This window comes from Mustela putorius, unplaced genomic scaffold (genome assembly GCF_011764305.1).
Source record: "Mustela putorius furo isolate JIRA1106 unplaced genomic scaffold, ASM1176430v1.1 tig00003988_pilon_pilon_pilon, whole genome shotgun sequence".
In the NCBI taxonomy this organism is placed as follows: domain Eukaryota; kingdom Metazoa; phylum Chordata; class Mammalia; order Carnivora; family Mustelidae; genus Mustela; species Mustela putorius.
In genome coordinates, this window is record NW_025422127.1 from 1,331,389 (window position 1) to 1,596,960 (window position 265,572).

The 265,572-nt window shown below is 44.9% G+C and overlaps 14 protein-coding genes, 1 long non-coding RNA gene and 1 pseudogene across 38 annotated transcripts; 9 read left to right on the forward strand and 7 right to left on the reverse strand.

Annotated features, from left to right (window-relative positions):
• The first annotated feature begins 9,775 nt into the window (after positions 1-9,775).
• GDF11 (growth differentiation factor 11) lies at positions 9,776-19,508 on the forward strand. The gene is made up of 3 exons (XM_004773045.3): positions 9,776-10,316; positions 15,213-15,610; positions 16,134-19,508. Exons 1-3 carry the CDS (start codon positions 9,887-9,889, stop codon positions 16,512-16,514), a joined length of 1,209 nt encoding a protein of 402 aa, XP_004773102.2. The 5' UTR covers positions 9,776-9,886; the 3' UTR covers positions 16,515-19,508.
• A 4,452-nt stretch (positions 19,509-23,960) lies between these two features.
• Positions 23,961-70,151, reverse strand: LOC101671619 (SAP domain containing ribonucleoprotein). Of its 2 annotated transcripts, none has more exons than XM_004773048.3 (11): positions 70,017-70,151; positions 62,173-62,272; positions 60,480-60,526; positions 60,188-60,255; positions 56,402-56,453; positions 55,515-55,588; positions 54,740-54,768; positions 50,519-50,544; positions 49,566-49,634; positions 26,852-26,941; positions 23,961-24,253 (listed from the first exon to the last, which is right to left on the reverse strand). In XM_004773048.3, exons 1-11 carry the CDS (start codon positions 70,050-70,052, stop codon positions 24,212-24,214), a joined length of 633 nt encoding a protein of 210 aa, XP_004773105.1. In that variant the 5' UTR covers positions 70,053-70,151; the 3' UTR covers positions 23,961-24,211. The 2 variants fall into 2 exon arrangements, 1 of the variants encoding a protein (XP_004773105.1); XR_006604274.1 differs by lacking the exon at positions 23,961-24,253 and adding an exon at positions 33,370-33,470.
• Positions 70,152-70,333: 182 nt separating this feature from the next.
• On the forward strand, positions 70,334-72,862 carry ORMDL2 (ORMDL sphingolipid biosynthesis regulator 2). The gene is made up of 4 exons (XM_004773047.3): positions 70,334-70,467; positions 71,294-71,468; positions 71,662-71,813; positions 72,379-72,862. Exons 1-4 carry the CDS (start codon positions 70,334-70,336, stop codon positions 72,512-72,514), a joined length of 597 nt encoding a protein of 198 aa, XP_004773104.1. The 3' UTR covers positions 72,515-72,862.
• Positions 72,863-73,073: 211 nt separating this feature from the next.
• DNAJC14 (DnaJ heat shock protein family (Hsp40) member C14) lies at positions 73,074-80,784 on the reverse strand. The gene is made up of 7 exons (XM_004773046.2): positions 79,724-80,784; positions 77,811-79,276; positions 75,361-75,467; positions 75,033-75,152; positions 74,471-74,631; positions 74,286-74,388; positions 73,074-74,053 (listed from the first exon to the last, which is right to left on the reverse strand). The coding sequence occupies exons 2-7, from the start codon at positions 79,218-79,220 to the stop codon at positions 73,843-73,845; spliced, it is 2,112 nt and encodes a 703-aa protein (XP_004773103.1). The 5' UTR covers positions 79,221-79,276; positions 79,724-80,784; the 3' UTR covers positions 73,074-73,842.
• A 272-nt stretch (positions 80,785-81,056) lies between these two features.
• Positions 81,057-85,530, forward strand: LOC101671913 (transmembrane protein 198). Of its 4 annotated transcripts, none has more exons than XM_013046167.2 (5): positions 81,058-81,283; positions 82,300-82,559; positions 83,165-83,746; positions 84,204-84,364; positions 84,494-85,530. In XM_013046167.2, the coding sequence occupies exons 2-5, from the start codon at positions 82,385-82,387 to the stop codon at positions 84,629-84,631; spliced, it is 1,056 nt and encodes a 351-aa protein (XP_012901621.1). In that variant the 5' UTR covers positions 81,058-81,283; positions 82,300-82,384; the 3' UTR covers positions 84,632-85,530. The 4 variants fall into 4 exon arrangements, with proteins under 4 accessions (XP_044927672.1, XP_012901621.1, XP_012901622.1 ...); XM_013046168.2 differs by having other exon boundaries at positions 81,059-81,283; positions 84,207-84,364; XM_045071737.1 differs by lacking the exon at positions 82,300-82,559 and having other exon boundaries at positions 81,057-81,283.
• Positions 85,531-85,692: 162 nt separating this feature from the next.
• On the reverse strand, positions 85,693-91,312 carry MMP19 (matrix metallopeptidase 19). 3 transcript variants are annotated; one of them, XM_013046165.2, is made up of 9 exons: positions 91,068-91,312; positions 90,677-90,762; positions 89,627-89,757; positions 89,178-89,324; positions 88,468-88,713; positions 87,875-88,000; positions 87,113-87,277; positions 86,822-86,949; positions 85,693-86,655 (listed from the first exon to the last, which is right to left on the reverse strand). In XM_013046165.2, the coding sequence occupies exons 1-9, from the start codon at positions 91,167-91,169 to the stop codon at positions 86,200-86,202; spliced, it is 1,587 nt and encodes a 528-aa protein (XP_012901619.1). In that variant the 5' UTR covers positions 91,170-91,312; the 3' UTR covers positions 85,693-86,199. The 3 variants fall into 3 exon arrangements, with proteins under 3 accessions (XP_012901619.1, XP_004773110.1, XP_012901620.1); XM_004773053.3 differs by having other exon boundaries at positions 89,178-89,393; positions 91,068-91,311; XM_013046166.2 differs by lacking the exons at positions 90,677-90,762; positions 91,068-91,312 and adding an exon at positions 90,104-90,647 and having other exon boundaries at positions 89,178-89,393.
• Positions 91,313-107,956: 16,644 nt separating this feature from the next.
• Positions 107,957-108,879, reverse strand: LOC123389656 (annotated as a pseudogene).
• An 11,069-nt stretch (positions 108,880-119,948) lies between these two features.
• Positions 119,949-140,094, reverse strand: PYM1 (PYM homolog 1, exon junction complex associated factor). Its single transcript, XM_013046218.2, has 3 exons — positions 139,649-140,094; positions 121,266-121,359; positions 119,949-120,870 (listed from the first exon to the last, which is right to left on the reverse strand). The coding sequence occupies exons 1-3, from the start codon at positions 139,680-139,682 to the stop codon at positions 120,387-120,389; spliced, it is 612 nt and encodes a 203-aa protein (XP_012901672.1). The 5' UTR covers positions 139,683-140,094; the 3' UTR covers positions 119,949-120,386.
• A 2,734-nt stretch (positions 140,095-142,828) lies between these two features.
• On the forward strand, positions 142,829-164,544 carry DGKA (diacylglycerol kinase alpha). 8 transcript variants are annotated; one of them, XM_013046162.2, is made up of 25 exons: positions 143,773-143,876; positions 145,332-145,658; positions 148,451-148,595; positions 149,035-149,108; positions 149,653-149,782; positions 150,030-150,104; positions 150,558-150,607; positions 150,968-151,042; positions 151,218-151,337; positions 151,451-151,565; positions 152,412-152,500; positions 152,630-152,749; positions 152,946-153,044; positions 153,260-153,343; positions 153,557-153,630; positions 153,788-153,862; positions 154,182-154,267; positions 154,359-154,448; positions 162,204-162,364; positions 162,613-162,677; positions 162,918-163,008; positions 163,290-163,488; positions 163,594-163,714; positions 163,907-163,967; positions 164,239-164,544. In XM_013046162.2, the coding sequence occupies exons 2-25, from the start codon at positions 145,611-145,613 to the stop codon at positions 164,320-164,322; spliced, it is 2,331 nt and encodes a 776-aa protein (XP_012901616.1). In that variant the 5' UTR covers positions 143,773-143,876; positions 145,332-145,610; the 3' UTR covers positions 164,323-164,544. The 8 variants fall into 8 exon arrangements, 7 of the variants coding, with proteins under 7 accessions (XP_004773118.1, XP_004773119.1, XP_004773117.1 ...); XM_004773061.3 differs by lacking the exons at positions 143,773-143,876; positions 145,332-145,658 and adding an exon at positions 142,829-143,030; XM_004773062.3 differs by lacking the exons at positions 143,773-143,876; positions 145,332-145,658 and adding an exon at positions 142,829-143,022.
• An 86-nt stretch (positions 164,545-164,630) lies between these two features.
• On the reverse strand, positions 164,631-173,936 carry PMEL (premelanosome protein). Its single transcript, XM_004773055.3, has 11 exons — positions 173,386-173,936; positions 170,855-170,965; positions 170,560-170,706; positions 169,717-169,851; positions 169,191-169,352; positions 168,221-168,919; positions 167,148-167,264; positions 166,828-166,912; positions 166,511-166,716; positions 166,325-166,412; positions 164,631-164,884 (listed from the first exon to the last, which is right to left on the reverse strand). The coding sequence occupies exons 1-11, from the start codon at positions 173,459-173,461 to the stop codon at positions 164,740-164,742; spliced, it is 1,971 nt and encodes a 656-aa protein (XP_004773112.1). The 5' UTR covers positions 173,462-173,936; the 3' UTR covers positions 164,631-164,739.
• A 281-nt stretch (positions 173,937-174,217) lies between these two features.
• On the forward strand, positions 174,218-179,839 carry CDK2 (cyclin dependent kinase 2). Of its 2 annotated transcripts, XM_004773067.3 has the most exons (8): positions 174,218-174,572; positions 175,296-175,373; positions 175,482-175,602; positions 176,271-176,441; positions 176,911-177,012; positions 177,689-177,832; positions 178,136-178,339; positions 178,609-179,839. In XM_004773067.3, exons 1-8 carry the CDS (start codon positions 174,457-174,459, stop codon positions 178,711-178,713), a joined length of 1,041 nt encoding a protein of 346 aa, XP_004773124.1. In that variant the 5' UTR covers positions 174,218-174,456; the 3' UTR covers positions 178,714-179,839. The 2 variants fall into 2 exon arrangements, with proteins under 2 accessions (XP_004773124.1, XP_004773126.1); XM_004773069.3 differs by lacking the exon at positions 177,689-177,832 and having other exon boundaries at positions 174,219-174,572.
• Positions 179,840-181,029: 1,190 nt separating this feature from the next.
• RAB5B (RAB5B, member RAS oncogene family) lies at positions 181,030-200,543 on the forward strand. Its single transcript, XM_004773063.3, has 6 exons — positions 181,030-181,160; positions 195,042-195,304; positions 196,402-196,553; positions 196,817-196,939; positions 197,478-197,571; positions 197,898-200,543. The coding sequence occupies exons 2-6, from the start codon at positions 195,142-195,144 to the stop codon at positions 198,011-198,013; spliced, it is 648 nt and encodes a 215-aa protein (XP_004773120.1). The 5' UTR covers positions 181,030-181,160; positions 195,042-195,141; the 3' UTR covers positions 198,014-200,543.
• Positions 200,544-200,606: 63 nt separating this feature from the next.
• On the reverse strand, positions 200,607-202,400 carry LOC106003804. Its single transcript, XR_001176508.2, has 3 exons — positions 202,196-202,400; positions 201,235-201,287; positions 200,607-201,009 (listed from the first exon to the last, which is right to left on the reverse strand). It is a non-coding gene; the product is annotated as an uncharacterized LOC106003804 (long non-coding RNA).
• Positions 202,401-202,412: 12 nt separating this feature from the next.
• SUOX (sulfite oxidase) lies at positions 202,413-206,688 on the forward strand. The gene is made up of 4 exons (XM_004773072.3): positions 202,413-202,583; positions 204,047-204,103; positions 204,372-204,549; positions 204,788-206,688. Exons 1-4 carry the CDS (start codon positions 202,495-202,497, stop codon positions 206,195-206,197), a joined length of 1,734 nt encoding a protein of 577 aa, XP_004773129.1. The 5' UTR covers positions 202,413-202,494; the 3' UTR covers positions 206,198-206,688.
• A 485-nt stretch (positions 206,689-207,173) lies between these two features.
• IKZF4 (IKAROS family zinc finger 4) lies at positions 207,174-232,920 on the forward strand. 10 transcript variants are annotated; one of them, XM_013046199.2, is made up of 13 exons: positions 207,174-207,540; positions 214,901-214,948; positions 216,100-216,193; positions 216,304-216,393; positions 216,693-216,839; positions 218,514-218,663; positions 220,413-220,506; positions 221,791-221,895; positions 222,918-223,178; positions 223,878-224,045; positions 227,721-227,870; positions 228,366-228,497; positions 229,105-232,920. In XM_013046199.2, the coding sequence occupies exons 6-13, from the start codon at positions 218,577-218,579 to the stop codon at positions 229,863-229,865; spliced, it is 1,758 nt and encodes a 585-aa protein (XP_012901653.1). In that variant the 5' UTR covers positions 207,174-207,540; positions 214,901-214,948; positions 216,100-216,193; positions 216,304-216,393; positions 216,693-216,839; positions 218,514-218,576; the 3' UTR covers positions 229,866-232,920. The 10 variants fall into 10 exon arrangements, with proteins under 10 accessions (XP_012901653.1, XP_044927753.1, XP_012901654.1 ...); XM_045071818.1 differs by having other exon boundaries at positions 214,898-214,948; positions 216,304-216,839; XM_013046200.2 differs by lacking the exon at positions 216,100-216,193.
• Positions 232,921-235,167: 2,247 nt separating this feature from the next.
• Positions 235,168-237,680, forward strand: RPS26 (ribosomal protein S26). The gene is made up of 4 exons (XM_004773085.2): positions 235,168-235,328; positions 235,589-235,766; positions 236,931-237,061; positions 237,572-237,680. The coding sequence occupies exons 1-4, from the start codon at positions 235,326-235,328 to the stop codon at positions 237,605-237,607; spliced, it is 348 nt and encodes a 115-aa protein (XP_004773142.1). The 5' UTR covers positions 235,168-235,325; the 3' UTR covers positions 237,608-237,680.
• The last annotated feature ends 27,892 nt before the right edge of the window (positions 237,681-265,572 follow it).

A 265,572-nucleotide genomic window follows, 5' to 3' on the forward strand; every position in this document is an offset into this window, starting at 1 on the left:
CACTGTCTCTCCCTCTCCGTCAAATTAAAAAAAAAAAAAAAATGGAAGGAAGGGAAGGGAGAGGGGGGGAGAAAAAAAAGAAGGGGGAATGAGGGGTGCCTGGGTGGCTCAGTTGGTTAAACATCTGCTTTTGGCCCAGGTCATGATCCCAGGGTCCTGGAATCAAGTTCCTCACTGGGCCCCTTGCTCAGCGAGGAGCCTGCTTCTCCCTCTTCCTACGACTCCCCCTGCTTCTGCACTCTCTCTCTCTCTCTGACAAATAAATAAATAAAAATTTTTAAAAAAAGGAAAGAAAGGGAAGTGAAAAGCAGGTGGCCCAGAAGATAGTTGAGACATTACAGGTGCCATCCAAGGGAGAGGTAATGAAGGCTGGAACCATGTGGAACCATGGAAGAGGGAAGTCTGAGTGGTAGTTCAGAGAGAAAATAAGTACAAGATGACTGCTTACCTGTGGAGGAGAGAGGAAGTAAGAAAGCCCAAGATGACTCAGAGCTTCTGAACCTGGATGCCCAGAGGAGTAGGTGGCGGTTGCCCAAGGCAGGAGGCCCACAAGGAGCATCCTCGTGGAGACGTCCACCAGGAACTGCGGATGTGAAAGGCAGGCGAGAAGTAGTCAGACTAGAGAGAAAAAGTGCTATCTAAATTCTTAGATGGGTGAGGGCCAGAGCAAGAGAAGGAAACCAAGAGCTGCAGAGAACACTTACATCTCAGCAACAGGCCGGAGGGGTCAGTAGCCAGCAAAGGAGCGGAAGAGAAAGGAAGGTGTGGAGCTGGCCCCCACACGCTGCTGGGCCGGGACCAGCATTATACCCATTAGCTCACTTAACCCTTAGGACAATCCTTCGAGATCTGTATGACATGTCCTGTTTTAGAGATGAGGAAACTGAGACTCTGTGACAGGGACTGACAGGCCCAGAGGCCAAGCCAGTAAAGGGCGGTGTTAGAATTGGAACCCAGGTCTCTGAGGGTTCCAAAGCCTAGATTCTTCCACTCTCTCCTGGGGGCCAAGAGAAAAGAGAACGTCACGACAGGAGGATGGGACAGTGGCCAGGAGCATCTAAGAGTATAGAAAGGTCAACTTGAGTGAGAAACAAGAGAAGGTCATCAGATGGTGTGGCCTTCTCCAGAGCGGTGTCAGGGCAGGATCCAGACCCCCTGCTAGGTCCAGGAAGGAAGGAGAGGAAGGTGGAGACAATCAGGTGGGCAAGGGCGGAACTGAGGCAAATGTCAGGAAAATGGAGGCCTGGGAGAGGAGCACCAGGGAAAGAAGCTCGGAGCAAACGGCGGCGAGCACAGAGTGGCAGCAGTAGCTCCATCAAGGAAGGGGAAGAAGTAATGGTGCAGGGAAGATGGGAAAGGGTAGGGCCAGGGAGACCCCTGGAGAACAGCCAGCGTGGAGCCAGAAGGGGGAAAAGCCCGTGCCTAGTCAAATTCATAGAGACAGAAACTAGAAAGGTGATTGCCAGGGGCTGGGTAGATTAGTGATCAATGGGGTTCAGTTTGGGAAGATGAGAAAGTTCTGGAGATGGATGGCAGCGATAGTTGCCCACCACTGCGATGTACTCTTGAAAATGGTTCCATTGGTAGATTTTATGTCAAATGTATTTTCACACAAACACACACACAAATGGCTCACTCCCCTAGTCTGGAAAATCAGCATAGAGCCCTGTGTCCCTCTGAGCAGGGAAGCAGCTGGCTGGGACCCAGCCGCTCACACCATGTCCTTCAGAGCCTCCAGCACCTGCTCCAAGTGCTTGGCCTCCAGATGTGCAATCCAGCTGGGCACCTGCCCTCATTAGCTCCTGCCCCTGTCCCTTGGGAGCCAGACACTGCCTGCTAGTTAGTGAGCTGGGGTGAGCACCTTGCCCCTCCCCAGCACCCAAGGCCTTCTGAAGCCCACATCCACACAGGGAGCCCAGCACCTGCTGCATGCATACCTTCTCCCCTCCACCCAGTAGGCCCCTTGCGCCTGCCTCCACCCCACTAGAAGGGGCCACCTCAAGGATAAGCCAAGGGCACCCTGGTAGGCTGGTAGGAGAGGGTCCATGACCTAGGAGCTGCCACCTGCAGAGGTTGGGTGGAGGTGGGGTTCAGGAGGAGAGAGAAGGGAAGGGAAGAGCTGAAGATGCAGGGGAGAATAGGGGAAGGCACAGAAGGAATAGAGAAGGAAAAACAGATGCCTGGGAAAAGGTGGGGAGGAGGAAGAGGGAGGGAGGGGCAGGAGATAGAAAAACCAAAGGGTGCCTTAGCACCAAGGCCATCTCTTCACTAGGGAGGGTAGGAAGGGTGATGGCTGGAACTGAAGGTCAGAAGATTGGGTCTGAATCAGGCAACTGAGATTTTGGGGCACCTGGCTGGCTCAATTGGTAGAGCATGTGACTCTTGACCTCCTGAGCCCCATGTTGGGTGTAGAGATTACTTAAATATAAGAAAAATCTTGGGGCGCCTGGGTGGCTCAGTCGGTTAAGCATCTGCCTTGGGCTCAGGCCCTGATCTCAGGGTCCTGGAATCAAGCCCCCGCTTTGGCTTCAGTGGTGGGCTCTCTGCTCAGCGAGGAGTCTGCTTCTCCAGTTCCCCCTGCTTGTTCTCTCTTCCTCTCTTTCTCTGTCAAATAAATAAAATCTTTAAAAATAAAATAAAATAAATAGATAAATCAATGAATAAATATCTGGACTCTGCCTCAGGTGACAAGATGGCCAAGAGACAAGTTAGGAGGGAGAGCAGTCCTTCCCACCTTGGCCTTGGCCCAGGGTCCCATTTCAAGCCCTAGGGCTTAACTCTGTTTCCAACCCCACCCCACCCTACCCCCCACTGCTCAGGTTCCCTCCTCAGCACTCTGTCTCTGTCCTTGCCTATTCCTTTCCCTGCTCCTTGGGCCCCAGCCCCTGACTCCTGGCTCCTCATTCTCACCAACTTTGTCTGGCTCCTGCCCCAGCCTCCTCACTGTCGCCTGTGGGGTCACTCCAGGTGCGCAGCTGGTGAGTGAGCAGGGCAGCAGCCCCATCCCATGGCGTCTTCAAGCACAGCCTTGCCCAGGAGGCCAGCTGCTGTGTGGTTCTGATCCGAGCTAGCTGAGGTGGCAGTGGTCTCCTCCTGAGAATCGCAGACCCGCACAACAAAGTTTTCCCCCGGGATGGAGCAGATAGGAACATGGCAGTGATGAGAAGAGGCAATATTGGGATGTGGTGGTTACCTCCAGCTCCTGCTCCTTGGGGCATCCATCCATCCATCCACCCATGCTCCACTGAAAGCCCTAAACATGCTAGGCACTGGGACTCTATGGAGATGAGTGAGACAGAGTCCAGCCTTCGAGGTGATTACAACCTTTGGGCACATACAAAAGTACAGTGTGGGGAAGGCTGTGCCAAAGAGCAGTCCTGGATGCCAGGGGCCACCTGACATAGCTGCGGGGATGCAGCAGAGCACAGGAGGCCTTGGGGAGCACTCACTCAAGCTGTGCACATTGTAGACTCCTCCCTCTGCAAATTGCCTTGCAGTTCAGGGAACTAGAAGTGAGGAGACAGGCAGGATCTGAGTGGCCGGGGAGGAGGCGGGGGTGAGGTCCTTAGCACCGCCAGGCAGAGTCCAGAGAAGTCTTTTCTGCTCTTAAATTACTAATTTCTAGTTCCCATTCCCAGACCTCAGCCAAATCTTCTGGCCACCCACACACCCTCACCATTGCTCTACACACACACACACACACACACACACACCTCACTTGGCAACAACCTTGATTTTCACTGCCCTGCACTCTCTCCTGGACATTAGCTTCCCTCTGGGCATTCCTGACTCCAGCTCCCCTCCCCTGGTAGCCCACATCAGACTTTGTCACCTCCCATGGTGGTAGAGGCCTCCCAGCGTTTTGAAGTCCCTGGAGAATGAGAAGCAAGCTTTGGGCTCAGACCTGTCCTTTCCCTTGACCAGCAGGTGCCTCCTCCTGGCCAAACTGGGCATGGGGACAGCCTTGACCACCACCCCCCGACCCCCCAGCAGGATCCCATGTTGGGCCTTGGCCTGGAGAGGGAGCAATTGGTAAGAAAGACAGAAAGAGGGGAGAGGCCTGGGGAGACTGAGTGTAGGTGGGAAACAAGGTACACCTGTGGAGTTGGAGGGCTGGGCCTGCCCTAAGAGGATAAGGGAAGCTGAGGGCGGCAGGGCAGAGCAGTCTTCTGGAAGGCCCAGGGCAAAGGAAGGTGTAACCCCAAATGATTCTGAGTTCCCCCAGTTGTACTCCACCTCCACCAGCTGCCCCCCAGATACAAGCTCCTTGGCGCCCTCTGTCTGGCCTGGGGGTTAAGGAGTTTACCAGGCCTGCTAGGAGATCCAGCAGGATAATTATAGGATTTCCAGCCTGGTGTGCAAGAGGACTGTAATTACACAGTGAGGTCCTCTCTGGGGGCTTCAGGCTTTGTGGGCAGAGACCTGGGAGGGGTCCATTCCACTAACATTCCAGCCGTAGCCCAGAATAGCCTCCTCTACCACATTCCCAAAGGCTCAGGCTGGGAGGGCAGAAGAAGGGTGAAGCAAGCCTGGTAGGGAAACCCCTCAGCAGCTTCTCAATGACCCCAGGCCCTCCCCTCCTTGGAAAGACCTGCAGTGCCAGGGAATGAGCCACTGATCCTAGAAATAGGGACTTCAGGAGGGAAAAGTGAGAAAAGATGCCATTAGGGATCCCAAGTTGCAGCCCACTGGCCCAGGTCTGATGGACAATGCTGTTTGGGTGTGCGGGGTGGTCTGCGGGGTGGGGATGCAGGGTAACAGGAGCCCCTCCTCCTTACAGAGATTCCCCAGTTCTGGGGTCTGCTGCTCTGAGAGCAGCCCAGGTGTCTCTGGCCTTGAACCCTGACGACCAGCTCCCAAGACCTATAGTTCCTCTGCCTGAGGATGGAACCGACCCTCTACCCGAGGCTACGCAAGCCTCTCTTCCTTCCAGTAGCTCCTGAAACCTCATTCCCTCTCCCTGGGACACCTCCTGCCTCTCTCCTGGCGACTCGAGGTCTTCCAACCCAAACGCCTTCTCTTAGGCCCAGACCCACATTTGCTATGAACCAGTCAGGACCTTGAAGGAGGCGGGCCTTGAAGGTTGCCTGGGTAACGCCGGAGGGGGGGCACCCCCGGCGGAAGACAGTTGCCAGGGAGACCAGGACAGTGGGCGGAGCCCTAAACCCCAGTTAGCCTGTATTGGGATGAGAAAAGATCTAAAGGTCCAGATCTCTCCCAGCTCCTTTCCATGAAGCCTGCAGGTCACCTCCTTGGGAACTGGGTCTAGGGCAGCTGCAAGTCTTTAAGCTCCAGAAAGAGACCTCCCAGGGATTAGTTCCCGCAACTCAGGGAAACCCAAAAGTAACCAAACCTGAGGGAACTAAGGAAAGAAGCAAGATGTAGGAGGGGATGGAGAGAGGAACAAGGCTTAATGCATTTTTGATATAGAACTTCTTGGAGTAGAAATCTAAGGAAGTATGCAAAACCAGTTTTAGTTCCACTTCCAAGAAGCTAAAATTCCAGACTCTACCACCAGATGGCAGTCTTGCCCACTCAATGGATTAAGCCCAATCCTGGAACTAGTGGGGACGAAGCTGGGAGGTGGGAATATTCACTCTTGTCTCACAAGTTGTTCCTGACTCCTGCTCTCCGGCATTTGGCAGACACCCATAACTCTTCATGACCATAAATACCCAGTTTTCTCTCCCCAACCCTCCTCTGACCAGATCCAGTTAACAGGATTCATTCATTCTTCATTCAAAGGAGATAAGGAACACTTTGGTGGGAAAATTTCCTGCTTTCTTGGGTCCGACTCACAGTGTAAGGGTGATAAGCTGGGATAATAGTAATGACTAACTCATTTAGGGTTGCATGTCAGGAAAAAAAGGAATTGCATATTGGGCAGTTAATCCTCATAACCTTATGAAAAAGGTACTAGGTACTATATTGTTATCCCATCTAAGGCATACAGAGCCAAGTTCGCACTGCCAGAAATGTGGGAGGGCTGGACCTTGAACCCAGACAGCCTACTTCTGGTCTGGAAGCTAGAGTAACTTCCATACCACACAGAATGGTGCAGATGTAGCTAGGAAGAAGATCTACTCTGGGCTTGGGAATCAGCAACAGATTCCTGGAAGACACATGTCCAAAATCTCGTCTATACTGAGACCTGAAGAAAGAACAAATTTGGCCAAGATACTGGGGAATGGGGGCAATAGAGGTAGGAAGGGGTGTTGTTCTAGGAAGAGAAAACTTATGTGAAGATTCAGAGATGATCAAGAGAAAGAAGATGAGGTCTACCTCTAGGTTTCTGGTCTGGATGATTGTCATTCAGTAAAATGAAAATGTGCCTCAGCAAGATGGGGCACATTTTCGGGGGAGAGAAGGAGTTCTCTGATTATCATATTTAACCCATGATGTTTGAGGTGCCTTGGGACATCCAGATGGATATCAAAGAGGCATCTATCTGGCATGGAGTTTGTTGGCTTTGTTTGTTTGTTTGTTTGGTTGGTTGGTTTGTTTGGTTTTTTAAGATTTTATTTATTTAGTTGACAAAGACACAGCAAGGGAACACAAGCAGGAGTGGGAGAGGGAAACGCAGGCTTCCTGCTTAGCAGAGAGCCCCATTCAGGGGCTGGGTTCATGACCAGAGCCTAAGGTGGACACTTAACAACCGAACCACCCAGGAGCCCCTGGCTTGGAGTTTTGGCTGGTACACTGTTTATCTAGTGTTCCATCCAGTCTAAATGTTTCCTGAGAAAATTTGTCTTTGCATCTATCATAGACCTACCATTAGACACAAACTTGGTGAGAAAGTGAAGGCTTCCACCGACTCCGTGGAAGGAGAAGAAGGTGACACCATCTCTGCTCTTAAGGAGTTTGCAGTTGTGCTAAGGAAATGACATCAGAGAAATGTTTTGGAGAACAGGCTATGCCAGAATATGTGGTAAAGGCAGTTGCTACTCTAAGAAATCAGAAAGGAAAGAAAAAAATCATAAGAAAGACCCCATGGGGGCACCTGGGTGGCTCAGTGAGTTAAAGCCTCTGCCTTTGGCTCAGGTCAGAATCCTGGGGTTCTGGGATGGAGCCCCGCATCAGGCTCTCTGCTCAGCGGGGAGCCTGTCTCCCCCAGCCTCCCCCCGCCCCCGCTGTCTGTCTGCCTCTCTGCCTACTTGTGATCTCTGTCAAATAAATAAATAAAAATCTTTAAAAAAAAGAAAGAAAGAAAGAAAGAAAGAGCCCATGAAGGCCGCTAGTAACTGATTATTATGTAATCCTCACAACTAGTTGAGGGGGACAATGTGATGCTCATTTTATAGACGAAGAAAGGTGATGAAATGTTGAAAGACCCATGTCTTGGTCCAAAGCAAGGGAGAGAACCCGCTGTCTAAATTTATTGCATTGTGCTGTGGTCTTAGTTCCTGTACTCCATGGAGATGTTCATCTCTTCAAAGCTCCCCAGCTTGGTCCTCCTGATCCCTATCCAACCTTCCTTCCTCACACCCGAACCTCTAGTTTCTTTCCTCATTTCACTCCAGCTCCCCAACCCAACCCTGTCTTTTTTTTTTTTTAATATTTTATTTATTTATTTATTTATTTATTTGACAGAGAGAGAGAGAGATCACAAGCAGGAAGAGAGGCAGGCAGAAACAGAGGGGGAAGCAGGCCCCCCACTGAGCAGAGAGCCCAATGGGGAGCTAGATCCCAGGACCCTGAGACCATGACCTGAGCTGAAGGCAGAGGCTTAACCCACTGAGCCTCCCAGGCACCCCCCAACTTTGTCCTTATGCCTGGTGTTCCATCGATCCCGTTTTAAGACATTCTTTTGAGCTCTAATGGAGACAAAACTGGCGTCTCTTTATTTTGCCTGAGAAGCCCAATAACATTCATCTCTTTACTCAATAAACATTGTGTATACCAGGAAACAAGCAAGACCTAATCCCCTCAAATATTCTTTCTTCTTTCTTTCTTTCTTTCTTTCTTTCTTTCTTTCCTTCCTTCCTTCCTACCTTCCTTCCTTCCTTCCTTCTTTTAAGATTTTATTTATTTATTTGACAGAAAGAGAGAGAAGGAGCACAAGCAGGGGGAGCAGCCAGCAGACTGAGAAGCAGGCTCCCTGCTGAGCAGAGAACCATGCCCTCCCCCCAATCCCAGGGTCCAAAGGCAGACACCCAATCGACTGAGCCACCCAGGCACACACCCCCAAACATGTTCAATCTATTGGTTGTCTATTGATCTCCAGGGCTTTGGACTCAAGAAATCAGCCTAGAGAAACTGAGGACTGGGAAAAGGACTCCAGAACCAGAAGTCAAGTACCTCGGGAGTATTTTAACACTCTTCCACTCTGCCCTCTGGCTGTACCCAAGGTCACACCTGGAAACTAGGGCTGGTCCCACAACTAGGTTTCTTCCTTTGTAACTTGCTGTCTGCATCTCAGTCATCTGAGGGCAGACCTCTCTCTCATTTTCAGCCCTGCAATTACAAGAGCCTTCTCAGCTTCTAAGACCCTGCAGATGCAAAAGTATAACTAGGAATTCAGAGGTCCGCAAGCATAGTGGTCTCCAGCCTGCTTCCTCCCACCCCAGCCCCCCCTCAGTGGCCCCCAGTGGTCCCTTGTTCCTGCTTTTTTGCCTTTTCCAGCCTACTGACTCCCTTATCCCTCAATTTCAGATCACGCTCTTCCCAGCTCTAAGACTTGCTCTTGTCTCAGGGCTTCCCACCACTTCCCCACCTGCTCCGATTATCTCTGGCCTCCTTCTCTCCTCATATTCCCTGCTAACCCCCATGTCCCATCCTTCCATCTGTTCTGAGCTCCCAATGAGCCCAGCCTGATGCTGCCCTCCAGGCCTTCTTTAAACATTTTCTTTGGGCTACCTCCAGTAGCTGGGGCTCCTCTGGGCTCAAATTCCCCACATCCTCCCCTTCAGGCTCTCCATACTCCCACCAAGGCTAACCCTGTCACTGTGCTGTCTCTCCTCTCCTCAAAAGTCTGTCTTTTCATCTCTGCCTTCCCCTGATCCTCTGTGTCTGCCTCCTCAGGGGCTCCCTTGGCATCTCCCAAGCCTTCTCTTCTTGATTTCTCTCCCTCTTTTCCCAGGACTCTGGTCTTTGTCCCATCAGTTTCTCTGTCCCTGTTCCCATCTCTCTGCACTCCTGACCTCTTGTGATCAGGCTCTGTGGACCTCCATCCCTTCCTCCTGTCTAGCCATACCTCTCTTCTCCCTCTAGTCTCTCTCCCCTGTCTTTGTCCTCGATTCTCTCCCTGTAACTCTCCCACTAGCTTATACCAGTCTCTTTCCTTCTCTGTCTCTGTTTCTCTCCAGCTAAGTCTCTCCTCTGTCTTCTCCCGTCTGACTCTCTCTTATCCCCCCCTTTGTCTCTCTCTCCTCTTCCTCCTGCTTTACCTATTTCTGTGTCTCATCTGTCTCTTGCCCCTTTATCTCTCTGTCTCTCCTTGGGCTCTCTGACTCTTACTTTCTCTCTTATCTCTCCTTTCCTCTCCCTCGCCCGGATATCTCTCTCTTCATCTCTCCTTGGGCCCTCGCTCCCTCTCTCTCTCCCTCTCTCTCTCTTTTCCTCAGCTCTCTCCGGCTCCCTCTCTCGCCTCGGATGACAGCGCTGCCTCTTTTGTTGGCTCCGCAGCCAATCGCGGCCGCTGACGACACGGGGGCCGGGGCTATAAAGGGCCTGGCCCGGGCTCGGGCCCCCCCAGCCGCCCGCCCCGGCCGCCCGCCCGCCCCGCCCGCGCGCCCGCCGCCCCCGGCCCCCCCGGCCCCCCTCGGCCGGGCAGCCCCCAATCCCGCGCCGCCCGGACCCCCTCCTCCTCCCTCCCTTCTCCCTCCGCCCCCTCCCCGCGGGACTCCGGCGTCCCCGCCCCCCAGTCCTCCCTCCCCTCCCCTCCAGCATGGTGCTCGCGGCCCCGCTGCTGCTGGGCTTCCTGCTCCTCGCCCTGGAGCTGCGGCCCCGGGGGGAGGCGGCCGAGAGCCCCGCGGCGGCGGCGGCGGCGGCGGCGGGGGCCGGGGGGGAGCGCTCGAGCCGGCCGGCCCCGTCCGTGGCGCCCGAGCCCGACGGCTGCCCCGTATGCGTGTGGCGGCAGCACAGCCGCGAGCTGCGCCTGGAGAGCATCAAGTCGCAGATCCTGAGCAAACTGCGGCTCAAGGAGGCGCCCAACATCAGCCGCGAGGTGGTGAAGCAGCTGCTGCCCAAGGCGCCGCCGCTGCAGCAAATCCTGGACCTACACGACTTCCAGGGAGACGCGCTGCAGCCCGAAGACTTCCTGGAGGAGGACGAGTACCACGCCACCACCGAGACTGTCATTAGCATGGCCCAGGAGAGTAAGTGGGCGGCGGGCGCGAGCAGTGGGGTGCTGGCTCTGGGAAAGTGACCGCCTCCCGCTGCGAAGCGGGGCGCTCCCGGCTGTTCCGGCCCAGAAGCTTTTTCTGCGAAAACTTGACGGATTGGGGAGGGGGGGGGCTGCTCCACAGAAGTTTTTCGAGCTTGGAGATGGGCCGCGGAGCTGTGTGCACACTCCGTTCCCCGAGGTGGGACGGCAAACAGTGAGAGGGTTCCGAGATACCGCCTCCCACCCGGGTGTTCAAAAAAGACCCGTGTTGCGGGAAGTCTGGGGAAGCTAGAGCTCAGTCGCAGCGGAGTGGAAGGGACAGCAACTCAGTCCTGAAAGGCCATGGAGGAGAGGCTGGAGCACAGAATCGGGACGCTTCGGGACCCCCACAGTCCCAGGCGGGCTGCAGAGCTGTCTGCTACCGGTGCCCTTGGCATCATCAACTCTCCGCCCCTTCCACCTCTGGCTCCGCAACGCGCCCACCGGGCTGCAGAGAACTGAGTGCCCTTCTCCCTCTAGCAGGAACGAGGTCCCTCCCAGAGCCCAGTGTCTCTCCTGGCAGGCCAGCTGGCACCCACTTCACCAGAGCCCTTCTGACATCCGGTCTCCCAGGGCTGGTAAAGCTGTACTTTCTTGGTACTGACCGGGCTCAGAGAACTCAACTCCATTGCACTGGGGTTGAGGGCACCCGTTTGGCTACTCTAAGCGTATCATTCCTTTCCCTATTCACCCGCCCCTACTCAAAACTGGACTTGAGGAGAGAGAGGGAGACCTAGGAAGAAAAAGAAATAGATAAGGAGGGAGGGGGAACCCAGGCATTCAAGCTCCTGGCCAAACGGAAGATGAACATGTTAATAGACTTGAGCTGCTTTGAAATTTTATGGCCTGGAAAATCCAGGCCAACACCCCCCCACCCCACCCCCAGCTCTCCCTAGGGTCAGATGACTCCCTTTTCCCCTCCCCCACTGAGGTCCCTTCACCCCTTCCCTGCTCCAACTCCAGGGAACCAGGCCCTCTCTTATTCCCTAGTGGTTTGGCAAAGTCGCCCCCCCCCCATAGTTCGGTTTTATGGCTCTGAACAGAAGAGGGGGGGACTGGTTTATTGGCACATGGGTCATAAAAAGCTGGGGGCTGAGGTGGACTCCTAGTGGCCCACTCCCATGGGAGAGGCACAGGAACCCAGGTGTGCATCTGTGAAGCTGAGTGCCTCATACTGCCACCCGTTTCTCTGCAGACCCTAACTCCACAATACTTGGCTAGGCTGATAAAGAAAAGAAAACCCCAAGGACGAGAAAACTTGCTGAGGGTTGTGGTGGTGGTGAAAGCCTGGGATCTGTCTAGTTTCCTCAGTCTCCCTTGTGTTCTTAAGGTTTCTGCTTTATAGAAGCTAGGGTCAGGCTAAGATTGACTGAGTGCGGGGGTGGGGGTGGGGATTCTATGAAACAGTTGTGGAGGAATTCTGAAGAAGAGTATGCTGGAAGAAGATGAAGGGTACAGAGGAAAAACACACTCTGGTCTGTGTGGTTTGGTGTGTATGTGGAGTTTCAGAATGGGTGATGGACTTAGGGACTTCCCCTTGTCTCTTCTATCCTTCGCATCCCTTAACCAAGTGGCTTGAGCCCAGAGTTAGCCCTCAGAATGGGGATGCAGGGAGTGAGCACACTCCGCGTGCATGGATTGGACATTGCAGGTTAGGTGGGGGGGGGGGACCAGGAAGGACACCAGTAGGTGGGGTTCTACCCCAACTTCCGCCCTCATTCTACTTCAGGACTTGGATAACTAGGGAACTGGGTCTCCAGCCAGGTATTGTACGTCCCCTTTAAGAGCCAAGCTGAGCTCTTTTGAGAGGGAGGGGGAGCGGAGGGGAAGGGAGGGAGAGAGGGGAAAAGGAAAAAGAGACTTTTATAGTCTAATCCCCAGGGACCCGCTTTAATAAGAGACTTGTGCTCTGCTAATCGGGGGAGGTGTTTGTCAGCAGAGATGGCCTCCGCTCCCCTCCCCCTTCCTCCCCTCCCCCAGCACTCAGCCCTGGACCCCAGCCCCCACCTCTCCTAGGCTGCAGTGCCTGCCCTAGTTCCCTCCACCCTCTCAGGCTCTCCCACCCCAGCCTTCATCCTGGGAACCCAGCCCCCTTGCCCTTCTGGGAGCCAAGCCCAGCCCCTCAGTTTCTCTCTCCTTTCCTACGCCAAGAGGCCCCTGCCCTCAGCCCAACCTCCTGCCCCTAGGCCTTCCAGCCTGGGTAAGGAGAGTATGGGGGGGGGGACGCCATAGAGGAGGAGGTGGTGAGCTGCGAGGGGGTTGGGCTTTTGCTGAAAATAGTGCAATGACCTCTCTCCAGACCAGCACCGCCTACTAAACCTGACCTGCTGCCTGCCACCAACCCGATCAATCCAACACAGATGTGGCTCCTTCCCCTCCCCTTGGGAGCTGGGCCTATATGTGTGTGTTGGGGACTCTCTCAAGCTTCTCGTTTCCCTCTGTGGCACTACCTGCTACTTCTTTGTTCCTCTCTCTGTATCTTTCTATCCTTTCTCTTTACCCCACAAGGTTTAGCTACCTTCCTCCTTTCACTTTTTATCCCTGGTCTACTTTTCACATTGCCCCTTCTCTCCCAATATTCAACTCCCAAGCTTATTTCTTTCGCCCCACCATGACCTTTCTCTCTCCCTTCCTTCTCTCTTCCAGTTCTCTTGACTATCTCTTCCAACCTGCCTTCTTCACTAACAGTCTCTTCTCTATTCTTACCTCTCTCACCACCTCCAGTCTCTCTCCTGTCTCTTCCCCTTTCCCTTTCATTCTCCATCCATCTTGGCCTCTTGTAGTACCAACTGTCCGCACCTTCCCTGGAGAGAAGTGCATGCTGAGTCCCTGGGGTAGGGGTGGGGGAAAGAAACCAAAGACTTCGAGGGATGGGGCCCTAGTGCCCAGTCCTCTAGGTCAGCTTAGGTAGGGGAGTATGCTCAGAGCTTACAAAACTAACAATAATCCAGCATTTATTGAGAAGCTACTACTATTTTCATTCTTTATTTAATGCTCAGCACTCCTATAAAACAAGAATTATCATCTGTATCACTGAGACTGTTGGGTGGAAAAGGTCAGATACATGTTAAAGAGAAGTCGAGCAGTGACTGAACCCACTTTGTAGTCTAAGAACAGTATTTAGATGCCAGGAAGAACTTTTAGGCATTTGCCTGTATAATTTAAGATTTGGAGGTAAGGGAGTTCATTCAGCATGCATTTTCTAAACACTGCTTGGTAACATGGGAGTCACTAAAGCTATATAATGGTGAGTAAAACAGAGAGTATTGACAAGTGTCTACCCTCGTGGAGATTAGTAGCTAATAACGAAGACAGGTGGGAAAATAAGACAACCCTATGAAATTAGGCACAATAGCCCCATCTCACCAGCAGTTTCCCTGCCTCAGCTACTCTCCTAATTCTCCTAATCTCTGAATCTCTACTCCCCGAATCCTCCCTCATTGTGCCAGCATTGCAGCTCCAGCAGGTGGATAACTGGGAGGACTACCAGTGCCCTGGAACCTCAGAGAAGAACCAAGGGAAAGGAAGCTACCAGAGGAAATGTGTGTCTCATTCCTGAATATATGAAGATCATTGAGCACTTGCCTCCTCATCTCACTTGGAGGATCCTCCTTCTCCTGGGGTGGGGGAGTGCTGATGGGAGACAACAGATGCTAAGTCCTCCATGATTACACAGAACTCAAGACCTGGAGTGATACATAAGGGCTGGACTTCCTAATCATACTTACATAGCTCTGGAAGCTCATTCCTGACTCTTGTTCTCTCAGTCTATTTAGAGTGAGAATGGATATTCCTGTCCAGTGGAAACATGATTTAGGGCATTTCCAACTGACTTAAGAGATTAGAAAGGGAAACCCAGAGGACCTGAAATGGAAGCAGTGGCAGATGCTGAGAATCAGCCTTTTGACCCAAGAAGGGTCAATTTCTGGTCTAGAGCAAGATGTAATGGGCCAAAATGTAAAGTTGGGATGTTAAACCTTTGTAAAGACTTACTGGCATTGGACTGAGAAACCAAAGGAAGCTCAGGGGAGAAAAGAAGACATTGCAGTTGATCTGATGTGTTGAATATTATTTCTGAAGCTTTGGGGATGGGTGTAAACAACATGGAGGTAGTTTTTCCCTTCCTTAAAAACTGAGGCAGTAATGGTGATAAGGAGGAGGAAACAGCTGAGGAAACTTGTTCTCAGGATTAAAGGGACTGGGGAGTCAGATATACAAGAGTCAGCACTTGAGTTGATCCATTCTTCTGAGTGTATTGTTTCTGGCAGGAATGGTTTAAGAAGCCGAGATCTGGATTCTGGCTTACCTCATGAAATACATTTAGCCCCTGCTCCCTATCTGGACCCCGTTTACCCACTCTTGAGACATCTGGTTGGGGTTGGGGGTTGTACCAAGGCTTCACCTGGCCACCACACAAAACAGGGCAGAAATGGGGCAAGGCGACCTGAGAAGAGCAGGTGTGATGAGGTTTGGCTTCTATGAAGAGCATCAAAGTTCTGAAAAATTTGAAGCCCTACATGCTGGGGGAATGGAAGGCTGCAGGTGGGAGGGGATATCCCTAATAACTGTCTGTGCAGGTTATCTATAGACCGGGGCCTATGTATTAGGACAAATGGACTAAGGAATGGATGCAGATCAGAAAGCCCTGATAGAAACATCATCCTATAGGGAAAGAGAGGAGGCGCTGTTCTGAGTACCAGTGACACAGTAGTCAACAAGACAACACGAGAAAAGGGTAAAGAACTGGAAAACTCAGGCTGAGTCGTTCAAGTTGCCAGTGCCACCCAGGGCTGCTGACGCCCTTCACAAACACCCTTTGCTGATGCTGTGCCCCCTTCTCTCTTATCAGCGGACCCTGCGGTGCAGACAGATGGCAGCCCCCTCTGCTGCCATTTCCACTTCAGCCCCAAGGTGATGTTCACAAAGGTACTGAAGGCCCAGCTGTGGGTGTATCTACGGCCGGTGCCCCGTCCAGCCACAGTCTACCTGCAGATCTTGCGACTGAAACCCCTAACTGGGGAAGGGACTGCAGGGGGAGGGGGCGGAGGACGGCGTCACATCCGAATCCGCTCACTCAAGATTGAGCTGCACTCACGCTCAGGCCACTGGCAGAGCATCGACTTCAAGCAAGTGCTACACAGCTGGTTCCGACAGCCACAGAGCAACTGGGGCATCGAGATCAACGCCTTTGATCCCAGTGGCACAGACCTGGCTGTTACCTCCCTGGGGCCAGGAGCTGAGGGGCTGGTGAGCAGGGAGCCTGAGATGGTGCCAGATATGTATAACCTGGCCCTGAGGAGGTGGGATGTTGGAAAAGGTAGACCAGGAATGAGAAGGGGCTGGGCACCAGCGCTATTTCTCAGGGGCCAGGAGCTGATTCTAGAGGAGCAGTTTTGGGGGTGTGGATAGGGTGGGGAGTGGCAGCTATCACTTTTCAGATACAAGCCAGGCAACAGGTGGAAACTGGATTTGGGGTCGTGTTAATGGGAGATCCAAGAAAACACAAAAATGATCTGTTGATGAAGCCTGGGGCCAAGGGGGCGATCAGGGTGAGGTTGCCAGGAGAAAATTAGGGGTGAGTTGAAGGAGACATAGCTAGCTTGTGAGAAAAGTGAGTAGAAGATAGGGCTGGATATAGGAGCAGGGGAAAAGCTGAGAAGGCGACTGTCTCTGTTCTGATGCCCCTGTTAGGGGGCAGATGAGAAAGGAAAGGGAGCAGGTGCTCTTCGAGTCTCTTATCACAGCTCTTTCTCCTCTCCCTCATCCCCAGCATCCTTTCATGGAGCTTCGGGTCCTAGAGAACACAAAACGGTCCCGGCGGAACCTGGGCCTGGACTGCGATGAGCACTCGAGTGAGTCCCGCTGCTGCCGATATCCCCTCACAGTGGACTTTGAGGCTTTTGGCTGGGACTGGATCATCGCGCCTAAACGATACAAGGCCAACTACTGCTCCGGCCAGTGCGAGTACATGTTCATGCAAAAGTACCCGCACACCCACTTGGTGCAACAGGCTAATCCAAGAGGCTCTGCTGGGCCCTGCTGTACTCCCACCAAGATGTCCCCAATCAACATGCTCTACTTCAATGACAAGCAGCAGATTATCTACGGCAAGATCCCTGGCATGGTGGTGGATCGCTGTGGCTGCTCCTAAGGTGGGGGACAGAGGATGCCTCCCCCATAGACCCTACCCCTAGACCCCCGGCCCTGACCCCCCAACCCCCAGACCCTAGAGCTCCCTCCACCTCTTTCCATGAACATCACACCTTGTTCCCTGCCCAAGCAGTGTGCAATACAACAGAGGGAGGCAGGTGGGGACTGACGGGTGAGGGGTTTGGGGAACAGGGGAAAGAGGGGGCATGGTCAGGTGGGGAGTGTTTGAGGTTTGCAGGTGAGAAGGTTTGGCAAGAAGACAGAGAGACGTAGAGACAGAGGTAGAGCAGAGGGATAGAGACAGAGGAACAAAAAGCAGCAATGAGAAGGCAAAGGGAGAGAGAGGCAGAAGAGACAGAGATCAGGCAGAGGTAAACGATGAGAAAGAGGCTGAAATGGAGTAATAAGAGAAAGCCCCACACCCAGCCTCCTTTCTTCCACTGGCAAAGTGAGGGGCTTGGTATAGTTTGGGGAGATCCCCTGACTACCATTCTTATTAGGAGGAAATAAAAAATCCATTCTTAGCTTCTTCCCTTTCTCCCTCCAACAGTGGCCAGGGAAGGGAGGTGAGGGCAGGGGCAAAAGTAAGGATTTGGGAATTTTATTTATTTATTTATTGTGACTTTTCATTTTTTGGTATTTGGCTTTACTGAAATAGAAGGGCCCCTGCCCACTGTGCCCCATTTCTCCCTTATTCCCCAAAGCCCCGTTCTCCCTCAATACCCACCTACTTAAGCACTTGTATAAAGCCTCCAGGGTTGGGAATGGGAGCAGAGGGCAAGAGGGCTAATACATGAAATTTTCCAACCCATAATTACCCAACTTGACCTTCCTGAGCCAAATGGGTTGAACTGAATTCCAGCAGTCACAGAAACAGTATGAGGTTAGGGTTTAGGAGCTGGGGGTGGGAGGAAGGGGAGGGGAGAGCCCTCAACATCCAGGATCTATGAGAGCCACCAAACTTACCCTCAGATCCACCCTCATAGTCCTGAGTTATTTAGCCAGAGGGTGTGGCCCACATATGCCCAAATTCCCCCCAGCCAAGAGAGACCAAAGAGCCTGTGGAATATCCCTACTCCCAGCCTCTATCTTCAGGTCAATAACGAGTATAGAGATCCCCGAGTCCCAGGTCTGAGAAGGGTTAGGAGGGGTCAAGAAAGGAGTAGTAAGGAGATTAAAGGTTACAGGGCATTTGAATCTAAATCACTGCTCTGGGCTAGGGAACAGAGCCAGCAGACCAAGATGGAAGGGATTCCAGAGGGGGGACATTTTAGTTCCCCCAACCCCAAAGCTCAGGGTGGAAGGGGGGAGAACAAGGGAGCAGAGTGTCTATAATTATTTTTATCTTTTATTTTTGGAATCTAGCAGTACCTGGCAGCAGGGAGGGAACAATACAGTGGGGAAGGGGAAAGCATCTCACAAGGCCAGTTAGAGCAGAGGACTGGAAGGATGGAGACTCTCTGGTTTGGAAGGCTAGGAAGCAGGCAGGGACTGGTCGCCACTCCCAGTCACTAGCTAGGCCTATTCATCCCTCCCACAATCCTGACCCACCATCCTCTGGACTCACTGTGCCTCAGTTTCTTCCCCTCGATGGAATGAGAAATAGCAGCACCCGCCACAGCCAAGAGATGAATTCTGAGCACTTACCACGGGCACTTTATGGACATAAAATACCTCTCGCTGTGGGACAGATAACCAGGGCACCAGAGCAGTGGTGAAGAGATGTGAGGCTTAGAAGAGTCACAGGCTTCAGAGTACAAGTTCCCCTCTGCCTCCCAGATGGACAGTGCCTGAAGCCAAGGAGTTGAGATATCTCCTGATCCACACCCTACCCATACCTCACCACCAGACCTCTTGGCTCTGGGCAAGAGCCTAGAGGATGTCAAGAGAGGAGGTCCGGAACCTTCAGCAAAACTGCCACTCTTAAGTAGAGCCCGCAGTTATGGGTCTGATGCAAACAGTACTAAAGCCTGACTTGGAGAGCTGACCTGGAAGGCTTGTTCTTCCCAAGAGTATGACTCTCCTGTCTGGCCCAGATGGTGGAAGGGGCAAAGGTATGTGACCACCCTTGGGAAGGTGATGTTGGTGAGCTTTAGTATCTTATTCCCATTCCCATTGTGAAAAACTAAGATGAGGTATTTTGGTACAGGAATGGGCAGGGGCTATTAAGCATTTCAACTTGCCTCCCATGTAACAGCTAATGCTAGCCCCCAGCCCCTCCTCTCTGGCCCTGTTCTTCCATCCCTCCTTCTACCCCAACCTTGGAGAACAAGATACACCTGACCATCAACACCATTCACATTCCCTTGGTTGAAGGAGAGGAACACAGGAGAACAGAAGATGCCTCCTCCAAGATCAAATGCTCATGTCTCTTGATCTTGGCACAGGGTGGGGGTTGGACAATAGACATCAGGTGACTTCTCTCTACAAATTCTAGAGAGCTGGAGCATTAGACTTGGGGGACACCTACAATATCCCCCTTTAACACCACCAAATAAAGACCTTTGTTGGGGTGGGAGAGGGTCTTTTTCTTCTGAACATAAATTATGAGTCAAAGTCTCATTCCATTGTCCTCCTCACCCCCAAGAGGCATGGGGTAATGAGGCTTGGGTGCACAGTCCAGCAACCTACTGGGAACTAGCAACCCCTCTCCCACTTTATGACGTGTGTGGACCTGGCCAGTGCCCCTCTGATCATTAGTAGTGTAATTTTTATTTACTTTGTGTATTTGTTACACCATGTGTGTGATTGCCTTTGTTTGTTAAGGGTGACTGAGGAGTATGGGGGTCACAGGGGCATTGGAATGCCGGGAAAGGACTTCTTCACTGAGATCAAGGCTTCCTGGAGGGAACCATTGCAAAAAGGCCATCAGGCAGTTTTCAAGTTATGTGACAGAGGGCAAAGATGGCCATAGGGTGCTCTGAGTTTTGGGATGGTCACATGACACAATCCAGCACTTGAACCTGAAAAAAATAAATAAATAAAAGCAGTCAAAGAGTTTAGAATTCAGTGATGAACTCTTCTCCCTAACCAAGCGCCACATTTATACCTTGGAGACCAGGAATAAATGAGGATCCAAGAGGGGATGAAACCCTGTTCAAAGAATAAGAACACGGGGGTCTGGAGCAAGAAAAAAGGGATGAGGGTGGGAACATACAGTCCAAGGGAGCAAGGGCAGACAATGGGAAAGGGAGGGGACCTAGAATAACTTCTCAGGAAAACTTGATCCAAAACAGTCTCAAAGATTACCAAAACCCTCTTCCAGCCTCCACATAACACAATCTAAAAGTTCTCTTAAGATGATCCAGCTAATATCAGTCCCATTCTCCCGGAGTTCCCTTAACTAAGTTTCACCAAAATCCACAAACCAAACCAACATAGCCATTCAAATTGTAAATGTACCAACATGGTTAAGCATCTCAAATGGTCTTTGATTTCTCCATAAAAATGTCTTCTGTGTAAAGCAAAAGAATCTTGCCTAACTCACATTTGGGGGGGGGGCGAGGAAAGCTTCTGTCACATTCACCTGATCCACAATGGGGGGCCAGGGCCACTGTGGGATCAGTGTGCCACCATATTTTCCCTGCCCTGTCAGTTCTGTCAGTAGACTGACCCCACCACAGGCCAACTACAAGAGTGAGGTTGAGAGATGATCAAAGTGCTACATACGGTATCTTCCCAAGGAATTGTTTTATCCACACCTACTCCTAGCTTTTGGCTTGAGCTAAAAATAGGTTTTCTCCCTCACTGCTCATTGTTTCCTATGTTGAAAGGACACCCAGAAGAGATTGCCAGATGACTTTTATCCCTAAACAACCTCCAACTCAATGCACAAGTAGCTAGCTATCCTACACTGTTCCTTGGCCTCTTTTCTGAGTTACAGAGCCCCAAGCTAAGAACCAGCAGGCAGTAACATTTACAACTTCTCATCTGTAGTAAGGCAGAAGCCAAGAAGTCAATGCCCCAGGCCACAAGGTCAGCTTTCCTGTGAGGTGGGGGTAAAGGAGCAACTGAGGATCTCACCTCTTTACACTCTCAGAAGCCCTAAATTCACCTATACATGCAGTACCCCCCTCCCCCATGTTCAAATGAGTCCACTCAGCTCCCTCTCTACCCTCTAGCTGGAACCTACTCAGGGAAAAGAATTATTTCCCCTGTAAATCACCTAAAAAAATTAAGAGCTTACTGAATGATTACTATGAAAACTATAGTAAGCAAACTGTGCTGAGTATATAACCTATTATCAGTCCTAATAGCAGCCTTCACAATAGGGGCACTTGCTATTGGTACAGTATGGAGAGAGTCATGGAATGAGGTGCCCAGTCTCAGAGCCAGCAGAGCTAGTACTGGAGAACAAATTACACCTAAATACTATATAATATTCCACTCTAATCTACTCTATTAATAGTAATCTGAGAAGTCAAAAACTAAAGGCAGGGAGAGCAAGGGACAAGAAAAATAAAGAGAAAGCTGGGATCTACTTTGGGCACAAAGGGTCTGCAAAGGTATAAAATCTGCCATTATTTTTCAATTCCTTTGAAAGGAAAAACAAGAATGTGGACATGGAACACGAAGGAGAGGTTAGAGTTTAGTGGATTTCAATAATCAGAGGGAACAACATTGTCAGAGGCCCACATGAAGAAAATAGAGAAAAAGCTATTCTCCCTTATTTACAGAAATTCCCTCCTTCCCCCTCATCTGTTTCTCATGTCAGACATGGCAATGGAACTCAACCCCAAGAAGTCCTGCTCTTATTCACATCTTCCTTCCTATAGCTCTCACCCCTGTAGAAGCTTCTAGAGTTGTAATTCATAAGTTCCCAGGAGTTGGGGTGGAGGGAAGGGGCAGTTTAGAGTGATGGTTCAGAAAAAGAGAAAGATCCCATGGTTCTTTTTTTTTTTTTAAAGATTTTATTTATTTTACAGAGAGAAATCACAAGTAGATGGAGAGGCAGGCAGAGAGAGAGAGAGGGAAGCAGGCTCCCTGCTGAGCAGAGAGCCTGATGTGGGGCTCGATCCCAGGACCCTGAGATCATGACCTGAGCCGAAGGCAGCGGCTTAACACACTGAGCCACCCAGGCGCCCCAGATCCAGATCTCCAGATCTTCTTAAGAGAACCATAAAAAGGTGCAGATTTACCACTGAGGAAACTAGTTCCCTCCACATCTTTTATAGACTCCTTCATTAAGAACTCCCAGGTATGCAGAGAATGTCACAGCTTCAGAGTAAGGAAAAGACTAGAGTCAGCTAACTGCATATGAATCTTCGATCACCCATACCAGGCTACTGGGGGATAGGAAGGGTACTTGGAACCTGGATAAAGAACTACAAGCCTGGACTTCCTATTTTAAGATTGAATTAGTAAAAAGACATAGGCATCCTGAACTTTCATACTCAGAAATGACTACCATGAGACAGGAAGAGGAGGATATGGTGATTAGGCTTGGAGGGGAGAGACTTCTGACTGACAGAAAAACAGCTGCTAGAATAGGATGAAAAAAGTTATTTAAAAATCCACAGAAACTGAGAAAAAACACAGTATCAAAGATCTGGGGAAGTGAGCTGAGTGGGGAAAAGAATGATTAAGCCTCAGAAAGAGAATCCTGGGGGAAGGCTGAATACCTTTCTGGAAGGTTTCAGAAGATAGAGACAAAGTACAGAAAATTTCTGAAGAACCCAGTGCTCTATTCCTTTACCTATTTCTTATTTTCCCATTCTTGGGTAGAAAACCCTCACTGAATCTATAATCTCTCTTAAGTTATAAAACAACTAATTTTCTATGGCTCTGTTTTCAGACAAACGGAATAGACAGAGAAGTCAGTCTAAAGATCAGGGCCTGGAGAAAAAAAAAAGGCAGGCAAATAGGAGAGGCCAGAGGGAAGGGAGGGAAGGAACTGTTTAATCAGTGCTCCCTTTTGTTCACCTCTCCAAAGTCAAATTGGGGCAAAATTCACAATAAATGGGCAAGCTTTGCATCTGCTCTCCAAGGCAGTTTTCCTAAAGCATCTAAACTTGGGTTCCTGCCCTACTCAGCAACCGAAGAGACTATTGAAAAGACATTCTTGTTAGGAAGGGATCAAACTATTACTTTTCTATTAATAAAAAACCAGCCAGGTTGTAGTAGAAATGGAAATAAGGAATTAAATCACAACACAGGATCTGATCCCTATAAAGTTCTCAGGTAAGGTGCCAGGCTCTTAAGTTTTATTCTCAAAGCAAACAAAAACTAACTTTATAGAGATGTGCAGAAACAAAGATTAGGAGTAGAAACTGTACACCAAAATACCCAAAAAGAAAAGCAACACGTCTCAGATCTTGGTGAAACATCAAATGCAAATGAGCAGCAGCCTACCTGGAGAAAATCAAACCTTTCTAAGTAGAAGGCTCAGCAAAGAAAATGGATTTTAGTAATATTTAAGAAACGCTGCCACTACAACAGTATACTTCTGTAATGGAGAAAGACAAACTAGCACAGGACTTGATTAGAAAGTAGAAACCTCCAGGGGTACCTGGTTGGTTCAGTCGGAAAAGCACGCAGCTTTTAATCTCTTGATCTTGGGGTTGTGAGCTTGAGCCCCACACTGGGTGTAGAGATTATAAACACACACACACACACACACACACACACACACACAAAACAGAGGCCTCCAGTCCACTGCTCATGTTCCCAATGGTATCTAGACAACAATGCTTAACACCTCTAACAGATTATAAACACACACACACACACACACACACACACACACAAAACAGAGGCCTCCAGTCCACTGCTCATGTTCCCAATGGTATCTAGACAACAATGCTTAACACCTCTAACAGATTATAAACACACACACACACACACACACACACACACACACACACAGGCCTCCAGTCCACTGCTCATGTTCCCAACGGGATCTAGACAACAATGCTTAACACCTCTAACATCCATCCTGTCATGCTCTGAATCCTTCCACTTTCTTCTAGCTCTGAGGAGTACCCAACCCGTTTCCTTTCCTGAACTGCATAACCAACAGGGTCCTACATATTGGCCTTGGATGAAACTAGACAGTATCTCATTAGGTCACTCTTGAAAACAGAGTCCTTCTAGACGCCAGTCCATAACAGACTACCAATCATCAGTCCTTATATTTATATTCTCTATACCTAAAACTCAGTGTTCCCCCTATTGTACCCCAATGGGTCATGCCAACCTGCTGAAGCAAAGGTACAGGGTGAAACTTGGCCTCTTCATGAAGGATAAAGAGTAAAAGGATGCCTGTGAGTATGAGAGAAAGGAATAAATAGGCTTAAAGGAATAGACTCAAATCCTTTTCCTTCTTCTCTTTTCTAAAGGATAAAGGCATTATGGCTAATTCCCTGTAGTATTTGTCCCTGAAGTTCCCCTTATCTGGTCTGATCTGGCTCTAAAAACTCAGAAGAAGCACCTAATAAAACACATTGTATTCTTTTTTATTTGTTTTTTATTAACAAGCAAAATAATAATTAAAAAACAACAACACAAGAATAACAACCTTAAAGTTGGAACAGCATTGAGTCAAACTGCTGCTGAAGTTCCTGGATGTACCTGGGGTACATGCTATCTCATTGCAAGGCAGGACCTAGGCACATGACTGTGCATTTAGGTATATATATGACCAAGAAAAGTCAGAGAGATGGAAACCACTGGAGAACAGAAAGCATTAAGAGCTTTTCATCAGGCAATCCCAAAGCGCTCTGCCCTTTTCCTCTTCTTTGCCTGTGAAAAAAAAGCAAGAAGAAAAAAATTAGATTGCAAGACAATAGTGGCATGGATTCCTGGCGGCTTTAATCCAAACTCACAAGAACTATCACAAGGTCCAAGAAGGAGGGAAGACCCAGGCTTAAGCTTGGCAGTCAGAGATTTCATTCCTGAATCTCTCTAGTTATCCAGTTAGACCTGAGGAGGTTTGGTGGGAATGAAGGGGAGAAGACTGGGGAGTAGGGGTGGGGGGAAGAGGAGGAAGAGAATAGTAGTAGATTCCTGAAGGAGAGAAGGCAACTCAGCCTAAGCAAGTTAGTCTGGAAACAATGGACTCTTAACAGACTGGGGAATCTTCCAGTCAGCAGGGAGATGGGAGATCTCAGAGGACAAAGGGTTGGCGATTGTTATCTTTTCATAGAGGTGAAGGGGATGCCCTTCTAGGCAGTAAGGCCCAAGCAGAAGCTATTCCTTGGGCCTCCAAATCCACAGAGAGGTATATAAATCTTCAGTGCCAAAAAAATAAATGGTAAGGAGGAGAGTCCCCAACATGGATCTCTTCAAGGGGGTCAGCACTGGAGAGAAGCACAAACTGAGAAGTGGGGGAGGAGAGAAAGAACTTTTTGTTCCGGGAGTGACTGAGAACAGCAGTGAGTCCCTCATGCTGATTCAAACCACTGCCCCTAGCAAAGAGGGAACTTTTTTTTCCCTCTAAGAAAGGGAGGTGGGGGAAGGGGCAGAGAGAAAAAGAATCTTAATCAGGTTCCACACACAGCACAGAGCCTGAAGCAGGGCTTGATCTCACAATCCTGAGATCATGACCTGAGCCAAAATCATAAGCTGGATGCTTAGCTGACTGAGCCACCCAGGTGCCCAGGGACTCCCCCCCGCCACCCCATTCCATTCACACAGGTTTAATTTAGAGTAAAAAGAAAAGAAAAGTGTATATAAGCCCAGCTCACTCTACCTGGATTACTGACACAATTCTTTGAAATCAAATAAATTAGTCATCTGTTTCATGTAAACTCCATCAACATCTAAAGTTAGTACTCCCCTACATGCACTGACTCTCCCCAAAAAAGCTACTATTTGTTGCCAACCAACAAAATCATCTGCATTATCCTGGAGAAGCCAAATGTACTACCTTAGTAAATATGGCTGGTTCAACAGTTTCTTTGGCAAAGGGGGAGTAATTTTACTAGAATTGAAACAAGCCTTTAAGTTTACTTCTAGCTCATCCTGGCAAGTCAATAAGTAAGCTGATACAACAGGTAATGCTTTATTCTGAATTAGTAGCTCAAAGAATACAGAGTCTTTCAAGTTCTTCCTAATGGAGATCTAAACTGATCAAGGTTTTATTTACAAGGGTTTATTTATAAGACTTACTCTGGTTATCTATTCATAAAAATGCTTCATAAGATTCTGAGTGTGTAAGGTAATACATTTTCAAAGTTCATCTCCAGGGCTGCCTGGCTGGCTTAGTTGGTACAGCATGCAACTCCTGAAATCAGGATCTTGAGTTTAAGCCCCATGCTGGGCATGGAGACTACTTTAAAACAAAACAAACAAAAGCCACTTCCAGAGGTAGATTTAAAGGAAGAAAGAATACAGCAAATTCTTCACCACCCAAGAAACTTTCAGAATTCTAAACATATTCACTATTTCAACTCTTCTTTATGTACACCTAAGGTGATATCATAAATGCTCACTGCCCCCCACTCCAAGTAATCTCTATGCCCAACATGGGGCTAGAACTCTCAACCCCAAGTCAAGAGTCACCTTCTCTACCAAATGAGCCAGCAGCCCCTATTATAGATATATTCTTAAATCACCAAATCAATATTGGAATCAATACTCTCTGTCAAACCTCTGAGTAGTCTTGCCAATGCTCAGGGTCTCAGTTAATGTGAGTTACTCCAGAGGAAGCTGGGATATAGACAAACACAAATCTTTAAAAACAACAACAAAACAAAAAAACACAAAACAAACAATAAAAACAAAATAAAAAAAGCCACTCTTCCATTTAAGAAACGAGTTATAGATAAAGTGATAAGAACAAGAACTCTCTTTTGAGTCCATTGAAGTATTCCAGAGGGGAGTTAGGCACAACTATACTTGTGTCTGAGTTGGCCAAGTCTTCATTAAATGATCAAAGAATTATGGCTAGCAGATAATCAGAGACATTGCTACTTACCAAATGTAATAGGCAGGCTTTGTGTCTAGCATTTTACATAGTATCATTCCTTTTTACATATAATAATTTCATGTTTAAAATACCACTTTGAGGTAGGTATTATCTCTACATCCCAGATGATGAAACAGGCTCAGAGAACTGCCATAACTTGTAAGTAATTCGAAGTGGCAGGGTCACTTTTCAAACCCAAGCTTTTGTGATTCCAAATTTTGTGCTCATTTCCAGGCTAAATGGCTCTAACACCAAATTAAGTATACTGATGGAATTCAGTGTGGTTACTTTACCCAGAGAACAGATATAAAGCAAAGAACAAAAAGATCTTATTATCTGGGCACTTAAGAAGCAGGTCAGGAAAATAATGTTTCTTCACCCTCACTTACTTTCAAGAAAGGGCTCTATGAAGCACTTTAGGTATATTTTACCTCTGTATCCTCTGTGGTTCCTGTTCCGGCTGAACTTGTAACAATCCCAAATCGCTCCTTCCTCTTTTTCAGCTTCTCATCATCTTCAGACTATTCAAGGACAAAGAAAAGTATTGAAACAAGCTAGCCTCCACTCATGAGATGAAATTATAACTTAATGGTTATAATATACCAGCCAACCTTGTGCCAAAAACTAAGGATCACCACACAAAAAAATAGACAGGAAACTGATTAAGGAAGCATACAGTATGCTGGCCCTAAGACTGACTAAAAACTTAATTTTAAGTAGGGCTTCAATATTCGTAAGAGACACAGAGTCAAGAAAACATAAGAACTACCCACAAAAAATACAACAAATTTCAGGAGAAATTCTTATAGTTCAGAGATATGAACACTGAGGCTTAAATGGGTAACACGTGAAGAAAAAGTGTTGGTAGAAGGCACCCAAACTACTTTTGAACACTGCTTACAAATTCCATTTACTTGCCCAGAGATGGAAGACAAAGAGGCCAGAGTGGTATTTCTGAAGAATGTACAAAGAAAGCCAAACATTATGAATGCCCAGCAAAGTCACAGAAGACTCTCAACAGTTTGAAACTGGGGGGAAAGAGAGAGAAAGAGAGAGAATTCTAAAGCAGATTCCCCACTGAGTACATAACCCAATGAAGGACTCGATTCCAGGACCCTGAAATCGTGACCTGAGTCAAAAATCAAGAGTGGGGGGCTCAGTCAGTTAAGTGTCTGCCTTCGCCTCAGGTCATGATCGGGGAGTACCAGGACAGAGCCCAAGTCAGGCTCCCTGCTCAGAGGAGAGTCTGCTTCTCCCCCCGTTCCTCTCTCTCTCTCTCTCGCTCACTCTCTCAAATAAATAAAAATCTTTAAGGAAAAAATCGGGGTGCCTGGCGGCTCAGTGGTTGGGCGTCTGCCTTTGGATCAGGTCATGACCCCAGGGTCCTGGAATTGAGCCCTGCATCGGGCTCCCTGCTCCACAGGAAGTCTACTTCTCCCTTTCCCAATTCCCCTGCTTGAGTTCTCTCTCTTGCTGTCTCATTCTGTCAAATAAATAAATAAAATCTTAAAAAAAAAAAAAAGAGTTGGACACTTCATCGACTGTACCATGAAGGCACCCCCACAAAGTATTCTTGTTTTTCATAATTAGAAATTAAAATAATGATGATAATATTATAGTCACTAACATCTGAGTGTCTGCTTTGTGCCATGTACTGTATGAAGTTCTTTACATGAAATATCTCATTTACTTATTTACGTTTATTCATTTGTTTATCTTATTATTAATCTCTATACCCAATGTGGGGCTTGAACTCAGGACCCCAAGATCAAGAGTCCCATGCTTTTCCAACTGAGCCAACCAGATACTCCTCATTTACTTCTTCTAATAATCTCAAACATAGTAGGTACTACGACATACATAGTTAGGTACTATGACTAAACTAATTTCACAGATAAGAAAACAGAAACTTGGAGAAATTAAGTAACCTGCTCAAAGTCTCACAAATAGTAAGTGGCAGAGAGCCAGGAATGGGACCCAGGACATTTTACTCAAGAATCCACTTTCTTAGCTCTATCATCTCCTCAGGTATCTCACACAACCCTTTCCTTGGAAGAATAAAAGCAGAATGGAAGAAGTGCTTAATTCCCAAAGGAAGAGAATTGCAAGGATCCTTAGCTAAAAGTAGCTGTAAAACTAGTTCAACAACTTCCGTATCACTCAAATAACCTGGGTCAATGCTAGGATCCCACCCCCTTTCTGTATACTTCCACTTTGTAACTATCTGGGATCTAGGGAAAAGACTCCAGTTTGTAATCTTACACTAAAGATTTCCTCTAATGAATTTGTTTCTAATTTTGCCTAACTGGCTACTCCATCTGTTGAACTGTAATAATTAGGAAGGTTTCCAATGAACACAGCCCTAATATAGTTACTAGGAAAAGTTTTCTTTAATTTGTCTACCACCATTAAGATAAACTGAGTAAGAGATAAAAATGGAACACTCAAAATGAGAATCTCTACAGCATATTCTAGGTGAAATAGCTCCATTTCACTAAAATCTCCAGGCCAAGCACAGTGTTAGAGTAATAAAAGGAGCATCCCGTATCCTTCTTGAGGAAAGGCTGAACTAGACCTTTATATTGCTGAACTACTACTACATACTTATTTTCATTCAATTCAGAGGTAGGGTTATTTCAGCCAGTTCAAATCAGAGAGATGGAGGTGGTACTTTCAAAACCCAGCTGGTTGTGTGTGTGTGTGTGTTTCAGCACAAACCCTGGGGCCACTCCCTACACAAATCTCATCACAAAGCCTATGTCTATTTAGAATGTGTGGGACAGCCTTTTCTCTGGTTCTTTATTTTGCTACAACCTGAAACAGGAATTTTGACCTCCAAATTAAATTTTCTGTGCTTCTTTTAAAGCTCAAAGGTGAGGAAAGATAGAGGGAGGGAAGGAGAGAGGGTACACGTCTCTAGCCACTAAGGCTAAGATCAGAGAGTTCTCCAGGAGCTTCCCTTTTTAATCAGACCTTCGGTGTCTCTCCTGGACATCCAGGCAGAGCATCTGCTGCAAATCTACCAGGGTCTCTAGGGAAAAGAAAAAAAAAAAACAACAAAACAATACAGATCCTCCCACCCCTCTACAAATAGCCTGCCTACCCCTCACCCGCAGAGACCAGTGAGGGTTTTATTTATTTTGTGCATGCCTGCCCTTCCCTCCCCACCCAGAGCCCCTCAGCTTCCCTCCTAAAGCCTCCTTCCCCCTTGCCCTGCAGGGAAAGTGCACAACAGGCCCAGTAAATCAACACAGTTCTAATGATCTCTCTCACTTGACCCTTCTAGCGTGACGGTGTCGCATGGAAACAAACGTACAATAAACTTCACTCCATCTTTAGCTCCTTGCTGACAGGTTTTGATTCATGAGATGGTGAGACCCATCTGAGGGAAATTACCTCGATCAAAACGCATCTCTCTCTGCATTCATCAGGCCAATGCTCCCTCAGGCCATGCTCAAGTGCACAAATGGGGTTGTGCATCTGCAGGCAGCACTGACCCCTCTAGCTCAGTGTCATGCATTTGTAAACCTTTCCCTTCTTCATTCTTCCTCTACTTCCCTCCCGCGATCCCTTAACCACCAGCAAATCTTTTTTTTCTTCCCATGTATGCTCCCGTGTGGGAAGAACAGTGCTGGAATCTGAAGTGCCCTTATTTCCTATCAAGTGGAAACTCTTCAAAACATACAATCTGCATTCAAAACCAGAGGAGGAACCTGTCCTCACGGACTAAACACAGGCCTTGGATGTTCAGATCGATCCATATACTTCACTTGCCCGTCCTCTCACTCAAGATTTAAATAGCAACCCAACTGACATCAATAATTTCAGCATACATAATCCTCCTATCTCCCAATAGCTGCCTTGTTTTTCTTTTTAGAAGATCATTGGTAAAAATGAGAAAGAGAATTGTGCAGAAGAGGAGAGTGCCCATATTCAAAGCACAGGATGGAAAGCAGAACATATATTTAATAAAGCCCAGTACCCCCATGAATCCTATCACTGTATTTCCCATCCTGGAATAAGATAATTCTAAACTGAGCTCTTCAGACGTCTTCAACTTTCAAATTCACTTTTCTCCTTGTTTCCCTTTCATATTTGGAAAATCCTCAAGCAACATAAAGAAAACAGTGCCCGATGCAGGAAAAGACTGAGATGTTCAAGGCTGCCCCAAGACACAAATCACATGTATGAAACTGCAGCTCAGAATAAAGGGGTTCTCACAAAGCTCCTCAATAAATGGCAGCGAGGATTTCTACTACAACCTTCCTCCTGGTCTTTGGAACAAAGTGTGAAACCACCAACAAAATTCTGAAGCTAAGCTTCTACATTAGAAGCAAAGACATCAAGGGGTGTCTAGGTGTGCAGTCAGTTAAGTGTCCGCCTTCCGCTCAGGTCATGATCTCTGGATCCTGGGATTGAGCTCTGCATGGGACTCCCTGCTCAGCGGGGAGTCAGCTCGGTCCCCTTCCCTCTCCATCTTTCCCCTTGTTTGTGCTGTCTCCCTCTGTCTCAACTGAATAAAATCTTTAAAAAAGAAAGAAAAGAATGGATAAAGATGTGGTGTGCTTATCTATGAAGGAATATTACTCAACTATCAAAAGGAATGAAACCTTGCCATTTGCAACAACACAGATGGAATTAGAGGATATAACACTACACGTAGTAAGTCAGAGAAAGACAAATACCATATAGTTTTACTCAGGTGGAATTTAAGAAACAAAAGAGATGAACATAGGGGAAGGGAAGGAAAAATAAAACAAGATGAAAATTGAGAGGGACAAGGGACACAAATCGGAAGAAATGCTGAATTCTAGCAAACAAACTGAGGGCTGCTGGAAGGAAGGTGGGTGCGGAAAGGGATAACTGGGTGATGGGCATGAACGAGTGCACTTGTAATAAAAGCACTGGTGTTATATGCAACTGATGAATCACTAAATTCTACCTCTGAAACTAAAAAAAAAAAAAAAAAAAAAAAAAAAGTCATCAAAAGTAAGTAAGAATCTTGGGGTGCCTGGCTGACTCAGTTGGAAAAGCATGCAACTCTTGATCTCAGGGTTGTGAAATCTGAGCCCCATGTTTCAAGTAGCAATTACTTGAATGAATAAATAAATAAAAAGTTAAAAAAAAGTAGGTAAGAATCAGACCCTTTACCAATACAAGGAAATTCCCATTAGCGGCAAGGCAAATAAGTATTTGGACTGATGAGCAGATTTAGGGTTAAAGTGTGGCAGAATAAGAAACCAGCCAAAACCATAATCATCTCCACCAGTGGTACTATTAAACCACCTCCTGCTTATGAAACCGTAAAAAACAAAATCTATGCTGCTAGGCGTTACTAATTTCATCAAACTAATAATGACAAAAAAAAAAAAAATCTAGGCACTATCCAAGGGAACCAGAGCAAGGATCCAAACTCTTAACTCTGTAGATCCAATTTAAGGTACTCTAAAGGCCCCTGAAGAATTGCTTTCAATGAGTTATAGACATCTGCTCCCATCAACATTTTAAATAACACCACTAATCCATTCAAAATTAATCCATTCATCCACTAGTCTTTCAAATATCCAATGAGTGTCTTCCTTAGGTTAGGCAACTATTCTGGCATGGGGAATAAGGGATGAGTAAGACAAAGATTCTTAACCTCATGGGACTTACAAATTTAAGACTGAGTAAAAGTAAAGATGCATGCCATTGTTCATTACTTTTTTTTAAGGTTGTTTTTTTTTTTTTTAAGAGATTTTATTTATTTGAGAGTGAAAGTGAGAGAGATCACAGAGGGAGCAGGAGAAACAGACACACGGCTGAGTGGAGAGCCTGATGGGGGGCTTGATCCCAGAACCCTGGAATCACAACCTGAGTGGAAGGCAGATGCCCAACCAACTGAGCCACCCAGGAGCCCCTGTTCATTACATTACTGAATTATGAGGACCCACAGGGAAATCTTCTTTCTGGTAATTATGGTTTTGCCGAGCAAATTTTAAGTTTTCATCTTCCGAGCTCTGTGAATCACTATAAACACTTTTAACTGCTCTCCTCTTTCTTCTGACAGCTATAAAATTATTTGGAGCCAAATGTGTGGCCTGTCTCTGGCAAGCAGTTTTGAAAATATTTTCTATTAGCCCGATGTATTAAGGTGAGAGAGAAGTACTGAGGTGAGATCCAAAGACAAGGATCCAACACCTAGATCCCAAGGCAGAAACTTAGAAGATGAAGTACAGTTAGTTATAGGGTTGCTGCTGGTCCCTTAAGAACTTACTCCTCTCGGGCGCCTGGGTGGTGGCTCAGTGGGTTAAGAACTTACTCCTCTCTAAATCTAATGGGATTAGTTAAAAAATACTTGAGTACCCCCAAGAAAGAAAAGGAGAGGAGAAGGAAGTACCAAGTTATCACTAGAAATTTTATTCTTTTTTTAAAAAGATTTGACAGAGAAAAAGACAGCAAGAGGGGGAACACAATCAGGAGGAGTAGAAGAGGGAGAAGCAGGCTTCCTGCCAAGCAGGGAGCCTGATGGAGGGCTTGATCCTAGGACCCGAGACCATGACCAGAGCCAAAGGCAGACATTTAATGATTAAGCCACCCAGGAGCCCCTAGAAATTTTAAATTAAGGACTCTTGTCAATGGTTTCCAAGGCATATACACTGTAGCCAGGAATTAAGTCCCAAATGGAAGATCAGCTACAACAACTGGCAGCCTGAACATCATAGTTACTTTCTTTTTTTTTTTTTTTTTTAAAGATTTTATTTATCTGAGCGAGAGAGCAAGCGAGCGAGCATGAAAGGGGCGAGGGGCAGAAGGCCTGATGTGGGATTTGATCCCGGGACTCCAGGATCATGACCTGAGCCGAAGGCAGTTGCTTAACCAACTGAGCCACCCAGGTGCCCCATCATAGTTACTTTCTAAACTGACTGTTTTGTTCTATGGCAAAGAGTTCCAAGGATTAGATCTCTACCCAAGATGGAGTAGACTGTGGCTTTGTTATCCTCCAAACCCAACTTGCTTCTTCAAGATAAAAATTCAAGAGAACATTTTTCAAAACTTACTGGTCTTATCCTGTAAAAGAACAATAAAGAATAAAATAAATAAACAATAAAGAACAGCACTCCAAACTTAGTGTGCCAGGGTTATTTGCTCTGCCAAGAGGAGCCTACTTTGATTTACTTAGCACTCCATGGGCTATGTACTGAAAACATACACCTTTTTCAATTTTATTACCAGTGCCACTCTGGATCATAAAAAGAAACTAGGAGGGGGTGCCTGGCTGGCTCAGTCAATTGAGTGTACAAGTCTTGTCAGGGTTGTTAGTTCAAGATCCACGAGGGTTGGAGACATTACTTAAAAAAATAAAATCTTATAGACACTTGGGTGGCTCAGTCAGTTAAGCGTTCAACTCTTGATTTTGGCTCAGGTCATGATCTCAGGGTCCTGGGATCCAGCCCTGCCTTAGGCTCTTGGCTTGAGTTTCTTTCTTTCTTTCTTTCTTGAGTTTTTTTCTCTGCCTACCCCCCAATAAATCAATCAAATCTTAAAAAAAAAAAAAATCAGGGTGCCTGGGTGGCAGAGTTGGTTAAGTATCTGACTGACTCTTGGTTCTGGCTCAGGTCATAATCTCAGGGTCGCAAGATCCAGCCCCATGTTTGCTCTGCGCTCACAGTGGAGTCTGCTTGAGATTCTCTCCCTCTCCCCTCCTGTTTGTGCTCTCTCTCTAAAATGCACAATTAAATCTTTAAAAAAATAAAATCTTAAAAAAAAAAAAAGGAGGGGGGCACCTGGATGGCTCAGTGGATTGGGCCCCTGCCTTCACCTCAGGTCATGATCCCAGAGTCCTGGGATCAGGAGAGCCTGCAAGGCGCTCTCTGCTCAGTGGGTAATCTGCTTCCCCTCCACCCTTCTGTGCCTGCCTCTCTGCCTACTTGTGATCTCTCTGTCAAGTAAGTAAATAAAATCTTTTAAAAAAAGGAAACTAGGATGGGGTGCCTGGGTGGCTCAGTGGGTTAAAGCCTCTGCCTTCAGCTCAGGTCATGATCCCAGGGCCCTGGAATCGAGCCCCACATCGGGCTCTCTGCTCTCAGCAGGGAGCCTGTCCCCCCCCTCTCTGCCTGCCTCTCTGCCTACTTATGATCTGTCAAAAAATAAAATAAAAAAAAAGGAAACTAGGAAAAATAAAGCAGTGGCCCAAATGTAACTTAGGCTTATTTAAGGAACTATAATTCCCAAAACCCAAAGCTAAAATAAAGTACTTACTGAATTTAAATATGAGATATCCTCACTATTCTCAGAGGAGACCAAAAGGATTAACCAAGCCAGACCTTCCTGGTCAGTGTAACAGCTCACTCACTCATCATCCCTCCTTACACATGTGTAAGAAAAAGAAATTACAATCTAAAAAATTCAGTCAGAGATATCCTTATAAGCAGAGAAGAGCACTTCAGGGAAGCTCAACTCAGGTACTACTATGAGTTGGAGCTGGGTGTTCTCCTATAACTGGTGTTTTGGTTTTTAAAATATTTTATTTATTTATTTGAGAGAAAGAAAGAGAGTGAGAAGGCACAAGCTGGGGGAAGACCAGAGGGAGAAGCAGCAGACGCCCTGCTGAGCAGGGAGCCTGATGCAGGATTTCAGTGTGGGACTTCCAGGATCATGACCTGACCCAAAGGCAGAAACTTAACCGAATGAGCCACCCAGGTGTCCTTATAACTGGTTTTTTTTTTTTTTTTGGTCTGTTTGCTCCAAGTAGCCAGGCCCAATGTGGATCCCAACAGAAGGCTTGAACCAACTAAGCCATCCAGGCGCCCCCTCATATGGCTGTTTTAATGACAGCTACTCTTCACATTCAACACTCTTCAGTGTAAGAATCTGCTGTATATTTCCATCAAGACCTAAACTCTGCCACTTTATTTACCCCACTTTAACAGTTATTTTCTCAGAAGTCTTTCTCCTGGAATGATGGGAGAGAGACTGATAGTGAGCTAAGATGGTCACATTTTGCAAAAATAACAAGTTAACTGTCCCCTTTATTTTTTTTTTAAGATTTATTTATTTCATAGAGAGAGAAATTGAGAGAGGGAACACATGCAGGAAGGTGGGAGAGGGAGAAGCAGGCTTCCTGCTGAGCAGGGAGCCTGATGTGGGGCTCAATCCCAGGACCCTGGGATCATGACCTGAGCCGAAGACAGACACTTAACGACAGAGTCACCCAGGCACCCCTTTATTTTTTTTTAAGATTTTATTTATTTATTTGACAGATAGAGAGGGAACACAAACAGGGTGACTGGGAGAGGGAGAAGCAGGCTTCCCGTTAAGCAAGAAGCCCAATATGGGGCTCAATTCCAGGACCCTGGGATTAGGACTTGAATCAAAGTGTAGATGTCTAATGAATGAGTCACCCAAGTGCCTCTAACTGTCTCTTTTTATAAATGAATTAACGATATGAAAATGTTAATAGTACTCAGGCCAGTCTGATTTTCCAAGGAAATGTAAAACAGTGAGGCAAAATAAGGAGGATGGCGCTTTACGGTCATTTTTCTGACTCACTGCTACATGACTGATGGCAGGATGAAAAGCAGAGGCTGGGGGCTTTCAGGCAATGGTAGATTAATAATGATATGGCCTTGACTCCCTGAGGTGAAGGTTATGAAACATTCTAGGGTAAGTGGGCTTCCAATTTTATACTCTCAGAGTGAATGACAGCAACTGATGGTTTTTCTCTCAGAAACACTACGATGCTTAAACACACAGCTGTCACCTCCCTGCCCCAGTTTCAGAAATTCATCTGAACAAGTTTATTCCTGAGCCTTTATGTCAGCCAGACCAAGGAACATGAAGTGGTCCTAAAAACTAATGCACAGAGCCTTAACTAAGCAAGACAAAAGCGAAAGGTTGGACTAGTAAAAGGTATGCCATTTTAGCACATAGATAGTAAAGAGACACTCTAACATGCCCACACACATAACAAAAAATATATCTCCCAATAAAACCATCTTACCTACTCTCAAAAATTTTAACTGTAGCATCAGAATCAACTTTCTAGGGCCATCAGGGTGCCAGGAACTTTAAAGCTACATGAGATTTAGAGACGGCCAGGAACTGTATCTCCTTTATCTTTACAGGATTTAAAGCCCCAAAACACAATCAGCTCAGAACCAAACACTGTTCTCAGTCGCTAGCTCCCATTACTTTTTCTCTTTCTCCAAAACAAGCTCCTTTCCCCACCCCCATTCCTATCCAACCCCAGAGGAGGTCGTCTCGGTCTTGCTCTAGCTGACTGTAGGACAAAGCAAAGCAGGTGGAGGAAATGAAGGCTTTACACTTGAGACCCCCGGAAACCAAGTTTCTATTAAAAGTCCCCACCTCCCTCCCTTAAAAGCCAGGAAGCTGCTGCTTTTAAGGATAAGCGATGCAGAGCTACCAAAAATGTCAAGAAGGCAGTAGAGGGAAGCTAAAAACTTTGAAGGGAGGTATATGCTATCTTAACCAAATTACAGAGAATGAAGGAGGACAGTTACCTAAGCATTCAGAAATTACAGTGAGCACTAGGAAAGCAGGTTCTTTTCACCTGTAAAATATATCTATATCTACCTGTTTTTTAATGTAAGCTCTATGCCCAATATGGGGCTCGAACTCAAGACCCAAGTCTCATGGTCTATCAACTGAGCCAGCCAGCAGACCCACCTGTAATTATTTTAAAATGAAGATTTCTGGTTTCACCCAAACTAATAAATCTGACTCTCAAAAGGAAAAGCTTAGGTAGATGTTTTTTTTTTTTTAAGGATTTTATTTATTTATTTGACAGGCAGAGATCACAAATAGGCAGAGAGGCAGAGAGAGAGAGAGAGAGAGGTGGAAGTAGGCTCCCTGCTGAGCAGAGAGCCCGGCGTGGGGCTCGATCCCAGGACCCTGGGACCATGACTCGAGCTGAAAGCAGAGGCCTCAACCCACTGAGACACCCAGGTGCCCCTTAGGGAGATGTATTTTAAAAAGGGTCCCCTGGTGACCCTTATGTGCTGCTATAGTTGGGAACAATTGCAAATGGCTTCAAAAAAGCACAGCCCCCAAAAAATCAATCAATCAATCAATCTCACCAAGTACAAGCAAAGTTGCTACTCCACTCCAGTTTTCCCCCCAAAGCACTAGGGACCTTCCAAAAAGTTTATGCTCCCTACAAATAGGGTATCTCAGCCACAGGGATGAGAAGGGGAAAAGAAAACTATGAAGAAATCACAACTGGCTCTATGAAGCACACCTGTATTGCTTGCCTTCATAGAATTCAAGTAGAGGAACAGAGACTCTTTGACAAGGGAGTTCAAAACAGGAAAAACATGCCAAAACAAGATCAGGGAAAACTTCAGGTATGCTGGGGGTGGGGTGGGGTGGGGAGGGGGAGACACCGGCAACTAGGTTCAAGCACACAAAGGTGGTTTGTTTGTTTGTTTGTTTTTCCCACTGAAGAACTGATACCAGTACAAGGGGGAATATCAACAAGGTAGAGAGCAGAAAAAAGAACAGATAGGATTTGTCTTAGAGCTTGTGTTTTGCTCATTCACTTTAACACAGCACTAAAGAGGTCCATCATGTACTAAAGAGGTCCATCACATAAGGCCTCTCTGATCTTACAGCTCTCTTCACTTCTAGTTGTACTTCCTCAACCACCTCATACCTAAGCATGAACATGGTAGTGAAAATTCTGTAACTGCCTCCTCTACTCTATACCTCAATGAAATCCTCACCCATGTTTTTAAAAATCCAGACAGCAAGCATTTCAAACACAGTATCTTTCTCAGTAACACATCTTCACTGCTAGGGATTTAAGGATTCAGTGTCTGATATGAATTTCAAGTGTAGAATATCTTGAAAATACATTTCCATTTCTGTCCTAAGAGTCTGCTCTCGGTATGAGAAGGTAAAATTTGGTTAAAATACTATTTAAAAAATGCGAGAAAAGAGTAACAAAGGAAAGGGGAGGGATGAAAGGAGTTAACATTTTCTAGATCTTAACAAGACACCTCAGATTTTATTAAAAACATGGGCTTTCGCAGTGCCTGGTTGGCTCAGTCAGCAGAGCATATGACGACCTCAGGGTTCTAAGTCCAAGCCCCAGGTTGGGGGCAGAGATTACTTAAAAAAATAAAAAAAACTTAACAAAACAAAACAGGGCCTTTGCTAGTTTGCAAACATTACAAGCAAATGTCCCCCTATAAAATATCTCCCAATCTGATGCCCTGCCTCATCCCCACTCCTATCTCTAAAATACTACTGGATTTTATCTGATCTCCTTCGGCTATCAGACATGAAAAGCAACTTTGCTATTAATAATGAATATGTAATGGGGCGCCTGGGTGGCTCAGTGGGTTAAATTCTCTGCCTTCAGCTCAGGTCATGATTCCAGAGTCCTGGGATCCAACCACCCCCCACCATTGGTCTGTCTGCTCAGCGGGGAGCCTGCTTCCCTTTCTCTCTCTCTGTCTGCCTCTCTGCCTACTTGTGATCTCTGTCAAATAAATAAAATCTTAAAGGAAAATAAGAATGTGTTTTAAAAAAAATGACTATATAAGAAAACGAACTGCCATGTAATTATTAAATTTTACTGGAAAAAACTTTACTTGAATTGAACCTGTATATTTTATATATATATATATATATATATATATATATATTTTTTTTTTTTTTTTAAGATTTTTATTTATTTATCTGAGGAAGAGAGAGAGAGAGAGAGAGAGCACGAGCCCAATGCGGAGCTCAATCCTGTCCTGGGATCACGACCTGAGCCAAAGGTAGAACACTCAACCGGCTGAGCCACCCACAAGCCACATGAACCTATATGTATTTTCAAAAATAAAATGTCACTTCTTCTTATCAATGTCAGCCCCAAGAACACTATTAGCTAAATGTTAGCCTCTCAAGTATTAAAATACATCCTAAACATCCTTATACTGCTACAGCTCTCACAGCAGGAACCTTTGAATACCAAAACTTCTTACCTGTCCCACCCAAAAACCAGCAATACACACACCAAACACACACACACACACACACACAAACAAAAACAAACAAACAAAAAACCCACTCCATTCTCTTTTTTCTCATACAGATTCTGAAGAATGGAAGACTTGGATTCAGAAAGTGGGCTCACATTTCACCATAGGCAGGGAGAGTATCTGAGAGCAATCAGAAAGAGATACTAGATATTGCTATAATTAGAAAAGCCCGGCCAGTTATTGGGTCATCCCCAAATTAGACACAGGTACTGGTAACCCCCAGATTAGACATACAACTAGATATACAGACATATTTACAAATAAATTTTAAAAAATAATTTATCTTATGTACCATGAGTGGAACTTTTTTTTTTTTTAATTTTAAAAACTGACATTCAGAATGATCCCATCTCAAGAACTTGGCTGGCAAAAGCAACTAAATGTATTTAAAAGTGAAACAGACTCATTCCCCTCCTTTTCCAGGCTGTATTTACTCTTGGGGAGAAGATTACAGGGGCACCACAAAAAGGCCTAAAACTTGTTTTTTATCAAAGACATCAGTTCTGACATGTTAGAAGAAGGAATGCAAAGACCTAAGTGGGGGTGGGATTTTGAACAGGAGAGAGAGAAAAGAGTGCATTTTTCTCTTACTACAAGCTTTCCTACCTCTTCTAGTTCTTTGGACTCAAACTCGGTGTATAAAATCATGTAAAAAAAATAAAATGAAAAGGTCCAAGATCTTTAGTGTTTTCAACCATACACCCTAGTGAAGTATAATCCTCTACCAGAAACCTCTCAAAGGCCCAACATGTAATAAACAGGGCAAAACAGCATAAATCCTGACAAAGCATCAAAATTTTCATCTTGCTTGCACAAATATTTAAAGCTTTTTCCTCTTAAGGTGTTCAATTTATATTTCTAACATTTTTTATCCTTTTTTTCCCTCATACAGAGCTAGTAAAAACTCTGTTTAAGGGTTAGAACATAGAGTGGGAGGGTAGAAGAAGAAATTAACCAAAGAAAAACCTGACTCCTATTTCTCAAGTTAAAATTAGAATACATTTTCAAGAGCCCTAGGCAGGACAGAGAAAAATTCCATTCTGCCTCTTTGCTCTTCCAAATTCCTATAGCCAAGTGGCTCAACAGCAGTTGAATGGCACACATAATGACATCACTGATTGGAACTATAATAGAAGGGAGTGAGAAGAGCGGGTGGTGGGGGGGAGTGGGAAGGGAGGGAGGTGAAGATGTATTTGTGTTACAGACAAAAGACAAGTTCTGTTCCTCAGCAGGGACAAATGAAGAACCAGATGAGGGGATAAACTGAGGTCAGAGAGTTTTCCCTATTGTTTCCTCTTTAAACAGCTCCTTCACCACTCCCTCAAGGTTTGTTCCAAAAGGTGGGTAGAGAAACAGCAGTTTTTATCTTAGAGGAGAGAAGGCAGAAAAAAAGACCTAATATTAATTTTCAAATCATTATTAACTAGAAGAAGATATAAAGGACTGGTTAAATTTTAGTTGAGCCCCAAAATGCTGCAAGAAATGCTGAAACCTACATGGGTTTGGATCTTAGCTCTTCCTGAAATTCATCTTGACAGTCTCAACTGCTATCTACTACACACACACACACACACACACACACACACCTCTCTCTCTCTCTCCCATCCTTACTTTTCTTATTGGTTAATATAAGAGAATGTATTTTTCAAATGGAAGAAGCATTTTTAGAAAAAACAACAATCTAGGATGAGGGGCGAGGATATTCCCCCAAAACTCTTGCTCAATGAAATGTCTAAGATCCACATGAAAGTTTTTCCCATCTACAATCCTACTACGTGCATTTCTCTTGGTCTCATGGGGCATAAGACAGGGGAATAGAGACTTAAGTGGTATGCTTGGCCTAGGTACTGCTACTTGAGTGTATTTTGGATGGAAAAGAACCCAAAACCACTTAGCAGACTACTTCTCCAACTTATCTTGTGATCTAAATCTTCTACCACTACCCCTGTAAAAAAAATTCTGCCAAACTCCTCACCATGGTTTTTGGTTCTTCAGTGTCTTACTGTACTATGTTGGCCATGTCCTATGCATGACTGCCCCACAGTTTTTCCTTTGGAAAAGGTTTATATACACATACCTAAACTCTTAATAATTATAAACCCTCTGAGAAAGCTGGTGACCAACTTCTAAATCCATAGAGTGAACATCCTTCTTTCCACATCCCTCTATACCAAAACCCACTGCTGAAAAGGAAGAACAAACATTTCATTTATTTCAGATGGTGGAAGGGAATTTAGATAAAATCAAATATGCATCCCAGAAGAATGACTGGAGACCAGCTCAAAATCAGTTAGCCACAGCGAAATCTGTATGCTAGGAGACACTGGTGCTCTCCTATGCTTGGAAGTGACTCTGTCACAGCTTCTTTGATATCTCAACAGACTGCAGTGACAAGATCCTCCAATATCTCTCTCATTCTTAAGTGGTTCATCCCCAAGCACTGGTGAGCAAAAATCTATAATTATACGAAAGGTTCCTGAAACTAATCATTGCAGCCACCCAACAATCTTCTAGCTACCAGCCTCAACAACAAAATAATGATCAATGAAGAGATATTTAACTTTTTAACCTTTTTATAGATTTATAGTTCTGTATAACACAGACCACAATCATTAGGGAAGAAAACTGGTAAAATCACAACACAGGAAAAGCAGCTTTTATTGTTTATAGGCCTTATGATAACTCACTAGGATAGTTACCTTAACATGAGCTACAAATAGGGAAACACAATAATACTGCAGCAGAGAAGTGGGGAAGATGTACTAACATCAATAGGGATAAAAGATGCCTATATTTTCTACTACTAATCAAGAACCAAGAAGCAGTAACACATGCCCCTCACATTCTCGGGGCGGGGGTAAAAGAGTATAAACCACCTTTCCGTTTTCTACTTAGTGCCTGGGCTTGGGTTTTGTTTTGTTTGTAATACTTACTTAGCTGGATGTCCTATAACTTCCTGAAGTATCAAGTTTCACTTTCCCAAATATGCTAATTTGGCGAGCAGGGGGTGGGGGTGGGGGTGGGGGTGGGGTGGATGATGAAAACAAAACAATCCAAATTAGCTATTATCAGTTTACACCCTAACTCTAAACCCAGATTTAGTTTTTATAAAACTCATGTCCTATGACCATCATCTACTAACTGAGCTGGCTTCCCATCTATTCCCTCCATCCATCCCTCACTCCTTTCAAAGATGAGTTTATGTTCCAAGCCAAGCCCTGTCCTTCACCAATAGGACTAACCCAAACACTGCTTCTCTTGGGAGGCATGGAAAAACTGACAGAAAGAAGGAAAAACAAAAACAAAACAAAACAATAAAAACAACCAGTCAAGCACAAGACTGAAAACCTAACTGGTGATCAATCAGAACCAACCAGGCAGAGATTATTTATCTGGGTTTTGTTTTGTTTGAGGGGGTGGGAGGTTTCTCAGCCCATAGTCACCATGAGGCTTATATGAGAAAAGGCATGCCATTCTATCCTCAAATAGTCCAAACAGTTGGAGGGGACAATTTACAGCCTCTTGTGTAAAAAATGTCTATAAATGCCAGTGCCATTCTTTGCCCTGTCACTTCCCATTATCCTAAACCAACAGGATTCTATTCACTGAGACTTGAGTTGGAAACATGAACGGACAGGCCTTTCTTGGGCAGGGGAAAGGGAGGAAGATGACTGAGATGGGGGGGTGCGCAGATAATTCTTTAAGTTTCTGTGTACTACCTAACATGTATAGTATACTGAACACTGAAGCTGAACATTGAAATATATGAGCAGTCACGCAAAAGTCAGCCTAGGAAGAAGAGCAGTGATTTGGTAACTTCAAATTTGCAAAATGCTCAAAACACAAATCCAAAATATAAAGAAAAAATGACCAGACTATGACACACACACACACACACACACACACACCACACACATACAAATCAATCAGTCATGAACACTACTGATCCATGGCTCACTTCCTCTCACACACTTTCTCTTTATCATGCACACCGGTCTGCAGAGGAAATCAAGCAAAATCATGCAACAGACATGACAGAAGGTGCGATTTCTTGTTCCCCTTTTCGGGATACTAGGATGAAGAGAAATCTCCACCCTACCTGCTAATCTCCACCATTTGCATCTTATCTAACTGAAAGAGATCTGTGCCTAGAGAACTGTAAAACTTAAAGACGGTGACCGAATTATATTGGAAGAGTCTATACTGGAACCCAGGATGAGGTGGGCACATTATACTAACCTAGTTGTTCCATAAATACAAACTTAATCATACCACTAACCTTGACCAACCAAATACTAGGTAGCAAATCATCTCTGGTGATAGAGAAGAGTTAAACACTAGATTTTGAACTAAAGAACTTTCACTGAGAATGTAGCCAGCTGCAATTTCAGGATTTGGACCTAGAATAAAAAAAGTTACTTTAAAAAAAGAACACTTGGGCACCTGGGTGGTTCAGTGGGTTAAAGCCTCTGCCTTTGGCTCAGGTCATGTCCCAGGGTCTTGGGATCAAGCCCTGCATTGGGCTCTCTGCTCATTAAGGAGCCTGCTTCCTCCTCTCTCTGCCTGCTTCTCTGCCTACTTGTGATCTCTGTCAAATAAATAAAAATCATTAAAAATAAATAAATAAATAAAATGAAAAATAAATAAATAAATAAAAGAACACTTCCTTTTCTTATCTTTTACTACTCCCTTTCCTCCAATTTCTCTCCTTCCATATTCACTCTGAAATTGTTCATGTTCTACAGGCACTAAAAAAATTCTGGTCTACAGAACACTTGTCCAAATATGTGGTCTGATCAAGGATTTCTATGCTACTTCAAGCGTGAAAACTGTATGAGAGATACAAGCTAGGCTTGAATTGCCCAATATACATGCAGCTATTTAAATTTAATTTAAAAATTCAGTTCAGGGCGCCTGGGTGGCTCAGTTGGTTGAGCAATTGCCTTCAGCTCAGGTCACGGTCCTGGAGTCCCGGGATCGAGTCCCGCATCGGGCTCCCAGCTCCATGGGGAGTCTGCTTCTCCCTCTGACCTTCTCGCCTCTCATGTTCTCTCTCAAATAAATAAATAAATAAATAAATAAAATCTTTAAAAATTCAGTTCACACTAGCTACATTTCAAGTAATCAATAACAACATGTGGCTAACGACTACTGTATTAGATAACACAGACTTATTCAATGGGACAATATTCTGTAGGATATTTCCAACATCACATAAAATTCTACTGGACAGTGGCAGACAGCAAAACATCAGCATTTCTGAGACATTTTAATGGTTTATGGGGCAAAGTAGAACAAACTGTTGAAATCAGGATGATTCTGAAAATCAGGATTTATGATGAGTACACATGGAGTCTATACTCAGAGAATCTCAAAGTTTCAAGTCTCTAAGCAAAGTGGTCCCTGGAAGAAATCATACTACACCAGTACAGTGTTACTCAAAATGTGATCTGCCTATTAAGGAGTCAATCCCATTTACAATTGCATCCAAAACCATAAGATACCTAGGAATAAACCTAACCAAAGAGACACAGAATCTATACTCAGAAAACTATAAAGTACTCATGAAAGAAATTGAGGAAGACACAAAGAAATGGAAAAATGTTCCATGCTCCTGGATTGGAAGAATAAATATTGTGAAAATGTCTATGCTACCTAAAGCAATCTACGCATTTAATGCAATTCCTATCAAAGTACCATCCATCTTTTTCAAAGAAATGGAACAAATAATTCTAAAATTTATATGGAACCAGAAAAGACCTCGAATAGCCAAAGGGATATTGAAAAAGAAAGCCAACGTTGGTGGCATCACAATTCCGGACTTCAAGCTCTATTACAAAGCTGTCATCATCAAGACAGCATGGTACTGGCACAAAAACAGACACATAGATCAATGGAACAGAATAGAGAGCCCAGAAATAGACCCTCAAATCTATGGTCAACTAATCTTCGACAAAGCAGGAAAGAATGTCCAATGGAAAAAAGACAGCCTTTTCAATAAATGGTGCTGGGAAAATTGGACAGCCACATGCAGAAAAATGAAATTGGACCATTTCCTTACACCACACACAAAAATAGACTCAAAATGGATGAAGGACCTCAATGTACGAAAGGAATCCATCAAAATCCTTGAGAACACGGGCAGCAACCTCTTCGACCTCTGCCGCAGCAACATCCTCCTAGGAACAACGCAAAAGGCAAGGGAAGCAAGGGAAAAAATGAACTACTGGGATTTCATCAAGATCAAAAGCTTTTGCACAGCAAAGGAAACAGTTAACAAAATCAAAAGACAACTGACAGAATGGGAGAAGATATTTGCAAACGACATATCAGATAAAGGACTAGTGTCCAGAATCTATAAAGAACTTAGCAAACTCAACACCCAAAGAACAAATAATCCAATCAAGAAATGGGCAGAAGACATGAACAGACATTTCTGCAAAGAAGACATCCAGATGGCCAACAGACACATGAAAAAGTGCTCCATATCACTCGGCATCAGGGAAATACAAATCAAAACCACAATGAGATATCACCTCACACCAGTCAGAATGGCTAAAATCAACAAGTCAGGAAATGACAGATGCTGGCGAGGATGCGGAGAAAGGGGAACCCTCCTCCACTGTTGGTGGGAATGCAAGCTGGTCCAGCCACTCTGGAAAACAGCATGGAGGTTCCTCAAAATGTTGAAAATAGAACTGCCCTATGACCCAGCAATTGCACTATTGGGTATTTACCCTAAAGATACAAATGTAGTGATCCAAAGGGACACATGCACCCGAATGTTTTATAGCAGCAATGTCCACAATAGCCAAACTATGGAAAGAACCTAGATGTCCATCAACAGATGAATGGATCAAGAAGATGTGGTATATATACACAATGGAATACTATGCAGCCATCAAAAGAAATGAAATCTTGCCATTTGCAACAACATGGATGGAACTAGAGCGTATCATGCTTAGCGAAATAAGTCAAGCAGAGAAAGACAACTATCATATGATCTCCCTGATATGAGGAAGTGGTGATGCAACATGGAGGCTTAAGTGGGTAGAAGAATAAATGAAACAAGATGGGATTGGGAGGGAGACAAACCATAAGTGACTCTTAATCTCACAAAACAAACTGAGGGTTGCCGGGGGGAGGGGGTTTGGGAGAAGGGGGTGGGATTATGGACATTGGGGAGGGTATGTGATTTGGTGAGTGCTGTGAAGTGTGTAAACCTGGTGATTCACAGACCTGTACCCCTGGGGATAAAAATATATGTTTATAAAAATAAAAAAATTAAAAAAAAAAAAAAAAAAAAAAAAAAATGTGATCTGCCTCCTCAGGCTGATCCCCAAAGTGTTTTACAGTTTGCAGTAACTCCATAAATTTCAAGTGCTTGGAAACTTCCAGAGTAATTTAACACCACTGTGGCACTTTTACTGTATTTTACAAAAGTACCACTCTGCATTGAATTAGGGGGGAGAAAAAAAAAAAAAAGCTCTCTGCCCAATGTGTGGCTTGCACTCACTCATGACCCTGAGATCAAGAGTCTCATGCTCTTCCAAATGAGCCAGCCAGGAACCCTAATAAGTTAAAAATTCAAAAAACTAATCTTGGGATGACTGGGTTGAATGTCAGTCGGTTAAGCATCTGCTTTAAGTTCAGGTCATGATCCCAATGTCTTGGAATTGGGTCCTGCCACTGGGCATTATGCTCAGCAGGAAGCCTACTTCTCCCTCTGCCTGCTGCTCCCCCTGCTTGTGCTTACTCTCTCTCTGACAAATAAATAAAATCTTAAAATTAAAAGAACAAACTTGTCTTCTGCTACAGAGTTTGAGAAGCACTACTCCAGAACATATGTATGGCAATGAATGCCATCTGAAAACACAACTCATATAGCCAGAATTTTACCAATTACATTATCTGATTAGAACCCTTCAGGGATTTATTTTCCTTAAGTTTATGAATTTTGTTTAGTAATCTTCACACCTAGCATGTGGCTGGAACTTACAACCCCAAGATCAGGAGTCACACACTCCACCACCTAAGCCAGCCAGGCACCCTAACGCTTCAAGACTTAAAATGGGAAATGAAATCTTATCAATGATCAGCTAAAACAATGAAGTTAATTGACTCAATTAAACACAGAAGCTAACTGACCTCATAAAGTTAGGTGGCCAACATAACTGAACTAAGAAGAAAGTGAACATTTATTAAAGGTAAAAGTGTTAAAATGTTAGATAATTTCATATACACAATTACTTACTCTTCACAAACAGTGTTAGGTATTACTCCCAGTTTTACAAATGAGTACCAAAGAAGTTCAGTAATGTGCTCAAAGTCACAAAGCTAATAAATATATCTCTTCATGCTTCACTTAGCTTCCTATGGACTAAAAATGAAAGGAAGTCAAATATGGAGAAAGATTCTAAGGAAGTGCAGTGAAAAGGCACTTGTAATGAAATACTATAAAAGTAAGTCAGATGGGCAGTATAATGCGAGGGGCAAATCTGTCTTGGTGAAGTGTCCATATGAGCTACATAGTTGGAGATATGATGCTCAATTGTGTTAATTTTGATGGAGCACATACAGTTCTCTACAGAAAGTTACTGCTGAGATTCTCAAATACATAGTCTTCATATACCAAAGGAGACAGACGAGATCTGGGGCCACAGATCCAAGCACCCTTTCCCTTGGCAATCCAATCAAACAAAACACAAATGACTTGGTTTATAGTATAGTCTTCCCAATGAAGCTGCATGTGGCTTAAGAAATACATACTCTGTCTACTCCGAACTACTGAATTTTTAAAAATTCCACATAAACTAGGAAATATTCCTACTGAACACCTATGGTCTCAGCATTGAGCCGGGCACAAAGACCTAATGTTATGCTTCTGGTAAACATAAAAAATGTAACCTAAATGGAAGGAAAATGTAGCAGCTCTGTATAAGGTTAGAAAGTCCCATTGGGGCATACGTGTTTGTACTTCTGAGTGCTCAGTTTTTCTCCTGAGCAAAAATTTTAACAGTCACTGTCAGAGGATAGTGTTTCCCAATGGACTTCCAGAGAGCTAAATGTTTCCATACTCAATGGGAAATAATGACCCTTCAAAAAATTTGTTTATTTACTTACATAACCTTTACAACCAACACGGGGCTCAAACTCACAACCCCAAGATCAGGAGTCATATTTGCTTCCAACTGAGCCAGCCAAGTGCCCCAATGACTTTTTTTTCTTTTGATAGTTCCTCTGGTTTCAAAGAGTCTTCCCTCAACCCTGCCCCCACTTCCACAACCAAGAAACGTGCTTTCATTCTCACAGAACACAGATTAAGAGACTACCTGCTCAAAGAAAAGGAGAATCCTCAGCATCTTCTCCAAAAGAACGTGCCTGGCAAAACTCCAAACACAATAATGCCCTATAAAATTGATCACTCCATGCAGCACTGTGTCAACAAAGTCACTGGCTTAATAAACTCAATAATGTCAGTTAGCAGAGGGGCAGAAAGAATGAAATAACTTTATTTTTGTTCTAGGGAACCTTGTTTCTAGGTACCTTTGACCCAATGACAGGATTTTCATCTCCTATTTCCATTAAGACTATATTAGAGGGGCGCCTGGGTGGCTCAGTCAGCTGAGCAACTGCCTTCAGGTTGGGTCATGATCTCAGGGTCCTGGGACAGAGCCCTGCATTGGGCTTCCTAATTGGCAGGGAGTCTGCTTCTCCCTCTTCCTCTGCTCCTCCCCCTGCTCATGCTCACTCCCTCACCCACTCTCTCTCAAGTAAATAAATAAAATCTTTGGGGGGGTAAAAAAAAGACTATATCAGAAGTTAAAGTAGATGTAGTAAGTTTTTACCATCAATGACTACAACATCTTAACCAAGAGAAATACAGACCATGTTCTAACAGCTTGGGAGGAAGCTATGGAAAAAAACCTGCAAACCTATTTGCTTTGTGAAATAATTCCTATAACATGATCAACAGTGAGTGAGTGGAGGGAACAGTCTAAAGATTTCATGAAATGAAGTGCTGAATATGAATAGCTAGCTATATTCTCAGGATAGTCATTTCCAGGCTATGTAGTCTCCCAGCTGCTCTAAGGTGGCAAAAACAGTACTTTACCTTTCTGGAGATGGAAGAGACATTCAAACCAAATCTTTGAGCTCTTTCCTTTAGTTTATCCAGGTTAACCTATAAAAACACAGGGGGAAAAACCCATATTCTAAAAAATCAAAACAGAAGATACAAAAGGCAGAAATTATAGTCCAAAGCTAAGAGTTCAAATAAGCCTACAATATCAAAGATACCCTATATGGCAAATCAGGACATTAAGCAGCACCCATCCATGCCACTAATTATTAAAAAACCTCTTCTGGAATGCAATAAAACATTCAACTCAGCCTCCTTTGTTCATCAAAGGTGGCAAGAGCCTAAAGAGGTTTAAGATAAAAGCAGGCCAAACACTGCTTAAAAAAGCAAATATCTGAATAATCACCTCCAAACAAGTCCATTATTCACAGTTCAAAATCATTAAATCCTATACATAGCCTCTTCAGTAGCTCTTAACTCTATACAGCTCTCCTTTCTTCAGAAGACCAATCTACCACTAGAACCCAACTCAATTTTCTGCTACTCCTACATTTCAGCTTCATTTCCCATACTGCACTATAAACTCAAGAGCAGGATTTCATAAAGTCAGAACTCATAAGCAGCTTCCAGAGATCTGTGTGTGGTAACTAAGAATTAGACATTTTTCAAAGCCATTAGACAAGGCCTAAAACTACAGTACCATAAAACAAAAAATTATATGAACTGTCCTCTAGCTAACAAAATCTACTCATTTTCTCAAGAGGAATGATAGGAAGGAAGATGTCTACAGTGACTTGAAAGATATAGCAATTTTCCTAACCTCTTAGTACTCAAACAATCCATTTTATTCAGGACATAAAACACTGTATTGAAAACAGTCACCAAACTCTTAGGATCTCAGAAATTCCTCTGATCTGGGGAGCTATCTCCAACTTTAAAACCAGAGTTAAGATTTGTCCCTCAAGGTATAAAAAAAGATTTCTTACCATAGGCTTGGCATCAGATGAGAGACCTAAAGAAGCAAATACAAGTTTTACTTAACATTTTTAAAAATCATAAAGGGAACTAACAGTCTTCAAATCAAATTAGTACAGAAAAAGCATAAAGGACAATTATCCTTTATCTTAAAAGGGGGGAAAAAAAGCAAACATTACATCTAGAGATCATGTCTGCATTCACTGCTGATGGGAACACAAAATGTACAGCCACTCTGGAAAGCAATTTGGCAGTTTCTCAAAAAGTTAAACAGAGTTTACCATATGACCCAGTAATCCCACTCATAGGTATACACACAAGAGAAATGAAAACATACATCCATACCAAAACTTGTATATGAATGTTCATAGCAGCATTATTTATAGCAGCCAAAAAGTGAAAACAACCTAAATGTCCATCAGCTAATGAATGGATAGGTAAAATGTGGTATTCCCAAACAATGAAATATTATCCAACATTAAAAAGAAATTAAGGGAGCGCCTGGGTGGCTCAGTGGGTTAAAGCCTCTGCCTTCGGCTCAGATCATGGCCCCAGGGTCCTGGGATAGAGCACCACATCGGGCTCTCTGCTCGACGGGGAGCCTGCTTCCTCCTCTCTCTCTCTCTCTCTCTCCTCTCCTCTGCCTACTTGTAATCTCTGTCAAATAAATAAAATCTTTAAAAAATAAAAAATAAAAAATAAAAAATAAAAATAAAAATAAAGTACTAATGTATCACACAACACAAACAAATCCTGAATATGTTAGTGCTAAGAAGCCAGTACAAAAAACTATGAATTGTATAATTCCATTTATATGAAAGCAAATTAATATACATAGAAAAAATGAGTGTTTGCTTGGGTGGGGGTGGAGAGAGAAACAACTGCTTATCAGTACAGGGTTTCTTTTTGGGGTGATGAATATGTTTTAAAATTAGACTGAGATGATAGTTGCAGAACCCTGTAAATGTATTTTTTAAAAACCACTGAATTATAAGTATATAATTTTTTTAAAAGATTTGTCAGAGAGAGAGAGTGTGTGCATACAAGCAGGGGGAGTGGCAGGCAGAGCAGGCAGAGGGAGAAGCAGGCTCCCCACTGAGCAAGGAGCCCGATGAGGAACTCAATCCCAGGACCCCAGGATCGTAACCTGAGCCAAAGGAAGACACCCAACAACTGAGCCATGCAGGCATCCCTCAAATAAATAAAATCTTTAAGGAAAAAAAAAACTTTTTTTTCAGAATTTTAAGTCATCACAGTCTTGTATAATTGGTTCCCTAACTCTCCATTATAAACATTCAGGTACAGATTCAACTTTTGCCACAACCCATGTACTAAGAACTGTTAGATGTTTTTACATTCTTATTCAAAAAGCATTTCCTTTCAAATGTTGCCAAACTCTATTCTTTTAAGATACTCTATAGGTTAAAGATGTTAGAATTACATGAATGATACTGTAAATGTTATCAATACGTTATTTTATTGATCAGGTTTCCTTTTTTTTTTTCAAGATTATATTTACTTATTTGACAGGTAGAGATCACAAGTAGACAGACAGGCAGGCAGAGAGCGGGGGAAACAGGCTCCCCGCTGAGAGAGCCCAATGCGGGGCTCGCTCCCAGGACCCTGGGATCATGACCTAAGCTGAAGGCATAGGCTTTAACCCACTGAGCCACCCAGGTGCCCCTAGGTTTCCTTTTTAGACTATTAATTTTAACTTTTGTCTTTCCTCAAACAGCACCATCTAAGGTCTTTAATAAATTTTGCTGTACTACCACCAATCCTACTGCATCTTTCTTGATATCTGATATAACTAAAAGCCGGAAAATATCTTGTTTCTAAAACATGTAGTGAGGGCACTTGGATGTCTCAGTCAGTTAAGCACCTGCCTTCAGTTCAGGTCATGATTTCAGGATCTTGGAATCGAGACCCACACTGGGCTCTGGACTTGGCGAGGAATCTGCTGCTTTCTCTACCTCTGCCCTTCTCTCCAGCTTGCGCTTCTCTCTCAAATAAATAAAATCTTTGGGAAAAAAAAATAAAGTAAAACATGTAGTGATAGTGGCCAGAATTTTGCTAGTCTTTTATTTATTTATTTTTTAAATATTTTATTTATTTAAAAGACTGAGATCACAAGTAGGCAGAAAGGCAGGCAGAGAGGAGGAAGCAGGCTCCCTGCTGAGCAGAGCCCCCCCCCCCCAATGTGGGGCTGGATCCCAGGACCCTGGGATCATGACCTGAGCTGAATGCAGAGGCTTTAGCCCACTGAGACACCCAGGCACCCCTTGCTAGTCTTTTATTATTTTTAAAAAATTTTTTTTAAAGATTTTATTTATTTATTTGACAGACAGAGATCACAAGTAGGCAGAGAGGCAGGCAAAGAGAGAGGAGGAAGCAGGCTCCCCGCTGAGCAAAGAGCCCGATGCGGGGCTCAATCCCAGGACCCTGGGATCATGACCTGAGCGAAGGCAGAGGCTTTAACCCACTGAGCCACCCAGGCGCCCCTTGCTAGTCTTTTAAAAAGCAGAGCAAAATGCTACATTTTTAGAGGACATCTTAATACACTTCAAATGAACAGATCACTAAGAAAACTAAATTCGAGGGCGCCTGGGTGGCTCAGTGGGTTAAGCCGCTGCCTTCAGCTCAGGTCATGATCTCAGGGTCCTGGGATCGAGTCCTGCATTGGGCTCTCTGCTCAGCAGAGAGCCTGCTTCCCTCTCTCTCTCTGCCTGCCTCTCCATCTACTTGTGATTTCTCTCTGTCAAATAAATAAATAAAATCTTAAAAAAAAAAAAGGAAACTAAATTCGATTAAAAAATTTACATTTAAAATTTAAGTCTCTAAAACTGGACTATGTTCTTTTTAATAGTAACTTTCAAATAAATAAATAAATAGATAAATGTAACTTTCTTCCTAATTTATTACAAGATACTCATTGCAGAAATTTAAAAAACAGACAAGTAGAAAGCAGCACTCAAAATTCCAACTAGAGACAATGAGTATTAAGGATTTAGCACATATTCCATCCAACCGTTTTTTTTTAAGATTTTATTTATTTGACAGAGTGAAAGTAGGTGCACATAAGCAGGGGATACGGCAGAGGGAGAGGGAGAAGCAGGCTCCCCACCGAGCAGGGAGCCCAATGCAGGACTTGATCCCAGGACCCTGGGATCATGACCTGAGCTGAAGGCAGTTACTTAACCAACTGAACCACCAGGTGCCCCCATTTTTAAAAAAATGTTTATTTTTAAGTAAACTTCACACCACACATGGGGCTCAAACTCACAACCCTGAGATCAAGAATTGCTATGCTCCACCAACTGAGCCAGTCAGGCACCCCCCAAACCTGTTTTTGTTGTTGGTTTTTGTTTTAAGAAAATTCCCTTTTTTTAAAAAAAAAGTTTTTGTTTATCTGCAAGAGAGAGAGAGGGAGACAGCATGAGTGGGGGACTAAGGGAGCTGGGTTGGGCAGAAGGAGGAGAAAGACTCCCCGCTGAGCAGGGACACCCCCCCCCCGCCCCGATATGGGGCTCAATCCCAGGACATTGAGATCATGACCAGAGCTGAAGGCAGACACTCAACCAAGTGAGCCACCCAAGAGTTTGGGTGGTTAGTCATCCAAACCTATTTATCTATAAATACATGCACTTCTATTACCAAAAGGGAAATATACTGCTAATTTTATAATTTATGTTTGTTTAGTATTTTTCTGACAAATACTCTTCAATATCATTTTAAAAACTGCATAGTCTATTATACCATGGTAGACATTTATTTAACAAATTCCCTACTGTGTATTACATTATTTCTACTTACTGATCACGAAAATAATGCTGTGATAATCCTTATGGCTAACTAGGTCTTTAAGCCATCCAATATGATTTCCTTGGAAATTCCTAGAAGTTAAGATTGTTGAGGTAAAAGATACTCTCTTTTCTCTTTCACCACTTACACAAGGCAGTATAACATGGGACAGGTACGTAGTAATTACACACTGACTTGAGACACCAGAATAAACCGGCAAAGTACCAGAAACTTCTCTAAAGATGTCCAAGAAAAGGAAAACAAATGTCGACACTTCCTCCCACTCTCTCATAACTTCAGCACCTTCTCTAAAGTGCCAAGGAAGCCTTAAGTATGGTTTTATGTAAAGCAAAAAGGTGACTGTTTTGGAGAAATGAAATCTGTTGTGACAGAAAAGTTATAAGTTTTTAGAAGAGTCTCTGTATTCTTACCTTTTGATGGAACTGAAGAAATCCCAAATCTGTAGAAAGAAAAACAAGCTAAATTTTAGGAAGCTGTTCACACTCCTGCTTGTCTGTCTCCGTGTCAAGTGTACATATGGCACTTCTTGCTTGTGATCTCAAGACTTGCAATCATTAGCTAATTCTAACAACCCCATGAAAGAGGTTCAGTTTACTCTTTTTCTCACCAAGAGACCAGAGAATAAGCTAAAAGGAAACCTTATCAAAACCGGGAGTAACAGTTCCTGACTTTCACCTATTACAAAAATGCTGCTTGGTGAGACCCAATCTATAGCTTCTACATGCAAATCAGTGGAGAATTCTGAACAGAGCCAAAAAAAGCGTTTCTTTTCAGCAAGGTCTCTACTCTACTTAAAACCAACAATTTTATTTATTTATTTATTTATTTATTTATTTAAAGATTTTATTTATTTATTTGACAGCGTTTCTTTTCAGCAAGGTCTCTACTCTACTTAAAACCAACAATTTTATTTATTTATTTATTTATTTATTTAAAGATTTTATTTATTTATTTGACAGACAGAGATCACAAGTAGGCAGAGAGGCAGGCAGAGAGAGGAGGAAGCAGGCTCCCTGCCAAGCAGAGAGCCCGATGCGGGGCTCGATCCCAGGACTCTGGGATCATGACCCGAGCTGAAGGCAGAGGCTTCAACCCACTGAACCACCCAGGCGCCCCAACAATTGTATTTAAAACCTAGGGCCTTCATATTATCACTGCTCAGATCCAAAAGTCTAGGATACTCACCTTGCTGCCCGGGCAGCTTTCTTACTCTCCAAGCTCACAGGTACATTGAATCGTTCAGCTCTCTTCTGCATTCTCTAGGTGATAAAGAGACAAAAAAAGGGGAAGAGAAAAATTAATGTGTGGTTTCCTTCTTTAAGGAGAAAAGTTGTTTAGAAGTGTGTAGCTTTCGAAAATGAGGAGTATATTTCATAAGGTCTAAACTGAGAATACTGACAATTCTAGAGGATTATCAGGTTGTATCTATCCAGGGCTTAACTCAACAGCCCTTTCCAGAATGCAAACACAAAAGACTATTATCACATTCATGTCCTCAAAAACAAAAGGAAAGGAATAAAATAAAACCCACATTCTGCACGAGGCCAAGAAGACAAAAGCTGTGTTTGGTTGACCTTTGAAAAGGGATCAAAGGAACAGCTTGATTCCAACATTAGTGGTACTCTTTCAGTTAGAAATGAGGCAGCATTGTCCTATGTCATCTCTACTTAAAAGGTACAAAAAACCCCCACATAGGTCTCAATTGGAGACCTTCAGAGATACTGACACAGAATCCAGTCTTACCAGCTATGAAGTAGTGACATCTTCCCTTATTACTTTTCATCTCTTCTAAGGAATAATCCTCCCAAACTCTATCTAGTAAACATCTTAAAGAGAGTTACCTCTAAGGCCTTAGGACTATATACAAAAAAACTAGGACTTCAAAGGTGACTATGCCAGCCCAGATATTTTCCCAAGTAAGGTGGTAGAAAAATATATCAATACCAAAATCTGTCAATACTGATTTTCTGCCTATGAGTCAATTTTTTAGTGATCATACAGGTAAAACAAAAGGTAAGAAACAGAAAGATAAAGAGAGAGACTGCTGGTCTTCTAGGGAGCAAAATACTTACTTCAGTCTGTGGTATCTCAGATGTAATTTTTACCACCTTCTTCTCTGCTGCCCTGGAAAAGAAGAAATTTTTTAAAACCAGAAAACTTGATATTCTAACCCACAACTTTAGAATATGTAAGAATTCACCTGAATCATGTCCTCTGTCCCTTATCTCTCCATTACCCCTTAGTCCAAAAAAAAAAAAAAAACGAAGCCCATTAGAACTTCAGTTTCTTGAGCTGCCATCTATTGGTAAGAGTTCAGACAGTAGACTAACCTACTTTGCTAAACTATAAAAAAGTAATCAGGAAAAAGTCTGGTTAAATATACTGGTTTGAAAAGGAAACACTCAAAGGACACCGGAAACCACTTCTTTTACTTTTAGGAACCTTAAATTTATTCTGGATTAATGACTATTTCTCTAACCCTCATTTAAATGGCAGCTCTCAATTTTCATCACAACAATTAACGAGTGCTCTACAAGCTCTGGTTTCCTTCTTTTACAAATCCCTTATTTCTCCCACGGGGAGTGTAGCTCCAGCTGGAACAGTCAAATTGAGACAAATAAAAATGCCAGAGGGAGTGGGAAGAAAAAAGGCTAAGGGGAGTTTGAATTAGGAAAACATGGTTAAGTTACTAGTCAAAAGGTTTAAGAGAAAACAAAAGAGGGGGGACCATCGGGGCGGGAGACAAAGTTCAGAAGTACCCAGGATAAATGGAAGGGCATTAACCATCCACCAAACAACTCCCATAAAACTGTGGGTCATAACCAGTCTCTCATTAAGGTCCCTCATTTAGAGACATGGGCAGCCTTTGTTCCAATATCCCGGACACTTTTCCCATTTGATGCCCTGAAAGGTAGTAATGGTTTAATGGCATTTTCAGAGGAAGCAATTCTGGAACAGGAACTTTCTCTCTCCATCCTTTTGTTGGAGATCCCTGGACTGACAGATAAGCAATGGGTGCCCCCTGCTGACCATAACTATATCCTACAATATTTGACTACCCTGGTTAGGGGTAGCGGAGTGAGAGGAATCAAACTAGAAACAGTAGCATATTTTTGGAGAACCTCAAGCCAAAGATGAAGAGCATCTCCTTTTGAATGTTCAAAGTACCTAAATTAGCCCTGAATATTATTAAAGAAATTCCTGAATTCTCATTTGCGGGTCATCCATACTTCCCCAAGCCTCTGTCTGTCTTGTTCAGATAGAAAGGGACACTGAAGTTTGATGTTTTCACTTTAAGTCCAGTGCCATTAAGACAACAGTCTTCTCCAATAACCCCCAAGCTAATGACTTTCTTCACATTCCCATCTTGAAGCACAATCACTGCAGTACACCTTGTGGAAGAAAGGGAACCCCAGAAAGGATGCTTCTTTCTGCTGTGTTCCAGCTCCCTCAGGTACAATTAAGCTCAAGCAATAAATACAAATCACATTCTGGAACTCATGGGAAATTTATTCTCTTCGCTGAGAAATTTCTCTCCTACCCATAGTCACATATGAGACATTCTCCAAACTATCGGGACCCAGAACTTTTCTTAACATACATAGTAGTCTAACCACTACTATCACTCTAAAGAGAAAATCACCCTCGCAGCATACACATTTTCAATTTCCTTGTTTAGAAATTCTTTAATAAAATTTAAGCACTCTAAATAAGAGAATCACACATTTTACATAGTCTAAGGATAATGAACTTCTACAAAATTTTCAAACTTCAGGGCATCTGGGTGGCTCAGCAGGTTAAGCCTCTGCCTTCAGCTCAGGTCATGATCTCAGGGTCCTGGGATCGAGCCCCGCATCGGGCTCTCTGCTCGGCAGGGAGCCTGCTTCCCCCCTTTCTCCACCTGTCTCTCTGCCTACTTGTGATCTCTCTCTGTCAAATAAATAAATAAAATTAAAAAAAAAATTTTTCCAACTTCACTGTTAATCCACACAAGCCAATTATTATTATATTCACCTCATCTTCCTTTTTGCTCCAGAGGTCCCCAAAACATTGCTACTTTAAAGGTATTCCTAAGCATTTCGTTAAGGCATTATATCTAACCATGAATCTCCTATGATGGAAGATAATTACCTGGCTTTAAAAAGCAGTATTATTAGATGTGCCTAGGTGGCTCAGTCAGTTAAGTGTCCAACTCTTAATTTGATTTCAGTTCAGGTCATGATGTGGGTTATGAGATCGAGCCCCACATCAGGCTCTGTGCTGGGCATGGAGCCCACTTAAGATTCTCTCTCTCGGGGCGCCTGGGTGGTTCAGTGGGTTAAGCAGCTGCCTTCGGCTCAGGTCATGATCTCAGGGTCCTGGGATCGAGTCCCGCATCGGGCTCTCTGCTCAGCAGGGAGCCTGCTTCCCTCTCTCTCTCTCTCTGCCTGTCTCTCCATCTACTTGTGATTTCTCTCTGTCAAATAAATAAATAAAATCTTAAAAAAAAAAAAAAAAAAAAGATTCTCTCTCTCCCTTAGCCCCTCACTCCCCTTCCTTAACAGGGGTGAGGGAGAGGCAGTATTATTAGATAAAATCTAATGAAACATTAAATGTACATCTCCTATGATGCAGCAAATCCACTGCAAGGAATTTATCATATGGACATACTTGCAGAAGTATAAAAATAGTTGCATGAGGACATGCAGCACTACATTTTCTATTATGCATTATCTAAATGTTCATCAACAAGAGACTGGTGAAATTACTATTCATCCATAGAATTGAGGGCTATTAGCTGCTAGAAAGCGTAAGGTTCTGAGCTGATAACTACTAAATCTGGGTGATAGGTGTATGTGGGTCTACTATACTTTTCTCGTAACTTGTGGAAATACTTGCCATTTCCCACAATAACAAGCTAAAAAAAGAGACCTACCACTTACAAAGATAATTACACCACTTCATGTGGCTGATATGAGGACTAAATGAGAATACATGTAAAACACTTAGAATCCTGCCGTGTAAATAACTAACATTTAAATAAAAACATTACTGTAAAACGATACAAAAAGATCTGAGAAAAATCAAGAAACCCACAATATACCTAGTGTGTCGATGTATCTGTATATATACATATACACAAACTTCCCATGTAACATTCTAAAAGAATATACTGAAAACCTCTTGGAAGTCAGACAGGGGGTGGAGACAAGGGGTACATAATTTTTAATTTATATACTCCTCTATGTAGTGTTTGACTTTTCATTAGCATATATACTGTCTTTTATAGTGCATAAATACAGCTAGGAGAACAAAAATTTTAATAAGGATTCAATTGTAACTAACGTGCTGGATTTGAGAGCCCCCCCCAAGAAATGTTTATGATCAACCTTTAGTTTGTGATCAACCTTGTGGGACAGTTTAAATAAATCAAGGTCCACTTTCCACTCTAGTACTCTGTCCTCCCTTCCTCCACTGTAAATCAAAAAGGAAGAAAGAATACAGAGTTACCTAAGAGACATCATCTCTGCTCAGAACCCTCCTCCCTTACAAGATTTCTCATACACAGAGAATCTAGACGATTCTCTACGAAGAAAAGGAATCATCTATTATGATACTACAACAAAAGACTAGAACTAAACTCAGTCTGGGACTGAAGTCTCCCCATCCTAATTATCTATTATATTACCCAGAGACAAACTACATTGCTTCCCTGGGACCATGTATTTGAAATGAAGTAGACTCTTCTGAAAATTTATGATCTAATGAGAAACGAAAAAAGCCAATGGAATGTGTAAGAGGTAAACATGAAAGACTGAACCCCTCCAAAACCCAGAACTATCTGCCCTGTAGTCAGATCATAAAAAAGGGATAGTTACACATCAACAGTTTTCTCGGGAGGTTCTTCCTCTTTGACAGGCAGTTCTATGGGCTTTGGTTCTTCTTCCTAAAACCAAATGAAACAATGGTTAATATAAATCAACAGTAAATACCCATCAATAAAAGAATATGAGAACTCAAAAATGAACCAGTTTTCCAAAACCTTCATTCCCCCTCTATGCTCCCCTAACAAGTTAGCATTTAAGGCCTCTACTGATTGATGTTAAGCAATATGGCCAAGGTAGCAGCAAGTTGCCAGGCCAGCGACTAACCTTACTCTCTCCAACTCACCTCTGTTTCATCTCCCAGTACATCTTCTTCATTTGCCTCCTCTTCAGCTAAAGAATATTAAAATATTCAGGTCAAGCCCTGCTAAAAAACCATCTTGATCACTGTACTTAAGCTAAAATTATAATCATTTTGCTTTCCCAAAATAAAATTCAATAATGGAAGCCAGAACTGATGCTTATAAAATCTGCTCCACATGGAGATGATAAGACTATATTCTCTACCTAACATTAATACAAAACTGAACTCCAGCTAGACTAAAAAACTGTAATGAGGTCAAACTATAACATTAATAAAAAGTAATGTAGAATATCTTTAAGATTTAGTGGTAGGGAAGGATTTCTTCAAGAAACAAACAAAACCCTGAAGCAAAAGTGACATATGAAAAACTGCAGATTTTCTAAAACTAAGGACACCATGGAAAAAGAAATGACGAAGAAGGTATTTATTTCTAAAACCAAAAGGGACCAGTTACTAGGAATACAAAATGTCTACATTCAGGGGAACCCCACTGAAACCAGGGTGAAGAAAAATCCCTAAGAACCATAAGCACAAGAAATGTTCAAACTTTATAATAATGAGAGAAATGTAAATTGAACCAAAAGATTAGCAAAAATTAACTCACTTGATAGGATAGTGTCAAGTTCAGGTATGTGGAGGAGATAAAAGAACCCCTATGCACTGATGATGAGAGTACTGTAGATTTACAGAGGAATTTTGGAACACAATTTGGCAGTGCTTCATCATACCAAGAGTACATGTATGAACAGATATTAATTAGCAATCCCACACGTGGGAATATACCCCAGAAAGACACTCACACAGAAATATAAAGGAAGATGAAAGAAGTAGTGTAGGAGGCAATATAGGTGTTTGTTGCCAGGTGAATTAAGTAAAATGTGGTGGATTCCACATATGACAGAACACTATGCAGGAATTTGAATCAATAAACTAGATGACTACACAGCCACAGGCCACACGAATATAAATATATCCTAAAAACACACAAAACTTAGAGAAAACAAGTGAGAAGCAAATATGGCCTCACTGCCAATTATAAAAAAAATAGTGTATACCAAACAATACCACAAGGTTTATACAAGGACAAAGACAAAAAATATATATCAAACACATTAGAATAGCTGCCTAAAGGAGGTGGGATAAAAGGAATGGGTACAAAAGGAAACAAAAATTAGAACGGGGCCCTGTACAATCTAGGATGATAATATGCCTTAAATAAAGCTGGTTCTGTTGATTTTTAAAAAGGTGGAATTGTAGAATGTCAGAGTTAGGACCAGAGATTCCTTACGTTTATGAATTTTAAGGGTGGCAACATTTGTCTCATTTCATAGATCAGAACAGACACCTACTGAAGTAAATAGTGACTATGCAAAGTTACCAAGTAAATCTCTGGCATAAGAGGAATCAGAATCCAAATTCTCCAATCCTCAGTCTATTGATACTTGTTTTAGCATACTTCCTTTCAAACAATTTGCTGAAATAAAATTTAATGTCTTAAAAAAAGGGAGGGATGTATTTCTTTGCTTTATAATCACTGTTTCAGATGATCAAGAGTTTTCTGATAGAGTTAAGAGCTTATATTACCAACAACCTAAAGGAGGAGAAATCTTCTATGGCAGAGCCAAAAAAAATTAAACCGTTCACTCATATCACTCTGCCTCTACAAAACACTCACCATGCTCTTCAAGATATGCCTGGAGCCTGTTGATGAGATCTTGTTTTATTCCCTTGGTCTCCAAACCACGAGCAAGACATTCCTGCTTAAGTTCAGCAAGCTGAGAAAAAAGAATAAAGCTTTTCCTTAGTTAACAGAATGAACCTGGTGTTTTTAAAAAAGTTCAATCCCAAACTACCACTCTTAAACCCACCAACCCTCCAGATCCACAAAGTTGGATCTCTCTAATTAATATTCAATATGCAAGAAGGCTTTTCTAAAAGATGATGAAGAATAAATGTCCTACTTTAATAGAATTCTTACCTATTCATGCAACTATTTATCATCACAAATCCCTAGGTATTTCTAGGGATGGGATGGTGTCTGCACCCCCCCATTTTTCCTATATAGAAAAAAATGAATCTTTAAGTAGAACTAATTATCTAAAAGCAGATTCTTCTTACTATCTATTATCCCAAATCCCTTACTGCAATTTACTATTTACATGCATATAAGCCTTACCACTAAAGAATTAGGTAGACATACATATTAGCTAGTTTAATGTCAACAATGGATCAACTAAAGGATCTATTTCAAAATGAGAAAAATATCTAGTGGCATGCTATCAAGTTCTGTGGAAGTTTTAAATCAGTAACTTGAATAAACATATAACAGCGCTTTGCAGACAACAGAAGGAGGAAGGAAGACTTGATAGATTACTGATAGAACTAAAGGGCAGGGAGGGCAAGAAGGGGAGCTCCTCAGAGAACAATGAGCCAAAAAGAAGATTCAATTTGGAAGGACCAGGTATCCCTATGAAGTATTACATTTATATTCAAAATTTAAACTGTTCAAAAATCAGATGAGCAAGATCTGACTCAACAGTAACTCAAAGGATAAAGACCTCAGTTTGCTACCAAAGTAATTCTAGGTACTGTAACCCGAAAAACAGAATCTACATTAAATGATTATTTATTTGATTCTTATTTTAAGAAGCATAATGACACGCTGACCCAAGGAAAACAAGCAGAAAAGGGAAGGCTCCAGAAATCCTATATGCAGATCAGTGCACAAACAGATGGGCACTGAAAGACGACTTCACTGGCTTTGAAGTACAGATCTAAGATCAACCAGAAGTCAGAAAGCAGATCCCTATAAAAGAAAGAACTTTACTATTAACAGAATATGCCAGGCATCTCTGGAAGGCTTTCAACCAAGGGAGCATCTGAAAATGGAGAGGGGCGCTTTTTCCCCTAATACAATGACTGGGCAGGTGGAGCATTCAATGAGTTGGTCAGGCACCAGGGATACTGTGTGGAGAACTAGCCTACTCAACAAACAGCACCCTCTACTGAGAAACATGGTAGTAAATCACCCATTAAAAGCATAGCATAGCCTCTTCTAAAGTCACCTGGGTTCAAATTTCAGCTTTACCACCTATAGCTATGTAACCCTGGATGACTAATTTAACCTCTCTGTGCCTCAGCTGCCTATGAAACAGGGATAAGGCAACAGTACCTAGTCCCTAGGGCTGTTAGGATGATTAAATCAGTAATATTTGTAAAGCTTTTACAATAGTGCTTGGCAGCTAGTAAGCACTTCATAAATGTTAGACACTGGCTTAAAGATTAGACAAGATTAAACAGAATCGCTGCTTCACAGGTTTCCAAATTTCACAGATCAATATATTTTTAATTAGGCAGACTGATGGGGCTGCCAACTTTTTTTTTTTTTTTTTAATTTATTTGTCAGAGAGAGCGAGCAAGAGCGAACACAGGCAGACAGAGTGGAAGGCAGAGTCAGAGGGAGAAGCAGGCTCCCTGCGGAGCAAGGAGCCCGATGTGGGACTCGATCCCAGGACGCTGGGATCATGACCTGAGCCCAAGGCAGCTGCTTAACCAACTGAGCCACCCAGGCATCCCGGGGCTGCCAACTTTTTAAAATATTCCAGCCAGGTGGACTGATACGTTTGTAAAAAACAATAAAAACCAGTTATTGGAAAAAAATCACACACTTGGATGTAGCAGTGATGCCAAACTGCTATAAAAGTTTCTAAAAGCTTACTCATTTTTTTTTTTTAACTTATTGCTAACCACTAACAGCTCATGACCCTGCACTGGCCTTCAGACCAATATCCTGAATATTATTAATCTAGAATGCAGACTCTAAATGATCTCTAAGGTCCATTTCTTTTTTTTTTTTTTTTTTAAAGATTTTATTTATTTATTTGACAGAGAGAAATCACAAGTAGTCGGAGAGGCAGGCAGAGAGAGAGAGGAAGGGAAGCAGGCTCCCTGCTGAGCAGAGAGCCCGACGCGGGACCCGATCCCAGGACCCTGAGATCATGACCTGAGCCGAAGGCAGCAGCTTAACCCACTGAGCCACCCAGGCGCCCTCTAAGGTCCATTTCTTAAGAGCCTGGATCTTTTCTACATTGGTACCATGTTTCTTCATTTTCTTTCTGCTTCCTGGAGAACCAGGCTTCTGATCTTAGTTACACTTTAAAAAGTTTCATTCGTTTGGGGTACCTGAGTGGCTCAGTCAGTTGAGCACTCCACTCTTGGTTTGGGCTCAGGTCATGGTCTCGGATCGTGGAATCAGGCCCCATGTAAGGGTCATCACTACGCATGGTGTCTGTGTTAAGATTTTCTCCCTCCCCCTCTCTTTGCGCTCCTCACTCCTCCCTCTGCATGCACGAGCATGCGCATGCTCACTCGGGAATGGTCCCTCTCACTAACTCAAATACAATCTCTCTTTTTTTTTTAAAGCTTTTTTGTTTATTTGTCAGATACAGTGAAAGAGGGAACACAAGCAGGGGTAGTGGGAGAGGGAGAAGCAGACACCCCGCTGAATTCTTTCAAATTCATTCCCATTCTAATATCCACTACCTTAATTTAGGTCTTACTAAGTCTATTCACTTGACAGTGATTAAGCACTCACTCCATCAAGCATTATCCTAGATACAAGAAAAATAATCATAAAGAGAGAGAGTCCTTGCTCGTGTGAGGTTTACAATCTAGTAAGAAAACAAGGCTACCAATGATCACATACTTAATGTTTAATATAAAAAGGTACAGGGTCCTACAGAAGTTTTTAAAAAGTAGTCTGATCATGTGTGTGGATATGGAGAACTTATCTAACCTAAGGGTTCCTTGGGTAAATGGTGTTTGCCTGATATCTGAAGGGAGTTAGTACTTAATTAGACAAAGGTATGGGGTATGGAGGTGGCAAGGAACACTAAAGCTGAAAGCATGTGTAACAGTTCTGGGTTCTGAGCTAAAGAAAGACGGTAGTGCAGTGATTAAGAACATGACCTTGGAGACAGACTACCTGGATTTGAGTCACCACTTCTTATTAGCTCTGCAACCTAAGGCAAGTTACTCAATCTCTCTGAGTTTCCATTTTTCTTATTTTATTTTATTTTTTTTTTTTTATTTTTTTTTTTTTTAAAGATTTTATTTATTTATTTGACAGAGAGAGATCACAAGTAGGCAGAGAGGCAGGCAGAGAGAGGAGGAAGCAGGCTCCCTGCCGAGCAGAGAGCCCGATGCGGGACTCGATCCCAGGATCCTGAGATCATGACCTGAGCCGAAGGCAGCGGCTTAACCCACTGAGCCACCCAGGCGCCCTCTAAGGTCCATTTCTTAAGAGCCTGGATCTTTTCTACATTGGTACCATGTTTCTTCATTTTCTTTCTGCTTCCTGGAGAACCAGGCTTCTGATCTTAGTTACACTTTAAAAAGTTTCATTCGTTTGGGGTACCTGAGTGGCTCAGTCAGTTGAGCACTCCACTCTTGGTTTGGGCTCAGGTCATGGTCTCGGATCGTGGAATCAGGCCCCATGTAAGGGTCATCACTACGCATGGTGTCTGTGTTAAGATTTTCTCCCTCCCCCTCTCTTTGCGCTCCTCACTCCTCCCTCTGCATGCACGAGCATGCGCATGCTCACTCGGGAATGGTCCCTCTCACTAACTCAAATACAATCTCTCTTTTTTTTTTAAAGCTTTTTTGTTTATTTGTCAGATACAGTGAAAGAGGGAACACAAGCAGGGGTAGTGGGAGAGGGAGAAGCAGAGACACCCCGCTGAATTCTTTCAAATTCATTCCCATTCTAATATCCACTACCTTAATTTAGGTCTTACTAAGTCTATTCACTTGACAGTGATTAAGCACTCACTCCATCAAGCATTATCCTAGATACAAGAAAAATAATCATAAAGAGAGAGAGTCCTTGCTCGTGTGAGGTTTACAATCTAGTAAGAAAACAAGGCTACCAATGATCACATACTTAATGTTTAATATAAAAAGGTACAGGGTCCTACAGAAGTTTTTAAAAAGTAGTCTGATCATGTGTGTGGATATGGAGAACTTATCTAACCTAAGGGTTCCTTGGGTAAATGGTGTTTGCCTGATATCTGAAGGGAGTTAGTACTTAATTAGACAAAGGTATGGGGTATGGAGGTGGCAAGGAACACTAAAGCTGAAAGCATGTGTAACAGTTCTGGGTTCTGAGCTAAAGAAAGACGGTAGTGCAGTGATTAAGAACATGACCTTGGAGACAGACTACCTGGATTTGAGTCACCACTTCTTATTAGCTCTGCAACCTAAGGCAAGTTACTCAATCTCTCTGAGTTTCCATTTTTCTTATTTTAAAGCGGGAATAACAAAATAACAAAGCATTTACCTTACAAGGTTATTATGAGAATTAAATCGGGCAATGTATGTAAATAGATTCGACCAGACCTTGCCACATAGTAAATTCTAAGTAATTGTTAGTAATTAATGAACACAGCTATTCTGAGGAATAAAATGTAGTAAAGCCACAGTGGTTGGCAGTGTGAGAAACTAAGCTGGAGAGATTGCCAGGGGTATAATTAAAAGGTTTTAAGCAGCACAGTGACTACTATAATAAAAATCTAACTGGTAAAAAAATCTCTTGCTCTCCAGACCCCATCCTCCATAATGCCAAAAGAACACAAACTGATCACATCAGCTCTTCCTTTCAAATATTCAAAGGCTCCTCACCTTCTGCCTATGTGACAAAAACCAAACACCTTACACAAGTTAAAAGGCCCTTTTCAATATCATTCCATTCCACCTTTATGGTCACACAGTTCACCTACCTTCCCTTCCAAATTATCATCAATCATCAATGTACTTTATGCTTCACTATTACAAATGTCTCACTGTTCTCAACATTCTGACACTAAATATCCTTGTGGTTCTCTCCTCTGCAGTAGTCCCGTGTCCCGCTTTTCACCACTGAATGGAAATCTGGTATCGCTACAGTTCAAGACATTTTCACCCACATTCAGTCTCTCTCTCCCACTGTTAGAGTGACTACATTTCTACAAAATCTTCAGAAATTTGCTGTTGATATGGAGTTACATATCAATTCAGATAATATTTTTCCCTCCTATTTCACAGCTTGTTCCTTCCATCTGAGAATCTATACTAAAGCCACAAATTCTCTTTATAAAACTGGGGTTTTAAAAAAAGAGATAAAAGTCTGGTCAATGCAAAAGTCAGGATCACTCCATCAAGATTAACAGTGGAACCAAGCATTAACTATCCTGGAAGTCAGAATTAAAGGCATAGGTTCTTAACCAGAGGTCCACGGACTCCTCAGGGCTACAACATAATTTTATGAAGCCCCTCAAATCGCATGCAAAGTATATGTACATGCCTTTTTCTGGGAAGAGGGTTCATACCTTTCATCAGAGTTTCAAAGATATCTGTGACCTCCAAAAGGTTAAGAAGTGCTCTAGAGAAAAAGCAAAGACAAGCAAACGTGATTAAAAGAGTGAATCCTTTTCAGGGGCACCTGGGTGGCTCAGCTGGATAAGTGTCCGATTCTTGATTTCAGCTCAGGTCATGATCTCAGGGTTAGGAGACTGAGCCAGGTATCCAGCTCCCCAAGAGACTGCTTACTCTCTCCATCTCCCTCTCCCTCTCCCTCTGCCCTTCCCCCTGCTCATGCTCTCCCTCCCCCTCTCTAAAAATAAATAAAACCTTAAAAAAAAAAAAGCCTTTTCAGGCTGACAGGAGGGTCTCATATTCTTTCAGACTATAATACCTGAAAACACATCAGAGGACATTATTCCTATCAAAATCAAATTAATACAGACCTGACAAACAGATTTTATGGAAAGAATCACTCCACAAACCAACACAAAATCCACAAAGGCAAGTCACAAGACTAGTGACTTACTCCAGGGACTTCAAAAGTGGAATTAATAAAAAGAAAATACTATTCTTCTATTCGTATTTCCCTTTCATCTCACTCAAAACTTTTCAGGGTGCCTGGGTGGCTCAGTCAGCTAAGTGTCTGACTCCTGATTTCCGCTCAGGTCATGATCCCAGAGTCTTGGGATGGAGCGCGGCATCAGGCTCCCTGCTCAGGGGGAAGCCTGCTTCTCGCTCTCCCACTCCCTCAGCTTGTGTTCCCTCTCACTGTCTCTGCAGAATAAAAAAATAAAATCTTACAAAAATTTTTTTTGTTGTTTTTTTGGTATGTTTTAGGACAGACATAACAGTATGGCAGAACATTATTTAAGTACCAAGACATATAACAGAGATAGTTACTCAATTTTTACTTGTTGCATTAAGAGACCACTGATATAATCTACAGATTTCAGTGCTACCAATTTAACAGTAACTCCAGGAGACACAAAAACCCACTAGAACAGTTTAGAATCCATGGGTGAGAAATCAGATTTCACAGAAAGACTAACTGGTATCAACCAGCATGTGTACTCCCTACCCGCATTCTCTTTACTCCTTTTTTTAAAACCTCATCAAACTTTAAACGATCAGTTTTTGGCTTTGGCTAAATCAGCGTGGTTTGTCCAGGTTCCCAGGATGATATGACCGAAACATCTGATGGGAAAAACTACTGTGAAACCACACATGGACAACTAATCAAGATATTCTCTTAATTCACCTAAAACAAACTACTCATTTCTTCTAGGAGATTAATAATCTCAATGTGAGGAAGCTACCAAGATTCCCAAAAGATACAACTTAAAACCGCCCTGTGACTGAGAGTGTCACCCAGTGGTGACACCAAAAGATGCAGGGTCCACCTGCTATATGAAATGGGAAAAGATAAACCTAACTTCGGAACTGCTCTTCCAAATATTACAGTTACAAGTGAGTTGTCTTTCTAATGATAAGGTATAAGGGTAGGGGATAAGGCTGGCGGGCTGAGAACCGCGTGAGAATTCGAAAAACTTTTAAATCTGAGGTATCTATGCCTTTACTAACCCTTAAGGTCTCCGAAATCCCTGGCTTCTCAGGAGAGGCCTAGCTTCTGAGGCCTCTCCTCACGTTTCAAAGTTAGCTCCGAGGGCGTAACCCCACCTAAAAAAAAAAGGAGTGGAAGCATTCTCTGGATACTGTTTGAAACGTGGGTAGAAATACAAAACGCTGCCATCGTATGCTAACGGGAACCCCAGCTTTGGACAACAGACTGAAAAGCATCGACCCAGGAAAGAAAAAGGGGGTCCTGGCTCCAGCATGGGGCAAAGAGGAGGGGACCACTGACGTAATGCAGCTCTGACGAGAAACGTGAAAGGAGTATAACAGGTTGAAAGCACTTGCACATCCGGTGGGGAAGTGACGGATGATACTACGATGAAGAAAGGGCCGAAATAACAAAGAATACTGTAAAACCGCACGGAGAAATGGGAAATTAGGGAAGGCGTAGTGGGGAAGAAAGGAGGCACAAAAGAAAAGAACTACGGCGGGATCCAGAAAACGAAGTGGAAAAGCCTGCAAGATGAACATACAGTAAAAATAGCAAGCCACCCGGCAGAATTCAGTCCCCAGAAAGGTCTAACTTAGCCTTTCCCCGCCTCACGGTACCTTCAGTTTATGGAGCTCCACCGTCTCCGCCGCCATCTTGCTACCCCTCTAGTCCACTAGGCCCCCACCCACTGCCTCCGCTTCCAGGAGCTCCCGCCTAGGCGCAGATAACCAAGGCCAACCAATCGCTGTCACTCTTACTCCCACCTCACACTATCAATTCTTCCCATTAGTCAATAGCGGACGCCGTTCTCACTTCTCCTAGCAGCTTTCCCCACCTCTCTCAAAAGGTGGGACAGGGAGAGGGGCGGGTTCTGAACGTCCTAAACGGCGGAAATGGCGACCAATTGCGCATTACCATTGCAAACTGCCAACCAATGGGTGGCGGCAGCGCCGATTCTGTTCCACGAATAGGGAGAGCGCAGATGGGCGAGGGCGTGTGCTTCCTGGACACCACAGGTGTGGAAGCGAACGCCGCTCTTCGAGTCGGACGGGCTTCTGAAGCCAGCAGGTATGGGCTGCCGGGAGACTAGAAATGGGGCAGAGGAAAAGTGGTGCGGGGTGAAAGATGGAGGGCGGGGGCGGAGGGAGGTTGGAGCGTCGGCGACCTAACGAGAGGAGCTCTGAAAAGACCCCTGAGGATAACCGGACGACAAACTGGAGAGGGAAGCTGGGAGGGGCGTGGGGCGGGTCCAACACTAGGGTTTAAGGAATTTCAGGTAAAGACGGGCGAGCAAGATTTGCTTCCCAAGTTCACATCAACGAGCACGATTTTAAAAGGCCAAGTTCAGACAATCAGAGCCGCCTCTTGAATCGGGAATAAGGCTCCGTGACTCGAGATGCTGAGCTCAGGTTCCTTCCTAGCTCAATCCAAAAGCCATTGGGTAAATACTTGGCAGCGCCCTTCGCTTGAGAAAGGGATTGGGATGCGGCCTGCTTACATGCCAAGGGAATGAGAGAGACTGGACGGGCAAGCCACATAGGAAGAGGTGGGGATTAGAAGTAGTTTTGTCCCCTTACCCCTTATTGGTGGTTGTTAACCCCTGCTGTCAGAAGTCCCTGCCCCAGGCCTAGACCCCTTAGGTTACAGTTGAAGTGTAAAGATCAGAGTAAAGATTGCCATTAATGTCTCTGAAAGTAGAGAGCACCCCTCTTGCCTTTTAAGTTTTCTTTCCTAAGTCTTCAGTTTTTCCTTTGTGCACAATGGGGAAGTTCTTTTATTCCCAATATAGTTAAGGGGATTTGGGCTATCCAGGAGACAACTTGGTGGAACTCATTCAAAGAGGGGTTAAGAGGAAATTGAATTGGACTTCTGCCTGATCCCCCCACGGTGGTAGGATGAATGTGGGGGTGGCACACAGCGAAGTAAACCCCAACACTCGAGTGATGAATAGCCGGGGCATCTGGCTGGCCTACATCATCTTGGTAGGACTGCTGCATGTGGTTCTTCTCAGCATCCCCTTCTTCAGCATTCCTGTTGTCTGGACCCTGACCAACGTCATACATAACTTGGTGAGCAGTTATACCCTTACACCCAACCCAGGCCTTACACCCAACCCAGGCCTTTCCAAACCAAAACCCAATATCACTGATTATTTGGGAATTTATGTCTTTGTTTCGGAATCTCAGCATAATTCTTGGGCTGAGGGACTACTTTCTGCCTCCTCACACTGCACCCCACCGCCCCGCCTTTCCCTCCTCCCAGGCTATGTATGTCTTCTTACATATGGTGAAAGGGACACCTTTTGAGACCCCTGACCAAGGAAAGGCTCGGCTACTGACCCACTGGGAACAGATGGACTACGGGCTCCAATTTACCTCTTCCCGCAAATTCCTCAGCATCTCTCCTATCATACTGTGAGTCTAGGGGGAGATACAGGGAATGCTCTAAGCATAGGGAAGCTTTAAAAAAGCAGACTACTAACTTACACCCTTTGAAGATATTATGGTATGGTCTGAATCTAGGGAGAGCAATAAAAAGTAGAAGATAGTAATCAAGCATTCCTTGCTGCCCGTTGGTGGTAGGGGAATGGAGAAAGGACTGAGAAAACACCCAAGCAAAACCAAATGGTTTTACACTTCAAAGGAAATGAATAAATAAAGCAGAACAGATATAAATCTGTGAAAACTGTGGGAAATTGAAGCAAAAGCACTCTAACAGCCACATAAGACTTCAGCTGTCATTTACCACATCATTAACAGTGAAAAAACTCTTCTAATTTATAAATCTCCAGCTAAAAGTGCTGATTATCTCCCCAATCCCAAAGTAAATACTATTAATTTAACTGGAATATTTTCAGATATTCTAGGACTACATGCAATAAAACTGGTCATTTAAAAATAGAAGAGAAAAGTCACTGCAAAGCCATAAATAACAGCTAGGGAAGGCCAACATCACTTAACCCATTTCTTCTCTCCCCAGCTACCTCCTGGCCAGCTTCTACACCAAGTATGATGCTGCTCACTTCCTCATCAACACAGCCTCGTTGCTCAGCGTACTGCTGCCTAAGTTACCCCAATTCCATGGGGTTCGACTCTTTGGCATCAACAAATACTGAGGGATGGGGCTGGGGATAACACTGGACCAAAGGGCTGCAACATCCTTTCCTCCTCTGTATTGTCTTCTGTATCTTGAAACCCTGAGAACTACATAACCTTTCCCAAACTCCCAGGAAGAAAACAGACTGGAAAATGGGGCTCCCTGGCCTCAGGGAGCTAAAAACAAATTTTCTTTTAATCAGGAAAGGTGGCAAAGATAAGGGCCAAATCAGTCTCCCTCACAGCAGGAAGCCATGTTTGAGCAGTTTGTTTGGTGATTAAGTTTTCCCAGATCTTCTACCTGCACCACCTACCAGCTCTGTTTTGCTGTGTTTTTTCCCTATAATAAAGTTTTTTTTTTTTTTTCAGATATGGCTATAGTTTGGTCAGCAGGAAGGGTAGGGAGATGTCCTCATAAGGCTGGGGAAGAAACAAGGAATAGCAACTTATTGTATAAAACTTCTCTAAGGTATTGTTTTAATCCCCTCTCCCTTGATCCAGTAGGAGGTGCCCTTCACTCAGCTAACACTTAGGGAAAGGATTCTCAAATGAGAAAAAGGGCAAAGAAAAGAGGAAAGATACAGGTTGCCAGTTTATATATTTATAGAAAGATAATCCCCTGGCTTTAAATAGATATGTACATACAAATATGAACAAACTTAAAAAAATACAAACCCTTGGATCATAAGGGGGCTTCTGGGAGCCCCTTTATCCTTCTCCCTCACCCAAGGGCAGAGGGCATGAGTCTGCTTTTTAAAAATTATTAGTTTGGCCATCCCTGCAGCAACAAGCATGAAGTTGGGTGCTTACCCACAAGGTGAATGTCAGAGGAAAAATTCAAAGTTCCCACTCTCTGAACTCTATGTATAATCTCCTATAATTAGGGCTACATGCTTTCTTGTTCTCTTTTAACTAGAATGTTGGGGTAAAGGAGGGAGCTCCCTCCTGAAACGGGTCAAGAAATTATAAGATAGACTCGTAGTTTAAAAAAGGGGGGGAAGTGTCATCTGCTCTAGAAGCAAGAGACAAAGGCATACAGACCCCAGGGAAATACCAGTTCCCACACTACCATGGGAGATATTGTCCAGCCCAGGTCCAGGCTCTAGGATCTTTGCTTTAGCCACCCCCTATTTCTTTGGTATTGTCAGAAGACAAGATTCAGTTCCTAGGTGCTGGTGGAGGAGGGAGAGTGGTTCTGGGGCTTCCTACAAGTACTAAGTGAAGAATTTGAGCTTAAAATTTTCCCTTTTTTAAATATTTAAAAATAAACAAGTCAAAACTCCATCCTGTGCTATACACAGCCCTTTTAACTCCCTGACATTGATCTGAGGAAAGAAGAGAAGGGGTGTCAACGTTGGAAGGGCCTCCTCACTTTCTTCCGCCGCTTCGGTTTGGCTTCTCCCTTGGGTACTGTGCTGTTGGGCTTAGAGGCTGCAGTGGCCCCAGGGCCAGGCTGAGGAGCTGCAAAGAAGTTCCCATTGGACATTTGGCCTGGGGGTACTTGAAATATCCGGCTCAAGAAATCCTGAAGGTCAGCAGGAGGGGCATCTGGGGTTGCTCTGAGAGGAAAACAGAAGACATTATGAGGCAAGAGCTATTAAGAGTTACATGGTTACCTCTGTTACCTGTTTACACCTAAGTTAAAGATACACTGCAGGGGAAAGAAAAAGATATACTGAATCAGCTGCCAAACTTAAGGGTAAGACCTCTAGGTGTCCTAAGCAGCATGTCATCTGAAATCATATTCAGAACTACAACAGTAGGTAGATTGTTGAAAGAAGTAACACCTACCTCTGCCGCCCACTGGTGCCTGGAATCCGAGAACCAAAGGAGATGTGATAGGGGACTCTGTGAGTATCTGGGGAGATTCCCACACGCTGGCATCCAGCCCACTCTACAAGCATGAGAAATAATTAGCCAAAACATCACAGTTTTGAGCGTACATGAGCCCATATTTCTAGAGAACAGATGTGTACCTGTGATGTCATACACTTTTCCATCCATCAGTGCAAAATAGGTGATCTTGAGGCCCAACATGCTTGACTCTGCCCAAAAGTCTCCTTCCTCAGCAGGATGCAGTCTATTACACTCAGCACAGTATCTGGCACTCTTAGGTTCCCGGTCCATTTCAAACCTCCTACAACCCAACAAAAGGAAAGTTCCTTTTCATCTGTCAAGCCTACAACACTGTTCTGCTATCATCATTATAATCACTTCTCGGCCTTTTGGCTAAGATCAAGTGTTTAGTGTCATCATTATTGACAAATAGCTGATATATCTAAAATTATCTCCCCTCAGTTGTTACATATGTCTACGAACACCCGTACCCTCAACCTTCTCTCTTAAAACTAAAAATACTAACTTTTTTTTCTTAGTGCAATTCAAATTCCCAATCTCTTGACACTATGGCAAAAGTAGAAACCTCAGGGTCTTTTTACTCATCAGCTGTATCCCCCAACTACCAGTAATACTCAAACGGAAGTCTTTGGCTACCCAATGGCTAATCTGTGACTGTCCCATCCCTGCCCTATTTCATACCTATGCTTTCCCTGGCATCGACTGCACATCATAGTATTCATTGCCTCTTTGAGGTCTTCCTGCAGCTTGGACAGAAACTCATTCACTGACCGGCTCAGCTCAGTCTCTGCCATTCGTTTCCTAAGAGAAAAAAGCCTTTGTAAATCAAAAGGTTTTGATCAAGGGACAAAGGGAGATGAAACTTTAAGCCTCTTGAGGCCCCTGGCCAGCCAGAAAGATAAGCAACCCCGTTCTCTCCACCTCAGAGAGCTTCACCCACAAGTTCAGGGACCTCTACTTTGAAGATTACTCATTTATCCCACCTGACAATTTCCCATTTCCAACTTACATTTCATATTCCTTCCGCCTTTCAGGGTTGCTGACAATGTCCCAAGCTGCCCGCAAAACCTTGAAGGCCTCCTCTGCCCGGGGATGATGATTTTTGTCAGGATGAACCTACCAAGACAAAGATTTCATCCCAAATCCATTCCAACCCTCTCCCCGTCTTAGGTCAAAATAACCTATTATCAGGATGCCTGGATAGTGCAGTGGGTTAAGCATCTGATTCTTGATCTCAGGGTTCTGAGTTCAAGCCTGGTTGGGCTCCACCTTAGGCTACATACTGGGCATGGAACATACTTAAAAAAAAAATAATAATAATAACCCTTGTATCAAATGGTTCTCTTTCATCACCCTTTTAGAGAATCAATACAACTTAATGACTAACTGCTCTGGCTCTGCAGACACATATATAGGATCAAGTTCTAGCTCTGTCACTGTTAGCTATCTATCATGGATTACTGGGAGAATATTCACAACATATATACACAGAATTTGGCACTAGGATGATCCATCCTATCAGTGTGCCTGGAACTATCCCAGTTTTAGCACTAAAAGTTCATGTCTCAGGAAACCCTCAATCCCGGGAAGCAGGGATGGTCGGTCACCCTACCTGGTAAATGCATACTAAGCCCTCACATTTTAACTCTATCGTCAAACATAAAGTAAGAGTTCCAAAGATACTACATCTTCAAACTCATTCTAACTAGAAAATTCTAGCATGTACTTCCCATAATGGTTTGCCTTTCTGTCCCAGAAATGAATTAGCATATTGTGATCCTCATAGGCTTTTTATCCACTTTTCAGCCTCTCCTCTAAGACAAATAGTATCCTCACCTCCTACAGCTTCCTGATGGTTCCCATCCTCCTTTTCCAAAAGAACAGAAAAAAGCTAATCTCCTGATGATGCCAAATAAAGAGAATGCCGTTAGTACTCCACATGCCCAAGCTTATAGAACAGCTTTCGGTCATGGTCACTCTGAGGCTTCAGAAGGACAGTGAGAGGTTTTGTAAAAGAAGCCCACAGACACTGGCCCAGAACAAGGGAGTACTTTGAGGTGCAGGGCAGATATATCGAGGATCACGGAACTTAACTATATCTCTACTCCAAGAAAGTAAGTTGAAAATGAAATTTTCTTCTAAGAATGTTATTCCCCAAGAGAGGATGTCTGCTAAAAGACAAGAAAGTGAGAAAAGAGCTCTACTGCTACTAACAATCTTGAGTGTAAACTGCCATTTCCCACTCTTAAGAATATCCCAGTCTATCCACTAAGGGGCATGCATTTCCCACCGAACTTAGTCCTCTGCTAAGTTACAGGCCTGGTACCTTACTGTGTCTTGATGGTTAATGGACACCTTGGTTAACCCATTCCTTTTTGTTGCCATGCAGTCACTGGCGTAATTTGCACACCATGATAATTTTACCAGTCCAGTTCCATATACTCAAATCAGCCTCCAATGGAATTTACACACATTACTTATAATACAGTTTTACTTACAGAAAAAGCAATAAAAATCTTACCTAAAAATATCAAATTAATATCTACTAATAGCAATTTGCATGCTTGTATTAAACATTTCCCTCAGGCATATGGGGCATCACAACTCCACCTGTACCACCCCCTCCCACCCCCCATCAATAAAAGCAACCATATCATGAGGTGCCTGGCTGGCTCAGTCAGTAGGACAATGGGACTCTTGATCTCAGGGTTGTGGGTCTGGCCCTATATCAGGTGTAGAGATTACTTAAAAATGAAATCTTTAAAAACAGCCATATGTTTTTATGCATACAGATGCACATGCCTCTCTATGGTTTATGTTCCATTCTCTTTCCCTTTTCCACTCTAGACTGCTGTTCTTGAAATACTTTGTTTTCTTTCACCTAGTCCGGGAACAATCACATGCACTCCCTGAACCTTCCCACACTAAGTCCACACTTGCCTATCTGGGACAGATAGTTGGATATCCCCGTGTTCAAAAGACCCTCATTAGTTCAGGGTACAGAATGACAGGCTTTCCAATGAGGCCTCTTTTCCACCCTAGAGGGTGGTTAGAGGGACTTCACCTGAATATTCCAGGGTGAGTGGTCTAACATCCTGGGGTTCTGGGACCAAGCCCCTGCACCTGGCTCCCTGTTCAGCAGGGAGTCTGCTTCTCCCTCTCCCCACGCCACCCGTGCCCCTCCCCCTGCCCTGCAGACTCTCTAGTGCTCTCTCTCTCTCAAATAAATCAATCTTTTTTTTTTTTTTAAAGAATCTCAAAACAAAAAGCTTAAAATGAAGGAAAAGTCAGATGCCACAGCAGAGGGGAAAAAGTCTTTATGACTGTTTCCTAAGAATTAATGTTGCTCCAGCTTCAAGTTGACTTTTTACTCTGCCTTCTCTTTATCCTACTCTTCCTAAAACTGGAATAGAAAATAAGACAGCAAAGAGGAACAGGAAACAGAGGAAAGATACTCACCATCACTGCCAGCTGCCTATATGCCTTCTTCAGTTCAACATCTGATGCTGTGGCTTCAACCCCCAACACATGGAAAGGGTTTAGCTCATCCTCAGGAACCCCAGCCATGGTCAAGAGTCGAGCCACTTCTTCTTCAGGCTGGCAGTAGCGACCACTAGCTACAGGTGCATTCCCCTGCCTATTAGTTCTTGGCTTGACCCAAGGCAATTCCAGCCAACCCCACTGAAACATTTTTACCAACTGCTGCCATGGCCTGCTATCTCTCAGCAGAATCAGGCAACGCTGCAAGGTGGGAAAATCCAGCCAAGAAAAGAGCCAATTGGCTTTACCCCTCCAGCCTAACCGGTCACCCAGTCCCGCCAGAAACCGCCAGCCCAACTGTAGACAGCCCAACAAGAGGGCCAGAGCCAGAAGCAGCAAAGCACCTAGTAGCCTAAGAAAACGGGTCAACAGCCCTGCCCCATAGCAACATCCTTGGCTCAGAAACTGGAACGTTACCTGGGCCCAGCCTCCCAGCCGCCCTGCCCAGATTCCCAGCCAGACTCGAAAAAGGTCCAGATCACTGCCTTTCAGCTGCCTGCATGCATAGATGAGATGGCCACAAGTCTCCACGTACTCTCCCACCAATACCAGCAGTTCAATCAGCCACCAGAAGCCTGCCTGCCCAAGCTGACACAGTTCCTCTGCTCCCCATAATCCCAGGCCTTTGCGCTTATCTGCCTGACTTCTTTTCCGGCCCAGCCTATGTCGGCCAGGGGACCTGGGATCTCTGCGTCCACCCTCCCGAGTATCCTCCTTGGCCGGGATGCGGTGCCGCTGTCTCCGGGATGGTTTCTTCCTACTGGGCGCACGTGAAAAATCACTGGGGAACTTAAGCGGTTCCTCATCATCATATTCCTCTTCCAACTCTTCATCTTCCCCCAAAACTGGAGAGGTACAATGGTGACAAAAGTTGCTAGAAGAGCTATCTCCTCCCTCAGAGTAAGGCCCTTCAGGGACTCCAGGGATTCCCTGGCAGTTGCAAGCAGATGGAACGGAAAGAAAAGAAGGGTTGCCATCCTCCTGGTACCCAGCCTCATTCTCTCTTGAGAGTTCCTGGTCCACTCCTGATTCTTCTTCTGAAGATGCCTCACTCTGATCAAGGTCCTCTCCATCCCTTGGGGGTCCTGGACCCCTTGGGGGGCCATGGCTTGGATCCGACCAGTGGGCTGGGTTTGGGGGCTGTGTGTACTTAGGACTAGAGTGCTCTGTGAGACAGCGGGTACCATTAGGAGCAGGCCCCGCTGAGTCCCTGAGTCCTGAGAATGAAAGTATTTCAGGGTCCACAGAGGATCCTAAAGTCCTGAAGGAGGTACCACCACTGTGGTGGGCTCCACACAACCCTCTTTCTCCGGGGTGCTTCTGGGCCATGACCCCAGGGCTTCCTGAGGATTTTAGGTCACAGCCATCATGATAAGTTCTGATGCCTGCAACAAAGGTATCAAGGTGGGGATGATCAGAATTGAACTGAGAGAGGGGTTAAATAACCTTAAATTGAGGATATAATTAATGCACCCACCTCCCTTGTTTTCGCAAATTCTTCTGGGGCGTTCGTTATCCCTACCAATAAGCCAATACTCCATTACCACAACCGTGTTCCCTTCCCCCCTCCAAAACCCCTTAGTTTTTCTTCTTTCCCCAGAAAGTCATAATCCAGAATAAGGAAAGAGGGCGGTTACTCAAAGGGTGTGGTCCGGGGGTCACTCTTGGGTAAAAAGGGAAAGAAGACTGGAAAGGGGGGTGCCGCAGGCTGCCAGAAAAGGGTGGGGATCGTGCGGCTATCAAAGAAAACCTGGGGGCGGAGCTTGGGGTTGCCCCTGAGAAAGACATCCAGGAAACCCTTGGGCTGGGTAGAGGGGGCGAAGGTAACGTACCCGAAGAGCGGAGGTAACTCCTCCCCCTCGAGCAGCTGGGCCTAGGGCCAGGGGGAGCTACGAGAGCAGCTCCCCCGGCTCCGCCTCCCGCTCACGCTCTGCTTCCGCCTTCCGTCCCCGCCGTGGCCGCCGACCTACGCCCACTTCCACTTCCGGGGTCACCAGGGAAGAGACGGGAAGGAAGCGAAAAAGCGGTTGGCGGATACGCGAACTAGTCGTGCAAGCGCTGAGTCAAATCAGAGGAGGAGGTCCTGAGGAAGAACTGGCCCCGCCCCTTAAAGGGCTCTCAGCTGCCACCCTCCGCGTGCTGAAGTGATAGCTCTGCAGGCTGCACCACTGGTGGGCGCTGTAGCAGTGCCTGCAGACGCGGGACAGATTTTTTTTTTTTTTCAGGGTTCCTCTGGCTGTATTCTCGGGCTTGGCCGAGACTGGGAGATTGAGGACAGCCACCGAGCCACGGTGTTTCCCTTGCAGACAAAACCAGGGAGCGTAGAAGAACCACCACCCCGATCCTTTCCCTGCTGCCTGTAGCGAGGACAGAGACCCTTTTGTATCATGCGGAGGTGGAGCAGAGGGGAGGACGCCCCGGGCCAGCCCCCACCCTGGCCTCCCTGCACTACCCCTTCTTTCCCAGCAATCCTCGGCCTCCCCAGCGCCTGACCCAGCTGGCGAACTGCCCGGTATAACTGTAGCTCCCACGGCCCGGATCCGCCCCTCGGGACGCTGCTCCAAGGCACTATCAAGGTAGCGGTTCTGGGCGACTAGGAGCGTACCTCCGCTAGGCTCAGGACCCGAGCGGAGTGCCAAAAAACACTGCATTCATCTACATGCTGTTTTGCGTTTCATTTGCATACCGAGCAGCTCTCGGCCTACGTCTACACGCGCCCCCGCCCCCACGCAGACCCAGCTTGGGTCCCCTCCTCTGCTCGCGCTTCTCTCGTTAGTCCCCCTTCCAGGCCCCGTCTTGCTCCGCAAGTTTTTCCGCCCATGAGCCCCTCGCCGGCTCCCCCAGTTCTGTAAAAGCCCCTTCCCTGGGTCCCCAATCTCGACCACCAGGTTCTCCAGAAGACAATACTCCAATTCTCTGGGAAGTGGAAGAAACCAAGCCCGGGCTAGGGGGGTGCTGGGACCCCAGTTGGGAGTTTGAGAGCGTTTAGTTGTCGAGTCATCGCCTGAGCATTCAGAGATCTTTCCCCAAACGTCTTGTGGTGTCCCCAAAACCTGTTCCTGCTATGGGGGGGGAGGATCTCTGGTCCCAGCCTAGAGCAGTGGGCAAACTGTTCCCCCCACACACACCCAAAGGGAAAAGAGTTGGAGGGGCCCGCCCCGTGATGTCACCCCCCACACACCCTGTCCCCTTCCTCCACCCCCAGGCTGGTTGCAGTTAGCTCACGGGGCTTGGGCTTCGCCTTGCAAGAGTTTAGGGGGCAACGAACAGAGTGACCCTGGGGGTGCCTACGCCCGACAGCCGCCCCGACGCCTAGGACCTCCGGGCAAGGATGCAGCAGGGGGTTTAGGGAAGCACTTCTATCCCCTCCTCTTCTGAGCCCTGGCAGGGTGGTGAGTAGTTAACACTCCTTTCCCAATCTGTCCTTGTTTAGAGTCCCTAGACTTCCAAGCGGATTGAAGAGAGGAGCCCCAGGGAATCCCCACGCAAACCCTCTAGTCTGTTAGGACCTTGGTGTCCAAAAGAAGATGAAAGTGCCTGCATCCCTCCTACCCTACTCCCACAGTGCCCCCAGTACCAGCCCCGCCTTGATGTTCTTTCAGGAGCCAAATTCAAATTCTACTGGCAGCCCCGACACCCCCTGGGGGGTGGGGTGGGGAAGGGAGGGGTAGGAAAAGTCCCATCAATGTCCTGAGAGGAGGAGCAAGAGGCGGTGTACCAGGATGTGAGATGTCTATGGGCAAGGTGCCTGCTTAGTCCAAGAGGGACCATGGGAACTGGACTGTGGCCAGATGCCCCTTCCCTCCAACAACTCCATCTCCACATGAGCTGGGGCTTCAGAACTTTGGCAAAGTGTGGGGACTCTCTCGATTCCTTGTCCCAAACTCTTTTAGTGTCTGTTTCTTTTCTCCCCTCTTCCTTCCCTGGGGTTGGAACAGCTGTTCAGAGACCCCACCATGACTCATTCTCTTCTCTTTCTCCTCCTACCCCCTCAATTAACCCCACCTTTCCCAGTCCAGTGAGGTAGTATTGAGTCCCAGATGGGGCAAGCTTTCTTTTTAGCTGGAACAAGCTGCTGGCCTTTAGCACCCAGTCTCACTAGTGTCCCTGGGCCCCCTCCTTCCACCGACCTAGGACTTTCTACTCTCTCCAACCCACCCTGGGAAGCTAGGGAGCAGATAAAGTTTCATAACCTTATAAGATTTTAGTTTAAGTTTTACTTCGTGTCCTTGTTTCAGAAGGTAGTAAAAAGACAGCTGGTTCCCCTTGACCCAATCCTGTGGATTTTTTCAGTTACTCCAGCAAGGCCATGCTCCCTCCTGAAATTGGCCTTTCTTCATAAGAAGCAGAGGTACAGAATTCTCAAGATTCATGGGCACCTCAGTTCCTCCCCCCTACCCCCTTGCAGGTTTCCCATCCCCCTCAAGATATTCATGGATGGATGAGAGGAGCTGACACTGATCTTCTCCTCTGGGATCACCTTTTCTTCGGCCATGGAGGAAGCCCTGTTGCCCCTGGCCATGACTTCTGACCCCAGGCCCTTTAATCAACAACTCCCAGAGCCTCCAGACCCAAGATGTGCCTTGGAACCCCAGGACAATCCTGAACTGGCACCCGCCCTGGTGTGTGCTCTTTGCTGCTGCTTTGGAATCATCTACTGCTGCTTCGGTGAGGGCAGGGCCAGGATTCTGGGGGGCAGCTGCCCAAAACTGTCACCCTCAAGGATGATGCCAACTTTCTCCTTTGTTTCTGGGCCATCTCTATTTTTCTGTCAGGGGATCCCTACCTTCAGTGAGGCCCATGCTGCTCTTGCCAGCTTTTCTTGTCCACGCCCTATATCCATGCCCTCTAGCTCTGACCCCTGACAATTCTCACTTGCCTCTCCCTTCCCCCTACCTCAAAACTCCATTCCCACATTATCCTCCATGTTTAAGTCTTCTTCAACCCTTCCCCAATAATCTGCATTGGGGAATAATAACCTGCATTTCTTCCTGTCTACCATCCCTGGAAGTACTAAACCTTCCTTCTGTATTTACTCCCTGCAATGTATCCATCTTACCTCCTGATTTTTTTCCTCCCACCCCCTCACAGTGTTTGGAAGATCCCTGCCTTTCTTGAGATGATCCCTTTCTGCCCCTTGCCTTGAGGTCCCTGGGCTGCTGCTCCTGTCTTCTGCCCCTCTGATTAGCCACTCCTCTCCCTTCTAATTCATCAGAGCTGTCCCTGTAGATGTCTACTTTCTGTCTCTCAGTGCCTCCTGCCTCCCTTCCCAGGCTACCGCTGCTTCAAGGCAGTAATGTTTCTCTCGGGCCTGCTGTCGGGAGCTCTGGTGATCTTCCTGCTGTGCCACAAGGAGCGAGTGCTAGAGACACAGCTGAGCCTGGAGGTGAGCGCGGGCATTGCGCTGGGCATCGGACTCCTCTGTGGCCTGGTCACCATGTTGGTTCGCAGCGTTGGGCTCTTCCTGACTGGTCTCCTGCTAGGCCTGACCCTGGGTGCCGGGGCCCTGCTGGGCACAGAGCCCATCTACCAACCACCTTCAGCCTGGGTGCCAGCTGGGGGGTTGGTGGGGCTGGCACTCCTGGGAGCCCTGCTCACGCTTCGGTGGCCACGTCCATTCACAGTTCTGGGCACAGCCCTGCTGGGTGCTGCGGTGCTGGTGGCCTGTGCTGACTACTTCCTAGAGGGGCTGGCACTGGGCAGTCGGCTGGGCCAACGCTTGCAGGCACTTCCAGCCTTGCCTCCTCTCTGCTGGTATAGCTGGGTCTTGCTGGGCACCTGGCCAGCCCTGGGGGCCCTTGGGGCCCTGGCCCAGTGGAAGCTCATGGATGAGGAACATGGAGGCCACGCCAATGGTGAGTTAGTGCCATGGTACAGAAGCAGCCAACCTGTGCCTTCTCATGTCCCCAGTTTCCAGACTTGACAGGGCGGTGGCAGGAAGGGGGGTGGGAATGGGGAAAATATACTTAAGGGTGGCAGTGTCCGAGATGAATGAGGTAGGGCATTGAAAGGACATTAGAGTTGGAGGAGCCAGCAGTTTGGGTAAGAATGAGGAAAAATTGTCAGAGGAAGCAGAGAGGAGTTAGTTCCTGGGGACTGTTATGGAAGGAAAGAAAGGTCTCAGGGAAGTCCAAGAGGAAAGTGCAGGAGGGTTTCAAAAAAGAGTTTCTTTCAGAATAGCCAGGGAGGAAATGAGGTTTGAGAGAGTTACAATAGGAAGATCAAAGGGGGTTCTGTAGAGGGTAAAGGTGTTAGGGGGTAGAATGCAGGGTCTCAAGGGGCCTCCCTGAGTCTGTATGGCCCCCTCCCAAGCAGTGGTCTTGAGCCACCAGCGAAGGCATCTTCAACTCCTTCGGATCCGCCAGCAAGAGGCCAAGTTGCACCGGACATCCGCTGGGGTGGGGCTCTGTGAAGGCAGCTACCGGCGCCAGCTTCCCCCCAATCCCCAGAGCCCCGCTGATAGTCTGGCTCCCGTGAGTGAGGGGAGGGGCACACCTGGGGATGGGGCAGAGGGCACATGGGGATGGTTGGGGTCAGGGTCAGGGGTGGAGGGTTCTGACCCAGGCCCTACCTTCTACCCTCTCTGCCCTGTGCCTCTCTAGAGTTATCTCCAGAGCCTTCGAGAGCGCCAACTGGGACCAGGCCCCCAGGCCACAGCCCCCCACACCATCCTGGACCTGGATTCCGACTGTGGTTCCACTGTACCCCTCACCACACCTTCTGGTTCCACCCGGACCTGAGCCTAAACCTCCACTGATGCTTCGACCCCTACCAAGGGCCTTGGAACACCAAGTGTGCAGGGCCTGAACCCACAGGACCCACACACAAACTTCCCCACCTCTGTCACTGGGGATAGAATCTGTACTCCAACCCAGACCAGTCCTGTAGGGATATGTTTCAGGGACAGATAAAGGGGAATCTTGTAGGGAAGGGAGAGGAATGGAAGGCTGAATACCTACCTCTGTCCAATAATAGAGGTGCCCTGCCCCTAGAGTAACTGGCTTCCTAATTCCCTCGAAACCAAGGAGGGCCCTTACCCAAAGAGCCTTTTACATACTTGCCTCAGTGTGCCTCACGATGGTAGATTAGGGGGTTTTGTTGTTGTAGGACCTACAGAAAACCAGGTAGCTCCCTAAAGCACTTGATAGCTATTTGATGGGGAGAAGGGTACAGAGGAGCTCCTGGCTTCCATAGGCTCAAGTCCCGTTCTCCTACCTCATTTGGGAATACAGTCCTCCATGGTGCTTCCCTTTCTCTCCTTAATGTGGGGAAGACCACGGGACAATGCATGGCACAGAACCTGCCTCCCCCCACAGCTGTCTACTTCTCCAAGGGGAGACCATTGGCACACATGCCAGAGTCTTGCCCTTTTGCCCAAAGCAGCCTGGTCTTCACCGCTGCATGGGAGACAAGTGCCTTCTCTGCTTCTCATTGTAGGTGATGCTCATCTCTTTCACTAGAACTTTATCCCAGCCACTAACCCATTCTAACTCCCTCCTCTGATTTTCCTGCTCAGAGTCTGTTCCCTGGTTCCCTGAACAGCATGAAGGAAGATGTGTTCCTCCCCTGGGCAACAGAGCTATGATGGGAGGGAGGAAGAATATGGAGCATGTGAATAAAAAAGGCATTGAACACTGAACCAGGGAGTCCAGCCTCTACTGTTGCTGCTCTTTTCTTTCTCTGCACCCCCCAAACATTAGCCAGACTGATAAGTCCTCTGTCCCCTAAAGATCTGATATGGCTATCCTCACCAGACTGGACTACCGGACTCACAGCTACACACACACATAGCCAGAGGAAGAGCTGTTCAGTCCTCTTTAATGAACATGGAGTTAGCCTTTAAGCACAAATGTGCCAGACATTGTGCTCTGCACTTCACAAAAAGTATTTCATTTAATGCAAACACCCTGCAGGACTAGTATTAACCTTATTGAGCAGATGGGGAATCTGAGATTCAATGAGGTTAATTAACTTGCCCAAAGTCATAAGCAAGTAAATGTGATTCTTAAAGGGTTCCAAAGCCCTTACTCATTTTACTGGCCATGCCATTTTCAGGCCGTGTCCTGAGGGATGCCTTCCTTCTACTGCTGTCTTCCAGAAAGTAGATAACACAGTTGGAAGGTGCTATGTAGGATGAGCGAAGGAATGTATAGAGTTGGGAGCTGACCCAGAGTTAAGGAGTCACTGCCTAGGAGGGCAAGAGCACAGAGGAGTGGTGGCCGGAGCTGGGACCTTTCAAGCCCTGAAGTCTATTGTTCATTCCCCCTGATGCAGCCCCGCAGGCTAGGGAGCAGACATTTGACTCCTCTCAGGCCTCCTGGCCGGTGACATTACCAGGAAATGAAAGGGTGGGGGAGCCTGTGGCTGAGGGGCTAATGTCCAAGATAGGGTCTCTGGGTGGGTGGTCAGTGTTCAAGGTGGTACCTATGGCTGAGGAAGTGGAACCCAAGGTGGTTCCTATGGCAGAGTGGTCAGTGCTTGAGGATAAAGAAGTGGCATCTCCACCTGACAGAGTGGGGTCTGAGGTCTGGGGATGACAGTGCATCCAGTGGTGGGCAGTATCTCTGGGATAGCCTTTCTCTCCTCGAAGCTGCCTGTTGAGGCGCCAGTATTGTTTACCCTTGAAGAAATAGACCTGGCCATCCCGCCAGCTCATAGCAGCAGAGGGCTGGTTTGGCGCTCCCGTAAACAAGCCTTTGATTGGTTTAGGGTAGTGGCTGAAGTCCGTTCGGGCCAGCTCGTCCCACTGCCAGTACCCGGAGCCCTAGGAGTAGGGTGGGTAGGGAGAAGAAGAGGATAAGGAAAGAGCTTAAGGATCCCCAGATCTACCCCCGCTGCAAATGATCTCCCTTCAAGAGCAAGTCTGCTTCTCAGTGTGAGGTAGCCCACCTCTCCTAAGAAGGGATTTGCCCTTGCTTTGAACTTTGTACCTTAAAGAGGAACACCTTTTGGTTGAAAGGCCAATAGAGAGCTGCATCCAGGTTGGGTTCTACCCTGTTCAGCTTCTTGGGGAAGCCAGGAGACATCTTGAAATTAATATAGCGCCACACTTTGTCTCCTGAGAGCAGGTAAGGAAAGAACATGTTATGTCTGTCTCCAGGTGATAGCTTTTGGTTCTCCCATTCCACCCTTCCAGAAACTTCTCATCTCTCCCTCCCTTTTATGGCTTCTTTAATTGTAGGCCCTCCTCAGGTAACACACCGTAAAACAGTCTCTTTTACCCTTAAAGAAGTGAATCCATTGTGTTCGAGGAGAGTAGACAGCAGCATCTAGGTTTCCTGGGAGCCCCTCCCAAAGGGCAGACACTTGGAACAAGGGACCCAGCCCTGAATCGGTCACTGTCCACACGTAGTTCCCCTTGAAGGCATAAGTCTTCCCGCGGGGCCCTGAGGGTAAAGTGTGGACAAGTCAAAAAGACTTGGGTCAAATAAAGACTTACGGGCTCTGCAGGCAGGCTGATAATTTGCTCTCCTCCCACAGTCTGGGCCTCAAAACTTCATTCAACTTTAATTTAAAGAGAGGATTAAGGTAGAGAAGGAAGACTCCGTGTTCAGCCTCTTTGTTATTCAGACCAATTCAGCTCTGATTCACTCAATAAAACAAAAACCCTGCAGATAGCTCACCTTTGGGGACCTCACCTCCCATTCCAAGTAGCTTCCAAGTTGTCCTTCCATGCAGGTATGATACCTTCTCTAATAGACATTCTAGGAAATAGAGTTTTCTTCACCTTGCTATATTACCAGATATGTTTTGCTGGCCCTTATAGCGAAGCTACTGAGGTAAATGCCCACCTAGCCCACCTTTAATTTGGCTCTGAAGCCTTCCTCTCCATGCCACGTGCCTTCTTCCATGGCCACTAACCTCTGTCTGGTATCTAACTTCTGCTCATTCCCATCTGTCCAGGTCATTCCCATCTGTCCAGGTCTCAAGATCAGTGGGCTGCTGCCACTGCCTGCCTATAGCCTGGAGGGGAAGGGCCTCACCCAACATCATGGCATCCAGTTCACCACTGCAGGGGTCTGGCATGGGACTGGGTTCTGTGGGTACATGTGGTACAGTGGGGAGCTCCATCTCTTCTTCCTCATCTTCTATCTCTGGGTTCTTCTTCCCTGCAAGGCCACATAATGCTGCTCAAGGAGAGAACTCACAGTACCTGGCCTCCCCACTCTTCTACAAGTTTGCCTCAGAATCCCCATAGAAAGTGGAAAAGGGAATCCTAGAGAATTTCTCTTGGTGGGAGGCAAGATCGTATTGATATCGACAGGAGACACATTTTAGTTTTGAGAGGCACCAGAAAGGAGGAAGGAAGTTTGCTGGAACACTGATTCTTCTTCATCCCCAAGAACGGGTAAGAGGAGAGAGAGGCCTGAAAGGAAGGTCAGACATGGAAGTGTCAGAAAAACAACTCCTGAAAATGAAGAAGCCTAAATAACTGGGCAAGAGGAAGAGAAAGAAGCCAAGTCATTTCCCACCATGGAGGTTAGACCAGTCTCTTCAGCCTGAAGAGATGCTGGTCACACTGACCTCAGGATCACTAGGGGTCATGATTAGCCATAACCTGAGGGAAAAAACTAACCGTAGAGAGCCTGAATCCCTGCCACATCATCTGGGTGCAGCTTGAAGTGGGGCCGGTAGCCAGCATAGACAGGGGCCATGAGGGCCTGGGTATATCGAGAGTGCCCAAGCCCCAGGGCATGGCCCAATTCGTGGGCTGCAATGATGCGCAGATTCACCCCTTGGTAAGTTCTCTCAGTCCAGAGTTCATCTTCATCAAAATGCACACTGCCCAGCTCTGGGATGTCAGCATGGGCCAGGACCCTCCCTGGACAAAGACAAAGGTGGATAGGAAGGAGGTCAGAGTCTCCTAGGCTAAAGTGTCCCCTGCATGTTATAAACCCCAATTTCTCCATTCTCTTAAATTTCCAACTGTATTCAGTCAATTTTCACCTCCCCTTGTCATCACCCAGTTCTCTCTGCGTTGCCCATCCCTCTGTCTCTATACTTCTCAACCACTCTTTTCTCTCTGGCCCAGTTCTCTCTGAGGGGTGTCTTGAGCAGGGGAACTTAAACCAAGGACTAAAGCACAAGCTTCAAACAGGAAGCTTGATAAGACCCCAGAGAGGTGACCAGCTGCTCTCTGAGAGAATATTAGAAGGTGGTTAGAGAGTGTGGGGTGCAGTTAGGCATAGGGAGCAGCCTGAACATTAATGTTGCAGAGTCACTGGCTCAAGGGGACAGAGATCATCTCAAATGTCTGTGAGGTGGGAACTGAGAGCTGGTGCCTACCAGGCCCATCAAAGGAATTGGAGCAGTATGGTGTCTGACGGCCATGGAAGGAGAGGCGGATGTCAGCAAAGCCAGCCTGCACCTCCCGGAAGGTCAGGGGGGCCACATTGCTCCAGTACTGGAAGGCTTGAAGGAGGGCAGCCCGGGCTGTGTGGGGTGGAAGGGTGGAAGGCAGGTTCAAGATGCGGAAGGTCAGGTGCTTCTTTCTCCAGCGGCCTGATTATTGGACGGAAAATAGGTTAGAAACAGATCCTCTGCCAACCCCAAAGAGCTCCCCTGAGTCTAGGCATTCGCTCAAAAGAGTTATGTGTCCAGGCAGGCAATGATCAGTTAATCACCAGGTGATCATCCATTCAACACTGAGCTGGACCAGCCTGTCCCAATGCCACCTGTACTCCAGAGCCCTTCCGCAGCCTCCTTTCCCTCCCTTTCCCAATCTCAGTCCTCACCCAGCAGGAGGTATTTAAGGGTCTTCTGGTTGAAGGGGTCCTCCAGGCCACAACGGGGCTGCCCCATGCGGGCCCTTGTGGCATCATCCAGCTGACCTGAGACTGGCAGCTCAGATGCTTCCTGAAAAGCTCTGAAAAGAGGGAGAGGGATGGGCCCAGCAGGGCAGGGGAGTCTGGAATGACTGAAAACTGGAGATAGCTCTTTGGCCCCTTCTGCCCACAGTGGTAGGTGAGAATGGCACAGGATCTCTGAAACTGATGGGGTCACTCCCGTAACCAGTCTTCATAATTAGGACTTTCTCTTCTGTTCTGCAGAAATAGCAATACTCCAGCTTCATCTCCCCATCTTCAGTCTCTAATCTGTGTAAGGTTTCCCTCAGGTGTAGCCTTCTTCCCCTACTGCAATTTCTAAACTTCTTGTGCTTTGGGGAAGTGCCCTGCCCCCTGCTCTGGAAACTCTCCCACCACCGGTCCAACCTGAGAGCCTGTCCTCCCTCAGCCTTCTCCTCCTGGCTGGACTCCGCTCCCAGCCTAGCCTGCTCTGGGGCAATTTCCAAGCTCAGGCTCTGCAGGCACTGTGGCTTTTCAAAGAACTATGAACGCAGCTGAGAGCAGAAAGAAAAACTACACATTAGATCCAAAATAGGAAAAGAAAACGTCAAAATAGAAATAAATGCTGAATTAAATGTCCACAAAAAGCAACATCATCCCAACAACTCAACTCCAAATCAACTCGACTCATAGTTTTATCTGTAAATTATGCTTCATGTGGGATGTCGCTAATAGTGTATTGGATACAATGTGGAATGGAGCCTCCAAAGGGATGCTCAGGGTCTAGGAAGATGCAATGACTGCTCCTCATCTTTGGATCCCCATCTCATTCCATGCCCCACCCCCCTGAGAGTGATAGCAACCCATTCCCTAGCTCCCCAACATGGATTGGGGTCAGGCAGAAGTGGGCCTGGTGAGAAGAAGGGATGGAAAAGGAAGGTGGAAAGATGACCTTGCAACCTTGACCCTTAATAAGGCATGTGCCTTATAACCTCTCACCTCAGAGCCTCCATAATATCTTCTGGCCTGAAGTCATCAGGTCCTTCTAGAGGCTTCTGCAGGTACCCATATTGCAAGAGGTAATCCTATGATGGGGGTCACAGTAAGCAGAATAAAAGGGGAATGAGTCTCAGGGTAACACTTCTCAGTGGCCTAACAGACCAATGAGGATAGGAAGGGGCAGACATAGAAGGACTAAAGGAAGGGCATCTCAAGGAAGGGGCTCAGGTGGAACAAAGGCAAGAAGTATGAGATGTGTAGGAGTAGATCATGGAGCAGAAGAAGAAGAAGAAAGGCAGGTTGAAGGTCAGGAGGGAGGCTTGGGTGGGACTGTGGCGTAGTACCCCAATCCCTTCCTGGGCCTGTGTCCCTCCTTCCCTGGAGGACTCACCACTGCTGTCTCTTTCCCTGCCGGCCCCAGGGCCCGGCCTGAGACTGTCATAGGGAGTAAGAAACCCAGCCACAGCCACAGCCACAGCCACTGCCAGTCCATGGTCGAACCAGGCAACAACTCCAGAGGCTGTCTGGGCCTTCTGCCCTGAGATCTCTGGGAACTTGGGGGAGCAAGATTGGGCTGGGGGGGCCTCCTGCCTCCAGTTCTTTCCACTCTCCAGTCTCTGGCCCTCTTTATAAAACTTCAGAGGAGGGAAATTGGGGGGAGTGGCAGTGGGAGGTGACTCAGTCCAGAGATATGTTGCAATTCACCATTAACCCCTGTCCTGCCACAGAGTTTCTGTCAAGAAGAGTCCCCAACAGAGTCCATTCCCACAGAGTCCTCCCCTGAAGATGGGAAGACTTTTCACATTGTCCTGGGGGTGAGCATCGTGGCAGGAGGAGAAGCAGAATCCCAGCAGAGACCAGGATAGGGACCATGACTATCCCCTGGAGTTGGACATTCTTGTGCCCCAGGAACCTTGGGGCAGTAAACGCCTCATCTTCAACCTTCATGGGTCCCTGTCTGTACAACGATAGGAAAAAAAAAAAAAAAAAACTAAACTAAACTAAAGAGGAAAGAGGAAGGGAGGAGCTTAGGTGCTCAGGTTTCAGGACCCTGGAATTATGACCTGAACCAAAGGGAGCAGATTTACCGACCAAACCACTCAGGCATCCATTTGTTTGGTTTTTGTTTTGCCTCTTGTTTTTTGTTTTTGTTTTTGTTTTTTGGCCATTTTTTATAAAAGGAAATGGAGACCCAGAGAGGGAACTTGACCGAGCACATGAAGCTCCCAATTGATCTGGCTAGACTCAAATCACTCTACTGACTCCATAACCTATCATAACCCATACTCTTTCCATCCACCACACTGATGATTCTCAGTTTTGGTTCTTCAAATGTTTAGGAGCCACTAAGGGTTCCACTCTCATTTATGCGTCACACATTTGCATATCCTTCAAATGCACAAAGAAGTAAGGATAGGACTGGGAGAAAGGGTTACTGAACTCACGTTCTCAGTAGGACCCCAATGCCAAGCCCTTTTGTATATGCTATGCTATAAGACTGGCAGGCTTTACAGGGGAACCCTTCACACTCGTGGGTCATAGTGGGGGATACTCCTGACTCATATTGTTGCCCTTGATGATGCTGAGCCCTTGACCCACCCAGCCCTCAACTGGGTAATAATAAGGTGACTAAGTCCCAAATGGCCAGTGACAGGCAAGGAAGGACAGAGACCTTCTGACCGATAAGTGACAAAGACCATGACTGAGGCCATCATCAAGGCAGATGTCCCCAGGAAATGACGGGGTTTAGGAACCAGCTCTCCTTTCACTCAGCCCACTGCAGGGTTCTTTCGCAACCTTGTTCTTCCCCCCCCTCTTTCCACCCTCACTCCCTCCTTTTTTGAGAACAGGACATGGCCCAGTTGAAAATTATAACTTTTTTCTGATTAAAGTTTTCTCTTGGGTGCCTGGCTGGCTCTGTCAGTTAAATGTCTGTCTTGGTCTCAGGTCATGATTCCAGGACCCTGGGATGGAGTTCCACATCAACAGGCTCCCACTTAGGGGAGCCTGTGCTCCCCCTGCTTGTGCTCTTTTGCTCTCTGTCAAATACATAAATAAACAATATCTTTAAAAATAAATAAATAAGTAAAATTTTCTCTTTTCTTCAATAAAAGTTGTTCTTTGCTCATTGTAGTAAATTTGGAAAATACCAAAATAAACAAGGAAGAACATGAAAACCACCAGTAAATGTTACCCAGAAGAGAATCACTAGTAACAATTTGACCCATTTTCTTGCAACTCTGTGGCTTTGAGTTCAGCTCTAGCTCTAGCCTGTCCAGACTCAGCCCCTAGGGACTGGGGCTGGAATGGAAGAGAAAACAATAAGAAATAGGGGCGCCTGAGTGGCTCAGTGGGTTAAGCCTCTGCCTTCGGCTCAGGTCATGATTTCAGGGTCCTGGGATCGAGTCCCGCATCGGGCTCTCTGCTCAGCAGGGAGCCTGCTTCCTCCTCTCTCTCTCTCTCTCTCTGCCTGCCTCTCTGCCTACTTGTGATCTCTCTCTCTCTGTCAAATAAATAAATAAATAAATAATCTTTAAAAAAAAAAAAGGCAGGATTTTAAAAAAACAATAAGAAATAAAACAACAACAACAATAATAATAGTGATGATGGAGGAGGGACAGGAGTTGAGACTAAGGGGGAAAGAGTAGGATACAGACAGGGAGGATGTGAGAGAAAGAAGTAAGATGAATGTGATAGCTGATCTCCTTCCCTTTAGGCACCTCATGTGAGGGGTTAAAAAAAAAGAGGAGCAGGGAAGACACTTCAAAACCTGTGACAATAGGGGCGCCTGGGTGGCTCAGTGGGTTAAGCCGCTGCCTTCGGCTCAGGTCATGATCTCAGAGTCCTGGGATCGAGTTCCACATTGGGCTCTCTGCTCAGCAGGGTGCCTGCTTCCTCCTCTCTCTCTGCCTGCCTCTCTGCCTACTTGTGATCTCTCTCTGTCAAATAAATAAATAAAAAATCTTTAAAAAAAAAAAAAAACCTGTGACAATATGTTAGTGAGAGATGATTACAAAAGGTGGGCACTCACTCTGGCATGGAACCACATCTAGATACTAAGGAGCCAGGAGAGAATAGAGTAAAATAGTAAAAGCTGCGAAATAGTTTACTTCATTTACCCTCAACAACAGGGCTGGTATTAATAACTTCTTAAGGAAAAAGAAACTGAGTTTCTGATAGGTTGCTTCAGGTCACACAGCTAGGAAGCAGTTGAGCCTCAGGCTCAACCTGTGATGATCTTTGCAGCCTCCCAAGAGTTTCCGTAGGCACCCAGACAAAACCCCCTAGAGCCAGGAGCTGCAGGGGGGCACATGGGGAAGGACAGATAACTAACTGGTCCCCTAGTGACATCGTGGCCACCCCTATCCACCAACCCCCCACCCCTTGAGCCAGGCTGACCCAGCTCTTTTGCCCTCTGAATTTGTCACCTCTCGCTGCAGGAGCTATGGGGATGTGTGCAAAGGGTTAGGACATGTGCTCTGCCTGCCCCCAAAAGAGAACTTGATTTTGAGGGAAAGAACTCCTGCATCCTTTGGCTTGCTTGCTCCCTTCCTGCAAACTAGTTTCCCTCTCTATCCACAGAATGTGGTCGTACAGTTGTGTATGGAAATATTTTTAGTTAAAATATTTTAAACCATAACAGGAGGAAGTAGGTTAGATTATTAGAGTATTTTCTAGTGATGGGGGTGGGAGGAGGGTAATAGGGCTATGGGTTGTATGGCAAAGGTTTGTCAGGAGTCTCTTAGTCCAAGAAAAGTGGGTCTCTAAAACCACCACCCACCCTCTCTGACAGCCACCCTTACCCGAATGGGGTGGCCCCTAGAGGCGGACATCCTGGTGTAAAGCGCAAGTCTGGGACCTGAAACTGGAAACTGGAGGTGAGAAAAACTTAAGTTATAACTCACCAGCCCAGACACTGCTCTTGATTTAGAGAAATGCGGTCTTAGCTTCTGGCCTGTTTCCCCTGAGCCCTGAGGGAATCAGGAGAGAGGGAACTTTCCCTGGCTGAATGTGATTGAGTTTTCCAAGCTGTTACCCTGGAAACCTCTGTTTTTAAGAGGACCTTCCCCCCAACACACACTCCTTTAGTTAATCATGAGTTCCTAGAAGCCAGATGGGAAACGATGGCCTGGGTTGGGCACAGCTGGAACCGGTTACTGACAAGAGAAGTGGGAGGGGTTTGGGGATGGCTCAGGGGCTGCACTAGTACATTCTGTTCCCAGGATGCTCCAGACTTCCGCAGGCCCCTACAAGCACTTCCCCATCACAAACATTTCCACCCACCTACAGCTTCTCAAACACACACGTACTCAGGCACTGGCCCGAACTGGCTCAGTTGAGAGGATATCAGACCAAATCCTTACGTTCTCCCGTTCTCCAGTTCCTGTCGAAGTGTGAGGAAGACCAAGATCTGCTCCTTGTTTCCAGTGTACAGGAGAAAGTATCATCCCCCAGGATTCTTCTAGAGATTGCCGGAGGCTTCTGCTGGTTATCCCATTGCCCAGTACAGTGCCAAAGGGATGCTTGAAGGGATCAATTCTAGCCTCTGGAGTAAGGAGGGAGTAGAGGAATAAGAAGCTCAAGTGGGGCACCTGGGTGGCTCAGTAGGTTGGGTACCGAAGTCTTAATTTAGACTCGGGTTATGATATTGGGGTCTTGGGATCAAGACCCTGCCTCAGGTTCCACGCTCAGTGTGGAGTCTCCTTGTCCCTCTACCTCTGCTCCTGCTCCCATGCTTGCACTCTCTCTCTTTCAAATAAATGAAATCTTTTTTAAAAAGTTATTAAAGGAGAAGGAGTGCCTGGTGGCTCAGTTGGCTGAGTGGCTGTCTTTGGCTCAGGTCATGATCCCGGGTCCTGAGATCAAGCCCCTAGTCAGGTTCCCTGTTCAAAGGGGGAGTCTCCTTCTCCCTCTGCCTCTCCCTCCTGCTTGTGATCCCTTTCCCTCTCTCAAATAAATAAAATCTTTTAAAAATAATTAATTAAAGGGGAAAAAACTTAAATGTTCGTTCAGCATCTAGGATGATAGGGAAATGATGGTTAACACAAACGATTTTTGCTCCTTCTGGAAATGACTGCTTTTTTCTTAATGAAAACCAAACTATCTTTATTGTTTTTCCTAGTGGCAGTGAGATGTGGGGAAGTACATTGGCTGCCTGCGCTCACTTTGTGACCCCAAGAAACAGATCTGTCCTCATGTTTGGGAACTTTCATGAGCCCGGAAAACTCATGTTTGGATCCCTTTTTTATTGGCAAAAGGCTTTGATAGGGTGTTGGCAAAGGAAATAGTTCAGCACTGACTTCCCCTTTTGAAAAGGGTAGTAACTGGATGGGGGATGGAGACCGAGGAATAACCCAATTCTGCTTCTGCCAGGCCAGCAACTGCGGAGAGGACTAGTGGGGTAAGAAAGCAGCCCTTAAGGGTGGAGGCACATAGGGAGAAGGTTCTCCTTTGTGCCCCTTGTTTTGTTCCTAACTTACTTAAGAAGGATAGTGGAGGGTTGACCAGTGTGGTTATATTTTTGTTTTTTAGTGAATTCATTAATTTGACAATGGGGGAAGGATCAACATAGTAAACAAGTGTATCCTGCATATAGTGAGCAAGAAAGAGATAAGGATTTTATTTTTTAAAGATTTTGTTTATTTATTTGACAGACAGATCACAAGTAGGCTGAAAGAGAGAGGGAAGCAGGCTCCCTGCCAAACAGAGAGCCCAATGCGGTGCTTGATCCCAGGATTCTGAGATCATGACCTGAGCTGAAGGCAGAGGCTTAACCCACTGAGCCACCCAGGTGCCAAGAAAGAGCTAAAGGATTTTAAAGCATCAAAGGGGCAAGGGGTACCTGGGTGGCTCAGTCAGTTAAGTGTCTGACTCTTGACTCTGGCTTGGGTCCTAATCTCAGGGTCATGAGATTGAGTACCACAACAAGCCCCATGTTGAGTTCCCTGCTCAGTACGGAATGGGCTTGAGAGTCTCTCTCTCTCTCTCTCTCTGCCTCTGCCCCTCCCTGATCCTGTGCTTGCTCTCTCTAAGGTAAATAAATAAATCTTAAAAAAAAAATAATAAAGCATCAAAGGGGCAAAGTTCCAGTTTGAGTTCAAGCTGCAAGCAGGTTTGGCATAATAAGCATTATCTGTAAGTTGTGAAAGAAGTTTTTGAAATGGGAAACAGAAAAAGATAATTGAGAAAGAAGACTGTTGATCCTAAAGAACATTATATTCTATATGATTTTGTGGGGTTTTTTTAGATTTATCTATGCACTTTTTTTTAGAGAGAGAGCACACAGACGAGCACGGTGGGGGGGCGGCACAGGAGAGCACAGAGGGAAAAGGAGAGAAGCAGACTCCCCACTGAGCATGGAGCCCAACATGGGTTAGATCCCATGACCCAAAGATCATGCTCTGAGCTGAATTCAAGAGTCAAAGGCCCAACAAACTGAACCACAGGCACCCCATATATTCTCAGGTTTTTTATCCAGAAGCTATTCTTAAGGATGTGTATTCTTGCTTGTTGCCCATTGCCCACTAGGAGTGTGTGTGTGTGTATGGGAGGGGAGTTGTTATAGGAGTGATGCTTCTCTGTTGTAAAAACTTGAAATGATATCAAACTGCCTGCCTTCAAGAAGGAAGCCAGATATTGATGAACAGAAGCACACCGGGAAGAAAGATTTGAGAGATGTTTGGAAACCAAGAGCTAGAACAGATGGAGAAATATCTAGTTGATCACTGGCCACAAATTAAGGCTGGTCCCTGACCAGAGTAGCCATGATGGTCAATAAGATAAGAGAAAGAAATGATAAGCAAGCATGTTAGCCCTCTACTATGAGGCCAATGGGAAAGGCCAGTGACAAAAGAGTGTGAAAAAGAAGTGAGTAAAAAATTGGAGAGTTGAAGGAGCATAAGAAGCTAAACCTAGCTTGGTTTAATCTGTCATTCATTGCTTCACTTTTTATCAGTGAATTTATCAGTGCTTCTAAAACTTTTCCACCAATATTCTCCAGGTAGATAATGAAAATATATGGTCAGAGGGTAAAGGTATATATACATAAATGCAGTGGTTACTTCTTTGGGAAATTTGCCCATCTCACAGTGATCACCCTTCTCTGTCCCCCTTCCACATGGTTAAATGGGTGACTGCCAGCAGCCATATTTATGCTCTGTAAAAACTCTGCCGTCCAGACCAGCTAACTGAACCAGAGATATATAACTGAGTCAAGCAGTTTTACTCCCTCCACCCCCTAGGAACTGAGTCTGACAAAGAAGTAAGTTAGTCTCTTCATGTGACTGGATCTGAAACATGTAAAGCTCAGGCAATGAGTTATGACTATACTTCCCCCCTTTGAGGACACAGAACCAGAAGAAGCCTATTGTTAGAAAAGCCCAAAACAGAAGGTCAGAGGCAAGATAAGAGGAGAGAGAGGAAGAACATGCCTGGATTCATGGTATTATCTCTTTGATGGTCCCACAAAACCAGATGCATCCTTGCTCTTGACTCTTTGTAACCTAATGTGTATGCTCAATAATGGCCCCAAAATATGTTCATATCCTAATCCCCAGAACCTCTAAATATGTTCCCTTACATGGCAAAAAAGGACTTTACAGGTGATAAAATTAAGGGTCTCGACATGGGGAAATTCACATGAAAAAGAAATGAATCTAGACACAGATCTTAATCAACTCAAAATGGATCATAGAACTAAATCTAAGCATAAAACTATAAAACTCCTGGAGAAAACACAGATGACCTTGAGCATGACAAAGACTTTTCAGGGACAATGCCAAAGGCATGATGGATGAAAGAAAAAATTAATAAGCTGAACTTCAGTAAAATTTAAAATTTCTCCTGGGAGAAAGACAATGTCAAGAGAAAAAGAAGACATACCACAGGGTGATAGAAAATATTTGCAAAAGACACATCTGACAAAGGACTAGTATCCAAAATACACACACAAAAAAGTAAACTTTTAAAATTCAGTAATAAAATGGGGCATCTGGATGGTTCAGTTAGTTAAGCTTCCAACTCTTGTTTGCAGCTCAGGTCCTGATCTCAGGGTCATGGGATCAAGCCCTTGAGTCAAGCTCTGCATTCAGCAGCAAGTCTGCTCAAGACCCTCTCTCTTCTCCCTCTGCCCCTACTTCCCCTCAAATAAATAAATAAAATCTTATCTTAAAGAAACCCTCTTGGGGCACCTGGGTGGCTCAGTGGGTTAAAGCCTCTGCCTTCAGCTCAGGTCATGATCCCAGGGTCCTGGGATCGAGCCCCACATCGGGCTCTCTGCTCAGCGGCGAGCCTGATTCTCTCCTCTCTCTGCCTGCCTCTCTGCCTACTTGTGATCTCTCTCTGTCAAATAAATAAATAAAATCTTTAAAAAAAAAAATCTCAGTAAGGGGCGCCTGGGTGGCTCAGTGGGTTAAAGCCTCTGCCTTTGGCTCAGGTCATGATTCCAGGGTCCTGGGATCAATCCCCACATCAGGCTCTCTGCTCGGCAGGGAGCCTGCTTTCTCCTCTCTTTCTCAGCCTGCCTCTCTGCCTAGTTGTAACCTCTGTCTGTCAAATAAATAAATAAATAAATAAATAAATCTTAAAAAACAAAACAAAACAAAACAACAACAAACCCGGAATGGTTATGGTTTCTTTAAAAAAAAAAAAAAAAAAACCTCAATAATAAGAAAATGAACTACCTGATTTTTTAAAAAATGGGTGAAAGACCTAGACATCTCATCAGATAAGATATACAGATAGCAAAAAGGATATGTAAAGATGTTCAACATCCTATATCATTAGGGAATTACAAATTAAATCTATAAGTTATCACTACATACCAATTAGAATGGCCAAAATCCAAAATACTGGCAACACCAAATGCTGACAAATATATGGAGCAACAGGAACTCACATTCATCCACTGGTGGGAATACAAAATGGTCCAGTCACTTTGGAAGACAGATTGGCAGTTTCTTACAAAACTAAACATACTAGACAACCCACGGAATGGGAGAAGATATTTGCAAGTGACAATACAGACAAAAGGTTGATATCCAGGATCGATAAAGAACTCCTCAAACTCAACACACACAAAACAGACAATCATATAAAAAAATGGGCAGAAGATATGAACAGACACTTCTCCAATGAAGACATAGAGATGGCTATCAGACACATGAAAAAATGTTCATCATCACTAGCCATCAGGGAGATTCAAATTAAAACCACATCGAGATACCACCTTACACCACTTAGAACGGCCAAAATTAGCAAGACAGGAAACAACATGTGTTGGAGGGGATGTGGAGAAAGGGGAACCCTCTTACACTGTTGGTGGGAATGCAAGTTGGTGCAGCCACTTTGGAAAACAGTGTGGGGATTCCTCAAGAAATTAAAAATAGAGCTTCCCTATGACCCTGTAATTGCACTACTGGGTACTTACCCCAAAGGTACAGATGTAGTGAAAAGAAGGGCCATCTGTACCCCAATGTTTATAGCAGCAATGGCCATGGTCGCCAAACTGTGGAAAGAACCAAGATGCCCTTCAACAGACTAATGGATAAGGAAGATGTGGTCCATATACACAATGGAGTATTATGCCTCCATCAGAAAGGATGAATACCCAATTTTTGTAGCAACATGGACAGGACTGGAAGAGATTATGCTGAGTGAAATAAGTCAAGCAGAGAAAGTCAATTATCATATGGTTTCACTTATTCGTGGAGCATAACAAATAGCATGGAGGACAAGGGGAGTTAGAGAGGAGAAGGGAGTTGAGGGAAATTGGAGGGGGAGGTGAACCATGAGAGACTATGGACTCTGAAAAGCAATCTGAGGGTTTTGAAGGGGTGGGGGGTGGGAGGTTGGGGGAACCAGGTGGTGGGTATTGGAGAGGGCATGGATTGCATGGAGCACTGGGTGTGGTGCAAAAACAATGAATACTGTTACGCTGAAAATAAATTTAAAAAAAAAAACTAAACATACTCTTACCATACAATCCTGTAATCACATGCCTTGGTGTTTATCCACATGAAGCCAAACTTATGTCCACACAAAAACCTGCACATGAATGTTTATGTGCAGTTTTACTCATAATTGCCAAAACTTAGAAGCTAATCAAAACATCCTTCAGTAAGTGAATGGATAAATAAATTTATCTGGATAAATCTGGATAAATACATCCAGACTATGGAATATTTTTCAGTAGTGAAAGAAATGAGCTATCAAACCAAGAAAACACATGGAGGAACCATGTTATTACATCTTAGCATATTACTAACTGAAAGAAACCAATCTGAAAAGGTTACATATTACATTCTGGAAAAGGCAAAACTACTGATACAGGTTGCCATGGGTTGGGGGAGGGAAGGGACAAACAGGCAAAATACAGATGACTTTTAGGGCTGTGAAACTATTTTGTATGGTACTACAATGGTAGATACATGTCATCATACATTTGTCAAAACCCATAGCACATTCAACAGCAAGAGTGAACCCTAGGGGCACCTGGATGGCTCAGTGGGTTGAGTCTCTGCCTTTGGCTCAGGTTGTGATCTCAGGGTCCTGGGATTGAGCCCCTCATCGGGCTCTCTGCTCAGCGGGAAGTCTGCTTCCCCCTCCCTCTCTGCCTGCCTCTCTGCCTACCTGTGATCTCTCTCTGTCAAATAAACAAATAAAATCTTAAAAAAAAAAAAAAGAGTGAACCCTAATGTAAACTATGGACTGCAAGTGATAATGATGTGTCAATATAGGTTCAACATTGTTATCACTGTGATTGGGATGTCAATAGTGAGGGAAGTTTTGCATGTGTGGAGATAAAGGTATATAGGAACTCTCTGTACCAAATCAGCCTTGCTGTGAACCTAAAATTGCTCTAAAAAAATAAAGTTTATTAATTTAAAAAATATTACTAGTGTATATATGGGAACAAATATAAGATGGCCCTTCCAAAGTTAGAAATAATATTACCCATTAATCAACGAAACAACCTTTTTTTTTTTTTTTTTTAATTAGCACATATGGGGCAAATGGGTGGCTCAGTGGGTTAAGGCCTCTGCCTTCAGCTCAGGTCATGATCCCAGGGTCCTGGGATCGAGCCCCGCATTGGGCTCTCTGTTCAACAGGGAGCCCGCTTCCCCCTCTCTCTGCCTGTCTCTCTGCCTATTTGTGATCTTTCTCTCTCTGTCAAATAAATGGATAAATAAAATCTTTTTAAAAAATTAGCACATATAATAGATAAGATATTTCAAGTCAGTGAGGAAAGAATAGATTTTCAGTGAGTAGAATTAGGGTCACTATTTGCCATTGAAAAAGAAAAGTTAGATCTTATGTCATTAAATGAACTCAAATAAATTGCACATCAAGCAGTGATTGAAAGGCAAGTTATTGAACCATAAAAGTATTCTTTAAAGGTGTTCTTAAGCATGAAGCAAAACCCAGAAGCCATTATTATCAAATAAACATTTAAAATTCAGAAATAGGGGCGCCTGGGTGGCTCAGTGGGTTAAGCCGCTGCCTTCGGCTCAGGTCATGATCTCAGGGTCCTGGGATCGAGTCCCGCATCGGGCTCTCTGCTTGGCAGGGAGCCTGCTTCCTCCTCTCTCTCTCTGCCTGCCTCTGTGCCTCTATGCCTACTTGTGATCTCTGTCAAATAAATAAATAAAATCTTAAAAATAAAATAAAATAAAATAAAAAATAAAAAAATAAAATTCAGAAATAGAGGGGGCCTGAGTGGTGCAGTTGGTTAAACGTCCATCTCTTAGTTTTGGCTCTATTCATGATCTTGGGATCCTAGGACTGGACTCAGGGTACTCAACATGGGGTCTACTTTTGAATCTCTTTCCTTCTCCTTCTGCCCCTCCTGCTCATGCTCTCTCTCTCTCTCTCTAAGGTAAATAAATGAATCTCAAAAAAAAAAAATTGTAAATTCGGAAATAGAAAAAAAAATCAGTTTGATTTTCCCATGATCCCAGGGTCCTGGGATGGAGTCCCGCCTGGGACTCTCTGCTCAGCGGGGAGCCTGCTTCTCAGTCTCTCTCTGCCTGCCTCTCTGCCTACTTGTGATCTCCGTCTGTCAAATAAATAAATAAAATCTTAAAAAAAAAAAGAATATTTTCTCCTCAAAAATGCTAGTAAAGGAATAAAAAAGAAACAAACCCACAAGGACAAGGAGAGTAGGAAAAAAGTCTGAATAGTCTATGGGAGATGACACATTTTGGAAGAAGGAAATCCAATAGAGGAGGGACAACTTCATAATTTGGAACAAGTTGAAGCCTAAATACCCACAGTGGATGAAACCAATAAAAAGCCAACCAATTTACAGCCCCAACCTACCCCCATTCCAGAAGCCTCAGAGCTTGGAGGCACCAGTCCCTCGTATGGCAGTGGAAAAGGACAGTTTATATAGTTTATATAAGATCCCCTTTCCCATGTTTCTGCAGCCAGATAACTTCCTCAGGGAACTTCCCAGGAGGAAATACGAAGTTCTTCCTCCAGAGAAATTGAGCCAGAGGACCCAGAGGAGAGCAGGACATGAAATCAGACTGAAAACAGGGGTTTAAGTGAAGGTCACGGTATTCATTTCCCAGGACTGCACTCTCAAATTACCATAAATTTAGTGGCATTAAAACAACAGAGATTTATTCTCTCGTAGCTTGGAGAACAAAAGTTCAAAACCAAGTATCAGCTGTCACACACCTTCCAAAGGCTCTAGGGAAGAATGTATTCCTTGCCTCTTCAGCTTCTAGATGCAGCTTATGGCTCCATCACTCCAATTTCGGTCTCGAGCTTCCTTCACATGGCCTCTCTCCTATAAGGATATGTGTAATTACGTTAGGTCCACCCAGATAATCCAGTATAAACTCTTCATTAGATCATTAATTTCCTTACATCTTTCCATACAAGGAAATAGTCACTCTTGCTATATAATATTGACAGGTTCTGGGGACTAGAAAGTAAATGTGTCTTGTGGGGGATGTATTTTTTTGTGCCTACTGCAGTTGCTACACTGAAGCGTTGAGACCCCTTTTCCTTCCCAGCTGCTGGCAACCTAGCAGCCACAATTTGACCTACCACACAGAAAACTGGACTGTTCTCTGGAGAGATTGAGTAGCTCCAGAGAAACTTACAGCTACTGATACTTGGGATTCCCTCAACAAAAAGTCAACCCATTGCCTGCTCACCCCACAATGAAACTTATCTATCAACAGACCTTTGAAACACACAGAGCTTCTAACTGTTTTTGGTTGTTTCTCTGTTTTTTTTTTTTTTCTTCAGTTACAAACTCTCATAAATGGACAGTCACAATTCATACTTCGCAAGGTCATCTGAGAAAAGCTTCCAATATGGAAAACTGAGACCAAAACAAACAACAGTAAAGGAAGGGCAGGACTTGGAAAAAAACAAAGGGACTAAACAACAGGAAATTTTTTTTTTTAAGATTATTTATTTATTTGACAGAGAGATAGCACAATTAGACAGAGCAGCAGGCAGAAGGAGAGGGGGAAGCAGGCTCTCTGCTGAGCAGGGAGCCCGCTGTGGGGCTCAATCCCAGGACCCTGAGATCATGACCTGAGCAGAAGGCAGCTGCTTACCGACTGAGCCACCCAGGTGCCCCAGGAAAATCTTTATATATATATATATATATATATATATATATATATATATATATATACACATATATAGATTGCTCATCAGAGAGTCCCAATATATATATATATATTTCATATCTTCAGAAAGATTAAAAAAACAATACCATGAAACAAGTACAGGATACAATTTTTTAAAAAAGATTTACTTATTTGAGAGCAAGCACGCATGTGCAGGCCAGGGGCAGAGGGAGACTGAGGGGGAGGGACACAGACTTCCTGCTGAGTAGGGAGCCCAAAGCAAGTTCAGTCTCACAACCTGAAGATCATGACCTGAGCCAAAACCAAGAGTCAAACACCCACTGACTGAGCCATCTAAGCACACCCAGGATTCTTAAAAAATCTTTAAAAATAAAATGAAAGTAGTCATGAAAATTAAAAATTGGTAGCCAAAAAAAAAAAAAAAATCCCTTAGAAAAGTTCAAAGTTAAAGTAAATGAAATCTCCAAGAAAATAGAACAAAATGACTGACAATAGGATGAAAAGGCTGGGGCGCCTTAGTGGCTCAGTCCGTTGGATATCTGCCTTCAGCTCAGGTTGTAATCCCAGGGTCCTGGGGTCCAGCCCTCCATCAGGCTTCCTGCTTGCTGGGGAGCCTGCTCTCCCTCTGCAACTCCCCCTGCTTGTTCTCTCTCTCTCTCTCTGTCAAAAATCTTTTAAAAAGATATGATGAAAAGGCACAGAGGTGTGTGGCTGGCTCAGTTGGTGGAGCGTGTGGCTCTTGATCTTGGGGTTGTGGGTTCGAACTCCATGTTTTGTGTAGAGATTACTTAAAAAAATAAAATCTTATAAAAAAAATAAAGAAGTGGGGCATCTGGGTGGCTCGGGTGGGTTAAGCCTCTGCTTTCGGCTCAGGTCATGATCTCAGGGTACTGGGATCGAGTCCTGCATCTGGCTCTTTGCTCAGCAGGGAGCCTGCTTCCCCCTCTCTCTCTGCCTACCTCTCTGCCTACTCGTGATTTCTGTATGTCAAATAAATAAAATCTTTAAAAAAAAATAAGGAAGTAAAAAGGCATTAAAGCCCAAGTATCAGTCCAAAAGAGATTCAATATTAGAAAGGGGAACAGAGAAATAAGGAGGAGGAAATTATTGACTAAATAATTTAAAAATATACCAATCACATCATCACCTTAAAGAGAGGATCCTGAAAGATTTTGATGAGAAAACACAGGTCATGTATAAAGGATTGGGAATCAAATGACATCTGTTTTCTCAATGCAGCATTGAAGGCAGAAAATTTTGTTAGAAACATCTTAAATCTTAAAAATGAACATCACCTGCTACCAAACAGGTCTGATAGTTTTAAGACAACTGAGATAAACCAGGCAGCTTCTGAGCATGGAACAGAAAGCATATGTTTAGGAAATTCAGTGGAACCCTTGAGAACAATTCCATAGTGAGAAAGTAGCCTTAATCTAGATAAGGGTCACCAACTCAGTCATAGTCTTTCATAAAAGTTAGTTTTACATGGCTTTCTGGTTTGTTGACATGAACATTACTTAATAAAAATCGGATTGCTAAAACTCTGATTCTTTCCCATCAAATTCACGTTACCCATATATATTCCATTAGTCATTTTCAATACTTCGACTTTCATTAAAAGTATCTATCTGAGTTTTAAGGGCACCTGGGTGGCTCAGTCAGTTGGGCATCCAACTCTTGGTTTCCACTCAGGTCATGATCTCAGAGTCATGAGATCGAGCCTCAGTTGGGGCTTGGCTCATCAGAGAGTCCGCTTGAGATTCTCTTTCCCTCTGCCCCTCCTCCACTTGCACACAAGCACATGTATAAAGGATTGGGAATCAAATGACATCTCTCTCTCTCTCTCTAAAAGACATAAATAAATCTTTTTTAAAAACCTGATTTTTAAAAGGAGGATTGTAGGATATATAAGTCAATACAATAACCTCATTTGTCTAAATAAGCTATTAACACGTTTGCTGTGGCATTATTTTTATTAATAAAATGTTGGAAATATTTTGAAGAGCCATCATGAGGGAACTGGTTAAATAGATATTGATACATAAAGGAATAAAGTACAAGCATTAGAAAGAATGAAGTAGGGGCACCTGGGTGGTTCAGCGGGTTAAGTGTCTGCCTTTAGCCCAGGTTGTGGGATCTAGACCTGTGTTGGACTCCCTGCTCAGTGAGGAATCTGCTTCTCCCTCTGCCTGTTCCTCCCCCCAGCCTGCTCCTGTGTGCACTCTTTCAAATAAATGAATAAGATGCTTTTTTAAAAAATGACGTAGCTCTAACTTATAGTATCATGAAAGATTTCCATTATGGTATTCAGTGAAAAAAGTAAGTTACAGAACAACATGTGTAATGTGAAACCATTTATGCAAAAAAGCAAAAATATAACCAGGTGGTTGAAAGTGTGAAAAGATATTTACCAGTATCTGAGGAGCGGCTGGAGAGAAGGCAATTTCTACTTTTTGCTTTATACCCGTCTATGAAATTTGAAATGTTTTTACTCTAAGTATGAGTCAGGTTGTAAAATAAAGAAAAATGCAAGCCTAGGAAAAGACAATAAACGTACAAAAGGTACACATAGGAAAAGAAAATGGATATTTATATTTTTCATTATGATCCTTTAAAAATTTACTATGTTTAGAATTTTATATCATGGGATGTATTATATACACTTTTCAAATAAAGTAAATTTTCTAAAATACACACACAAAACAAAACAATGACAACAACAACAACAAAATGAAGCCAGAAAACAAAGATGCAATGCCTTAAAAATTTACATGGAAATTATTTTAAATTTAGAATTTGATACCCAAACCATAAACTAAGTGTGGAGTAGAATAAAGGAAGGCATCTTCATGAATGTAAGCTTTCAAACAATTTATCTCCTATGTGCCTTTTCTTAGTAAAGGTGTTCTCTACCAGAAAGAGGAAGTACGCCCAGAAAGAGGAAAACCTGAGATCAAGGACATGGGAATTTACACATGAGACAGGTGAAAATCATTCCTAGGATGATGTCAAAGAGAAGTCCCAGGACATCAGCTATGTAAGTGGTCCAGAGAGCAACCAGTCCAGACTAACAGGCACAAGGTAGGTTCCAGAGGATGTCACTAAGCAAAAAACAAACAAACAAAAAATGGAATCAATAGATTATCTAAGACATTCGATCTTGTGAAAAATTTCACCAAGAGATCACTGGAAGTTGTAGGAAGAATTGAGTCTAGCAGAACTGGGCAGAGGTAGACTTACCATGAAGCTAATGAATTTTAAGCTTCAGGGCCCCTCACCTACACGAATCCTTTACAAGGTTCTATGACTAATTTGTTCCAAAAGTATGTATTCTACTTAAAGGGATCTGTCAAAATGCATAAACTTCATATAAAACCTGTATGTCCCCTACTGGTGATTTTTCAAATTCCCTAATTCCTTCTGCAGTTGTTAGCTATGATTTTTCTTAAAAAAAAAAAAAAAAAATTCCCAAGTTATCTGACTCTCCCCACCCCCCCACTTTCCTGAACTTTATTAAAGAAAAAGCAATGATGGTAAATCTCGAGAACATAGTCAAATTTCTAGGATTCTTCCCTTGAAAATGTGACATTTGACTTCCAAACACATGCCAAAGCATACATGGTTCCCAATTGTGCTAAGTAGGTGAGAAACTGAAATCCTAAAACGTTCATCTTCCAACTTTCCCCTTTGTCTTTGGATCAGCAATAATTGCCTGAACAGCTACTATGGCTTCATTAATTTTTGTCTGTAGCTCTCTGAGCTCTTCTATGTGCAGCAATCGCAGAATTTGAGCAGCTTCAGTAGGAACTGCATCTCCTGTGTCAAAACCAAGAATATGTTTGTCTAAAGCAACAGGCAAGCCCTCTTTCGTTTGATTTGCTTTAGCAACTGCATCCTGTGTCAGGCGCTCCTGGACCAAAATGCAAATTGTTTTAAGCATTACCAGGGAATCATCATGACGCTGAATCTGAAGAAGGTTAGCCAAAGCCATTACACCAGCCTTAAAATCAGGATTATTTACATCCAAATTGATCATGGCTCTGCATTTTTAGCTGCATTGTCAGCATTTTTTGTGTTATCAGGTACCAAGTCCTTGTATTTTTCAGCATTATCTCCATATTCAAGTCTAACAGCTAAACCAAGAAGCCAGTCAATTGCTTCTTGTTGATCTTGAATCTTGAAAGGACAGTTAACATCTTTTTTTTTTTTTTAAGATTTTATTTATTTATTTGACAGAGAGAGATCACAAGTAGGCAGAGAGGCAGGCAGAGAGAGAGAGGAGGAAGCAGGCTCCGTGCTGAGCAGAGAGCCCAATGTGGGGCTCGATCCCGGGATCCTGAGATCATGACCTGAGCCGAAGGCAGCGGCTTAACCCACTGAGCCACCCAGGCGCCCCGACAGTTAACATCTTTGAGATACTTTTCAAAGAACTTGGGCCAGTCACTGCTGTGGATGTTTCTTTAATTACCTCTGTCTTCAATCTTGTAATGTCTGATTTTTCTGGTCTTCAAGCCAAACAATAAAGTTTCTAAATTCTGTTTCATCTTTGCAGTTGAAGCCAGCCGGGTTGTGGTGGTCAAGGGCCGTCATCTTGCGTCGAAGATGGTCCCCGCGTCTTGGGAGAGGACAGGCGAGGAGGAGCAGGCGGTGCAGGCACCGGCCCCAAGTTATCTGACTCTTGATCTCAAGGTCATGAATTCCACTCCTAGGCTGAAGCCTACTTAAAAAAATTTTTTTTCTCGGGGTGCCTGGGTGGCTCAGTGGGGTTAAGGCTCTGCCTTCGGCTCAGGTCATGATCCCAGAGTCCTGGCATCGAGCCCTGCATTGGGCTGTCTGCTCAGCAAGGAGCCTGCTTCCTCCTCTCTCTCTGCCTGCCTCTCTGCCTACTTGTGATCTCTGTCTGTCAAATAAATAAATAAAATCTTTAAAAAAAATGGTTTAAAAATTTTTTTCTCTTATTACTTATTAGGTCCTTTACAGGTTAGAGTATATGTTTGATATTTTCCTCTATTTATAAAGTTTTAGGAATATTTAGTTGATAACCTAGAAACCTCTAAAAGTGACCAAGGTTTTGTTTGTTTGGGAGTTTTTACTATATAATTACAAAATAATTATATATATATATATATATATATATATATATCAGGGGCACCTCTGTGGCTCAGTGAGTTAAGTGTCTGCCTTCAGCTCAGGTCACGATCCCAGGAGCTGGAAAAAAAAGAAGTTCTCTGCTCAGCAGGGACTCTGAGTCTCCCTCTCTATCTACCCCTCCTCCCCCACTCCTGTGTGCTCTCTCTTCCTTTCAAATAAATAAATTAGGGGTGCCTGGGTGGCTCAGTTGGTTAAAGCCTCTGGGTCTCTACTCCACGGGGAGCCTGCTTCCTCCCCTCTCTCTCTGCCTGCCTTTCTGCCTGCTTGTGATTTCTTTCTCTCTCTGTCAAATAAATAAAATCTTTAAAAAAAAAAAAAGATTATTTATTTATTTATTTATTTATTTGACAGACAAGAGATTACAAGTAGGCAGAGAGGCAGGCAGAGGGCAGGAAGCAGGCTCCCTGCTGAATAGAGATCCAGATGTGGGGCTCGGTCCCAGGACCCTGGGATCATGACCTGAGCCGAAGGCAGAGGCTTTAACCCACTGAGCCACCCAGGCGCCCCCAATGCCTTTTATTCTTGCACACAAGGTACGAAAATTTTTTGCAGTTTTGAGTACATCTGCAAACAACTCTAAGACAGTTCGACCAACTTGCTCCCCTCTAATATCCACATCAAAGAAGACTTAGGGGTTACTGGAGTTGAAGGGCATAGTTTGGGGGTATGGGTGTGACATTTTGAATTATAGATGCATTTGGGAGCAGACTCCTATTTCTTTTTAATTAAAAAGCTCTTTTATATATATTTATTCTCCTATGTGCCTAGAAAAATATTTTGGGTGATTAGTATCTTAGATCAAATTGTTCCCACAAGAACACTTTGACAATTTATACCGTGAGAAGTATGAATGTATCCATTTCCCTGTTACCACACTGAGCTCTTTTTTTTTTTTCCTTAATAACATAAGAATAAAGTGTATCTGGTTTTTTACTTTTCATTTCTTTTTTTTTTCCTTTCAAATATTTTATTTATTTATTTGACAAACAGAGATCACAAGTAGGCAGAGAGGCAGGCAGGGGGTGGGGGAGCAGGCTCCCCAAAGAGCAGAGAGACCAATGTGAGGCTCGATCCCAGGACCCTGGGATCATGACCTGAGCTGAAGGCAGAGGCTTTAACCCATGAGCCACCCAGGTGCCCCTTACTTTTCATTTCTTTCTTTCTTTTTTTTTTTTAAGATTTAATTAATTAATTAATTAATTAATTAATTTATTTGAAAGACAGAGATCACAAGTAGGCAGAGAGGCAGGCAGAGAGAGAGAGGAAAGAAAGCAGGCTCCCTGCTGAGCAGAGAGCCTGATGTGGGGCTTGATCCCAGGACCCTGGAATCATGACCTGAGCTGAAGGCAGAGGCTTTAACCCACTGAGCCACCCAGACACCCCTTACTTTTCATTTCTGATATAGAAACATTTCACATAGGAAAACAAAGATAACAATACAAGTCAGAAGACAATGGAATGACATCTTTCAAGTACTAAAAGAAAACATGTCAACCTAGAATTCTACATCAAGTGAAAATTGAATCGTCTTCTTATTTTTGACTATGACAAAGTAACTGGCTCAGACTAGCCCTCCCACCACACACACACACACACACACTTAGAAAACTGCACAAAATATATGAAACTACTGTTGTAAGATATTGGGCAAAGGCAGCATAAGATTGTGATCCCTAAGAAAAAAGGAAAAACCAAATTATGTGTACCTTCCAATTATCCCAACTATCTGGCCATAATTTCTCATCAGATTATATCTATCACCTATCTATCTATCTATCTATCTATCTATATTATATGCATATCTCACAAGGATGGGAAATCCAAGCAAAGTACACTGATTTTGTTAAAGTGAGAAGACAGAGTTTTTATTTGAAGGAGGCTGAGGAGGCTGGATTGTGTGGTAGAGTACTGGAGAGAAGGGAACTATGCAAAGAAAGAGCTCCACAAATTTACATAGAGGTCCTGTGAGTCTTTGGCTGAACAGTAGGCTGCACATGCAGGGCATGAGAGGGGAGAGTTCTTGAAACTGGCCAAACTCAAGAGTAAAGCTACTCTAGACCTGCCCTAATAAAGTTTAGAAACTTGCCTCAAAAGTATCAAGTTGATATGCAAGTAAATTAACTGCCTGTCAGAACAAAGCCCAGTAGCTTCACAAAAGACAATAAAATCCAGAAATTCCACAATGTAACATTTAGAATGTCCAGTGTCTAATAAACAAGTTCCGTCCAACCATCAAATAAATAAATAGATAAATAAACAATTTTTTTAAAAAATGTGATCTATAGCCAGGAGAAAAATTAGACAGTAAAAATAGATCCAGAAATGATAGAAATTATGCAATTAATAGGTAAAGTTTTCAAAAAATCTGTAATAAGTTTACATATTTAAAGAAAACCATGAATCCAATGAGGAAAGATATAGAGACTATACAAAAGAAATGAAAAATACCATTGTATGGCCTTAACAGAAAATTAGATGATGAAGTTGAAAAGATCAGTCAACTTGAAGACATAGAAATTAGAACTATGTTAACTGAAGCACAGAGAGAAAAGAAAGCTGGAGGGGAAATAAGGAGAGCCTCAGTGATCTGTTGGATGATATCAAGCCATATATTCTACCATATATGTAATTTGGAGCACTGGGAACAAGGAGAGCAGAAAGGAATATTTGCAGAAATTACGGCAAAAAGTTCACAAGATTTAGTGAAGAAATATCAACATCCAGATCCAAATAATCTGATGAACCTCATGCACGATAAACACAAAATTATACATAGACACACAGCATAATCAGATTGATGAACACCAATGATAAAAAGGAAATCTGAAAAGAAGACAGTGAAAGAGATACAAATACTGAAGCAAAATGGGGTGCCTGGGTATCTCAGTGGGTTAAGCCTCTGCCTTCGGCTCAGGTCATCATCTCAGGGTCCTGGTATCAAGCCCCGCTTCAGGTTCTCTGCTCATTGGGGAGCCTTCTTTCTGCCCCCCTCTCTGCCTACTTGTGATCTCTGTCAAATAAATAAATAAAATCTTTTTTAAAAAAATAAAAAAATACTGAAGCAAAGACAAGTATAATGTTTCTCATCAGAAACATTCAAGACACGGGGCGCTTGAGTGGCTCAGTCATTAAGCGTCTGCCTTCGGCTCAGGTCATGATGCCAGGATCCTGGGATTGAGCCCTGCATCTGACACCCTGCTCAGCGGGAAACATGCTTTCCCCTCTCCTACTCCCCCTGCTTGTGTTCCCTCTCTTGCTGTGTCTCTCTCTGTCAAATAATAAATAAAATCTTTAAAAATAAAACAAAACAAAGACATTCAAGACAGAACACGATGGATTGACACCTTTAAAGTGCTAAATGAAAAAAGTATTGACTTATGATAGTATTTTCAGTGGATGTAAAAATAAAAACAAAAAACAAATTTTAAGACAAACAAAAGCTGAAAAAAATTATCACTTAAATTACCAGAAATGTCAAAGGAGTTTCTTCAGATGGAAGAAAGATAATACCAAATGGAAACTGAGATCAACACAAACAAATTAAGGGAATGTAAATAGTAAATATGTAGGTAAATATAAAAGACACTTTTAAAAAGTTGTTTAAAAGATAATTGAGGAGTGCATGGGTGGCTCAGTCATTAAGACTGCCTTCCACTCAGGTCATAATCCCAGGGTTCTGGGATCGAGCCCTGCGTCAGGCTCCCTGCTCCGTGGGAAGCCTGCTTCTCCCTCTCCCACTCCCCCTCCTTGTTCCCTCTTTCATTGTGTCTCTCTCTGTCAAACAAATAAAATCTTTAAAAAATAATAATAATAAAATAAATAACAATAATAATAATAAATAAATAAATAAATAAAAGATAATTGACTCTTTGGGGCACTGGGCTGGCTCAGTCAGTAAAGCATCCAACTCTTGGGACACCTGAGTGGCTCAGTGGGTTAAACCGCTGCCTTCAGCTCAGGTCATGATCCTAGGGTCCTGGGATTGAGTCCCACATCGGGCTCCTTGCTCAGTGGGGAGCCTGCTTCTCTCTCTGCCTCTGCCTGCCACTCAGCCTGCTGGTGCATGCTCTCTTTCTCTGACAAATAAAAAAATAAAATCTTTTGAAAAAAAAAAAAAAAGCATCCAACTCTTGATCTTGGGGTTGTGAGTTTGAGCCCTGCATTGGGTGTCGAGATTACTTAAAATAAGTAAATAAATAAAAACAATAGATTCCTTAAGTAAATAAAAAAAAACAATAGATTCCTTAAGACAAAAATAGTAACAATATACGGTAGGATATATGTAGAAATTAAATGTATGACAACAATAGCAAGAAGAATGTGCAAAGGGAAAATGGAAGTATTACTATACATTTCTTACATTACACATGAAATCATATAATATTATTTGAAGGCAGTCTGTGGTAAGGTAAGGATGTGTATAATAAGCCTTAGTGCAGCTACTAAATAAATATATATATAGTTAGTAAGGGAAGATAAAAATACTCAGTCCAAGATTAGCAAGAAACAAAATTAGATAGGACAGGGGCACCTGGGTGTCTCAGTGGGTTAAAGCCTCTGCCTTCGGCTCAGGTCATGATCTCAGGTCATGATCCCACAGTCCTGGGATCAAGCCCAGCATCGGGCTTTCTGCTCAGCAGGGAGCCTGCTTCCCCCTCTCTCTCTGCCTGCCTCTCTGCCTATTTGTGATCTCTCTCTGTGCATACCAAATAAATAAATAAAATCTTTTTTTAAAAAATAGGGCAAATAAAAAACAAACAGCATAGTGGTAGATTTAAATCCAACCATATCAACTGGAATTGCTGTTTATGTACTTTACCATTTTTTTCTGTTGGAGTGGCCGTCTTTTCTTGTTGATTTGTAAGAGCTCTTTATATATTAAAATATAAATTGTCATGTATGTTTTCTGCCTTTAATGTTATCTGAACATAGAAAGCATCATAATAGCGAACTTAGACACTGAGGTAGAAAAGCATAAGCTAGGGTGCCTGGGGTGGCTCAGTCATTAAGTGTTTGCCTTCAGCTCTGGTTGTGATCCCAGGGTCCTGGAACTGAGCCCAACATAGGGCTCTCTGCTCAGTGAGAAGCCTGCTTCTCCCTCTCCCACTCCACCTGCTTGTGTTCCTGCTCTCACTGTCTCTCTGACAAATAAATAAATAAATAAAATCTTTTTTTTTTTTTTTTAAAGCATAAGCTATATTCAGGAAATAAACATTGAGTGGATGAGTTTGGCTGTAAAAGGCATTTAAGGGAATCACAGAATATAGAGTCATTCAGGACCAGAACAGAGAGCACTGTCTTAAACCATTCAGGCTGCTATAACAAAATACTACAGACTGGGTAATTTATAAGCAAAAGAAATGTATTGTTCACGGTTCTGGAGACTGAAAGCCCAAGGTCCAGGTGCCAGCATGGTCAGGTGAGGGCCCTCTTGCAGGTCACAGACTTCTTATAACCTCACATGGTGGAGGGATCTACGGAGCTCTGTGGGGTCTCTTTTATAAAAGCACAAATCCCATTCAGGAGGGCTCCTCTCTCAAGTCCTATTCACCACTCAAAGTTCTGACTTATTAAATCTATCACTTTTGGGGGGTTAGAATTTCAACATGAATGAAGAGGTGTGGGGAACACAAATATTCAAACCACAACTAGCTTGACTGTTGTATGAAGGAGCTTGGTCTCCATTGGGTAGAGCAAACAGAACCTCTAAATGTTGTTCAATGAAATGATAACATAAACATTGGACTTAAGGAAGATAAATCTTGTTGAAGATCTAAGTATGTAGGACAGACTGGGGAAATTTGTGGTGGAGAGAGATCCAAGCTGGAGACCAGTTAATGTGCTTTTGAAGTAATTCATACAGGAAGTGATATCCACCCATATAATGAATAAGGATAAAAATTATATGATTACTATAAAAATCAAAGGCTTGGGTCTCTTCCAGTGCTTGGTTTTAAACAAGTTAAATTTGAAAAATGACATACAAATAGGAGACACTGGATGGGCAGGTTTTGGAGATGACTGGGCTTGGGAAACATTGAAAGTTATTAGCACAGAGGTAGTTGTTGAAATCACAAGAGTAAATGAAGTCACCAGGGGAGACCTGAGTACAGCAGAACCTGGTAGATTTGGAGGACTCCTATTCATCTTTGTAGGATGGAAGCCTAGTAGTCATCTTCTCTGGGAAACCTTCCTGACCACCATCTCCCTGCCCCCACTACCACAACTGACGTAGGGGGTCCCTTATCTGCTTCCACAGTGCTCTGTGTATTCTCCTATTTATCACACTGTATTATTGTTGAATGTTGTCTCTTTTTCTAGAGCTTCTAGAAAGTAGGTACCAAAATTTATCCAACTTTGTGTTCTCCTATCCTATAGAAAGCTCTTGAAAAATGTTTGCTGAATATAATCAAATTCTATAACTTGTTGCTATCCCAAGGAAGAGATCCTTTTTCAAAAAAAAATTTTTTTTAAGATTTTATTTATTTATTTGACACAGAGAGAGAACACAAACAGGGGGAGTGGCAGGCAGAAGGAGAGGGAGAAGCAGGCTCCCTGCTGAGCAGAGAGCCTGACGTGGATCATGACTTTAGCTGAAGGCAGACTTAACCCACTGAGCCACCCAGGCACCCTGAGATCCTTTTCTTAAAATATATTTATTTCAGGGAGACTCCTGGGTGGCTCAGTTGGTTGCTTAATCAGAGTCCAGGGATCAAGTCCCATATCCGGCTCCATGCTCAGTGGGGAGTCTGCTTCTCCCTCTGCTGCTGCTGCTCCTCCTGCTTGTGCTCACACACACAGTCTCTGACAAATAAATTTTTAAAATCTTTTTTAAATAAATAAATATTTTAAAAAAGATTTTATTTATTTGAGAGAGAAATGAGACAGAGATAGTGAGAGAGAGCACAATCAGGGAGGAGAGGGACAAGCAGGCTCTCTGTTGAGCAGAGAACCCCACATGGGACTCCATCCCAGGACTCCAGGATTATGACCTGAGCCAAAGGCAGAAATATGCTCTGTTTAACCAATTGAGCTACCCAGGTACCTCCAAAGAAGAGATCTTTTAACATCTTCTCCCTCCCCTCTTCTCAGCCGATTCCAATACCCCCACTAAGCCAGTTATTGTCTTGGGGGTATAACCTCCAGTCCTTCCACTGCAGTTGAGCATCTTCACTGATTTCCACAGGGGAATGTAAAGCATTTCTGATCTCTTTGGAGAGATGGCAATACTGAAAAAACAAAAAAACAAAAACCTTCTTGATCCCAGATTCTCTACCCTCCTCAATTTGTAGGACAAAGTTATAGTTGGGGAAGGGAGGGAGATCTAGACACCCTGTGCTGGAATGCCTGGGAACCTGAAGAGAAAAAATTTTCTGCCCAAGGAAACCTATCTGCTAGTTTCAAAACAAGCTGGAGTCTAGAGACAGCATAATTTGCGAACACTGGCCCCCTCACAGCACCACCTAGTGGACAATAAGAAACTAACATATGGGCTCTGAGCCCATGAGGGTAAATGGCAGGTTTTAAAATAACTCACTTCCAGATTCCTAGAATCTTTGCTATTTACACCTTAGGAGGAATCATCTGCAGGGGAGGGGGGGGCGGATTTTTGCAAATAAATAGTAAGATAGCCTCAATAGTAAAAAGAAATAGAGGAGCTATTTTATTTTGCCATGAGCTACAAGAGCCCGTTGAGGGAAATAATTAAACTAGTATCCTTCTACCCCAACCATTCCAAATAGATGGCTAGAGAGAGTGTGTGATGCCCTAGCCCCTTACTACTAATTTTCATTAGTGACTTTCACATTCATTTTCCTGCAAATCAAGATAAGAAATATATTTTATATTTTCACTCAACACTTATATAGTGATACACATACATACATAGAGATTACTTAAAAACAAGATCTTGGGGCATCTCAGTGATGCAGTCAGTTGTGTCCAACTCTTGGTTTTGGCTCAGGTTGTGATCACAGGGTCGTAAAATTGAGCCCTGCCTCTCTTTCTGCACTCAGCTCAGAGTCCACTTCAGACTCTCTCTCTAAAATAAATAAACTTATTTTTTTTTTTTTTTAATATTTTATTTATTTGACAGAGAGAGATCACAAGTAAGCAGAGAGGAAGGCAGAGAGAGAGAGGAGGAAGCAGGCTCCCTGCTGAGCAGAGAGCCCGATGCGGGACTCGATCCCAGGACCCCGGGATCATGACCTGAGCCGAAGGCAGCGGCTTATCCCACTGAGCCACCCAGGTGCCCCAAATAAACTTATTTTTTAAAAGACTTTATTTATTTTGAGAAAGAGAAAGAGCACGCGAGCAGGGGTAGGGTCAGAGGGAGAGAATCTCAAGCCGACTCCGTGCTGAACGTGGAGCCCAACACAGGATTCCATTCCTGAGATCATGACCTGAGCTGAAACTAAGAGTTGGACACAACTGACTGAGCCACCTAGGCACCCCTAAAATAAGTAAATAAATGTTAAAACAACAATAACAAAACTTGAGAAACAAAACACACTACTAGCCACCACTTTCCAGTTTCATGACCCACATTTTGAAAAACACTAGTTTATTTGCCAATTTTTATCCTATATTAACACTAATTTTTTGGTAAGAAAAGGTGTCCCTATAGAATTGAAAGCAAATTCACCATATCCCTTTCGTGCTGCCATACTTGCTCTCCCCATCTGCCTGTCTTGAGATGTGAGTCATAATCTTCAAAATTCAACACCACAATTAAGTCTTTCCATTCCCCCAACCAGAAGAAATGGTTTCTTAGTTCTCCCTCAAAACCAGTGCTGCCTAGCACTTAATTAAATCTGCCTAGTACTTAACTAGTGAATTATACAACTTAATAGTTTCCTTAAATGACGGCTCTACAATGTATTCATAATTGCATCCCTCTGGACTGGCATAATGACTAACAGGGCCCAACAAATATCAAAATGAACTTGAATCAAACTACTTAGGATTCAGGAAATTTAAAGCTTTACTGTGGCAAATCCTTTTGCAAAACAATCTCTCCTTAATAACAGTTTTTAAGGTACAGACTCCCCTAAAGCAGCTGAACTTATAAAACATCAAACATCTATATATAAGCCAATTAAGTTGTATTTATAAAATCTTTACAGTTGTGCAGGGGTCCAGCATAAGGGAACTCAGGCTTTTAGTCTCACACTGAGGTGCCCAGGCAAGTCCTCATTAACTGAGCTCAGCTGTTCGAGGCACAAATTATCTCTTGTCTTCTATTTCTACACATGGCCTGTGGCCTTATTCATTCAAGCAATTATTTGAGAATTTACTGTTTGGGGGACTGGGATGCAATGACAAACAGTCCCAGAGCTCAAGGAGTAAAATGAGCTGATGAAGAGGAAGAGGACTAACAAGTGAGCAGGATAACGTAATGTAATAAATACCATTACAAACCTAGTAAGGAAGCAAGTTTAGAGAGGCACCTAAATTAATATTTGAGTGTAATGGAAGTCTTCCTAGAGAGGATGACACTGAGATCCAAAGGCTTAGAAAGATTTGACTAGGCAGAAGGGGTCAGGAAGAGTATTATAGGCAGATGGACCCATAAGGGCAAATGACTGAGGGTCAGAGAGAATAGGGCTCATTCAATGAATAGGAAGTAGTCAGGATAGTTGGAGCACAGTTTGGCCAGAGTTGAGGAATGGCAAAAAATGAGGCCAGATTGTGTGGGACCGTATGAGTCAGGCTAAGAACTTGGAACAATGGGGACGGTTCATTACAGTGGACTTCCCCTCTGTTGGTCTCTATACACTAGCAGCTGGATAGAAAGAAAGACTGTGGTAAATTGGGGGGAGGGGTGAATCACATATGCAAAAACTAAGTGATAGCTCTTTTTGGCTGTAAATGCTTCTTGTGTTAGTTTGTCCCACAATACCATCTTGAGGTGGCATCTGAGAAGGCAAAATCTCAAAAGAGCTTCAGAAAGAAACAATAAGGGAGGTACAAATGTCCCATTGCTCTGCAGCAGGAGAATAATGACACATGGAAATTAACATGTGGTATTAAATTTGTTCTAAGTTTCATTTTATTATGACCTAATTACTATTCACTCAAGTCTGAGCAAACAATACAGAAATCAGTGTTGCTAATTTAGTCACACACTCATAATTTTTAAAAATTTAAAGAAATAGGGGTGCCTGGGTGGCTCAGTTGGTTGAGCGTCTGCCTTTGAATCAGATCATGATCCTGGAGTCCCAGGATCAAGCCCCAAGTCAGGCTCCCTAATCAGCGGGGAGTCTGTTTGTTTCTCCTTCTCCCTCTGCTCCTCTCCCTGCTCGTGCTTGTGCTCTCTATGTGTCTCTCTCGCAAATAAATAAGCTTTCAAAAAAAAATTAAAAATTAAAAGGAATATTACTCCCAACACTTGTTTTCCAGTACCAAACTGAGGGAGATAAAACACCTACTAGAAGCCTAGATGCTGAAAAGAGAGGGACAAAGTCAGATATGTTGTCTACTTGAGTTTATTCTGTTCTTAAAAAAAAAAAAAAAAAAAAAAAAAAAAAAAAAAAAACCGGAGGTGAGGAATGGAGGGAGAAATAACCCATAAACACTGTGAACAGGAACCAAGACTCCAAGACTTGGGTGTACTCCCCCTACCCTCGACCTCAGTTCTCCAAGAGTCCCACCCACCCAATTCTCTTTTCAACAAGACACCCAAATCAGCAGCAAAGGTACCTGGGGTAGTCACTGAGATTTTCAACACTGGGAATGGGAGGGAGAAAAGTCCAAAAAATAGGAGTTGGGAAGAAGAGGGAAGGAATGACGGCGAGGCTAGGCTCTGGAGGACGGAGTTGGACCATGAGAGGTGGAACTGAGTCAGTATGGGGGGTCCCCCTCCTGACTGCTGCTGCCCACATTCCTCAGGACCCCAGAGAGCCCCATGGTTTGTTCTGCAGTCCATTCCCTACTCCCCAAAGGCCTCACAGGCCCAGCTCCAAGTCCTCGAGCTCCTCCTCTAGCGCCCTCCTCCTCGCTAGCTTCTCCAGCTGCTCTTTGCTGGGCTGGCTGATCTCCCCAGCCTGGATCCGCTGCTGCAGCTCTTCCACCTGCCGAAGCTTCTTCTTTAGGTTCTTTATCTTCTTGGCCTTCTCAGTGGTGACAGCTGAGTCAGGCTGGTCAGAGGCAGCTGTAGGGGCTGCCCGGGAGCCCTGGGGAGCAGTGGGGACTTGGGCAGTCTCTCCCAAAGACACCTTATCGAGAGTCCGGCTCAAGGCCTCTGCCTCCCCCTTCTCCTGCTGCTGCCGCCGCTTCTCCTTCCGCTTCAGGTTGCGTTTGGCTGTCTTGGAGAGGCCTGGTTCCCCTCCTTCAGGCCTGGATGGGGTGACAGGAGCAGTGGCCTCGGGGCTCAGACCTGGAGGCAGTTCTGGTTTACTCTTGAAAAACTTCACATACTTGTTCTCATACCTGCAGGGAAGAGAGGTCAACAGTTTCAAAGAAACACTGACTTCTGGAGCCCTTTTCTTAAACCTTCTAATCACTTCATCCATTTCACTTTCTTGCTTCCTTCCTCTCCTGTGGTCCCTTTCCAATTTCCCCCTGTTCTGCAGGCTGTGGGAAGGTCTCCAGGTCTCAAAGTTCTCTCTGTCTGAATGTTGTTTGGAGGTTCCAAAGAACAGAAGCCATAGGAACAGGACTAGGCACTTTAAACCCCCTCACTCATTCCTGAATCCCAGCCCCCTCTCTTCTTCTTTCTCAGATAGTTGCTCCCTCCTTCCATTTCCCAGGGTCTTGGGATCAGGAGATTCTTCTTTTCTGTAGGGACCCCATTAAGTACCCCCTCCTCACGCCTAACCACGCACACTGGGACCTCCTCCTGGGGCACATAGCCTTCTTTCACCCTCCGTTGCTTGCGCCAGGTCCCGTCAGGTCGTTGTGTTGAAGCGATGTATTTGCCTGCAATGAGAGAATTAAATTAGACAGTTATTCTTCCTAATTTTCAAATATTTCCGAATCTGAAAGAATCCATGAATGCACACAGCCTTCCTCAGCCCCCATCCAGCCACTAAATGCAACCACGAAGGCGTCCTTTTCTCTCATCAACCTTCAATTCCCCATCTCATCATTATTCATTGAGTAACCAAACACTGTATCATACACCAGCCCTGTACCCAGGAGTTTTTGTTTTATTTTAAAGATTTTATTTATTTATTTGACAGAGAGAGATCACAAGTAGGCAGAGGCAGGCAGAGAGTGAGAGAGGGAAGCAGGCTCCCCGCTGAGCAGAGAGCCCGATGCAGGACTCGATCCCAGGACCCTGAGATCATGACAGGAGCCGAAGGCAGCGGCTTAACCCACTGAGCCACCCAGGTGCCCCAGAGTTTTTTTTTTTTTAAGGATTTTATTCATTCACTTCAGAGAGTGAAGAGAGCATGCTTGTCAGGGGAAGGACAGAGAGAATCTTTAAGCAGACTCTGTGCTGGGCGCAGAGCCCTATGTGGGGTTCGGTCTCACTACCCTGAGATCATGACCTGAGCCAAAACCAACAGTTGAACACTTAACCGAATGAGCCACTCAGGTGCCACAGGAGTTTCCATTTTTACCTGGGCCACCCAGGTGCCCCAGGAGTTCCTATATTCTATTTTTAATTTGGCTGGCAAAATAGGACAGGCAGAGAAGAAGAGTTTAAAAAAGAAAAAAAAAAACAAACACAAGACAATAGCATGGGGGCATCCAATAACTGAGTAAAAAGCCAAAAGGGGGCAAAAACAAGAACTACAGGAAGCAGAAATGACTGGAGATATAGAGAGGGTAAGTTTAATTAAAATGGGTCATGAAGGAGCACCTGAGTGGCTCAGTGGGTCAAAGCCTCAGCCTTCGGCTCAGGTCATGATCTCAGGGTCCTGGAATCGAGCCCCGCATCGGGCTCTCCGCTCAGCAAGGAGCCTGCTTCTCCCTCTCCCTCTCCCTGCCTCTCTGCCTACTTGTGATCTCTGTCTGTCAAATAAATAGATAAAATCTTAAAAAAAAAAAAAAAGGGTCATGAAAAACAAGTCAACTTTTAAGGATCCGTACTTCACATGTAAAAGCACCAGTACGTAGGACATATGTAAAGGATCTTTGTTGCTGCGTAACTTAAAATAGGAAAAACCAAAAGCATCTTGTCTGGCCATCAACAGATGACTGCCTGAATATATGCAGACCATCCACACGATGGAACACCATGCTGTTATGAGAAAGAGTGTCAGATATAAATGCGCTCACTCTGGCTTGAATGGTGCTTATGATATACTAAGTGAAAAAGCAAGTTGCAAGGCAATGTGTAGAGAGTAATTATTCTCAAAGTTTTTTCTTTCAGAATCCCTTTCACTCTTATTTTGTAATATTATCCATTTTACTATGCAATATTAAAAAACAAAAAACAGCAGTGCCTGGGTGGCTCAGTTGGTCAAGTGTCCAACTCTTGGGTTTGGTTCAAGTCATGCTCTCAGGGCCATGGGATGGAGCCATGTGTCAGGCTCCAAGCTCAGCAGGGAGTCTGCTTGAGATTCTCTCCCTCTGCTCCCCTCCAAATAAATAAATATATCTCAAAACAAAACAAATAGGGTGCCTGAGTAGCATAGTCAGTTAAGCATCCAACCCTTGGTTTTGGCTCGGGTGGCAGTCTGGGGGTCAAGAGATTGAGACCCTACATCAGGCTCAAAGCTCAGCTTGGAGTCGGCTTGAGGTTGTCTCTTCCTCTGCCCCTCCTGGTCATGGTCTCTCTCTCTCTCTCTCTCTTTAAAATAAATAAATAAATCTTAAAAAAAATATATTCATTAATCTGATCAGAAAAATCTTCACTGGGAAGCTCTCAAGTTCACAGCAGCAAATACAAGTTTTCCAGAATTCTTATTTTTACTTGAAGGCTTGAATTTTACCACTGGCAACAAACAGTGTCAGTTGTTTTCCTTGAAATGATAAGCTCACTTCCTTCCCTTCAGGAAAATGCCTAGCAGATACCCAGTTCTCAATTATGAGTTTTCAGTGTTTTTTTTTTATGTAAAAATAGTGTTCCACAGAAAGGACGCCTGTTTAGCTTGCAACTTATGGACAACTGTGCCAGTGCTTTTCCTTAAGACTCCACCTTACTTCAATATGCAGCCAAGTGTTTCATCCTTCCTTCCCATTTAGTCCACAGAGAATATTAAAAAGATGAGGAACTTTCAGTTATAAAACGAGTAAGTTCTGGGGAATCTAAGCATGGTAACCATCCTTAACAGAGAACCATACGGTATACTTCATAGTTGCTATGAGAGTAGACCTTAACAACAACAAAACGGTAATTTTGTGAAGGATGTGTTAACTGATCTTATTATGGTAAACATTTCACTATACATATATCATATCATCACACTGCATACCTTAAACCTACACAATGTTCTATGTCAAATATATTTCAATAAAGCTGGAAAAAAGTAAAAAGATGTGTAATCAAGGGTCAGGGTTTAACAAAATTTGTAAATCTTAGTGTATAATCAAGGCTATTCTTAAGTGAAACTGGCATTATTTACTGCAAGCATGCAGCAGTGAAGAGCACAGTGAGTGGGAGTTGGTGTACCCACCTTGATTAGTGCCAAGGGACCAGCAGTTTTATCCACCTTTGCTTTTGCACCCTCAGAGCAAATGTCAACCCAGCAAAAAAAAAAAAAAAAAAAAAAGGACAACTAACATCTTAGTATATGATAAAAAATAGTTATGCTTGCAGACCTCTTGAAACTGTCTTAGGGAACCCCCAAGGGTCCTGGACAACACTGTTGAGAACTGCTGATGTAAGGTACACTCCCAATCTTGTTGGGGCACGGAGCAGCACTTAACAGGCCATTCAGTTTACACACAGGGGCAAGGAGAAAGGTGTGGAAGGACACATACCAAAGATACCAAGCCTTTAATGCTGGTTATCTTAAGAGGGGCAACCTGGAAGAAGAGGTAATAGAAACCATTAACCATTAATATATATACTTTCTGTCCTCATAGATATCTTTATTTATACCATTAGTATGTTTTTAGAAATCTTATATATACATATATATTATGTGTTGTGTTGTGTTTTTTTGTTTTGTTTTTTAAGTAGGCTCCACATCCTACATGGGGCTTGAACTCACAACCCTGAGAAGAAATCACATGCTCCATCAATTAAACCAACCTGGTGCCCCATGCATTACTTTTTTTTTTTTCTTTTTAAGTATTACTTTTGTAAAAAGAAAGATTTGTAAAAGAAAAGTAAAAAGTCAAGCCTAGAGGTGCTTGGGCGGTTCAGTAGGTTAAGCATCTGCCTCTGGCTCAGGTTATAATCCTAGGGTCCTAGGATTGAGCCCAAACCCCATGTCAGGCTTTCTGCTCATGGGAAGCCTGTTTCTCTCCCTCCCTTTGCTTGCTGCTCCCCTGCTTGTGCTCCCCCTCTATCAAATAATAAAATCTTTTTTAAAAAAGTCAAGTCTAGGTCTTTACATGTGGATTATATATTGTTCCATGAATTGGCTTTTTGTTCAAAATGCAAGTATCAATTAATTAAAACTAAAAAAAAATTGTTAAAGAAAATGGGTAAGATCTGACAGGTAGAAGAGACAGGACAAAGAACAAGCAAGCAGGGCGCCTGGGTGGCACAGTGGGTTGAGCCGCTGCCTTCGGCTCAGGTCATGATCTCAGGGTCCTGGGATCGAGTCCCACATCCGGCTCTCTGCTCAGCAGGGAGCCTGCTTCCTCCTCTCTCTCTCTGCCTGCCTCTCTGCCTACTTGTGATCTCTCTCTGTCAAATAGATAAATAAAATCTTTAAAAAAAATTAAAAAAAAAGAACAAGCAAGCAAAGAAAGTCATGGATGTGGAAAGGGACGTGGAGTATTTAGAAAACACAAAGAGGAGTCCGGGTGAATCAGATAGTTCATGTTAGGGAATAAGAAAAAAATGGGGCCAGATCTTGGAAAGCCTTCAACACAACATCAAGGAATTTAAAGGTTATCTGGTGAGTAAAAGAAAGGCACTGAGGATATTTCCTGCTTAAAGCAACAGTTTAAAGATAAGAGTATAAACTGAAGAATGAAAAAGCTGAGGCTTCATGGAGGGAGGATGACTGGAGCTGGGCTTTAAAGAAAGAGACAAACTCACCTAAGTAAACGAGGCAGAATGGATTCAAAATAGAAGCTCATCCTAAAACAAATGCACACGTGGGAACGGAGATGACATGTTCAGGATATGGTGGCTGAGTCAGAGGGCTGGTGTAAAGCTAATGAGCAGGGGATGCTCAGACATTGAAACACCAGCTAAGGAGTTTAATATCTGGTACATGGCATGCATTCAATAAACATTTGTCCAATGAGTGACTCTTTTATCCAAAGCAGTGTTTTAGGGCAATTAATCCGGCAGGATGAAAAGGTGAATTGGCAAGGAAAACCCTGGAGACTCAGGAAACCAGTTAGGGGGGAAAAGGGTGCGATAACCCTGGCATGAGAGACAGAATTGGCTGAAACAGTGAGAAGGGAAAGGAAGAGACCGCCAGACAAATCTTATTAGCAAAGAATCCACAACACCTGGGTAATTGGCTAAAGTAAAAAATAATTCAACACATTTAATAATTCCAACCTTGAGAATACAGCATAAGGAAATACTTCCAACAGTAAAAAACAAAAACAGAAAAAGAAGAAAGGGAGAGGTAATCATGGGTAAATTATGGCATTATCTATAAAGAACTAAAAATTAAAAACAAACTTCAAGTCCAGGTATACAGGAACAGTGTAGAATATATCCAATAAAAATGATAATAGGGGCACCTGGTTGGCTCAGTCAGAAGTGTGTGACTCTTTTTTTTTTTTTTTTGAAGATTTTATTTATTTATTTGACAGAGATCACAAGTAAGCAGAGAGACAGGCAGAGAGAGAGGAGGAAGCAGGCTCCCCGCTGAGCAGAGCCAGATGCGGGGCTGGATCCCAGGACCTGGGATCATGACCTGAGCCGAAGGCAGCGGCTTTAACCCACTGAGCCATTCAGGCGTCCCAGAAGTGTGTGACTCTTGATCTCGGGGTGGCAAGTTCAAGTCCCATATTGGGTGTACAGATTACTTAAAAATAAATAAATAAACTTTAAAGAGACATGACATAATTTTAACAAACGATAATAAAATTTTAAATTTTAAGGTGACATAATATGAAACACAATGAAACTATATAAATATACCATGATTTCAATTATTAAATATGTTTTGTATATTTTTAAGTTTAGAAAAGAATGTGCAATATGAAAAGTTGTCGGGTGATTAGATTATAAATAATCTTTTATTTTTAAAGATGTTATTTATTTGTCAGAGAGAGAGAGACAGGCAGAGGAGGAAGCATGCTCCTGGGAGCAAGGAGCCCAATGTAGTACTTATCCCAGGATTCTAGGATCATGACCTTATCTGAAGGTGGACAGTTAACCCACTGAGTCACCCAGGCATCCCATAATCTTTCTTTCTAAGAATGCCCATTAATATTGATATATTGTAGGTTTTATTTTTTTTAAAGATTTATTTATTTACTTGAGAAAGAGAGAGAGAGGCATGAGTGGGGAAAGGGTCTGAGGGAGAAGCAGATTCATGGCTGAGCAGGGAGCCCAATGTGAGACTGGATCCCAGGACTCTGGGATCATGACCTGAGCTGAAGGCAGTCGCTTAACCAACTGAGCCACTCAGGTGCCCATACTGTAGGTTTTAAAAGTCTCTCATTTTGGGGTGCCTGAGTGGCTCAGTCGTTAAGCCTCTGCCTTTGGCTCAGGTCATGATCAGATCAAAAGCGTACAACTTTTGATCTTGGGATTGTGCGTTCAAGCCCCATGTTGGGTGTGGAAATAATTAAAAATTTTTTTTTCTAGACTTTATATTCTTTTTTTTTTTTTTAGATTTGAGAGAGACAAAGACCACGCAAGAGCAGGGGATGAGGGAGGGGAGAGGGAGAAATGGACTCCCTGCTGAGCAGGTGCCTGACCAGGGTTGGGGGGAGGGGGGCATCTTCATCCCAGGACCCTGAGAACATGGCCTGAGCCTAAGGCAGATGCTTAAACAACTGACTCACCCAGGAGACCCCCCAAATAAAATCTTTTTTAAAAAATCTAATTTTAGGGGCACCTGGGTGGCTCAGTGGGTTAAGTCGCTGCCTTTGGCTCAGGTCATGATCTCAGGGTCCTGGGATCGAGCCCCGCATCGGGCTTTCTGCTCAGCAGGGAGCCTGCTTCCCTTCCTCTCTCTCTCTCTGCCTGCCTCTCTGCCTACTTGTGATCTCTGTCTGTCAAATAAATAAATAAAATCTTAAAAAAAAAATCTAATTTTAGGTTTCAAACAAATGGTTTGGAGAACAGGTACACAACAGAGAGTGAAGTTACTTTTGACCCCTGGTGATTTAAAAAGATTCTGTGGAGGACACAGACCTGTTGTAATCTTTGGAAGATGAGAGGATTGAGACAGGGAATGGGGAATGTGGTTACGAGATAGAGAAGTATTTTAGGCATGCGGGACTAGGCAAAGGGACAAATCAAACTAGTCAGGACTCTGCTTAAAATTCTGGATTCCTATTGCCTTCAGGGTATTTACATGGAGGATGGGACTACAAAAAAGGCCTTGCTAGTCTCCTCTCTCAGCACTTAGTCACTTACACTCTATTCCAGCCACTGAATATTTATTCACAAATCTTACCAGACCTGTGTCTCTGATGTCTATGCATTTTTGCTTTGGCTTCCTTTGGCGTGGAATAGATTTTCCTTGATTCTTATCTTAGTTAATTCCTACTGGTCTTTAAAGGTCAAGTTCAAGTATAAACTCCTCAGTGAAGTCTTCCCTGACCTTCCCACCCCAAGCCAGGTTAAAAGTAGCCCTTTATGTAACACCTTGGTGCACAGCACCTGTTTTGGCCTTTATCATGCTCTAATGTTTAACATAATTGCATTCTTTCCTGAGAGCAGAGACTTTGTCTTTGATCTCTGAGGCAAAGGGACTAGTCTATAGAAGGCTGTAATTATTTCGGATTAATAAATAAAGATGGGCGCCTGCCTGGCTCAGTTGGTAGACCATGTGATTCTTGATCTTGGGGTTGCAAGTTCAAGCCCAACATTGGGTACAAAGATTACTTAAAAATAAAATCTTTTTTTTCTTTTAAATATTTTATTTATTTATTTGACAGAGAGAAATCACAAGTAGTCAGAGAGGCAGGCAGAGAGAGAGGGAAGCAGGCTCCCCGCTGAGCAGAGAGCCCAATGCGGGACTCGATCCCAGGACCCCGAGATCATGACCTGAGCCGAAGGCAGCGGCTTAACCCACTGAGCCACCCAGGTGCCCCTAAAAATAAAATCTTAAAAAAAAAAAAAAAACTCTTTTAAAAAAATAATTTAAGCATCATACTAGAGAACATGAACCTAGTATAATTTGGGCAAAAAGCATATGTAATGAGAAAAGAGACTAGAAGTAAATTAGTCAGAATATGGAAGGTATCCAATCTCTCTTGAGTTTGGAGTTAAGCTTCAGACTGTGGGAGAACACTGAAGGCCAAAAGCAGAGTACACAGGATCTGCTCAAAGCAGTGCTTAAGGATTAACATCAAAATGTATAATAGAAACTAAAAGTAGAACAAATGAAAATAATAGTCACCACAGAGAAAAACTGATTTAGATCATCTCTATGGGTATTGAAAGGAAAATGAAAGAGAAATTCATTATGAAGAAGTCAATAGGGCCAAAAGACTGCCAAGATTTGAATTAGAGAGACGAGGTAATTGAAACTGCTATAATGGGTTTAATCTGGTGCTTTTCACATGTATTCTCTTATTTTTTACAACATACCTGTGGGTAAATTGGGCAAATGGTAATAATATTTATTCACACATGGATTTTAAATGTTTATTGAGCACTGGGTGTTGTGCCAGGCACTGTAACAGCAGTTAGGGATACAACAATGAACAAAGCATGCAAGGGTCCTGTCTTTTTGTACCATGCATTCTAGTAAGGAAGAAAGGTAATAAAAAAGACCACAAATAAACTAATTACAGTATCACTTGTGAATGTGCAAAATTTAGAGGACAAAAATCACCGATCCAATACCTGAAACTAATACAATACTGTAAATTATACTGGAATTAAAACAAACAACATGCGACAACATGGATGGAACTAGAGCGTATCATGCTTAGCGAAATAAGTCAAGCGGAGAAAGACAACTATCATATGATCTCCCTGATATGAGGAAGTGGTGATGCAACATGGGGGCTTAAGTGGGTAGAAGAAGATTCAATGAAACAAGATGGAATCGGGAGGGAGACAAACCATAAGTGACTCTTAATCTCATAAAACAAACTGAGGGTTGCTGGGGGGAGGGGGTTTGGGAGAAGGGGGTGGGATTATGGACATTGGGGAGGGTATGTGCTTTGGTGAGTGCTGTGAAGTGTGTAAACCTGGTGATTCACAGACCTGTACCCCTGGGGATAAAAATATATGTTTATAAAAAATAAAAAAATAAAAAAATAAAACACAAAGAAAGTCTAGAGAAGATGACAACTTTGTGAAAATAACTAATTCTAGACAGGCAGTGTTTTACGTGAAATTAAGGAGGAAAGGACAATACTCGAAACATATATTTAAGATAACTGCACAAAGATTATAGTTCAAGGCTTAAGACAAGTAACAGTGGAATGTGAGAAAAGACATGGCAGAAGCTTCTTGAATGGCTATCCTAACTGGAAGCCCTGAGATGCAGATAGCCCATTATCCTCTTGGTTCCATTCTCTGTCCTTCATGTCCTTTCATTCAGAGGTAAAGTGAAAATGAAGGGAGTGGTTTGGAGATTCCTACCCTAGAACTCAAAACCAAGGGCAGGATATCAGGATTGTCAGGTAGCGCCCTTGAGAATGTCAGAAACACAGATTAGAGATTGCTACCACAAAACATGGTAAATTCAGCTATTCTCTCACATCTGCTGTTTTGTAATCCTTAATCTGTTGCCTTAAACTGTAAAAGAGCCTTATTTTGGGGGGGGTGGCAGGAACACAGTGAAGAGACAAGACAGAAAACAAGGCCTGAGAGAACTCTAAGGGGTTAGGCTGAAGCGACTGTTCAATCCTTGTGACCTGTTTCAATAAAGGAGATCTGTATGACAAATCTGAGCCTGGGGATGATCTTAGGGCCAAGAATTATAATTATACAGTTTCTAAAACCTGGGGAAAATACAGAAAGAGAAGATCCAATATGGAGAAATGACCTTGGAAAAACGGTCATGATTATCTTCCTCAAGAAAGAAAAGGTGTCAGCAGTCACAGAAAACAACTGTAGGAGAGCAGAACCAGGACAGTGTTATGCCATGGAGACCAAAAGAGTTTTAAGGGCAGCTGATTAAGGGTATTAAATAATGCACAGAGATTAAGGAAAAGGAAAATGGAGAAGAAAAAAAAAATTGGCAATTTGGAAATTTCTAGTTATCTTTAAGAATATAGCTTCAGAAAAGCAGAGTAGTCAGAAACCAGACTACAAATTAATTAAAAGGATAAACACTTATTGAAAGCTTCCCATGAGAAAAGTATCCTAGTAAATGCTACAGGGATTATCAAGAGGGAGTAAAATGATCCCTACTTTAAAGCAATTTGGGCAACTGCGTGGTTCAGTCGGTTAAGCGGTTGCCTTTGGGTCAGGTCATGATCCCAGGGTTTGGGATTGAGCCCCACGTCAGGCTCTTTGCTCAGCAGGGAGCCTGCTTCTCCTTCTCCCTCTGCCTGCTGCACAACCCCCACCCCGCTTGTGCTCTCCCTCTGTCAAATGAATAAATAAAATCTTTTTTAAAAAATCAAGCAATTTACAGTCTAAGGAAGAGGGTGGACAAGTTAGGCAAGGACTAAAACAAAAATATAAATGTCTTAGGTATCTTAAGAGACACTGATACATACTGGTACCAGATTTCAAGAGACTAAATAATCACACTCTGTTTGATGGGGGAAGGTGACAAAAAATCAGAATTTCAGGGACCCAACCTTAAATACTAGGTAGTAACAGTAGTACAATAACAAACCAGTGGCTGATATTTCTGTGGGCAGAGAAAGGAAGGGAAAGGGCCTAAGAGGAGTAACAACAAGCAAAATCATTAGCAGTGGAAAACTCACAGTATGCTAAGAACAGTTAGGAAAGAGCATTGATTAATAAGTGGCTCCATTGCATCAGAAACTTTACATATATTACTCTATTGAATCTAGACATTGGGTAGATATTATCATCTACAGCTAAGATTAAGAGTCCTTAAGAGGTTAAAGATGGGTCCAAGATCACAAAGGCACAATGCTATTCCACCTGTCTTACACCACATAGCCCAGTTTCACTGGGAATTATAGACAGAGACCTAGTATGTGGTGATACTATACTGAAAAGTGGGTGGCACTCATATTAAAGAGCATATCTAAGAGCAAATGGTATATATGTAAATTTCATGATCAACTCCAAAAAGAAAATAGCAGCTACCAAACAATGAGAAATTTAATAGCTTGCCCAAAGTTATGGTCAGTAAGCTACAGAATTCAAACCCAGGCTATGCTCCAAAAGCTGTACATTTTATACTACTTCTGCATATTGTGTTATAAATGAAAAAGATACAAAAATGTTCAACCTCACTAATAATAATTAAAAAATTATAAAACAATAAAATAAAATTTCCATTTGTCAGAGTAGTAGAATTTTTGAAGATAAGAACACCAGTGTGGTCAAAGATGTCATTAAATCAGCATAGTCATATACTGGGTGGTAAAACCCTTTAGAAAGCCATCTGGCTAACACAGCAAGACAATAAAGGTAATCCTATAGTTTCCCAAAGCTTTTGTTATTTAAAATACTATTTCCGTATGATAATAAAAGTTACCCCCCAAAATCATTAAATAAGTTTGGCCAATTATGGGTTAAACATAGGAAAGCAATTTTATCGGCAAGACTTAATGTGTTCTTATTCACGTGACTACTCACAATGGGAGTGTGATTTACAGTTTTCCCAGATTTATTTGACCACAGGAACCTTATTTATTTATTTGCTATTTATTTTGTTTTTACTTATTTTGTAGCATATCTTATAGGACTACTAAGCATTCCGAGGATCATATTTTGGGAAATATAGCTATTTGCTTTGATCCCAATTATATAAAATATAGATAAGCTACATATGTACACAGAAAAACTAAAAGGAATTGTAATTATAGTTATCTTTGGGTTCTAGAATTACCAAATATGCGTGTGACTTGTATTTTTATACTGCTTACAAAAACATTTTCCAAGGTTCCTACAATCAATATGAATTAAATCAATAAATGCTTATTCCCTATAACCCAGTAATTCTATTTCTGGGAACTCAATCCTAAGAAAATAACCCCAAATGCAGGCAAAAAATTATGCACAAAAATATTCACAGAATTCTTCTAACAAAAATACTGGAAACAATCTAAAAGTTCAGTAACAGGGATGACTGGGTGGCTCAGTCAGTTAAATGTCTGCCTTTGGCTCAGGTCAGAGTCCTGGGATCCAGTCCCACATCAGGCTCTTTGCTCAGCACAGAGCCTGCTTCTCCCTCTGCTCTTCCCCCACTCATGTTTTCTCTCTCTTTCTCTGACAAATAAATAAAATCTTTAAAAATAAATAAATAAATAAAATACAAGTTCAATAACAGAAGAAACATAAGAGAAAGCGCATGCCTAAGCAATAAAACACTCTGCCAATATTTTATTTTTTTTATTTTTTTTTTATGATTTTATTTATTTATTTGTTAGAGAGCGAGAGCGAGAGCGAGCACAGGCAGACAGAGAGGCAAGCAGAGTCAGAGGGAGAAGCAGGCTCCCTGCAGAGCAAGGAGCCCAATGTGGGACTCGATCCCAGGACGCTGGGATCATGACCTGAGCCGAAGGCAGCCGCTCAACCAACTGAGCCACCCAGGCATCCCACTGCCAATATTTTAAAACTCTAGTTTTCAAAGAATTTCTAATAGCAAGGAAAAATATTTATAGCATAAGGTTAAATGAAAAGGCAAAATATAATTATATATACCATCTAATTAAAAAATGTTTTAAAGGAGCGCCAGGTTGGCTCAGTGGGTTAAGCCTCTGCCTTCGGCTCAGGTCATGGTCTCAGGGTCCTGGGATTGAGCCCCGCATTGGGCTCTCTGCTCAGCAGGGAGCCTGCTTCCTCCTCTCTCTGCCTGCCTCTCTGCCTACTTGTGATGTCTCTGTGTCAAATAAAATAAATAAAATCTTTTAAAAAATAGAAAAAAAAATTTAAAAATGTTTTAAAAATGCACAGAAAAGGGGCGCCTGAGTGGCTCAGTGGGTTGTCTCTGCCTTTGTCTCAGGTCATAATCTCAGGGTCCTGGGATCAAGACCGCATTACCACATTGGGCTCTCTGCTCAGCAGGGAGCCTGCTTCCTCCTTTCTCTCTCTGCCTCTGCCTACTTGTGATCCTGTCAAGTGAATAAATAAAATCTTTTTTTAAAAGTGCACAGATGGGCACCTGGGTGGCTCAGTGGGTTAAGCCTCTGCCTTCGGCTCAGGTCATGATCCCAGCATACTGGGATTGAGCCCCCTATCAGGCAGGAAGCCTGCTTCTCCTTCTCCCACTCCCCCCGGCTTGTCAAAATCCCTCTCTTGCTGTGTCTCTCTCTGTCAAATAAATAAATAAAATCTTTTTTTTTTTTTCCTAAATGCACAGAAAAAATAAAGATCAGAAGGATATGTCCCAAATTAAATAGAAGACTCTGGGTGAATGATTTATATTGAACAAAAATTACATAAATAAATCTGTACTTAAGGAACAGTAATCTGGCAACAGTGTGTCATATGAACTGGAACAGAGAGAGAGAGACTGGAGATAGGACAACTATTTAGGAGGTCACAGCAATATTTTCAGGATAAAGGAAAATAGAATTTTATCAAGGATGAAGAAGGACTCAAGTACTATGCTTGATACTTTGCATATATAATCTCTTCTGATCCATACAATAATCCTTACGAACAGTAATACTTACAGAACCATTTGCTGGGCACTTTGTATGTGCCAGAAATGTACATCCTTTCATTTAAATTTTAATTCTCACAATAATACTATGTGGTAAGAGTTATTATTCCAATTTCATTGATGAGTGCTTGCTTTGGCAGCACATATACCAATTTCATTGATGAGAAGACTAAAACTTAGATTCCTAAGGTTTAAAATTCCCAAGGCCATGTACCTGACAAGTATTGAAGAAGGGATAAGGATATCGGCAGTGGGAACAGAAGAATGACATTTTGACAACTAGTGTATGGCAGGGGATGGGGAAAGAGAGGAATAAAAGATGATGCAACAAATAAAATACCTAGTGCTCTGATCTTGGTTTCTTGATACTATTCTCTAGTGAAAGGAATAGGGGCTCCTTGGAGAAAGGCTGATTCTAGGACTGGAACAGGAAATAAAAAGACGAGCCTGGAGCATCTTCTAGCGCCAGAAAGTAAGGAAGAGCTAAAAAAACAAAAACAAAAACCTACACTGTTGGGGGTATGTTAAAGGGACATAGGGCCAACTAAAATTTTCCAATGTCCAAAGCTGGAACATTTGAGCAATAAAATAAATAGTAGATTATAACCTAAAATCCATACTGCTATAAACAAATGATTGAATAAATAAATGGAGAAGAGATAAATCTGCAGAAAAATTCCAAATAACATGTATAAATACTCCATCCTTAAGGAAGGAAGTATAACTTCCCTCTTTATGGGCCATGAATAGAGACTTCTATCTCAAGTGCAGTATGAAAAAGATAAGGGAAATAAGGGTAACTTTACTGTGGAGAAACCTTACAAACACTACTTCAGCCAAGTGATCATGGTCATATCAACAGTAAAAAAATCGTTATGGAGCACCTGGGTGGCTCAGTGGGTTAAAGCCTCTGCCTTCGGCTCGGGTCATGATCCCAGGGTCCTGGGATAGAGCCCCACATCGGGCTCTCTGCTCAGCGGGGAGCCTGCTTCCCTTCCTCTCTTTGTCTGCCTCTCTGTCTACTTGTAATCTCTGTCAAATAAAGAAATAAAATCTTTAAAAAAAAATCGTTATGATAGGTACCCCTGATATGATGAAAATGTCACTTTTCCTCTGAGGTTGTACACCAAAAACACATAACCCCAGTCTAATCATGAGAAAAACATCAGACAAATTCCAAAAGAGAGGCATCCTATAAAATACTTGACTAGTATTCCTCAAAACTATCAAGGTCATCAAAAACAAGGAATAGTCTGAGAAACTGTTCACAGCCAAAAGGAGCTTAAGGAGACGTGAAAACTAAAAGCAATGTGGTATCTGGGATGGGAACCTGGAACAGAAAAGAAAGTTAGGTGAAAACTAAGGAACTCTGAATAATGTACAGACTATAATTAATAATAATGGATCAGGGGCACCTGGGTAGCTCAGTCGGTTAAGCAGCTGTCTTTGGCTCAGGTCATGACCCTAGGGTTCTGGGAATAGAACCCATCAGGCTCCTTGCTCAGCAGGGAACCTGCTTCTCTCTCTGCCTGCCACTCCCTCTGCTTGTGCTTTCTTCCTTTCTCTGACAAATAAATAAAATCTTAAAAAAAAAAGTATCAGTATCAGTTCATTAATTGTAATAATGGCACCCTTATGAAGTGAGATGTTAATAATAGGAGAAACTGAGTGTAACATATATGGGAATTGTACCATCTTCCCAAGTTTTCTATAAATCTAATACTGTTCTAAAAAGTAAAGTCTATTTAAAATTAAAAAGGGTGGGGGCACCTGGGTGGCTCAGTGGTTTAAGCCTTTGCCTTCGGCTCAGGTCATGATCTTAGGGTCCTGGGATTGAGCCCCGCGTCAGGCTCTCTGCTCAGTGGAGAGCCTGCTTCCCCCTCTCTTTCTCTGCCTGCCTCTCTGCCTACTTGTGATCTCTGTCTGTCAAATAAATAAATAAAATCTTTAAAAAATAATTAAATTAAATTAAATTAAAAAGGGTGATGGTGCAAAAAGCTGATCTTGGTTTGGCTAAGTGTCATTAACAGAAATAAGGAAGGAAAAAAATACAATGATTTTGGGCAGACTGACTTTAAGGTATGACAGTATATTTAAGAATGAAAGTTATTGGGCGCCTGGGTGGCTCAGTGGGTTAAGCCGCTGCCTTCGGCTCGGGTCATGATCTCAGGGTCCTGGGATCGAGTCCCGCGTCGGGCTCTCTGCTCAGCAGGGAGCCTGCTTCCTTCTCTCTCTCTCTGCCTGCCTCTCAGTGTACTTGTAATTTCTCTCTGTCAAATAAATAAATGAAATCTTTGAAAAAAAAAAAAAAAAAAAAAAAAAAGAATGAAAGTTATTCGCCCATCAATTAGAAAAGAGAATAGGCGACCAGGAAAAGAGGGTGGCACTAGAAACAAAACTAAAGAATTAAGGGACAAATAAGCAGTAAGGAAATGAAAACAGTATGTGGAAACCTGTTACTCAAGAAATCAGGCTGTGAACAGGAAAGAAATGATAGGCCTTGACTTTTCAATGAAACAGAAAGTTGGGGGGGGGGCAGTGAAGCCATGGTGGGGGAAAAAAGCCATGACGGAATGTAAGCAAAGGAAAAAGAACTGCAGAGAAGCCAGGATCTTGGCAGAAATTAACACTAAGTTTTATTATACTGAATGTGCTAGTTTTGTGCTTTTTCTCTAGCCATGTGCTATGCCCTAGACATTAGAAGCCAAGAAAATAGATGATAAAAAAGTGCTTGCTAAGTATAGATCAAAATAAATGAAGAAAAGCAATGAAGATAGTATCAAAGTAGCTAGTCACCAAGGTCTAGCAGAGCAGCATCAAAGGTAGTCATGAAGGTACTGGTAGATGTAATGAAATGGGAAAGGTCAAGAACCGAAGAAGGGCAAAAAGCAGATTCTCTAGATACCAGAAACAGGTATGTGAAATAGGATGTGAAAAAGTAACTGGTACGGAGGCTAAAGTAAGTGATGGAGAGCACCTAAAGGGGAAGCAGTGTCACAGAGGAAGTCCCGATTACAGTGATTCTGCTGTGCAGCTACTTTTTTGTTTTAAGAATTTATTCATTTATTTGAGAGAGAGAGAGCAAGCAAGCACTGGGAGGAGCAGCGGGAGAGCAACAAGCAGACTGTGCTGAGCCCAAAGCCTGATGCCAGGCTGGATCTCACAGACACTGAGACCACCACCTGAGTTGAAACCAAGAGTGGGACCCCTAACAGACTGAGCCAGCCGGTCGCCCCTGATGTGCAGCTACTTTAAAAATACAAAGAAGGGGTGCCTGGGTGGTTCAGTTGGTTAAGATACCGACTCTTGATGTCAGCTCAGGTCTTGATCTCAGGATTGTGAATCCAAGCTTCAAGTTAAGCTCCACACTGAGCAACGCCTACTTAAGGAAAAAAAAAAATACAAATGACAGTCAACCATCTTGTGCTGAGGAACTATAAGATTAGAGTATTCCAAAGATGCTGGAGAAACAGAATAAGAACAAGAAACACTGGAGGAAAAAGTGTGATGCAATAGTCCTGGGCCCTTGTGGGCAATAAATGATGGCCCTGAGGTTTTAGAGAAAATGCTATAATTGCATGGCGATACCTTCCATAAAGATTAGAGAGACCATGGTAGATTAATAATCTAGAAATAGTAAGAGAAAGCAAAAAAGCAGTGTGATTCCTTCTTCTACATAGCCACAGAGAATAGAAGATACCTCTTAGTAGGAGGGTAGGGTGAAACGTGGTACCTGGATTTTCATGAAATCAGTTTAAAAAGAAAATAGTTGGACGTCTGGGTGGCTCAGTCGGTTAAGTCGCTGCCTTCAGCTCAGGTCATGATCCCAGGGTCCTAGGATGGAGTCCCAATTGGGAGCAGAGAGCCTGCTTCTCTCTCTGCCTCTGCCTGCCACTCTGCCTGCTTGTGCTCTCTCTCTCTATCTCTCTCTCTGACAAATAAATAAATTTTTTAAAAATCTTAAAAAGAAAATAGTTAAAAATAAAGAAAAGTGTACTGGACAATGAGTAATATTTTCAAAGCACACATTAAAAGGAGCCAGTAGATGAAGGACCCACTGAGTAGAGAACTGGAGAAGAGAGGTTCTGTGTACCACTTTGAAATGTGAGGCTGGGGAGAAACAGCAGAGACCTGGCTTGTCCTAAAATACCATAGGAGAGGTGGGCTGAGATGTAAGGAACATGCAAGGTAGCAAAGCAAGAAGCATAAAGGGCACATTTTAAAACACAGCATACAGAGTCAGTTCTACAGAAGATGCACATACACAAGTGAAGGCTACAAAAAACAGTTAACACCTTGCCTTGTAGATTTTATAAATTGCTTTTACATATGCTATCTTATTTGATCGTCACTACGTAGATATTCCTATGCACATTTTTCTAAAGATGAGGAAATTAGGATGGGACAAAACCAGAATGAAAACATTGATTTCAGTTTTCAATACATAGACCGCCATACACAACGGACACTTCAGCACCTCAATCAGCCAGGCCAGAAATTCTTCTCTAACCAGAAGTAACAATGGATTCTATGAATTCGTCAGAGGGCTTGAGAGGCCACACTAGACACCTCCTGTTTGCCTTCTTCCTCCTCAGATCCCTCAACTTTTATCACCATCACCACCAGAGAAAATACAGAAGAGTGATGCCATCAGGAAGAAAACTCAAGCTGAAAGTTATATTAGGTTCTTCTTCCCTTCACACCTCTGAACCTCAGTGACCCAAAATTGAAGACGAGGAAGAGAATGTTAAAAATATTATATAGCAATAAAGAGATCTTTAACAGATACAACTTCGAGAAAGAGAATCAAAACGAAGCTGGGGTAGGGCAGGAGGCAGGTACAGCAGATAGATGGGGGAGGGGAACAGAGGAGGAAAAGCTAGAATTGGAGGGAACTGAGCGTGTAGGAGCTCCCAAGACTGGAGAAACCAAGAGATATGGGATCGCCAGCTACTGGAGAAAAACTAAGGGCCCGTGAGGGTTCTGGAGCAGGGACTTCCACTGAAGGACCCCAGGGTTTGGGTGACCGGAAGCAGAGACCCCCAAACACGAGACCAGAAGGGGGCGCAGGTGACACCCCATAGGAGAGAATGAATGGGGAAGGCGGTCCGGAGGGCGGGGCAAAAGGAGGGGCCCCGGGATGGGCGGGGCACAGACCCCTTTCCAAGTCCGAACCCCTGCCCCGAGAGCCCGGGGAGAAGCGGCTCCGCGCCTCCCGCACTCACCGCCGGTCTCGTCAGTTACATAGGGAGTCGCCATCTTGAAAACGCAAACCACTTCCGGCGTGAGCGGGCTGGGGTCCCGCCCCCCTCCCCACCGGAAGTGGAGTCCCGATCATAGCCAGCCACCATTTTAGTCTTAAAGGGAGAGTACACCATTTCGTGGAAGGAGGTGGAAGAGGCAGAAGGTAGAAGAAGCTAAAGACTTCAATAAATAAAAGCCGTAGGCTCTGTTACTGCCACGGATACCAATATTGGGTGCCTGCTCCGTGTAAAGCAGTCCTCTGGGTGCCGAGAGAAGTTCCGAGGCACGGCCCCTCTCCGTCATCCAGGACCTTCCAGGGAAAAGGGGGCAAGGCCCACCTGTACCCGGAAAGTGGGGCCGAAAACTCAGAATATTCAAGCCTTAGCCTGCACCGAGGTCCCAGAGCGGCTTGGGGAATGGGGCGCGCAAACTCTGGGAACATACTGGGGCGCACCAATGTTGTCAGGGGAGAATGGAAGACCCCCAACTGACCCTCTCTTAGGAAGTGGGGCGGTCGAAATCGCGTGTCAATTGCCCTCGGCTACCCAGCTCAATCCTCGGGACAGAGATCCGCGAGAGGGGCGTGCAAGGCAGAGTGTGCTGCCGGTCGGTCACCTGTCCCCAAAGCCTCAGGGCTGCTGGCGATTTCCACGACCGAGGAGGCGGTGGGCCGGGTTGGGCGGGCAGCCCTGGCTGGCCCTGCCCTTGGGGCGGCCGCCAGGATTCGGGCGGCGTGGTGAGGACAGACCAAGTTTGCTCTGGCCTTCGACCCCGGGAACCTCCTCAGGCAGGGCCCCGGGGTCAGAGGGCAGAGTGAAGGCTTCGGGGCGGAGCCAGTTAATATTCTAATGAACCTCGTCCAGGTCTGGGCGCTGGGGATCCAATGTTAGTGTATGTGCTGCCGAAGCGAGCATGGGCGCTGGGGATCCAAAGCCGGGCAACTCGCCAATAGTCGGGGCTTGTATGGTCACTCCCTTTGCAGTCCGGCCCGCCCCGTGCCTCCCTATTCTTTAGAGGAACCCTAGTGTTTTCCCTCCCCCGCTCTTCTCAGCCACTGTCGTTCCTTAAGGGCTAAATCCTGCTAAACTAGTTTACCCTACAGCCTGGGAGTGGCCGGCTGCAGGTTCCTCTCCTCAGGTGTTGGCTCTCCCAACTACGTTGTTTTTTGTTTTTTGTGGGGTTTTTTTCCCCCTTTTTGATTGTTTTACCTTCCTCCAAATTTCCCACTTTGGCTTAGGCTAATGTCCAACTCTACCGCTGGAACCCGTAGAGAGGGGCAAATATTAGTGACTACCTCTAGCTGTGTGCCCACTTAAAAAATAAAAAGGTGAGAGTAATGACTGACCAGGAACTTCCTAAAGCTTTGACATGAAGCTTTTGAAGTTTTCTCAGGTCACAGCTTGTCTTCCATCCCATGCTTTACCTTCTGACTTCCACCAGAGGCCCAACTCAAAGGTCTCAAAAAGACTCGTTTTAAAACTGATTTGCATTCCATACACACTTATTGCAAGTGTTCTAATACTGCCATTCTTAACCCCTACTCTCTTTCAACAATGTGCTTCGGGCTCACTGAGTCAGCATCCTGTCCTTAGCCTTGTTACTAATGATTATCACAGGTGAGAGTGTGGGCTTAAACCTTTAGAGGGATATGTTGCACCTTTCTGCAAGAGTGAATCCTAAAGTGGCCCCTGTCCACCACCAACCTTAACCCTCCCTCCCCTTGTGCCGCTAGACATTTCGCCTCTGTTCTGGGTTGGACAGGAAGTGAAACTCAATTGTCTTCCCAGCAGACCTGACTGGGACCCAGCCCTGAGCCCCGGATGTGCCCCCCCCACCCCACACAAACACACACCCTGTGAAGGAAGAGGAGAAACAAGAGGCTGGGGAGAACAAGGCTGTTGTTTTTTCCTTTCCCTTTGTTCATTGCGGTTTCTTTCTTTCTGATTTTTGTGATGTGGTTGATTAAAGAAATGAGCACCTGGAACAGTAGGCATTATACGCCTCCTCCTTAGATGTTTCTTGGCCTTTCTTCCCCTCCTACCCTCACCAATAACTGACGATGTATGATGGACCACAGATCTTAAAGAAGACACAAAGAAGCTTTGGGTATGACAGATTTCATCCTATTCCTTAGAGAGATCACCCCGGGCCCCACTTTGAAGTCTCAAAAAAAAAAAAAAGACAACCTTAACAGGAGCAATTTAAGTGCAAGTAGAGACATATCCAAGGATGGAGTGAAAAACACAGGTCATATGTAATGTGTTATCACCACTAGCATTGTTTGCAAGCAAAGCTGAATGCCTTAAGGTTTAGTATCATTCTAGATGAGAGAAAACTGCAAGAGGTGCTAGGAGACTTGTTCTTTCTTATATTTTGTATGTTTAGGATAGCTTAGAGTGGGGAGGCTTTACACATACACATACACACACACACCAAGCCACTCTTTACTGCAGTCCTTAAGTTGTGCTTTGGCTGTCTACAGAACCAAGCACAGGACCTAGTGCATAATGGGCCTTCAAGAGATTATGATTCCTTATGACTAAAGAGGTTATATAGGTAGGGGACAGGCTCAGTGGGTGGAGCATGTGATTCGATCTCTGAGTTGTGAGTTCAAGCCCCATGTTGGGTGTGGAGATTACTTTAAAATAATAATTTAAAAAAAAAAGGGTGGGGGGGAGATAAAGCATGGGAATAGCATGGCCCTTGTCTTTTTAAGACTGGGAGACAGGAGCAGAGAGACAGACCTTCTCCAACCCCTGCCTCCTTCAGATCTCCAGTTCAGGTACAACAATACTCCCAAGCCCTATTTCTCAGCAGTTACATTTCTGATAAAAATGGAGGGTTTTTTCCAACAAGCCTGTATGGAAACATTCAAGAACTGCTTAGATCCCTTCATTGCCACTAGAGGGCCTCATGTAGTCATGTCTTCTCTCCAACCCCCACCAAAAGTATGTCTATATTATGTGTGTGGATATGTGTGTATACACACACATATACACATCACACAATACAACCTTCCAGTCAGAGCTCTCCCTCCCCCTCTCTTCTATCACCAGGTGTAAGAGGGAAGATTCCAGGAACTCAAGCCCTGTTACTGTGCCCTAGTTCAAGGACGGGTAGGAGGGGGTTAGCCTGGGTTGGGGCGGGGCCAGGGAGGAGGATGCCTGGGTCCCCAGTTCCTACCAGTAAGTCCTAGGCCTCTGTCTATCTCCGTTGTACTCACCGTCAGTCCCGCCATCATCCATGCTGCCCCAAGAGCCTTAACAACTTCAAAAACAGATTCCAGACAGGAGGAGCTGAAAGGATCTTCTCTCACCCCTACTTCTGGCAGGGGCCTTTTACAGCACCTGCCAAGGTCAGCAGGTAAAGTGGGAGGGTTAGAGCATGGAGAAAGAGTGGACACCGACCTGAGTGCTCCTTGCACCTGAACAAGCCAAGAATTAAGGGAAGGCCCTGAGTCTTGAGAGAAGGAGGTGTACTTATATTGGGGAAAACAAGTCTGAGCCTTCTGGGGTTTGGGTTTTAGAGGGGTGAAAAACCTAGAGGCAAAGGTGGGCCTCAAATAGTGTTAAACACTGCGGAGCCCATGGGAGGAAGGAGGCATTTGTATCTCAGGATGCAGTGTCTGGGACTCTGGGCTTGCTGCTGTGGAATCTTCTGAGTATGAATTCTGTCAGTGGTGGATGGAAAGGAGTTGGGGAGGGAAATCCCTGGATGGCGGCAATTAGGAGAGGGTCAGACGTTGCCTGGGTGGGCCCCTGCCAAGCTGTGCCATCAGCGGCCCTGCCCTCTATCATGACCTTCCAGGGCTGGGATGAGGGGAGAGGCTATGGGTTGATTAGAAAGACTGGACGATGGATAGAAACCGAGCTGTCCCAAGGCGGGAAGAAGATGAGAAGCGCAGGATATGGAGAAAGAGGCACAGGCCAGAGCTCTGGAGATACTGGGGGGGGGGGGGGGGGGGGGGGGGGGCGGCTCAAGCTTGGTGAACTGGAAACAGGGGCATCTCCAGACTGGAGTTCCCGGAGTCGGGGGCGCGGACACTGGGCGCGGGCGGCCAGGCCGGGGCGAGGGGCGGGCAGCTGTGTCGTCAGGAACGGGGCGGCCTCGCGGCGGCCGCGCCTGCCTGGTCGGTCCCCTCCAGCCCTGCTCGGGCTCCAGCTCCCGCGCCGGCGCTCCAGCTCCCACCGCGCGTCATCCGCAGGCAAGGTAGAGACCCCGCGCGACCCCCGAGCCTCCCACCCTCCCCTCACCCCGGAGCCGGAGGGGGCGGGGGCCGCGGGAGGGGCCGCCGCCGGGCTGGGGTAGGGCTGCAGGGCGGAGGAGGAAGCCCCACAGCTGGAGCGGGTAGCTAGAAGGGTTTGCGCCAGGACGCGGGGTGCAGCTGGAGAGCTGGGCCAGAGCTCCGTAGGCAGCGTCTCCCCCAGACCTTCCCCTCATCCCCCCTGTCACTCGGAGGGATGGTGAAGCTTGGCTCCTAGGGGCCCGAGTCAAGCGAAGTCCGTTTTGGAACCTCCACAGCGCTGCGGGGGGTGCACAGGGGTTCTTCTTTGGCCTCCTGGTGCCCAACTTCCCACCCCTACCCTTTCCACACCTGTCACCGGGAAGTTTCTGAAACTACCTGGGTCTGAATCCCATTTTTCACCTCTAAATGGGGGAAGTGAGCTTTACTGAGGAAGAAATGTGACTACTACTGGGCATCTCTTCAGCCTCATTACTATGAGCCCACATCCCCCAACCATGCCAACATCGTAACTTCCTCCTGTACTACATACTCTCTCTCTCTCTCTCTCTCTCTCTCTCACACACACACACACACACACACACATACCCTTAATCAGGCAACATTACCATCTGCAGTGTTTGTGGAGGCTTAATGAATTTCGAGACTTCAAGGCTAATTATTCCCTTGCCAGGGCCACTGACAAGTAACAGGGATGGGCAAGAAAGTATAGACCCTCCCTTGGTCCTGGGAAAGAGGAGGAGGATGCAGGCCCTGTTGTGGTTAAGAGATTCAGAAGTCCAGGTAATCAGGCCTGGACCTGCCTCTTGGGATTCTTGCTGGGTCAGCCTGAATGTTCTGGGGGCATAGCTGATTCTTGAGTAATGATGAATTTATATGATTTGGAATATTGACAAATATTGAAGTGAAAAAGGAAACTTTAAATATTGGCACTGGCCTTGGAAATCATATTTATCTCTTGGTTATGAGCAATTTTGGTATTTACTGTCTAAAGTAAGATCTAGAAAGTAGAGGCGCTACAATTTAATGGAATGGACAAAGGACAGGATGTCTGGAATTTGGGTATGATCCTGAGATTGTGGCTCTCTGTCTGGGCCTCAGTTTCCTCCTCTGAAAAGTGTGAGAGTTGGTACCTCCCAGCTCTGAGGATGTTCCAGGAGTCTCTGCCTCCAAGTCAGCTTCTTACTTTCTCACCTCAGGTTGGTAGGGGTGGGCAGGGAAGCCAGAGGAGGGAAAGGAAGGGTGAGTCACAGATAGCTGGCAGGCGGGCAGCAGACCTCACCCGCCCAACCCTGGCATTCGCCTGGACTAGCCCAGGTTATAGCCTCAGGGCTGGGATGGAGCAGGGAGGACAAAATTGGACTTGTTACGGTTTGTGGTTTGTTAGGGTCCAGGATCCTAACAGTTTATATGCCTTTCAGCAACATGGGCAGCAAAACTTTTGGTGAGACAACTCAGGAGGACAACTGAAAAGATACCAGGAGCCCTTTGTCTGAGGTCCCAGCCCAGAGGTGTCCTTGGACCTTGACAGTCTAGCTTCTAGCCACCTCCTCACGCTCCCAAAGGCAGAGTGCAGGATCTCAATACTCCATGTCTATGCCTGAGATGACACAATGGGGCAAAGGGTATGACTGGGCTTCCCTGCTCTTGAGAGCCCCTTGAACTGATGACTTCCTGGCACCATCTTTCCTAATGTCCAGATGTGTTTCGCCATGTACCACCTTTGTATAACAACAACAACAACAAAAGTAAGAGCTAACATTTACTGAATTCTTTCTTTGTGCCATACAACTGCTTCCTCTATGCCTTACAATACCTAAGTTTATTGCATGTATTATCTTACCTAATCTCCATGCTGTGACTGATTTCTCCAGGTATACATTTTACCAATGAGAAAACAGATTCAGGAAGATGAAATAACTCACCCAAGAGCCAGGATTCTAATCCACGCCTGTCTAGTTCAAAAGTCCATTCCCTTAAATTCTACTATAAATTACATGCAAGATCTGGGGGAACTAGGAGGGGTCGATGTGAAAAGAGAGATGTGTCTTCTCTCCTGTTCATCGTCCCTCTTTTGCTCTCTCCTAGTCACTTTCTCTCTCAGATTTCATTTCCTAGAACCTTGGAGCCATCTAAGAATCCCCAGGGGTAATCAGAGAGACTAATTAAGTCATAGAGGCCCAATTAGCCCTAAGACTATTATGTATTCATTAGATCTGTTGGCAGTAGAAGTTGGATTATAGTCATTGAAAAGAGCCAGATGGATGGAGTCCTTTCTCCAGAATATCAGTGTCCTAGGATCCCCTTTTTAGTGTTCCCAGAGAGGGACGCCTGGGTGGCTCAGTTGGTTAGTGTTCCCAGAGAGCCCGCAGAGGAGGAATGGTATACTACATAGATGTGGACAGCAGAGATGTCCCAAGTGCAGAGGCTGCAAAGAAGATTCTTGCACCATCAGAAAGGAAATTCTTGTAGGCCCTAACTGCCTCCTTGAGCCTTACCCAACAAACCCTAAATAAATGGGCAAAAGAGAGGCAGAAGCCCCAGATGGAATGCCACAGTAAGTGCTTTTTAGCAAAATTCATTCATTCAACAAATATCTATTTAGCACCTCCTATATGTGTTACAAATTATTTCCTCTTCTTGTCAGGATGGATACTCTGGCATCCCATTTAAGCATATTTGACTAATATTTTCGAACCTGTGGCTCCCTAACTTTGCACAATGATTTGTATAAACAATATGGAGGACCTATACCATGTTGGGCACAGGCTTAGGAATTGGGGATATAGTGAGAACAATACTGACAATTCCTGCCCTCATCGAACTTAGCTTTTGATAGGAGAAGACAAACAGTAAACAAAGAAACAAATAAATTAGCAAGGTAATTTCCACTCTTGGTAAGTTCTATGAAGGAAACAAAGGAGGCTGCTGTGCAAAAGATGGGGGGGGTGCTTTGGGAGGGAACAATCGGGGAAGGTCTCTTGAAGGAGCTGACGCTTCAGCTGAGGCAAGAAAGCAGCTCTGCCAAGAGTGGGGAAGGCTGTTCTAGGCAGAGAGAACAGTGAGTCTCATGGCCCTAAGCAGGGGAGAACTTGGCTTGAGGAACAGAAAGGAGGGCAGTGAGATCAGAAGGCAGTGTGTGGAGGGGAGAGTGGAACAAGAGGAGGACAGAGAGAGGCAGGGGCCCCATGACATGGTTCTTGGGGTAGAGCTTTTACTCCCACTTATCACCTGCCATGGGAAGTCCCAACCTCTTCAAACTCCAGTTTCTTCCTGTGAAGAATGGCTCTACCAGGAATTTCTTATCTCATAAGATCTAATTGTAATTGTTAGTACAATAATAAGTACCATTTCTTGTAGGCCTTCTGTATGCAGGTGTCATACTGGGTACTTTTTGTACATTATTTGCCTTAATCTTCAACAGCAGTGGCAGATAGGAATCATTCTTCCCATTTTACAGATGTCATGTGTCCCAGTCACACAGCGGTATCAGAGCTAAGAACAGAACCCAGATATGACTGACTAGTTCTGCTGGACTCCTAAACACTGCTGTACTACGCCAGTGTGAGATATTACTGCTATTGCTGTTACTGAATCATCCAGTCGAGTTGACCTCTGAGACTTGGCCCCAGGGCCATTGGGCACTGTGATCCACGTGATGGCTCCTCCTTGCTCCCTGGGTCTTCTAGCTGCAAGTTAGGACTCCTTGAACACTGCTAACCTAGCAGGGTGCAAGGAAAACCCCGCGTCTGAGATTCCCGCGCTCAGCTCACCCTCCTACTAATGGGAAGCGAGGCAGATGCTCAGAGCCTTCTTCCCCTACCTCCTCCCAATCTCCGCGCGCCTGGGTCCCCGCCCTTCCCCGGTGGAGCTCTGAAGGGCGCTGGCGAGGCGGGACCGGGGCCAGGGACCTGGCCAGAGCTGGTTCTGTGTCGCGCGTCAGAAGCGCGCTAGAGGTCGTTGAGGGGCGTGGGTGGTTCGGGAAGTGGGTGGCTGAACCGGGCTGGGGACCGAGGCTGGAGGCGGAGCAAGATGGGATCGTGGCCGGGGAGGCGTGCCACAGAAGCAGTGAGAACCACCCGAAGGGCCGAAGGACCAGGACTGCGGGATCTGAGAGGGGAGAGATCGCAGAGACTGAGGGTGGCAGGAGAAAAGGTAGAAACGGGGGAGGGACACACCCACAGAAACATATATCGACTGGTAAAACCAGGTGGGGGGAGGGTGAAGAGAAGGGGATGGGGAGAGTCAGAAACGAATCACGACAGATTTGGGGAGAAATCAGAGAGATAGAGAAGGATCCAGAAATGGAGGGGAGAGAGTCAAAGATGAGTCAGAGAAACAGACACAGAGGACAGACTCAGTTAGGGAGAGACAGACATAGGGGAGAGGTACAAGGGGAAAGGAAGTGACTTGGGAGGGACTCAGAGACAAGGAAAGAACAGAAATAGTAGTGGGAGTGAAGAATTAATGGAGCAGGCAGAAGCAAAGTCAGGCAGACAGATGGCTCTTCCCACCACATACTCTTCCCATCTCCCTCCAGACCTACACTCAGAAGCGCAGGTTCAGACGCGAGAAGTACTACCAAGCTGCCTTTTTGGTCTTCCTTAAGAAAAAAAGAAAAATGGCCAAGGAGAAGGGCCTAATCAGCCCCAATGATTTTGCCCAGCTACAGAAGTACATGGAATGTGAGTCTTCCTCTCTGTCCTGAAGTTCGGGAAAAATTATCCCAGACAATCCCTACTCCTCATCCCCCTTTCCCCTCGTTTCCCCAGTGGTCTTAAGCCAGTTGGCTCCTGACGTAATGCCAGGGAATATGGCTGGGAAACAGAGGAGAGGGAGAGGGGGCGATGTCTGTGGTCTCGGCTTTCTACCCACCTTCTCTGAATCTCGAATGCCTGCTCCAAGTTTCAGAGAAGAGATGTAAACAGAGGTACCACTCTGGAGCATTTGAAATGTTAGTCTTCCGATATTTCTCTCTGCATTTCTGTGTTTCTTCCTAGAATTTCTTCTTTCTTCATTTGACTAGAATCTTTTTTCCTGCTGGATGTCTGGGTAGGAATCCGTCAGAGGGCAGGGAGAGCCCAACCAGACTAATGCTCTTCTCTCATCCTCTTCATACCCCAGACTCCACCAACAAGGTCAGTGATGTCCTAAAGCTCTTTGAAGATGGTGACATGGCTGAATATCTCCAAGGAGATGTGAGTGGCAACTGGGAAATCCTCTCCTTGCCCAGCTCCTCCCATCTTTGATTTTTGCTACTCCACTGGGATCCCCAACTTCCAGGGATTATTCTGGGCCCTCCCCTTTCTGTTCTCCCTCTAGATACCCCAGTGTCCATTGTTACCACAGCTATTGCTATAGGAGAAAGCAAGAGATTCTTTTTTTTTTTTTTAAGATTTTATTTATTTATTTGACAGACAGAGATCACAAGTAGGCAGAGAGGCAGGCAGAGAGAGAGGGAGGAAAGCAGGCTCCCCGCTGAGCAGAGAGCCCACTATGGGGCTCGATCCCAGGATCCTGAGATCATGACCTGAGCCGAAGGCAGAGGCTTAACCCATTGAGCCACCCAGACGCCCCAAAGCAAGAGATTCTAATTGAGACTCAGCCTTGAGAAGAAACCGTAGTCTGTCCTGGATACTTCTTAGCCCTGCACTTGTCTCTGTCCTTGCTACTCCTAGTTCTTCAGTCCCTGCCTCCCATCCTGCACACTCCCCAGGGTAATGCTTACCCTTCTCATCATAGGCCATTGGGTACGAGGGATTCCAGCAATTTTTGAAAATCTATCTGGAAGCAGATAACGTTCCCAATCACCTAAGCCTGGCACTGTTTCAGTCCTTCAAGATGGGTCACTTAGAAGACACTGTGAAAAATGGTATGGTCATGAAGGTGGGACTGGGCTGGACTTCCAGAAGAAAAATCAAAGTAGTATAGGTTTTGGGGTGAGAGTTGAATTGAATTACATTTTGGAGACAGGGTTGGGGAAGAGAGGTGAAGGATGGCCATTCTGGTCTAGGAGGTGGAGGGAGGAAAGTTAAAGGGAAGAGTTGGAACAAAGGAAAAGAGAAGAGCCAGAGTGGAGAGACCCCTAACCTCAGATCTACTGTCCTTTCTGTAACCAGATGTGGTGTATCTCAGTGATGTCTCCTGCTACTTTTCCCTTCTGGAGGGTGGCCGGCCAGAAGACAAGCTAGAATGTGAGTTGCCATCCTAGACTGGGAGAAGGAAAGAAAAGAGAGTAGAGGGGAGGGGGTATTTCCCAGCCTTCCTTCCCTCATTTTTTCAGGACTCCTAAAAGCTGACAGGGCCAGACAAAGGTGGGGCCAGAGTATGGGCTCATTTCCTCTGTTTCCCTAGACTTCTTATCCCTAATGCCACGCCAATTCCCATGTCCTGTATGTTTTTATGTGGGTGGCCTGGGTTTTTCTGGGGTTGTGGGAGGTGTGTTCTGTCTCCCCTATTAGATTCACCAAGGGTTGAATCCAGGCCTGTTTCCCCTCCCTTTTTGTCTCCTCTCTCAGTCCCAGTGCCAGGCTCTGGGCTCTTCATCTAAAAGATGTCTCCCACTTCTTTATTTCCCCTGTATTCTGTTATGAACTTGGGGGGTATTCCTCACAAACTGACCCTGGCCCCCCTAAAACACCCCACAGTCACCTTCAAGCTGTACGACACGGACAGAAATGGGATCCTGGACAGCTCAGTGAGTTGGGGGACCTGTATGCTGGCCAAGGGAGTATGTGTCCATTTGTCTGTGCCCTCCTGTCCCAACTCTTCCAGGATCTTAAGAAGCAAAGGAAGTTAGAGGGAGAAGCTGAGTCCTCCAGGACTAAATTTGGGAGTGGGTCCCCAGATCTTGGCTCCTTAAAGAGGAGGCTAGAGACATGAATTGGGGGCTGCCTTGCAAACATACCAACACACATACACACTCATTTACTTGGCAGAGATACTTGAGAATGAGAGGTGGCTCTTGGGTGGCCCAGGAACCCTGATTTCTAGAGAAGAGTTTGAATGGTGGTAGTGAGGTGGGATATGGCTGTGGCTCTTACCTCTTGGCCCCCAGGAAGTGGACAGAATCATCATACAGATGATGCGAGTGGCTGAATACCTGGATTGGGATGTGTCTGAGCTGAGGCCGGTAAGGCAGTTTTTCCTTCATGTCCCTCCTTGTGCCTTCTCTCTAGTGAATCCTGCATCTATCTATGCCATTTCTGACAGGCGGCCGGGTTCCCTTGGCGAGGATGGCTGGGCTGGATGTCCTAGGGGGCAGAGGTGTCAGACCACACCAAAAGTCCCCTCCATTCCTGGCTCAGATTCTTCAGGAGATGATGAAAGAGATCGACTATGATGGCAGCGGCTCTGTCTCCCTGGCCGAGTGGCTCCGGGCAGGGGCCACCACCGTGCCATTGCTAGTGCTGCTGGGGCTGGAGATGGTAAGTAGGAGAGACTTGTGGAGAACGGTAAGATAGCTGCCTTGGGTTGTGTGCGCCAAGGGCTGGTGCTCTAAGGGCTCAGGCTCTCCCTAGCATCTACTTTGTCCTCCCAGACTCTGAAGGACAATGGACAGCACCTGTGGAGACCTAAGAGGTTCCCCCGACCAGTCTACTGCAACTTGTGCGAGTCCAGCATTGGTCTTGGCAAACAGGGACTGAGCTGTAACCGTGAGTGGTGGAGCTGGGGGGAGTGGGGGCAGAGGGACAACCCAGCTACCTGCAGGAGCATGCTGCTTTGATCTTCGAGAGATCTGGGTTCAAGTCCTGGGCTCTGCCATTGGCTAGTTAAGTGGGAAAGCCATACAACTTTCTCTTCCTTCCCTTCAGTACAGTTGACATGTAATGTTACATTAGTTTCAGGTGTACAGCATAGCCACAGAACATCTTTAAGCCTCAATTTAAAATAAGGTGTCCTTGACTGAAAATGAGTACTATGAGCATTGAATAAGTGGATGCAAGAAAAGTACTTCACATGGGCCATGTCCATACTGTTAAGTCTGCAATAAAAATTAGCTATTATTATTGTTATTGCTGTTGTTAAATCTAGGCCTCCCTGGGACACCTGGGTGGCTCAGTTGGTTAAGCAGCTGCCTTCGGCTCAGGTCATGATCCCAGCGTCCTGGGATCGAGTCCCACATCGGGCTCTTTGCTCAGCAGGGAGCCTGCTTCTCCCTCTGCCTCTGCCTGCCATTCTGTCTGCCTGTGCTTGCTCTCTCTCCCTCTCTCTCTCTGATAAATAAATAAAATCTTAAAAAAAAAAAAATCTAGGCCTCCCTTGCATCTTCCAACTGAGTTCCTGGCATTTAGAAGGAGTGGGAGTAGGCATGGGGTAGCCATTGCTCTTTCACAGGGAAGAGTGAGCAAAAGGCACAGGTCTTGGAGGTGAGCCCCCACACTGTCACAGCAAGGGCTTATATGTCTTGTTTAAGTGAATAATCCTGCCTTACACCCAGGTAAAGAAAAGATGGGGGAGGGGCTGTAACTAAGTCTCTGACCCTTTTCCTTCTTGCCTAGTCTGTAAGTACGTCGTTCATGACCAGTGTGCCATGAAGGCCTTGCCTTGTGAAGTCAGCACCTATGCCAAGTCTCGGAAGGACATTGGTGTGAGTGATCCCAGGCCCACCCCAATACCAGCCGCACCCTGGCCCTGCCCTTAGCCAGTTGCTGCCCTCAGCCCTTCCCCTAGTCTCTGCTCGGACCCTCTCGGACAAGGGATTGTCTTTCTCCCCAAGGTCCAGTCACACGTGTGGGTGAGAGGAGGCTGTGAGTCTGGCCGATGTGACCGCTGTCAGAAGAAGATCCGCATTTACCACAGTCTGGTTGGACTGCATTGTGTGTGGTGCCACCTAGAGGTCAGTTTGGGAGCACTCCAGCCTCGGCCTTGGGGCTCCGCCCTAACCTACCCTCTGTGCTGGTCTCCCTGACAGCTGCTCTCTCATAGCCACAGTTGCCCTTGCTCCCAAGGACTCTCTTTCCAGTACCAGACCCTCAGAGTTGAGAGGTGACAGGTTCCCTCCATGATGTCTGCATACCCACCTTGTCTTTCAGATTCATGATGACTGCCTGCAAGCCATGGGTCATGAGTGTGACTGTGGTCTGCTCCGGGATCACATCCTGCCTCCATCTTCCATCTATCCCAGTGTCCTGGTGAGACCCTTAGGCAGTGGCTAGGAGGGGACAGGAGGAGTGCATCCCTGATTTAAACACACTTACACACATACACACACACACACACACGCACACGCATGCCATGCCCTTTATAGCAGAGAGTCTATACTTTCAGGATTCGAGTCAGACCCTTATTTGTTTAGGGATTCACATACAATCCAATTTTCTTTCCCTTTGGTTCTCTCCCTTTCTAGGCCTCTGGACAGGAGCGTAAAACTAGCAAAACGAGCCAGAAGACCATGGATGACTTACATTTGAGCACCTTTGAGGCTCTGCGGGTACATGAAGGGGGTGGGTTTTTCTTGGCTGGAGCCCTCATAGGAGGGAATGAAGTGGGAAAGGTGGGGAATGGCACTTGTTCTCTACAAGACTCACAAGCATCTCTGGAGACAGGCTAGCCTTCTGCCACTGTCTCTGGGGCCCACCTTAACTCTGAGAAAATCCTGTTTCCTTATCCTTGTTTTGTTTTTTTTTTTTCTTCCCAAATGCAGATTGACCCTGTTTCTAACACCCACCCGCTTCTGGTCTTTGTCAACCCTAAGAGTGGCGGGAAGCAGGGGGAGAGGTGAGAAGAGACATACTGGGTCTTCTAAGTTGGAGAAGGAGGACCATAGAGGTTGGGAATCTGTGTGTATGGAGGAGGCACCTTGAGAAGGACATGAAGAGGGTGGAGTACAGACTGTCCATCCCCTACCATAAACTCTCCTTTTTCCCTCATACAGGGTGCTTTGGAAATTCCAGTATCTACTCAATCCTCGACAGGTATTCAATCTCCTAAAGGACGGTCCTGAGCCAGGGTGAGTATAGGTTGGGGACTGTATTGTAGTGTTTTTTACTTTTTACTAGTGTCATTGGGTATCCCCATACCCCTGAGTTCTCTGGTTCAACTTTGTTCTGCTCTCAAAACATGAAAATACCAGTTTCTCCCTAACCACTGATGAGTGGCTATAACTTTCCCAATTGTATTTTTTTCTCTGACCTTAACAGAAACAAGTCTTTTGACAAAGGGAAAGGGGGCCCTAAAGAATAAGAGATAAGAAGTAATCTGCCTGTCCAGGAGTTGGTAGATTCAATCCTATTGTCCTTCCTCATCTTCTCTCTTCCCTTTTATCTCAGGCTCAGATTCTTCAGGGATGTCCCTGGTTGCCGGATTTTGGTGTGTGGTGGAGATGGCACAGTAGGCTGGATTCTAGAGACCATAGGTCAGTACAGGGAGGGGCTCTGGGAAGGGCACCGGGGCACTGGTCTTCTAGAGCTAACTCCCTTCATCCATCCCCTGACCTGCTTTCCTAGACAAAGCCAACATGCCTGTTGTGCCTCCTGTTGCTGTGTTGCCCCTGGGCACTGGAAATGATCTGGCTCGTTGCCTAAGATGGGGAGGAGGTAAGTGGTTAGAAATTGTTTTCCTGGGAGAGGGAGGGAGTTGGGTAGGAAAGGAAAGGCACATAGAGAAGGTGTCTAGGCATTGTTATAGAAAAGAGGGTTGGGGAAGAAGAGGGACACAGATGGGTGGTTACCAAAGTGGATTGTCCCCAAGGAAGAAAGCTTGGGATGAAGCAAAGACCACAGTCTGAACCTAGAAGGGTCAGGGTGACAGTCCTCTTCCCTATATACCTAAAAATATCTTTCTGTTTCTCCCAACCAATTCTTAGGGCTCAGGGAATTCAGAAATACAGAGGACAATGTGGGAATAAGAAAGGTTGTAAAAGAGCTAAACCAGATGTTCAGTGATGAAGCTAGCAGGGATCTTGGCCGTGATTCATTCAGCCACTCAGCCAGTTAATCAGGGGTCATTCATTCATTTATAATCATTTCTTCCTAAGTCAATTGCAACAGTTTCTTAAATATACTCTGGTCTCCCTTCAAAAAGAAAGAGTTCAAAGGATGGTCTAGTAGATAAATAGGTCAGGGTGGAGCAGGTTGAGTCTGAGTTGTCTTTTTTTGAGGCTGTTGGACTCAGAGTCCAGCTCGGAGATCTTGCAGAAGTTTATAGAATAGGGATCTGCTAAGGAAATTGAAAAGCACTCTAGAAAGAAGTTGTGTAAGGCCAAATGAGCCACCAAACAGCATGGTAGTACATGCATTCGGGAGTGTGAGCCATTGGTTATGAGTGAGACATGCAGTACAAGGTGGGAATGTGGGGAGGAAGGACTGAGTTGAACCGAGTCCAGATTATGGAGGGTCATGAATGCTGTGCTGAGGAGTTTTGTACTTAAAGCAGAGAGCCCACAGAAATGATTTGCATTGTTTTGCATTGTTTGCTTGCAGTGTTTTGAATTTTTTAAACCTTGCCTATTTCTAAGAAGTGGGTTACATGTTTTAGTTCACCACGATCTCTTCAGCTCTCTGCTAGTCACTCATCCACTTCACCTTTCTAGCTGCTGAGGCATTTGAATGTGCAAACCCTGAACCATACGAAACTCTTGAACTTATGAAAAATGTAACTCAAAGAAAAAATAGGCATATCTATGCCTATTTGCATATACTTACACATATAAGTTATGTCCTCTCTATATATATATGTAAAAAAAGCTGTTGTGTATATAAAGTATTATTCCAGAATGTAGAAATATCTTTGAGTACATATTATTATAATCTAAATCTCATATTAGGGGCACCTGGGTGGTTCAGTTGGTTAAGCATCTATCTTTGGCTGAGGTCATAATCCTAGGGTCCTGAGATGAAGCACCAAGTCAGGCTCCCTGTTCAGCAGGGAGTCTGCTTCTCCCTCTCTCTCTGCCCCTACGCCCTGCTCGTGCTCTCTCTCTCACTCATTCTCTTTCTCAAATAAAATCTTAAAAAATAAATGTATATAAGCATAGAACCAATTTTTTACCAGTTTGGGTTTTTTTTAGATTTATTTATTTGAGAGAGAGAGAGTGGACAGGAAGAGGGACAGAGGAAGAGGGAGAGAGAGGGGGAGAGAAACAGACTCCCTGCTGAGCCCAGAGCCCGGGAGCCCGTCTCAGGGTTCAGTCGCATTACCTAAGATCATGACCTGAGCCAAAATCAAGAGTCAGACACTTAACAGACTGAGCCACTCAGATGCCCCTGGCCAGTTTTTAAATCTTCATCATTTAACTTTGTGTTGACTTAAAATACTAGACACTTTGAAATTATGTATTTTGGGTCTTTACTGTGTGTTCTGCAAATGAGACTGTCATAGTAGTTTCTGCCAACTCAGCCTAAATCATGAAATAATGATATAAATACAACACTAAATTTGTTTTTGAAAATTTGTGTTGATACTGAAAAAAATCACAAGATTTGCAGAAGAAGAGATGAAAGGAGTACCACAATGGGAGCTCTGTGGAGGGTGGATTGGAGGAAGGAGACAGGATAAAAAATTACCTGTATTGCAATAGTCTGGTCCAAAGACACTGAACCTCCAAGCAAAGACAACAGCAGTGCAGTTCATGACACTTGGTAACCAATGGGTTGTGGAGGATGAGAGGACAAGTCTAGGACATTTTCTGATTTGTGGAATGAGCATATGGGATGCCACTTAAGATAGAGCATACGGGAGGAGAACCAGTTTTAGGAAGATCGATTCCATTTTGCACATGTTAGGTTGGGATGTCAGTGGAGCACCCCGAAGGAAATGTGTGCTGAGTAGTTACAAATAAGTATTAGAAAGATACATGTTTGAGAGTCATCTGCTCCTAGGAGATAACTGACATCCTGAGAGTAAATGGTTTACCTCAGGGAAAGAAGAGAAGAGGGACAAGGATGCAATATCTTATTTGAATACCCTATTTAACCGTTGAGCAGAGGAAAATCCATTATTAAAGATGTCTGTGTTAATGTACTATTGTTACTATTAGAAATCAATATAAACAGTGGCTTAAAACAATACAAATTTATTATCTTACAGTTCTGGAGGTCAGACATCCCAAATAGGTCCCACTGTGCTAGAATTAAGGTGTTAGCAGGGCTGTGGGTTTTTGTTTTGTTTTGTTTTTTAAAGATTTTTTTATTTATTTACTTGACAGGCAGAGATCACAAACAGGCAGAGAGAGGGAGAGGAGGAAGCAGGCTTCCCACCAAGCAGAGAGCCCGATGCGGGGCTCGATCCCAGGACCCCGGGATCATGACCTGAGCTGAAGGCAGAGGCTTTAACCCACTGAGCCACCCAGGCACCCCAGGGCTGTGTTTTTTCTAGAGGCTATAGGAGAGAATTCTTTGCCTTGCCTTTTCCAGTTTCTAGAACCTGCCTGTATTCTAGAAGAGGGAGAGGGAGAGAGAGGGGGAGAGAAACAGACTCCCTGCTGAGCCCAGAGTCCGGGAGCCCGTCTCAGGGTTCAGTCGCATTACCTAAGATCATGACCTGAGCCAAAATCAAGAGTCAGACACTTAACAGACTGAGCCACTCATGGCATTGCTTCCAACCCGCAGTGTTATCACTCCAAGCTCTGTTGCCATTGTCACATTGCTTTCCATCCACTTATTTCTTACCTTCGTCTTTCACTTATAAATAAGGACCCCTGTGATTATATTGGACCTGCCCAGATAATCCAGGATAATCTCCCCACTTAAAAATCCTTAATGCCGGGGTGCCTGGGTGGCTCAGTGGTTTAAGCCTCTGCCTTTGGCTCAGGTCATGATCTCAGGGTCCTGGGATCAAGCCCTGCATCAACCCCTGCATAGGGCTCTCTGCTTAGCAGGGAGTCTGCTTCTGCCTCTCTCTGCCTGCCTCTGCCTACTTGTGATCTCTGTCTGTCATATAAGTAAATTAAATCTTTTTTTAAAAAAAAAGTCCTTAATGCTTAGAGTAGGGGCAGCTGGCTGGCTCAGTCAGTAGAGAATGGACTCTTGATCTCCAGGTCATAGAGTTCAAGCCCCATGTTGGGTGTAGAGCTTACTTTAAAAAAAATCCTTGGGACACCTGGGTGGCTCAGTGGATTAAAGCCTCTGCTTTCGGCTCAGATCATGGTCCAGGGTCCAAGGAGCCCCACATTGGGCTCTCTGCTCAGTGGGGAGCCTGCTTCCCCCTCTTTCTCTGCCAGCCTCTCTGCCTACTTGTGATCTCTGTCTGTCAAATAAATAAATAAAATCCTTTTTAAAAATCCTTAGTTTAATCACATTATCAAAGTCTCTTTTGCCATGAAAGGCGACATATTCACAGACTCTGGAGATAAGAATGTAGACCTCTTTGGGGCACCTGGCTGGCTCAGTCGGTAGAGCATGCAACTCTTGATCTTGGGGTTGTAGTTCTAAGCCCCACACTGAGTGTAGAAATTACTTAAAAATAAAATCTTTTTTTTTTTTTTTTAAAGAACTCAGGGACGCCTGGGTGGCTCAGGCAGTTGAATGTCTGACTCTTGGTTTTGGCTCAGGTCATGATCTCTAGGTCAAAAGATCTCAGGCTGGGCTCCTGGCTCAGCAGGAAGTCTGCTTCCCCTCTCCCTCTGCCCCTTCCCCGTACTCACGCACAAAGGTGAATGTGTGCGTGCTCCTTCTCTCTGAAATAAAAATTTTTTTAAAAGGCTGGAGACATCTTTAAGGGATCACTATTCTGCCTGCCAAAGACACTAAGAAGGAATAGTCAGAGAGGGTCCTCTGTAGCTTAGAGAAAGGCATTTTAGAGGCCAAATGAGTTTCATGAGTTAAAAAAGAACTAAAGATATACTGTTGGTTTTGGCAGGAATTATTGGCAATCTTTTCCAGAAGAGTTTCAGCAGGGTGGCATGGCAAAAGGCAAATTATATTTGGTTGAACCATCAGTGGAATATGAGAAAGTGGATACTTACTTTTTTTAATCTTTTTTTTTTCCTGATTACAAAAATAATCCATGCTTGTGGTAAAAAATAATTCAAACATTTCAGATATAAATGCCAAAAAAATTCCCTGTGATCTACTCCCTTAAGTTTTGGAATCTATTCCTCCATGTTTTTCTTTCTAGATACATACTAATATGTACTTAAACAATGAGATCATTCTATTGATGTTCTTCTTCTTTTTTTTTAAAACTAAACATTGTGGTTATCATTATATTTCAGTACAGTCAGATTTACCTCACTCTTTTTACTACTAAGTAGTATTCCGTTGTGTGACTATGTCATAATTTATTTAACCAGTCCCCTATTGATAGACATTTGGGTAGTGGCCAGTTTTTTATTACCAGCCATGCTGCAGTGATCACCTTGCACATCTATCGCTGCACACAGATGTGAGAATTTCTCTAAGTGATATTTCTAGAATTGCTGGCTCAAAGAGTGTGAACATTTTACATTTGGCTAGTTATTTCCTTTTTAAAAGTTTTACAAATGGGGCGCCTGGGTGGCTCAGTGGGTTAAGCCTTTGCCTTCGGCTCAGGTCATGATCTCAGGGTCCTGGAATCCAGCCCTGCATCAGGCTCTCTGCTTAGCAGGGAGCCTGCTTCCTCTCCCCCTCTGCCTGCCTCTCTGCCTACTTGTGATCTCTTTCTCTCTGTCAAATAAATAAATAACATCTTTTTTAAAAGCTTTTACAAATAAGAAATAAGTAAAAGTTACACAAATAATATATCAGTACATTTTCATTGTAAAAGACTTTAACAAAGTAAAGTATGTAAATGTTCACATATAGATCTCCTCCCTCTACTCCCTACCAAATCCCATGTCCTTCCCCAAAAATAATCACTGTGTCCTATTTGTATTCATTTTCCAGTTTTTATATGTACACACACACACACACACACACACACACACAACTTTTAAGCAAACATAAATGGGAACATACTACAGAGATTGTTCTGGGACTTTTTTTTTAAAGATTTTATTTATTTATTTGACACAGAGAGATCACAAGTAGGCAGAGAGGCAGGCAGAGAGAGAGGGGGAAGCCCAATGCGGGGCTCGAGCCCAGGACCCTGAGATCACAACCTGAGCTGAAGGCAGAGGCTTAAACCATTGAGCCACCCAGGCGCCCCTGGGACTTCTTTTTTTCATTGAATAATATGTCCTGGAGATCTTTCCGTGTTAGTACATATAGATTACATTGTAAATTCAACAGTTGTATGTTATTTCTTGGCATGAATTTGCCATAATTTATATAACCTTCCCCTGCTAAAGGGCATTTAGACTGTTTCCAATTTTTTGTTGTTTTAGAGAGTACCTCAGCAAACATCCTTGTACACACACAGCCTGGTACAGGGCTCCATCCCAGGACCCTGGGATCATGACCTGAGCCAAAGGCAGACGCTAAATGACTGACCCACCCAAGTGCCCCAATACTGACCATCTTTAATCTGCGTATTAGTCATTTGTATTTCTTCTTCTGTGATTGGCTTATTTGTGTTATTTGCCCGTTTTCTACTGACTTTCTAGATTTAGTGATTTATAAGCATTTTTCAGATGTTGGTGAAGTTAGCCTGTTATATGTGCTAGAGATACTTTTTCCAATTTGTATTTTTTTAGGTGTGTGTTTATTTAACCATATAGAAGTTTTAAATTCTAAAGATTTATTTATTTATTTATTTATTGGGGCACCTGGGTGGCTCAGTCCTTCAGCATCTGCCTTCGGCTCAGGTCGTAATCCCAGGATCCTGGGATCAAGCCCCGCATGGGGCTCCCTGCTCAGTGGGGAGTCTGCTTCTCCCTTTCCCACTTCCTCTGCTTGTGTTCCCTCTTTCACTGTCTCTTTTCCTGTGTCAGATAAGTAAATAAAATCTTTATTAGAAGAAGGTTTATTTATTTGAGAGAGACTGCGTGAGTGCACGTGCATTGGGGGGGGAGAGGCAGAGGGAGAGGAAAGAATCCCAAGCAGACTCCCCACTAAGCATGAAACCTGATGTGGGGCTCAACCCCACAACCCTGAGATCATGACCCTAGCCAAAACAAAGAGTCCGATGCTCAACGGACTGGGGCACCCAGGAGCCACAGGAAGTTTTAAATTTTAATATAACTGTATTTACCAGGGACACCTGGGTGGCTCAGTCACTCTGCCTTCAGCTCAGGTCATGATCCCAGAGTCCTGGGATTGAGCCCCGCACAGGGCTTCTTGCTCTGTGGGGAGCCTGCTTCTCCCTTTGTCTGCCACTCCCCCTGCTTGTACTCTCTCTCTCTCTGATGCATAAATAAATAAAATCTTTTTTTAAAATTGTATTTATCAGTCTTTTCCTTTTTTGGCTCCCAGTTTTGTATTATGCTCTAGAACAGCCTTTTCCACTCACAGATTTCAAAAACATGCACTCACGCTTTCTGCTAGTCCAAATTCTGCTTCATTTTATGCATTTAAATTCTTTGGCTCGTCTTGAATTTATTTTGGTATAAGGAGTGACTTCTACATCCACCACCCTTTATTGAATAATCTGTCTTTGAAATGCCATCATATACTAAATTCCCATGTATATTTGAGGCTATTTGTAGGCACTCTGTTCCTTACTACTGAACTTTTTATTCTATTCATTGTGCCAGTGTCACAGTGTTTTGATTCCACTGCTGCCTGCTGCATTCTCTCTGGTAGAATAGGGAAAGAAAGTGTGTGTGAGAGAGAGAAAGGGAGAGAGATTCCTTATTAATCACTCATCTTTTTCAGCATTTTGTATTTTCCAGGCTGTTATCTCTAATCTTTTAGATGAACTTTGGTTTTATTGATAGATGCATACACACATTGGAAACTTGGACTCTCTATGACAGTGTGGAGAAAAGGGTCTGCTGGGGCTGACCTTAAGAATGCTCCATGGGAGGAGTGCCCGGCGGGTTCAGTCAGTAGAGCATGCAACTCTTGGTCTCAGGGTTGTGAGTTTGAACCCCACGTTGGACATAGCGCTTACACTTAGAGAGAGAGAGAGAGAGCTATGGGACTTAGGACAAAGCACCCTACCCTTTCTTTCTTTTTTTAAAGACTTTGTTCATTTGTCAGAGAGAGAGAGAGAGAGCACAAGCAGGGGGAGCTCCAGGCTCCCCACTGAGCAAGGAGCCTGATGTGGCACTTGATCCCAGGACCTAGGATCATGACCTCAGCCGGAGGCAGATGCTTAACCAACTGAGACACGGAGGTGTCCCATACCCTACTGTTGCACTGGCTGGGGCTAGGAGGGTCTGGTCTGCAGAATCAGGGCAGAGGATCACTAGGAATCTATCGGGTTGGGAGCTGAGAAAAGGGCCCTCTGAGACCCCTGGTTCAGTTCTAATCTGTCTTCTCCCCCATCCTTAGGATATGAGGGACAGAATTTGGGGAAGATCCTCAAGGATTTAGAGATGAGTAAGGTGGTACATATGGATCGATGGTCCGTGGAGGTGATACCTCAACAAACTGAAGAAAAGAGTGACCCAGTCCCCTTTCAAATCATCAATAACTACTTCTCCATTGGTGTGGTCAGTGAAGTGGGGTATGGGGGCTAGGGAGGAAATATGGGTTAAGCAGCAAGAAGCTAGAGCTGGTTAGAAAGAGGAGGTAGAGGTTAAGGGAGCTGTGACACAGGGAAATGGTGGGTGGGGTACAGTGGTGAGAGTTGCAAGAAAAGACCATGGGACATACTGCTACCGAATGGGGGAGTTAAAGAGAGTGTTCTGTGCTGAGAGAGGAGGCAGGCCTCTGATCCTACATGCCCTGAACTCCCCAGGATGCCTCTATTGCTCACCGATTCCACATCATGCGAGAGAAATATCCTGAGAAGTTCAACAGCAGGTGAGGGAAAGGAGGGTGGGGGTGGACATACACAGTGGCAGGGACCAGGCTGTGGCCAAGTTTGACTCAGAGCACTTACATGGCCCGTGGCACCTCTGAGAAGCCCCTTAGCCAAAGCCATCCTCTTCCCTAAGGACCGGAGTCAGGAGGTTGATGTCCTTCCCTGTCACTTAGCCTTCCCCTGCCAGCACTGTGTAACTTGTCCCCTTCCTCTTGGGCCTTATATTGGCACTGACACAGAATGAAGAACAAGCTATGGTACTTTGAATTTGCCACTTCTGAATCCATCTTCTCAACATGCAAAAAGCTGGAAGAGTCTTTGACAGTCGAGGTGGGTATGATGAGACCCAACCCTACATGCTTCTCACTTATTTATTTTAGTCTCTCCCTCCACAGGTGCCCTCAGGAACTTCCCCTATTCTTAAACCTATTACTTCAACCTCCCAGCTCTCCAGTCCCAATGTCCCAGGTTTTCAATACACTGGTCCCTATTTCCTGCCATCCTTTGCAAACCCCCAATTCCTGGCCTTCCCAGTTTGTCATCTGGTGGGGGGAGGAGTGGTGTCCATGATGATGCCAGGAGAGAAGGACTTATGCTCTCCTCTTTCTCAGATCTGTGGGAAACCACTGGATCTGAGCAGCCTGTCACTAGAAGGAATCGCTGTGCTGAACATCCCTAGCATGCATGGTGGTTCCAACCTCTGGGGTGACACCAAGAGACCTCCTGGAGATACCCATGGGATCAACCAGGCCTTAGGCACTACAGCTAAAGTCATCACTGACCCAGATATCCTGAAAACCTGCGTACCAGGTGAGCAGCCTTGGGAGCTGAGTGGGCAGGACTAAGGGGAAGGTGTGGCTCCCTTTGGAGGCACGCTGCTCCTACAAAACCCATCTTCTTACTTCCTACCCACAGACCTAAGCGACAAGCGGCTGGAAGTAGTAGGGCTGGAGGGTGCAATTGAGATGGGCCAGATTTATACTAAGCTCAAGAATGCTGGACATCGGCTGGCCAAGTGCTCTGAAATCACCTTCCAGTAAGGAAAACTCTGGCCAGGGGCTCTGAGGGAAGGAGGAGGGCCAGGAGAGCAGAAGAGTCATAGGGATAGTAGGGGGGAGCTGTACTAGGAGATCTTCCTCAGTAACAAAAGTCTCTCAACCAAGCTAAGAAACAGTTTTGTATTCAGTTGGTAAAGAAATCTCCACCAATCTGCCTTGGCTTCCCACAGCACCACAAAAACCCTCCCCATGCAAATTGATGGAGAACCCTGGATGCAGACACCCTGTACGGTGAGTATTGCCTTCGCCTGCCCAAAACTGAACCCTCAAGCTTCATGGATCCTAAACCTGCATTCCACAGCTTCCTTACTCCATCCCATCTCAAGTTCCCCTGTGCATCTTTCTTCCCAAATCACGGTTTCTTAGCCCCTGGCCTTCCTGCCATGGCCTCTCTAGGACCCTGGTAAGTCCCCTACACCCCACAGATTTACCCTCAAATCTCTACTGCTCTAGTCCCAAGGGAACCAGGTCCTGCCTCTGAACTTGACCCCTTCCCTTCCAGATCAAGATCACCCACAAGAACCAGATGCCCATGCTTGTGGGCCCACCCCCTCGCTCCTCCAATTTCTTTGGCTTCTTATGCTGAGGGGGACACCTCAGCCTCCAAGCCAGCCTTGAACCCACCTCTTCGTTCCTGGACTCTACTCCTAGGCTCTGTACATTGCTGCCACGCCCTCCTGCCAGCTCAGGGGAGTCTTCCTCCACCCTCACGGTATTTATTATCCTTGCACCACCTCTACTATTCCCCATGCACACATACACCCACACTGAAAGTGCCTCATCTGAATAAAATGACTTTTTTTCCCCACACTGGGATATCTGTTAAGTAAATGGTACACCTCCTTCCCATATACCTCCCCTCCTCAAATGACATAGATACTCCCAGAAGCCAGGTCAGGTTCTGAGTATTTATTCCAGGTAATGGTAGTCTCCAAGGGAAGACTGGAGAAAAGATAGGTATGGCTGTCCACCCTCAGCAAATCACAGCATCACGTGAGACTACTCAGACCTGCTGCTGCCCACTGAGGAGGGGCCTGTTCTCGCCAATGGGGCAAGAGCGGAAGAGCCGGGGCAGCCGCAGCCAATGGCTGCTACCATGTGGCAGCTGGGGAACGGGGAGAGCTGAGCCCTGCTTCAGAAGTCTTCGCCTGAAATTGGGAGAAGAAGGCAGAAACTGATTAGCAATGGACAAAAGAAGCCTATCTATGCTTCTCCAAAACAGAGGCCTCCGGTTTACTTGACCTTGATCCTAGCTCCCTCCCATTCTCACCAACAAGTTTCATCTTGTCTTGTTTTTATGGTAACCTCTATCCATTCCCCTCTTACCCTACAAGCTTCCTGGCTTTGAGGACCTTGGCATTCTAGGCCTGAGGATCTGCCCTTCTCACATATGGGCAGAGGACTCAGGTCACCCAATTTCCTCCACTCTCTTTTTTTTTTTTTTTTTTTATTTATTTGACAGACAGAGATCACAAGTAGGCAGAGAGGCAGGCAGAGAGAGAGGGGAGAAAGCAGGCTCCCTGCTGAGCAGAGAGCCTGATGCAGGGCTCGATCCCAGGACCCCGGGATCATGACCTGAGCCAAAGGCAGAGGCTTTAACCCACTGAGCCACCCAGGCGCCCCTCTTTTTTTTTTTTTTTTTAAGATTTTTATTTATTTGACAGAGAGATCACAAGTAGGCGGAGAGGCAGGCAGAGAGAGGGGGAAGCAGGCTCCCTGCTGAGCAGAGAGCCTGATGCAGGGCTCTATCCTAGGACCCTGAGATCATGACCTGAGCTGAAGGCAGAGGCCTAACCCACTGAGCCACCCAGGCACCTCAGTTTACTCCACTCTTGATATTATTTTTTTTTTAAGATTTTATTTATTTATTTGACAGAGAGAGATCACAAGTAGGCAGAGAGTCAGGCAGGGAGAGGGAGAAGCAGGCTCCCTGCTGAGCAGAGAGCCCGATGCGGGGCTTGATCCCAGAACCCTGGGATCATGACCTGAGCCGAAGGCAGAGGCTTAACCCACTAAGCCACCCAGGTGCCCCACTCTTGATATTATTAATAACAATAGTCATCAGTGGGGCGCCTGGGTGGCTCAGTGGGTTAAAGCCTCTGCCTTCGGCTCAGGTCATGATCCCAGGGTCCTGGGATCAAGCCCCGCATCGGGCTCTTTGCTCAGCAGGAGCTTCCTCCTCTCTTTCTCTGCCTGCCTCTCTGCCTACTTGTAATCTCTGTCTGTCAAATAAAATAAATAAAATATTTAAAAAAAAACAATAGTCATCAGTATCATCACTTATTATACTCCTGCTTCAGAGCTGGAGTATAATATGGTGCTTTACCCATATTATCTCTAATCCTTACAATGGCCGCCTATGGCAGATAATAGTTTTCCTACTTATTAGAGGCTCAGAGATGTTAAGCTGCTTTCCCAAGGTCCCTCCAGCCAGACTACAGCCCAGGTCCATTTAACTTCCAAGTTTGGGCTCTTTCCTTGGATACCATGCTTCTTCAAAAGAAGTGGTGGTTTCTTCTCCTCTTGAGGAAAAATGAGTAGTGGTAATAAGGGATAAGGGGGTATGAACTAGACAGTGGGACTCTCACCTATATATCAGAGATACAAGCACCGTAGCCATCAACACCAGCAAGATGCCCACAAACAGGGGAGCCTGTCCAGGGCCTGCTTCTTGACCTGTGAACAGAATCCCAGGCTTCGGTTAGTGTTTGCTCCCTGCCACATAGCCTCTGCCCATTCCCCCTCTTCATCCTAACTCTTGTCTAGGTACCTACCAGGCATTACAAGCTGGGTGCTGACCATTGCCAGACTGTTGGCATCGGCCAAAGACACATTGAGGCAGTAGGTCCCTGAGCCACCCTTTAGGACTTGGTGTAAAACCAGCTGGCAGGCAGGGCTGGGTGGCACAGGCTGACAGAGCCGCTGGGCAGGGGGCCGGCAGCCTGGTGAGGAGATGTCCATGCAAGCTTCCTTGGGCAGTCTGCAAGAGGTGTCCAGCTTAAGTCAGGGCAACTGGGAGGGAGCACTAGACACCAGAGAGCAATGCAACAGTCAATCTAAGATTTCTCAGGACAACTAGTGGGACACTCACCCTCCTTGGCAAGAAACTGTCAGCTCAAATGCATCCCCTTCGCTGGATGGCACAGCCTGTAGGATCTCAGCTCTCTCAATACCTCCTGCAAAGTTGCAAGAGTTTAGGTCTGGGATGCCTCTACCAGGCCTCTCCAAAGGCCCACAGAGAGGAAAACCCTAGGCCTGCTTCCCCAATCCCATCCCTGCCTTCAAAAGAAAAACGCTGGAATTTGAGTGTTCTTGTCCCGCTTAGTAACTCCCTCCAAGGTATGCTTCCACTGGCCAGCCTTAGGCAGTACACACCTCCCTCCACCAGCCCCCAAAGCAGTCAAGACTCACGGACAATGTCCAGGGTGAGAGAAAAGGAGCCGTATCGATATAGAACACAATCCAGAGGGGTCTGTCGCTTTGCCAGGATTAAGGTAGCTGCATCATCCAGCAGGGTACTCTGGGAACCTGGCAGGAGAGGATTGAAGAAGAGACAAATGACTCACCTGGAAGTAGAGGCCACACAGGCATTTTTCTAGGTAGACCCAGAGTTGGTGGATCATGACTTGGAATCAGAAAAAACCTGGAAAACCTCATTTTACAGATAAGGAAACTAGAGCCCAGAAGGAGGAATAGGCACCCTAGAGTCACACAGTTAGGAGTAGAGTTGGAGTTTTAAGAAATCCCAAATGTGGGCGCCTGGGTGGCTCAGTGGGTTAAGCCACTGCCTTCGGCTCAGGTCATGATCACAGGGTCCTGAGATGGAGTCCCGAATCGGGCTCTCTGCTCAGCAGGGAGCCTGCTTCCCTCTCTCTCTCTCTCTCTCTCTCTCTCTGCCTGCCTCTCCATATACTTGTGATTTCTCTCTATCAAATAAATAAATAAAATCTTAAAAAAAAAAAAAGAAAGAAAGAAATCCCAAATGTTTCTCTCCCCCCACATTGTGCTGGGTCCTTGTCTAGACATGACACAAGTGCCACCCTGTCACGCCTACCTTTTCAGCGTTCCTACCACAATTTCAGGTTGACCTGCTTTAAGATAGAATCCAGGGGTGGGAAATGGTGCCAGAATCTGAGACAGAATATTATGCATTTATACTTGCACAGAAAAGTGAGATCCGATTATTATGTAAATGACCGCGGTGTTTTCCCTGGCCTTCTCCTCAGGGAATAACTCTCCTCAGGGACAGAGAAGCAGCAAGCACTCGCTCCATGGCCCAGGGCAGACCCTGGTTTCCTGGTTTCCATATCTATTCCATATTACTAAGAGGGACTTGAGGGCCTAAAACTAGTGGGAGCTCTGATGGGATTCCATTGATGAGCAAAGGATTGGGTATCATCTGTGGCCTAGGTAAGTCTTTGAGTTCTTCAGAGTAGTGACAAATGCCCCACCCCAATGAACCTCGTTCACACTGGCCCTCTTACCTGTTATACCTTCCATAGACACGAAAGGGTTGGCGTCTGGACCCTCAGGCTCAGGTGTGGGCACCTCTCCAGCTGTGGGCTCCACCGACTCTTTCGTTGTTACCTGTGCAGCTGTGGTTCCAGAGGGCTCTGCGGTTGACCCTTCACGGGTTGTACCTACAGTCTCTGCAAGTGTGGTGCCTGTAACCTCTGAGCTTGGAACCTGCTGAGCTGTAGTACCTGTGCCCTCTGTGCTTAACACCTGTACGAGTGTAGTGACCTCCATGGTCGGCATCTGCACAGCTGTGGTTCTGGAAGGCTCCGCAGTTGGCACCTGACTACGTGTAGTACTTCTGACTTCTGCAGTAGGCACGTGCTCAGCTGTGGTGCCAGGGGCCTCTGAAGTTGGCACGTGCCCATCTGTGGTGACTGGAACTGGGGAGGAGCCACAGGATGTGAGAGGAATGGCAGCCTGCAGCACTACCTGGGCAGTGATTGGGCCGGACTCTAGGTAAGTGTGAGTGACCACGAGGGCCCGAGAGATCAGGGTCCCAGTATGGTCTCCAAAGTCCCAAGTGTAGGAGAGGTCAGCCCCGGACAAATAACCACTGGGGTCATGGAGCTGGAGGGCAAAGGTCAAAGGATGATTTCTCAGGAAGTGCTTGTTCCCTCCATCCAAGGCCTGCAGCTGGGACACACTCACGGAGAAAGGCACCTGGTCTGGGATTGGAGCCAGAAAAGGTGAGAACTAGACGTGGGCCCCAGCTTCTTTCACAGTCACACTCTCCAACTCAAGCTGACTGGACCTTCACTGGCTCCAAGCCCCACATTCTTCCGCCCACGTCTTCCTGGCTCTGCCCTTTTAAGGTTACACACCATTTCTCTTTTCCCCATTCCATTTTCCCCTTTCCCTTCTCTCCTTTCCAGTCAGGCCAGGCCTCCCCATCTTTTACCTCCTTGCAACGGGCTCTGCCCCTTCCTGAATCCTTACCTGTAATGGTGAAGGCTGAGCAGGAGTGAGCAAGGGGCACGTAGCTCTGGGACTCCCTGCGGTGGTAGACAGTCACTTCCATGGTATGTGTGCCCAGCATTGCCTTGCCTGTCACAATGCTCAGTCCTGACACTGGGCCCCCCAGAACTTGCCAGTATTGGCCTGAGGTTTTTGAAAAGAAAAGCAGGAGTTGGGGAGGTACTGATCAAAGGCAACGGAGGGGAAGGATTAGAGACAGGACATCAGAGAAGGAAGGTCAAGTAATCTACTAAGTATGGTTATTTCTGATAGTATTTGGAAGGTTGTCCTATGAGGGTCAGGAAAGGAATCCTGGTAAGGGGCTCCATGGGATAGGACAATAATTGGGGAAGGGCCCCCAGAAACAATTATAATGTAGAGAGTTGGAGGGGGCTAGGTGCTATAGAAGAGGAAAGAGCCATGGGGGCAATGAAGATTAGGGAAACTCACAGAGCAAAATGAAACAGGATCAGGTAGGAAGAGGTGAATCCAAGTATGGATGACTCACCCCAGGTCTTCCAGACATAAACAAAGCTTCTTGTCTGAGACCAACGGCCAGGTGGGCAGGCCTTCCCATCAGGGAAGATGCAGGCATCGTTAGGTACCTGGGGATACACTGGCTGTCCTCTCCACACCTGGCTCCCTGAAGGGTAGACACGGAGTCATCCTTGAAACCTGGCATTCCTTTCTATACATCAAAACCCCTACCAGGGCTCCCAGAGGGGGGCTGTGGGAATACTCCTTAGCTACATAGTATGTTCCCTTTGCTATCACCCATTTGGGGTGGTAGCAGAAAGAATGGAAACTGGAATTAAAGATCCATGTGTACTCAATGACAGACAGAGGAAAGAGACTGGAATATCATATATCAACATGTTTACAGTGGTTTGCCCTAGCTAGTGGGATAAAAACAATAAGAGCATCAGCTAACACTTACTGGGCCTCACCTTAGCCTAGGGCAGGTATTATGCTCAATTCTTTATATATTATCACATTTTAATCCTTACAACAAACGTTCAAGGTGGGTATCCTTGTATCCCCCTCATACAGAGAAGGCAATGGAAGCACAGAACAGTTAAGTAACTTGCCCAGGGTAACGTGTTATTTATAAATTTAAATCTATGTCTGTCTAAACTCTAGGTCCACTGGGCCTTTTGTCCCCAATTTTGCATACTATATAGATTTTTTTTGCTTTATCTGTGTTTTTAAAATTTTTTTCTACAACGAATATTATAGAATATATAATTTGCTAAAAAAAAGTAGAGTGGAAGGGGGACATTCCTTGAGCTCACGGGGGACGCCAACCAATCTGAGCCCTTGGAATAAGGGCCTGGAGTAGAGAGGTACTCACCATTGATGATGGTGTTGTTGGCCCAGACGACTTGCCCATCTGGCAGCACCTTTTGGCTTTCAGGGAAGTGCAGGGCAATAGAGAAGGAGGCATTTGCCCCAACCAGTGTAGGCCCGTCATTACTGACCTTCAATGACACCTGGCCACCTGGGAAGGACTAGCTGCATTAGCTGGGACTCCTTGGTTTTTCCTCCCCTTATAGCTTTCCCCTTCCCATCTTCCCCAAGCTCCATTCAACCCATATCTTGCTTCTCTCGACATCCCATGCCCTCCCTGGAAATTGCCAATTTCTCACCTCTCCAGCAGTCAGTCCTCTGTATTTCTGCCCACTCTGGATACAGCTGCCTGTTCCAGGCTTTAGTTGTAAGCTGCCTTTGGACACCAAGCCAGTCCTGGTCTCTGGGTCCTGTAAAGAAGGTACCATGAAAGCCCTAGGTTCACCCCTCAGTCCCTTGTCAGGGGATTTTATTTTATTTTATTTTATTTTATTTTATTTACTTTTTAAAAGATTTTATTTATTTATTTGACAAATACAGATCACAAGTAGGCAGAGAGGCAGGCAGAGAGAGAGAGAAAAGGAGGCAGGCTGGCTCCTGCTGAGCAGAGAGCCTGATGTGGGGCTCGAACCCAGGGCCCTGGAATCATGACCCGAGCTGAAGACAGGCTTTAACCCACTGAGCCACCCTGGCGCCCTTGTCAGGGGATTTTAAATTACTGAATAGCCACCATGTGCTAGGTACAAAGGACTTAAGAAATGAATAAGATACGGCCCTGGAGGAATTCAAGACATGTCCATACAATTCTAATAATTCAAGGCACTGCTTAATATGAGCCATAACAGACATGCACAAAGTGCAACAAAACAACAGACTAAAGGGATTGGTTCCACTCTGGCAGATTGGGAAAGACCACTGGAGTGAGGAGTTTGCCTGTGGGATAGAACACTCTGGGCAGAAGGACCAACACAAGAGGATGCATGGAGGCATGATAGAAACTTCCCGTGTGGTTGATACACACTGTAAGAGATGAGGCCAAGAAGACAAGTAAAGGCCCTGAGTGCCAAGCAAAGGAATTTGGCCTTCATTCTGTAGGGTAGGCCACAGCAGGAGATTGTGTTTGTTTCATTGAGATATAATTCCTATAACATAAAATTTACCCTTCAGAAGCTTTTTGAATATGACCAGATCTGTGTTTTAGAAGGACCGCCATGGCAAGCAGTGTAGAGGATGGATCAGAGGCAGGCAAAATTTGGGAGTGGGGACCAAGCAGACAATTATAACTGACCAAGAAAGAGGGTTGAGAAAAAAGGATATGATCTGATATGATCATATTTCAGGCTTCTCCTACCCATTTGATTTAGCGATGGCATGGGCATCTGAGCTCCCTCATATAATATGAAAAAAGGATCTAGGGGCGCCTGGGTGGCTCAGTGGGTTAAGCCTCTGCCTTTGGCTTAGGTCATGATCTCAGGGTCCTGGGATCGAGCCCTGCATCGGGCTCTCTATCCTCCTCTCTCTCTCTCTGCCTGCCTCTCTGCCTCCTTGTGATCTCTGTCAAATAAATAAATAAATAAAATCTTTTAAAAAAAAAAAGGATCTATATATGCCTCACCCAGGTACAACAACTGTCAACATCTTGCCACATTTGCTTTATCTGTCCTTTGCTGTTTTTGTTTGTTTATTTGTTGGCTAAAGTATTTAGAAGCAAACTGCAGACATCTTGTTCTTTTAACTCTACAATTTCAGTACATATCTGTAAAAAATATGAACATTTTCTTGAATAAGCACAATGTCTTTTCACAATGGACAAAATTATAGAACCCAATTCATATAAAATTTCATGAATATCTAAAAATATCTTATGATTGAAAAAACCAGAATCCAAAAAGTAAGCACAATCTTTTAAGAGGCTCAGGTAGACAGGTATGAACAGAATATTTCCAGAATACATTAAGGAAATAGTAAAGAAAAAGACTTGAAACTGCAGCATAAAAGAGGGAAGTCAGATCAAGGAGAACTTCCCAGAAGTCTAGAGACCAGGGATCTAGAGAGACAGAGGGGATAGTGGGATATGATATCTATATTTTAGCACAGGAGAAACTACCTTCACTGCATTTCTAATGTGTACTGGAAACCTAGCTGAGTCTGCGGGGGGCGGGGGGGGGACGTCTAGAATCATCTCATTGAGCATCCCACCACTAGAGTAAGAGAATCATAAGATATCCCATTCTTTCTTCACTCCCAACCCTCCCTCCTCAGAGCAGCACGGGACATTCCAGACCCTCTCACCACCCCCACCCCCACCCCTTGCTCCTGTCACGAGGCCCCAATCCCCCAGAGCCTTTTCATGTGATGCTCAGCTGAGACCCCTCTGCCTGTCTCTTCCAGCCCTAGAACAAAAGCATGAGCTGTGTTCACCCATCCCCATCCCAAAGAGGGGAGGTGGTACCTCCTTACCTTTTCTATCCAATGCCATATTCTTTTAGTCCTCACTTATAATACCCTATCCCAAGTGCCTGAGTCATTCCCTAAGTCTTCCATGTATTCCCTTTTGAAGCCCCTGCTCCAGCTCATTGTCCAGGGAGCCTCAGAATTAGGGCCACAATGACCCACTAACCTTTTGCCCTTCCAAGCAGATGGGATTATTTTCAAGCTCAGTCCCAAATCTCCGCATAGTGAGGGAGCTCAGATGCCCATGCCATCGCTAAATCAAATGGGTATGAGAAGCCTGAAATATTGCTGGTATCTCCCATGAGGAGGGGAAAAACCAGAGCAGGTGTGCAACTACAAATTCACACTTGTTCATGTCCACACACCACACACTCACCTTCTGTGGCCCCCACAGCCAGAAGAGAACTCATCACAGCCATAAAGAGAAGGCATTTCCTCAGCACCAGACTCATCTTGTTCTTTCTTCCAGCAACGAAAGACGCTGGGGGGCTGGGACAAGCCCCTATATAGGAGAGGGGTGCTCATTTGCATAGCCCTTCCCCCTCTCCCTCCTGGAGAAGCTTGGGAGGGGCAGGAGGACCAAAGAAAGGCAGAACTGACAAGGGATCCTGGTCACTGGACATCCGCTACTCAATGTCAGTTTTTGGTTTCACTAGGTCACACCCTTATTGACTGGAAAATCGGAAATAATTGGTGGAAGGTCAACTACGTAACATGTACCCGACACATAAAATTCATCATAGGCTGGTGAATCAATCTAGTTTTGGGTCAAGCCAGGAAACCTCTCAGAAACAGAGGCCCTGCATCCCAAACCACAGAGACAGAATAAGGTGGATAAAGACGCGGGACGAACATCTTTGAGGCCCAGAAAACCCATACAACGAGATTCCTAGCTTCCTGCTATTAAAACAGATTTTCTGGGCCAGGTGGAATTTAATCTTAGGACGAGACACATTTTCCTAGGGTTGGTGAAACGGCAAATTAAAGATCAGGAAATCCCTACAGATTCAGAAACAGGTGAGAAACTCGACTTCAAACCAGGTACTTGGAAAAAGACATTTAGCTTCCCCACCGAGACAGAAACTTGTATTAAGTAGCCTCAGAACTAAACTTGCGTGAAGTGGAGTCATTTGCGGCGGCTAGGGCGCTGGGCTCACCCCCCGCTCTGACGTTAACCAATAGGAAGGGTTAGGGGCGGAGCTAGGGAAACGCGGGAAGGAGGGGCGGGGCCTCTGGTGGCGGTAGGGAACTGGAGGGGAGGCGGCAACATTGTTTCAAGTTGGACAAATTGACAAGAGCGAGAGATACACTCCGTTCCATCCCGACCTGGGGCTGCAGAGCTGGGCCGGTTTCCCCCTCCTCCACTCCCCGAGAGCCGGGGCCCGCCTTTTGCAGGGTTCCCAGGCCCCAGCTCCAGGGCCGGGCTGACCCGACTCGCTAGCGCTTCATGGAGAACTTCCAAAAAGTGGAAAAGATCGGAGAGGGCACGTACGGAGTTGTGTACAAAGCCAAAAACAAGGTGACGGGAGAAGTGGTGGCGCTTAAAAAAATCCGCCTGGACACGTGAGTGGCCTCTGTACCCGGGACTCCTCTAACTCGGGAGCTCCTTGAGTGCCCCCCGCCCCCACCCCAAGAGGCGGGTAGCCGTCCAAGGACCGGAAGGTAGCAGGGAGGGACTTCTTTTGAAGTGGAGAGGTGGGTTGGAGGACAGTGAAGGGTTTCCCTGTGGAGAGTACTGGGCACTGTAGAATCTACGGGAAACTTCCTCCCCAAAGCCGAGTGATGCCCCCAAATGTGCAGTCAGAAAGACTCAGAAAGAGGAAGGAGGCCTCAGAGATGGGGTCCAGGACTCTCCGTAGAGTTGGGTTTTGTGGGAACCGGTGAAGAACACCTTTCTGAATGAAGAGCCCTCCTCACTGCCCCAGCCCCACCCTCATCTTAGAATTCTCTACCTCTTTCAAAAGAATGGCAGTTGAACCTCACTGGCCCCTCTAGGGAGGCTGGGTGCTGCTAATCCTATTTTTTCCCTGTTACCTTCTCTCTTCTTCACCTCCACCAGAAGGCTTTACCTACCTACCCTAGGAAAAGAAGAAATAATGACCTTAACGTATCCAAAAACCACTCCCTGTCCACCCATGAATTAACTCCTACAGCACCCTTTCTCTTTTCTCACTTTCCTAGGGGATGCTGGGGTGGTCTGTCATTGGGAGGAAAAGAATGACTGGGCCGGGGGGAAAGGAGTATTTGTAACCACATTCCTATCTCTGCTTTCTCAACCTCTCCAAGTGAGACAGAGGGTGTACCCAGTACTGCTATACGAGAGATCTCTCTGCTTAAGGAGCTTAACCACCCTAATATTGTCAAGTAAGTATACACCTAGAAAGCGCTCTGACAGTGAAGGAGGATGTGTTCTGTCTTTGTAGCCTGGGTATTACTCTAACTCACCTCCATTTCTGGACCTCCCTTACCTAGGCTGCTGGATGTCATCCACACGGAAAACAAACTCTACCTGGTTTTTGAGTTTCTGCATCAGGATCTGAAGAAATTTATGGATGCCTCTGCTTTGACTGGCATTCCTCTTCCCCTCATCAAGGTAATCCTTCTCATCAACTCCTCCCCAACATGGGCAAGTTTTGTGGGTACTGAAAGGGGGCAATTCAGACAGAGTGATGATTTTTAATCTTGGCTTCCTTCCCAGCCCTCATCCCCCTACACACACACACACACACACACACACACACCCCTTTCTTTTGTGGCTCTTTCACTGCTCATTATGCTTATTAACCCCTGGGCTGGTCAGGAGAATCAAAGAAGTTGAAACTCTGGTGAGTCAATTTTGTAGCACAGGTGGAAAGTCAGATGAAACTCAGATAAATGGGACTTGAGGGCACTTGGTAGATTCCTCCAAGAAGCCCTTCCACTTGTTTGGTAGGAGAAATAGTCAGTGAATCACTGCTGTCTGTTCTAGCTCTGGGTTCTTTACTCCCTGAGCTACTTTCACTCTATCAACAAGCGTTTATTCAATGCACATTGAGCACATTCAATGTGCTAGGCACAGGATATGGAAAAGAGATGCAAAACTAAATAAGACCTGGTCCTTGTCTTCACTGGAAGGGCCTCTCCTCCATGGGGAGATACAGTTTATAAACATGTCATTATAATCCAATACAGTAAAAGGCTGTAGTCAAGCTTTGCAGGCAGAGTAGACCCTAATAGCTCACTGTGGTAGAGAAACAAAGTCCTCTCTCTCTTCTTTGTCAGAGCTATCTGTTCCAGCTGCTCCAAGGCCTAGCCTTCTGCCATTCTCATCGGGTTCTGCACCGAGACCTCAAACCTCAGAATCTGCTTATCAATGCAGAGGGTGCCATCAAGCTAGCAGACTTTGGACTAGCCAGAGCATTTGGAGTCCCTGTTCGTACTTACACCCATGAGGTGAGACCCTCTCTGCATTTCTTCTCTGAACTTCTGGAAGGTGTTAACAAGGACATTCACAAAATTACTAAACCTACCTGGCCAGCAGTTTCTCTCTCCACTAGATGGAAAGTATCTCTGGCACCCCAAGAAGTTTTAGAGTATGCACTGAGTTCATACTGTGGGGCTAACTGGGCTTTGATAGGTACCAAGCCAGGAAAGCTGGATGGCACACTGTTAAAAATTAGGACCGCTTGTTTCAAGTTTTCCCGGAGGGTTGCAAATTGTGGGTTCAGAAAATATGGTCCTCAGAGTCATGGGCGAGGCTAACTCTGGTCTAAGAAGTTTTATGTAATCATTTAATGAGGGAAAGTCAGAAATATGGGAAGGAAGAAGGGAAAGAGAGTTAGCAGAGTAACACTGAGGAGCTGAGATGTGGGAATCACCATGCCCTGTGCACCACCCCTCCTCTTCCTGCTCTTGTCCCCAGGTCGTGACCCTGTGGTACCGAGCACCTGAAATCCTTCTGGGCTGCAAGTACTACTCCACAGCTGTAGATATCTGGAGCCTGGGCTGCATCTTTGCTGAGATGGTACGGAGGCAAGCCCAAGTTCCACCCAGTTCACTCTTCCCCATATTCAAGAACACCAGAATTATTTCTCTGCCTAGACCAGTGGCGCTTCTGTTATCATAGGACTTCTTTCTCCAGAGTAGCACCAAGGCGGGTAGGGGGGAAAGGACAGGACTGTTGTCCTTGATGTCAACCACAATGTTGGTACAGCCTCAGACGGCCTTAGCACTTAATACACATCTCTTATTGACAAACTGAGCTAAATCTGTAGCTGTTTTAGCTTTAGTTTGCATTTATTTGGGAGAATGAGTACCTACCATTCGGTGCCTCCTTCATTTGGCCTGTAGACCTTATTGTAGGGTTCCAGGAGTACAGCGAAACCAACTGTATTCACCTTATCTATACTGTTTATTTAAACTACAAACTTAAATCATGTGCCTCTCAACTTCTGGCTCTTCAGACTGAAGAATCCCCGAGCCCCAGCCTTTTATAGGAGCTTTTGTCCCCTTTAATATAACAGTGGAGAGGGCTGCATTTTCAAATCAAATCAGCAATTTGTTTTATGGTCCTTTATTTGGGTTGTAACTGGGGGCTTAGAGACCATTAGCCTGTATGTAAAATGTGCATTTATCCCCCAGTACATTACCTTACAATTGCCCATATTCCTCTCTCAATTCATCAAAAAATATTTGTTAAGCACCTAGTGTGTACCCAGCACCATGCTAGGTGCTGTGGGGAACACAGAAGAAATGGAAGACACAGTCTCTGCCCGCTGTGCTCCTATCTAGAAGTGGCTGCATCACAAGGAGGGGGGATGACCGCAGTGTCTACCCCACACCCCGTGAGTGGCTTGGGATCCCTTTGCTACATGTCAGTGGCACCCCAGACATTCACCCCCTCCCAGCCCCACCCAGCCTTGGGGATCTGCAAAGGCATGGTTGGGGGAAGGAAGGAGGGGGCAAGGAGAGAGATGAAGGGACTTCATTGTCTCAAGCTCTGTGTGACTGACCCCATGAAAGGCCCTGGGGAGGGAGTCATGGGGCCCAGCTGACCTTCCACTGCCTGTGGGAACCTCCTTTGCACAGGGAGCAGCTTTGACTGACATCAGTGCGGGTCTTGGCCTTTTCTCTTTCCCCATTTTCAGGTGACCCGCCGGGCCTTATTCCCTGGAGATTCTGAAATTGACCAACTTTTCCGGATCTTTCGGACTCTGGGGACCCCAGATGAAGTGGTTTGGCCAGGAGTTACTTCTATGCCTGATTATAAGCCAAGTTTCCCCAAGTGGGCCCGGCAGGATTTTAGCAAAGTTGTTCCTCCCTTGGATGAAGATGGACGGAGCTTGCTATCGGTGAGAGTTGGGGATGGGCACCCATTTCCTCTCATTTACTCCCCTAGGGCAGGTTTTTTTCCAGGATGAAGGAAGATGAGACCCTGGACTCTGGGTCTTGGCATTTCCCTAGCCCCTGCTTTTCTCTCTCCCTATTGGCACACCTATTCAAATATAGGGAGGAGGGAATTGGGGTTAAAGGAATTCTGGTTTCCTGATTTCTTGGAACACCTGCTGCCCATGTAGTCCACTGTCACATCACTGAAGTCAGCATACATCTCTCCCTCCAGCAAATGCTGCACTACGACCCCAACAAGCGGATTTCGGCAAAGGCAGCTCTGGCTCACCCTTTCTTCCAGGATGTGACCAAGCCAGTACCCCACCTTCGACTCTGATGTCTTTCCCCCAGCCCCTACCCCAAGTCTCACCCTCTCCTCCAGAGGGCCCTCATTTGGCTTGGCCCTGGGCTATTTGCCCTCTGTTCTGGTCTGGCTGCCTTCACACCCACCTCCCCCTCTTAGCCAGCCAACTTGGGATATAAGGGGTAGAGGGGAGAAACAGGTGAAAATGAAAGGAAGCTTCAGTATTAGATGCACTTAAGTCCCTCCATCACCCTCTCCCCCTCCTCTTAGTCATTGCTGAGGAGGGCTGGTATTAAAAAAAAAAAAAAAAAAAAAAAAAAGACTGACTCTTTCCCCCCACCCCCCACATAGGGTTTGCCATCCCAATCTCTGAAAGCCCTGAAATTATTATTTCCTGTGTTTAAGATGACAGACACACCAAGCCTTCTGTGGCCACTGTGTAAGACCAACTGATAGCAGAGGACCTAAGTTGGAACTTTTGAAAACCAAGCAAAACAAAAACATAGGGAGAGCCCTGTTTTAAAGAATTAGGTTATAAAATAGACCAACCAGTTTATACCCTAGTTTTAGTGTTTCATCTCACCTAACAGTCTAGGAGACTCAAGACTTCCAGTCTCTGTAGCCCTGATGGGACTACAGTAGAAATGATTGCCCCTAGTCCCCCTATCTGTCCCTCCTATGGGCAAGAGGTGTTTAAGAAGCTCTAGGACAGGGACTGTGCTTTACCATGGCCTTATGAGGCAAGGAAAAGTTGTCTGAATGTTTCTCTTCCTTTTAAGATTCTTAGTTCTTAATGTCCTAGGTCCCATCTTCCTCTGAAGGCCAACCCCCACAGGAGTGGAAATTAGGGTTTAGACATCATTTTGAGAATGCTGACACGTTTTTAGGGCTGGGACTGAATGAGGGCATTGGGAAAATTTTTTTCTTTAAAAGAAGGATGAACAATTATATTTATATTTCATTCAGGTTATAGTAGTTTTTTAAGTAGGAATGGGTGGATGAGTTGCCACGTGCACCTTGGGATTTTGTAATGCAAATGTTTAAAAAAGAGTATTTTTCCTTTTTATGATTTTGTCTCTCTTCTCCCACCTCTTCAAGTGTTCTTGCTATTAACGTTATTTGTAATTTAGTTTGTAATCATTAAAAACAAAAGTTCCTAGTTTTATAGTTTATCACTTTCCTCCTTTAATTACATATTTATTTACTGAAAGAATGATGTGAGAGAGAGAATATGAATGTGTATATGTGATAGCTGGTTTCAGAGCTCCCCTTTCACTAATCTCTCTGTGCAGGGCTACCCACCTCACCCAGTTTAGCCACTTTTATGCAACTGGGATATAGCCCCCATTTTATTGCTGGGGAAACAGAAACCTACTTCACTTTCCCCACAAACCTGAATCATCCCCTGACAACACACACAAACACACACACACACACACACACACACACACCACATACATATACATTCAAGGTGGCAATTCCAGAATTTCAGAGACTTAGGAGGGCCTTAGGAGCAGCAGTGCGGTTGGTAGTGGGCTCCAATGGGAATTCGCCTGAACACTGAATTTCCCGATAAGCTCGTCGTTTTTCTGTTTTATTGTACATCACAGTTTTCTAAAGATACTTTAATCACATTTACATACGACTCAGAATATATCAGTTGTCTGTATGAAAAATTATAATGGAGGGTGATAAAGTCTCCCCAAGCTACCACTTAACTGGAGTTGCCTCCGTCTCAACCCCACCGAAAAACATCTCAGACCACCGGCACCGGCCACCCCAAAAACTCCTGTCCTCTGAGGCCCCACAAAAAAGAGGTCGCATCGACAAGAGTGCCACTTAAAGTCCCAGGCTCTGGGTCCTTAGGTGAGATGTTTCTTTTTACGCCGTCAATTTGTCATAGAGGGCGGGGCGCCAGGGTCAGCCCCCGCCAAATCCGGGGGGAGGGGCGAAGGTCAGCCGCGGCCTTCCTAAGTCTTTCAACCCCGCCTGGCCTGCCATTCAAGTTCCGAATCTTCCCAGTACTGGTTAAAGCTTCACTTGGACCCGCCTCCATCACTCACCTGATTAGATGTTTATGAGTCAAGAGGCGGAGTCATTAGGTTGTCGAGATATTATTGGTTGACACGTACGCCTGTCACCAGCGCACCGCCCCCGTCTCAGAAAGCTTGCTCTTTAATGGCCCCCCACCTCGTCCATCTTCAGAGTTTCCTTCTCTATATTGGTCTGGGGCCCCGCCTATTCAGTCCCTCGCTCGTACTCGTTGGTGACCGCGCCGGAAGAGGCCCGCCTTTCTCCAGAAGATTGGCGGATTAGTGCACACATCGCCCACCCTTGATGGTAGGCGGGTAATCGTGCTATTGGCTGGGGCCCCCGCCCCAGGACGAGGAGGAGGAGGAGGGGCAGGAGGGTTTGGTTGAGCTGCAGCTGTTTGTCTGTTCGACACAGGCTTCGGCCCGACGGGGGAGACGGAGCCCCAGGTACTGGGCTGATGGAGCCCACAAGGGCAGGGGCGGAGGATCCCGGGAGAGGAGAGCAGGCTGGCCTGAGAGCAGAGGCGGATCTGGGCCTCAGCAAGGGATCAGAGTGGCCCACTGGAGAGGGCAGCAGGGAGCCGGGCCCCGGCAGGCCCAATGGGGGCGCTGAGGAGGGGGTCGGGCGGGCTGGGAGCCCAAAGTTGGTGAGGCCCAGGAGGCGGCCAGGCTGTGTTGTCGGGCCAGGGGCTGGCGCGAGAGGCCCGCGTCCGCGGGAGGCTGTGTGAAGGCAGAGGCAGGCCTCATTGAGCAGCGCTGAAGAGGGAGGAGCTGGGGGAAAGGGACGGGGCCACGAGTGAGGTAAGGCCATTTGCCAGGAGGTGAGGAAGGGTCAAACCTGACGCCCGGGCTGCGAGGGTAGCCGGGGCTGGGGTTCTCGAAATGTCTAATTAGAAGGGCCTGAGAAGGCTTCCGAGTTGGGTAAGGGGCATTCTCTAAAAGGAAAGTGACAATTATAAAAATAACTAGGGTGCCCCTGAGTTGAGCCGAGAGCGATTTGGGTTCATTGAGTGAGAACGGAGGCAAAAGAGGAAAACTTTACTAATCTAAAAGACTAGTTAGTTGGAGAAGTGGCAGCAGGGCCTGGTATCAGTTACGGGAGCTTCTGGGAATGCTCAAGGGTGGGCCAGAGGATCTGGGTCTTGGGGGACCCACTCTTTTGTTCTTTTAGTATTGAGATGTGGTAACCTGAAGTTTTGGGGTACTCCCGGGGTAGCTAATGAAGACAAAAGTTTAAAAAAAATTTTTTTTTCTGTGGCTGTTGAATGTTCCAAACTCGGCCCCTGCACTTTCTTTCCCTTGGTTTATGGTGCAGTCTCTGTTTCTTGTTACCAGCCTCAGCTGGGTTTGGGTTGCAGTCCTGTGAAAGAGCTAAGAAGTTGGATCTGGGGGGTGTTTGTTTCTCACTTAATAATCTGGTCTATGGTGGATACTGTATCTCTGACCTAGAAGCAGGTAATCAGTGATTTTATTATCCACATTTGAAAGGGGATTAGAGATCCCCAGCCACGATGAGATCTTCTGACGACAGTTGGTGAAACTTTTGTGGAACTTAGACTTGGGTATTTCCCAGGCAGGTAATGGTTAGGTGGAACCAAGCCTGGAAATGAGAGGTGATATCACTGAGGAAGGGATTTTAGGAAGAGTGAGAAATTCCATTCTAGAAAGTTGGCATCACCCCCTGTTCTTTGTGTACTTCTTCAGGAGCCCAGGTTTCTGTGCTGTTAAGGAAGTTGAATCAAATGCCTCAACAGTAAGGCATTTGAGGAAGGGGGTGAGTAGAGAAAAAGAAGATGGATGACTAAGGCATAGGAGTCCCCCCTCTCCCATATATATATATATATATATATATATATATATATATTTTTTTTTTTTTTTTTTTTTTTTTTTTAATTTGAGAGAGAGAGATCACAAGAAGGCAGAGAGGCAGGCGGGAGTGGGGGGAGGCAGGCTCCCTGCCCCGCAGAGAGTCTGATGCGGGAATCGATCCCAGGACCCTGAGATCGTGACCTGGGCGGAAGGCAGAGGCTTAACCCACTGAGCCACCCAGGTGCCCCTCCCTCAAATATTTTTAATGGTCTGCTGACCTCTTTAGTCCCCCATAGATTGAAGCTTATTGGATTTTCCCTTATACTTCTTCCTTTTACCTTTTTATACAAACATGTTTTATAACTACATTTCTTCTTAATTACAAAGGTAATATGTACATATTTTTAAATATTCAGGCTGTACAGAAATGTAAAAAGTGTAAACCTTCCCACATATTCCTCCCTCATTACATCCAGAAAGGTCAAAGACTAGAGACAGATCAGACTAATCTCACTTTGCTTTAGGGGATATGCCACCAAAGGCAATTCTGTTTTCATGTTCTCACCAAACTCTGGTCTCTCATTCTTTCCAATTTTCCCTTCTGGAATGACTCTCTGTTATTTAGTGTGCTCCTTTCACTGCTCATTTGTCTTCTATCAAAATCAACAAGCAGAGAGGTATATCTAGGTTATCCCTCACCTTCTTAAAATTTAACATGGAGTGTCTTCTGTCCCGACCTGTGCACTGGACATCCTAGGAAATGCCCAAATAGATGGCCAATACTTTTTCTCTTTTATGGGCAGGAAAGGAAGATTAGGTAAATCATTTGTTTGGGAGAATTATTGGATCTCTGCTAACGTGAGGAATTTGAGACCTCTATCTTCTGGTTCATGGTCTCTGCATGTTCAGATTATATCACTGACCTTTCATTAACCTAAAAGATGATGGTTCTCCTAAAGGGCCTCTGGATCTGTCTTTCTGTAGTGATGTGAGAAAACTCAAGTTTCTCTGGATTTGAAATTGTTTTCCTCTACACCTCAGTACAGTTGGGACATTTCATTCTGCCACTTTATTAATTGAATTTGTCCTTACTGGCTTTAGAAGCCTCTAGTATGCCCAGCCTTTGTACAGTGCCCTCAGAAACTTTATGTACCTCAAGCAGTCCCAGAAAAAATTGTGTGTGTGTGTGTGTTAATCGTCTCTATAGGTTTTGCCATTATTCTCTACATTCTTGTATACCTGTCCCTTTCTTATTTACTTTTTTTTTTTTTTAAGTAGGCTCCATGCCCAGCAGGGTTGAACTCAATGACCTGAGATCAAGAGTCAGATGCTTGGGTGCCTGGGTGGCTCAGTCGCTTAAGAGGCTGCCTTTGGCTCAGGTCATGATCCCAAGGTCCTAGGATGGAGTCCTGCATCGGGCTCCCTGCTCTTCGGAGAACGTGCTTCTCCCTCTCCCTCTGCCTGCCGCTCTGCCTACTTGTGCTCTCTATCTCTGTCAAAAAAAAAAAAAAGATGCTTAACCCACTGAACCATCCAGGTGCCCCTCCACCTTCCTCTTAATCAAAGCCTGACTTCAAGAAACAGTCTTACACAGATCTAGAGTTAAAAACTGTATTTGGAGAAGAGGGCTGTCTTTCTTCAAGCCATACTTGACTACAAGTCATACCTTGTAACTCTTAGTTTGCTCCGGAGTAAGGATTGCTTTTCTGTAGTTTGCTTGTTTGTATGCATTGATACAAATTTGACTTCTAAGGAGACATAGGGTAGGAGAAGCAAGGGTATAGGCTGCTCCCTAATCTTAAAGCATTTCAGATTGGAAACCAAAGTGTTAGAGAATGAACTTAAAATAAGGAAATGCAACAGCCCTCTAGGAGGAAGAATAACTTAAAACCCTACACAATACGCTTCCACTTCCTAAGAGTGTTGTAGGAAAGATTTAGTCATTGAACAGTAACTGAGCTTAGTAAGGAGCCAACCAGGTGAACAAAGTGTGTGCAGATTTCTGGGCCAGATTGTGGCTGTGGTTTAGGGGCAGTGGGTACCTTTTCAGAATGTCCTCTAGCCCTCATAGTTTTGGGTTTTTTTAACTTGCGTTTCTCAAGCTCAGGAATTAATAGAGATAATGACCCAAAGTTTTTCAGCAATTTACATCAGCTGAAAACTCAAGGCACTTTGTTTTAAGCCACCGTTGCTTCAGTCTTAGGGTGGGAGGGCTGCATATGGGGTGTGATTAGGCCATCTGAGCATAGTAACGAGTGACAGGAAAAGCAGTTAGCCCATGTGAGTTGCAACAGTACTTTGTGGGCTGGGTCCCAAGAGGGCCCTGCATCCAAGGGAGATCACAAAGAGGCCAGGGAGAGAATTGGTTTTCTGAGGACTATTAAAAACATTCCCAAATGGAACTGAGTAAGAAACTATCCAGATGACACAGGGGAGGAATAGATGAAGGAGGGAAGTAGGACTGCTTTATCCTTAATTTAGGGAACATTTAGTGAACACCTACTAGGGACCAGACATTGTGCTGTGCTCTGGAGAGTCAAAATGACATAGAAAAAATAGTTACACTTCTTGAGAAGTTCATAGTTCAGCAGAACAGACACACACAATTAACTCATGTAATATAAGGACTGTGATAAAAGTATCATCTTAATACTGTAGGACCCTAGAGGAAGCAGTGATGAATTCTGCTGGGGTGATAGGGTAATTATGCAATTTTACGGAGAAGGTGACATTTGAGCTTGGCCTTAAAAGATAAATTAGGAGTTTACTAGGCAGACAAAGTAAGGAAGGGCATTCCTATCTTTTCTAGGTCAATAATAAAGAGCTTGTACTACCATGCTGATAAGAGATAAGCATGCTTTTTACCTCTTGGGGAAATATAAGGGAGAGAGTGGGGAGAAGTGGAAGGACTCTCTCATTTTTTTTTTTTTTAAGATTTTATTTATTTGTTTGACAGAGAGAGATCACAAGTAGGCAGAGAGGCAGGCAGAGAGAGAGGAGGAAGCAGGCTCCCTGCTGAGCAGAGAGCCCGATGTGGGACTCGATCCCAGGACTCTGAGATCATGACCTGAGCCGAAGGCAGTGGCTTAACCCACTGAGCCACCCAGGCGCCCAGGACTCTGTCATTTTAAGACTGCAACTTATTAGTTAATCTTGAATCAACACAATAAAAAAGACCTGAGCCAAGTAGTAGAACTCTCAGTTCAAGATTTTAGTGTTTTGGGGTCTAAACAAAGTTGAGAGTTGAAGGTATTTACTGGCTTTTGTCCTGTCTTCCCTAATCGGTAAAGCTTTTAGATTAGTCCCAAGGTCCACAGACTCCTGTAAAAATTACCACTCTTTCCCTATTACCTTCCATTAAATTATTTCCATTTCAACTGTCCTGGCAGGGTTGGTCAAGACCTTCTAGAGAGGCATAGTGTGAGTTCTTCTGTTAGAAGAATATGGAACTGGATTCTGGTTCTCAGGGAAGGCCTACCTTGTTTTTAATCCCAAAGGAAGTACTTACCTAAACTGAATACAGGCAGAAACTAATCAGTCTAAACTCTTATTCCTGTTCTGGCATCCTCTCCAGAGCTCAGTTAAGAGTTAGCATCTCCTGCTTCCTTAAAAGGTATAGTGATACATTATTACTATCAAGAGTACATGACTAGGAGTACTTGCTAAAAGATTTAGCTGTCTGTATGATAACACCTGGCAAGTTGATTAATGTTTTTTATTTTTTTATTTTATTTTATTTTATTTTTTTAAGATTTTATTTATTTATTTGACAGAGAGAGATCACAAGTAGGCAGAGAGGCAGGCAGAGAGAGAGAGGAGGAAGCAGGCTCCGTGCTGAGCAGAGAGCCCAATGTGGGGCTCGATCCCGGGATCCTGAGATCATGACCTGAGCCGAAGGCAGCGGCTTAACCCACTGAGCCACCCAGGCGCCCCTGATTAATGTTTTTTAAAAGGTTTTATTTATTTATTCATGAGAGACAGAGAGAGGCAGAGGGAGAAGCAGGCTCCCAGAGGAGCTGGGAGTCCAAAGTGGAACTCATGACCTGAGCCAAAGGCAGGTGTTTAACCGACGGAGCCACCCAGGTGCCCCAAGTTGTTTAATATTATTTGTAATAGCTGTCTATGTGGTAATACTTGGCAAGTTGATTAATATTATGTGCTTCAGTTTCCTTACCTGTAAAATACAGAAGAGACTAGACTAGATCTCTAGACTGCCTCTTATCTGGGAAACTGACCTTTATGGGGCTGACATTTGGATGTGAGCTAGACTCCAGTGCCTATATATCTGGAAGTTAGTCTCTGTTAGTAGGTAATAGACTTCTAAAGTCTTCATAATGTGGTTGGCATAGAGACTCAAAGATGCCAAGTGGAAGGGGGCCTGAAGAATAGTTTTGCTCTAGCTGGGACCAGCAAGCTGAGAAACCTTTCCTGTTCATACTTTCCTGAGCTGCTTAGAGGTGCTGCCCATGATAAAGAACTTGCCCCTTCATCCTCTGCCTTGCCCCTCCCCGGTGGGCTAATGCCATTGTCAGCCCTCAATCAGGAGGATTCTCCCTTGTTAATGGTCATTTTTGTGGAAGTTAAATCTGATTTCTTTTTTTCTCTTACAAACTGAAAGCATTGAAGGGAAGAATAACTTCCTTGTCCTCCCCTTTTTTTTTGCCTCAGGTTTGAAGGTAATCATCACACCATTTGGCCAGGTGGCTGTGATTTCTTTTTTGTCTTTGAATGGATGCCTATTGTCAACTCTTAGCAAAAAAAAAAAAAAATCACTAGAAATCATTTGATTTTTTTTTTTTTTAAGATTTTCTTTATTTATTTGACAGAGAGAAAGTGAGAACAAGTAGGGGGAACAGCAGGCAGAAGGAGAGGAAGAAGCAGGCAGGGAGTGTGATGCGGGGCTCGATCCCAGGACCCTGGAATCATGAACTGAGCCAAGGCAGACACTTAACAGCTGAGCCACCCAGGTGCCCCAAATCATTTGAATCTTATGTATATTTCACTTCTGTACCCCTGATCTTTTGAGAGCCTGGCCATTGAGGCTTTGCATAAAAAACATGATACCCTATATACACATTGGGATTAAAGATTAAGGCACAATGATGGGCAGCCTATCAATTACTGTGAACAGGGAAGGTAAGACATTATTGAGGTGACACATTGGGGTAGGAAGTAGTTTTTTCTAATAATTCCTAATCTGTGACAACCCAAGGTTGCTTGGTAGCAAGAAAGTTTGCTGATTGTGTCTGGGCTCTGGCTTAATTTACTGTCTGGAGGGGGTGACGGATTTTGCAGTGTGAATGTGTCTGTGATTATTTCCCATCTCCACATTTCCCGTACTCCCTCCCGTTTTCCCAGGCCTAGAGCCATGTGTCTGCCTATGAGAATTCAGTCCATGCAAACTCCCATGTTTTCTTATTGTAAAGTAGGAACATTGAGGCTTAGTGTTCTGCCCCTTGGATCACATGCTTTGAAATGGGTGAAAATATGAGCAAATAATTGGGGTGCCTGGCTGGTTCAGTGGGTAGAGCATGAGTCACGATCTCTGGGGTTGTGCGCTCAAGGTCCACCTTGGATGTAGCGCTTACTTTTAAAAAAAGGGTGGGGGGGGGTGAGCGATTAAGTCAAAGAATCTAGTTAACTTTTCCTGTTGTGTCTTAGAGTATAGCATATATATGTCACCCAAAGGAAACTTGATCAGTTTATCATTCTGTAGTTTTCTTCCCCTCTCTGGGGTCATCTGTTTTCTAAAGTGTAGCATTATGATGGCCTATCTTTTGTTATGAAACCATGTATAGGAAGTGCCACATAAATATGTTTTAAAAAATAATTCCTCAGGGCCCCTCCGTGGCTCAGTGGGTTAAGCCTCTGCCTTCGGCCTAGGTCATGATCTCAGGGTCTTGGGATCGAGCCTCCTGCTGAGCAGAGAGCCTGCTTCTCTCTCTCTCTCTCTCTCTCTCTCTCTCTTGGGATCGAGCCTCCTGCTGAGCAGAGAGCCTGCTTCTCTCTCTCTCTCTCTCTCTGCCTCTCTGCCTACTTGTGATCTGTCAAATAAATAAATAAAATCTTTAAAAATAATAATAATAATTCCTCACAGATTCTGAGATACTCTAAGAGAAAAAAATTTCCTAAATGTACTCAGAACTTTGGAATTGAATTCAGTTCTATTCTTTGCTACTTTTTCTTACTCAACTCCCTCCACAAAGATCCTTACAGATAAGGAAACAGAAAGGCAAAGGGGGTAAGGAGCCTAAGATCACAGTGGCATATAACCGGCAAAGCAGAGAATAAAACTCAACCTAGCTTGATTCCAAAGCCCTTCCCAACACCACACAGGACTGCCCCTGTCTAGTTTGGCTTCCCATTTTCATAATTGCATCATAACTTTAGTAGCAGGGTTGGAGAATCCTCTGACCCCTGGAGAGCTATATATTCAGCCCTCAGCTTAATTTCATCTAGAAATGCTGTAGTAACCATAGGCTATACCCTACCCCAAAACTAGACTTTTTCCCACCCTTATTAACCCATCTTTCATTGTCACTTCATCTTTCATCGTCACTCTCCAAAGCAGTGTTTTTTAAACTTTTTTTTTATCATGACTCATAATAAAACATTTCATATCATAATTCAGTGTGTACATAAAGTGAAACATTTTCACAGAGTGATTCTTACTATTTGCAGTAGACTTGTTATTTTTTTTTCTGTTTCTTTGCTTTTTCCCCCACATACGTTCCACCAAGTGATTTCAAGGTAACTGTTGGTTTACAGTTCACAGTTTGAGAATGAAAAGAGCTAAAGAACTGTGTGACTAGTGGTTAAGAACCTAATTAAGGGGTGCCTGAGTGGCTCAGTTAAGCTTCCCACTCTTGATTTCAGCTTAGGTTGTGATCTCGGCTTTGTAGGATCGGGCCTGTGTTGGGAGTTGCTTGAGATTCTCTCTCTCTCTCTCCCTGCCCCTCCCTTGCTCCAATGTGCACACCCACGTGCTCTCTCTCAAATAAATAAATCTAAAGGAATAAATAAATAACCTATTTTTTTTTAAGATTATTTGACAGAGGTCACAAGTAGGCAGAGAGGCAGGCGGAGAGAGGAGGAAGCAGGCTCCCTGCCAAGCAGAGAGCCTGATTTGGGGCTCGATCCCAGGACCCTGAGATCATGACCTGAGCTGAAGGCAGAGGCTTAACCCACTGAGCCACCCAGGTGCCCCTAAAATAACCTATTTAACTGATTCTTGCAGTACTGATTCCCAGAATTTAGGATTTTGTGGGCCAACTAATTTATTTTTTTGTTAAAGGTTATATTTAGGGTACCTGGGTGGCTCAGTCCCTTGAGTGTCTGCCTTTAGTTCAGGTTGTGATCTCAGGGTCCAGGGATCTGGTCCCACATTTTGAGAATGAAAGCTAAAGAACTTTAACTAGTGGTTAGGAACCGAATTAAGGGGGGGGACACCTTGGTGTCTCAGTTGGTTAAGCTTTCCACTCTTGATTTCAGCTCAGGCTATGATCTCAGCTTTGTAGAATCCAGCCTGTGTTGAGCTCCCCACTCAGTTGGGAGTCTGCTTCTTCCTCTGCCCCTGCCCACTCTTGCTCATGCTCCCTCTCTCTCACAAATTTGAATAAATGAAATCTTTTTAAAAATAAAGATTTTATTCATTTATTTGAGAGAGAGCAAGAGAGAGCAGGAGCAGTGGGGAGAGGGAGAAACAGGCTTCCCACTCAATCTCAGAACCCCGGTAGCATGACTTGAGCTGAAGGCAGACACTTAACCGACTGAGCCACCCAAGTGCCCTAATCTTTTTTTTTTTTTTTTTTTTAAGATTATTTATTTATTTATTTATTTGAGAGGCGGGGAGAGAGAGAGGAAAAAAAAATACAAGCTGGGGAGGGGCAAAGGGAGAAGCAGACTCCCTGCTGAGCAGGGAGCCCGACACAGGCTCAGAACCAAATCCTTGGGACCACACAACCTGAGCCAAAAGCAGAGGTTTAACCAACTGAGTTACCCAGGTGCCCATGGACCAGCTAATTTAAATTTGAGAGTTTTTGCTTTCCCATAATATATGGGTATTTAGAAAGCTTACTACTGCCTATCAACACCATTATTTTTTAAAGCATTAAAAATTATTTAGAAAGCTTTTAAATACATTTCCTAAAAAAAATTAAAAATGCGTATTTACTGTTTTAAAAAAAAATTGTTTAGGGGCATCTTAGGTGGGTCAGTTAAGGGACTTCCTCAGGTCATGATCCTGGAGTCCCAGAATCAAGTCCCACATTGGGCTCCCTGCTCAGCTGGGAATCTGCTGCTCCCTCTGACCACTTCCACCCCCCTCCCCACAACTGCCAACCCATGTTCTCTCTCTCCCTCTCTCAAATAAAATCTTAAAATAAATGAATAAATTAAATAAATAAAAATTGTGTAGAACGAAAAAAACTGAGTCCTTCACTTACTACCCTTCTCAGTCCCACTCTTCTCAGAAGTAACCACTGTTAACAGATGAGTATGGATCCTTCCATACTGTTTTCTTTCTTTCTCTTTCTTTTTTTTTTTTTAGAGATTTTATTTATTTATTTGACAGACAGAGATCACAAGTAGGCAGAGAGGCAGGCAGAGAGAGAGAGAAGGAAGCAGGCTCCCTGCTGAGCAGAGATCCTGGGACCCTGGAATCATGACCTGAGCTGAAGGCAGAGGCTTTAACCCACTAAGCCACCCAGGCACCTCTCCATACTGTTTTGTTTTGTTTTGTTTTTAAGATTTTATTTATTTATTTGACAGAGAGAAATCACAAGCAGGCAGAGAGAGGGGGAAGCTCCCTGCTGAGCAAAGAGCCCGATGGCGGGGCTCGATCCCAGGACCCTGGGATCATGACCTGAGATGAAGGCAGAGGCTATAACCCACTGAGCCACCCAGGCGTCCCTCCATTCTGTTTTCTATGCAGAATTTGGTATTACGGAAATAGAAGCTAACAGGAGCTAACCATATGTTTTGTTCTACAATCTTTTTGTTTTGTTTTGTTTTGTTTAAGATTTATTTATTTATTTGAGAGGGAGAGAATCTCAAGCAGGCTCCACACTGAGTTGGCACCCCAAGATCACCAACCCAGCCAAAATCAAGAGTCAGGCACTTAACCAACTGAGCCATCCAGGTGCTGGCCTCTCTATATCTTTTTTTAAAAATAGGTCTCAGAGATTTTTCCATATAATATATATATTTCCCTTTGAGAATTAATACTAAGTAAGTAAGAAGTTAGGGATGCCTTGGTGGCTCAGTCTGTTAAGCATTGGTCTTCAGCTCAGGTCATAATCCCAGGGTCCTGAGATGGAGTCCCACATCGGGCTCCTTGCTCAGCAGGGAGCCTACTTCTCTACCTGCTGCTCCCCCTGCTTGTGCTGTCTCTCTGACAAATGAAATCTTTAAAAAAAAAAAAAAAGAAGTTAGAAATCTTATTATAAAGAATATTCTTTTAACTTAGATAAATTGAGGGGCATCTGGGTAACCAACTCTTGATCTTAACTTAGGTGTTGATCTCAGTGTCCTGGGTTCAAAGCCCTGTGTTGGCTCCATGCTGGATGTGGAACCTACTGAAAAATTTTTTTTCTTGATTAAATTTAGTTTTTTATGAAAAATTTGCTGTATTTCTCTTACTTTTTTTATCATTTCATCAGAAATCACTGAAAACTTCAGAAAATAGCCTGTGTATTTCTGGATTCTTAGGACTTGCTGGCATGAGATATATAAAATACCTAGTAGAATCAGAGTAATTTCTTATATTCCTCTGTCTTAAGTTTACTTTGGGACTTTTCTGAGGTCTTGCTTCTCTCTCATTTCCCTGTGTACTTCCTCTTTACACTTGTTTTTTCTGTGTTTTTTCTCTACTTCTTATAAAGCTTACCGTTTAGGAATATATTAGTTAAAATTAATATTGAGATATATTTTAGTATATTAAGTTGATCTTTTCTGTGAATCAGGGCCACTAACTAACAATATTTATTTTTTAACACTATGCTAAACACATCTTTTCCTTAATCTTTACTGCTACTCTATGAGGTAGGTATTTTTTCTGTTTTATAAAGGTGGAAGGCAAGGCTCTGAAATTTCTTGATGTCATTAATAATGATTAGTAGCTTAATGTTCATTGAACTCTTGCCAAATACTTCAGTTATTTCTATTATTTAATTCTCACAACAGCCTTCTGAAGTGAGTGCTCATAAGGCTATTATCCTATTTTACAGATGCAGTGAATGCACAAATAGATTTAGTAACTTGCCCAAAGCTTCACAGCTAGTAAGCAGAACCGTAAAATAAATCCAGGGAATTGGACTTCACAGTCTTTGTTCCTCTGCACTGGCTCCTGTATGATTTTTTCTGTTTTCCTGTCTTTACTATCTTTCCTAGCTTTACTAGAGTTGCAGATTGTTACTAGAATCAACCTTGGAGAAAGAAAAGATTAATTGGAACAAAGTATAACCCAAGCAAAGCTTAGATTTTAGACAGAGGTTTTGTATGCGCTGATCATGCTCACTCCTTTGATGTCATAGTTCCCTTCCCCTCAGAGTCAGAATGGTGAAATATATTCAGGTTCGGATGATTAGACTCTCAAAGTCTCAACCTCTCTCTGTCTCTTCCTCCACCACCAGCTTTCCAAGCCTCTTGAAAGGTAAAGGTAAAGAAGTTCAGTTTATTTTCATCAAATGTTTATTGCTTGAATTACCCTTACGGGGCGTCTGGGTGGCTCAGACCTAACCTAACCTAACCTAACCTAACCCGTTGGTTAGGCATCTGAGTCTTGATTTTGGCTCCGGTTGTGATTTCAGGGTCCTGGGATCAAGCCCCATGTCCACCTCTGCACTCAGCGCAGAGTCTGCTTAAGATTCTCTCTCCCAGGACGCCTGGGTGGCTCAGTTGGTTGGACGACTGCCTTCGGCTCAGGTCATGATCCTGGAGTCCCGGGATCGAGTCCCGCATCAGACTCCCAGCTCCACGGGGAGTCTGCTTCTCTCTCTGACCTTCTCCTCGTTCATGCTCTCTTTCACTGTCTCTCTCTCAAGTAAATAAATAAAATCTTTAAAAAATAAATAAATAAATAAATAAATAAATAAAAGATTCTCTCTCCCTTTCCCTCTGCCCATCCAAACCCTGCCCCCCCCAAAATAAATAATAAAAAAAAATTTTTTTTTTTTAAAAAACAGAAAGAAAAAACTTATCCCTATATCATCCTCTGGAGACTCCTGTGTGTGTTTAGAAGGTACACCCTCTTTCTTTGCCTCTAATACGGAGGGCTGCAGCTGTTAGGCCCTTTTAATGTGGGGTTATCTAATCCCCAGGCACCAGGAAGACAGCTGCAAATTGAGAGTAGGTGAGGCCTACAGATTTTTCAATTTGATATATTCTCAGACTTGGAGAGGTGGCAGGAGCAAAGTGAAAGAGTTGGTGCTGAATGTGGTCTGTTGGATGTCTGTCTTCTGGCAAATGGACTCTGGTTAGAGTTTCAGAAATGTCAAGAGGATTACTGGATTGTATGAAGGATATGGAACCAGAGGAACCCCTCTGCTCTTAGGGAGGGTGACTCATCCCACACCCCTAGAATAAATCTTTCATTTTGAAAGCTAGAAAAAAGATGGGAGCCAGGGGGAAGGCCAGTACCAGGATACTGGGGATCTAGGGTACATGGTGCATTTGGGGGATGCCTGGGTAGCTCAGTTAAGCATCTCACTCTTGATTTCAGCACAGGTCATGACCTCAGGGTTGGGAGCTGGAGCCCTCCTTAGGCTCCATGCTGGGCTTGAAGCCTGCTTAAGATTTTCTCTCCTTCCTCCTCTGCCCCTCTCCCCCCTGAAAAAGGAAACAAGAAGTCTCAAAAGTTGATCAGTTTGCTGTTTTTTGAAGACCTGGGGTGAGCATCTGGCTCTTGGTTTTGGCTCAGTTCATGATCCCATGACAGGGGTCATGGGATCGACCCCTGTGCCCTGCTCCAGGTTCACTCCCTCCTCCCACTTGTGTTCTTTCTCTCTCAAATAAATAAATCTTAAAAAAAAAAAAAATGACCTGGTGGGGAATAAATGGGAAATAAATGTATTTCACACAGTTTTCAGTCTCTCCATATCAGCTCCCTTGGCAAATGAGAATTATGTTGTATGGCAAACTCCACTTCAGATGCAATTATTTTGTTTTTTAAGATTTTATTTATTTATTTATTTATTTGAGAGAGAGAGAGAATCTGAGCAGGGAGCCTGCCACAGGGTCTGATCCCAGCACCCTGGTATTGTGACCTAAGCCGAAGATAGATGTTTAACCAAATGAGACACCCAGGCACCCCTAGGCGCAATTCTTATTTTATTGCTCCCCGTTATTACCACTGAGTGTCAGCTGCCTGGGACCCTCTCAGTGGGATAACCTTTTAATGGTGGATGATTTTAATTGTTAAGTCCTCATAAGAGCAAAGAAATGAAGAGATTTATCTTTTTTCTAAAATTGATTGCAGCTGCAATGTCCTTGTGTTTAATTTTACCCACTTTTTTCTTGCAGGACTTTTGAAGCCTGAAGTCCCCTCCCCTTTCCCCTTCCCCCCTTTGCCGCTTTGTGGCATCCCCCTCCCTCCACCCTTTCCCATTCTCATAATCTAGCCATGACTAGCAGAAGCACAGCCAGGCCCAATGGGCAGCCCCAGGCCAGCAAAATATGCCAGTTCAAATTGGTCCTGCTGGGTGAATCTGCAGTGGGGAAGTCTAGCCTGGTATTACGTTTTGTCAAAGGGCAGTTCCATGAGTACCAAGAAAGCACCATTGGAGGTGAGTACCTCAGGGAAAGAAGAAGGACAATGTTGAAGGGAGATGTAGGGACCTGACTATGGAGCTGGCCTTTTTAGCTGCTTGGAATGGAAATCCTTTATAAAGCAGGAAAAAAAACCTGCCATAATGCCAAAAGGAAGGTGTATGTTTGCCCCTTGCTTCCTAGAAAAAAAATTAGAAAGGTTGATTGCACACCTAGAAAATCACTCATTTTTTAAATCTCAGTTTGTCGTCTTCCCATGTTTTTCTTAAGTCATTTGAAGTTCAGTTGAGTGTCACCTTGAGCAGGGTTGGTTTGGAACAGTGATTCATAATAACAGATGTGTATCAAAATCACTTGGAGAACATTTTCATCCTGACATGCTTGGGCCCTACTCTAGATGTACTGATTAGTATTGGAAATAGAGTGAGGTTGGTGGAGGTATAGACAGGTGTGTTGGGAAAAGTTCCTTAGATGATTCTGATAAACATACCTGGTAAAAGAGAGGCTGGAACTAAATACAAAAGATAAAAGGCATCTGCCTTTCCCATCTTTACTACCTTCTACCTTCTGCTACCCCCAAAATAGGGCCCTAGTTCAGTAAAAGATCTTTTATGAGAACTCCCATGTTAACTCCTTCCCTGCTTTTACTAGTCACCTTGGAAATGTGGTGTTCTTGGACCAGCAGAAGATATATAAAAAAGTAACAGCCAAATAATATTGATAACTATGGGATCTGCCATCAGGCTGTAAAGTCTTCTAACTAATTATTAATGTGACCTTTATCTGAAGCCTATTTTCTGTCATCATCTCTTATTCCTCTATTTTGGTTAGAAGTGAGATGACTGGTATTGTCAGTTCTTCTCTCTAATCTTCATAGTTTGTGTGTCCTCATTCCTTAGGCAGAGAAGCTTCTGGCAGGAGGGTCTTAGCCGAAGGCAGTCTTAATCCTGGTTCTAGGACCTCTACACAAGGAGGGGAATGTAAAACCTTTTCCTTAGCTCAATGACCTGGGTGGTGATTGGTCTTAGAGAATGGAGATATTGTGAAGGGGGCTGGGATTTTCCCATTGATCCTCCAACTTACAACTTCTTCCCCTCCATTCTCTCATCCGTAGCGGCCTTCCTCACCCAGTCTGTTTGTCTAGATGACACAACAGTCAAGTTTGAGATCTGGGACACAGCTGGGCAGGAACGATACCATAGCTTGGCCCCCATGTACTACAGAGGTGCCCAAGCTGCCATTGTGGTTTATGACATTACTAATCAGGTAAGTGGGCTGAGAAGATTCTCCTGCTTTTATTTATAGGAATTAAATTAGGTGGGGAAGAGAAAACCAGGTCTTAGCAAAATAAAAATATAAATTGTACTTCCAAGTGCTGGTGAGACTGAGGTAATGAAGTATCAGACACAAGTGGTTTCAGTGAAGGAAGGCTGTCTAGGAGAGGTGAGTTTTGAGACTGGGTTTTGAAGATGATGGGCCTGGATTGGCAGTCTTTCCGGCCAACCTTTCTCTTCCTCATGTTTTTCTAGGAAACCTTCGCCCGAGCAAAGACATGGGTAAAGGAACTACAGCGACAGGCCAGTCCTAGCATCGTTATTGCCCTGGCGGGGAACAAAGCTGACCTGGCCAATAAGCGCATGGTGGAGTATGAAGTAAGATGGCCTGGAGAATCCCTCTGTAACACGCTCCCTCGGTGCTTGGGACCTTTCTTCCATAAACCTGCCCTGAGGACATTTATCATCTCATTTCCCAGTTCCACACCAAGTTAAATACAGCAACACTGTGACCCTAATGACAGCCAGGAGATTTTAGAGGAGACAGAAGTAAATTCCAGAGCAGAGGGGTAGGGAAGTACCAGGTATGGGGATACCAGTGTGAAAACGGGAAAGAGGGAACAGTTGAATTTGAGGAAAGGGACTATTCAAGTGTCACAGCCTAAAAGCCCCCAACCAACTTACATTCCTCATGATTAAGATTCCTGGCACCTGCTGGTTGGATTAAGCTGTCTAGACCACCAGTTATCCTTAAGGGAGTTGTCACCAAAATATGGGTCCAGGGCCAGCTGGCTCAGAGGGGCAGTTAAAGTGAGGGAACCTAGGATATTGCCTAGCTCTGGTGCTACATGGGAGTGGAAAGGCAATACTTGTTCCTACCCTACATTCTGAGTACCAGTATACCCACTCCTTGCAGGAGGCCCAAGCATATGCAGATGACAACAGCTTATTGTTTATGGAGACTTCAGCCAAGACAGCTATGAACGTGAATGATCTCTTCCTGGCAATAGGTAAGGTCAGAACAACCTGGGGTCTTCGTCTTCGTCCCTTGCCTCTAGACAAGATCACTAACCCAAGTCATAAAGATGGAGGGGAGTGTCTCCTCTTGTGAAAACTTTAGGTATAGAAATATCTTAACTTTCCATTATGACCTCAATCCTTTGGCTGCAGCTTTAGCCACCCCCCCCCATCTTCCACATAGTTACAGGTGAACCTTACCCTCTTCAAAACATTCTCTTAATCTTCCATATTTCCCCCTTCCCCATCCCCCACCCATAGTCCTTTGGAGGGATGACTAAAATCTACCATACTTTTTTCCTTCTCTTTTTATCTCTAGCTAAGAAGTTGCCAAAGAGTGAACCCCAGAATCTGGGGGCTGCAGCAGGCCGAAGCCGGGGTGTGGATCTTCATGAACAGTCCCAGCAGAACAAGAGCCAGTGTTGTAGCAACTGAGGGGGTGGCTAGCAGCAAACAAGTATGGAGCTAGCACGAGAGCTAAGAAATAACCTCCATCCCCACCCCTCAGCACACAGCCCCTACGGTAACAGCACACTGAGCCCTGGCTCCCAAGGGCTGCCTCCTGACAGCTCCGTCATGGCACTTTTTAACGCTTCAGCAACCAACACCAGGCAGCTGTTGCCACTGGCCTCCTTACCCCTACTCTGGGGCTTAGGGGTCAGATCCCCCAGGACTTACCTTCCAAAACAAACTTTCTTCACTTTGTATTATAGGTGCAAGACAGAGACCTACTTATCTTTCCTCCTCCTCCTCATTTTTTCAGAAAACATTTTTTCGTCTTTGCCCTTTCCCTTTCTGCTTTTGGTCAGTCCCTGTTCTTGATCCCCTTTTCCTCCTCTTCCCAGGATGGAGAAGGTGATGAACCCAGGAACTGAGGAAGGAGATTTCCAGTTCAGTCACATTAAGGGCCCTGGGGGGAGAATAAGGCTCAGAGCAGGAGGGAGTAAGGAAACAGTTCCTTTTTTGGGAGAGGGGGGTTGGAGTTTCTCATATGAAAACACTGCAGTCTCCACGAGTTGTCCTTGTGGAGGGTGTTTATAGGTAGAGGTGAGAAAATGGAAGGCAAGCTCTTGGGTACCTAATAGGAGTTGTGTTAGTTAACTGGGCAGAGGTGGAGGAGGTGGAGATGTAGTGTCACCTGTGGCTCTGGAACTGTTCTAAGGCCTAACTACCCCCTCACCCAGCCTCTTAGGTAGCTCCTCCCCCATAGTGGGGGAGACTCTGGACCCCAGAGTCCTCCAAAGAATCTTCACTGGTTGCCTGCATCTTTGGCTCTGCTGTGATCTAATTAGGGGAGGGACCAGTTTCTGATACCCATCCTCTGATTTATACATATGCATTTCCCCCCACCCCCGGCCTTTAGATGGCCTCAGCCCCAGCCACAATATTCCCCTGCAGTTTGCACTTTAATTGGTGGTAGTTCAGTTGGGATACTTGTTTTATGGGGGTTTTGATTGATTTACCTGCCCTCTCACCTTTTAATTAAATGGAACCCAAGGTAGTATATATATGAGGTTTTGGGAGGGGCTGTAGAGAACAGGACCAGTGGCAGCTACTTAAGCCCTGTCTCCACTGCTTGCTTCCTCCAACTCTGATTCTTAACCTATATTCTTGCCAACCTAGCTCTCGAGTATAGGTTTGCCTTTCCTGGGGAATTAACTGAGCAACTGGAGAGCGGTCTCAGGATAGCCTAGGCCATGGTATGGGAGTAAAGAGGGGTCAGGCAAGAGGGAGGAGTTTTCTGTCCTTTCCCAAGGTTCATGTTCAATGATCCATCCATTACCATGTCTTTTCTACTTCCCTGTAAATAGATATGATCTTTATTCTCACTGTACAGTCTGTTCTGTCCTCCACCTCCTATCAGGACCTATATCTTTTTCCCTTTGTTAGTATGTTTGGTTTAGTCCCTACATCCTTATCCTTATACCCACCCCCAGCCAGTGGTTTAATCCACATACCACTAGGGGCTAATACCACAGAGGCCTACTTGTTGGCCCCCTCATACTGTAACACCTGTTCCTGTGGATAGGGAACAACTGGCACTGAAGGTCCGTCACAGCTGTCTCACATCACCAGGGAACGTGGGTCCTTTCTAAATCTCTAGCCACTCCTCGCATCCCTCATCAGGTATTTTAGGATGTCTTTGGAAAGTCATCAAGGCAAGAGAGAACTCTAAACTCCTTGTTCCAACCCAGAGTTTTGGGAGAATTGGGGGAAGTAAGATAGGAAAGGTCACAGTGACCTAGGATTGGAACCTTTCTACCCTTTGATTTGCAGACTGCCTTCTGTCCCAGAGCAGCTGAAAAATCCTTGGAGCTGAGACTCTGAAGGACCCAGCTTAGGTTCTTCCACTTAGGACTCATTTCCCTTCCTTTTCCAGGGGCAGCCTTAGTTCCCGTGGCCCTGAAACACACATACATTTTCCCTTTCCTTTCCCAGCACCCACCAGCCTCCCAAAGCACCCAGTGCGTCCTTATAAGTGGAAGAACTAGGATAGCTCTCTTAGATTCCTTAGAAATGAAGGTTTTTTGGGTTTTTTGTTTGTTTGTTTGTTTCTCTCTGCATCTTTCCCCATGGAACAGGAGTGAAGTGTTTCATTGCCTTGGGGCTGGGAAACCATTTCTCCAGGCTTCTCCCCTCCACAGCCCCCTGTGGAACAGGATTGGCCTTAGCTTCTGGGCCTATCTGCTGCCTTCCTTCTATTTCCTACTAGCTCCTCTGCTTTCCTTTGAGCTCTCTTGGGCTTGGGGATCTTAGTTTTTTATTTCCCAGCTCTTCATTTTTTTTCTTCTGATCAGTTCTTTTGGGGGTGGGGTATCCTTTTCTTTTCTTCTAAGAAAGCATTTGCCTTTTTCCCCTTTTCTTCCTCTCCCAACATAACAATCGTGGTAACAGAATGCGACTGCTGATTTACCGATGTATTTAATGTAAGTAAAAAAGGAAAAAAAAAAAGAAAAGAAAAGTGTATTGGAGTGTTGCTTCTTTTTTTCTTTCTCTTTTTTTTCTCTTTGCGATTCCTTTTTTTTTTTTTTTTTTTTTGCTATTTGTCTGATTCAAGAAATTTGGAAGAAAGGGCTTCCAGTGTTTTATCAAATCAGAAACGCACCCTCTTCTACATCTTGGTTATCTCCTTATTCCCTTTAATCTTTTCTTGAATAATGACATAGCCCAGTTTGGAAAATATTCCCTTTATTGCTGTGAAACTCTATTCCCAGGTCACTAGAGACCTTATCAAATCCGACCTAGCTTATTTTTATAGGCTTCTTAATGGAATATATATTGGTGGGGGAGGGAGAGATCTCTGGGCAGACAACTGATGAGACTGGAGGAAGAGGTCATATTTGTGAATCCTTTGAAGACGCAAAAGTTTATGTGCATTTCTACAGGGAAAGGGTGCATTGCCTTATTGGTATCACAGAGGGGTCCATGACCTAAAGAAGGTTAAAGAAATTATTAAATTTGCGTTTGTGATTGATCATGTGGCTTCTACCCCAACAGGAAAATTTCTCCTAGATCTGATCTTGTTTGCTACTGTACTTGAAGCCCTTCAGTCCTTCACAGTCTAATTGGGGGAAAAAGATTGGGTCTGGTTGCAGGACAGGAAACAGGACTGGTGTCAAACAAAGCTGGCATTGCAGACGCATCTGACAACTTACCAGCTGTGGCCTTGATCAGGTTTCTTAGCTGCTCTCTGCCCCAGTTTCTTCTTCTGTAAAATGAAGAAAACTTGAGGTTTAAAGGTCAATTATGTTAAAGTACATGTAGGGCACACAAGGTGACCCTGTTATTAGGGAGAAGTCTTATCCTCTGGCTTCAGACAGTACCTAACTGATTTTTCTGTATCCTTGGGCTGAGCCTGTTTTTCAAGGCTGATAGGATAAGTTGGGCATCACATCTCTCCAAAGATTTAATTGAACACAGCGGAGTTGGAAATCAATTTCCAAAAACCTCTAGGCCAAAATCACCTTTTCTCTGTCGAGTCCCCTTTCCCTCTGTCTCCTAGTACTCCCTCCAAGGTTCCTTGATTCCTGGCAAAAGCTCTAGTTCACTTTAGGAGAGCAGAAAGGGAGAGGAAATGATCTTCCAAAATTAAAGATGAAACCTTCACTTAAAGTAAGGTTGTAGGTCAACCTTCTGAACTCTAGGGGGCAGTGTGGGTACGTTTGCCCCAGGTTCACAGCCAGCCAAAGAACTAAATTTTCAGTCCTCCACCAAACGATAAAGGGTAATTGCAAACGTCGTCTTAGTGCTCTCTACTCTGAGATTATGAGCGATTATAATCTTCCTACTTTGGAGTGTTAAAATGTTATTGCCCTCGTTATGACCAATGATTTTTTAATTGAGTTAACTAAGGAAAAAATGGCTATTTATATTGGTTCCATAATTGAGGACGAAAATCAAGTCCAAGGGATCTCAAAGTCTTTGAACCACTGTTTAGGTTTCATTTCTGCTTTTAATGTTGGATATAAGAGAATTGACTGCTTGACCTTGTTTTCACTAAAAGACAAACAAGGTTGTTGTAGTTGCAACACAGAGGTTTGTCAAAAACAGGGTAGAGGCGGAGCTCACAGCCGGGAGAAAGGCGGCTGGATTTCAAGGCCTCTTCAGTAAACGCACCTTGTGTCTCAGCTGTTAGGGGCAGGGCGGGGGCATCTCAAAACTTCCCACCTTCAGCCCAGCCTTTGGAATCCTCGACACCTTCCATTGCCCGGTTCCAGACAACAGCGAGGGTCCCATTCCATGTCTAGCGGGGATGGAAACAGAAAATAGCCAGTTTTAGCCCGGAGCCTTCGTGGCGCCCCGCCCTCCTCAGCCTCCAGGAGGCGGGCACAGCAGCTGGGAGGCGGCCCGCGGCCAGCCAATGGCTAGGGGACGAGCTGAGAGGCGAAAGTGGTCCTTCACTCCGGCCCAACGTCATGGTGCTGGCCCCGCCCCTTTGCCCCCAGTCGTCTGGAGCCAGGCGGGTAAAGCAGCCGCCAAGTGGACCGAGAGGACGCCGAACCGGGTAAGGTGGTTGGGAGCTGAGAGAGGGAGGAGGTGGAGGAAGGCCTGGTAACGCAAGCAATGGCCGGGGTCCTGGGACCCGGGAATGCTCCGAGGCCAGTGGGTTTGAACAAAAACTGCCGATACCGCCTCCGCTCCCGCTGCCCAGCTGCTCCTAGGGGCGCGGTTGTTGCTTCGAGACACTTGTGCCAGCAGCTGGGCAGTGGCATAGAACTGGGTGGTTGTGCTTTGGAGCTGGATATATCTTACTACCTAAAGTGCCCCAGGGAGTGAGGGGCCACCACCCGGACAAGGGGTGTGGCATCTGTTTTAGAGCAGAAGGTTGCTTCTCCCAAACCTGGGACACTGAGCTGACGGAGTTCACCTGTAAGACAGCCCTACTTGGACCACTCCAGCCTGGTTATTCTAAGTGGGCTGCTGGCATCGAGGGCAGGTGGGAGGGAAAGAGAGGATCCCATGGCCCAGGGGTAAAATGCAGACTCTGTTCCTGCTCCTGTCACCCTTGCAGTTTCCCTGTCTGCCCCCTTTAGCATTTCACTAGCAATTGGGACTTCTCTCACTCTTCCCTATTTTGGCATTCCTCGAGTCTGCGATCTATTCAGTGCTCTGAGGAAGGAACTGCTACAGGGCAGAGTGGGAAAAATTCCTTCTCTAGCCCATCCCCTGACACCTGGCCCTTAACTTCCCAGTTTGCTGAGTTCACAGGCATGACCTAGACAGGGCAAGGGTGGGGACCCTGGGCTGGGGTCCAGTTCCCAGCTGGATTCTATTTTCTTTTTCCCTAGGGTTGGTAGAGGAAAGGAGGGGACTGAAAGGTCTTCAAAGACAACGTTATTACCTGTTTGCTCCTCACAGCTATTCTGCTAGGTACCTCATTCCACAGACAAAGACAACAGTTTTGAGAGGCTCGGTATCTTGCCCAGGCAATGGGGCTGGTTAACAGCAGGTCTGGTTTCACAAACCCAAAACAGTTCCACTCCAGAATCTGAGCTCATTCGTCTCATTAGGCTACCACTACCTTTTTCACTTTTTTGTCCCTATCTAAGTTAATCTGCCCCTCAGTTGTCCTCTGCTGACTTTGGAAATAATAAACCAGCAAACTGGACTGTAGATATTTTGGCTTCTGTCCTTTAGGCCCTTGGCCTGGATCACTGTTCCCTGTAGTGGACAAAGTAGAGAATGGAGGATGGGAGATAGGTGATTCTAGAAGACCAGCCCCCTCTCTGTTGCCCCATTCCCATCCAGCCTGTCTCTACAGTCTCTCTGAAGTCCTTTAGGTTTTCTCTAAGGACCAATTTGGGGACACACACACACACACACTTCCATCCTTTGGCCTCATTACCATGATAAAGTATCCTTATTTGCCCAGGGAGTTCCTTGCTTACCTTCTGTCTTCCTTCCACCCATTTCCTCAAGTTGCCCTATTATCATCCCCTTCTTGATCCTGGAATCTTTTTCCCACAGGTCTGCCACAATGCTGCTGCACAGGGCTGTGATCCCATGTCTCCGACAGGCCTGCAGGTAAGCCAACCGATCCTAGAACTCGTCTCCTGGCCCTTATCTCTCACTCCCAGTATCTTTATGATGTTTAACCTACCAGATAAGACAGTTGTGGTGACTGCCAGGGAGGGAAGGGAAAGCCATAACTCACACATTTGCCCCACCCATCCGTAGACGGACAATAGTCCCAACTGAAGGAACCAATGGCCAACCTGGTAAACCCCAGGTTTTCACTTTCTCTCCCATATGATCTGAACTGTGCTACTAAGAAGACCTCTCTCTCTTCCAGGCTCCAATCAGTCCCCTCAAGGCTCTGCATTCGGGCCTGCTCTACAAATGATTCACTTCAGCCCCAGTGCCCCAGCCTTGCCTTCTCTGGTGCTAACTCCAGCACTAGGGGATGGAGAGTCATGGGGACTCTGCTAGGCCTCGGTGCAGTATTGGCCTATCATGACCACCGGTGCAGGGTAAGTGGGGGAGGAAGGGACTTCACTGTCAAAGTAGAGGGGCCCTACTAAGCTCCCCAGACAACCCAGTCTATTAATACAGAGCCCATGGTGATACTGTCTTCCTGAAGACTAAAGATGGAGTCTACTACCTCTTTTTCACAGTGGCCATGACTTTATGGGTTGGGTCAGGGTGAGCCAGAGTGATTCCTTCTTACTATTTATGTTTCTTTGTGGCTTACCCCTGTCCTGCCTGCAGGCTGCTGAGAAGTCATCACGCATATATACCAGAGAGGAAGTGAAATCTCACAGCAGCCTTGAGACTAGGATCTGGGTAACTCTGGGCTGTGAGGTGTTTGATGTTACAGAATTTGTGGATCTACACCCAGGGGGACCATCAAAGCTGATGTTAGCAGCAGGTGGTCCTTTAGAGCCTTTCTGGGCCCTCTATGCTGTTCATGACCAGGCCCATGTGCGTGAAATACTGGCTCAGTACAAAGTTGGGGAGCTGAGTTCTGAAGACAAAGCACCCTCCACCTTGAAGACCTCTGACCCTTACGCTGATGATCCTGTACGTCACCCAGCCCTGAAGGTCAATAGCCAACGCCCCTTTAATGCAGAGCCCCCCCCTGAACTGCTGACAGAAAACTATATTACACCTAACCCTATCTTCTTCACCCGGAACCATCTGCCTGTACCTAACCTGGAACCAGAAACCTATCGCCTGCATGTAGTAGGGCCACCTGGGTGTCAGTCACTGTCCCTATCCCTGGATGACTTGTACCAGTTCCCCAAGCATGAGGTCACGGTCACTCTTCAGTGCGCTGGAAACCGACGCTCTGAGATGACTCAGTTCAAAGAAGTAAAAGGTCTGGAGTGGAATGCAGGGGCCATTAGCACTGCACGCTGGGCTGGGGCACGCCTCTGTGATGTGTTAGCCAAGGCTGGTCACCAACTCCGTGAAACTGAGGCCCACGTCTGCTTTGAGGGACTGGACTCAGACCCCACAGGGACTGCGTACGGAGCATCCATCCCTCTGGCTCGGGCCATGGACCCTGAAGCTGAGGTCCTGCTGGCATATGAGATGAATGGGCAGCCCCTGCCTCGTGACCATGGCTTCCCTGTGCGGGTGGTGGTTCCTGGTGTGGTGGGTGCCCGCCATGTCAAATGGCTGGGCAAAGTGAGCGTGGAACCAGAGGAAAGTTACAGTCACTGGCAGCGGCGGGATTACAAAGGCTTCTCTCCATCTGTGGACTGGGACACAGTAGATTTTGACTCAGCTCCATCTATTCAGGAACTTCCTGTCCAGTCAGCCATCACAGAGCCCAAGGATGGGGAGACCGTACAATCAGGGGAGGTGACTATCAAGGGCTATGCATGGAGTGGTGGTGGGAGGGCTGTAGTCAGGGTGGATGTGTCTCTGGATGGGGGCCTAACCTGGCAAGTGGCTGAGCTGAATGGAGAGGAACAACGTCCCCGGAAGGCCTGGGCCTGGAGGTTATGGCAGCTGCAAGCACCTGTGCCAGCTGGGAAAAAGGAATTGAACATTGTTTGTAAGGCTGTGGATGATAGCTACAATGTGCAACCAGACTCCGTGGCCCCAATCTGGAACCTGCGAGGTGTGCTCAGCAATGCCTGGCACCGTGTCCATGTCCGTGTCACCCCATGAAAAGGTGAAGTGGAATTACCTACTCCCAGAATCATTTTCTCAACCCCTTCCATAACCATCCTTTTCCCTCATTACCACAGAAAAACCTTTCATCATCACTTCTTGGATCACAACCTTGTACTATGCCTTCCTAAACCACACATAGATACATGCATTGCACATTTCCAAGCAGGCATCAGCTCTCCTTCAACACTATGTTAAATAACTCCTATTGTGCCCCTTGTTGAGAGCTGTTGGGGCTAGAAGGGGGGGAAATTCTGTAAACAAGCACTCTTCCTACCCAACCTCCACTGCTAATGTATACCACCACTTTATTCTACTCCTCTTCTTGGGAGTTTTCAGAGAATGTGGATACATCTAAGAAAAGTGTATATGCAACTTTCTACTTTCTACTTTCCACTTTCTGGGTTGCCAGGGAGGCAATTCTGGTGAAATCCTACCCCTTTATAGTTCCACTTTTCTAAATACATCAATAAAGTGTTTTAAGTCTACAACTGAAGAAATGATTATGACTTGAGACTTCTTGAGGCTGGAGCATCAGCATGTTGCAGGAGGGAGGTGCGCTGGTACTGGGATGTGTAGTGAGATAATCCAAAACAAGGTTGGGGGGGAGGAGAGAAGGGAAGCTGGTGCAGGGACGTCTAGAAGTGCGACTTCCTTCTCTGCGGTCAGCCGGCATCTGTAGCGTTGTTTAGGTGACTGACCTCAGAATACCTCCAAGAGTTTTAAAAATTGACATTATTAAGCTCCTCCCCGCCCCTCCCCATTCCTACACTTGGAAGGAAAGGCAAAGAATGCTAAGGTTAAAAACAGTATTCTCTTAGTAGGGGCAGGGCAAAATTTGGCACTAGGGGCAGATATGCCAGGGCACGAGGGGGGTGTCCAATGTGCGCCCAGTTGGCAAATCAGATGCAGATGAAGGGGCATGACCGCGCCTCTCCGACTTGAATCTTTCGGTGCTCGGCTACTCTCCCCTAGCTCTTCTCCCTTTTCCCCAGCAGTCTCCCCGGCTTAGGGACGCTCGGTGTTCGGCCACGCCGCCTGTCGCCTAGTTGTGGGACCGGAAGTTGTTCTGGGGAGGGGGGACGGCTGTGATGGGGGGGGTTGATGGGGGGGGCCGGTCCCTTCTCAGGTGAAGCCGCTGATGGAGATGGAGCCGCCGCCGCCGCTGAGCGCCCGGGTCCCGGGTCCGGCCCGGTTGCCTCCGCCTTAGTGACCCCACTCCCCCCGCACTGGGCCTCCCGGGCCAGAGTGGGGGACCCCTGCGGCCCCGCCCCCCTCTTCCCCAATACCGTCCCCTCTCCCACACCCCCCTAGCCTGCGCGCGCGCGGAGCTGCCTCAGGTGAGTAAGGGGCGGGGCTTGGGCGACGCGCTGGGGGCGGGGTCTCTGTCGCCGGGGGCGGGGCCTGAGGGGCTTGGGCGTGAAGTGAGGGGAGACGGGGGTGGGGGGCTGGCGGGAAGAGGGTATAGCTGCCTGGGCTGTGGCTCAAGGGGAGGAAGCTGGCCCGGGTGCTGGGAGAGGTTGGCGTGAGGCTTAAGGTTTAGGGGAAGGTAACTGGAGAGTCAAGGGGTCCTCAAAAGGCGGGAGATGGGCCAAAGCAGAGGACGGAGGACAGCCAGGGGCTGGGTGCGCGAGGCTCCTCGGTGGGGTATGGCATGGGTAGAACAGATAAAGAGTGGAGAAAGGAGAAGCAGAGGGGTACCTGGGCAAAAGTGCCAGGGACTCGGGGTTAGAAGAAGGTTAGAGAGAAGGACATAGGCCTAGGTGAGGAGACCTGAGAGGCAATGGAAACGCGGTAGAGAGGAAACTTAAGAGTGGAAGTGGAAAGTGCTGTCGAGGGTACCATGTAGGGTGAAAAGTCTATGGAACCTGAGAAGCAGGTTCCTTCCTGGGAAGGGAGAGATTCACTGCATATGAGTCCTAAGAAAGAACTGTAACAGAGGAAGCCCTGGGACTGACAACTCTAGGGAGACACAGACTTGGGAAGTGGATATAAGCTAAAAGAGGCCTCCATGTACCTTCTCATACAGCCCCATCTGCAGTTATTTTCTTAGCCCTTGTCTGCTAGAGTTGTAGATCCTCAACTTGGGAAATTTCTATTTGATGTCTATGCTTTAAAAAAAATTTTTTTTTTAATTTGTAATTGGTCCTGTCTGGAAACAGTTGGGAGTTTAATGGAACACAGAACTTTAGGTATGAGATGTTCAGGAAATAAGGTACCCCATTTCTCTCTCCAAGGTAAGAATTTACTAACTCTGCTTCCGGGAAGATCTGATGCATTATCAACTGAAATGTGTCAAGTTTTGCACACCTTCTTTCGCTTCAGTCCCTCCCATAAACAAAACTGTCTACTATTGTGGCTCTTACAGATCCCCCACCGACATGTTTCATAGCTCCACCTGTGTCCTAGTCTACCCCTTCTGAGCCCTCAAAGCGTCAGTCAGTCGTGAGCTGCAAAAGTTCCTGGCTTGCTCACATGTCGGCTCTAGGCCTTCCATCATCATGGCCAAGCAGAAGACTGTTGAGGCCTGTTGTTACTCCCTTACTGCTACTTATGGACTTGACCTGTGTGAAGGTACATGTTTATATTCTTAGGAAGCATTAAAAAACAGGTGTCTGACTGCCTACAATATTTCCACTTAAGATAACTCAGATTCTGAGGATAAAATCAGGACAAGGGCAAATCAAACAATCTTTGAAAATGTAGCTTCTTATTTGGTAGGAGCATGTGAGAATGCCTAACTGGGAATCCCACATCTCCTCATGGGTCTGTCAGTAGGTCAGTGAATCTTGCTTTGTCATGTCAGGGGACTTCAGCCTTCCCTACAACCACCTAAAGCCGGAGAATCTGGACAACTCCCTGGGTCATGAGAATAGTCAGAAGAGTGGCTTATGAGATAAAAATAAAGTCCTGAAAGAAGAAAATAGTGTTGCATTGGGAAACAGGATAGGTCTCACCAGAGTTTCTGGGGGTGGGTCGCAGGGTGGTGGGAGCTGCCCTCAGTTTGGCCCTTTGAGAATTATGTCTTGCCCTAGTCAACAGATGCTGATGTCTCAAGCACAAAATATAATGTCTTTCTTGACCACCAAGTGCAGTTAGTTAGTTCAATTGTAGCTCCTGGGAAATCCCCTTTCTCTTAGTAGGTTAAGGGTAGAGCACATTTTGGGACTTGGCTCAGAAAGAAGTCCTGACTTTTTTCCAGTGAAAATGCAACTGGACATTTCTTCTTTATTTTCTCTTAGTTTAAATCTGCACTTGTACTTCCCAGCATGGGAGGAACATTATCCCACCTTTTACCTCCTATTAACATCCACAAAGGAATTATTTTCTCCCAAACTGGCCATCTTTCTTCCCTCAACATACACACAAAATAACCAAGGAAAAAATTAAGTAAGTTATTGTTGGGCCAGTATTACTAGGCTCCTTTCACTTTAGTGGAACAAATAAGATTGTGGAGCCCTGTGGGTATAGACAATGCTATAAGCAGAGGGACTCCCTCTTTTTGTTGGTCTCTTGACCCTGCCAGAAGAAGATTGAATTCTAAGCTGTTTGATTTGCCTCCTCTTCTCAAAAGAATTGTGGATTCTGTATTGGGAACAGGAAGACAGTTTCAAGGTTTATCTGACGAAAGCATCTAAGAAAGGACAGTGCTGATATGAATGGCGTGTCCCCTCCCACCCCACCAATGGGAATAGCATCAACCTTACAGACTCTGCTGGAATACATATGCTGGTGTAATCCTTAGGTCAAGGAGTCCTGTTTCTACCTTAAAGAGACCTAATGAGCATCTAGGTTGGCAATTTCCTCAGGCTCAGATTCTCTAACATGGGAGAAGAGAGGATGATTTCTCTTCCCATCCATAAACCTGTGTTTCTAGTTCAAGGGTTTAAGTCACTAAGATGCAGACCCCCAAACTGTTCAACACCCCAAAAAGAAGGTAAGCATGGTGACCCCAAACCTTCCCACTGTGGCAAGATTTAACTTTGTACTATAATGGAAAAAGACTGGTTACCAGCCTGGTAACCTGGGTTCTATCTGTCTTAATTCTGTCACTAACCAGATGGGTGACTCAGCTTAATTCCTTCTTCTGTTAAAAACCAAGAGATTGGATGGGGTGCCTGGGTGGCTCAGAGGGTTAAGCCTCTGCCTTCAGCTCAGGTCATAGTCTCTGGGTCCTGGGATCGACCTGCATTGGGCTCTTTGCTCAACAGGGAGCCTGCTTCCCCCCACCCCACCTGCCTCTCTGCCTACTTGTGATCTCTCTCTCTCTCTGTGTCAAATAAGTAAAAATAAAATCTTTAAAAAAACAAACAAACAAAGAGATTGTAGATCATCTCTCAGCTCCATTCTAGCTCCAAGATTCCCCAGGTCCTACAACATTCCTGCCCCGGCCCTCCACATGAAGAGAGGCTTACTAAATTGGATTGTCACAAGATTCTCTGTTAGTGGAGGAGCCCAAAAACATCTTTCTGGTCCAAACAACAGTGGACCCTTTCAAACAGCATGCGTTAGAGACTTCCAGTCAGGACTGCCACCAAAGGAAATGGTTTCTGTCTATCCTACCCCAGTCAGAAGAGTTCATTGAGAATTCCATGTAATTTCAAACCTCACTTGATAGATAGAGCTAACTTTGTTTGGGGGCATCTTTGGCTTCAAAAATAATTATTATTAAATTCAAATTGAACTCTGCTGCCCTACTTCCCTCACCCCTGCCCAAACATACAGCTGAATAGCAGTGACTTTGTGGGGCCTTTCTATAAACACAGAGCTCAAATACTCAAGGATATATCTGAAAAACCCAGAGAGTATTATCTCAAGTGCATCATACCTAGCGATTTAAACTGTTTAGTTTGGCCCTTTCCTTAGTTCCTTAAGTCCTAAGATGAGACATGGGAGGGGTAGAATTGTTTCTCCTCCCACCCATAAACCTTAGTCTCTCCCACAGTCTACATGGGGAGGACAGGGAAGCACAAAGGACAAGAGAAAAGATGCATCTAAAAGGAGACAATGAGATGATATTTTCTCACTGTCCAGGTGTTGTGTTTCCAGCTCCTACCCCTTCTTGTTTTAGAGACTGGCCATTCCTAGGATGACCTGAGAATTCATCCCCTTAGCCCTGCTCCCCAAGCACTTGGATAATGAAGTCGAACTGTCTTCATCAGTATTATATTGTACATAGAAGGTCACCATCTATAGCCTGGTAAAAAAATGAGTCAGATCTTTTTGCTGTAAAGACAGACACATGAGCTGAGAAAAGGTTGGTGGGTTTCCTTCAGAGGGCACTAGGTTGACCCTAAAGATCATTTCAGAGCTGTAGACTGCTGGATGTCAAGGTCTGTTTCCTGGAAAGGGGCAGGTTGTCAGTCAGGCAGTCAGTTCTGTCTTGTTAATAATCACTCCACTCCACTCCAGGTCCCAGGTCCTAAGGGAGACTAGAGAAAAGATGTCTGCTTCTCCCTGCTGTAGTTCGGGAACAATAACCAAAAGGATGGCACAGATCCTTGCTGCTCTCTCCACTTCCACTCTCTTTCCCAACAATATCTTCCTTGCTACCTTTCTACACACTAGACCACATGGAGTGTATTTTAAATTCCAATTGTGGAGTGTCACTGGATCAAACAGGATTCTTTAGAGGATTTGAAGAGCCTTAAATACTTGTGATGTCCATCTTATTTCAGGCGTTCAGAGCCACTACATAGAGAGAACTTGACTTTCTGACATTTTTGTCACCTAATAGTGAAAGCGGTAGGGATATTTTTGTGGAGATAGGAGGTTGGGGGCGGGGGTAGCCGATGCGTGACCTGCCCTTAGGAGTCAGACCTTGGATTGTTCATGACATGTTGCTTGTCAGGAAGTGTGGTGGGAAATCATCTGTCTAGAAGGAACGTCCATTCCTGCCCTTTCCTGTTCAGACGCAATATTGTGCTGATGGGAGAAAGTCAGGGCCCTAGAGGACTCTTTTTTTTTTTTTTTTTTTTTTTTTTGAGGACTCTTGTTACAGTGCCAAGTGGATTCAAAAGAACAGGGAAGAAAATCTTTGTCTCCAGAGGTTACAATGACCAACCTTTCCTCCCTCCTCACAGAGACACTTCCTTTTGAATTGGGAAACTAGCTATTTCTAGTTGCTTTGTATTCAGCTTGCTGAACTGAATTTACAGTACATATGTGCCTACCTCCATCACTAAATGACGCCTAGGTTGCTATAAAGCCAATTTCTTTCCAAGATCTTTGAGCCAAACCTGTCTTGTGTAACTAACTTCTCTCTTTTTATACCTCCTCCCCCTACGGTATGTCTCCAATTGGCAGTGCCTAATTTGACCCAGTTCCTCTAAGGAGACACTAAGATCTGCCTGCCTGGCCAGGCAGGGAAGGAGGTGCTTTGACGGGCGGGGAGTGGGAAGGTTGGGAGGAGGGACGTGCTGCCTGGAGACTTGAACAAACAGTGAAGTACATCTACCGATTTGCTCCTGGCTCTCAGAATACCAGGACTGGGAACAGCAGAATCTCCGTCCGCTCTCACTTCCAGGGTTACCAACTTGGCATGAGGACCTGCTAGAGGCAGCCAAATACTGATTTTGCCCAAGATGTGTCATGGAGCACCTGTTAAGAGCAATTAAGAAGCAGAAGAGCTCAGTTTACTGCTAGGAACAAAGTCCAACTCAGAAAACAACTCCTTCAGACCCTTCTGGAAATTGTTTTGGGACCATTTGGGCAGGTGTCCAAGAATGAGATGCACTTCCTGAGCCAGTACTCGCTGAATGCTCTCCTTCAACTGTTCTGCCTACCTAGTGCTTATCTAGCCCCTGGTTCATTTGTGTTCTCTCTCTCTCTCTCTCACACACACACCACACACATTATATTACATTAGCATATTTCTCCCCTTAAAGCCTGCTCAACTTGTTCTTCTTTTTAAGTAATAGACCCCACTCCCTCGGGGGTCACACCAAAGGAAGAGATGCCTTAATTGATGTTAGAAGCAGGGAAAAGCAAGAAGATCCATGACTTTTGAAAGGAAGCAAGATGGTTTAATGGGAAGAGCACAGCTCAGAGCAGTGGGAGACCTGTGTTGTTCTTCCAGTCTCGTCATGAGCCCAGAGACAAGTCATTTAATCTCTCAGAGCCTCAGTTTCTCCAAGAGAAAATGGAGGAAATCTTGCTCATTCTTGCTTCTCCTGCATGGAGCATGGGGAGGAAGGAAGGGAAGTCATATGTGGCATCATAGCTTTGCAATTTCGAAAAATCCCAAAGGGCAATTATGGAGCTAATGATTCGGAAATGAAAGGGGCCCCATGAGTACCAGACCACCCTTCCTCATTCTTTGAATCTCTGCCTACCACAAGTTCTATGGCTAGTTCCAGAGGGTATGGGTTTGCTAATCACTATGGACTTGGGGTCTTCTAATCATTACCCCTAAGGGAACCTTCAAGGAACTACTCATTATTGTGGCTTGCTCTAGCAGTCTGATCCCAAAGCTCAGTCCATTCCAGGGAGGATGTGAAGAAAAGAACTGAAAATAAACTTAGATAATTTTTTCTTCCACACCCGGACTTCCCGGGGTGAGACTAGGATTCTCTAATGAGATCTAAGATACAGCTGCTTTGTGAAGCGAAGGAAACCCCATGTCTCGGGTTTTCTCTTGAGACTTTTCAGAAGAGTATGATGTCTCTGAGCATCCAAATGACGTGGGGGAGAGGGGTGAGAGGGTAATAGATACTTTTCCCCCTGTGCATCCCCCGGAATCCTCCACCCTTGCCTCTAACAGTATAGTATTACAAGCAAAAGATTTTCATCCATCTGCCTCAGAGAGATCTTTGAAGAGACCAGGAATCCTGAAGTCAGCTCAGGCTGTTCCCTTGCCCCACTCTTATGCCCCCAAATCTGCCCCTGGACTATTTATTTTTTATTAGATGACTGGTGAAATCAATTTTGGAGGTATGTAAATTTCCACCAAAGAGATTTTTTTTCCTCCTCCCACAGGCTCCTAAGGAGATAATTCATTGGAACAAATTATCACTTTTAATTGTTCTCAGTTCTTGATTTGTTTAATACTCTACTGCCAATTACTGCTCCCTTCTCTTAAATAGACTAACCTGCATTTTAAATTCAGTCTTCCCCCTTTTAAAAAAAAAATAAACATAGCGAAGTAATTGACAAGAAGGTGGGGGAAAAGCCACTTAAAGTTTTAATTTGTTTATTAGACCTTCAGTGGAGGACTCCTCGCTGAACCTGAGGTGGGCTGCTCTCCATCTTCTACTTTCCTGTCCCCTTCCCTCCCCTACACACCCCCAAAAAGAATCCCTTGAGACAGAATCCAGCTTCTTCCCCTTGTTACTACCCTATTCTCAAGGTATAGTGCTTCTGTGGGGCTGGTTTCTTTGCTTCCAGAAGGCTGGGCTATAACCTGTCTCCTTTCCTATAGTGTCAGCTCCACCTACAGGAGGAGGGTCTACTCTCCAAACAACACAACTGGGACCACTCTGGAGTAAGACAGTGTTTCCACTCCAGAGGCTGGGGAAGCCTGCAGAAGTTGTAGGTTGGAGTTTGTAAGTTGGCGTACACTCTTTATCATCAGGACCAAGTAGGAGGTTTTCGTTCTTTAGGCTAGGGTTGGAGCAAACTTGCTAATTCCAGAATGTTAGAGAGAAACCTCTTCCCTTCCCAGATCTGGCTTCTAATCACAGCTATTTTCTCTTTCAGCAGACTCTAAGATGGACATAGAAGACTGCAATGGCCGCTCCTATATGTCTGGTATGCCCTCTTGTGCACTGTGTTTATAAGGGGCTGGGAGCAGCCACTCGCCTGTGGAGCAGAGCAGAGTCCAACCCAGCCTAGCACAGGACCTCAGGTGCCCCGGTCACAGAGCTGCCAGTCATGCTTGGTAGTGCTTGGTAGCATGAGTTTATTTTGGTCATTTTATATTCCCTAAATAGAGATTCTCTTCCCAGACTTCTTGGGGGATAAGGGAAGGGGAACGGAACAGGAGGGAAATACAAGTGGGGACTGTGAGACATAGTCTGAGAGGAATGATTTAAAGCAAAGAGATAGAAGAAAGATGTAGGTCCTTCTCCTATACTCTGCGGTCACCAGCCCAACACGATACTCTGTCCCAGCCAGGTGGAGAGTGGGGCAGGGTTTCAAACCTCCAAGGCTTGTAGGGGCCAGGTGGATATGTAAATGAGCGAACGAGAAGAGGGAATGTGAGGGACTGTCATGTAGAGAGAACACATATCCTACTTCAAGAAGCAAAAGCTCCTCAGTGTGCACCAGTCACAGTTGTGCCAGAATGTGTATCCAGTGTGGCCAAAACTTGCAATTTTTCAAGAGAAGTCAGGAATCCAGATTTTATGTGAAGTGTCTCCATTTTAGACTAAGGACTCAATATTTTCAAAAATGTTCCAAGGAGAAAGCCAACCTTGTCTATGGGCTGAATTCAGCCAGTGGGCCAACAACATAGAGCTTTTTTTTTTTTTTTTTTTTTTTTTTTAAAGATTTTATTTATTTATTTGACAGAGAGAAATCACAAGTAGATGGAGAGGCAGGCAGAGAGAAGAGAGGGAAGCAGGCCCCTGCTGAGCAGAGAGCCCGATGTGGGACTCGATCCCAGGACCCTGAGATCATGACCTGAGCCGAAGGCAGCGGCTTAACCCACTGAGCCACCCAGGCACCCCAACATAGAGCTTTTGAAAGAAAGATATAGAGCCCAACTCTTATTTCTCCCAGTCCTTTCCAATGGTCCTAACATGCTGTGGCTTTACATACCTGCCAGATACTCTCACTGAGGCCGAAGAGATCACTGCTCATATGAACGGCTTTTAGAGATAGGAAAGTAATTGGGGTCTTCTCAGAGTTTAACAAGGTGAAAAGAAATGAGGACCTTTATTGGGCTCTCTCTCTGACAGTGCAGAGAAGGGCCGAAAACAGAGCTTGTCTCTAAGACGGAGGAGTCATTTTTTTGGAGCATTAGAACATCAGGGCAAGAAATGATCATAAAAGGTAAGGGAAGCCAGAATTGGGTTTTGACATGATGAGGATGCCCGTCAGAGATCCAAGCACCGCCGTAGAAATGACCTATAGCTTATTTATTTTTTTTTTTTACCCTGAAGTGGGACCAATGGAATTATGGGCACGTTCAAAGGATGATAGCAAGATGGGTCAGACACACATAGCAGAGTCATTGGGAACACCTGGGTAAGGTAAGACACTGACTCTGACCCCTTTCTCATTTAAGGAGGGAAGGAGTTGGAATGGGTAAAGGCATTTGATATCTGCCACATGCTGGCCTGAGTGACAGGGATCAAGTAGACTAATGTAACTGAAAAAGATCTATTGGAACAAAATTCATGGCCCTTCTGAGGAATCAGCCAGTCCTTCTCTGTCCCGCTCAGTTAAGCCTACTCAGAAATTCACTACTGAGCAACAGCCCGCCCCCAGACCTTGTTTTATTGCTGGGGAACGGGTAGACGAATAAATACCAGTCCCTGTCCTAACTTAGGTAAATGAGAAACTGGGAACGTGGCTGGGGAAATATCCCGAGGAGATCTGTCTCTGGAGAATGTGGAAGAGGAAAACCTCTTAGAGTGTTTGCTTCACGTGCTATGAAACCAAATTGTCCTGCTTTCAGCAGGTTGACATTTCCGAGGTAAGGGAAGCCTCCACACAGGTTGGTTTTTGGAATGAAGGGGGAGGCCAGAAACCCCTCACCTGTGTTTTGAGAATTCTAGATGCCAGCAACTACCCTAGAGAATGGGAAAAGGGAAAGCCAAGGGAGGGCTAACATTAGTTCTGAAGAGTAGCCCCTGCAGGGCTGGGCATGGCTGAGATGGTCCACGTGAGGGGCATCTGATCCATCTCTCCTGGGCCAGTATGCAAGCAGTGGGAAAACCTGTTGTGTGCACCCCTCCTAAAATACACTCCGGCCCTTGAAGATCATCACAGCTCTTCTGTCTCCTCACTTGGCCACTCGATGAAGGGGGTATCTCTCCTGTTCTTCAAAGACTTTCCCACCTCACAGAACCCAGTTCAGAAAATCCATCCTCTCTCCCCTTGTCTCTTTCGAAAGAGGCGGGTCCCTCCCTCCTGGGGTCTTAAGAGTCCATTAACTTACCACACAGATTCTCTCCCCACCTCCATTCCCTATCTGTCAGGGGAAACTGAGTTGCTCAAACCCAGCTTGTGCAATTAATTGAAAGAGCAGTGCTTGTCTCAAGTTTTCTGGGACTCTGAAATGTTTAAGGGAACCTTAGAAAGGGACCCAGGGGTAGGCAGCCCAAAGTTTCACGGCCCCTCCCACCCCCAAGTTCTTGGAATCAGAAAACCTAGTCTCCAAAGTAGGTCAGCACGGCAGTGAGCAGCTCCTCTGGAAGGGAAGGAGCAGAGGCCTTGTCTTGATAGAAGGCGGATTCATCCAGGCTGTTGGCTGCTGGGCCCCAGGGGCACTAGAAGGGAGGCGAGCGGCCGCGGAGGTGGGGAAACTATACCAGGATTTTGCCTGGGATCTGAAAAGCTCAGGGCCACAGAGCAACACTAGCCTGAGACCAGACTGCTGGGTCTTCTCGCCGCTGGGAAGGAGGGGGCTGTCAGTCCCCAGATCTGGAAAGCGACCTCCCTCCTGGAGGAGGAGGGAAAGGAGGGAATCTGAGTGCCTGAGTTTCGTGGGGGAGGGGCTTTCTGCCGATTTGAGAGCCTTGAGGCTGCCCCATGTCCTGGGCCCCATGACCTCTGGGGCCTTGGCTTCCCCAGCTGGCAGAGGATTGGGCCTTCCCTGAGGGCCCCCCTTTCTCCCTCCCACCTCGAGGACCCATCCATCTCTCTCTCACACACACACACACACTCTTGCCTCTCTCAGGCATTTGTTGTGCAGTTCCTCTTTGTCTGCTGGGCACGAGGGCAACGGCATCTGGCTCCCCCTCCCTGTGCACACCCCCCACCCCCACCCCTTACTGGCTTTGGAAAGGGATGCTGTAGCCTAGCATCCCCCCAACCAGACACACATATACATTCTCTCCAGCCCCCTCCCCAAACACAGCCCAGCGTACGCTCGCTTGCGCTCTCCCTCTCTCCCTCTCCCTCTCTCCCTCTCTCCCTCTCTCCCTCTCTCCCTCTCTCCCTCTCCCTCTCTCTCTCTTTCTCTCTCTCTCTCCCTCTCCCTCTCTCTCTCATACACACACACACACACACACACACTCTCTCTCCCTCTCACGCGCGCACACACACACACACACCCTGGGCTGAGCTCTTCTTGCTGGCTGCAGCCGTGGGCCCCTGCTCACCGTGCCGCTGCCTGCGAAATGACGGCGGTTCCCCTCACTTCCAGGAATCCACGCTTCCTGGAAGGTGAGTGGCTGGGCTCACCCCTGCCTGCCACCGAGACGCAGACATGCACACACCACCCGCACTCCCTCGCCGTTTCCAAGGCGGCGGCCGCGTTCGCACCCCAGGGTCTCACCGGCAAGGGAAGGATAATGTAAGTTCAGGCAGAAGGTGGCTAGTGGAGGGGGAAGGGGGGGTTTGCCGGGGCTAGGGAGCCAATTCAGTAACAACTCCCAAGCCTGAGGAGAGGGAGAGGATGGGGGCTGTGTGTGTGTGTGTGTGTGTGTGTGTGTGGCGGGGGAGGGGGCGTTCCTCCCTATACTTGCGGAGGATGGGAAGGGTGTTTGGTGTTGCTAAGCAAAGACTGCGACTTGGACAGTGGGAGCTTGTGGTGACATCTTGATTAGGCCTTGGGGACAGATGTAGAGCTGCCCAGGGTGAAATGCCGAGACAGGCCTGGGTGGGAATGGGTAATAGAATCAAGGTAAAGAGGAGCCTTGGCAGCGGACGCCTCACCCTGGAAGAGAGATCTGAGGGGCCTCAGCCTCTTCCCCACAATAGAACTGAGGATGGGCGTCTTTCTTCGCTCCTGGACCCACTGTTCCCTGCTAGCAGGTTAGCATCCTGCCACCCCGGATCCCATGGTCAAGAAAGAGAAAGCAGTTAGGATGAGAGCAGAGAAGTGTGGAGGTTCTCGGACCTCATGGCTGTTCCCTGGAGGCAGCCACTCTTTGAAGGGATTGAGGGAAGGGCAGCAGGAGTGGAGGGCTAGTCTCCTTTAGCATATGAAACACGTTTAGCTTGTGGGACATTGCCCTGTTTCCTCTCTCTCCCTCCTGCTTTTCTGCCCTGGACCCACCTCCTTGTTCCTCTGATGTCAACTTCATGATTTGGCTTTACCCTTTGGGGGTTCAGCCAATCTATAATGACTTTGACCAAGAAAATTTCTCTGAGACCCAAGAGTGGCCTTAATTCTTGGCTTTGACAGTCTGGGATTTCTTGGGAGTCCCAGGCATTTGAAGTTCCCTCCCTGGGGTTTCTGGGACTGACAGAGGAACTGCTGAACTTCCTAAATCTGTCTCTAGGCCCCTTTACCCTCAGGCTCGAACTCAAAATCCCTGGGTCCCCATAAAGACTTTCTGGCCCCTGAAACAGATTCATTTTTAGGTATTAGCCCCATAAAAGCAGACTTGAGCCTATTTTCCCCAGGGAGGGCAATGGCATCAAAGAGCCTCTCGAACCACTAGTGTGGCTCTCGAGGCACCTGCTCTTCCTCCTGTTCCCAGGCCTTAATAACGAAAGGCACAAAGGATGTTTTCCTCTTAATGCTCCTAAATATCCCTTTAAGCATATTTTCCTCATGGATCAAGCCTCCAGCTCCAAGAGGCGGTCTCAGCCTAGTAGGCTGGGACTAGAGATGGATTTCTAGCAAGTTCATTTATTGTTTTAGGGGCAGGGACTCAGCACCAGGGCCCAGAGCCCAGTTCTTCCCCTATTACTAACATCAAGTGATTTAGGGCAAGTCAGCACTAACGTCTGAAAAGGAACAAAAAGTTACCCCTTTTTAGCCCCTTTAACTACAGAAAACCCTCCAACTTAATTGAAGGACGTATTTTAAAACTAGGTCTGAGTCTACACATCTCAACCCTCAACTCTGAGATGCTTACTTCATGATAGGCGTGTGGTTCTGACTGGGGCAACTTTTCTAGATAACCATGGTTCATCTATAGGCCCCCAGCTGGGACAACTCGGTTTCAAGCTATAAGACATTTTCTATAGCGAGTGAACAAATTTCCTCAGGCTCTGATGGGAAAGAATGGGGGAAGTGGGACTTTTAGAAGAGGATATGAATGGGAAATGGTCCCAAAGTCCTGAGTGGTTGTTTTCTTCCCACTGACCAAAGCTGGAGAGGGATCCCTCAGGAGGGTGTGTTCCGGATTTCTTGCCTCAGGCCCAAGACTCCAACCATTTTATAATGGAATCTTTATTTTGTGAAAGTAAGTATGTGCATAGCTGGGAAATTGGGAAAAGTACTAATAGGTGGACTTTAGGGATGACTTTTAGGGCTCGTGTCTCTCTCTCTTTCTCTCTTCCATATTTAGGCTGTGTGTACACATCCATGCATGTTCACGTTAGCAGATAATGTAGGCGGCTATGGGTGTGTTTGCCCCTGTAGGTATGTTCTCTTTATATGTATATCTACATCTGTGATATGTGTCTGTGTCTATGTGTGTGTTTACCTATATGTGTTTTATTTCACCTATAAATTTGTGCAGAAGATTGTGGGGAGGAGGGATTTTTTTTTAAAGACATGATTCATATCTCCACGTATGTTAACTAATTTTTTAAAGATACAGATAAAACTCTTAAAACTCATTTTTATAAAGCGGTTTGTCAACACATTAACAATGAACATAGTGAGAATAAACTCATTGTTTTACTGTCAAGGAAACAGTAAGCCGTAAATATGTGACTGGAATCATATCTGATAGGAGGCGTTCTAGAGTAGTCAAATTCACTCTGATTTCAGGTCGATTGGGCCCAATGCTCCTCTGCTGAAAGACAAGTGACTCCCCACTGGCTCTGGAGATGGGCTCAGGACATGGGTGCTTACAGTTTCTGATCTGTCCAGGTTCCACCTCTACCAGTTCTGTGACCTTAGACAAGTAGCACAGCCTCCTTGGTGCCTCAGTTTTCTCATCTGCAACATTAAGTTCATATTGGCACCTGCTTTACAGGGTCGTTGTGAAGGTGAAATGAGAGAATTCGTATAAAGTGAATAGAACCATACCTGGCACAGAGTAGGCACTCAATAAATGTTAGCGGCTATCATTATGATTACTATTATTATCATTAGATTCAGGGACCATTCCAGCTGCCCTCCTACAGATCCCGAACCTGGTGTTGGGGGCTCCGGAAAGGAACAGTAGGGAAGAACGTCTGTCCTGAACCGCCTCTCTCCTGAGGCCCCTATTTTCCTCTCCACCCTGGCCCGCCCAGCCCCAGCCCTGCTTCCTGTGGACGTCAGGCAGTGATGTTCTTCCCCTCAGGCCTAGATAAAGGTAGGGTGGGCAAGACGCAGCCATTGAGCTCACAGAAGTCTGCACCGGGCACCGGGGCTGACGAGGGCACAAGGTACGGTGCCGAGCTTACAACGCTGCCTTGTACGTGGCTACTAGATCAATGTTTGTGAAACATCATACAATTTTGAAGAGGTGAGGCGACAGACGGTCAAAGGCTCCAGCCACAGCTTCACCTGTCCTCTTGTTCTCTCCTCCAAGGTAGCGGGGACTCATCTCTGGAGAAGGAGTTCCTCGGGGCCCCAGTGGGGCCCTCGGTGAGCACCCCCAACAGCCAGCACTCTTCTCCCAGCCGCTCACTCAGTGGTAAGTGCGACCTCCTGCCCTGCCCCTGCCCTGGCACTAGGTGCCCCCCACTCCGCCCGTCTGTGTTTGGCCCTCAGCTCACCCTCCATGGGCAGCCATTTCCCCATTGCTGCCTCCCTTTGGTTTTCTGCTTCAAGCCTCTACACATCTACAAGAAGTACGGACCTCAGCATCTAGGGTCTTCCTGACTTCTGAAAGGAGAGTGAACGGTGGCTGCCACACTAGGGTAGAATTAAAAGAGGCCTGGCTGGGATGAAGGCAAAAGCTCCAAAGAGAAATCTTGGAGTTGGAGAAGCAAGTACATAGGAATGGTCACAAGGTAGAGCCAGATAGGAAACAGAGATGCGAGGGATCTCCTTATCACCCACCTCTTCCTGCTCCTGGGCCTCATTCTCCTGCCTGGATAGGTCCCCATGACTGCCTCTTCTTGCTGGCCCTAGATCTGTGACATTCTCTAAATGGTTGGAATAGCCAGGAATGTAGGTCAGAGCTAGAGCCAAGGCTTTCTCTTCAGTGGCTCCTCCCTCCTTCATCCCCCTCTCCAGATTTTAATGGAGGGATTCTATCTTATGGAGAGGGAAGATGATGTGAGCCATCTCTGTCTTCCAGTTTTGCTCTCTCTTTAGCCTGCCATCTCTTTGGTCTTCTTAAGACCATTTTCCCGCCACTGTTACTTGCTGGCTTCCTGCCAAGGGCCAAGCCCGACATCTTTCTTAATGTCAAGAGAATGGAGAAAAAGACTCCCCTTAGCCTCCTCCCCTCCCCAGTGGAACAGATGACCTCCCATGTACCCAACTTTTTTCTCTTGGAGCCTATTTGCCTGGGCGGTGAGGAAAGGTTATTGCAGGTCCCAGCAGGACCACCATATCACCACCTGGGAGACTTCGGGTGTTGGCCTCTTCTAAAGCCTGTGTGTCTCAGGGCTGGGAGAGGACCTACTGGACATCAGGAGGACCATTCTGGTTTGCGGGCAGGTTCCCCCCTTTGCCTGTTTCTGTCCTAAACACCATCCCACCCTCCAGCCAACTCCATCAAGGTGGAGATGTACAGCGATGAGGAGTCAAGCAGACTGCTGGGGCCAGATGAGCGGCTCCTCGAAAAGGATGACAGTGTGATCGTGGAAGACTCGTTGTCAGAGCCCCTGGGCTACTGTGATGGAAGTGGGCCAGAGCCTCACTCCCCAGGGGGCATCCGGCTGCCCAACGGCAAACTCAAATGCGACGTCTGCGGCATGGTCTGTATTGGACCCAATGTGCTCATGGTGCATAAGCGCAGCCACACGGGTGAGTAAGCCAGGGGGTCCGGAGGAGCTCCCACGCGGGCTGGACAGGCAGAGGCGTAGGACACCATGTCTGCAGTGGGGCAGCCTCAGAAAGGGAAGGGTCTCTCCCAGCACACCTTCCGGCTGATGGAAAAAAGGAGCGATGCCATTTGGATTCCTTCAACACTCATACTTCTCTGGGGCTTTCATCAGCTGTTGTTTGTTATAAAGAAAAGCTGATATTTCTCTCAAGAGGTGAGGGAGATGATGGCATAGTGTCCAGAAGGGTCCTAGAGTCTAACAGGGACAGGACTCCAGGGTATTATCTAGGCCTTCCAGTGTCAAGTTTTAAACACACAAATAAACAAAAACAAAAAAAGGAAAACAAAAGCCTCGTCTCAGCTTTCTGAGGCTTTGAAGGTTCCCGGGGCACAGTGGGTCTTATAGGACTCAGTTTTGGGTTCATGGGCTTTTGGCCCAGAGTTGCAGGCCTGGTGCCCTTTGCCCTACCATTAGTCTCTGCTCCACACCTTCCCAGGGTAAGACTGTTCCTGAGGGAGGTTTAGAACGCAGGAATCTTGTGTGCGTGCCTCAGCTCTGCCCCTCAGAAATCCTCCTGAGCACCTGCCCTCAGGCAGGGTGGGGCAGAGGGCGCAAGAAGAGGTTCAACCTTCAAAACTCCTCTCCCCCAGTCCTCAGTGATCTGTTGCTTCTCTTGCAGGTGAAAGGCCATTCCACTGCAACCAGTGTGGTGCCTCCTTCACCCAGAAGGGGAACCTTCTGCGCCACATCAAGCTGCACTCCGGGGAGAAGCCTTTCAAATGTCCCTTCTGTAACTATGCTTGCCGCCGGCGTGACGCGCTCACCGGCCACCTCCGTACACACTCGGGTCAGTGACCTGTTTGGTGGGAAAGGAGGAGTGGGACCTCAGTACCAGGGAAATAGAGCTCAGTGACTTCTCTTGTCTTCAGGGAGTTACGTGTCTGTCACTGAGGAGGCCAGAGCACCCACAGAGCAGATAGGGCCCTGCCTCTCTAACCCCTCGTCTGGGCCCCATGGGGAATTTGGGGGACTCTTTGATGAGGTATTTTACATCTGCTACACTCTGTGACTTGGAGCAAAAGGAGCATGGGTGATGTTCTAGGCTCTTAACAGTCACCCGCCCTTTGTTTTTTAAAGTTCATGCTACTGCCAGAACCATCTGTACCCCCACCCCACCCCCATACTTCTGAGCACCAGAAAAACCCTTCCTCACATTTCCATGTGCTTGAGGTCCCATGCCCATCATCCATCATCACCTCCCTCCATGATACCAGAGGTCTTGGATCACCACTGTCTGTCTTCTCCTTTACTTCCTACTGGTTCCTAAAAATATCCATGGGCCTCCAAACTCCAGAGAAAGAAAGGAGGCCTAGGAAAAGCCTCTGTTCCCCATCCCAAGATGTTGTCCCCTTCCCAGAGGCAAGAGCAAATCGCCAGAGTGTCTAGAGGTTAGTGTTTGGATCCGTGCCAGGGGACTGGACTATCCAGTTTTCATGGCCCCAGCCAAGACTCTTGGAGTTGACATCTATCTGAATCAGCTGCGCAGACAGTATTTTTGAAGTATCTTACTAAGTTTTAAGCTTGGCCTTGCGAAGAGACCAGGAGTCAAGCTGGTGGGAAGGAAGAGCTCAAGATTGGGAAAAGACTGGGAAAAGACAGGAGGAAGGGCAGAGGGGGAAAAAATTAGTAGGATCTGTCCTTGGCAACTTTCCTTGCTATTTTTCTCTTTTCCTAAACTCTCTTGGGCCAGGATTTCAAGGGACAGAGTAATCACCTCAGCAGGCTTTCCCCAGCCACCTACCTTGTTCTAGGTTCTCTCACCTTGGAGCAGGCTTTTTGATCTATAAAGCTTTTCGCTTGTCTCTTTGTGTGATCCTCATTACAATTCCAAGGTACATGGTATTATCCTCACTTTGCTGACAAAACTAAAGCTCCGGGGGAGAAAGAAAAAAAAATTGCTAGTCACAGAGCTATTCTGCAGCCTTCCTGGACCCCATTAAGTTTCTGTGATACAGAATCATACTCCTTTTCCTTAGAAAAGGGGTGGCCTCCCCTGCTGGTTTGGAACAAGGATGGCTTGATCCCAAGAATTGCTGAAACAAAAACAAGTCCCCCCGGGTAGGTTTTGGATGTTGTTCTGTAGGAGATTATTAGGAACAGAATTAGATACAGGTATCCCACTAGGTTCCATCTCTATGAGATGCTTTCTATGTAACCCACACTGTAAGAAAAAAGGGTCCCTCTCCCAGATGTTAAGCCGTTTCCCCAAAAGTCTTAGGTGGACAGGGACCATGGCATTCACCTCATCCCCCAAAGACTAGGTTTTACAGAGTAAGGTCAAAATGGCATGGATAGATTGAATCAAGGCCTGGTTTAGGTGTGTACATATAGGGTGCGGGTAATTACCAGCCTCCTGAAGACACCTCCTGCCTCCCTGCTCAATAGTAACAATATACGTAAAATAAGATTTTTTTAATTTATTTGTCAGAGAGAGAGAACATAAGCAGGGGGAGAAGCAGGTGGAGGGAAAAGCATGCTCACTGCTGAGCAAGGAGCATGATGTGGGGCTCAATCCCAGGACCCAGGGATCATGACCCGAGCCAAAGGCAGATGCCTAACCAATTAAGCCACCCAGACGCCCCAAGATATGTAAAACAAGATACACAATACCTTGTTCTCACTTTTCTCTCTCCTCTCACAAATATTACCTCTCAAAAGTTGTCTTTTAGGGGCACCTGCATGTCTCAGTTGGTTGAGCATCCAACTTTTGATTTTTGACTCAAGTCATGATCTCAGGGGAGTGAGATCAAGCCCCACATTGGGCTTCATGTTCAGTGAGGAGTCTGCTTCCCCTCTTCTTCTCCCCCACTCACTCTCTCTCAAATGAATAAATCTTAAAAAAAAAAAAAAAAGTGGTTTTTAAAGGAAATATCCATCTCAGTTTTCCCAACTTCTTTTCTTTGGGAGAAACAAAAAAAATATTTTTTTTCTTTTTAAAGTAATTCCTACACCCAGAGTATAGTTCTGAGACCCTGAGATCAAGAGAGATCAAGAGTCTCATACTCAGGATGCCTGGGTGACTCAAGTCGGTTAAGCATCTGCCTTTGGCTGGGATCCAGCCTCCTGTAGGGCTCCCTGCTCTGTGGGAAGAGCAGAGGGAGAGGGAGAACCAGACTCCCCACTGAGCAAGGAGCCAGCCATGGGGCTCATCCCAGGACCATGAGATCATGCATGACCAGAGCCGAAGGCAGATGCTTAACCAACTGTGCCACCCAGGCTCCCCTAAATAAATAAAATCTTAAAAAAAGAAAAAGTCTCTTGCTCTTCTGACTGAGCCAGCCAGGTACCCCAGAAACTAAGTCTTTATAACTTGTTCTTTCTTTTTTTTTCTAAAGATTTTATTTATTTGACAGAGATTGAGAGAGAGAGAAAGAGCGTGAGCATAAGCAGGCAGAGCAGCAGGCAGAGGGAAAGGGAGAAGCAGACCCCCTGCAGAGCAGGGAGCCTGCCAGGGGTCTCCATCCCAGGACCTCTGGATCATGACCCAAGCTGAAGGCATCATATAACCGACTAAGCCACCCAGGTGCCCCTAACTTGTTCTTTATTTTTAAAAAATTTACAAGACCCTCAAAGTTGATATTCTTTTTTTTTTTAAGATTTTATCTATTTATTTGACAGACAGAGATCACAAGTAGGCAGAGAGAGGAGGAAGCAGGCTCCCCGCTGAGCAGAGAGCCTGATATGGGGCTTGATCCCAGGACCCTGGGATCATGACCTGAGCCGAAGGCAGAGGCTTTAACCCACTGAGCCACTCAGGCACCCCCAAAGTTGATATTCTCTTCCTTTTACTCATCTCCTTTATTTCCCTCTCTCTTCTTCTTCTCTTCTCAGAATTTCTCTGTCAGTGATGGTTTTTCTGGGGCTCTCTTGGTAGCTCAGTGTAGAGAGACAGAAAGAAAAAGAAGCAGTAGAACAAGGCTAGGGGTGGAGTAAAGGTCAGTGAAAACTGCCCCTCCCCACATTGCCAGATCTAAGGGCTCTCATTTCTGTCACCCCAGCCCACCAATTTCCCCCAAACCAAAGCAGATAGGTCATAAGCAAAAAATCCCCTTGACTGATAAACAGGACTTGCATCCGCCTGCCACATGGAAAGGTTAAACCACAGTCTGGGCCCCAGAATCTGAGACCCTAGGGTGGGGCCAGCCTGTATGGGATGATCCTCTACCAAGTCCCTGACTCCTCCTTCCTGTGAGCAGCAGTTTGGCCGCCATGAGCCCTACCCCCACCACACCCCCACAGTCCCAGGCTTTAGGCTCCGGGTCCCCTCTCTCTTCCCAGGGCTGCGCACTGGCCCCCTTTTCTATGTTTGCCACTGAAGGTAGGGGAGGAAAGACTAGCAGAATTCCCTCAAGCCACACCCCTTCCTCCTCATGCTGGGGTCCATTCACTCCCAGGGGGCCTTGTAGAGCGGGGGGCACCGGGAGGCGTGACCAATGTGGCGTCTCTCCCATCTCCTCCACAGTCTCCTCTCCCACAGTGGGCAAGCCCTACAAGTGTAACTACTGTGGCCGGAGCTACAAACAGCAGAGTACCCTGGAGGAGCACAAAGAGCGGTGCCACAACTACCTACAGAGTCTCAGCACTGAAGCCCAAGCTCTGGTGGGCCAACCAGGTGGGGCTGTCAGCAGGCCTGGGGGGAGGGGAGGGGTGAGTGAAGGGCAGAGCCAGAGGGCGTGCAGGGCAAGGATGACTCCAGTGCCCCCCCCACACCGTCCACCCCTGACAAAGAGATGAGGTCTTTGGAGAAAGGACGGTTCCTTCCTCCATCCCGGAGCACTCCAACTGGTGCAGAGCCCTGTGGTAGGTGCTGCAGGAAGGTCCAGGGGTCAGGGACGTTTTGATCTATGTCCTCAGTCTAAGGGGAGAGAGAAAACACAAGGGAGTATAAAATCAAGGGTCAGATGATGCATCTGTAATTGTCCTCCCAATTACCTGAAACGTTGCTAGGATGAGCTCTAGATAAGGGGAAGTGAGCGGAACCCAGTTTTCCAGGTATCGGGATGCCCTTCCTTGGCTACCAACTGGCTGATTCTCTGCAGGCAAAGGCTGCTGAGCCACTGCTGCTCCGCTTCAGCTGCTACTACTTTCCCCACCTCCTTCCCTCTAGGTGATGAGATCCGTGACCTGGAGATGGTGCCAGACTCCATGCTGCACTCATCCTCGGAGCGGCCAACTTTCATTGATCGGCTGGCCAACAGCCTCACCAAACGCAAGCGCTCCACCCCCCAGAAGTTTGTAGGTAAGAGTCCAACTGGAGGGGAGACCTCAGCTTTAAGCCACAGCTCCTCTAAACCTGAGCTCTGGTAGCCATCAAACCAGCTGGGCCTGGAGATTTGATGGAAGGGAAAAAGTGGTCTGGTAGGCTCCGGTGCTCAGAATCCATCCCCAGAACAGAAGGGGCATGAAAAGGAAGAAGGTACCTCGAGAGGGTGTGGAGGGCTCTTGTGGTGGTTGTAAGAGGAGGGTGGTCAAGGAGCTCAGGTTCTCCTAGGTTTTGAGAACAGCAAGGACTTCCGCCTGTGGGATCTGAGACAAGGGCCCTGAGAGTCAGAGGGAGGAGGTATGAGTATGGGGTCCACCCACCTGGCCTTGAGGTTCGATCTCTAGCTTTATAAAGGGCAATGAAGGAAGTGTTAAAGATCAGCAGGGGCTGGGAACTGAGTCCTTCCCTACAATTATAGCTGGAGTTGGGGAGTGGCCCCACAGAGGTCCTGACCTTGAGGGAAGTGAATGAGGGCTGGTAAATAATGTTACAGCCATCCCCAGGATAAGCAAACAAAGAAGTCATCCTGGGAAAACTCAGGAATTCTCCAAACCCAGCTCTGCTGAGATCCTCTCCTCTGCAGGTGAAAAGCAGATGCGCTTCAGCCTCTCAGACATCCCCTACGATGTGAACTCGGGTGGCTATGAGAAGGATGTGGAGTTGGTGGCACATCATGGCCTAGAGCCCGGCTTTGGAGGTTCCCTGGCCTTTGTGGGGGCAGAGCATCTGCGTCCCCTCCGCCTTCCACCTACCAACTGCATCTCGGAACTCACACCCGTCATCAGCTCTGTCTATACCCAGATGCAGCCCCTCCCTGGTCGGCTGGAGCTTCCAGGGTCCAGAGAAGCAGGTGAGGGACCCGAGGACCTGGCTGATGGAGGCCCCCTCCTCTACCGGGCCCGAGGCCCCTTGACCGACCCTGGGGCATCCCCCAGCAATGGCTGCCAGGACTCCACAGATACAGAGAGCAACCACGAAGATCGGGTTGGGGGGGTGGTATCCCTCCCTCAGGGTCCCCCACCCCAGCCACCTCCCACCATTGTGGTGGGCCGGCCCAGTCCTGCCTACGCCAAAGAGGACCCCAAGCCGCAGGAAGGGTTACTGCGGGGCACCCCGGGCCCGTCCAAGGAAGTGCTCCGGGTGGTAGGTGAGAGCGGTGAGCCCGTGAAGGCCTTCAAGTGCGAGCACTGCCGAATCCTCTTTCTGGACCATGTCATGTTCACTATCCACATGGGCTGCCATGGCTTCAGAGACCCTTTCGAGTGTAACATCTGCGGCTACCACAGCCAGGACCGGTACGAATTCTCTTCCCACATTGTCCGGGGGGAGCACAAGGTCGGCTAGCCACCTATCTACCGCCCTCCCTTCAGTCTGCCACTCCACTGCCTCCCTACAGGAGTCTAGCTCTTTCCCCATTCATCCGAAGGAGCTTGGCTCGGTAGCCTCCTCCACTGGCTACCAGACTTCACACTTGACCCTGACCCCTCCTTGCCTATTCTCCTCTACCCTGACTGACTTAAGCATTGTGATGAAACAGGCCTTTTTGCTTATGTTTCTCCTCTTCCTCTTCTCTCATCCCAGTATAGTCAGAGTTATTTATTGATATAATTTGTGGATTTTTCTTTTGGCTTTTTCTCTTAACTTTGATCAGTCATCCGCCACAGCCCACAGACCGCTCCCACTTTAGGCCTAATTTTTCTTTCTTTGATGCAGCTTTCTCTAACAGCCCTCGGGGTAGGAAGCTCCTCTTAGTCCTAAGAGTTTTGAGCTTCTTGTGTTAAGTCCTCACCTTTTGCATTATCTGATTCTTTCCGTTTGATGCTGATAGCTCCCTCTGGCCCTACCTGAGCTCTGTGGCATTATATCTCCTCTCTGGGACCCTCCCACCTGGTACTCCATACCTCTTGTGCCCTCTCATGTTAGGCAGCTTGCACTATGCTTGAACAAATGAAGAATTTCCTCATTGGGAAGTGGGAGGGGCTGAAGAAATTCTCCCTAGGCACTGTGGGGCTAAGGGTCCTCTTGACGTTCCCCTAGTAATATGAGTTCCTCAAAGCCCACATTTGGGAATCTCCCTCTGGGATGTGATCTGTCTCTTCTCTCCTCAAACAACCCCCAACACTGCTACTCTCTTCAACCTGCCAGTCTACTCAGTGGTGGTTTTCTCTTCTTGGAGTGCCCCAATTTTATATTCTCAGGGGCCAAGGCTAGGTCTGCAATCCTATCTCTGACATGTTGGGAGCCACAGGTGCCTAACTAGGAACCAGGGCATGGGAAGGGGGTGGGTTAAAATTCTTATCTTTCTCTTCCACCTCTGATCTTCTTCACTCTAGTGACCTTCCTAGGCTCTCAGGGGCTCCTGCCATCCCTCTCCTATGAGAAACTAGTGGGTTGCTGCCTGATGACAAGGGGGTATCTCAACCCCTCAGTCATGCTGCCTTCTTCTTCTCCCCGCTCTAGGATTCACCCTCATTCCCAGGCTTCTTGGCCCTGTTCTTAGGATCAGTGGCAGGGAGAAAAGGGTGTCTCTTTTCTCTCTTCTAATTGTCAGTATATAACCAAAAATTATCCCAGGACGAGGAAGGGCATTTGCCCCTCACCTCATTCCATTCTTGTCCTGGCAAGAATGGGATGGGCGCAACTGAACCGGGGGTCATCCTCTACTGCCCCCTTCTACACTCAGTTCCCAGATGTAGGGCAGGAGGGGCCTTGCTCCTCCTGGCTACAGCAGAGACCCCTGGCTTTTTGGGTAACCTAGTTAGTGAGAAGGGGGCAGGAGGAGATATGCTCCACTGTGAGTGGAGTTCTCTACAAGCCTTTCCTGCCCAAGGCCACAGCTCTCCCATTCTCTGCTTCCTTGAGATTCAAACCAAAGGCTGTTTTTCTATATTTAAAGAAAAAAAAAAGAAAGTAAAAACCAAACACAGCACCTCACAAGTTGTAACACTTGGTCCTTCTCTCTCTCTCCTTTTCTCTTCCCTTCCATCTTTCTTTCCATATGTCCTTTCCTTATTGGCTCTTTTGCCTCCTACTTTTCTCACTCCCTATCAGGGATAATTTAGGGGGATGGTGAAGGGTTGGCTAAGGAAAAGACCCTGGGATGGGGGCTCCTAAGGGCTCTAAGAAGAGTCTACCTTACCCTCTATGGGAAGGGAGACCCTAGAAAAACTTTTCTCCCTTCCTTTTCTCCCCCATTATGTAGTCTCCCTAAGAGAACCAGATTGTCAAGGAGGGGCATTGTGGGTTGTTTCCTTCTTGACAATGTAGCAATAAACAGATGCTGCCAAGGGCAGAGGATGGGGGGGCTACCTGGAAGGAGAGTAGTCTCTAGAGAAGGGGAGAGGCTTCTCAACAGTACCCCAGGGAACTGGATCCTTCTTTCAGGATGGCAGCAGAGCTGAGATTAATATCTAGGGTTCTCCTCAACTGTTCTGGTTATTGAGCCCCTTCCTGTTAGACCTACCCCTTACCACCTCTTCTACGTCTGCTGTGTATCTGGTGACACCTCATAAGGACTAGTCCCTTCTGGGGTACCAGAGCCTTAGGGTGCCCCATCCCCTCCCCCAGTCAGCTCTGGCACCTGTAACCTCCTGGAACATGAAGGACTATGCTCTGAGGCTATACTCTGAGCCCATGAGAGCAGAGACTGGAAGGGCAAGACCAGGTGCTAAGGAGGGGAGAGAAGGGCACTCTGTCTCTCTCCAGACCATCACTGCACTTTAACCAGGGTCTTAGGTACAAAATCCTACTTTCCAGAGCCTTCCAGCTCTGGAACCTCAAACATCCTCATGCTCTCTCCCAGCTCCTTTTGCATAAAAAAAAGTAAAGAAAAAGAAAAAAAAAACATTGAAACCCACATGGAGAAAAGAGGTGTTTTCCTTTTATATTGATATTCAAGACCAACACCACACAAGAAAATTTCTAAATAGACACTTTTCCAGACCTTTGTTTTTTTGTGTCTGTGTCCAAGCTGCGGATCGGATTTTGTAATACTTTCAGCAGCTTCTTTCCTTGTGTACATAATATATATATTATATATATTTTTAATCAGAAGTTATGAAGAACAAAAAGAAAAAAAAATAAAACACAGAAGCAAGTGCAATACCACCTCTCCTCTCTCTCTCCCAGGGTTTCATTTGTAGCCTATGCTTGGTGTCTCCCTTGGACCTTACCCTTTCACCTTGCCCTCCTCTTCCTTTGGTTCTCCCTCCCCCTTTTTTTAAAGAGTTTTTCTCCTTTCTCAAGGGGAGTTAAACTAGCTTTTGAGACTTATTGCAAAGCATTTTGTATATGTAATATATTGTAAGTAAATATTTGTGTAACGGAGATATACTACTGTAAGTTTTGTACTGTACTGGCTGAAGGTCTGTTATAAATAAACATGAGTAATTTAACAACCCCTCGTTGTTTTTTGCATACTTTACTGTAATTTTCTGCTGGGAGGGAGGGGGATCTCCTTGCTGCACATTGTACCAACTACTGAATGTTTTGAAGATGAACAAGTCTACGACTAAGACAAAGCCAAACAAGAATGCTCACGCTGTTGCTACAGAACATAATTTTCAGCCTACAGTGAAAAGTCGAGATTTTCCTACCAGGAGTCCCTCCAGGATAGAGAAAGCTCAACTTGACTATCCATCCAAAGCAGAGGTTCATCAAACATTTTTTGAGTACCTACTATATGCAAAACATATTATACGCCCAAGGAAATGCAAGTTACAATAACATGAATGATGATAATAATAGGTTCTACCTCTTCTTGAGGATAAGTGCCCAGACTGTGCCAAGTATTCATGTAATTGTAGAAACCACCTAAAAGTGAATGATCCACTATTACTAGTGAAGATATAAAAGGCCAAGAGAGAATAAACAACTTATCTGAGACTCATCAACCAGACCATCTTGGGTCTGAATTTTGGGAGGTCCCCTTGACACTCTAGTTTTTTCAACTTTGGAGACAACTGGGTGGTTGAATGCCCATGGATAGCACTCCCGCTCAAAGCTAAAGACTTTCTGAAGGGTCTTCAAGGTAAATGGAGCTTATATGTAGGAAAGTATATTTCAGTCACAGGCCAGACTCAACTGAGTGGTGAAATCACTTCAGTGGGGCTTGAACAACATTTATTAAAATAATACAGGAAATAGAACGTATCATTGCACTTTATGCCCTAAGGGCAAGTATTGTTCCTGAAGTTGTGTTTCAGTTTTGTACGTTTGTGTAGGTACTGAGAACCAATGTAAAACATGTTTATGCTATGGGTTGGAATCAAAATCGTTTAATCGTTAAGTTACTCTGCCAGGTTATATACCTCCACCCATTTTTTTGTCAGGCAGAAGGCAGTATAGCGTAGTGGAGCCAGGACACCTCTTGCTAACTCTGTGCTTTTCAGGGGTGCCTGGGTGGCTCAGTGGGTTAAGCCTCTGCCTTTGGCTCAGGTCACGATCTCAGGGTGCTGGGATCAAGCCCCAAACTGGGCTCTCTGCTCAGTGGGGAGTTGGCTTCTGCCCCTCCCTCTGCCTGCCTCTCTGCCTACTTGTGGTCTCTCTCTCTCTGTCAAGTAAATAAATACAACCTTAAAAAACAAAAAAAAAAAAAAAAAAAAACTGTGTTTTTCAGCAATCTCAGTTTTTCAATCTGTAAAGGGAGGATAATAATAGTACCTACTTTTTTTTTTTAAAGATTTTATTTATTTATTTGACAGAGAGATCACAAACAGGCAGAAAGGCAGGCAAAGAGAGAGGAGGAAGTAGGCTCCCTGCTGAGCAGAGAGCCCGATGCGGGGCTCGATGCGGGGCTCGATGCGGGGCTCAGGCTCGATGCGGGGCTCAGGCTCGATGCGGGGCTCGGGCTCCATGCGGGGCTCGATGCGGGGTTCGGGCTCGAGCTCGATGCGGCGCTCGGGCTCGGGCTCGATGCGGGGCTCGATCCTAGGACCCTGGGATCATGACCTGAGCCGAAGGCAGCGGCTTCCACCCAGGCGCCCCAATAATAGTACCTACTTTATAGGCTTGCTGAAGGTAAAATGAGTTAATATTTATAAAGTGCTTACTACAGAGTCTGGCGCTACGCTAACAGGAGCCAGGGATGTTTAAAGAAAAAAGAAAACAAAGTGAGTAAGAAACAGCGTTAACACCCATGTATTTGCCCAAGGCCCTTCGTAGGTTTTGTCCATACTGGAAGGAGGAATTAACAAAATATTTTGTTTCCCCCAGGTCCCCGCTCCCTTACCACCCCTCCACCCTGCCCCCATCTTTGGTTTCTCAATCCTACACCAAGTAACAATACTGTCGGAGAAACAAGCCGAGAGCGTCCCCCGGTGGCACAGCGCCGCCTTCGGTCTAAGAGCTTAGGGGCTAAGGGCCCGCCAGCTTCGCACTACAACTCCCATGCATCTCCCCGACTCTGACCTCCGATGGCGGGGGGGTGCGACTTGTGGTGCTGCGCGGGCAACTTCCGCGCATAACATCGCATAAACCGGATAATTACAGCACCCAGAATTACTTCCGGGGTAGGGAGTAATCCCCGGTGGGGCTTGCTGGGTGCGTATTACCCTAGTTTTCTTCCGCCATCCGGCTAAATAGTCCCATGGTCACATCCTACCACGGATAACACAACCCGAGAAGCGCCTTTCTACGCTTACATTTCAGCGTAAACGCTGAATAATAAAGAAAATCTGAGTAAAGTGGCCTGCCGCTCTCGCTATACGTCTTCTAAAACAGTCTTCCTGTGTGCGCGTAGGGATCTCGTACTATATAAGAGAGTCGGGGCCGGCGCTATGTTCTTTCTCGGGTCCCGCTTCCAAGATGGTGAGTTGTGGCGCGTGGGTAGTGGTAGGGGTCCGCGTGGGAACCTGGGAGGAACAGATTCTGAGGTTGTGGGGACTTGAAAACCTGGACCATGGCGGAGAGTACAAAGTGTCTATTTGCTTCGACCTTGGAGGGGTGTGCGGAGGGGCTGAATGTCTTGAGTAGTCATTCTGGGGGCTGCCGGCACGGTTGTAGCCGGTAGGGGGCTAAAGTTGGGGAAGCTGCGCCCTCTTTGTAACTGGATCTTCATTCTGATGCAGACCAAGAAAAGGAGGAATAATGGTCGTGCCAAAAAGGGCCGCGGCCACGTGCAGCCTATTCGCTGCACCAACTGCGCCCGTTGTGTGCCCAAGGACAAGGCCATTAAGAAGTTTGTTATTCGGAACATAGTAGAGGCCGCCGCTGTCAGGGATATTTCCGAAGCCAGTGTCTTCGACGGTGAGTGAGCTTCTGGCACACCTGCAGGCTCTGTTCGTGGGCTGTTCCCAGGCAATTTCTGCGGGCCTTTAGAATTACTGTTGGTGAAAGACCAGTGCTTAGCTTCGTTTGTTTTAGCTTTGTGTGGACAGAGGGGGTCCTTGTGTGATAGTGCGGTCTTTGGGTCATGATTTGTGGTTATCTGTTCAGAGATTGAGATTGCGAAAGTGTTTTAAAGTTTATGTCAGCATTTGGATCCCTAGCTATAAATATGGTAAATGGAGCACCCTTTCTGGGTTTTTGAAGGCTGGAATGTTCCTTATAAAGATTAGATGTACAGAGGGGGGCGCCTGGGTGGCTCAGTTGTTGGGTGGCTGCCTTTGGCTCAGGTCATGATGCCCGGGTTCTGGGATCGAGCCCGCATTGGGCTCCCTGCTCAGATGAGAAGCCTACTTCTCCCTCTCCCACTCCCCCTGCTTGTTCTCCCTCTCTTGTTGTGTCTTTCTCTGTCAAATGAATAAAATCTTTAAAAAACAAACAAACAAACATGTACAGACTGAGGGTTTTTTTTTTTTAAAGATTATATTTACTTATTTGACAGAGATCACAAGTAGGCAGAGAGGGAGGAGGAAGCAGGCTCCCTGCTGAGCAGAGAGCCTGATGCGGGGCTGGGTCCCAGGACCCTGGGATCATGACCTGAGCCAAAGGCAGAGGCTTTAACCCACTGAGCCACCCAGGTGCCCCCAGACTGTCTTAATAAGGAATGTTTCGATAACGAAGGTGGTCTTACTTGGTCAAAGGTGATACTTGGAGCAGTGTGCTTTCTGTTATTTTGATCATTTATTTTTCTTAAGACAAATTAGTTTTCTTAGGCAAGGAGAAGGGGCCCAGGAACAGGCATTAGGACTGGTGCAGCTTCTGAAGAAGCTGGATTGTTGGTTTATTGCCAGTAGACTGGATTTAGTACCCGTGGTGAAAAGGATTAAAGGGGATTATTCGTTTGTAAAAATGCATTTGTAAAAATGTACGTGTTACCAGAAACTGAATGGTTGCTTTGGAAATCGAACTTTGTAGGCGTGCCTGAGAGACACTTAAGTAGGTTTATTTTTGACTGATAGAATGGGAGAAGGACAAGTGCAGTGTGGGTATGTAATACCTACTGTTCTGCCTCTTTCTGTTTCTTAGCCTATGTGCTTCCCAAGCTCTATGTGAAGCTACATTATTGCGTGAGTTGTGCCATTCACAGCAAGGTAGTCAGGAATCGCTCTCGTGAAGCACGGAAGGACCGAACACCCCCACCCCGATTTAGACCCGCGGTAAGTATCTTTATTTCTCTTTTTTTTTTTTCTTTAATTTTATTTATTTGAGAGAGAGAGTGAGAACAAGCAGGGGGAGAGGGAGAAGCAGGCTCCTTGCTGAGCAGGAAGCCCGTGACACGGGTCTGGATCCCAGGACCCTGGGAACATGACCTGAGCTGAAGGCAGGTACTTAACCCATTCAGCCACCCAGCCACACCCCCATGGTAATTATCTTTTAAAAAAAGAGATGTGGAAGCCCAGAGGGGTGATGGATGAAGACCCCAGGAATCTCAGATTAAGGTCTGAGTAGGTAAGGTAGTTTACATCTAAAACATTTGTTTGGAAACTCTTCTAAGGAGGAGCTGTTAGAGTCTATTTCAGATGGAGTTAGTGTGTGACCCGCACGGACCAGTTTTCCATGCATGTATGGCCCAGGTGCATTGTTAGTGATAGGAGGATAGTAGTCAAGTTCTTTGTGGGGGGATTCGTTCATTAACGTTCTAAAATTTGCTGTTCTTTTCTTTTCAGGGTGCTGCCCCACGACCTCCACCAAAGCCCATGTAAGGAGCTAAGTCCTTAAGGACTGAAGAAAAGTTGTTCTCCAGAAAAAGAAATAATAAAAGGCAATTACACTTCATATAGCATGTTGAGTGTGTTTTGTCAGTGTAGGAGTTGTATGTGTCACAAGGAGTATAATTAACTTTTACATTCAAGTGTGGAGTACCACATAGTCTTTCATTGGGGGAAAAAGTTTATCCATGTAAGTAAAACCTCAACTTGGGTTTCTTTTTTGTGTTCTTGGCCTTCCCAACTTGCATAGCTGTGAGGGGGGTGTTAGGTGTTAGGTTAATGCGACCTTTCTAGTAGATGAAGCTGGTGTCTTAAAAATAGAGGTATGGAACTAGGAGGGTCAGGAAAAATGTGAGTGAGGAGCACATCAGGAGACAATTTATAGACAGGGTTGTGCCTAACCCTGGTGGGGGACACAAAGACTTCAATAGGAAGTGCATGACTTAGCCCTTTTTTTTTTTTTTTTAGATTTTATTTATTTATTTGACAGAGACACAACAAGAGAGGGAAAACAAGCAGGGGGAGTGGGAGAGGGAGAAGCAACCTCCGAACTGAGAGGGAGTCAGATGCAGGGCTTGATCCCAGGCCCCAGGATCATGACCTGAGCCGAAGTCAGACGCTTAACGACTGAGCCGCTCAGGTGCCCCAATGACACGGCTTTTAAGGAGATCTGTATTCAGGGGTGCCTGGGTGGCTCAGTGGGTTAAGCCTCTGCCTTGATCTCAGGGTCCTAGAATCAAGCCCCCACATCAGGCTCCTGCTCAGCAGGGAGCCTGCTTCCCCCTCTCTCTGCCTGCCTCTCTGCCTAATTTTGATTTCTCTCTCTCTGTCAAATAAATAAAATCTTAAAAAAAAAAAAAAGACCTGTATTCAGATCTTCCACTTCATAAAATTCATTTATTGGACTTGTTCTGTTGCTAAACCTGTTTCTGGCCAATTTGTATCTTTCTGTGGTCAGTTTCTCTAATAAAGATGTTCAGGATACCAGAAGCACTCCTAGAAACTTGTGGTAGTCCCACAAGAGGAAAGTTTCCACACAAAGTATGGAGGAGAGCTATATCTAATTCTGTGACAATGGTTTGTTTTTTGTGGAGTTCAGAAATTAGTTACTAGGTACAGATAAACATGTTTGAAAAACCCATTTGGGAATTGATTGATAATGATTGGCTTTGCTAATGAAGTTACAGGATTCCTCCTCCCCCAAACTAAGCTAAGCCCATAGTTTGGAAATTTTGATTGAAATACACATTTCAGCTTGGTTTCAGCTCAGGGTCTTAGAATTGCACTGCATCAGCCTAGGGCTCAGCAGGGAATCCGTTTCCCTCTCTCCCTCTGCCCCTCCGCTCCTGTATGCACTTTCTAAAATCTCTTAAGATTTTTTATTAAAGAGTATGAGCAGGAGCAGAGGGGAAAGCAGACTTTCTGCTACGTAGGGAACCCCACACAGGGCTTGGTCCCAGGACCCTGAGATAATGACCTGAGCCAAAGGCAGATTAATTGACTGAGCCACCCAGGTGCCCCCTCTAAGATTCTTAAAAAAAACAAACATTTTAAAGGGAGGGTCCCTGGTGACTCAGTTGGGGTATTGGTTTGGGTTCAGGTCAGGATCTCTGGGTTGAGAGATGGACCTCCGACCTCAGTGTGGAGTCTTGCTTGTCCCTCCCTGTGCTCCACCCCACTCCCATGCATGTGCTCGCTCACTGGCTATCTCAAAATCAAAATACACATTTTTCTGAGTGTCTATCCAAAGGAATATGATAACAAGGAGTAGAGTATTTTGGAACCTAAAGCTGGCTCTTATTAATTGAACTCTAACTGAAAAATAACAAAATGAAGACTCCCAACTTGCTCATGGTCAACCTACTAATGCATGTGCTGGAAAAGCTGGGGCAAATCCTGAATTTGTGAGAACACATTGTAGGTAGGAGTCCCATCATTTCAGGAGGCCGAGCCCATGAGGCAAATGCTCCTTCATCCTTTATGCTGTAATGACCTCTTTACACCACGAGTAAACACTGGGTAGAAGAAAAAGGTCTGAGGTAAAAATGCTAAACCTGGTTCTCTCAAGTGCCAGTTTATTAAGTAATATCAGATTCAGGTAGTAAATCAGGCCATGTAACCACTAAGATATTTCTTGAAATTTCATTTATAGGTTTAACCTTTTTTTTTTTTTTTTAACAGATTTGATTTATTTGGCAGAGACAGAGAACATAAGCAGAGGGAGTGGAAGAGGGAGAAGCAGGCTTCCACAGAGCAGGGAGGCTGATGCAGGGCTCAATCCATGGACTCCAGAATCATAACCCTAGCAGAAGGCAGCTTCTTAAGGACTGAACCACCCAGATACCCTGCCTTTTTTTTTTTTTTTTTTTTTGAGATAAGGTTTTTGTTTTGTTTTGTTTTTTAAAGGTTTTTTTTGACAGAGATCACAAGTACGCAGAGGCAGGCAGAGAGAGGAAGGGAAGCAGGCTCCCTGCTGAGCAGAAAGCCGGATGCGGGGCTCAATCCCAGGACCCTGGGATCGTGACCTGAGCCGAAGGCAGAGGCTTTAACCCAATGAACCACCCAGACACCCCTTGAGATAATTTTTAAATGGCTCTCCCAAGACTGGGAGTTTAAAAGTTGATTTGTGGAGTTTTTTTTTTAAAGGTTTATTTTTGTAATGTAATTTAAGTAATGGGACTTGAACCCACAACCCCCCAAGATCAAGAATCCCTTGCTCTCCTGATGTGTACTTTTTTTTTTTTTTTTTTTTTTTTTTGAGAGAGCCCTTATGGGAGAATGGTGGAAGGACAAGCAGACTCCCCCTGAGCAGCTCTATTCCAGGACCTTGAGATCATGACCTGAGCCAATTTAGGCACTGAACGCACTGAGCCACCAAGGTGCCCCAGTCTTACAGTGTGATCCAGGGGGCCTGGCTGACTCAGTTGGAGTATGCAAGTCTTGCTCTCGGGGTTGTAAGTTCAAGTCCCACATTGGGTATAGAGATTACTTAAAATCTTAAAAAATGTGATCCTATCTCCAGGGAGCATATATGCCAGAGCCTAACAGCTAAGAATTGGTTGAGCAATTTCTCTACTTGCAGATAATCCCAAATTCATTGAGATTTTGGAGTGCCAGAGATGACCAAAGAGATTTTCATGTGCTTCAGGCTCTAAAGTAGACCCATCTCCCAACCAGATACCCATTGCAAATAACTCAGACCTTGTCTTGTCTGATGGGCAGTCAGGACAGGATTTCCAGCTAGGGAGAGCCCTCCTATCATGCCATTAGAAGTAGCCTACAAGTCAGCTTGTGTTCTCTGATGTTTGGTAAAATGAATGGCTTCCTCTGCTAAGCTCTTGTGGACTAAAGTTCTGGTAGTTGGTCACAAAAAAGGCGGTATAGACATCTGAGTCTCCATCTCCCACTCCCACCTACTTTGACTGGACTTGATTAGGTGGGAAGAAGTCCATTGCAATTTCAACACCTCCCTAACTTTCTGAAGTGTGTTCCAGTTTAAATGTATAAAAGTATTCATCAAGCCAGGTAGAAGTCTCTGGGCTAGTCAGTCTCTGTTCCAATGCCTGCCTTGAGGTAATTGGATTTGAGGTCAGTTCCCCATGGTAATCAGGGTTTTTACTGATGTCCTGGACCACCCTTTGCCTCAAGCCCAAGTCTTGTACTTTGTTTTGTTTTGTTTTTAAAGATTTTATTTATTTATCAGAGAGAGGGGAGAGAGCGAGCACAGGCAGACAGAATGGCAGGCAGAGAGGCAGAGGGAGAAGCAGGCTCCCTGCCGAGCAAGGAGCCCGATGTGGGACTCGATCCCGGGACGCTGGGATCATGACCTGAGCCGAAGGCAGCTGCTTAACCAACTGAGCCACCCAGGTGTCCCCTTTGTTTTGTTTTTGCCTACATTTCCATAACTTACCATGTAAGAGAACAAAATTATTCATTGTCTGTCATACTAGGTTAATATCCTGCTTTATACATTTAGTTCATACATTTATTCTTTTAGTAACTATTAGGTATAGAAGGGTGTTGACTTCATATGCATTAATAAGCTAATAGGCTTGTTGAAAGAAACTGAGCCAGTAAATAAAAAACAGGCTAGAATCTAAATTTGTTCATTTTTTCAATACGTTTTATTTGCCACTGTGTTTGGCACTTAGTTTCTCAGTCCAAGTCTCCCATTAAACAGGGCTGTCAGGTTAAGAACGTAAGAGAGTGGACTCTTAGATGTAATTCTCACATCTGATAATTCTGGCTATGTGAGCTTGGGTGAGTTCCTTAACCTCTCCAACCGCTTTCTTTTTCATTTTCTTTTTCTTTGTGTTTTTATTATTTTTTTAAGGAGGCTCCATGCCCAATGTTAGGTTTAAACTCAAAACCCTGAGATAAGAGTCCTATGCTAGCCAGGCACCCCTCTCTCCAATTTTCTAATCTTTAGGTGATCATTCCTATTTCACAGTATTTTTGTGAGGTTTGAGTGGTATGAAACAATCACTTACTCAAGAAATAAAATGTGTCAACCTACAATGTGCCAACCATTTCTAAATACTGAAGATCCTAGCAATGGCCAAGATAAAAATACATAGAGCTTACATTTTCATGAGGGAGCAGTGTGAGAGGGTGTAAGGAAGGACTATAGTTTTATATAAGTTTTATTTAAAATGGCCTTATGTCTATAAGGTTGATAACATTTGATCAGAAAACTAAAGAAAGCAAGCCATTTGGATAAATGGGGGAAGAGCAAATGTCTTCAGGAAAGAGTATGCCTGGCACGTCACAGAAAAAAAGCAAGGCAGTCTGGATAAATTCAAGTGAGCTAGGGGAAAGTGGTTCATGTCTACAATCCTTTATATGAAATCCTTGACACCTCACTTGCTTAGGAATTTGTTTTGACTTTAGAGCAGTGATAAAGAGCATATACTGCTAAACATATAACATCTTCAAAGGGATCTGGAGTAGTACCCAAGATTAAAACACATTATTATTTCTGTAGCAAAATACAAGAATAGTCATGTAAATTACCCAATATGAGTTTCAGATCAGGTTTTGTTGCCATAGGAGTTCCAAAAGTACTGGGTTTTAGAGTTGCTTTGATTTGTCTACTGCGATAAAAGATTGTGTACCTACCAATCGTACACAGAGTTAGATCATGTGGGGCCCTGTAGGCCCTGGCCAGCTCTGGACTTCACTCAAATTGTGATGGTAAACAATGAGATGCTACTTTACACTCTCTAGGATGGCTTTAATAAGAAAAAGACAATAAGTTCTAGACAATGTGTGACAAAGTTGGAACCCTTGTACACTGCTGGTGGGAATGTGAAATGATGCATTTTGGAACAGAGTTCTCAAAAGTTCCAGTTAACATATGACCCAGCCATTCTACTCCTAGATGTATACCCAAGAGAACTGGAAATATATATTCACACAAAAAGTTGTTGTATATGAATGTTCATAGCAGCATTATGCACACTAGTCAAGAAGTAAACAATGAAAGTGTTCATTAACTGGTGAACAAGTGTTCATTAACTGGATAAACAAAATATGGCATATCCATACAAAGAAATATTTGGCCATGAAAAGAAATGGGATGCTGCTATATGCTACATTGCTGAACCCTGAAAACATGCTAAGAGAAAGAAGCTAGTCATAAAAGACCATATGTTGTATGATTCTATTTACATGAAATGTCCAGAATATGCAGATCTATAGAGATAGAAAGTAGAGTAGTGTTCACCTAGGGACAGGAAGGTGGGAGGAGAGGGGAGTGATTGTTAAATGCATGGGGTTTCTTTTAGGGGTAATGAAAATATTCTAAAAGTGATTAGTGATAGTGACACAGCTTTGTGGACCATACTAAAAGCAGTTGAATTGTATACTTTAAATCATTGAATTATATAGTATGTAAATTATAGCTCAGTGCAGCTGTTATAAAAATAAAGCATGAAAAAATAAAGTGATGGTAATCCATGAGAGTTGTTTTTGTTTCTTTGTTTTTTCCATTGGAGACTTTTGAGCACAGCAGTGACATGATCTGACTTAGATCTGTGAGTTCAGGATAAATCTTGGCTATTCATTTTATTATACCACAACTAGCTCTGAAATGCTAGATGAGTATTTCCCGACTTCAAAAACCTGTGTGCCTCTTTTGGTATTTCTCCCGTACCTACACTGAATTGACTCACTTCTTACATATATTTATCATGAAAAAGGAAATCATCAATATTCTAAGTGGAAAACAAATTAACTTTTGCCACAAATAGAAGGTAATTTTTTAAAAAACTACTTAAGCTTTTAAACTAAAAAAAAAAAAAAAAAAAAAGCTTTTAAATTAAAAAAAAAAAAAGTTGAGGGGGGGCACCTGGGTGGCTCAGTGGGTTAAGCCTCTGCCTTTGGCTCAGGTCATGATTTCAGGGTCCTGGGATCGAGCCCCACTTCGGGCGTTCTGCTCAGTGGGGAGCCTGCTTCCCCCACCCACTGCCTGCCTCTCTGCTTACTTGTGATCTCTCCCTCTGTCAAATAAATAAATAAAATCTTTTAAAAAATAAATTAAATTGGAGTGTCTGTCTGGGTGGCTCAGTGGGTTAAAGCCTCTGCTTTCAGCTCAGGTCATGATCCCAGGGTCCTGGGATCAAGCCCCGCATCAGGCTCTCTGCTCCATGGGAAGCCTGCTTCCTCCTCTCTCTGCCTGTCTCTCTGCTTACTTGTGATTTCTCTCTGTCAAATAAATAAATAAAATCTTTAAAAAATAATAAATAGATTAAATTAAATTTAAAAATAAATTAAAAAAAAAAAAGTTGGGGAACCTGGACGGCCCAGTCAGTTGAGTGTCTGACTGTTGGTTTTGGCTCAGGTCTTGATCTCAGGGTCATGAGATCAAGCCTGTGTCAGTCTCCACACTCAGTCTCCTTAAGATTTTCTCTCCCTTGCCTTCTGCCCCTCCCCCACATGCTCGCTCTCTCTCTAAAATAATAATAATAATAATAATAATAATAAATCTTTAAAAAAAGTTGACTGCTATTTTTTATCACCAAAATGATTTTTATTACCAAAAGTGATACTACCTGGAGTCATCCTATATATATCCATTGGAAATGTCTCTTGAGCTGTAAGCTTATGAGGTCAGGGACAATGTCTAGATGGTCAATTATATTGCCTGACATACAGTAGGTGCTCAACATTTGTGGATAACTAAATATGCTGGGCTTATTGAAAAGTCAGGGATGAATGAAGTCTCCTTTGTGTGACTAAGAATCACCTGTGCCAGTTGAATAAATTTCATTCCTAATCCTACCTCCACAAAGCAGGATTCAAAGATCTTGAGTGTATGGGGCACCTGGCTGGCTCAGTTGGTAGAGAATGTGGCCCTTGATCTTAGGGATCCTGAGTTCCATCCCCATGTTGGGCATAGAGTTTACCTATAACAACAATAACAAAGGTCTTGAGGGTAGAGTTTGGGAATCTGCATTTTAATAATTTCCCAAATGATTCTGATACAATGGGTCTACAGACCATACTTTGAAAAATATCAAAGAATTGTACTAGGAAAGAAAAAGAATATGCATGATTAGATTTTCTCTAGTTTGGGAATAGAAATATGGAACTTACGGAGTTACTTCAGTCATGATTGGTGGTGAAGGAGTCCAAGATCAGTTGAGAGAGAGGGGAAACCAAAAAAGAACTGATTGGGAAAAATAAGGGTGGCTGAGGGACTGAGGGTGTTGAGCAAGAGGGCAAGGTCAAAAGGCATAGGGGATGTGGTAAAACATATAAAGAAATATTTAAGACCTATAACAGATACTTTTATATCCACCTCCCAGCTTAAGAAAGAAAGGGCTACCTGTAGAGTTGGATCTGTCTGTGAATTCCTCACTGATTGCACCCACTCTCTCCCTCCCAGTGGTAACCACTACACTGAAGCTAACTTCATCATTCATGTGAATTTCTTTGTGCTGATATTTTATATATATATCTTCACATTTTAAATCCAACTGAAAATGTTAAGTGGACAGATACAAATGTTTGGAGTTTAAGGGAAAGAGGCCTAGGCTGAAAAAAATTGGGGTATCATCACTTTATAATTGGTTTTTAAGTCATGAAATTGGATGAAGTTGGCTAGGAAGGGAATATATAGATGGGGAGAGGGGGAGAGAGAGAGAGAGAGAGAAGACTAGAGACTGAATTCTATATACTTCAAGGTTTAGTAATCAGGGAGAGGAGGAGAAACCAGCAGGAGACAATAGGAAAGGCCAATGAGGTAGGAAGGAAACTAGGATATGATGAGGGTCCTAGAAGTCAAGTGAAGAAAATATAAGAAGGAGCAAGTGATCAACTGTGCCAACTGCTGTTCATAGGTTAACTAAATTAAGAATTGAGAATATGGAATTATTGGTGACCTTGATGAGAAATTTTAATGAAGCTGGTCCAATGGTAGTGGGTTATCAAAACTTGTTAACATTAGTGTCACTAAAGCTGGTATACAACACCCCACTGTTAAATTTGACTGGCTTAAAAAAATTTTTTTCAGTGAAGAGTTGGGAACAAAAGCATGATCATAATAGGTTCAAAAGAGAATGGGCAGAATGTCTCTAACATATTATTGTTAAATATGATCCTAACTGTAAAGAGAGAATGGGATGGGAGAACATTGAAGACATCTTTTTCAAACAGATTTGTTAAAAAAGGAAGGAGGACAGTGGCTGGAACACTGCTGTGGGGTCAAGACAGGGATTTTATAAGATGGTAGAGGGGCGCCTGGGTAACTCAGTCCTGAAGTCTCTGCCTGCGGTTCAGGTCATGATCTCAGGGTCTTGGGATCGAGCTCTGCATTGTGCTCCCCACTCAGTAGGAAGCCTGCTTCTCCCTCTCCCACTCTCCCTGCTTGTGTTCCCTCTCTTGCCATGTCTCTCTCTCTGTCAAATAAATAAATCTTAAAAAAAAATAAAATGATAGAAACATCATCATGATTGCTTAAGAATGGGAAAACAGAGAAAGAGAGAAAAGTAGGTGATATTGGAGACAGAGAAAGCCATGTACTTGAACAGACAAGGGGTGGAGTCCAGGGCACGGATGAAGAGGTTGGCCTTGAGTAGGAGCACAGACAGTTTACATAAATAACAATTTAGAATACATAATGTAAAAGCAGATGGGTTGTGTAAGGACCTATTTAGCCCGAGTGACTCCATCTTGGCTAAAAGCCATTTTGTTGTTTGTGCAGTAAAACTTAAACTGACCCTGCCCTCCCCCCACCCTCAAGAAACTTACTTAGAAGCCAGTCTGGGAAGCCAGTAAAATATGGTAGGCTAGTTCCTAATAAGAGAGCCCAGAATACAAGGCCAGGTCGGCCAGTTCCTGATAACAGAGCCCAGAATACAAGGACGAGTCAGGCCAGGTGGAGACAACCAATCAGTAAAAGTACACATGCTGTCTCCCTAACCACCAAAGAATGTAAACTCCGCCTTTTGGGCGCCAAACTTAAGCGCCAGTTCTAACCAGAGTAATAGGTTAGTTCAAACAGCTACTAAAGGGTAAATTGTAATTCAATTGGCCACCTGCATGTGACCTAACATGGCTATGCAACTTTCTCTATGTGTTACAATCTCATTGGCTACCTATGTGTGGCCAGGCTTTTGCTCTATAAAAGGTAATCTGTAAGATGGGGAGTGGTTGCTCTCTTCGGAGGTGGCCCTGACCGGTCAGTCAGTCAATTCTTAAGCCTGTAAACTGGGGGTGGTCGCTCTCTTTGGAGACAGCCCTGGCCGGTCAGTCTGACTTCAAATGCTTAGCATAGAATAGAGCTTTGCAGAACTTTCACCTTGTCTCAGTCTCATTCCCCTGGCCGATCAGTCTAACTTCTAATACTTTAATAAAACTTTAAATAACTTTCACTTTGTCTCAGTCTCGTTTCATTTAATAACGGACCTAACATTGGGGGCTCATCTGGGATTAAATGACGAGAACTGAGCCAGCATCAGAATTTCTGGGAAAAGCCTCCGGAGGTAAGATCCTGTCTGTTTGTCTGTCTGGTTGCGGAGCTCCAGGGGTATGGCCCACTGGGGAGAAACTGGTTGCAGTATTGCTCCCAGGGCTGGAGTGGATGTGGGGATGCCCCATCCCTCCATTGGTGAATCGCCAGGGGTTTGGGTCCTCCTGGGTGGGCAGGGGACCGAAAAAGTCCCCACCAGCGGCAGGTTGTGTTTTTGAGTTGGGATTACATCTTGCACACCCTTAGACTTGATATCTGGTTGAGGAAGGGCCACTGGGTCTGTGGTTGTCTTTTTGTCTTTTTGTTGTCTGTTGTGTTGTTTGTTATGTTTGAAGGAATGGGGCAAGCAGAGAGTAAGGGAACTCTGACTCCTAACTCTCTGTTTCTCCTAATAGATATGGGGCTTCTCCCTTACTCATTTCTTGTGTTAATGGCTATAACTGGAGCCAACTGTGGTTAGTCTAACTCGAGACAGAGACTTCAAGGAATATTCCCAAGCAGCTACCAAAACTCCCTTTGTTTGGGGGAAGTTCTCTGTCTTCTCTGGCTTGATATGGATAGCCTAACCCCTCCCTCCTTGCTGGTGGGAAAGCATGGCATCTGCTCCTCTGTTGAAACTAATGAGCTCTAAAACTGGAATCCTTTCTCTGCCTTCTGGCAGCACTTTGTTCTTCTGTCTCCCCCTTCTGTTTCTACACCTACTTGCGTATTACCTGCATAGCTGGCCTCTAGACCATCCTTGGTGCTTCCTGCACCATGGCTCCTTCTCTGTCAAGGAATGAGAAGAGCACCCCCTGAACCTAACACCCCCCTACTCCAGATCTTCCCACCTGTGTCTCAGGTAAACATTCGAAATGAGTGGGCCCAGGTGGAATGTAAATCTGTATTTGAGCTAAGTTAAGTTTGTTGGTTTAATTAAGATAGACATGTCTGAAGTTACAGCAGTAAATGTGAAACCTTTATTCTATCAACGTTTACTAAGGTCAAATAAGCTCATGTTATTTGTTAAAATCTGTTAGCAAAAAATGACTGGACTGATGGTTAATTGTCTGTCTCAAAGTTTTAATGGGTAATTGTTAAAGTAGCTTTCAAAGTCTTTGGTAACCTGAAACTTTAAAGTTTTAGATGACAAATTAAATTAAATAATGGACATCTAGGTCTTAACCAAATGGAATAAAATGCTAAAGCATTGAGTACTCGATATAGGTTTGTGCCTTTGACTTCCTAATGAAAAAAAAACTAAAAATATTTAAATCTGTTGGTAAACATGTTTTGTGCTTAACTGATTCATAATTTGCCTCCTAAAGAATTCTGTTATAACAGTTCACAATTGGTTTATATTTAGTCTTCACTAGAGATTAAGATGTTTCTAAGAGTACAAAATTCTACTAACTGTAAGACTGATGAAAATTAAAAAAAAAAAAAACCCATCCCTGTATGTAGGAAAGTAGGAGATATGTAAGAAAGATTTAAGAAATAAAAATGCATTTTGTTAAAGATAAAGGAAGGTAATTTTGTCCTAAATGAGAAGGTTGTTTGGAAGAAAATGGCTTGGGACAAAACCTACATGCAAAAGCAAGTTGTAGAAGGTTTTTGAAGGGAAATCTTCAGAAAAGGAATTTTAGGTATAGTCAGGACAGACTAAGATTAACTGTATACCATGAAAAAGAGGGCCTAAGAGAGTGAATAGTTTTATCTTAAGGTAAAAATATCTGGTCGCACCAGAACATGAAAGGAGATAAACTTGAGGGTATGAAATAAAGTCATAGAAGGCTTAGGGAAAGTAACTTTTATTTGCCTTGGTTTATGGGTTTAAAAGAAAACAATAAAATATGTTGAAAATTTAACCATATTAGATCAGTTTTGGTGGATTTATTCACAAGAGAGAAAAAAAGGCTAATGAATCTTTTCCTGTAAAATGTTTCCATTCAAATGAGACATAGCATTTATTTTTTTTTTAATTTTTAAAAAGATTTTATTTATTTATTTGACAGATCACAAGTAGGCAGGGAGGCAGGCAGAGAGAGAGGGGGAAGCAGGCTCTCTGCTCAGCAGGGGCTCCATCCCAGGACCCCGGGATCATGACCTGAGCCGAAGGCAGAGGCTTTAACCCACCGAGCCACCCAGGCACCCCAAAATGAGAAAGACTAAAGCCCTGTGTCATGACAAATCTATATTGGTGATCCACTCAAGTACAAAGTTTTCCTAGATTAATTGATCTACTGTTAAGAAGAAAATGTACATGGTTTTCTCTTTACCTGCCCAGAAAAAAACAGTTTCTATGTTTTGTTTTATCAGGTATTTAACATACATAATCCTATTTAGGCATGTATTTTATTTATTTTATTTTTTTAAAACTTTTTTTTTTTTTTAAAGATTTGTTTATTTGACAGACAGAAATCACAAGTAGGCAGAGAGGCAGGCACAGAGAGAGGGGGAGGCAGGCTTCCTGCCGAGCAGAGAACCCGATTCGGGGCTCAATCCCGGGACCCTGGGATCATGACCTGAGCTGAAAGCAGAGGCTTTAACCCACTGAGCCACCCAGGCGCCCCTAGGCATGTATTTTAAAAGATTTCAACAAACTTCCTCAAGATTAAAATATTGAGCAAAATCTTGATTCTCTTATAAAATGAGTTTTGTCTTAAAGGAGATTCACATAAAGAACTTTCAGGACAAAGACAGGTCTTTGATATGTTAAAAATCCTAAAACTGAAACAGGTAAAATGTCCAGAAGTAAAAACTGCATTCAAACTAAACCAGAATTAGTAACATGGGAATAAACAAGCTAAAAGATTATAATATTATGTCTCTTAATGTTTTATCTCATTTTAAACATTGCTGGTTCTCTAATGTTTGCTCTTCCAGACTAAGGACATTTTTTTCTTAAGTTATCTATAACTTACAGAAATGTAAAAATACTCATTTGTAAAGAAATCAAGACATTCAACTTTTCTCTCTATCTGAACCCTCTGAAACCAAAGGTCTCAGCAAGTATTCTTTCTTCCATGGTAACCAGTCATTTGCATAAGTTCAATAAGAATCTGTTCTCCTTTTAACAGGACACTATTAAAAACTCTAGTTATTTTACCAAGACTTTGATTGGAATGTCATATTTTAAAAAGACTCAGACAACTTAAAGGAACTAAGGTTGACTTTATAAAACCTGGAGCCATAAAGCCCCTTGAAACTGTTGGCCTGATACCTTGCTTACAGAGTTCCCAGCAGCCTCACCAGGTGAATAAAAAAATGTCACTTCCTGGAAGGTGCAGGAACCTCAAGATACTTTGGGGACCTCAGGAAGAGAAATTCGCCCAAATCAACAAGTATTGCAGGCAAATATATGGCTTCTCTTCTGGCCTAGATAGACTCCTTATAAAATTTCCAGCAAAACAGATTCTAAAAGATCTATATGATCACTCATTGTTCTTACTGAGCTTATGTAGATAATTGGGCCAAATTTGTTAAAACTAGAACTGTTTTTTGGGGTGCCTGGATGACTCAGTGGGTTAATGCCTCTGCCTTCGGCTCAGGTCATGATCTCAGGGTCCTTGGATTGAGCCCCGCATTGGGCTCCCTGCTCCACAGAGAGCCTGCTTCTCTCTCTCCCTCTGCCTGCCACTCTGCTTACTTGTGCTCTCTCTCTGTCAATTAAATAAATAAACTTTTTAAAAAAATTTCCTCTTACTTCTTTGTAATCTCACCATCCTGTCACTCCAAGCCCCCTCCCAAGGCAACCACTTATCTGCTTTTTGTCGCCATAAATTAGTTTGCATTTTTCTAGAATTTTACATAAATTAAATCATATAATATAAACTTTTAAAATCTTGCCTTTTTGCATTCTGCATAATTATTTTTTGAGATTCATTGTTGCATGATTGCTTTTTATTGCAGAGTAGGATTTCATTATGTGGATTTACCACAGTTTATTTATCCATTCATCTGTTGATGGGCACTTGCATGCCTTTCCAGTTTTGGGCTATTATAAAACTGCTATAAACCTTTATATACAGGGGTGCCTGGGTGGCTCAGTTGCTTAAGCCTCTGCCTTCAGCCCAGGTCATGATCTCAGGGTCCTGGGATCGAGCCCCACATCGGGCTCTCTGCTTAGCAGGGAGCCTGCTTCCCCCTCTCTCTCTGCCTGCCTCTCTGCCTACTTGTGATCTCTATCTGTCAATTAAATAAATAAAAAATTTTAAAAAAAGAATGTAAAGCTTTGCATAGCTAGTTTTAAAAAAACTATTTATATACAGAGTCTCTGTGGACATATGCTTTTGTTTCTCTTTGGTAAATACCTAGGAATGGAATCACTGGCTGGATGAGTCACACTGTAAGTATATACTTAACTTTTTAAAAAACTGTAAAAAAATTTTCTTTAATTTTTTTAAAGATTTTATTTATTTATTTGACAGAGATCACAAGGAGGTGGATAGGCAGGCAGAGAGAGAAAGAGAGAGAGGAGGAAGCAGGCTCCCTGTTGAGCAGAGAGCCTGATGTGGTGCTCGATCCCAGAACCCTGGGATCATGACCTGAGCCGAAGGCAGAGGCTTTAACCCACTGAGCCACCCAGGTGCCCCATATTTTTTTTAATTAAAAAAAAAATTATTTATTTATCTGACAGAGAGAGAGCACAAGCAGGGGAAGTAGCAGGAAGAGGGAGAAGCAGGCTTCTTCCCAGGCAGATCAGGGAGCCTGATGCAGGACTTGATCCCAGAACCCTGGGATCATGACCTGAACCAAAGGCAGATGCTTAACCAACTGAGCCACCCAGAATTCCAGTCAGTATGAATAGTTAGATGGGGAAACCTTGTCTACATAGTACCCGGCATAAGGTCATACATATGCCCTGAGGAAACATGCCTATACATTGTATGTTATGTAAAGGAGACTGAGGCTTCTCCTTGGACATAGATTTTAGAATTATAATTTAAGTCATTCCAGAGGTCACACCATGATACATCTGCTCTGCCACCAGTCAGGTTTAGCTCAAAAGGTCTGGGTGGCTCAGTCGTTAAACGGCTGCCTCGGCTCCATGATTCCAGGGTCCTGGGATTGAGCCCTATACCAGGCTCCCTGCTTGGTGGCAGGAAGTCTGCTTTCCCACTCCCACTGCTTGTGTTCCCTCTTTCACTGTGTCTCTGTCTGTCAAATAACTAAATAAAATTAAATTAAAAAATAAGATCTGGGTGGTCTGAGCAGTGGGAGGTCTTGTCAGGCCAGTCACCATCACCTGGAGGGTGGTTTTGGGTTTCATTTGTCTGAGTTAAGGAAAGCTGGAAAGAAGAGCTTAGGGAAAAAAAGGTTAGTGAGGTGGTGGACGTAAAGGACTGGTCATGGGGTGTTGCTGGTGACAATAGTGCTGTCTTCTTATGGTTTTTAATTCATTTTTCCATAATAACTAATGATATTGAACATTTTTTCAGGTGCTTAATTGCCAGATATATCTTTTTGGTGACATGTCTGTTCCAATCTTTTGCCCATGTTTTTAAAATCGGTTTGCTTATTTTTATTGAGTTGGTTTTTGGTTCTTTTTTTTTAAGTAATCTCTACACCCAACATGGAGGTTAAACTTACAATCCTGAGATCAAGAGTTGCGTGCTCCACTAAGTCAGCCAAGTACCACTTTACTGAGTTTTGTGAGTGCTTTGTATATATATATATTTTTTTATAAATATTTTATTTATTTATTTGACAGACAGAGATCACAAGTAGGCAGAGAGGCAGGCAGAGAGAGAGGGAAGAAGCAGGCTCCCTGCCAAGCAGAGAGCCTGATGCGGGGCTCGATCCCAGGACCCTGAGATCATGACCTGAGCTAAAGGCAGAGGCTTTAACCCACTGAGCCACCCAGGTGCCCCTATTTTTTTTTTAAATAAGTTTTTATTGAGAGGAGTGTTTTTGTTTGTGGAGTTTTTTTTGTTTCTTTTTAAAGATTTTATTTATTATTTCTTTGACAGAGAGGACACAAGCAGGGGGAGCAGCAGACAGAAGACAAGGGGGAAGCAGGCTCCCCACTGAGCAAGGAGCTGGATGAGGAACTTGATCCCAGGACCGTGGGATCATGACCTAAGCCGAAGGCAGACAACGGACTGAGCCACCCAGGCATCCCAGGAGGGTTTTGTTTTTGTTTTTGAGAGTTCTTTATTCTGAATGCAAGTTATTTCTTAGGTATATAATTTGCATATTTTTTCTTCTACTTTGTGACTTTTCCTTTTATTCTCTTAACAGTGTCTACTGAAAGTAGAAGTTATTAATTTTGTTGAAACAAATTTGCTTTCTTTTATAGATCATGCTTTTGGTATTGAATCTAGAATAGTTTCTTTATTCAAAGTCACGGAGTTCTTCTCCTGAAAGTTTATAGTTTTAGATCCATGATCCACTTAAATTTTTGTATGTGCTACGAGATGGATCAAAAATTTTTTTTTTTTGCTTATTTCCAATTTCCAATTGTTCCAGCACCCATTTGTTGAAAAGACTATCCTTTCTCTATTGAATTATCTTTGCACTTTTGACAAACATCAATTGACTATATATTTCTAGACTTTATTCTGTTCCATTGATATATTTGTCTATCTTTATACCAATATCATTATCTTTTTTTGAAGATTTTATTCATTTGTTAGAGAGAGAGAGAGCAAAAGCAGGGGGAGCAGTAGGCAGAGGGAGAAATAGGCTTCTCACTGAACAAGGAGCTCAATATGGTACTCAATCCCAGGATTCTGGGATTGTGACCAGAGCCAAAGACACATGCTTAATGGCTGAGCCACCTAGGTGTCCCCGAATATCATTATCTTGATCACTGTAGTGAGTGTTGAAGTCAAGTAGGGTAAGCTGCCAATTTTGTTCCTCTGGCACTTTATACAAAAAAAAAAAAAAAAAGAAAGAAAGTTTGAGATTTGGAGGATTGCACTGAATGTATGGATCAACTTGGAGAGAATTTGACATCTTAACAATATTGGGTCTTTCCACCAAAGAGTGCAGAATATCCCTCCATTTATTTAGGTTTTCTTTAATTTCTCAATATTTTATAAGAAAACTCAATTTTGAAAGCTCACTTAGAGTCAAACTAGGCATACACTATGGGTCAGAAAATTAGCCAAATCATTGAAGGAGTAGACTCAAGTTATAAAGGCCTGGGTTGAAATCCCAAATTTTACTATCTATATTATATTAAGCAAGTTATTTAAACTTCTGGTGACCTAATGTCCTAATCTGTAATGTGAATAATACTAGTAAATTCCTTATGGTGTTTTGAAGATTAAATGAGGTAATAGGAGGGCACCTGGCTCAGTCAGTAGAGAGTGTGATTCTTAACTCCAGGTTCTGATTTCAAGTCCCACACTGGGCCTAGAGCTTACTTAAAAAACAAAATTAAATGAGGTAATATGTTCAAGACATTTAGGATAGCAGCTGGCACACAGTAAGTACACAATCAATGTTACTTATTATTACTATTTATAAGGCATCTCATTTACATTTCAATTCCTGAGACACCTCTCCTTTTAGATCCAATCTTTGATGATACATTCCTAGCATTTCAAACATTCCCTTTATTTTTTTTTTCAAATATTCCTTTTAATGTTAGCCTCCCATTTACACTAAACACAATCTACCAGCTTAACTCCCACTGAAGCTAAAGGCTCACTGCTCTTTCATTTATTTCTATTGATTTTCCATCACAAGATTGGAGATTTTATTTTTCTGTTTTTCACTATTTTTTCTCTCTCTCTCTCTTTCTTTTTTTTAGAGAGAGAGAGACAAGGACAGAGAGAGCACGAGCAGGGGGAGGGACACTAGGGAAAGGAAAGGGGATTCCCTTTCCCTTCCCCTAGGGAGAGAAGGGGATTTGGCCACTGGACCAGTCCCAAGACCCCAAGATCATGACCCAAGCTGAAGTCAACTGCTCAACCAACTGAACCACCCAGGTCCCCCTGTTTTCTACTACCCTTAAAAGTTTATGGGGTGCCTGGGTGGCTCAGTGGGTTAAAGCCTCTGCCTTCGGCTCAGGTCATGATCCCAGGGTCCTGGGATCGAGCCCCATGTCCCCGCGTCCAGCTCTCTGCTCGGCGGGGAGACTGCTTCCTCTCCTCTCTCTCTGCCTGCCTCTCTGCCTACTTGTGACCTTTGTCTGTCAAATAAATAAATAAAAATCTTTAAAAAAAAGTTTAATAAAATTGCAAAATACAAGGTAACTATGGTATTCCATTTTTAAAGTGGGCAGAATCTTTTCTTCAAGTGAGCATCTCTCAGAAGCTTAATATTGTAACTGGTGAAAGTTTGCACTTGCTGGAGCAGGACGTATATGTGTCTATGAGGGGCTCACACTCTTCACTTTTCTTCCTTCTGCCAAAAACACCTCCAGGGTTCCAGGAACATGGTTAGAAAAATTCCGGGGGTGGGGGGTGGGAAACAAAGAAAAGGAAAGAAGAAAGGAAAGAGAGAAAGAGAGAGAGAGAGAGAGAAGAAGGGAAGAAAAGAAAAAAAAAAAAAAGACAAGACGAGACAAGACAAATACTTCAATGCTATAATTGCATAACAGCTCCAAAAACAAAGTAACTGGCAGAAAGCAAACTGTTGGCTGTTTCAGGAAGCATCTTCATATAACTGTATGATGGGAATAATTTGCTGATGAAAGGAGGTTGAGGTACAAATATATAATGTGCAAAAGCACTGGTGTGGAGAGATGAGCCTAGAAAAGCTAACCCCTGTGTTATCCATCAGAAAGCCCTTGGGGACAGAGGCTTAGAATTCTGCTGCCCAGTTTCCTCTGAGGACTTTCCTTCCTGGCCTCTCTGTTCCATGGGCACACCACCCTCAGTACCTGTCCCAACTCTTGCCTAGTCCAAATGTACCCCACCTTCTGTATGAAGGTCATGGTTTTCTGGTCACTCATGCTCCCCCATTTCCGTATCTTTAAACACAACTAAGTTGCAAACCCCAGATTTGGGCTAATTCCAAATTTTGTTGTCTTTATTCTTTGCCTAGTTGCCTTCTAAAGCCAAGATGCCAATCTCTGATTTTTTTAAAGATTTATTTACTTATTATTTGAGAGAGATTACAAGAGAGCACAAGCACAGGGTGGGGGGCACAAGGCAGAGGGGCAGAGGGAGAGGGAAAGACAATCTCAGACACACCCCCTGTTGAGTAAGCGTGGAATCTGATGTGGGGCTCTGTCTCCCAACCTTGAGATCATGACCTGAGCTGAAACCAAGAGTTCCACCCTCAACCACTGAGACACCCACATACCCCTAATCTGTGAATTCCTGATGGCACCTATCTCTAGCAAAACAATGAATTCTAGTCACTCCCTTGGGACAGTTTTCCCTGCCAGGTGAGTTAACTCAGGAGACCTATAAACTAAGGGTTTAACTATAAACTAAGGGTTGTTTTCAGCACAGGATTAGGACTGAAGTGGTAAACTGCCCTCTTCTACTCTAGGGAAGTTTTGTCCAGGAAAGATCTTTTCTGTATAAATACAACATACCCTCTTATGACTCTGTAAGTAGGCCATATTCCTACTAACCTTTCCCAAACCTCATTAAAAAAGTTTTTTTAAATGCATTTACTATGTTTGTACATGGAACATTTCTAGAAGGATCTCCAAGATTAAAGTGGATAAGGAGATAACAGTGGTTGCCTCTGGGGGTAGAATTGGGTGACTGGAGGACCGTGGGAGGAAGGTTTCTTTTTCAGTTGCTGGGACACTAGTCCCAGCCACAGCTGTTGCCTCTCACCTAGATTACAGCAGTGACCTCATCACTGGTCTTCTTGCCTCGACTATTACCCATCACTCTTCATCGCCACATAGCAACATTCATATTAATGAAAAAATAAATCCAATATGTCACTTTCCCACTTAAATCTGTGGATACAAGCCTCTGCCTGATCTGGCTCTTCCCTTCCTCTCTGACCTCCTTCCCATGATTCTTTCTGCTCCAGCCACATGGGTCTCCTTTCTGTTCCTCAGGCACTCCGAGCTCATTCCTTTCTCAGGACCTCAGATCAACACACAACTGGCTCCTTCTCATTCAAGACTTGGTGCAAACATCACCTCAGAGAATCTCCCTCTGATATTGTACCTAAAGGAGCCCCTCCCCCCACACACCAGTGATCTCTTCCCAATACTTTGTTTTGTTTTCATCATACCACTTACTACTGAAGCTATTTCTTGAATTATCTGTTGAATGTCTTCCCTCCTAGAATGTAGGCTTCTTGAGGGTAAAGGACTAGTCTCTCATTTTACCATTGTTTTCTCAGCATTTAGAGCAGTGCATGGTACTGAATGAATGGATCTGTGCATAAGGTCATGTAGGAAGGTGTCAGGTGGTGGACGATTGTATTACTGACAATGGTTGCTGTAACAAATTACCACAGACTCAGGGGCTTAACACAACACAGGTTTATTATCTTACAGTTCTAGACATCAGAAGTCTGAAATGGATTCTACTGGGCCAAAATCAAGATACCAGCCCAGCTGAGTTCTTTCCGGAGGCTCTAGAATGCATTTCCTTCTCTTTTCCAGATTCTAGAGGCTATCTGCATTCCTTGGCTTGGGGCCTCTTCCTTCATCTTCAAAGTCAGCAGCATAACATCAAATTTCCCTGACAGTCATGCCCCCCTTTTATAAGGACCCTTGTCATTTCACTGGGCCAACCCAGATAATGCAGGAAAATTTCTCCAGCTCAAGATTCTTAACTTAATCGCATCTATTAAGTTTTATTTATTTTTTTTTTGCCATGTAGGTAACATCACCACAGGTTCATGGATTAGGGTATGGACATCTTTAGGAGCCATTAATCTACTACGACAGCCATAAACCTCTGCCCTGGAACCTATCCTGGTTATCTTAACTCAAGCACTCCATCTACCCTGAAACCTTGTCAGACCCTGTCCCCTGCATAAACTGATAACCAGTCCTCCATTTGTGCCTGCTTCAGAGAGGTCAATGAATCTATTTACCTGCCTGCCCCTCCATTAGGGCTGTGAGCCCTTTGGGGCAGATGCTAATGTTATTCATCTTTGTGTCTTCAACACCAAAAACACTGATGGCTTCGTTAATTAACTGATTCATTCAAAAAATATGTATTGAGGGGCGCCTGGGTGGCTCAGTGGTTAAGCCGCTGCCTTCGGCTCAGGTCGTGATCTCAGGGTCCTGGGATCGAGTCCTGCATCGGGCTCTCTGCTCAGCAGGGAGCCTGCTTCCTCCTCTCTCTCTCTCTCTCTGCCTGCCTCTCTGCCTACTTGTGATTTCTCTCTGTCAAATAAATAAATAAAATCTTTTTAAAAAATATGTATTGAAGGCACAGTATGCTCAAGTTACTGAGAATATAGTGCTAAACAAACATAGGCATGGCCTCTGCCCTCAAAGAGCTTGCGGCGGTCTATCTAGAAAGAGAGGCAAACTATCCATAACCATAAAAGGAGGCCAATGAGAGGGTAAGTGCAATGGAGAGCATAGAAGGAGAATCTATCTGCTCTTATCTGGAGGTGTCAGAGAGGGCTTCCAAGAAAGTCCTGGTAGATGTCACAGATGAGAAGGAATTAGTCATAAGTGGAATCTGGGGGAGAAGGTGGCAGCCCCCATGACCACAACTAAGGCAGCACCACTACCTCCATGAGCCCCCCCCACACCATAGGGTCCAGCCCAGTGAGCAGGTGCCCACAAGGCAGCCACATGCAAGGGATGCATTAGAAATGAGTGCTTCAGGGGTGCCCAGCTGGCCAGGTTAGTGGAGCATGCAATGAAGAGATGGAGGGAAGAAAGGAAGAAAGGAAGGAAGGGAGGAAGGGAGGAGGGAAGGAAGGAAAGGGAGAAATGAGTGCTCCTGGGAAAACTTTGAGGGTCATAGGTATCTTCATTATCTTGACTGTGATGATGGTTTCAAATACATATGTCAGAGCTTAACTTACACACTTGGATTTTACTGTATGTCAGCTATACCTCAATAGGGCTATTAAAAATAGTAACGAACTGGGGCACCTGGGTGGCTCAGTTGGTTAAGCATCGCTTTCTGCTCAGGTCATGATCCTGGGGTCCTGGGATCAAGTCTTGCATTGGGCTCCCTGCTCAGTGGGGAGCCTGTTTCTTCCTCTGCCTGCTGCTCCCCCTGCTTGTGCTCTCTGACAAATAAATAAATAAAATCTTTTAAAAAGTAAAAGTAAATCATTATTAAAAAATAAATTAATTAAGGGGTGCCTGGGTGGCTCAAAGGGTTAAGCCTCTGCCTTCAGCTTGGGTCATGGTCTCAGGGTCCTGGGATCAAGCCCTACATGGGGCTCTCTGCTCAGCAAGAAGCCTGCTTCCCCTTCTCTCTCTGTTCTGTCTCTCTGACTACTTGTGATCTCTCTCTCTCTCAAATAAATTAAAATCTTAAATAAATAAATAAATAAAAATTTAAAAAATAGGAGCGCCGGGGTGGCTCAGATGCTTAAGCATCTGCCTTTGGCTCAGGTGATGATCCCAGCATCCTGGGATCGAGTCCGGCATTAGGCTTCTTCCTCAGCCCGGACCCTGCTTCCCCCTCTACCTCTGCTGCTATTCCCCCTGACTGTGTTCTTCTCTCTCTTTTCTCTCCCTGTCAAATAAATAAATAAAATCTATAAATAAATAAATAAATAAAATTTGGAAAAAAAATCATTATCAAGTAGAGTTTATCCCAGAAATGCAAGAATGGCTCAGTAACAGAAAATCTAAAAATGAAATTTCACATTAATAGACTCAATGATAAAATCATAGGATTATCAAGGAGAGACCTCCTCCAACCCCCCAAAAAATGTTTTGGTAAAGTTCAATGTTATTTATTATAATTCTCTCTCTCTCTCTCTTTTTTTTTTTTAGAGAGGAAGAGAGAAAGAGCGTGTGTGCACCCAGCCATAGAGCAGGCAGGGAGTGGGGGGTACAGAGGGAGAGGAAGAGAGAATCTGAAGCAGGCTCCTCGCCCACTGCCAAGCCCAATGCCAGGCTTGATCTCAAGACACCTAGGTCATGTATGACCTGAGCCAAAATCCAAGAGTTGAATGCTTAACCAACTGAACAACTCAGGTGCCCATGACCTTTCAATTTCTTAACCATCTTGTCCCGCATGATCTTTCCTCACTCCACCAATCGTAACTTAAACCCTGACATCACCAAAAAACTTTCATCTTAGAAACCTCAAACCCTGGGGCACCTGGTCGGCTCAGTCTGTTAAGTGTTTGGGTCAAGGCAATCCTCATCTTCAACAACCACGGGAAGCCATGGCTCTCCAAGTTCTACCAGACAGACTATAGTGAAGACACAGAACAGCAAATCATTAAGGAGATGTTTCATTTGGTATCTAGGAAAGGTGAAAAATTTCCTAGAAGGAGGATTGTTAACTGGAGGATCTGATAAATTGATTTATACACATTATGCAATATATATATATAATTTAATTTTTAAAATTTAATTTCAATTAATTAATATATAGTATATTATTATTTTCAAAGGTAGAGATCAGTGATTCATGAGTCTTATATACCACCCAGTGCTCATTACATCACGTGTCCTCCTTAATGTCCATCACCCAGTGACCCCATCCCTTCCCTCCTCCCCTCCAGGGACCCTGTTGGGCTCTCTGCTCAGCGGGGAGCCTGCTTCCCCCTCTTTCTCTGCCTGCCTCTCTGCCTACTTGTGATCTCTTTCTCTGTCAAATAAATAAATAAAATCTTAAAAAAAAAAAGAGTCTCTCATAGGGGGCACCTGGGTGGCTCGGTGAGTTAAGCCTCTGCCTTCTGCTCAGGTCATGGTCTCAGGGTCTTGGTATCGAGCCCTGCATTGGGCTCTCCGCTCGGCAGGGAGCCTGCTTCTCTGCCTACTTGTGATTTATCTCTCTCTGTCAAATAAGTAAATACAATCTTTTTTTTTTTTTTTTTTAAGAGTCTCTCATGGTTTTTCTCCCTCTCTGGGTTTTCTTGTTTTAGTTTTTTCTCTCTTCCCCTATCATCCTCTGTTTTGTTTCTTAAACTCCACATATCATTGAGTTCATATGAGAATTGTCTTTCTCTGACTGACTTATTTCACTTAACAAAATACCCTCTAGTTCCATCCATATCATTGCAATGGCCAGATTTCATTTTTTGATGGCTGAGTAATATTCCATTGTATATAACTACCACATCTTCTTCATCCACTCATCCATTGATGGACATCTGGGCTCTTTCCATAGTTTGGCTATTGTGGACATTGCTGCTATAAACATTGGGGTGCCAGTGCCTTTTTGGATCTTTGGGTAAGTACCCAGTAGTGCAATCGCTGGGTCATAGGGTAGCTCTATTTTAAACTTTTTGAGGAACCTCTATACTGTTTTCCAGAGTGGCTGCACCAGCTTTCATTCCTATCGACAGTGTAAGAGGGTTCCCCTTTCTCTGCATCCTCACCAACATATGTTGTTTCCTGACTTGTTAATTTTAGCCATTCTGACTGGTGTAAGTTATCTTATTGTAAGATATCTTAATGTAAGGTATCTCATTGTGGTTTTGGTTTGTATTTCCTTGATGCCAAATGATATGGAACAATTTTTAATGTGTCTTATGGCCATGTGGCTGTCTTCTTTGGAGAACTGTCTATTCATGTCTTTTGCCCATTTCTTGATTGTATTATTTGTTCTTTGGGTGTTGAGTTTGCTAAGTTCTTTACAGATCTTGGATACTAGCCCTTTATTTGATATGCCATTTGCAAATATCTTCTCCCATTCTATCTATTGTCTTTTGGTTTTTTGGCTGTTTCCTTTGCTGTGCAAAAGTTTTTTTTATCTTTATGAAGTCCCAGTAGTTAGTTCATTTTTGGCTTTGTTTCTCTTGCCTTTGGAGATGTGTCTAGGAAGAAGGTGCTGTGGCCGAGGTCAAAGAATTTACTGCCTATGTTCTCTTCAAGGATTTTGATGGATTCCTATCTCACATTTATGTCTTTCATCCATTTTGAGTCTATTTTTGTGTATGGTCTAAGGAAATGATCCAATTTTGTTCCTCTGCATGTGGCTGCCCCATTTTCCCAACACCATTTGTTGAAGACTGTCTTTTTTCCAATGGATATTCTTTCCTGCTTTGTCAAAGATTAGTTAACCATAGAGTTGAGGGTCCATTTCTGGGCTCTCTATTCTGTTCTATTGATCTGTATGTCTGCTTTGTAGCAGTACCATGGTGTCTTGATGAGTATAGCTTTGCAATAGAACTTAGAATCTGGGGGGCTGAGCCTGGGTGGCTCAGTGGGTTAAAGCCCCTGCCTTCAGCTCAGGTCATGATCCCAGGGTCCTGGGATGGAGTCCCGCATCGGGCTCTCTGCTCAGCAGGGACACTGCTTCCTCCTCTCTCTCTGCCTGCCTCTCTGCCTACTTGTGATCTCTATCAAATAAATAAATAAAATCTTAAAAAAAAAAAAACAAAAACTTAGAATCTGGGATTGTGATACCACCAGCTTTGGTTTTCTTTCTTTAACATTTCCTTGGCTGTGCAGGGTCTTTTCTGGTTCCATATAAATTTTAGGATTATTTGTTCCAACTCTGTAAAAAAAAGTTGATGGTATTTTGATAGGGATTTCATTAAATGTGTGGATTGCTCTAGTTAGCATAGACATTTTCACAATATTTGTTCTTCCAATCCATGAACATGAAATATTTTTCCATTTCTTTGTGTCTTCCTCAATTTCTTTCATGAGTATTCTATGGTTTTCTGAGTACAGATCCATTGCCTCTTTGGTTAGGTTTATTCCTAGGTATCTTATGGTTTTGGGTGTGATTGTAAATGAAATTGACTCCTTAATTTTTCTTTCTTCTGTCTCATTGTTCGTGTATAAAAATGCATCTGATTTCTGTGCATTTATTTTATATCCTGCCTGTGCTGAATTCCTAGCGATTTTGGGGTGGAGTGTTTTGGGTTTTCTACATAGAGTATCATGTCATCTGCAAAAAGTGAGTTTAACTTCTTTTTTGCTGACTCAGATGTCTTTTATCTCTTTTTGTTGTCTGATTGCTGAGGTTAGGACTTCTAGTACTATGTTGAATGGCAGTGGTGATAGTGGACATCCCTGCAATGTTCCTGACCTTAGAGGAAAAGCTCTCCATTTTTTCCCCATTGAGAATGGCATTTCCTGTGAGCTTTTCCTATATGGCTTTGATTATATTGAGGTATGTTCCCTCTATCCCTATACTGTGAAGAGTTTTAATCAAGAAAGGATGCTGTAGGGACACCTGGGTGGCTCAGTCAGTTTAGCAGCTGCCTTCAGCTTAGGTCATGATCCCAGAGTCCTGGGATCAAGTCCCTCAGGGGGTAGGGGGAAGTCCTTGCTCAGCAGGGAGCCTGCTTCTCCCTCTACCTGCTTCTCCCTCTGCCTGCCAATACCCTGGCTTGTGCTCTCTCACTCTCTGTCTGTCTCTATGACAAGTAAGTAAGTAAAGTCTTAAAGAAAAGAAAGAAAGAAAGAAAGAAAGAAAGAAAGAAAGAAAGAAAGAAAGATGCTGTACTGTATCAAATGCTTTTTCTGCATCTACTGAGAGGATCATATGGTTCTTGTCCTTTCTTTTACTTACGCAGTGTATCACTTCAATTGATTTGCAGATGTTGAACCACCCTTACAGCCCAGGAATAAATCCCACTTCATGGTGCTGAATAATCCTTTTAATATACTGTTGGATCCTACTGGCTAGTATTTTGGTGAGAATTTTTGCATCCATGTTCATCAGGGATATTGATCAGTAATTCACCTTTTTGGTGGGGTCTTTGTCTGGTTTTGGGATCAAAGTAATGCTGACCTTAAAGAAAGAATTTGGAAGTTTTCCTTCCATTTCTACTTTTTGAAACAGTGTCAGAAGAATAGATACTAATTCTTCTTTAAATGTTTGGTAGACTTCCCCTTGGAAGCCATCCGACCTTGGGCTCTTGTTCGTTGGGAGATTTTTTTTTTCCTTCTTTAAGATTTTGTTTATTTATTGGCCAGAGAGAGAGAGCACAAGCAGCAGGAATGGCAGGCAGAGGGAGAAGCAGGCTCGCCACTGAGCAAGGAGCCCGATGAAGGACTTTGCCAGGATCAAGATCCCATGATGGTATCATGTCCTGAGCTGAAGGCAGCTGCTTAACCAACTGAGTCACCCAGGCATCCCTGTTGATAGATTTTTGGTTATGGCTTCAATTTCCTTGTTTATGGGTCTGTTCAGGTTTTTTATTTCTTCCTGATTCAGTTTTGTTAGTTTATCTGTCTCTAGGAATGCATCCATTTCTTTCAGATTGCCTAATTTGTTTGCAAATAGCGGCTCATAATATGTTCTTAAAATTGTTTGTATTTCTTCAGTGTTGGTTGTGATCTCTTTCATTCATGATTTTATTTATTTGGGTCCTTTCTCTTTTCTTTTTGGTAAGTCTGACCAGGGGTTTATCAATCTTATTAATTCTCTCAAAGAACCAGCTCCTAGTTTTGTGATCTGTTCTACTGTTCTATTGGTTTCTACTTCATTGATTTCTGCTCCAATATTTATTATTTCTCTTCTCCTGCTGGGTTTATGTTTGATGGGCTGTTCTTTCTCCAACTCCTTCATATATAAGGTTAGGTTGTGTATTTGAAACCTTTCTTATTTCTTGAAGAAGGCTTATAGTGCTATATAAAAAGATGCCTTTGCTGCATCCCAAGGATTTTGAACAGTTGTATTTTCATTTTCATGGATTTTTAAAATTCTTTAATTTCCCGGCTGACTCATTCATTCTTTAGCAGGATGCTCTTTAGCCTCCATGTAACATGATATTTTGTCTTCTGTGTAGATTCTTCAAAAAGTAAACTAATTCAAGTTTTTTTAAACTTTATTTACTTATTTGAGCGAGAGCAAGCATGAGCAGTGGGGAGGGACAGAAGGAGAGGGAGAGGCAGACTCCCCACTGAGCAGAGAGCAGAGAGCCCGATGTGGGGCTCCATCCCAGGACCCTGAGATCATGACCTGAGCCAAAGGCAGATGCTTAACCAACTGAGCCACCCAGGCGCCCCTGTCAC

Bases quoted from the DNA above. Each gene is read 5' to 3' on its own strand.
- MMP19 (XM_004773053.3), bottom strand. From the start codon at position 91,169: ATGGACTGGCAGTGGCTGTGGCTGTGGCTGTGGCTGGGTTTCTTACTC. The intron at 89,394-89,626 runs GTGAGGACTGAG...TCCAATAATCAG, and splicing joins CCTTAAATACCTCCTGCTGG to GCCGCTGGAGAAAGAAGCAC. The intron at 88,714-89,177 runs GTAGGCACCAGC...GTCTTTGTCCAG, and splicing joins CAATTCCTTTGATGGGCCTG to GGAGGGTCCTGGCCCATGCT.
- SUOX (XM_004773072.3), top strand. From the start codon at position 202,495: ATGGTGCTGGCCCCGCCCCTTTGCCCCCAGTCGTCTGGAGCCAGGCGG. The intron at 202,584-204,046 runs GTAAGGTGGTTG...TTTTTCCCACAG, and splicing joins CCGAGAGGACGCCGAACCGG to GTCTGCCACAATGCTGCTGC. The intron at 204,104-204,371 runs GTAAGCCAACCG...TCTCTCTTCCAG, and splicing joins TGTCTCCGACAGGCCTGCAG to GCTCCAATCAGTCCCCTCAA.
- IKZF4 (XM_045071818.1), top strand. From the start codon at position 218,577: ATGCACACACCACCCGCACTCCCTCGCCGTTTCCAAGGCGGCGGCCGC. The intron at 221,896-222,917 runs GTAAGTGCGACC...CCCACCCTCCAG, and splicing joins TCCCAGCCGCTCACTCAGTG to CCAACTCCATCAAGGTGGAG. The intron at 224,046-227,720 runs GTCAGTGACCTG...TCTCCTCCACAG, and splicing joins CCACCTCCGTACACACTCGG to TCTCCTCTCCCACAGTGGGC.
- DNAJC14 (XM_004773046.2), bottom strand. From the start codon at position 79,220: ATGGCCCAGAAGCACCCCGGAGAAAGAGGGTTGTGTGGAGCCCACCAC. The intron at 74,389-74,470 runs GTACACATCTGT...TCATGCTTGTAG, and splicing joins AAAAGTGTATGACATCACAG to AGTGGGCTGGATGCCAGCGT. The intron at 74,054-74,285 runs GTAGGTGTTACT...TTTTCCTCTCAG, and splicing joins GGCACCAGTGGGCGGCAGAG to AGCAACCCCAGATGCCCCTC.
- RPS26 (XM_004773085.2), top strand. The intron at 235,767-236,930 runs GTGAGTGAGCTT...TCTGTTTCTTAG, and splicing joins CGAAGCCAGTGTCTTCGACG to CCTATGTGCTTCCCAAGCTC. The intron at 237,062-237,571 runs GTAAGTATCTTT...TTTTCTTTTCAG, and splicing joins CACCCCGATTTAGACCCGCG to GGTGCTGCCCCACGACCTCC.
- DGKA (XM_004773057.3), top strand. From the start codon at position 147,943: ATGGGATCGTGGCCGGGGAGGCGTGCCACAGAAGCAGTGAGAACCACC. The intron at 151,043-151,217 runs GTAAGGCAGTTT...TTCCTGGCTCAG, and splicing joins ATGTGTCTGAGCTGAGGCCG to ATTCTTCAGGAGATGATGAA. The intron at 163,968-164,238 runs GTGAGTATTGCC...CTTCCCTTCCAG, and splicing joins GGATGCAGACACCCTGTACG to ATCAAGATCACCCACAAGAA.
- PMEL (XM_004773055.3), bottom strand. From the start codon at position 173,461: ATGAGTCTGGTGCTGAGGAAATGCCTTCTCTTTATGGCTGTGATGAGT. The intron at 166,913-167,147 runs GTGAGTCTTGAC...GCAACTTTGCAG, and splicing joins TCTCACCCTGGACATTGTCC to GAGGTATTGAGAGAGCTGAG. The intron at 166,717-166,827 runs GTGAGTGTCCCA...CACCTCTTGCAG, and splicing joins ACAGTTTCTTGCCAAGGAGG to ACTGCCCAAGGAAGCTTGCA.
- RAB5B (XM_004773063.3), top strand. From the start codon at position 195,142: ATGACTAGCAGAAGCACAGCCAGGCCCAATGGGCAGCCCCAGGCCAGC. The intron at 196,554-196,816 runs GTAAGTGGGCTG...ATGTTTTTCTAG, and splicing joins TTTATGACATTACTAATCAG to GAAACCTTCGCCCGAGCAAA. The intron at 196,940-197,477 runs GTAAGATGGCCT...CACTCCTTGCAG, and splicing joins AGCGCATGGTGGAGTATGAA to GAGGCCCAAGCATATGCAGA.
- GDF11 (XM_004773045.3), top strand. From the start codon at position 9,887: ATGGTGCTCGCGGCCCCGCTGCTGCTGGGCTTCCTGCTCCTCGCCCTG. The intron at 10,317-15,212 runs GTAAGTGGGCGG...CTCTCTTATCAG, and splicing joins CATTAGCATGGCCCAGGAGA to CGGACCCTGCGGTGCAGACA. The intron at 15,611-16,133 runs GTGAGCAGGGAG...CCTCATCCCCAG, and splicing joins GGCCAGGAGCTGAGGGGCTG to CATCCTTTCATGGAGCTTCG.
- PYM1 (XM_013046218.2), bottom strand. From the start codon at position 139,682: ATGGCGACTCCCTATGTAACTGACGAGACCGGCG. The intron at 121,360-139,648 runs GTGAGTGCGGGA...CTCTCATTGCAG, and splicing joins TGTAACTGACGAGACCGGCG to GCAAATACATCGCTTCAACA. The intron at 120,871-121,265 runs GTGCGTGGTTAG...TCTTCCCTGCAG, and splicing joins CCCCAGGAGGAGGTCCCAGT to GTATGAGAACAAGTATGTGA.
- LOC101671913 (XM_013046167.2), top strand. From the start codon at position 82,385: ATGGAGGAAGCCCTGTTGCCCCTGGCCATGACTTCTGACCCCAGGCCC. The intron at 82,560-83,164 runs GTGAGGGCAGGG...CTCCCTTCCCAG, and splicing joins AATCATCTACTGCTGCTTCG to GCTACCGCTGCTTCAAGGCA. The intron at 84,365-84,493 runs GTGAGTGAGGGG...GTGCCTCTCTAG, and splicing joins CCGCTGATAGTCTGGCTCCC to AGTTATCTCCAGAGCCTTCG.
- ORMDL2 (XM_004773047.3), top strand. From the start codon at position 70,334: ATGGGTGGCGGCAGCGCCGATTCTGTTCCACGAATAGGGAGAGCGCAG. The intron at 70,468-71,293 runs GTATGGGCTGCC...CCACGGTGGTAG, and splicing joins CGGGCTTCTGAAGCCAGCAG to GATGAATGTGGGGGTGGCAC. The intron at 71,814-72,378 runs GTGAGTCTAGGG...TTCTCTCCCCAG, and splicing joins AGCATCTCTCCTATCATACT to CTACCTCCTGGCCAGCTTCT.
- CDK2 (XM_004773067.3), top strand. From the start codon at position 174,457: ATGGAGAACTTCCAAAAAGTGGAAAAGATCGGAGAGGGCACGTACGGA. The intron at 175,374-175,481 runs GTAAGTATACAC...TCCCTTACCTAG, and splicing joins AACCACCCTAATATTGTCAA to GCTGCTGGATGTCATCCACA. The intron at 175,603-176,270 runs GTAATCCTTCTC...CTTCTTTGTCAG, and splicing joins TTCCTCTTCCCCTCATCAAG to AGCTATCTGTTCCAGCTGCT.
- LOC101671619 (XM_004773048.3), bottom strand. From the start codon at position 70,052: ATGGCGGCGGAGACGGTGGAGCTCCATAAACTGAAG. The intron at 60,527-62,172 runs GTGAGTGTTTTG...AATATTCTTTAG, and splicing joins GGCATATCTTGAAGAGCATG to CTGAAGAGGAGGCAAATGAA. The intron at 56,454-60,187 runs GTAACTATCCCT...CTTCTTTTCCAG, and splicing joins CCCGAGAAAACTGTTGATGT to GGCAGCAGAGAAGAAGGTGG.